Source organism: Moschus berezovskii, chromosome 8 (genome assembly GCF_049115385.1).
Source record: "Moschus berezovskii isolate FMDL1 chromosome 8, NW_MosBer_1.0, whole genome shotgun sequence".
Taxonomy (NCBI): Eukaryota; Metazoa; Chordata; class Mammalia; order Artiodactyla; family Moschidae; genus Moschus; species Moschus berezovskii.
This window is the reverse complement of record NC_142467.1, coordinates 95,657,389-95,945,746: the sequence shown is the minus strand read 5'-3', so window position 1 is coordinate 95,945,746 and position 288,358 is coordinate 95,657,389. Positions and strand designations below refer to the sequence as shown.

The following is a 288,358-nucleotide window of genomic DNA, read 5'->3' as shown; positions in this document are numbered from 1 at the left end:
TCCCTCGTCACTGCACTGGTGTCATGGCCAACTTTCTCCAGCAGCAGATGGGCCATTTCGCTCCCTCATCACTGCACTGGTGTCATGGCCAACTTTCTCCAGCAGCAAATGGGCCATTTCACTCCCTCATCACTGCACTGGTGTCATGGCCAACTTTCTCCAGCAGCAAATGGGCCATTTCGCTCCCTCGTCACTGCACTGGTGTCACGGCCAACTTTCTCCTCCTTGAAATCCTCAGGTCTCTGTCCTTTCTATTCCTTCTCCCTATAATGCTTTACTTACCTTCAGTCTTTTAATGACCCTCTCTTGGTTCAAGCATTACTTTTTTGGAAAACAAATTTGTTTATTTATCTATTTATTTAGGCTTGTCCAGGTCTTGGTTGCAGCATGTGGGATCTTTAGTTGGAGAAGCAAACTCTTAGCTGTGGCATGGGAGATCTAGTTCCCTGACTAGGGATTGAACCTCCACCCCCTGATTGGGAGTGCAGTGTCTTAGCCACTAGACCACCAGGGAAGTCCCAAACACTGCTCTCTTAGGAAAGACTATCCCTCAACACCTGCTGTATAATACCAGATATTAATATTTATGTCAATCCTACACACAGTAAGTTTTCCATAAATATCTGTTGAATGAATAAGCAAGTTGGATAGGAACAGTTGATCCTCCTAGTAACAACTTTGATTGCAGTTAAATCTTGTGTTGGCAGTGAGAAATTGAATATTTTATGCCATATCAGTAAACAAGGATGTCACAGTTTATCAGCGATTGCAGCCCTCTAAGGTGAGCCAGTGAGCCTGAAGAGCACTCAGGAAGGAGAAGAATACCTACAATCTAGCAGCCATCCCTGGGTTGGGAAGATCCCCTGGAGAAGCAAATGGCTACCCACTCCAGTATTTTTGCCTGGAGAATTCCATGGACAGAGGAGCGTGGTGGGCTACAGTCCATGGGGTCGCAGAGAGTTGGACATGACTGAGCAAGTAACATGTTCAGCAGCCGTCAGTGACTGCAGCCACTCCTTACGGTGAGCACCAAGGGAGCTCAAGATGTGAAAACAAAGGATACTGGCCCTGGAGAGCTGAGCTGCATGCTGCTGCTGCTGCTAAGTCACTTCAGTCGTGTCCGACTCTGTGTGACCCCATAGACGGAAGCCCATCAGGCTCCCCCGTCCCTGGGATTCTCCAGGCAAGAACACTGGGCTGCATAAGAAAGGAATAATTTCAGTGACCCCAAGCTCTTGCATCTTCCCATACATAGAAAAGTGCTAAATTCCTTAACTTGGGATATCTGGTTTTCCTTAATTAACAATCATCTTTTGATGTTCAGACTACTTATCTTTTATTGCAAAACTTTTAAATAACCTGTCTCCTCCCCTGCTTCCTCGGAGGAGCAGTTCTCTCAGGGTCATTTGAGATGCTGTCTCCTAGGTTTAAAGTCTTAAAAATTTCCACGGAATAAAATATAACTCTCAACTTTTAGGTTGTGAGCAGTTTTTAAGTCGACACCAGGTAGACTGCCTCCACCTGGACGATGAAGGTGCTGTGGGGAAGGGGACCCCATCTGTTGTTTTCCCCGAGGGGCCCAGTATGTGGGACAGGACCTCTCAAGCAGTAGGTGCATGATTAAATACGGTTGTACTGAATCTGAGGATTGAAGAGGAAGTTGAGGCTACGTTACTGGCAGAGAGAGGCAGGAAAGGACAGTGTCACAGTCACTGTCAACTCAGAGTCAAAGTCAGTGTCATTCAGTCACTGACAGCTTTCCAGGGAGGATGAGACCCATCCTTGTCCGTTAGAGCCTGTGCCTTTGGGGAGAAGGACCACCAGTGAGGGAACCAGAAGGTCAAGATTCAGTCAGATGCTGCTGAGGACTGTGGGCCGAGGTGTCTGGGGGTGGGGGAGGTCAGGGAAGGTCCCTTTGAGGAGGTGACATTTGATCTGAGATCTAGAAAGCATAAGTGTAAGAAGCCAGCCCCTGAAGGCCACATGTAGTATGATTCCATTATATGAAATATTCAAAATAGACCAATCCACAGAGGCAGATAGTGGTTGATGGTTGGTTGTCAGAGGCTGGGGCGGGGGGAGGGGGGAGTCAGGAGTGATGACTTCTTGAGCAGGGGGTTTCCTTTGGAGGTGATGAAAATGTTTTGGAGTGAGATAGAGGTGGTGGTGAATGCATTAAATTCTTTGGAATCGTTCACTTTAAAATGTTAATTTTTCCTGTTTTGTGAATTTCACCTCAAGTTAAAAAGAAAAAAAATGCCACTGAGTCTGCCCTGCACAGAGACGGATGATCGGTTGAGGGATGGAAAGGAAGAGCTTGGCCAGAGAACTGGGTTCAACCTGCAGCGGGGATGTGGAAGGAAGGACATGGCCCCGGGTCTGGTCCCAGCCTGTACACACTGGCTGGGGTGGGGGCGATCTCCAGTGGCCTCAGCCTGCAGTGGCTCGAAGCAGGGTTTCGGTTCCCGGCTGGAGACTGAGGTCAGGCCATGGCAGTGAGAGCACTGAATCCAAACCACTAGACCCCCAGGAACCACTGGCCAGTGACCACTCCCCTGGCCCGGTCAGAAATGAATTTCCACACAGAGACAGAAAGTAGTGAAACAAGTGAAGTGTTTATGAGGAGAAAGAGGGATACGTGTGGATAGACACACGGGTGGGCTCGGAGAGAGTCGCACCCTCCTGGTAGTTTGAATCACTTTTTTGGGGCATGTCTTCCGGGTTTCATCTGGCCTCTCATCGTTCTTTTCCTGGTTCTGAGCCTGTACTGGGTGTATCTCAGGGTCCTGCTGTGTGCGTGTGCATCTCTCAGCCAAGATGGATTCCAGCAAAGTGGCCTATGAGTAGGCTGACATCACTCCATTTCTCACCGCCAAGGAGCCTTTCTGCACTGTGTGGTCAAGAAGGTCTCCTTGACTTCCAGAATGCGAAATCTGTGGTCTCTATCTCTTATCTGGGCAAGGCTCAACTCTGATCTAGCTTTGCTATTTTGGAGTTTCTGCTCATAGGGGATGAACTCCAGATGCTCAGCTTGGGGGCCTATCTATCTTGAGTTTTGTGGTGTGCCTGGGTGACTTGGGGTGAAACGCCTGGGTTTACCTGAGTTGACTTACTGAGCAGGTGTGCGCGCGCGCGCACACACACACACACTCACACTCTGGCCTGGGTGTGCATGTGACATGACATGCATGTATACCTGCGTACCGGGGCCTCCGTGGAGACATGAACCACACACGCACACACAGCCTAACGCCTAGTGTAAAGGGGGCCCCACAAGTCTCCTCATTATGTGGGGGATGAGGTGGAGGAACGGAGGAGAGAGGAGGCCCTTTTCATAAGGCCGGAGCTGGGCCTCCCCACCCCCATCACCCCTCTCTCTGGCACCCACTCTCCCTGCGGTTGCGCAGGCCCTGGGGGGCAGCCCCAGCGTCCCCTCCCCCATTCTACTGTAAATTCTGAGAAACCCTGTCCGCGGTTTGACGCGGCCCCTCCCCCGCCCTCGAGCAGGGCTGTCCTGGCCACTGTCTTCCTGTCTTGGGGCCTGGGTTGGGGGCTCTAAAGGGGGGTTCAGGGGGAATGGCTGGGAGCCATGCCCTCTTAGCCCCGGGGTCCCAGGCCGAGAGGAAGCGGCTCTGGACTGCTTCAGGGATCTTGGCATCCCCTCCCGGGGCCCTAGTCTTCTCTTCTGTAGAAGGGAGATAATATCAATTAGTCCAAACCTCAGAGGGACAAGTGGAGGCGGTGACTCGCACTGGGTGGTAAGCGCAGCAGTCTGGCAGGTAGGAAGGGCTAGAGGCTATTATTATCCACTTCCTGCCCCTAGCTCCGCCCCCCTTCCCCACCACCTCCAGCTTCCACACGGAGCTTGGTGGTCTGCTACCCAGAATGTCTCTCTCCTGTCTCCCTGGTGAAACCTAGGAATCATTCAAATTTCCGATTCTCCGGAAATAAGGGAAAGCCGTGGGACCAGCCGGATCCGGGAGACAGGGAACCTGGGTTCGAATCCCGGCTCTGCCAAGGGTGCACTGGCAGCCTGTTTTCCTTGTGCGCGCTGATGCTCTGTGGTTCTAAGCCTCCTTGATGAACAACCTTGGTGGGCACCCTTACGCGGTACTCTCCTGCCTCAAGGTTACTCTTATCTTCCGATGCTAAGCCACCTTCCTGGGCTGTTCTTGCCACAAACAGTGGAACTCCTGGAATTTAACTTGCTGGAGGTTTGGGGACCTCCAGAGACTTGCCTCTAATTCTTGTAATTCTGCCCACTCACCCTCCAAAATGCAGCTTAAATCTGTCCACTCTCCAGCTAAACCTACAGCTTGAGCATTTTCATGGTTTCCCTGAATCCACTTGGTTGTCCCAAGGGCGCCACATCCCTGCTTTCAAGCCTTCCATGGGGCCCTATTGCTCCTAGAAGAACAAATCTGAAGTCTTCCCTGCAGCTGTCAGTAAAAAAAAACAAATCTGGACTCAGTAAGTTAGTTAGTGTTAGTCGCTCAGTTGTGTCCGACTCTTTGCGACCCCATGGACCATAGCCCACCGTGTTCCTCTGTCCATGGGATTCTTCAGGCAAGAATACTGTTGTGGATTGCCATTTCCTTCTCCTGGGGATCTTTTAGAACCAGGGATCGAACCCAGGTCTCCTGCATTGCGCACAGATTCTTTACTGTCTGAGCCATCAGGGAAGCCCAGACTTAGTAAGGAGAGCCTTTATTCAAAAGGATTATGGCAAGGGGAGAGGAGACAGATGATGCCCTGGAGAGAAGGCTCTGACTGTGGAGCCTGCAAGCCTCCCAAGAGTGAGGCCAGAGGGTGCTCTTTTCATGAAGACAATGAACAAGGCAGAGAGGACCAGGTGTAGGGAGGGGATGAGAGGGTGGCAGGGTGAAATGCCAGATGAGAGGCTGCTTTGCGCTGGGGCCAGCCTGTTCCCAGTGGGCTGTCTGCTGGTGGTTAAGCTCAGGGACCTGAAGGAAGGAGAGGAGTTAATCAAAGTTTGGTTGGCAAGCACTTTGTTCTAGTTGGTCAGTGGGGACACCCAGTCCAGCTCCTCACTTAGAAGGCAAAGAATGGGAATTTGGAGGGTTGACATCTGGTCTTGTTACAGGCACACAGGAAAATCTGTATTGGGATTATTCATAGAACAGATAGAGTGGATCAGTCTATCTGTCATCTATCAATCATCTGTCTATCATCTATCAATCAGCTATCAACTTTCTATCAATCGACAGTTTCATCTGTCTCTCTTTACCTGCTATATATGTCTCTATCTATTTATCTGTCTATCTCTACACAGCTATAAGAGCTTCTCTGGTGGCTCAGAGGGTGAAGAATCTGCCTGTAACGTGGGACACCCATGTTTGATTCTTGGGTTGGGAAGATCCCCTGGAGAAGGGAATGGTAACCCACTCCAGTATTCTTGCTTGGAGAATTCCATGAACCGAGGAGCCTGGAAGGCTACAGTCCATGGGGCCGCAGAGAGTTGGACACGACTGACCGACTAACACTTTCTCTTCACTTTTCATACAGCTGTAAATATATAGATAATATCTATATGATATAGATATCTATAGATCTTAGAGATATCTAGAGATCTGTCTGAATCTTAATATAGATATCTATATATACCTACACCTTCTAGCCAGGCTCCTCTGTTCATGGGAATTCCCAGGCAAGAATACTGGAGTGGGTTGCCATTTCCTTCTCCAGAGGATCTTCCTGACCCAAGAATAAAACTCATGTCTCCTGCATTGCTGACATCCCCTGCATTGCAGGCAGATACTTTCCTGACGGAGCCACCAGGGAAGCCCATACCCATAATATATCTATATATTACATATCTGTACTATATATTGGCTTCCCTGGAGGCTCACATGGTAAAGAGTCTGCCTGCAACGTGGGAGACCCAGGTTCAATCCCTGGGTCGAGAAGATCCCATGGAGAAGGGAATGGCTACCCACTCCAGTATTCTTGTCTGAAAAATCCCAGGGACGAAAGAGCCTGGTTGGCTACAGTTCATGGGGTTGGAAAGAGTCAGACACGACGGAGTGACTAACTCTTTAATTTTCACTTCATACTACATATGTATATCACTATCTATTTAGATGTCTATCCACTTTGATATAATATCTGTCTATAGATCTACTTATAGCTCTAGATATATGTCTGTAGCCTAGAATATCTATTTATTATAAGGAGTTGGCTTGTGTGATTATGGAGATGAGCAAATCTCGAGATCTATAGGCTTAAACTGAGATCAACAGGAGAAAGTGAGGTTTCAGGTCAAGTCCCAAGGCCAGAAAACAGATGATCTTTCAGGCAGGTGGAATTATGTCTTAGTAGAAGGACCATCAACTTTCTGGTCTAGTCAACCTTCAACTGATTGGACAAGGCCCATCTTCACCAGGAAGGGCAATCTGCTTTACCCAGTCTACAGATTTAAATGTTAGTTCATGCACAAATACCCTCCCAGATGCACCCACAATAATGTTTGACCAAATATTTGGGCCTTGTGGCCCAGTCAGGTTGAGACATAAAATTAACCATCAGAGCATGTTATCTGTTGGATTCCTCTAAGTCATATGGGAGGGTGGTTCCTTAGAGTAACCATGAAAGCTGGAACATGAGAGGTGTGGGAGGGGATTCTTAATCTTCAGCATTTTCCAAGATCACAGAGCTTTGGTAAAGTTTATTTTTTAAAAAATATTTTACATGTTTTGGAGTATGTTCTATTCCACATATAGTCAAGTATGTTTTTTAAGATTATTTTTATTGAAGTATTGTTGATTTGCAATGTGTGAATATTGTTTTTAAAAGTGTTTTTAGTTTAATTTTGACTGTGCTGAGTCTTCTCTCTAGTTCCCTCACAGTGTATGGGCTTAGTTGCCCTGTAGCATGTGGGATCTTAGTTCCTTGACCAGGGATTGAACCCATGTCCCCTGCATTGGAAGGAAGATTGTCAACCACTGTACCATCAGTGCAGTTTAATATTGTTAATAGTGAAGTCTCAGGCAAGTTTAATATTGTTGTGCTTCATAAGGGCCTGCACGACCTGCCCTCACCCCTCCCTTGTTCCCTCCCACCCACTCCACTGTGATCTCCAAACCCGTCAAGCTGGTCCTTGTGGGTCCCTCAGTCTGGAATGCTCTTCCCTCATCTTCTTGGTTCCTCTCCTAGCACCCATCCCATCACCCTGTTTAATTTTCTTTTTTTCTTATTTATTTATATGTATTTAGTTGGTTGTGGTGAGTCTTAGTTGTGGCATATGGGATCTAGTTTCCTGACCAGGGATTGAACCTGGGCCCCCTGCATTGATAGTGAGGGGTCTTAACTGCTGGCCCACCAGAGAGGTCCTACATCACCTTGTTTAATTTTCTTCCATGTGTCTGATTTCTTTCCATGTTTATTATCTGTTCCTTCCACTGGGCAGAAAGCTCTCAAACTGTCAAGTGTTGGCTGAGACCTGCTATGTTGCAGTGTCCAGCCCTCCCGGAAGTCACAGTTCGCTGGGGGAGGCTGAGGTGAGCTGTGTCACCTGTGCAGACAGACGCAACGTGTGACCTGATGTGTGTGAGGCTGAAGCCTGGAGCTCGGTGGACCTGACCTGCCTGGGTGGCCACAAAGGGCTTCCCAGAGCTGAGACCTGAAGCAGGGGCATAGCATTAACTCGGGAAAGACAGGAGAAATTAAAGTGCTCTGGGTGGAGGGAACACCTTGTGCAAAGGTCCTGAGGTGGAGGGAAAGTCCCCCTGACCTTGAACCCTGTCACCTGGCCCAGTGCCCCCTCAACCTCCCCACCCCCATCTGGCAGCCATGTCTGTCCGTGCAAAGTTTCCAGAGACCCCAGGTAATAGGGGTGAGAATATGTGTGTGATTGTGTGAACAGTCCTGCTAAAACTAGAATTTAATTACACTGTGCTTGGGTGGGGTGGGTGTTGGCTGTGTCCCTCTGCTCCTGGGGCAGTGAGCTGGACGGGGGCCAAGAAGCAGCTGCAGATGTCCCACCGAGGGTAGGGGCAGTGGTGTCCATGATTTGCTGGTTTCCATGGGAAGCACGCCCTGTGGCCAGTGTCTGCAGGAGCCCTATCTTCCAGTCTCTCCTGCTTGGGTCAGCTCTCTCAGTGCCTCACCGCCTCCCCTGTCTTCATCCACACAGCTGAGATTAGGGTGAGGTGAGTGAGGCATTCTGCCTGACAGCTCAGTAATCAAAGTGAATAAAGCTTGAAATATGTTTCACATATAATAATGGTGTGTAAATTTAAGGCGTATGACATGCTAATTGGATATATTGCTACATTGTAACGTGACTGCCATTGTGGTAATATTTATACCTCTGTCACTATTACTGGGGCTTCCCAGGTAGCCTAGTGGTAAAGAACCTGTCTGCTAATGCAGGAGACTTAAGAGATGCAGTTTCGATCCCTGGGTCGGGAAGATCCCCTGGAGGAGGGCATGGCAACCCACTCCAATGTTCTTGCCTGGAGAATTCCATGGACAGAGGAGCCTGGTGGGCTACAGTCCATGGGGTCCAAAGAGTTGGACACGACTGAAGTGACTCAGCATATACGTACATCACTATCATTATCACCTGTGTTCCATTATTATCATTTCTCTTCAGTTGTTAGAATAATAAAGTTCCAGTCTCAGCAAATTTAATGATTACAGTATCATTGTCTATATGCTCTAGACTGTGCATTAAATCTCTAGGGCTTATCAAGTAAATAATATTTCAGTGCAATGTTTTTGTTGTTTGTTTTGGGTTTTTTTTGGTCACGCCATGTGGCAGGTGGGATCTTAGTTCTTTGACCAGGGATTGAACCCACGCGTCCTGCAGTGGAAGCAGAGTTCTAACTGTCAGGGAAGTCCTAGTGCAATGACTTTAATTGAGAGTGTTTTCTGTGCCATACAATTCACCCTTTGGAAGTGTATAGTTCAGAGGCAGTTAGTATATTCACGAGGTTGTACAGCCACCACCCCTGTCTCCTCCAGAACTGTTTCATCATCCCAGAAAGAAACCCCATACCCACAGACATCACTATATCCCTCCCTACCCTCAACTCCTGGCATCAATGCATGTAAAAAAGTCAACATTAATGCAAAAAATTCCATGAGAAACAAGGTGTCAAGTTTTAAGATGCAATTTTTCAGTTGTTCAGACTTGTTCAGTCAGTAAGTTGTGTCTGACTCTTGCCACCCCATGAACTTTAGCCTGCCAGGTTCCTCTGTCTGTGGGATCATCCTGGCAAGAAGACTGAAGTGGGTTGCCATTTCCTCCTCTAGTGGATCTTCCAGACCCAGGGATCAAATCCAGGTCTCCTGTAGCTCCTGCACTGGCACATGAAGTGCTGAGTCACTTCAGTTGTGTCTGACTCTGGAACTCATGGACTGGAGCCCGCCAGTCTCCTCTGTCCACGGGATTCTCCAGGCAAGACTACTATAGTTGGTTGCCATACCCTCCTCCAGGGGATCTTCCTGACCCAGGGATCGAACCTGCGTCTCTTACGTCTCCTGCTCCTGCATTGGCAGATGGGTTCTTTACCACTGAGCCCCCTGAGCAGTCTGATATTATCCTCAAAGGAGTGAAAAGTGGTTTGGGGAAATGTTCACAGACATACATAGACTATATGTGTTTAAATATAGTAGATACATACTGGTTCTGTGGCATTAAACTTTTATACAGGGCGATTTAAAAATGTCTAAAAATGACTGCTCCTTAACGTGTAATAATGAAATAAAGTTTGAGAACCTCTGATCTAGTAGCAGCCACTACTCAGATTTTTTTCTGAGAACTTCTAGAGATATTCTAGGCATTTTCAAGCAAATATCTACATTTTCATTTATTCATTTTTTTAAAAAAGATTGATTGACTTATGGCTATGCTGGGTCTTTGCTCTGCACATGGTCTTTCTCTAGTTGCGGCGAGTGGGGGCTACTCTTCACTGGGGTGTGCAGGCTTCTCGTGGCAATGGTTTCTCTTGTTGTACAGCACAGGCTCTTGGCACTCGGGCTTCAGTAGTTGTGGTACGTGGGCTTGGTAGTTGAGGCTCATGGACACTAGAGTGCTAGCTCAGTTGTTCTGAGGCATGTGGGAATCTTCCTGGACCCGGGACTGAACCTGTGAGCCCTGCATTGGCAAGTGGATTCTTATCTACTGGAACCAGGAAAGCCCCTTCTTTATTTATTTATTTTTCTAGCATAAATGGTCACAAACCATCCTGCAGCCTTCTTTTTTTTTCACTTAGAGTATGTCTTGGTGAACACTCCATGTCAGTGAACAGAGCTTGCTGGTGCCTTTTTTAGTTAGGTCGTATTCCTCTGTGTTTGAATGAAATTTATGTTCTCATGGATGCTCACATAATGTTGGCAACACATGATATTGCTTCCAGTGTTTTGCTGCAGTGTATGATGGACAAGCTCATTGGCGTCATTTCACATACAAGTGATTGTATCTGAAGGAGAAATTCCTAGAAATGTGATAACTGGCTTGGAAGGTGTGTGCATTTGTCATTTAGGTAGATATTACCACTTGTTCTGCATAGAGTTTATACCAGTTTCCTTCTTCATCATCGGAATAAGACAGTGCCAGTTTCCTCAGAGCCTCACCAACATGAGGTGTTATCAAACCTTTTGATCTTTGCCAATTTGATGGGTTAAACATCGTATTGTGGTGTAGTTTTAATGTTCACTTCCCTTATGAAGTTGAGAATCTTCTCTTGTGACTAAGAACCATTTGTTTCTCTTCCTCTGTGAGCTCAAAGTTCATATCCTTTGTTAACATTTTTATGGACTGTTGTAATATTTTTCTTATTGTTTCTAAGAGTTCTTTATATATTAAGGACATTGTCCCTTTGTGTTATGTCCCTTTGTTTATTGTTTGTCATTTGCCTTTTAATATTTTATTATTTTTGAATTGTCATTTGTCTTAACATTGTTCAGGGTGATTTTTACCAGATTTTTTTTGATGTTTACATGAGATAACTTTTAGTTATTCCTTTTATGGCATTAGAGCTTTGTGTTATACTGATAAGGGGGGCCTTCCTTTGATAAGATAGGAGGTGGAAAGGAGCATTCTGAGTAGAGGGAATAGCAGGTGCAAAGATCCTGAGATGTGTAAGTCAGGGTTCTCCAGAGAAACAGAACCAATAGGATGTGTGCACAGAGAGGGAGCATCATTTTAAGGAATTGACCCATGCGGCTGTGGAGGCTGACAAATCCAAAATCTGCATGATGGGCCACCAGACTAATGACCCTGGAAGAGTTGCAATTTGATCTGAAGGCAGTCTGCTGAAGAATGCCTCCTTTCTTGGGGACAGTCAATCTTTGTTTCCTTAGACCTTCAACTGATTAGATGAGACTCACCCACATTATTGGGGGGGGGGTAATCTGTTTTACTCAAAGTCTACTGATTTAAATGATAATCTTATCTAAAAAAAAACCTTCCCAGCAACATCTAGACTGGTCTTTGAAAGTCTCTGGGCACCATGGCCTCACCAAGTTGACACATAAAATAAACCATCACAAATCTACCCACTGTCAACCTGACACACACACAAACTCCTTAAACCTTACTTAATCTGCAAAGAAAGGCAATAACAAGATGATACTTCCACCTAATGTGATAAAACTGTCCTGCAAATGACTGAAAACACGCTAGCCCTTGCCTCAGAAGAGGAGATAAAGTCCTTGAGTGATGTTTACCCTTCTCTTTGATATCCTAATTTAGAAACTATGATGTAGGGGCTTCCCTGGTGGCTCAGAGGTAAAGAATTCGCCTACCAAGACAGGAGACGTAGGTTCAATCCCTGGTCTGGAAATATCCCACATGACGTGTGGAAACTAAGCCCATGGACCACTACTACTGAGCCTGTGCTCTAGAGCCTGGGAACTGCAACTACGGAAGCCTGCATGCCCTAGAGCCCCTCCACAGCAAGAGAAGCCACCGCAACGAGAAGCCTGTGTGCCGCCACTGGGGAGTAGCCCCGGCCCTACACCGCGAGAGAGAAGCTCGTGCATAGCTTCGAAGACACGGCATAGCCAGAAATAAATAAATAATTTAAAAATACTGCAATGTGAAGTTAGCGATACTTAAACACGATGTTATAAAGTCAGCACACCTTCCGTTACATGATATGGAAATAAAAAAGGGAGAAAAACAAAGGTATTCGCTTAATTTGTATACCTGCGTCTCCCGCGGCTCCTGTATTGCAGGTGGATTCTCTGTCATCTGAGCCACTTGGGAAGCAATTATACGAGTACATTTGTACTATCCACACATATTCATAACAAAACAGGGGAGAAATTCTCATGACAATTACAGTCATTTCTTGTATAACTAACTCGTCACGTGGTTGTAGCCGATATTTATAACTACCTTCTGAGCCACCCTTGGTACCAAATTTCTCCTGGGGTTGCCATAAGAAAACATTTAACAGATTATGTGGCCTAAACCTCAGACATTTATTTTCTCACCATTCTGGAGGCTCGGAATTCAAGACTGAGATGTTGGCAGGGCTGCTTTCTTCTGAGACCTCTCTCCTTGGCTTATAGATGGCTGTCCTCTCGTTGTGTCCTCACAGGCTCTTTTTCCCAAGTGGTATAATAATTCCTCCCCCTTTATAAGGACTCTAGCCACATTGGACTAAGGCCCGCCCTGTAACGATGAAGAAATGCTCAGTCATGTCTGACAACCCCTTGGACTGTAGCCCGCCAAGCTCCTCTGTCCATGGGATTCTCCAGGCAAGAGCACTAGAGCGGGTTGCCTCTCCAGGGGAGCATCCTGACCAGGAATAGAACCCATGTCTCTTGCTTTGGCAGGCGGGTTCTTTACCACTAGTGCCAACTGGGAAGCCCAGAAGGAGAAGGTGGTGGGAAGGAAAGCCAAGGAAAAGTTTGGAGAGGTTGGCAGAGGGTTCAGAGCTGTCGTGAGAACTTGGTTTTTTGTTTTCCACCAGAGTGTTTTAAGTTGCATTTTGCAAAAACCCTCTGCAAGGTTTTCTGGAAGGTGAGAGGGGTGACCGAGGCTCCAGTGAGGAGCCTCCCCTGATCTTTCAAGTGAGCAATGAAGGGACCTGGGCTGGGGTGCGAAGGAAGGAAGTGGGTGGTTTTGAAGCCACAAGAAGGAAAGGACTGGAACTTTCCTGGTGGTCCAATGGTTAGGAATCCACCTACTAATGCAGGGGACATGGGTTTGATCCCTGGTTGGGGAAGATCCCACATGCCTTGGAGCAACAGAGCCCGTGCGCTGCAACTACTGAGCCAATGCTCTAGAGCCTGTGCTCCACAACAAGAGAAGTCACTGCAATGAGAAGCCCATGCACCACAACTAGAGAGTAGCCCCCACTCGCTGCAACTGGAGAAAGCCCACGCAGAGTAACAAAGACCCATAAATAAATAAATTACTTAAACAAAAAAAAGGAAGGGAAGGACTTGTGGGTCAGTGTGTGGAACAGATATCAGCCAGTGGGAAATTGATGGAAAGTGATCAACCCACTTTCTCTGGTAGGCCTTCCAAGGAGGGTTTGGTAGGCTGAGACCGCATTTCGTGTTCACTGTGGTTTCCTTAGATTTGAGCAGAATGCCAGACATGTAGTGGGTGGCCAGTGAATGTTTCTGGACTGTATGCATGAATAACTTAAAACCAGAAGTGGGAAAAAATTTGATGATGTTGCGTTTGGGAGAGTAGACTCCAGGGGTGCTCGTGCGCCTGAGGTGGGGGGGGGGACTCAGTCTCTGCAGCCCTCAGTGCTCTGGATTGAGGGTGGCAAGCAGAGTGCAGAGGTTTACCTAAGACTCCTGGGAGGAATTGCAATTTCCAACAGATTTGAAGTAGTGAGCTCCCCGTTCCTAGGAGTATGCAAGTGGGAGGGGCACATTTCCAGAGGGTTGTAGAGCAAATCTCTGTCCCAGGGAAGGTTTGGAGCTGGGAGAAGCTTACTCTGGTCTAAATGAGAGTCCGTTGGGTTTCCCAGCAGTCCAAGGGTAGTGGGGATTTCTGCATCATCACTTTTTGTGGTTTCTGAGACTCAGCCTGTCTCGCATCCCTTCTCTCTGTGTGTGTGTGTGCCTGGCAGTGCTCTGATATTGTGGTATGGGTGGGTCTAGGGTGCCAGGTTTGCTGCTTTCAATGTGGTTCTAAATTCCGTGCTGCGCTCCCCAGTAGTCTTGTGTTTGGAGGTGCTGCCCCCTGGTGGGAAGAATGAGCAGTTCCCCTCACTACTTCCTGACCTCTTGGGAGTTCCCCCGTGGTCAGGTGGCTAAGACTCTGCCTGTAGTCCCAAAGCAGTGGGCCACAGGTTCGATCCCTGGTCAGGGAATTAGGTCCCACATGCTGCAACTAAGACCCGGTGCAGCCAAATGAAAAAAAAATTTTTTTTTTAAAACGGTTAGAAAAAAAATAAAAGAAGTAGTGCTGGGTGGTGAGTCAGAGGGACACATCCAGTTTGCAAATAAAAATCCAAAACAAAGAGACTCACAGAAAGACTCAGGGAGAGACAAAGACAGGCAGTGATGCTCAGTAAGTAGTGACTGGTTGAAGGAATGAATGAAGGATCGCTTGGAGCCAACGTAAACATGGATAAAGCTCTGGCAGCTCAGGCTTAATTTTGTTGATACACTGGGGAGGATGTGTCCAGGGGTCCTGATATTCACCAGGCTGGATGGCATAAAGGCAAAGGGTCTTGCCTCCAGCAGGGGCCCAGGTGTCTGAGGCTGAGGGTGGCAGGGTGGAGTGGGACTGAGGGCACCCTGTGGGGAGAATGTCTGGCCCCTCCCTAGCAGGTGGGGTACCAGAGACCACCTAGGATATCCTCAGGCAGGTCCCTGAGAAAGTCCCTGGGGTGGCATAGTAGGAATAGGTTGAAAGAGGTTTGGGGAGATGGAGTTAACTTGGAATGAATTACTAGTGGAATGGAAGGAATGGGGAATGGACAGCCCAGGACGATAGGCCCCTGCAGACTTGTATGGGGGTGGCAGGAGGGAGCCAGGGTCCAGGGGGAGTCCCCCCCACCCCGCCCCGAGCATCTGCCTCAAGGTTACATTGTCCTGGGCAGTTCTTGTGAATGTCACTGGCCCTTGGTGTCTCAATTAAAGGGATGGGACCTTGTGGGGGGTTGTCCTGCGGGTGAGCTCTGGGGAGTCTGAGAACCCCAGGGTGGTTGTTCTGGGGCTCACCATGCGGCAGACCTGGGAAAGTGTCTTTGGGGAGGCAGTTGGAGAATCAGAACACAGGGGTCAGCCTAGGGTGTTAGTGAGATCATCACAGGATGGTCCTGGAGACTAAGCTTTCCTGGGATCATTCCAGGGGCTGAAGAATGGGATCCGGAAGCACACTGAGAAACCATGTGGGAGGATTTCTGGGGGAGTTGCAGAGCAAGGGGGAGGGCTAAGAGCAGAGGGCACCATCCTTGGGGGGGGGATGGGATGGTCTCAGAGCATGGTGTCCTTTGCGAGTGCAGATGGGGGTGGGGTTGTGGGAGCATCTGGGTGGAAGAAGTTTGGAAAGACAGATCATGCAGGATGGGCAGAGTGGAACTTAGGGGATGAGCTTTGAATATTGGATCTTTTAGTGAGTCACTGTAGGGAGAGACCCTGAGGGTCAGAATTGGGATCTTTGTAATGGGTGTGGGGGTTCAGCACTTGGGGGGATGTTCAGCACATCAGGGTGTCAGAAAAATTTGGATAATGAGACCTGAGAGACCAATAAGAAGGTGGATTTGGGATGCCCAGAACCAGATATGTCTTTGTGGGTGGGCCTGGGAAGTGGACCCCAACCTGAGTGTTGTGGAATAGGATCATGGAAGCTGGGTTTGACAGAGTTAAGACATGATGATATGTGTGTGTGCAGTGTGGATTGATTTTGGGGGAGGGGGTTTCTGGGAGTCAGAATTGGGGTGTCTCATGGGGCTTCCCTGGTGGCTGAGACCAGAATCTCAGCCTGCAATGCGGGAGACACAGGTTCGATCCCTGGGTCAGGAAGATCCCCTGGAGAAGGGAATGGTTATTCACTCCAGTATTCTTGCCTGGAGTATTCCCATGGACAGAGGAGAGCCTGGAAGGATACAGTCCATAGGGTCGCAAAGAATCGGATATGACTGAGCGATTAAAAACTTTCACTTTCATGGGAGGTGAGTACAGGCAGGGTAGAACCAGAGATATCTTGGGAGGCAGACCACCCGGGGTGGGGGAAGGTGGGTCTGTGGGGTGGGAACCGGGTGCCTTGGGATGGGTCCAGCAGTGGACCTGGGCGGAGGCAGGACAGAACCAGCTTGAATAGCAGAAACTTTACTGCTCAGGACTGCCTCCCCGCCACCCAGCCTCGCCCACACCCACCCCCGCTCCTGGTCAGTAGCATTTGCGGTACACGATGTGTGGACCCTGTTCCTCGTATTGCTCCCGCAGGACCCAACAGGACTGGAAGGTGCGCAGTGAGGCCAGGATGGAGCCCCCGATCCACACGGAGAAATTCCTGGTTGGCTGGGCCATCACCACCACGTGTGCCTCTGGTGGCAGATTGCGGAGCAGTTCCGTTTGGAAGCGCGCCTGGAACCCGGTGAAGAGCGAAGAGCCCCCGCACAGGAGCACGTTCTGGGCCAAATCGGTCCGCAACTCCGCGGCCACCTTGCAGAGGCTCTGTTGGGCCATGGTGGGGACGCCCACGGGGGACAGCCCTGGGATCTCCGGGGGGCTGAACAGCAACTCGGGGCACTGGAACAGCTCTTTGCCCAGCGTGACCGTCCGTCCGTCTGGCAGCTTCAGGGTCTGGCGGCATTCCAGCTCTGGCCGGGCCTGTTCCTTCAGGAAGTCTGGGGCCACATAGCAGAATCTGTGCTTGATGTTCTCCACCGTGTCCAGGTCCTGCTGCCCCAGGGGTAGCCCGGAGCCGAGCAGCATCTCCGCCAGGAAGGCGGTCAGGTGGGTGCCCGCCAGGTCCAGGCGCTCTGTGGCATGGGGCAGGTTGTAGCCTTGGAAGACGGGCACGGTGTAGGTGACTCCGTGGCCCGTGTCCACCACCAACCCGCTGACCCGCCCGTGTGCGTAGGCCGACAGCACCGACTGGGAAGCCACGTACATGGCCGGGGAGCTCAGCGACTCAAAAGCTACCTCCACCAGCTTCTCGCGGTTGGTGGAGGGGCTGAAGGGCGGGTCGGAGAACAGCAGCGGGTGGTCGCGGGTGGCCACGCGGAGGTCATGCTCCAGCATGTGGCGCCAGATGAGCTCGGCCGCATCCCAGTCCACCACGATGCCGCTGTGCACGGGTTGCACCAGCGTCAGCTCCGGGCGTTTGCGGGCTGCTTCGCCGATGAAGGTTTCCATCACCGGCTGCCCCGAGGTGGCCGCTTTCAGGGGCTGGCAGCCGACAATGGTGGCCACGGTATAGGTGGGCTGGGCCTGCCCGGCGAAGCCCACCTTACACGTGCCTGTGCCCATGTCGATGACCACTGCCCCGGTCTTTGGGGGCAGTCTGTCGCCCACCATGCTGGGGGGTTTCTGAGGGAGGGTGCTGTTTGCCAGGATTGAGCTGAGGTTCAGGCTAGGCTTGGGGATCTCTGGGGAGGCTTGGGGCTCCGAGGGGTTGCCCTGATTTGGATCCATGGCTGTGAGTAGTTGCCTGGGCTGCTTGGCAAAGCTGACTACTTTCCTCTGGGGTGCCGGTGGGGTGGGGGTAGGAGTGGAGAGGCTGGGCCTGGGGCAAGCACAGGCAGAGGGAGGGAGAAGGGGCTGGGCTGGGGGTCTGTGACATCATTCTGCTGCTCACAATGCAGAAGTGGGGGGTGGGGGTAGGGGTGGACCCTTTCTTTCTGCGGAAAACCCCCAGAGTATTCATCTATTCTGAATTCTCCCCACCCTCACCCACCCACCCCAGTGCCAAATTTGGAGAAGGAGTAAGCTAGAAGGCGTCCAAAGAGGAACCTCTGACCCAGAGCCCTGATTCAGTAAGACCCAGGAATCCTTCTCTTGGTGCCTTTTCTTGAAGTTATTTATAGTGTGGTCTCTAAGAGCTGGTCACAGTTCTCCTTAGAATATTAAAATGTCGATCCTGAGAATATTAATCAGAAAGTGGTTGGCGTTAGGGTGACTTTTTGATTTCTTTAAGTACTTTGAAGTACATAGCTATTTATTTAGCTGTGTGGGGTCTTTTGGTGCAGCATGTGGGATCTAGTTCCCTGACCAGAGATTGAACCTGGGCCCTGGGCATTGGGAACTTTAGCCACTGGACCACCAGGGAAGTCCCAGTTTTTTGTTTTCCCAGGGGAAACAGAAACCAGCCTGGGATGGGAGGCAAAGAGAGACACAGACACCCCCTGTACTAGATTCTTTGACATTTCTGCTCTTCCTGCTGCCTGAAACAGCCTCCCCTTTCCATTCCTGCAGGGCAGGAATTTGCTTTTCAAATCACAGCAGGAAAACACCTCCTCCTGTAAGTCTTCCTTGATTTCCTCTCCTTCTCTCTACTGACTGGTGATGGTAGGAGCTGTCTGCCTTCACTGCAGGGACTTTATCTGCTTTCTCTTGATGGAAGGGAGTATCTGGGGGATACAAAAGGGAGCTTTCAGGATAGATAGGGCTTCCCAGGTGGCACAATAGTAAAGAATCCACCTGCCAACGCAGGACTGTGAGTTTGATCCCTGGGTCCGCAAGATCCCCTGGAGTAGGAAATGGCAACCCACTTTAGTATTCTTCCCTGGATAATCCTATGGACAGAGGAGGCTGGCTGGCTACAGTCCATAGGTTTGCACAGAGTCAAACACGACTGAAGGGACTTAGCACTCATGCTTGTGTTTCACCTCAAAAAAGAAATGATAATTATGCAAGATAGTAGATGGTGGTAAGCATTTTGCAATATGTAATTGTATCAAATCAATACATACACTTAAACTGACAGTATTATATGTCAATTATATCTCAATAAAGCTGGGGAAAAAAAGCACCTCCCATCTCCTCCCCACCCCCACCCCTCACTCCCAATATGGATCTCAAACCCATTGCTTCTTGGGAGAGAACCTCTGCAATTGTAATTATTCTCCCATTAATGCATCATCTATCCAGGGGTATGGGTCTTGACTATACCACATCTTTGCCCTTCCTACCCATTTCATTGTGGTTCCTTCTTTTTTTAAAAAAAAATTATGATGATGATATCGGCATTTATTTTTTTTTCGGCCACGTGGCACATGGGACCTTAATTCCCTGACCGGGGAAGGAATCTGCATCCCCTGTGTCAAAAGTGTGGAATCTTAACCACTGGACCACCAGGGAATTCCCCTGTGGTTCCTTCTTTATATCTTTAGACGTAGAAGATCTTCTCTGTTAGTCTTCAGGCCTTCCTCATTGATAGCTGCTCTGTAAATAGTTGCAATTTTGGTATGCCTTTGGGAAGAGGCAAACTCAGGTCTTCCTACTCTGTCATCTTGGTCACTCCCCCATCCATCCATCTTTGATGCAAATCAGTGTGGTAGGTGTTGAGAATCCGGGACCCACCAGCCACTTCTCCATATCTCATTTCCTCTTTCCAACCTCCTGTCTGCATCAGTGAATATTGATGTGTCCCTGTGCCTTGGGTGCCAGCTACACAGAAATGGCTAACAGCAGGTACCTTGCCAGCATGTGTCTATGGTCTATGACAGTGTTACTCAAATATGGTCCATGAACTGTTACCATTTCTTGAGGAGAAAGGAACTTTGGAAGAAACCATAAATCAATATCACTAAACTTTCATTCAACTGATGCTTCTTCCACAGCAAGCATGTCTCAGTGAAGGAAGCAGTGTATTATATAACTTTCTGGTGCAAGCTCTTTATCTCCATGTGGACTGTCACCACTGCTTTGAGTACTGGTCTAGAGTTTGAAAAGATCATTTCATGATGAATGTCAAATCCAGTTCGTAAAATTTGGTTGTATCTTGTGCTGAATCATGAAGCTTTATCCAGATTTAGGTAGAAAGCAATGAGATCAATTGCTAAAGTATGCCATGGAGCAAGGTGGTGTGGGCTTCCCCAGTGGCTCAGCAGTAAAGAATATGCCTGCAGTGCAGAAGTTGCAGGAGACCTGGGTTCATTCTCTGGGTTGGGAAGATCCCCTGGAGGAGGGCATGGCAACACACTCTGGTATTCTTGCCTGGAGAATTCTTAACAGACAAAGCTTGGAAGGCTACAGTCCATAGGGTCACAAAGAGTCAGACACGACTGAAGCGATTTAGCAGCATGCATGCAAGGTGGTGCAGGGTACAAGAAATTTGCTGATAGTTAACCAACTCTGTATCAAGCTCTCAACAAATGTCACTTATTCTTGCTTCCATTCTGGTTCCATCTTGGAACGAGATAATTCTGGTTATAATTCTCTAATAAATACCTGTATTATTATTATTTTAAAAAATGTATATAGGAGTATGGTTGCTGTATAAGGTTGTATTTTCTGCTGTACAGCAAAGTGTATCAGCTATACATGTATGTATATCCCCTCTTTTTGGATTTCCTTCCCATTTAGGCCACCATGGTCTGGTTGCATCTTGTTGCCACCTGTCTGATACATGACTTTAAAAAAAAATTACTTAATTATATTGAGGTATAATTGACATACATCTTTATATTAACTTGTTAGGGAAATTAAATGAATAGTCTTGTTTAGGCTTCAGAAACAAAGCAGAGCAGGTCTCTGATCTTGCTTCTAACCTGCCTGGACTGGGAGGTTGCTTCTAACCAGACTGGAAGTGACTGTAACTGCCTGCTGTGAGTACAAGACTTTCAGCACCTTAAATAAGATGGGAGGAATCTTGCGATTGTTGAGCTCCTGGAGGGGGCCTGGCCAACCAAGAGTTTTACGCAACAAAACAAACAGCATTAACAGGAAAGCAGGCTCGCAGTTTGGCCACAGATTGATGATGCTATCAGCTTGCTTCCATCCTGGGATTATTAAGTGGGAGCCCCGAACTACAATCTTTCAAGTCTCATCCATGGAGCAGACGTGCTGCCTGGGATCCTTTCCCAATTGGGACTCCAGATGTGCTGTGACACAGAACTTTCCAGCATTGCTTAAGTCTGGATGTTGGTCAGAATCCAATTTGGTGATGTATTCTCTGCTCTTTCTCTCTTTTCTTTTAATGTTAGTATGTTGAAAGTAAGCTAGATGATTCTCTAATAAATACCTGTATTATTTATTTGTATCTAATGAGTGGCTTATTTTGTTAACAAATCCTTTGAACCGGAGACAAAAGTGAAAACTTTAGTCAAAACATTGCTTCAAGGGTTCAATATAATGACTCATTATTTGTATATATTGCAAAATGCTCACCGCAATGAATCTAATTCACATCTGTCCCCATACATAATTACACATTTTTTTCCCTCATGATGAGAACTTTTAAGATACCCTATCTTAGGGACTTCCCTGGTGGTCCAGTGGCTAAGACTGCTCCCAATGCAGGGCAGCTAGATCCCTGGTCAGGGAGCTAGATCCCACATGCTGCAATAAGACCCAGCACAGCCAAATAAAAAAAAAAAAATTAAAAGATCTACTCTCTAAGCAACTTTCAAACATGCAATATAGTATTATTAACCATAGCCACCACTCTGTACATTGCACCCCCTGACTTGTTTATTTTATTACTGGAAGAATGAAACTTTTGATCCCTTTCAGCTTTGTTTCTCGAGCAGCACTCTTGGTAATGTTGCAGGAAGAGGGACCCCTTCCAGGGCCCGAAACTGGGCTCTTGTCTAACACTTGGAAATGAATTGTCCGAGGAGACATATGTGCTGACAAAACAAGAGATTTTATTGGGAAAGTTCGCCCGGGCGGAGAACAGTAAGGTAAGGGAACATTTTTATGGTGATGGGGTTAGTTTTCAGGTTGTCTTCAGCCAATCCTTTTGACTCAGAGTCCTTCCTGGTGCTGCACATCTTGTTCAGTCAAGATGGATGCCAGAGAGAAGGATTCTGGGAGGCGGTCGGACATGTGGTGTCTCCTTTTGACATTTCCTGAACTCTTCCAGTTGGCGGTAGCTTATTAGTTCCGTGTTCCTTACCAGGACCTCCTGTGGTAAAACAGCTCATGCAAATGGTTACTATGGTGCCTGGCCAGGGAGGGCAGTTTCAGTCACTGTTCATCCCCTAACAGTAACTCACTCTGTCTTGGCCATCCTGTGAATTCTTGCAATAAGCATCTGTGATCCGGGTAGCCTGGCTCTCTGATCTCTGTCCTCACCCTAAGCTCTGGCCATGGGCACACAATAAACTCTCAACAATAGAACCATCTGTGTCTAGACCATTGTATCTCCTGAGTCTTAAAGGCCCCTCAAGAACGGAGTTTAGAGGAAGGAATTTCCTGACCCAGGAAAACTGTCTCCTGACTGTTCCCCTACCATCATTGTCTCATTATTTAATTATAGAGGAAATATCCTGGACTTCAGAATTTTTTTTTCCTTTGAGCATGGGGTCCATTGGCAGTAATGCATTGCCACACCCCTTCCTCCTAATTAGATGCCCAAAGAAGGGCTTGGATATCTGTCACATGCAAAGATCCACATCAGTGATGCCCATCCTGCCTTTGGTTGAGATGAGTGAATGTTCTTCCATTATCCTCCAGGGACAATCCAAATAGCGAGGGTTCTTGGCTTCCGCTGCAACTCATTTTCCCTCTAGCAGAAAGACCCAGAGGGATTGCTGATGCAACAGTGCTCTCTGGAGCCTCAGCTCCTAGATGATTACATCTAAGTCTGCAGAGACAGAGGAAGCCCTGGTGAAACCCATGGCACTGGAATCCAGGGAAGTTTTATCAGGGACAATCCTGGAAGAAGGGCATTGACATGCAAATGGGGTGTTGAGAAAGGTTCTTCAGTCTGTACACAGACATTGTAAGTGGGGCAGAGGACTTGGAACTCAGCCAGCCTCCTGGGGATCTTGGGGATGCAGGCTTGATTTAGAAGTTAGGCATTAGTGGCGGGATGGAGCCAAAGAACTGATGAAGTTTTCCATGGATATGCTGGCTTGAGTCAATACAGGTATTTGAATGGAAAGATGGGTTCTTGTCTATTTCTTTGATATTTGCCAACTGGAAGGCAGTTATCTTATTATATTGAATACTTATTAATTCCCTGTCTGTCTTTGTTGTTATGAACCCAAGAAGGTCAATCCTCCAGACAGCAGAGAGTCATCTTTGTTGATGTGCAATCCATGTTGAATTTCAACCCATGCTGACCTTCTAGAGAAGCTCGTGGAAGCTGCCAAGCACTGGTACCTGACCGTGGTCTCGCAGCCAGTACCAGAACAACCTGTCTGGCATGGACTGGGGGCACCTTTGGCTCACTTTCTGAGGACTGGCCATCCACAAGGGTGCTACCTCTGAGGAATTCTCAGTTCTGAGCTCCTGGGCAGAAAAGTGGAGCCTTTTCTCTAAGAAAGAGGAAGCATGCAGAGTTGAGAGTGCTCAGAATTTGGACTCCTTTAGACAGATTGCAAATCCTAGCCTGCTTTCTTAACAGCTGGTGACATTAGTTAAGTCACTCACCCTCTCTCAACCCATTTGTCAATAACATTAGTTCCGGCACAATAGTGTTTCCCTCACAGAATGTGTTCATTCAGTTCAGTTCAGTTCAGTCGCTCAGTCGTGTCTGACTCTCTGCGACCCCATGAATCACAAGATCTGCTGTGGATCATTGAGCAGGGTTAATTGAATGTGACGATTAAATCAACAATGTCAATGACAGGGTTCTGATTATTAACAGGATGAAGAGTCCAGATCTTATCTGGTCATGGTGGAGAGATGTGAGAGTTTTAAGGGCAACCAGAAAGTGAATAATGCCAGCCCCTCTCCCCAGGTCACTCAACAAAGGCAGAGGGCCCCCCAGATCCAAAATTTGGCATCATGCAGGAAAATGGGGAAAGGAAGAGGTAATATACAATTTGGAAACTTGCCAAAGGGGATCCTCTTCGACCCAAATGAGAAGCTGTGTTGTGAGTCACAGTAAGATAATCCAGCCCAGGTATGAGTGAATCCTGGCTAGCTGTGCCCAGCTTTTGGAGGAGGTTGGAATTTTTTTTTCCAAGTGAGATTTTGTAGGAGAACGAGTTTATCAAAAGCTTAGGACACATGGGAATCACAGAGTCTCTAGCCACCAAAGAACTTCAGGCTAGAGATTCCAAAAACCCAGAGGTTTAGAACCCCCATCTCTTTGAAGATGCATCAACAGTGGGACCACCTGGGAATCCCGGAAGGAAAGGTAAGTTTGTAGGCACACAGGACTGAGTGTGTGAGTGTGTATAACAAATCTGAAATGTATAACTACAGTGCTTGAGAGGAGTGTGTAGAATGCAAAGGGAAAAATGGGAACTTTGGAATCAGATCCCTATTTTGTTCAAATCTCAATTCAGTTGCTTCTTGCTGGACAAGTCATCAGACTTCTCTGAATATCTGCTTCTCATCCAAAAAATACAGAAAAACAGCAAGACCTATAGTCAGTGTTTCTTTATTTATTGCTATAAAATATATATTGTTGTTGTTCAGTTGCTCAATTGTGTCCAATTCTTTGAGGCCCTATGGACTGAAGCACACCAGGCTTCCTTCCCTGTCTTTCACAATCTTCTGGAGTTAGCTACAATTCATACCCATTGAGTCCGTGATGCTATCTAACCATCTCATCCTCTGTTGTCCCCTCCTCTTCCTGCCTTTAATCTTTCCCAGCATTTCTTTTTCTTGGGGATGGTCTTGATTCCTGTCTCCTGTACAATGTCATGAACCTCCGTCCAGAGTTCATCAAGCACTCTATCAGATCTAGTCCCTTAAATCTATTTCTAACTTTCACTGTATAGTCATAAGGGATTTGATTTAGGTCATACCTGAATGGTCTAGTGGTTTTCCCCACTTTCTTCAATTTCAGTCTGAATTTGGCAATAATGAGTTCATGATCTGAGCTACAGTCAGCTCCTGGTTTTGTTTTTGCTGACTGTATAGAGCTTCTCCATCTTTGGCTGGAAAGAATGTAATCAGTCTGATTTCGGTGTTGACCATCTGGTGATGTCCATGTGTAGAGTCTTCTCTTGTGCTGTTGAAAGAGGGTGTTTGCTATGACCAGTGCGTTCTCTTGGCAGAACTCTATTAGCTTTTGCCCTGCTTCATTCCGTACTCCAAGGCCAAATTTGCCTGTTACTCCAGGTGTTTCTTGACTTCCTATTTTTGCATTCTAGTCTCCTTTAATGAAAAGGACATTTTTTGGGTGTTAGTTCTAAAAGGTCTTGTAGGTCTTCATAGAACCCCAACAGCATTACTGGTTGGGACATAGACTTGGATTACCGTGATATTGAACGGTTTGCCTTGGAAATGAACAGAGATCATTCTGTCGTTTTTGAGATTACATCCAAGTACTGCATTTCGGACTCTTTTGTTGACTATTATGGCTACTCTATTTCTTCTAAAGAATTCCTGCCCACAGTAGTAGATACAATAGTCATCTAAGTTAAATTCACCCATTCCAGTCCATCTTAGTTCTCTGATTCCTAGAATGTCAATGTTCACTCTTGCCATCTCCTGTTTGACCACTTCCAATTTACCTTGATTCATGGACCTAACATTCCAGGTTCCTATGCAATATTGCTCTTTACAGCATCAAACCCTGCTTCTATCACCAGTCCCATCCACAACTGGGTGTTGTTTTTGCTTTGGCTCCATCCCTTCATTCTTTCTGGAGTTATTTCTCCACTGATCTCCAGTAGCATATTGGGCACCTACCAAACTGGGGAGTTCATCTTTCAGTGTCCTATCTTTTTGCCTTTTCATACAGTTCATGGGGTTCTCAAGGCAAGAATACCGAAGTGGTTTGCCATTCCCTTCTCCAGTGGACCACATTCTGTCAGACCTCTCTACCATGACCCAAACGTCTTGGGTGGCCCCACAGGGCATGGCTTAGTTTCATTGAGTTAGACAGGGCTGTGGTCCATGTGATCAGATTGGCTAGTTGTCTGTGATTATGGTTTCAGTCTGTCTGCCCTCTGATGCCCTCTCTCCGTGCCTACCATCTTACTTGGGTTTCTCTTACCTTGGACGTGGGATATCTCTTCATGGCTGCTCCAGCAAAGCGCAAGAAAATTACAGATACCAAGGGAACATTTCATGCAAAGATGGGCTCAATAAAGGACAGAAATGGTATGGACCTAACAGAAGCAAAAGATATTAAGAAGAGGTGGCAAGAATACACAGAAGAACTGTACAAAAAAGATCTTCACGACCCAGATAATCATGATGGTGTGATTGCTCACATAGAGTCAGACATCCTGGAATGTGAAGTCAAGTGGGCCTTAGAAAGCATCACTACGAACAAAGCTAGTGGAGGTGATGGAATTCCAGTTGAGCTATTTCAAATCCTGAAAGATGATGCTGTGAAAGTGCTGCACTCAATATGCCAGCAAATTTGGAAAACTCAGCAGTGGCCACAGGACCGGAAAAAGTCAGTCTTAATTCCAATCCCAAAGAAAGGCAATGCCAAAGAATGCTCAAACTACCGCACAATTGCACTCATCGTACCCACTAGCAAAGTAATGTTCAAAATTCTCCAAGCCAGGCTTCAACATTATGTGAACTGTGAATTTCCAGATGTCCAAGCTGGATTTAGAAAAGGCAGAGGAACCAGAGATCAAATTGCCAACATCTGCTGGATCATCGAGAAAGCAAGAGCTTTCCAGAAAAACATCTATTTCTGCTTTACTGACTACGCCAAAGCCTTTGACTGTGTGGGTCACAACAAACTGTGAAAAATTCTTCAAGAGATGGGAATACCAGACCACCTGATCTGCCTCTTGAGAAACCTGTATGCAGGTCAGGAAGCAACAGTTAGAACTGGACATGGAACAACAGACTGGTCCCAAATAGGAAAAGGAGTACGTCAAGGCTGTATATTGTCACCCTACTTATTTAACTTATATGAAGAGTACCTCATGAGCAACACTGGGCTGGAAGAAACACTAGCTGGAATCAAATTTCCAGGAGAAATATCAATAACCTCAGATATGCAGATGACACCACCCTTATGGCAGAAAGTGAAGAAGAACTCAAGAGCCTCTTGATGAAAGTGAAAGAGGAGAGTGAAAAAGTTGGCTTAAAGCTCAACATTCAGAAAACTAAGATCATGGCATCTGGTCCCATCACTTTATGGAAAATAGATGGGGAAACAGTGGAAACAATGGCTGATTTTATTTTTCTGGGCTCCAAAATCACTGCAGATGGTGACTGCAGCCATGAAATTAAAAGACGCTTACTCCTTGGAAGGAAAGTTATGACCAACCTAGATAGCATATTAAAAAACAGAGACATTACTTTGCCAACAAAGTCCGTCTAGTCAATGCTGTGGTTTTTCCAGTGGTCATGTATGGATGTGAGAGTTGGACTATAAAGAAAGCTGAGCACTGAAGAATTGATGCTTTTGGACTGTGGTGTTGGAGAAGACTCTTAAGAGTCCCTTGTACTGTAAGGAGATCCAACCAGTCCATCCTAAAGGAAATCAGTCCTGTGTGTTCATTGGAAGGACTGATGTTGAAGTTGAAACTCCAATACTTTGGCCACCTGATGCGAAGAGCTGACTGATTTGAAAAGACCCTGATGCTGGAAAAGATTGAGGGCAGGAGGAGAAGGGGACGAGAGAGGATGAGATGGTTGGATGGCATTACCGACTCAATGGACATGGGTTTGGGTGGACTCCGAGAGTTGGTGTTGGACAGGGAGGCCTGGCGTGCTGAGGTTCATGGGTTCGCAAAGATTTGGACACGACTGAATGACTGAACTGAACTGAACTGAAGCCATGTCTGACTCTTTGCGGCCCCATGGACTGTAGCACTCCAGGCTCCCCTGTCCTTCATTGTCTTCCGGAGTTTGATCAGATTCACGTCCATTGAGTCTGTAATGCTATCTAACCATCTTATCGTCTGCCACCCTCTTCTCCTTTTGCCTTTGATGTTTCCCAGCATTAGAGTCCTTTCCAATGAGTTGACTCTTTGAATCAGCTGGTCAAAGTATTGGAGTATTGAAGTGTTAACTGTGACATAGCCAGATACCCACTATACAGTTAGTGTTCAGTTGGTGTCAGCTCCTTTCAGGATGAGCATAGTGAGAGAGCAAGACTAGGTTCATTTTGACTCTTAAATAGCCCTTGACACGAGTGTGCAGTAAAAGCTATTTTACCAGCTGGTAAACTTGGTGACTAAGGTATTTGATTGGTTCCACATTGGCAGAAAATTGTTAAGAATTAGTTTTTAAGTTTTTCTTTATGAAGCCATGGAAATAGTGAGATATTCCCAGGATTTATTTAATACAATTTTAGGCTGGACTACCAGGGAAGTCCCCAGACCATCAACTTGATCCCAGGGCTTGCTCATCAGCTTTCTCTTTGATCCAGATTCTCATCCAGGTCACTGGACCTAGATCTTTCTGTTTTCTTGCTTGGTTTGTTGATTTGATTCCATCTATTTACCAGTCCTTTTGGAATATCACTTCTGCTTTGGCCCCAGCACCACTGGGATGAGGGGTATTGAAACATTCTGCTGGGGCTGTGTTCCTGTCTCTGACTTGGACCATGAAATTGGGACTGCAAGAGTCAATGGGAACACAGCTTTGTAAAGCAACTGTGTGTGTGTGTGTGTTAGTCACTCAGTCTTGTCCAACTCTTTTTGATCCCACGGACCATACCCGTGGGATCCTCAGGCTCCTCAGTCCATGAATGCTCCAGGCTAGAATACTGGAGAGGGTTGCCACTTCCTTCTCTAGGAAATCTTCCCAACCCAGGAGTTGAACCCAGGTCTTCTACATGTCTTCTGCGAGGCAGGCAGATTCTTTTACTGCTGAAAGCAACTATGCTCCAATAAAACTTAACGTTTAAAAAAGGGGAAAAACTAAATATTGCTATTATAAAAAAAAAAAAGAGTAAGTGGGTAGCTCTTAACCAGCGTGTGGCCTAGTATCTTATTCAGAGGTGCCAGTTACAGTTTTCCCATCCCATGTCTGTGACAGACATCACTAATCAATCATGGCTTTTTCCACCTACTAATCTTAGCTGTGACCTCTTGGCTCTTCTCAAGATGGCACTCCAGGCAGCCTTTACCAATCAATAGCCATTGGCACGTGGGATGAGACATATATACCAGCCACCACTCGGGCTTCTTGCCATGGGTCTCCAGTTCTTCTTGCAGCAAAGGTATGTTGTGTAAAATATGACAGATGTGAATCAGTCAGTGGCCTCTGACTTCATTCTGGTGGGCCTCTTCAGCCGCTCAGGGTCACCTCAGCTACTGTTCTTCTTGGTGGCTGTCATGTTTATCATAGGGCTTCTGGGCAACACCACTCTGCTTTTCCTGATCTGCGTGGACTCCCGGCTCCACACACCGATGTATTTTCTGCTCGGTCAGCTCTCCCTGTTTGATATTGGCTTCCCCCTGGTCACCATCCCCAAGATGGCCTCAGACTTTCTGCAGGGAGAAGGTTCCATTTCCTTTGGGGGTTGTGTAGCTCAGATATTCTTCCTCACGCTGATGGGTGTGGCTGAGGGCATCCTGTTGGCCCTCATGTCCTATGACCGTTATGTGGCTGTGTGCCACCCGCTGCAGTATTCTCTGCTTATGAGGCGCCAGGTGTGCCTGCTCATGGTGATCTCCTCCTGGCTGGCGGGTGTGCTCAATGCCTGCATCCAGACCTCCATCACTCTGCACTTCCCCTACTGTGCCTCACACACCGTGGACCACTTCTTTTGCGAGGTGCCCGCGCTGCTGAAGCTCTCCTGTGCGGACACGTCCGCCTATGAACTGGCGCTGTCCACATCGGGAGTGCTGATCCTGGTGCTTCCCCTTTCCCTCATTGCCACCTCCTATGGCCATGTGTTGGGGGCTGTTCTACGTATGCGCTCAGAGGAGGCCCGCCACAAGGCCTTCACCACCTGCTCCTCACACATCACAGCAGTGGGATTCTTCTATGGTGCAGCCGTGTTCATGTACATGGTCCCGGGTGCCTACCACAGCCCACACCAGGACAACATGGTCTCCCTGTTCTACAGCCTTATCACCCCCACACTCAACCCCCTCATATACAGCCTGAGGAACCGGGAAGTGTGGATGGCTTTGGTCAAAGTTCTCCGCAGAGCTGGGCACAGGGCAATGTGATAATCACAGAGGGAGCTGCGGGTGTGATCTTCGTGGTCGTCCATTCCGCCCTTCTCACTGAAATACCAACTTATGGTGCAGCTGCGAAGGCCTTAGATCCAAGGCTAAGTGTCTGCCCAGCTTCTTCCCATCCCTTGAGGAGTTGCATTCATGTTTTCTCCCATGGACTTGTGGAAAGCCATAGTAGCAGTCCTGTATTAAAAAGAAATAAACGTTTAGTACATTCTTGTCCTATTTTTAGCATTATTTACAGGGAAGGGGGACTTCCCTGGTGGCTCAGATGGTAAAGAAATTGCCTGCAATGCAGGAGACTCAGGTTCCATCCCTGGGTCGGGAAGACCCCCTGGAGAAGAGAATGGTTACACACTCCAGTGTTCTTGCCTGCAGACTTCCACAGACAGAGAAGCCTGGCAGGCTACAGTTTGTGGGATCACAAAGAGTCTGACATGACTGAGTGACTAACACACATGCATGAATGGAAGACCCTATTCTGTAAACTTGAGATTTCCTTGTCATTGAATTGATAATTATACTAGTAATAATGAACGTTTTTGACCAATTGATCTACTGAGTAAATGTTATTTTGTCCTCATGACAGCTTTTGAGATGTTGTGACTATCATGTGTTATGTGTAAGAAAAAAGACTCAAAAAGGGAAAATAAGTCATCAGTGGTCACACTTCCAGAAAGTGGCACAGCTGGGGCTTGAACCCATGATGTTCTGATGCCAAACTATTGTGCTATTTGACTGGTAAGCAGTGACCTGTTACCTTCCATAAGTGTGTGTGTGTATGTGTGTGTGTGTTTGTATAAAGATGGAAAACTATGCATATCTCCTTAAAAAATGAAATATGGAGTGTTTCATTTGGAAACTTAAAAAGAAGTTCCATCTTTGCTCTTAAGCCCAGCCTTGAAAACAGTTGTAAGCAAGAGTAACTGAAACAAAAAAATCCAAAGTGTAAATATTGAACATAAACCATTAGTCTGCTTCATGTTCATTAGACATTCAAACTTTATTTTGTCCTTGGTTAGATAACTGAAATAAGTGCTTGATTTTTAAAAATAGACTTAAAACTAAATATTTCCTAAAGAAATAATATTTGCTTTTCTCTTAATTCCTTCCTACTTTCCTTGATGTTCTTTTGTTCTTTTAAAAATTTCTTCATTTTAAAAATTAAGTTAAATACTTTTCATGAGTTAAAAAATGTTTTCGGTGAAATATTTCTTCTCAATTAATGTATTATGTATTTTCCAGTGATTTCAGTATGATAATTCTATGTATTTGGGGGGCCATTTTTTTCAGAGTGTTTAAGAAGCATTAAAAGATTTGTTGGTGAAAACTGGTTTCTTGTTTTAATATACTTTATTTATTTGTTTGATGTGGACAATCTCTAAAGTCTTTATTGAATTTGTTACAATACTGCTTCTGTTTTATGTTTTGCTTTTTTAGGCCATGAGGCATGTGGGATCTTAGCTTCCCAACCAGGGATTGAATCTGAGCCCCTGCATTGGAAAGCAAAGTCTTAACCACTGGACTGCCAGGGAAGTCCATTAATGTATTTTTTTAAAAAATTACTTTCAATTGGAGGGTAATTGCTTTACAATACTGTACTGGTTTCTGCCCTACATCAACACGAATCAGTCATGTCCTCTCCCTCTGGAAGGTCCCTCCCATCTCCTACCCCATCCCACCCCCTGGATAGTCACAGAGCAGTGGGTTGAACTCCCTGCAGCCCACGGAAAATCCCCACTGGCTATCTGTTTTGCATATGGTAATGCATATGTTTCCACGCTCCTCTCTCAATGTTTCCCATCCTCTCCTTCCTCCACTGTGTTCACAAGCCTGTTCTCTGGGTCTGTGTCTCCACTGCTGCCCTGCAAATGGATTCATCAGTACCATCTTTCTAGATTCCATTTACATGCATACTCTTAAAATTGAACTATAGGTCATGTATAATATTATGTTAGTTTTAGGTGTACAAATAGTGATCCGACAACCAAATACACTGCAAAATTATCACCGTGAGAAGTTCAGTAAGTTCTCTCACTCTACAAAATTATTAGTGCTATTGACTGTATCTCTTATGCTGTGTATTGTATCCCCATGACCTATTTTATAAATAGAAGTTTGTATTTCTTAACCCCCTTCACCTAGTTTGCCCAACCCCCAACCCCTTCCCTCTGGCAACCACTAGTTTGCTCTGTTTCTGTTTTGTTTGTTTTGTTTTTAGATTTCACATACTAGTCAGATTATACAGTATTTGTCTTTCTCTGTCTGACTTATTTCACTTAGCATAATACTGTCCTGATTCATCTGTATTGTTGCAAATGGCAAGATTTCACTTTTTTTGTTGTTGCTGAGTAATATTCCATTTTATGTACATACCACATCCTCTTTATCCATTCATCTATTTAAAAAAATATTTTTAGATTTTTAATTGGAGTACAGTTGCTTTACAATGTTGTGTTGGTTTCTGCCATACAACAACCATAAGCATACATATATCCCCTCCCTCTTGAGCCTCCCTCCCATCCCCCCTCCATTTGCCTATTGATAACACATTTAGAATGTAAGTTCAAAACACTAAGTATTTCCTGAGCCCAATTATCCTGTAGCCTTTAATATAAAATGAAGAAAGATTACAGTAAATAAATATTGAGATTTACCATGAAAAGGAAAGATTATGATAGATGTTGCAAAGAGATGTGGGTGAAAGTCAAGTCTGTCTTTCTCAAGGACCACCCCACTCTCCTTTTCTTTGGCACCAACGTAGCCTGTCTCACTGTGTTTTCAGGGCTCTTTCTTGGTTCCTCTTTCTGCCTCCCTGGCAATCCTATTGGCCCTCAAGGCCAAAGCCAGTCTCTCCTCTTACTTCTTCACCATATGCATCTGACTCTTGCTATCTCCAGAGGTTTCCTGTTTCTTGCAGACAGGCTGTGAGACATCCCAGCTGGTTCCTGGACTCCTCTGTAGCTGATATGGACACCACCAGGGTGTCAGGGCTGGTGTGCACACACCTACCCATCCTTAGGTTGGTCTAGACTTTCACCTGAACTACTTGGTGGAATTGTTGTTAAGGCATTTGTAAAATCCAAAGGACTTTCACCTTCTTCATGGCTGCAAGTAGGAGTCCCCGTGTTCTCTTGGTCTCCAAGGTCTCCTCCCTTTGGCTGTCACCTGAACTCACTGTCAGCCTGGAAAGCTATTCTAGTCACTGATCTCTGGAATATGCAGCTGATGAGTCTTCTTCCGTTTTTAAAAAAAATAACTTTATTTATTTACTTTTGGCTGTACTGGGTCTTTGTTGCTGCTCAAGCTTTTCTCCAGTTGCGAAGAGCCGGGGCTACTCTCTAGTTGTGGTGCTTGGGTTTCTCACTGTGTTGGGTTTTTTTGTGGAGCCCAGGATCTAGAGCACAGGCTCAGTCGTTGTGGTGCATGGGCTTAGTTGCTCTGAGGTATGAGAGATCTTCCTGGATCGGGGATTGAAACCACGTCTTACGCATTGGCAGATGGACTCATTACCACTGGACCACCAGGGAAGCGCTGGTCAGTCTTCTTGAGAGTCTAGGGTTTCAGCCAGTTTTCTGCTTGGCCTGTTTCATGGTCTCATTGCTTCCTCTGTGAAGCTGGTGTGGAGCCCTATTCCACGGTCACAGGTGTGGAACTTTGTACCAAGGTCACAGGACAAAAATCTCTGGAACTAACCAAACCCCACAGCAAATGTTGTCATGAACATCCTGATCTAAACCAGCCAGTTCTCTGACCTTCATATTGCAGGTTTCCCAGATGGCGCTAGTGGTAAAGAATCTGCCTGCCAATGCAGGAGGCATAGGAGACTCGGATTCTATCCCTGGGTGAAGAACATCCTCTGGAGAAGGAAATGGCAACCCACTCCAGTATTCTTACCCAGAGAATCCCACCAGGCTCCTCTGTCCATGGAATTCTCCAGGCAAGAATACTGGAGTGGGTTGCCATGCCCTCCTCCAGGGATCTTCCCAACCCAGGGATGGAACCCATGTTTCCTGTGTCTCCTGCATTGGCAAGTGGATTCTTTACTAGCTGAGACATAATACATCATACACTTAGGTAAAGATATCACATTTTGAATGATAAACTTGGATTTAAAATCCTTTCTCCACATAATCCAATTTTGAGATTCCAATCACAATGATTTGTTTAAAATGCAAACCTGATCATTTACTTGAACTTTTCGGTCCTTTTCATTTTTGTCTTTGGCAGATATTTATCCTGTTGTCCTGCCCTAATAACACTGTCTTCTGTATTCCCCAGTGTGTCTCAATTTGGAGAAAAAATGTGGTCACCCTTTTTGCAAAGCACCTACTATGTGCAAAGTGCTGGTATAGAACTTGTGACCCAGAATTAAACAGTGCTGCTCCCATTTCCTCAGTGAGAGGAAATGATAAATAGAGCAAAGAGTTCATAACCCATCATATAGAAATAAGTGCTGTGATCAACAGTAAGGCAGAGAGAGAGAGGGGGATGGAGGGAGACAGTTTGAGTATGAGCATTTATTCACATTTAAGTGTTTTTTCATGTGTTCATGTACATAAACACTTGGAGTGGGGAGAGTGGATTGTCTCCTTCCGGGGTTTGAGGGAGGTTCCTATGCATTGTAAATTTCTTCCAGGTGCACTTTTTTTTTTTTACTTTATCTTGTTTTTTAAAATTTATTTGGCTTACTGGGCCTTAGTTGTGGCACAGGGTTTCTTGGTTGCAGCATGTGGGATCTAGTTCCTTGACCAGATATTGAACCCAGGCCCCCTGCATTGGGAGCGTGGACTCTTAGCCACAGGACCACCAATAGGATATAAAGTATATTGAAGAGGAGATTTATTTAGGAATTCACTCACATAGTTATGAAAGTGAGAAACCTTGCAGTCTGGTTTGAGTCTGATACTGAGCAGGGGTCTATGGGACTCCAGGGCACAAAGCCTTTCCATGTCCCCCATTTCTTCGATTACAGGAAATGGCCTTCATTCAGCCCCCATGACCTTCCCTGAGCTCCAATGGACAGATTCAAACAGTTAATTAGGGAAGGGTGGGAATGCAAGACCAGGGAGAAATGGTCACGAGCAACCTTGGAGCAAGGTCTTGTTGTTCAGTCACCAAGTCGTGTCCAACTCTTTGCACCCCATGGGCTGTAGCACACCAGTCTCCTCTGTCCTCCACTATCTCCCACAGTTTGCTCCAATTCATACCCACTGAATCCGTGATGCTATCTAACCATCTCATCCTCTGCTGCCCCTTTCTTTCGCCTTCAATCTTTCCCAGCACAGGGTCTTTTCCAATGAGTCAGTTCTTTGCATCAGGTGGCCAAAGTATTGGAGCTTCAGCTTCAGCATCAGTCCTTCCACTGAATATTCACGGTTAGTTTCCTTGAGGATTGACTGGTTTGATCTTCTTGCAGTCCTAGGGACTCTCAAGAGTCTTCTCGAGCACCACAGACTCCTACTTACCTCACCACCAACCCATCAGAATGCAAGCCTATCACTGCTTTGATCCTTATCACCTACCCGCGACCAAGAGCCCAGACTATAAGACCTCTCCCTATTCCTCATCAAGGGGGGCACAGTTCTTGAGGTGCTAGCCTACTCTGGTCCCTCTTTGCCTGGCAAAGGAATAAGGCCACTCTTTCTTTCTCCTTCACAGCTGTCTTCATCTTTCCACTTGGCACCAGTGCATAGAAATGCAAGATTTTGGCAGCACTATCTGCAAGCTGGAAAAGCAGAAAGCCAGTGGTAAAATTCAGTTCAAGTCTGAAGACCTGACTCTGAGTCCAAGGGAAGGAAAAGGTGGACATCCCAGTTCGAGAAAAGAGAATGGATTCACCCTTGCTTCACTTTTTTGATCCATTTGGCCCTCAGCAGAGTGGATGCCACACACACACACACCCGCCCCCGGCTCGCTACTACCTTCTGCCACACTGGGGAGGGTGGGGTCTCTTAACTTAGTCTATGGAATCAAATGCTAATCTCTTCTAGAAACATCTTCAGGAACACACTCAGAATTAATATACTACCTGCTAACTGAGCATTGCTTAGCCCAGTCATGTTGCTCTCTATAATTAAGCATCAGATGTTGTATTATCTGCCCAACACCAATAGAAACAGAACAAGGTAACCTAGGTGACTTTATTTTTAAATTTATTTTTATTTTTTAAACTCTTTTGGGCTTCCCTGGTGGCTCAAATGGTAAAGAATCTGCCTGCAATGCAGGAGACCTGGGTTTGATCCTGGAGTTGGTAAGATCCCCTGGAGAAGAAAATGGCAATCTACTCTAGTTTTCTTCTTGGGAAATCCGAATGGACAGAGGAATATGGGAGGTTACAGTCCATGGGGTCACAAAAGAGTCGGATACAACTTAGCAACAAAACAACAAAATACATTGTTGTGGAAGGACTGAAACATGGCTGCAGCTTAACGTTCACTCATGATTACTTTCTGCACATCATTGGGGGTATAACTGATTATATAATTTTAAATTAAAAACATTTTATAGGTGTATAATTGCTTTAGAGTTTTGTATTAGTTTCTGCTGTACAACAACATGAATCAACCTTCAGTTCAGTTCAGTCACTCAGTCGTATCTGACTCTTTGTGACTCCATGAATCGCAGCACACCAGGCCTCCCTGTCCATCACCAACTCCTGGAGTTTACACAAACTCATGTCTATCAAGTCGGTGATGCCATCCAGCCATCTCATCCTCTGTCGTCCCCTTCTCCTCCTGCCCCCAATCCCTCCCAGCATCAGGGTCTTTTCCAATGAGTCAGCTCTTTGCATCAGGTGGCCAAAGTATTGGAGTTTCAGATTTAGCATCAGTCCTTCCAATGAACACCCAGGACTGATCTCCTTTAGAATGGACTGGTTGGATCTCCTTGGAGTCCAAGGGACTCTCAAGAGTCTTCTCCAACACCACAGTTCAAAAGCATCAATTCTTTGGCGATCAGCTTTCTTCACAGTCCAACTCTCACATCCATACATGACCACTGGAAAAAGCATAGCCTTGACTAGACGGACCTTTGTTGACAAAGTAATGTCTCTGCTTTTCAATATACTATCTAGGTTGGTCATAACTTTCCTTCCAAGGAGTAAGTGTCTTTTAATTTCATGGCTGCAATCAGCATCCGCAGTGATTTTGGAGCCCCCCCCCTCCAAAAAATTAAGTCTGACACTGTTTCCACTGTTTCCCCATCTATTTCCCATGAAGTGATGGGACCAGATGCCATGATCTTTGTTTTCTGAATGTTGAGCTTCAAGCCAACTTTTTCACTCTCCTCTTTCACTTTCATCAAGAGGCTTTTTAGTTCCTCTTCACTTTCTGCCATAAAGGTGGTGTCATCTGCATATCTGAGGTTATTGATATTTCTCCAGACAATCTTGATTCCAGCTAGTGCTTCTTCCAGCCCAGTGTTCCTCATGATGTACTCTGCATATAAGTTAAATAAGCAGGGTGACAATATACAGCCTTGACGTACTCCTTTTCCTATTGGGAACCAGTCTATTGTTCCATGTCCAGTTCTAACTGTTGCTTCCTGCCCTGCATATAGGTTTCTCAAGAGGCAGGTCAGGTGGTCTGGTATTCCCATCTCTTGAAGAATTTTCCACAGTTTCTTGTGATCCACACAGTCAAAGGCTTTGGCATAGTCAATAAAGCAGAAATAGATGTTTTTCTGGGACTCTCTTGCTTTTTTGATGATCCAGCAGGTGTTGGCAATTTGATCTCTGGTTCCTCTGCCTTTTCTAAAACCAGCTTGAACATCTGGAATTTCACGGTTCACATATTGCTGAAGCCTGGCTTGGAGAATTTTGAGCATGACTTTACTAGCGTGTGAGATGAGTACAATTGTGAGGTAGTTTGAGCATTTTCTGTCATTGCCTTTCTTTGGGATTGGGATGAAGACTGACTTTTTCCAGTCCTGTGGCCACTGCTGAGTTTTCCAAATTTGCTGGCATATTGAGTGCAGCACTTTCACAGCATCATCTTTCAGGGTTTGAAACAGCTCAACTGGAATTCCATCACCTCCACTAGCTTTGTTCATAGTGATGCTTTCTAAGGCCCACTTGACTTCACATTCCAGGGTGTCTGGCTCTAGGTCAGTGATCACACCATCGTGATTATCTGGGTTGTGAAGATCTTTTTTGTATAGTTCTTCTGTGTATTCTTGCCACCTCTTCTTAATATATTCTGCTTCTCTTAGGTCCATACCATTTCTGTCCTTTATCGAGCCCATCTTTGCATGAAATGTTACCTTGGTATCTTTAATGTTCTTGAAGAGATCTCTAGACTTTCCCATTCTTTTCTTTCCCTCTATTTCTTTGTATTGATCACTGAGGAAGGCTTTCTCATCTCTCCTTGCTATTCTTTGGAACTCTGCATTCAGATGCTTATATCTCTCCTTTTCTCCTTTGCTTTTCACTTCTCTTCTTCTCACAGCTATTTGTAAGGCCTCCTCAGACAGCCATTTTGCTTTTTTGCATTTCTTTTCCATGGGATGGTCTTGATCCCTGTCTCCTGTACAATGTCGTGAACCTCCGTCCATAGTTCACCAGACACTCTGTCTATCAGATCTAGTCCCTTAAATCTATTTCTCACTTCTACTGTATAAACATAAGAGATTTGATTTAGGTCATATCTGAATGGTCTAGTGGTTTTCCCTACTTACTTCAATTTCAGTCTGAATTTGGCAATAAGGAGTTCACGATCTGAGCCACAGTCAGCTCCTGGTCTTGTTTTTGCTGCCTGTAACCTTAAGCATACATATAGCCCTTGCTTCTTGAGCCTCCCTCCCACTCCTCCCATCCCACTCCTCTAGGTCATCACAGAGCAACGGGCTGAGCTCCCTGTGCTGTACAGCAACTTCCCACTGGCTATCTATTTTACACATGGTAGTGTACATAGGTCTGTGATTTTTAATATTTTAAAACACACATTAAGGAAAGTAAACACAGAGGAAATTGGTTTCTATAATATTTCTATTTACCAAAGAAATTGAAATTATTTCAAAATGTAGTCCACATCAGAATGAAGAAAAAGTTAAATCACAGTCAGTGAAATAAAGACAGTTAAGAGACTACTTAGAGGGCTTCGCACTCCAGTGTTCTTGCCTGGAGAATCCCAGGGACGGCGGAGCCTGGTGGGCTGCCGTCTATGGGGTCGCACAGAGTCGGACACGACTGAAACGACTTAGCAGCAGCAGCAGCAGTAGAGGGCTTCGCAGGTGGCACTAGTGAGAAAGAACCTGCCTTTCAGGAAATGTAAGAGAGGCAGGTTCGATCCCTGGGTGGGGTAAATCCCCTGGAGGAGGGCATGGCAATCCACTCCAGTGTTCTTGCCTGGAGAATCCCAAAGAGTCAGACATGACTGAAGTGACTTAGCAAATGCACAAAACACTGATTTCTTTGGAATGGTTATTGGCATAGACTTTATAGTTTTTTAATAAAGATTTGGACTTTTACTGATAAACATTTAAACAGCCTCTACTTTATTGAGTTAAAACATAAGCTTATGGATATTTCTGTGTATAGAAATAATTTTGGTTGTAGAATGTATCCTGAGTGAGAGTAAACATTAAAATGTTGGTAGAAACTGCCAACACCACTCCCAGACACAAATGTATTACATTTTTTTCATTTATAAGACTATCTGACAGTGTCAATAGCCTCAAGTTCTCAACTTTGTGGATAAAGTTTCATAAATCTCTTCAAAGCCTTTGATCTGACGGAGGGGTGTGTCCTCTGGATTGGGTTGTCCCCTGATTGGGTTGTCCACTCTCTTCCCCTATAAAAGGAGAATCACAGGCAGAAGTTCCTGTACTTTCCAGCAAGTCACAGGCTTTCTGCATCTCCAGAGTGGTCAGAGGACAGCACTTGGAAGATAGGGAATCCTGCATAGACCAGAGTTCCAAGCAAGCCTCTTCTGGTGAGTGTGGAATCTTTCCTGATTGCAAGAGTCTTCATTTATATGCTTTTTGTTTTTGCAAAGTCTTTTTAAGTTGGCAGACAATAGCTCTTAAAGAGGTTACCTTATTGAAAGTTATTTCCTTTTTTAGTGTTAAGAAATACTGACAATTTTGTATATTTTTGAGTCTGAAGCTTTCTTGGGATAGTAGCCCAGATTTTTTTCTTGGCATGTGGGATCTTAGTTCCTAGACCAGGGATTAAATCCCATGCAGTGGAAGCTTGGAGTCTTAACCACTGGACCACCAGGGAAATCCCAGGTTATACATATATATATGATGATGCCATCCATCCATCTCATTCTCTGTCGTCCTCTTCTTCTCCCACCCCCAATCCCTCCCAGCATCAGACTCTTTTCCAGTGAGTCAACTCGTCGCATGAGGTGGCCAAAGTATTGGAGTTTCAGCTTTAGCATCAGTCCTTCCAATGAACACCCAGGATTGATCTCCTTTAGAATAGACTGGTTTGATCTATATATATATATAACAAAATCACTATGAAGTAGAAATATTTGGCTGTATTCTTTAAATAGTTCTCTCTGAGAAGTTGTTTTACACACTAGGTGTTTAGTTTTCCTTCCTTTCTTTAAAAAAATTTAGTTCTTTGCTTCAAGAACTATTTGAATCTATTGTTTCAAATAGGTCATCAGTTTGGCCTTCTGCAATTTCTTCATCAACAATTGTCATTAATTTTTTCTCCCCTCTTCCTCCATATCTCCTTTCTCTGTCTCTCTGTTGGCCTTATTGATGATCACAATACTTAATTATACCTGAAACTATAGTAGATATGGGCTTCTCAGGTAGCTCAGCTGGTAAAGAATCCGCCTGTTATGCAGGAGACGACCTTTCAACTCCTGGGTCAGGAGGTTCCCCTGGCGAAGGGATGGGCTATCCTACCCACTCCAGTATTCTTGGGCTTCCCTGGTGGCTCAGACTGCAAAGAGCCTGCCTACAATATGAGAGACCTGGGTTCTATCCCTGGATTGGGAAGATGCCCTGGAGGAGAGCATGGCAACCCACTCCAGTATTCTTGCCTGGAGAATCCCCACTGACAGACTAAGCACAATAGTAGATATTCTTTAGTCTATAACCCTTTTTACTTATTAGGATTCAAATAAACTGGGGCAGTGACTTTAAGTTAAACTCAAGGGTTTTAGTACAATGCGGCACATAATTGTTCAGTCGCTAAGTCATGTTCTACTCTTTGCCACCCCATGGACTACAGCATGCCAGGCTCCCCTGTCCCTCACTATCTTCCAGAGTTTGCTCTAATTCATGTCCATTGAGCCGGTGATGCCATCTAACCATCTCATGCTCTGTCATCCCCTTCCTCTCCTGCCTTCAATCTTCCCCAGCATCAGGGTCTTTTCAATCTTTTCTTCAGATCAGGTGGCCAAAGGATTGGAGCTTCAGTTTCAGCATTAGTCCTCCCAATAGACGCTCTGTAAATGGGATGATCAAATAATTTTCCCTCCAAACTCGGACTTCTAGATTAATGTTCAGGGATAGTGTTAATTATGGCAGGACAACAGAAATAAAATAAAAATTTTAGTTTCTCCCTTTAAAAATATCTTCTAAAGACAGAAATGATAGGTTTAAATGAAAGGGTTTACTGATTAGGTTTACATGTTAACCAGATTATTGTGATTAGAGGTTAAATGGATTACACAGAGAAAGGATTTGAAGCCCTAGTGCCAATTAGACAGTCTACCACAAAAGATATTTTTATCATTATATAACTGGAGTTGAGTGAAAAGTTTAGAAAGTATTTTTTTGAGTTTGAACAGTCTTTTTCAAAAAATGTATCTGAGCCCAGTCTAAGGGCAACGTGAATAACTGAGTCTGTCTGTGTAAACTGCTAAAGTTCACATTACTCTTCCCTTCATTGGGCATCCAACTTAGTGAGAAAATCAAGATAAAATGGTGATGTGCCTGCGGGCTAAGTTGCTTCAGTTGTGTCTGACTATTTGTGAACCCATGGACTGCAGCCTGCCAGGTTCCTCTGCCCATGGGATTCTCCAGGCAAGAAAGCTGGAATGGATTGCCATGCCCTTCGCCAGGGGATCTTCCCGACCCAGGTATCGAACCTGTGTCTCTCACATGTAACCTGCATTGGCAGGCAGGTTCTTTACCACTAGCACCACCTGGGAAGTCTGGATAGTACACATACAATTCAAAATTGGAAATGTTAATAGGGAAAGTGCAATGTTAATCTTAATGACTGGATCAGGAAAGGTCACTGTGTTAAATGGTGTTTTGCAGGAACATTGAAAGGTGCTCAAGACTGATTCGAGCGCTCCAGAGGCGGCGGCTCTGGAGCTCTGAGCCGCATCACCGACTCCCTGTGGAGGTTCCTAGACCTGCCCTTCGTGGAGCAGTAGAGGGCCTCACCCCGCAGTAGAGACCGGCAGGGTCTCTGTTCATCCCGCGAGATCTCGCGTTAACCTCGGCTACTGGAAATATGGCTGCAGCGAGTGAACCCGCGATGGAGAAAACTGTGAAATCTGTTCCTGCAAAGAGGAAAAAGAAAGAAAACGAACAAACCCGTAAACTCTTCATTGGTGGCTTGAGCTCTGAAACCACAGAAGAAAGTCTGAAGAACTACTACCAGCAGTGGGGAGAACTCACAGACTGTGTGGTCATAAGGGGCCTTGCCAGTCAAAAATCAAGAGGCTTTGGTTTTGTTACTTTCTCCTCCGTGGCTGAGGTGGATGCAGCCATGGCTGCCAGACCTCATTCCATTGATGGGAGAGTGGTTGACCCCAAACGTGCTGTTGCGAGACAGCAATCTGAAAAACAGGGGTCGCTTGTCACTGTGAAGAAGCTGTTCGTTGGTGGAATTAAGGAAGATACCGAGCAGCAGCATCTTAGAGAGTACTTTGAGAAATATGGAAAAATCGATGCCATTGAGATCATTACTGATAGGCAATCAGGCAAGAAAAGAGGCTTTGGATTTGTGACTTTTGATGACTATGATCCCGTGGATAAGATAGTGTTGCAGAAATACCATACCATCAATGGTCATCGTGCAGAAGTCGGGAAGGCTTTGTCGAGACAGGAAATGCAGGAAATTCAAGGTTCTAGAAGTAGAAAAGGAGGTCCCTTTGGTTTTAGGGTTTCTTCTGGTGGTGGTGGAAATTTTGGACGAGGACCAGGAACTAAATTTAGAGGAGAAGCTGATGGATATGGAAATGGTCCTGGATCTAAGGATGGTTCTCATGGGTATGGAGGAGGACCTGGAGGTGGTAATTTTGGAGGTTACCCTTGTTATGGAGGAGGAGGTGGAGAATATGGTGGTCAAGGTCCTGGGTATGGCAACCAGTGGGAATTCTCTTGGTGTGGTTATGGCAATAATTTTGGAAATTACAACCAGCAACCTTCTAATTACGGTCCAATGAGGAATGGAATCTTTGGTGTTGGCAGGAACATAGCAGCCCCATACAGTGGAGAAAATTATGGCCCAGGAGGCAGTGGAGGAAGTGGGGGTTATGGAGGGGGAAGTGGATATTGAGTTTCTTCCTGTTTGCCCTGGGCTTCACTGTCTAAATAGAAGAGGATGAGAGCCCAGGCATAACAGAACAGTTTCAGGTTATTGAAATAAGGACATTAAGAAAACTCTTATTTCAGCCATGAATAAATATTTAGTGATGTGTGTCAGAAGACCTCAGAGCAGGTTCAAAGAGTCATTTTTGTGAATGGACTGGATTATTTAAGAACATTACCTTCCTGTGGAGAAAAAATTGTGAAAAAAAACTGACTTTGAGACAGCTTCTTAGCTTCTTAATTGTTTCTTTCTAGTGAGAGTGTAGAAGTATTCCTTCTTTGATAATGTTTAATGTGTAAGTTTCAGGTGACATGTGAAACCTTTTAAGTGGTTTTTCTCAAAGTTTTGAAACTATTAGCCAGAATCAGCACAATAGACAGAATGTTGTTCCTTTAAAACTTTGTGTCTGTAGAGTTAAGAAGCAGTTGTACTTTTATGATTTAATAAAATTCTAAAAGAAAAGCAGTTGTAATTTGTCCTTTTTCATTTATAACTTTTACACTTTAAAATTTTTATCTTTTAAGTTATTTTTTTCTACTTTTATGAGGTATTATTGATATATACTATTTAATTTACTGTTTATTTTTAGCAGCTTCCCAGGTGGCATAGTGGTAAAGACTCACCTGCCAATGCAGTAGACAGTCCCTGGGTGGGAAAGATCCCCTGCAGAGGGAAATGGCAACACACTCCAGTATTGTCAACTGGGAAATCCCATGGACAGAGGAGTCTGAGGGCTTTAGTCCATGGGGTCCCAAGAGTTGGACATGACTTAGCGACTAAACCACCAGACCACTATCACCCATTTATTTAGACTGCACTGGGTCTTCACTGCGGTGCGTGGATGTGTCTCTTGTTGTAAAGCACTGACTCTAAGGTGCATGGGCTCTTTACTTGCAGCACATAGGCACAGTATTTGCAACAGGGGAGCTTAGTTGTCCTGTGGCATATGGGACAAAAAACAAGTGTTAACTATAGCCATCATGTTGTACATTACATCCCTCGTTGTTCATTCGCTGAGTCATGTCTGACTCTTTGCACCCCTATAAACTGCAGCATGCCAGGTTTCTCTGTCTATCACTATCTCCCTGAGTTTCCTCAAATAACATGTCCATTGAGTCAATGATGCCATCCAACCGTCTCATCCTCTGGTGCCCCCTTCTCCTCTTGCCCTCAATTTCCCCAGCATCATGGTCTTTTCCAATGAGTCAGCTCTTCACATCAGGTGGTCAAAGTACTGGAGCCTCAGGTTTAGCATCTGTCCTTCCAATGAATATTCAGGGTTGATTTCCTTTAGGATTGACTGGCTTGATCTCCTTGCAGTCCAAGGGACTCTCAAGAGTATTCTCCAGCAACACAGTTTGAAAGCATCAATTCTTTGGTGCTCAGCCTTCTTTATGGTCCAACTCTCACATCCATACATGACTACTGGAAAAAGCATAACTTTGACTAGATGGAACTTTGTTGGCAAAGTCATGTCTCTGCTTTTAAAAACAGTCAAGGCTTGACATTGCTATTCTTTCAAGGAGTAAGTGTCTCTTACTGCAGTCACCATCAGAAGTGATTTTGGAGCCCCCCCAAAATAAAGTCTCTCACTGTTTCCATTGTTTCCCTATCTGTTTGCCATGAAGTGATGGGACCAGATACCATGATCTTTGTTTTTTGAGTGTTGAGTGTTAAGCCAGCTTTTTCCCTCTCCTCTTTCACCTTCTTCAAGAGGCTCTTTAGTTCCTCTTCACTTTCTGACATTAAAGTGGTATCATCTGCATATCTGAGGTCATTGATATTTCTCCTGGCAATCTTGATTCTAGCTTGTGCTTCATCCAGACAGGCATTTCTCATGATGTACTCTGCACTGAAGTTAAATAAGCAGGGTGACAATATACAGCCTTGATGTACTCCTTTCTCTATTTTGAACAAGACCATTGTTCTGTGTCTGGTTCTAACTGTTGCTTCTTTTCCTGCATACAGTTTCTCAGGAGGAAGGTAAGGTGGTCTGTTATTCTGATTTCTTTAAGAATATTACACAGTTTGTCATGATCCACACAGTCAAAGGCTTTAGCATAGTCAATGAAGCAGAAGCAGATTTTTTTTTGGAATTTTCTTGCTTTTTTCTATGATCCAGGGTATGTTGGCATTCTGATCTCTGGTTCCTCTGCCTTTTCTAAATCCAATTTGACATCTGAAAGCTCTTGGTTCACATACTGCTGAAGGCTAGCTTGAAGGATTTTGAGCAAAATCTTGTTGGCATGTGAAATGAGTGTAATTATTCAGTAATTTGAACATCTTTTGGCATTGCTTTTCTTTGGGATTGGAATGAAAACTCATCTTTTCCATTCCTGTGGCCACTGCTGGGTTTTCCAAATTTGCTGGCATAATGAGTGCAGCACTTTCACAGCATCATATTTTAGGATTTGAAATAGCTCAGCTAGAATTCCATCACCTCTACTACTTTGTTCATAGCAATGCTTTCTAATCCTTTGTTTAATGCAGTGCTCCACACTCCAAGATATCTGGCTCTAGGTGAGTGATCACACCATCGTGGTTAACTGGATCATGAAGATCTTTTTTGTGTAGTTCTTCTGTGTATTCTTGCCACATTTTCTTAATCTCTTCTGCTTCTGTTAGGTCCTTGCCATTTTTGACCTTTATTGTGCCTATCTTTGTATGAAATATTCCCTTGGTATCTCCAATTTTCTTAGAGATCTCTAGTCTTTCCCATTCTATTGTTTTCATCTATTTCTTTGCATTGGTCATTTAAGAAGGCTTTCTTATCTCTCCTTGCTATTCTCTGGGACTCTGCATTCAGTTGAGTATATCTTTCCCTTTCTCCTTTGCTTTTTGCTTTTCTTCTTTTCTCAGCTATTTGTAAGGCCTCTTCAGACAACCACTTTGCCTTGTTGCATTTCTTTTTCTTGGGGATGGTTTTGGTTACCACCTCCTGTACAATGTTAGGAACCATCGTCCATAGCTTTTTAGGCACTCTATCAGATCTAATCCCTTGAATCTATTTGTCACTTCCATTGTATAATCATAAGGGATTTGATTTAGGTCATAACTGAATGGCCTAGTGGTTTCCCCTACTTTCTTCAATTTGAGCCTGAATTTTGCAGTAAGGAGCTGATGATCTGAGCCACGGTCAGATTCAGGTCTTGTTTTTGCTAACCATATAGAGCCTCTCCATCTTTGAATGCAAAAAATATAATCAATCTAATTTTGGTACTGACCGTCTGGTGATATCCATGTTTAGCATCATCTCTTGTGTTGTTGGAAGAGGGTGTTTGCTATGACCAGTGCATTCTCTTGGCAAAACTCTGTTAACCTTTTCCCTGCTTCATTTTATACTCCTCTAAGGAAGGAAAGTTATGACCAACCTATATAGTATATTAAAAAGCAGAGACATTACTTTGCCAACAAAGGTCCGTCTAGTCAAGGCTATGGTTTTTCCAGTGGTCATGTATGGATGTGAGAGTTGGACTGTGAAGAAGGCTGATGGCCGAAGAATTGACGCTTTTGAACTGTGGTGTTGGAGAAGACTCTTGAGAGTCCCTTGGACTGCAAGGAGGTCCAACCAGTCCATCCTATAGGAGATCAATCCTGGGTGTTCATTGGAAGGACTGATGCTAAATCTGAAACTCCAATACTTTGGCCACCTCATGCGACGAGTTGACTCACTGGAAAAGACTCTGATGCTGGGAAGGATTGGGGGCAGGAGGAGAAGGGGACGACAGAGAATGAGATGGCTGGATGGCATCACCGACTCGATGGACATGAGTTTGAGTGAACTCCGGGAGTTGGTGATGGACAGGGAGGCCTGGCGTGCTGTGATTCATGGGTTGCAAAGAGTCGGACACGACTGAGTGACTGAACTGAACTGAACTGAAGGCCAAATTTGCCTGTTACTCCAGGTATCTCTTGACTTCCTCCTTTTACACTCCACTCCCCTATGGTGAAGAGGACATCTTTTTTTTGGTTTTAGTTCTAGGAGGTCTTGTAGGTCTTCATAGAATAGTTCAACTTCAGCTTCTTCAGCATTAGAGCTTGGGGCATAGACTTGGATTACTGTGATGCTGAATGATTTGCCTTGAAAATGAACAGAGATCATTCTGTTATTTTTGAGATTTCACCCAAGAACTGCATTTTGGACTCTTTTGTTGACTATGAGGGATACTCAATTTCTTCTAAAGGATTCTTGCCGTTTAGTAGTAGATAGTTCATCTATATTAAATTTGCTTGTTCCCACCCATTTTAGTTCACTGATTCCTAAAATGTCGATATTTACTCTTGCCATCTCCTGTTTGGTCACATCCAATTTACTTTGTTTCATGGACCTAACATTCCAGGTTCCTATGCAGTATTGTTCTTTACAGCATCAGACTTTACTTTCAACAACAGATACAATCACACCTGGGCGTCGTTTTCACTTTGGCTCAGCCTCTCCATTCTTTCTGTAGCTATTTACTCTACCCCAGTAGAATATTGGGCACAAAAAATATCTTCATGACGGAGATAATCATGATGGTGTGATCACTGACCTAGAGCCAGACATCTTGGAATGTGAAGTCAAGTGGGCCTTAGAAAGCATCACTATAAACAAGGCTAGTGGAGGTGATGGAATACCAGTTGAGCTATTTCAAATCCTGAAAGATAATGCTGTGAAAAGTGTTGCACTCAATATACCAGCAAATTTGGAAAACTCAGCAGTGGCCACAGGACTGGAAAAGGTCAGTCTTCATCCCAATCCCAAAGAAAGGCAATGCCAAAGAATGCTCAAACTACCACACAATAGCACTCATCTCACACGCTAGTAAAGTCATGCTCAAAATTCTCCAAGCCAGACTTCAGCAATACGTGAACCATGAACTTGCAGATGTTCAAGCTGGTTTTAGAAAAGGCAGAGGAACCAGAGATCAAATTGCCAACATCTGCTGGATCATCAAAAAAGCAAGAGAGTTCCAGAAAAACATCTATTTCTGCTTCATTGACTATACCAAAGCCTTTGACTGTGTGGATCACAACAAACAAAATTCTTCAAGAGATGGGAATGCCAGACCACCTGATCTGCCTCTTGAGAAACCTGTATTCAGGTCAGGAAGCAACAGTTAGAACTGGACATAGAACAACAGACTGGTTCCCAATAGGAAAAGGAGTACGTCAAGGTTGTATATTGTCACCCTGCTTATTTAACTTGTATGCAGAGTACATCATGAGGAACGCTGGGCTGGAAGAAGCACAAGCTGGAATCAAGATTGCCGGGAGAAATATCAATAACCTCAGATATGCAGATGACACCACCCTTATGGCAGAAAGTGAAGAGGAACTCAAAAGCCTCTTGATGAAAGTGAAAGAGGAGAGTGAAAAAGTTGGCTTGAAGCTCAACATTCAGAAAACAAAGATCATGGCATCTGGTCCCATCACTTCATGGGAAATATATGGGGAAACAGTGGAAACAGTGTCAGACTTTATTTTTTTGGGCTCCAAAATCACTGCAGATGCTGATTGCAGCCATGAAATTAAAAGACACCTATTCCCTGGAAGGAAAGTTATGACCAACCTAGATAGCATATTAAAAAGCAGAGACATTACTTTGTCAACAAAGGTCCGTCTAGTCAAGGCTATGGTTTTTCCAGTGGTCATGTATGGATGTGAGAGTTGGACTGTGAAGAAAGCTGATGGCCGAAGAATTGACGCTCTGATGGCCGAAGAATTGACGTTTTTGAACTGTGGTGTTGGAGATCCAACCAGTCCATTCTAAAGGAGATCAGTCCTGGGTGTTCATTGGAGGGACTGATGCTAAAGCTGAAGCTCCAATACTTTGGCCACCTGATGCGAAGGGTTGACTCACTGGAAAAGACTCTGATGCTGGGAAAGGTTGGGGGCGGGAGGAGAAGGGGACGACAGAGAATGAGATGGCTGGATGGCATCACCAACTCGATGGTGGTGGGTTTGAGTGAACTCCGGGAGTTGGTGATGGACAGGGAGGCCTGACGTGCTGTGATTCATGGGGTCGCAAAGAGTCGGACATGACTGAGTGACTGAACTGAACTGACCGACCTGGGGGGTTCATCTTTCAATGTCATATCTTTTTGCCTTTTCAAACTGTTCATGGGGTTCTCAAGGCAAGAATGCTGAAGTGGTTTGCCATTCCCTTCTACAGTGTACCACGTTTTTAGCAGGGACATGCCCTTCAGTTGCTCAGCATACCTGGATGAAATGCCTTGTGATTTGGCTTCCCCCTGCTGCTGGTCCTCAGTGAGCATTTAAACCTTCACTGGCCATCAGGAGTCAGTCAAGATGTGGCCAGGGTTTGAGGCAAAGGCCCCATTGGAATGGCTGAAAAGGGGGTCTGGGGAAGGCTGGAACTGATGTTGGAGGATGCCCAGAAGTGGAGGGCACCCCCACCTCACTGCTGCCGCTGGCTACCCTGGAATCGATCCGCCCCCTGGGAGCTGCTACCAATGGAGCTGATAAACCCCACAGGAGCTGACTATACCCTGGCTTTTCCACTGCTGCTGGTTGCCGTAGTACTTCATTTATCTTCTTAACCAAAAGTTTGTACCTTTCGGCAACCTTCATTCTATTTCTCTTCCCACAAACTCCCCACCTCTGGTGGTATATTTTCCTTTGAGATTAAAAAGGAAATTTTAAGTTCATCATATAAATGAGATGCTATAATATTTGTCATTATCCATGTTGCTGGAAATGGCACAATTTCCTTAATTTTTTATGGCTGAACAGTCTACCATTATATGTGTAGATATGTGCGTATGTATATATGTATATGATCATGAGTATACATACACGCATATATGCATAAAATGTAAAATCACAGTTTCTTTATTCACTCATCTTTTGATATATATTTAGGGTCATTTCCATGTCTTGGCTATTTTAAGTAATGCTGCAACGAACATGGACTATTTAGGATAATGACTTTTGTTTTGTTCAGATATATACCCAGAAGTCGGAGAAGGCAATGACAAGCCACTCCAGTACTCTTGCCTAGAAAAATCCCAAGGACGGAGGAGCCTGGTGGGCTTCAGTCCATGGGGTTGCTACAGGTTGGACATGACTGAGTGACTTCACTTTCACACATTGGAGAAGGAAATGGCAACCCACTCCAGTGTTCTTGCCTGGAGAATCCCAGGGACGGGGGGGCCTGGTGGGCTGCCGTCTATGGGGTCGCACAGAGTCAGAAGTTACGACTGAAGTAACTTAGCAGCAGCAGCAGCATAGCCAGAAGTGGAGTTGAAATAGAGCAACTCCCTATAGTCCTTCCCATCCCCCTACCCCATGGCCTCAACGTGCCTATTATCTGTGGGGAAAAAAAAAAACTTAGCCAGAAGAATAAGTTTAATCATAGGAGAGAGAAAATGCAGAAGCAAAGAAAAGCCGTCAAATAGGATAAAACAGTAACAGTTTAGTCGTTAAGCATAGTCAAGGAACTTTAGTTCCTTCTCAAGGGCTATAGATAATATTTTGAGCCATATCGTGAGCTACCTTGTAGATACTGAAACTCCCACCAAGTGGAATAGGTTTAACTGCATGATGACCAGACTGGAGCCATGACAGAAGCTGCCACAGTTGTGAGCACTGGCCTTAAGGAAATGGGAACAAACTGACCCTGGAACTTAAAATTAACTGTACTTATGACAATCAAGATGATGCTGGTCAGACCACTGGTGACCAATTTCAAGATTACTGTCAGAGCTGACTGCTGTTTCTACATGTAGCCCCATTCTTCTGCCCATATACTCTCTTGCCCCATGATTGTCAAGGGGGGAGTTCCCCTTTGGACAGGAGTCTGCCCTCCTCCATGGCCCCAGTCACTGGCATCCAAAATAAAGCAAACTTTCCTTTCCATCAAACTTGCCTCTTTATTGGCTTTTGAGCAGTGAGCATCTGGACCCCACTTTCAGTTACAATTTGATGAATTCTGACTCCAATTATATCTTGAAAGTGAAAATGAAGTCACTCAGTCATGTCCAACTCTTTGTGACCCCACGTAGTCTACCAGGCTCCTCCATCCATGGGATTATCCAGGCAAGAATACTGGAGTGGGTTGCCATTTCCTTCTCCAGGAGATCTTCCCAACCCAGGGATTGAACCCAGGTCTCCTGCATTGCAGGCAGACGTTTTACTGTCTGAGCCACCAGGAAAGTCAATTATATCTTAATATGATTCAAATTACAATGTTCTCCTATCTATTTGACTTTTATTGTATCAGAAGGAATAAATTCTCATTAAAAAATTGCTTTTTTTAAAAAAAATTAAACCTTGTGGAAGGCATTTAAATTATAACTGATACTAAGGAATTAAGTAACTAAGGTTTTGATTCCAAGAAAAGGCTGATTGGGGGCGGGAGGAGAAGGGGACGACAGAGAATGAGATGGCTGGATGGCATCACCGACTCTGTGGACATGAGTTTGAGTGAACTCCGGGAGTTGGTGATGGACAGGGAGGCCTGGCGTGCTGTGATTCATGGGGTCACGGAGAGTCAGATACGACTGAGCGACTGAACTGAACTGAACTGAACTGAAGAGAGTTGGACTGTGAAGAAGGCTGATCGCCGAAGAATTGACGCTTTTGAACTGTGGTGCTGGAGAAGACTCTTGAGAGTCCCTTGGACTGCAAGGAGATCCAACCAGTCCATTCTAAAGGAGATCAATCCTGGGTGTTCATTGGAAGGACTGATGCTAAAGCTGAAACTCCAATACTTTGGCCACCTCATGCGACGAGTTGACTCACTGGAAAAGACTCTGATGCTGGGAAGGATTGGGGGCGGGAGGAGACGGGGACGACAGAGAATGAGATGGCTGGATGGTATCACCAACTCATTGGACATGAGTTTGGGTGAACTCCGGGAGTTGGTGATGGACAGGGAGGCCTGGCGTGCTGTGATTCATGGGGTCGCAAAGAGTCGGACATGACTGAGCGACTGAACTGAAGACAGTTCAAAAGCAAATATTCAAACAAAAGCACAGAGTGAAAAATAGATAAGACAGAGTTAAAACATAAGTGGGAAGTGATGAAGAGTGCAGCAGAGAGAAGTGGGGAGGAATTGATATCACAAGTGAAAATATACACAAGCATGTTCCAAATGGATGAAAGATATCAACCCACAGATGTAAGTAACTCAATGTTCTTTGAGCAAAAACAAAACAGAGCAAAAACAAAACAAAAACAAAAACGCAGAGGCAAGAATGAGATACACTATGGTCTCAATGCCAAAGTTAATGTAAAAAGATTTTAGAGATTTTAAAGAATACAGAGGCTAATTGGTGATGCCTAAACATAAATAAAAATTAAGATAGCAATACAGAACCTTTTTATTTTTGAAAATATTTTGTCTCTTTTTTTTTTTCATTTTTGGCTGTGCTGGGTCTTCACACGGGCTTCCCTCCAGGGGCAGCATGTGGGCTTCTCCTGCTGCAGTCCATGGGCTTCTTGTTGCAGTGCAATGGGCTTCTCTTGTTACAGATCATGGGCTCTAGAGTGCAAGAGCAGTAGTTGCAGCCCAAAGACTTAGTTGATCTGTGGCATATGGGATCTTCGCTCCCTGACCAAGGATCTAACCTGAGTCCCCTGTGTTGGAGGGTGGATTCTTTTTCTTATATAATTTTATTTATTTATTTTTGGTTATGCTGGGTCTTCATTGCTGTGTGGGCTTTTCTCTAGATGCAGCGAATGGCGGCTACTCTCTAGTTGTGGTACTCAGGCTTCTCACTGCGGTTGCTTCTCGTTTCAGAGCATAGGCTCTAGGGCACAGGCTCAATAGATGCAGTGCAGCGGCTTAGTTGGTCTGAGGCATGTAGGATCACCCCAGATCATGAATCAAACCCATGTCTCCTGCATTGGCAGGAGGATTCTTTACCCCTGAGCCACCAGGGAAGTCCCTGGAAAATAGATTCTTAACCAGTGGACCACCAGGGAAGTCCTGAGAACCTTTTTAAAGTGTTAAAATAAATCTCATGTCAAGGCAAAATTCTATACCCAGCATCAAAATGGTCCCAAATAAAGATGTCTGAAAAACTTAAAGTGAAGCATTTCATTGTTAGTAGCCTTGAATAAGACAAAATACTAGACAGTGTTATTAAGTCCAAAGGACAATAATTCCAAATTGAAAACTGGGGATGCAGGAAAGAATTGAGTCAATAAAAGAGAATTTAAAATAAATATCAATGAATTTTGCTTTATAAACAGTTCAACAAATATGTCATGGAGGTTAAAATATATGTAGAATTAAAATGCATGACAGCAGTAATAGAAAAGTCAGGAGTTAAAATGAAATAGAAAGTATTCTAAGATTTTAGCTTTGAGAAAAGTGGTAAAAATGATTATCTGTATTTGTTGTTTAGTCACTAAATTTTGTCCAACTCTTTTGTGACCTCAGGGACTGTAGCCCACCAGGCTCCTCTGTTCATGGGATTTCCCAGGCAAGAATACTGGAGTGGGTTGGCATTTCTTTCTCCAGGGAATCTTCCCCATCTAGGAACCAAACCTGCTTGACAGGTGGATTCTTTACCACTGAGCCAGCAGGGAAGCTCAGTTATCTGTATCAGGCTACATTAAATGAAGAAATAATAATTTAACCATAATTCATAATAATCATTAATTCAAAATTTAATGTAACCACAAATATTTGCATATGAAAATAACAAGTTTATACAGGGAACAATGTGTTAATGAAAGAGTTAATAGTGAAGTAAAGAGAGTTTAGGGCAAAGGGTAGGGAGAGAGTCAGATGGCTGAAGCAATTTCGTATTTATTAGTAATTTTCCCAGGTGGCGCTAGTGGTAAAACCCAGCCTGCCAATGCAGGAGACATGAGACTCAGGTTTGATTTGGGTCGGGAAGATCCCCTGGAGGAGGACATGGCAATCCACTCCAGTATTCTTGACTGGAGAATCCCATGGACAGAGGAACCTGTCAGGCTACAGTCCATGGGGTCGCAAAGAGTCAGACATGACAGAGCCGACTGAGCATGCATGCCTGCAGGTGAAACACAAATGAACAAAACTAAATTCTCTGGCGTGACTGTGGGATGCAGACATTCCAGATTTGCCAATACAATTTGGGCATTAATTACTGATAAGCATGTGAAATGAGTTTATGTATATGTAAAAAAATAAAGCTTTTAACACTTAAACATATACTGTACCTCGATGAGATCATGGATGTCACAGCTATTGTTGTAATCATTTCATGATATAGATGTCATATCATTCTCTTTAAAGCTGTGTGTGTGTGCTAAGTTGCTTCAGACTCTTTGGGGCCCTGTGGACTATATCCTGTCAGGCTCCTCTGTCCATGGGATTCTCTAGGCAAGAATACTGGAGTGGGTTGCCCTGCCCTCCTCCAGGGGATCTTCCTGCCTTAGGACTGAACCAACATCTCCTGCAACTCCTGCATTGCAGGCAGATTCTTTACCGCTAAGCCATGGGGGAAGCCCAAACATATATAGTACTGTATGTCAATTGTGTGTCAATGAAATCTCATAAAATCAGAAAAAAAATCTGTCATAAAAAAATTAAAAGTACAAAAAAGTATAAATCAAAGAGGACAAAAAACTGTGTTTTTCTTCAGAATTATTTTATTGAATCATAAATGTACACCTGGTTTATAACTACACTCTAAAATTTAAGGAACAATATTATGCCTCATTACAACATACTCTTGGGTAACAGCTTTTCAATATCTGAGAAAAATCTTGCAAAAGTTTTCACATGATCAAAATAAGGATGCTTCTACACTCTGAGAAAGACCACTAGAAAAAAATAATTAAGCTAAGAAACTGTCTCAAAGGCATTTTCTATATAGTTTTCCCTCTGCAGGCAGGTAATGTTCTTAAATAATCCACTCCATTCACCAATGGCTCTCTGCAGCTGCTCTGGTGTCTTCTGCCACATCACTGCATGTTTACTCATGACTGAGGTAAGAGTTTCCATCACCTGAAGCTGTCCTGTTACCTCTGGGCTCTCATCCTCTGCTATTTAGACAGCGAGTGAAAGTTGCTCAGTCATGTCTGACTCTTTTTGACCCCATGGACTATACAGTCCATGGAATTCTCCAGGCCAGAACACTGGAGTGGGTAGCCTTTCCCTTCTCCAGGGGATCTTCCCAACCCAGGGATTGAACCCAGGTCTCCTGAATTGCAGGAGGATTCTTTACCAGCTGAGCCACAAGGGAAGCCCACGGCAAACAGAAAGATGTTCAATATCAGCTTTGCCCTCCCAACCCCCACTTCTTCCACTGCCTCCTGGACCAGAGTTTCAGTCTGTAAGTTTGCCCCACTGCTGGCAGTAGTTCTTCAGACTTTCTTCTGTGGTTTCAGACTCAGTTGCTTCAGCTCAATTCCCCATAGCTGAAGGAGATGAGAGAGATCTCACCGAAGAATGCAGGTTTGAACTGTCCTGGCTCTGTGGTGAGAACCTAACGTGCTCCAGGAAAATACCTCTAGGAGCATCCCATGAAGACCCAGCGATGCTGCTATGGCCTCTCAGCTCCTGTCTGCCTTGAATAAATCCTGAGTGATTCTCCATCTTCCTGAAAAACATATCAGTTGAAGAGAGTGACCTTTCCAGACTCAGCCATCAAAATTAATATTCCATTTTCTCTATTAGTTTTCAAATTGTGAATTGTGTATGTATTATCATCTCTTCCTTTTATATTGATTTTCTCACCTAGTTGAATACTCAATGAAGGGAAGAGTAATGTGGACTTCAATGGTTCACACTGACATACTTCATACTTACTTACTCACTTAGCTTTTAGAAGGGGATCAGATATATTTTGTTGAAAGAAAGTATTCAATCTCCAAAAACACTTTCTAAAGTTTTCTCTGAAAGTCACTCAACCTCAATTATACCATGACACCACCTTTTTGGTGGCTAAATGCAGTCAACTGTCACTAAGATTTTAACATTCTCTCTTAATCCATTTAAGACTCTAATCATAATAATCTACTTAAAATGTAAACCTAATCAGTGCACCCTTCCTTTTACAACCCATCACTTCAGTCTTCAGAGGATGTTTTTAGAGGGAGAAAACAAAAATATTTTAATCCTGTTGTCCTGCCATAATTATTAACACAATCCCTTTCAACACCCAGTATTTCTCAGTTTGGAAAGAAAATCATGTGATCCTCACGTTTACAGAGTTTACACCTATTACATGCCAAGTTGTGGACTAAGACCCATGATTCAAAATTGCACTGAATAAAGTCGTTGCCCCAATTTATTTGAATCTTCATGACAGAAAAGATTTCTTTCTACTCTAATCCTAGGTTTATTTAACTCTACACAACAAAGAACCACCACAACATCATCTAAAATACCACAAAGTTACAAAACCCAAAACAGAAAATAAATAGTACTGACTGTACAATAAAAACCAAAAAAGCAATGTACACATTGACAAGGTAGCCTGCAGGACCATGAACAGCAACACAACTGCCCCTGGTAGGGGTGGTTCTGTGATGACCTGGCAGATCTGGCTCACAACTTGCCAAATTCAGAGAAAGGGAGGGGAGTGTGTGTGTGTGTGTGTGTGTGTGTACACACGTGAAAAGAACTATTTGGGGCAGATAACATGGGGCATTTGATCCTAGAGGTCAGGGAGGGGAGTGTGTGTGTGTGTGTGTACACACGTGAAAAGAACTATTTGGGGCAGACAGCATGAGGCATTTGATCCTAGAGGTCAGAAGAGGATACTAGCAGGGGTGCAGGGCTAGGATAACAGGAATGGCATCATGGCAGGACCAGGTCACCAGATCAGCCCAGCTCATTTGGGACATGGGAAAACGTGTTCCCAGGCCGGGGATGTCCCTTCACCTGGAGTTCCCTGGCTCATCTCTGCTGGCTTTGCTAACTACATGACTCCCAGGAACTATAGAAACTTGGAAGTTTTCCAGCCAGAACACTGGAGGGCATCTTTACAAGCACAACCCCAAACCAGCAACACCCCTGCAGCCGGAGCTCTGCTGCTCGGGGACACGTGTCAACTGCTGCCCTCACCTTCTGCAGGAGCTAGAGCTGGAGCCGCTCCAGTGGCAGGGGGAGCGGGGGCGGCGGGGGGAGCGGGGCCGCGGGCGCTCGGGGGACCTGCCCAAAGGGGAACGCGACCTGCTCCTCCTCAGCCTGTGCCACGTCGGGGGCAGTGGCAGCATTCTCCGGGGAGGGCTCAGTCGCCTGGGGGGTGGCTGGGGCCAGGGGGCCAGCACGGCTGTGGCCGTGATCTGCCGGCCGTCGATTCGCCCTCCGTCCACGTGCTTGAGCGCCTTCGCAGCCGCTTCCGGATTCTCGAACTCCACGTAGGCGTGGCCTGGAGACAGATGCGCGCGCATCCTCTCTCCGCGCAGGTCGATCGCTCTGACTCTCCCGAAGGTGGAGAATATCTCCCGGATGTGCTCCCTGGTCACCTTCCGGGTGAGCCTCGCGACGTGCACTTTGGTGGGCTTAGGGGCGGGGCTGCGCCTTCTTTCCTTCTCGTCTCGTCGGGGTGGTTTGGGTTTGGAACCCGACTGGCGCCTGTGGTTTCGGGGGCGCCAAGGCCTCGGAGAGCCGGGGGAGCTGCTGGAGCTGGAGCTGCGGGGCCCACTGGAGCGTCCCGAGCGGCCGGATGCTGAGGGCGAGCTGGAGCCGCGGCTGGAGCCCGCGCGGGACCGAGCCCCCGAGCTGCTGCTACCGCCCGAGGCCCTGCGCCGCTTCCGAGCTTTATCCCTGCCGCGGTCCTTCTCGCCGGACTGCTGGGTGGCGGCTGTATCTTTACAGCGACCCGCGGACTGCTCGTCAGAGCGCTCTTTGCGTGGGATGGGAGACGGAGTCATCTTGCCTCTGCGCTCCTCAGCCTCAGGAGAGAAAGGGGTTAATAGATTAAAGGCTGTTTCCTACAGTGTTAGGTACGATAGAGTGCTGTGATCATCAGTAAGGCCATCACAGAGGCAGAGAAGGAGGGAGATATGGAGAAAGAGAAGTAAGAAGAAAGAAAAAATATTAATGACAATTATCGATGATAAAGAGATTGGAGAATGGCAAACTGATGACACATATGGGTCAGAGAGATAAATTTTTAAAAACATTCTATTGTTTGCTAAATGTTCCCGGAAATACAAGAGCCAGTGATATACTAGATTATTTTAGACCAACCAACGTCAAAGCAGCTTCCAGGTTGTTTTCAGTTCAGTTCAGTCGCTCAGTCGTGTCCGACTCTTTGCGACCCCATGAATCACAGCACGCCAGGCCTCCCTGTCCATCACCAACTCCTGGAGTTCACCCAAACTCATGTCCATCGAGTCGGTGATGCCATCCAGCCATCTCATTCTCTGTCGTCCCCGTCTCCTCCCGCCCCCAATCGCTCCCAGCATCAGAGTCTTTTCCAGTGAGTCAACTCGTCACATGAGGTGGCCAAAGTATTGCAGTTTCAGCTTTAGCACCAGTCCTTCCAATGAACACCCAGGATTGATCTCCTTTAGAATGGACTGGTTGGATCTCCTTGCAGTATAAGGGACTCTCAAGAGTCTTCTCCAACACCACAGTTCAAAAGCATCAATTCTTCGGCGATCAGCTTTCTTCACAGTCCAACTCTCACATCCATACATGACCACGGGAAAAACCATAGCCTTGACTAGACGGACATTGGTTGGCAAAGTAATGTCTCTGCTTTTTAGACAACATTAAATGTACAAAGAGGGCTTCCCTGGTGGCTCAGATGCGAAAGAATCTGCTTGCAATGCAGTAGACGTTGTGTGCATGCTAAGTCGCTTCAGTCGTGTCCGACTCTTTGCGACTCTATGGACTGTAACCCTCCAGGCTCCTCTGTCCATGGGATTTTCCAGGGAAGAACACTGGAGTGGTTTGCCATTACCCTGCTTCAGGGGATCTTCCAGACCCAGGGATTGAACCGGAGTCTCTTACATCTCCTGGATTGGCAAACAGGTTCTTTCCCAGTAGCGTCACCTGGGAAGCAGTAGACATTAAACAAAGCTTTATAGAAACATCAAAATACACAAAGGTACTGGATTAATTTGGAAGAGAGATGAGGTAAAGTTCGACGTAGCCTCAGAGGATATCTCAGGTAGAGAAAGAGTGAGAAAAAAGAAAGGACACTGTAAAATAACTGAAAAGGCACCTTGACCCTGGTGTGAGTGATATAGGCAAGTCACAGACAAAACCCTTACCACAAGTCCTAGCACCTCACCGCCTTGTCACCCCCAGGGCCCATGGACGTCTAATCAGTACTGTCATTGTTGCAGCTCATGGCCACCATAGAGGAAAATAAACCACAAGAGGCAGATCCTGTGCTGATGTATCAGGCAGATGGCTGGAACATTCTGTCTTCTTCCAGCTTAAAAATGGGATAGTCTGGGCTTTGTAGTGTCATTTAGTTCAGAACTACCTTTCACAGGAGCACTGCCTCCTCAGCCCACATTATAAGCACTATTAATAGGAAGAGAAAGAAATCTGAAACCCAGTATGGCAGAGTCTGGGGTAGTGTTTATGCATTTCTGCTACGGGGTCAACCCAGGCCTCTATCTGTAATAAGGACCCTCCTGTCAAGTCTCAGAAAGCTTTCCCACCTCACCAGGCTAGACCAGTGGTTCTCAGAGTGAGGAAATGAATCCTTGGACTATAAGCAGCAGCAGTGCCTGAAGACTTACTAGTAGAAATGCAGTCTCAGGCCTTGTTCCCAGATGTGATGAATCAGACTGTGGGATGGAGCAACAGAGAGCTGAAGTAGAAAGAAAGAAAATACCAGAAAAATAAACGACCCAATTAAAAAAAATGGGCCAAAGAACTAAACAGACATTTCTGCAAAGACATACAGATAGCTAGCAAACACATGAAAAGATGGTCAACATCACTCATTATCAGAAAAATGCAAATCAAAACCACAAACACATGAAAAGATGGTCAACGTCACTCATTATCAGAAAAATGCAAATCAAAACCACAATGAGGTACCATGTCACGCTGGTCAGAATGGCTGCCATCAAAAAGTCTACAAACAATAAATGCTGGAGAGGGTGCGGAGAAAAAGGAACCCTTTTACACTGTTGGTGGGAATGCAAACTAGTACAGCCACCATGGAGAACAGTGTGAAGATTCCTTAAAAAACTGCCGTATGGAACAAGAACTGCCATACGACCCAGAAATCCCACTGCTGGGCATACACACTGAGGAAACCAGAGTCAAAAGAGACACATGTACCCCAGCGTTCATTGAAGCACTGTTTACAATAGCTCGAACATGGAAGCAACCTATATATCCATTGGCAGACAAATGGATAAAGGAGTTGTGGTACATACACACAATGGAATATTACTCAGCTATGAAAAATAGTGCATTTGAGTCAGTTCTCACAAGTGGATGAAACTAGAGCCTATTGTACAGAGTGAAGCAAGTCAGAAAGAAAAACACCAGTACAGTATATTAATGCATATATATGAAATTTAGAAAGACGGTAACGACAACACTATATGCATGACAGCAAAAGAGACACAGATATAAACAACAGACTTCTGGACTCTGTGGAAGAAGGTGAGGGAGGGATGATTTGAGAGAATAACACTGAAAAGTGTATTACCATATGTGAAATAGATGACCAGTCCAAGTTCGATGCATGAAAAAGGACACTCAAAGCCAGTGCATTGGGACAACCCAGAGGGATGGGATGTGGAGGGAGGTGGGAAGGGGTTTGGAGTGGGGGGGGGCGGGTGGAACACAAGGACGGAGGAACACCATGGAACAACATTCATGTCAATGTATGGCAAAACCCACAATATTGTAAAGTAATTAGCTCCAATTAAATTGAAAAAGAAAAGCTAAGAAAATTGTGGGTAAAACATTTTTCAGAGAGAAATATTTAAACAGAGCTTGGGCAAATACTACTTCTACTTCTTAGTGATTTTGTTTAAAAAAATCTGGCTTCTTACCCCAAGGAAACTTCATACATACAGATATAGGAACCCTTGAATCTTTGTTAATACTAACACCAGAGAAAAAACTTTCAGTAAGGTAACTTTTTGTCTTAAGGGCAACCATTTGCTAAATTAAAGAGATTTTACATAGGACAAGGGTAGATAAATGGACCTCTCGCCATCAATATGGATTCCAAGCTCCTCAGAAGAGGCCAGCTTGGAAATAGGTCCATGCAGTTTTCCCCAGTTCCAAGAGCTGTCCTCTGACTATGCCTGAGTTGCAGATAGCCTGTGACTCCCTGGAAAGTCTACTGACTTCTGCCTCTGCCTCTCCTTTTGTAGGAGGAGAGAGTGGCCAACACAATCTAGAGGCTGGATCCAAGGCATTGGAGAGATTCCTAAATCTATACCCATAAACACAAGATTCTGAGGCCATTAACACCATCAGATACTGTTGTAGATGAAAAAAAAAAACATTTGTGCCTGGATAGGTATTTGCAACATCTACCAATATTGTAATGTTTTCTTTCCCTCAATTGGGATACATTCTACAAAAATAAGAATGGAAGTTGCTTTCTGCACTTCATAATAGCTTTAGAAGGACCAGGGCTCCAGGTCTGCTTTACAACTCACAAGCTGCCTTAGCAACAGAGTAGACCTTCCTTTCCCTGAAAGAACACTGTGCCTGAAATTTCCTTACCATCAGTTCAGTTCAGTCGCTCAGTCGTGTCCGACTCTCCGCGACCCCATGAATCACAGCACACCAGGCCTCCTTGTCCATCACCAACTCCCGGAGCTCACTCAAACTCATGTCCACAGAGTCGGTGATGCCATCCAGCTATCTCATTCTCTGTCGTCCCCTTCTCCTCCCGCCCCCAACCTTTCCCAGCATCAGAGTCTTTTCCAGTGAGTCAACTCGTCGCATGAGGTGGCCAAAGTATTGCAGTTTCAGCTTCCTTACCATACCTTGTAACAAAACCTAATTCACCAGAGCAGGTGCAGAGAGTCATTTTGTGAATCCATCAACTTATTTAAGAACATTACCTTACTGTGGGGGCTTCCCAGGTGACTCTGATGAATGAGGTGACTCATTTGTCTACCAATACAGAGACTCGAGTTTGAGTATTGGTGCAGGGAGATCCCCTGGTGTAGGAAATGGCAACTCGCTCCAGTATTTTTCTGGGAAATCCTGTGGACAGAGGAGCCTGGTAGACTCTGGTTCATTCTTGTTGTTCAGTTGCTCAGTTGTGTCTGACTCTTTGTGACCCCATGGGCTGTAGCACGCCAGGCTTCTCTGTCCATCACCATCTCCCAGAACTTGCTCAAACTCATGTCCATTGAGTCAGTGATGCCATCCAGCCACCTTGTTCTCTGTTGTCCATTTCTCCTCCTGCCTTCAATCTTTCCCAGCATCAGGGTCTTTTCTAAGGATTCAGCTCTTCACATCAGGTGGCCAAAGTACTGGAGCTTCAGCTTCAGCATCAGTCCTTCCAATGAATAGTCAGGATTGATTTCCTTTAGGATTGACTGATTTGATCTCTTTGCAGTCCAAGGGACTCTCAAGAGTCTTTTCCAACACCGCAGTTCAAAAGCATCAGTTCTTCAGCATTCAACCTTCTTTATGGTCCATCTCTTACATCCATACGTAACTATTGGAAAAAAACCATCACTTTGACAATATGGACCTTTGTCCACAAAGTAATGTCTCTGCTTTTTAATATGTTATCTAGGTTTATCATAGCTTTTCTTCCAAGGAGTAAGTGTCTTTTAATTTCATGGCTGCAGTCACCATCTGCAATGGTTTTGGAGCCCAAGAAAATAAAGTCTGTCACTGGTCCAAAGGGTTGCAAAGAGTTGGACATGATTGAGCAACTGAACACACACACACACACCCCCCTTACTGTGAAGGAAATATGGTATAAAAATGCCTTTTTAAAGGTTATTCACATAAAATATTGGCTACCAACTGAGTAAAATAAAAACATTATATGTTGGTAGAGACTTCAAATACCACCCCTCCAAACATATTGAGTTTTTTCATCAGCAATAGTATCTGACGGTGTCAGTAACCTCAAATTCTTGTGTTTGTGGGTACAGATTTAGGAATCTCTCCAGTGCCTTCCTTCTGAGAGAGAGTGTGTCCTCTGGATTGAGTTGTTCACTCATTGGGTTGTCCACTTTCTTCCCCTATAAAAGGAAAGTCAGAGGACTTTCAAGCAAGTCACAAGATGTCTGCATCTCAGGAGTGGTTGGAGCACAGCTCTTAGAAGATAAAGGATCTTGTACTGACAAGATTTCCAAGCTAGCCTCTTCTGGCAAGTGTGGAATCCATATTGAAGGCAAGAGAGTGTTTGTGTATCTACTTTTGCCTTTTGTAAAATCTCTTTAATTTAGCAAACAGTAGCGCTTAAGACCGGAGAAGGCAATGGTAAGCCACTCCAGTACTCTTGCCTAGAAAATCCCATGGATGGAGGAGCCTGGTAGGCTGCAGTCCGTGGGGTCGCTAAGGGCTGGACACGACTGAGTGACTTCACTTTCACTTTTCACTTTCACACATTGGAGAAGGAAATGGCAACCCACTCCAGTGTTCCTGCCTGGAGAATCCCAGGGATGGGGGAGCCTGGTGGGCTTCCATCTATGGGGTCACACAGAGTCGGACATGACTGAAGTGACTTAGCAGCAGCAGCCCTTAAGACAAGATGTCACCTTTGACAAAGTTATACTTTTTGGTGTTAGTATTAAGAAAGATGAAAAGTTTTGTGTATTTATGTGTATGAAGTTTTCTTGGGGATAATAAGCTAATTTTTTAAAAACAAGATCACTATGAAGTGGCAGTGGTATTTGTCTGGGCCCTGAGGTTTTTCATTTACAATAGTATCTGATGGTGTCAGTAGCCTCAAATTCTTGTGTTTGTGAGTACAGATTTAGGAATCTCTCCAATACCTTGGATTTGAGAGAGACCATGTCCTCTGGATTGGGTTGTCTACTGATTGGGTTGTCTACTTATTGGGTTATCCACTCTCTTCCTCTATAAAAGGAGAGGCAGAGGCAGAAGTCAGTGGACTTTCCAGGAAGCCACAGCCTGACTGCATCTCAAGAGTGGTCAGAGGACAACTCCTGGAACTGGAGGATCCTGCATTGACCAGATTTCCAAGTTGGCCTCTTCTGGTGAGTGATGGCAAGAGAGTGTCTGTCTCTCTGTCTACTTTTGTCTTTTGTAAAATCTTTCTGTATGAGGTAGATGTAGTGTTTGCCTAGGCTCTGTTTAAATAGTTCTCTCTGAAAAAATGTTTTACCCACAAGGTATTTGGTCTTTTTCTCTTCAAAACTTCACTTCTCTGCTTCACATGTCATCAGTTTGACCTTTCCCGATCTCTTCATCATTAATAATTGTCATTGGTATTTTTTCTTTCTTATTTCTCTTCCCCCATATCTCCAGCTTTCTTTCTCCATTACCCTGTTGGCCCTATTATCACAGCACTGTACCTAACACAGTAGTAAACATTCTTTCATCTGTGATCCCTTTTCTCTCATCAAGATTCAAATAAACTGGGGCAATGATTTTGTTAAGTGAAATTCTGAATCATGGATTTTACTCCACAACTTGGCACATAATAGATGCTCTGTAAATGGGAGGACCAAGTGCTTTTTTCCTCCAAACTGTGGCATCTTAGATGTCGAGAGGGGTAATATTAATAATTATGGTGGGACTACAGAAATGAAATGATATTTGTATTTTCTCCTTTAAAAATATCTTCTGAGGAAAGAAGTGTTAGGTGTAAAAGAAAGGATACCCTGATTAGGTTTACATTTCAAATAGATTATGGTGATCAGATTCTTACATGGATTAACAGAGAAAGGAGTTGAAATCCTACTGCAAGTTGATTGATAACAATAAAGGTGATATCATTGTACAACTGAAGTTGATTTTCTGAGAAAACTTCAGAGAGTGTTTTTGGGAGTTTGAATAGTTTCTTTCAAAAAAATATATTTGAGCTCCTTCTAAGAGCAAAGTGACTAAGTGAGCATGCCATTGTAAACCATTGAGTATCCAACTTAGAAAATTAACACAAAATGAAGAGCTGATAAAACAGGCATTTCAAAATTGAAAACTAATAGAGAAAATGCATTGTTAATTTGATGACTGGGTCTGGAAAGGTCACTCTTGGAAATGGTGTTTTGCAGGAAGACAGAAACATGCCTAAAGGCCATAGCAGCATCGCTGGGTCCCCATGGAGGTGCTCCTAAAGTCATTTTCCTGGGGTCGCAGAGGTTCTCATCACAGGGCCAGGACCTGTCTGGTCTGCATTCATCCCTGAGATCTCTCTCATCTCCCTCAGCTATGGGAAATCAGGCTGAAGCAACCAAGTCCGTGATGGAGAAAACCTGGAAATCTGTTCCTATGAAAAGGCAAAAGAAAGAGGCTGAACAAATTCGTAAACTTTTCATTGGTGGCTTGAGCTTTCAAACCACAGAAGAAAGTCTGAGGAAGTACTACCAGCAGTGGGGCGAACTCACAGACTGTGTGGTCCTGAGGGAATTTGCCAGTCAAAGATCAAGAGGATGTGGTTTTGTCACCTTTTCATCCATGACCGAGGTGGATGCTGCCATGGCGGCCAGACCCCATTCCATAGACGGCAGACTGCTTGAACCCAGACGTGCTGTCCCAAGAGAGGCATCTGGACAGCGGGGGGCCCGCTGGATTGTGAAGAAGCTGTTCATTGGTGGAATTAAGGAAGATACTGAGGAGCATCATCTTAGAGAGTACTTTGAGAAATATGGAAAAATCGATGCCATTGAGATCATTACTGATAGGCAGTCGGGTAAGAAAAGAGGCTTTGGATTTGTGACTTTTGATGACTATGATCCCGTGGATAAGATAGTGTTGCAGAAATACCATGCCATCAATGGTCATCATGCAGAAGTCAGGAAGGCTTTGTCAGTATGGGAAATGCAGCAAGTCCAAGGTTCTAGAAGTAGAAAAGGAGACCCTTTGGATTTTAGTGTTTCTTCTAGTAGGGGTGGAAATTTTGGACGAGGACCAGGAACTAAATTTAGAGGAGAAGCTGATGGATATGGAAATGGTCCTGGATCTAGGGATGGCCGTCATGGGTATGGAGGAGGACCTGGAGGTGGCAATTTTGGAGGTTACCCTGGTTGTAGAGGAGGAGGTGGAGAATATGGTGGTGGAGGCCCTGGGTTTGGCAACCATGGTGGGTTCTCTGGATGTAGTTATGGCAACAATTTTGGAAATTATGACCAGCAACCTTCTAACTATGGTCCAATGAGAAATGGGAACTTTGGTGTTGGCAGGAACAAGGCAGCCCCATACAGTGGAGAAAATTATGGCCCAGGAGGCAGTGGAGGAAGTGGGAGTTATGGAGGGGGAAGTGGATATTGAGTTTCTTCTTGTTTTCCCTGGGCTTCACTGTCTAAATAGCAGAGGATGAGAGCCCAGATAAACAGAACAGTTTCAGGTTTTTGAGATAAGGACATTAAGGAAACTCTTATCTCAGTCATGAATAAATAGTGATGTGGCAGAAGACAACAGAACAGGTCCAGAGAGCCATTCTGTTGGTGGATTGGAAAGCTGTATAAAAAGACACTTGTGAATTTTATGCAAGTGAATTTGAAAACTTTGATGAAATAGATTTTTTTTTAAATAAAAGACAAGTTACTTGTCCTCTTCCTGGAGGGGTAAAATAAAATAATTCTATATCATATAGTGAAATTATATTTAAACTTAGAAGGCGTTCTACCAAGAAAAAAATGCCTTGGAGACAGATTCTCAGCTTCTTCCTGTTTGTTGTAGTGGTCTTTGTGAGATTGTAGAAGCATTCCTTCTTTGATAACATTAAATTTGCAAGTTTCAGGTGACATGTGAAAACCTTTTAAAGATTTTACTCAAGTTTTGAAAAGCTATTAGCCAGCAGTATGTTGTAATAAGAAATAATGTTATTCATTAAATTTTAGAGTATAGAGGTATGAAGCAGTTGTAGATTTTTTATTTAATAAAATAATTCTAAAAGAAAAACAATTGTAGTTTGTCTGCTTTCATTTATAGCTTTTTGTACTTTAAATTTTTGTCTTTGTAATATCTTTTCTACTTTCAAGAGATATTGATGTATAGTACTATATATTTTGAAAGTGTGTAGCATTATTGATGCTTTTGAACTGTGGTGTTGGAGAAGACTCTTGAGAGTCCCTTGTACTGCAAGGAGATCCAACCAGTCCATTCTAAAGGAGATCAATCCTGGGTGTTCATTGGAAGGACTGATGCTAAAGCTGAAACTTCAATACTTTGGCTACCTCATGCGACGGGTTGACTCACTGGAAAAGACTCTGATGCTGGGAAAGGTTGGGGGCGGGAGGAGAAGGGGACGACGGAGAATGAGATGGCTGGATGGCATCACCGACTCTGTGGACATGAGTTTGAGTGAACTCCGGGAGTTGGTGATGGACAGGGAGGCCTGGCGTGCTGTGATTCATGGGGTCGCAGAGAGTCGGACATGACTGAGCGACTGAACTGAACTGAGCATAATGACATGACAGCTATATCATGCAGTGATTACCACAATAATATTATTTCACATCTGTCATCTCAAATAGTATTAAAAACAGAAAGAAAAAAAGATTTTTGTGTGTGTGATGAGAATTCTTAAGATTACTCTCTGAACATCTTTCCTAGATATCAACAGCAGTGCTAACTGTACTGACCACAAGTCCATGCGCTGTAAGCACGGTGAGGCCAAATAATACCAAAATGTGGGAGTTTGTAGCAGAGAAAGATTGATTGCAGAGGCATGCAAGGAGATGGGTGGCTCATGCCTTAAAACCCCCCAAACTCCCTGAAAGCTTTCAGCAAAGCCCTTTTCCAGGAAAGGTGAGGGAGGGGTGTGGTAAGTTGTTGCAAACTTCTTGTTGTCAGATCTTAACATCAGGGTCACATTCAGGTAATGATTTTCTTGTAAAGTTAAAGTGCTAGTCACTCAGCCGTGTCAGACTTTGCGACCCCATGGACTGTAGCTTACCAGGCTCTATCCATGGAATTCTCCAGGTAAGAATACTGGAGTGGGTAGCCATTTCCTTCTTCAGGGGTTCTTGTAAATCGCCACCAAACAAATGTTATTCTCTGTTCTGACAAGAAAGGATAAGGTCCCACGTCACAGCTTTCTTTCACCCTCTGAAGTCCATGTCCTGGCTAAGAGGTGGGGTTACCCTGCCCAAGAACCTTTGTCCAGAACCCAGTCTGGATCCTCCCACCAGTACCCAGGCCAGGCTGAAAAGGAAGATCTCTGCTGGCAGCTTCCTCAGGGCCAAGTCCCCAGACTGCTGCCCAGCCGTCAGACTGAAGGAGCCAGTCACCCAGGCCCCAACTGGCCCTCAGTTTCCTTGGTCCTCCCCCACAGTAGGGGCCATGTCCCCTGGCCTGCAACCCATGCAGACTGCTGCTGCCACTAGGTCACAGAGGCCATGGGGATGGGGAGAGGTCCCCCTCCATCTCAAGACTGTATTAGAGCCCGCTGAGTGCAGCCCTTAGCCTGGGACTGCTGCTGCTCAGTGCCATTACCTGCCCCACCCTGTTGCCAAGCAACGGTCAAGGTGGGACCATTAGTGGTCCTGCTCAGTCATTGGTTGGTGCCACAGTGGGCCCTTCCCCCAAGCAAACGGATGTTAATGGGTGACTCTTACTTGGCCCATTCAGCCAAGGGTTGGTGGAATGGTGGTCATGAGGTGGAGAGTGAGGTAACAGGCAGAGCTCGGCCTTCTCCCAGGGACCTTCCAGCTCACCCAGCCTTTGGCCAGCTGGTGATCTGGGGGTGGGGGGTGCCCAGGGATCAGGCTGGGGGCTGTGTCCTGCTGGGCTTCAGAGCCCTCAGCAAGGCCTCCCACTGACCGTGGCCTAGGCCTTGAGGTAGTAGTGAACCTCTCCCCCATCCTTGTCTCTGTGACCCGCACCATTTGGGTGGCCTGAGGAGCCTGAGGGTTTGTTCCGACTTAGATGTACAGATATTTCTTACAAGGTACAGGAAAGAAATTTTGGGCACTGTGTTCTTCCGGAAAAAGGAAGGAGTAGGAGGAGATACAACAAAGAGTGCTCTGAAAAGTTCTTAGTTACGAGATACCTTTTATTAGGATAGAGGAGAGGCTGGAAAAATAGAGGCTGTGCATATTTAATGATGGAAGAGATGGTTAGCTTCAATAGCTTTTGCTACTAGTCTGAGGCAGAAAACCTATGGGTTGCCGTTAGCCTGAGAAAAAACCTGTGTGTGAGTCTTGATGACAGCGCAGTTATACACAGGCACTCTGAAAAAGAGAGAGGAGAATCACTGATAAATAGAGGTAAAGCAATTTTGGTTGTTTTCTGATATCTGAATGAACATTTGATATAATAGTAAATTTGATGTAATACACTCAGACATTATACATTATACATAATATTTAAACATTTTGTTGTTCAAGATCCTAAAAATGTGATAGAAACTCATGAGATAAAACCTAAGAATGTTTATTTCCCTTGGAACTCAACTTATTCTTTAAACTTTTCAAAGAGTTTTTATCAGTTCTTATAAGAACGATGTAGTACTTTGGGGCAAAGATGCAGCCTAGGAGCCCAGCACTGGAGGCCAAGATGGAGACCATCTCCACGGCCACCATGACCTTGCCCTTGGTGCTGTGGCAGACAGGGAGGAAGGTGACCCAGACACTGAGCAGCACCAGCATGCTGAAGGTCAGGAAACTGGCTTCACTGAAGGTGTCAGGCAGGTTCCTGGTCAGGGAAGCCCAGGACAAGGTCCCCCAGGGCTAAGGAGCCCAGGTAGCCCAGTACACAGTAGAAGGCAGTGACCGAGCCCTTGTTGCACATGATGAGGAGCTCCTTGGGCTCAGAGTGAGTGTCCATCTCAAGGAAAGGGGGAGAGGCTCCCAGCCAGACTCCACAGATAATCACCTGGATCAAGGAGCACATGGGAAAGACATAGCAGCTCCAGTTACCAGCAATCGCCTCATGGGTCTTCCTGGTTTCCTGGCCTTGAATGCCAGGATCACAGCCAGGGTTCTGGCTAAAACAGTGGCCACAGCCACAGTGAACACAGCTCCAAATGTGATCTGTCGGAGGACTCAGGTGGCTGTGTGGGGACGACCGATAAAGAGTAAGGAACAGAGGACGCACAGGAGGAGGCAGATGAACAAGTCAGTGACATCCCCAGAGAATCATTAAAGCTCAGGAAGGTCAAGTCCTTGGGGAGGGAGGCAGTGATTTCTCTCTTAGCCTGGGCACTGAATACAGAGCATTAGGCTGCTCTGCATCTGGGTTAAAAGCAAAGACTTGGTGTTTCAGTTTCAGAAATTCTTCACTTTTGGCCTGTTTTTAACATGATCACCTTTGTTGTCACTGTGTAGACAGACTGCCTATGATGTAATACTCAGATACAAGATTGAAGCTCAACATTCAGAAAACAAAGATCATGGCATCTGGTCCCATCACTTCATGGGAAATAGATGGAAAAACAGTGGAAACAGTGTCAGACTTTATTTTTTGGGGCTCCAAAATCACTGCAGATGCTGATTGCAGCCATGAAATTAAAAGACGCTTACTCCTTGGAAGGAAAGTTATGATCAACCTTGATAATATTTTAAAAAGCAGAGACATTACTTTGCCAACCAAGGTCCGTCTAGTCAAGGCTATGGTTTTTCCCGTGGTCATGTATGGATGTGAGAGTTGGACTGTGAAGAAAGCTGATCACCGAAGAATCGATGCTTTTGAGCTGTGGTGCTGGAGAAGACTCTTGAGAGTCCCTTGTATCGCAAGGAGATCCAACCAGTCCATTCTAAGGGAGATCGATCCTGGGTGTTCATTGGAAGGACTGATGCTGAAGGTGAAACTGCAATACTTTGGTCACCTCATGCGACGAGTTGACTCACTGGAAAAGACTCTGATGCTGGGAAGGGTTGGGGGCGGGAGGAGAAGGGGACGACCGAGAATGAGATGGCTGGATGGCATCACCGACTCTGTGGACATGAGTTTGAGTGAACTCCGGGAGTTGGTGATGGACAGGGAGGCCTGGCGTGCTGTGATTCATGGGGTCGCGGAGAGTTGGACACGACTGAGCGACTGAACTGAACTGAACTAATATAGGAAGAATGCTTTCAGCTACAGGTAAGACAAGACACAGTCAGTCTGGAGCCTGAATCTTCAGCATATGGTGGGTCTAGGCTGGCTCAGTGAAGTCACCAGGGATGTGGATTCTTAATCTTGTGAATTTATTTCCCCAGGTATCCATTCTCTCTTCTTAGAGCCAAAAACTATTCCTGGCCTCTCTCTCTGTCCTTTCAGAGACAAGCTTGGTACCCACAAACACAAGTATGTTTTATTGTGGATTCTCAAGTCCCATGTTCTTTATTTCTCTCTTGTTTTAAACACTACTTTGATGTTGCAAATCCTTCAGTAAGTTCATGAGCAAGAGAAGTCTTTTTTAAGGTTAGCTTATTCATATCTACCTATTTATCTGCCAAATGATGGAAACCTAGTGAATCTTACTGTTAAAATAATTGGAATTGTGCAGTATTGATGGAAGAATTCAAGTCATTCAGTATTGTTTGTATTTTAGCAAATAAAAGCACTATAACCCTTCTATACTTTATATTTTATGTCTTGTTGTGATTCAGAAGTCTTCAAGTTTCTATCTCATGTAACAGCTACTTTTAAGGTCTTTATGTTATGATTTAGATTAGAATATTGTGTCTTTTTCTTGTTTACATGTTTCTCTCCAGGGTGGAGAAGATCTCCTGGAGCAGGCACCCCACTCCAGTATTCTTGCCTGAAGAATCCCATGGACAGAGAAGGCTGGCAGGCTACAGTCCATGGGGTCGCAAATAATCGGACACGACTGAAGTGGCTTAGCATGCATGCACTCAGCCTGATGTTCTGTGCTCTGTTTGTTTATAATTCTGGTGTCAAGCACTCAGCATTAAACATTTTAATGTGTCATAATGAAAATGAACTTTGTTCTTTATCCCACATTTCCCTTCTGTTGTCATATCTTGTTTCTTTCTACCATGTTTCATCAAAAATGTTCTCAAAATATTTTTCTAATGACACACTTTCTTTTTTTATTATCTTTCTTTACAGGGGCTTCCCAGCACTAGTGGTAAAGAACCTGCCTGCCAATGCGGGAAACATAAGAGACTCAGGTTCGATTCCTGGGTCAGGAAGATCCCCTGGAGAAGGGAATGGCAACCCACTCCAGTATTCTTGCCTTGGGAAATCCCATGCACAGGGAAGCCTGGTGCACTGCAGTCCATGGGGTCACAAACAGTTGGACACAACTGAGCCTGCATGCATGTCTTTACAAACTTCAAAAAAAAATTGGAGTATAATTGCTTTACAATGTTGTGTTAGTTTCTTCTGTACAATGAAGTGAATCAGCTATATATACATATTTCCCCTCCCTCTTGAGTGTCCCTCCCACCCCTCCAAGTCATCACAGAGCATCAAGCTGAGCTCCCTGTGCTATACGGCAGCTTCCTCTGCCGTGCTTAATCGCTCAGTGTTGTCCGACACTTTGCGACCCCATGCTCTGTAGCCTGCCAGGCTCCTCTGTCCATGGGGATTCTCCAGGCAAGAATACTGGAGTGGGTTGTCACGCCCTCCTCCAGGGGATCTTCTCAACCCAGGGATCGAACCCAGGTCTGCTGCATTGCAGGCTTATTCTTTACCAGCTGAGCCACCAAGGAAGCCCAAGAATACTGGAGTGGGTAGCCTATTCCTTCTCCAGGGGATCTTTCCAACCCAGGAATCGAACCAGGGTCTACCGCATTGCAGGCGGATTCTTTGCCAGCTGAGTTACCAGGGAAGCCACAGCAGCTTCCTGCTAGCTCTCTATTTCACACACGATAGTGTGTGTATGTCATTTCTACTATCCCAACTTCTCCCTCTCCCCTTCATTCTTCCCTACTGTGTGCACGTGTCCATTCTCTATATCTGCGTCTCTATTCCTGCTCTGCAAATCAGACAGCACTGAGCGACTAAGCGCGGCAAATCAGCGACTTCTAGATCCCACATGTATTCATTAATACATGGTATTTGTTTCTCTCTTTCTTCACTCAGTATGACAGACTCTAGGTCCATCTCAGTTCAGGTCAGTTCAGTCGCTCAGTAGTGTCCGACTCTCTGCGACCCCATGGACTGCAGCACGCCCGGCCTCCCTGTCCATCACCAACTCCCGGAGTTTACTCAAACTCATGTCCATTGAGTTGGTGATGCCATCTAAGCATCTTATCCTCTGTGGTCCCCATCTACATTGCTACAAGTGACACAGTTTTGTTCCCTTTTATGGCTCAGTAATATTCCATTCAGCCACATCATCTTTATCTACTCATCTGCCAATGGATACTTAGGATGCTTCCATGTCCTGGCTATTGTAAATAGTGATGCAATGAGCATTGGGGCACATGTGTCTTTTTGAATTATGATTTTCTCAGGGTATACACCCAGGAGTGGGATTGTTAGGTCATGTGGTGGTTCTATGCTTAGATTTTTTAAGGAACCAGTATAAAGGTCTCTATGGAATCGGTGAATTTAACTCAGATCTACTACTGTGTGCAGGAGTCCCTTAGAAGAAATGGAGTAGCCATCATGGTCAACAAAAGAGTCTGAAATGCAGTACTTGGATGCAATCTCAAAAATGACAGAATGATTTCTGTTCATTTCCAAGGCAAACCATTCAATATTACAGTAATCCAAGCCTATCCCCCAACCAGTAACGCTAAAGAAGCTGAAGTTGAACGGTTCTATGAAGACCTACAAGACCTTTTAGAACTAACACCTAAAAAAGATGTCCTTTTCATTATAAGGGACTGGAATGCAAAAGTAGGAAGTCAAGAAACACCTGGAGTAACAGGCAAATTTGGCCTTGGAGCACGGAATGAAGCAGGGCAAAGGCTAATAGAGTTTTGCCAAGAGAACGCACTGGTCATAGCAAACACCCTCTTCCAACAACACAAGAGAAGACTCTACACATGGACATTGCCAGATGGTCAACACTGAAATCAGATTGATTATATTCTTCGCAGCCAAAGATGGAGAAGCTCTATACAGTTAGCAAAAACAAGACCAGGAGCTGACTGTGGCTCAGATCATGAACTCCTTATTGCCAAAATCAGACTTAAATTGAAGAAAGTAGGGAAAACCACTAGACCACTCAGATATGACCTAAATCAAATCCCTCATGACTATACGGTGGAAGTGAAAAATAGATTTAAGGGACTAGATCTGATAGATAGAGTGCCTGATGAACTCTGGACGGAGGTTCATGTACAATGGTACAGGAGACAGGGACCAAGACCATTCCCATGGAAAAGAAATGCAAAAAAGCAAAATGGCTGTCTGAGGAGGCCTTACAAATAGCTGTGAAAAGAAGAGAGGTGAAAAGCAAAGGAGAAAAGGAAAGATATAAGCATCTGAATGCAGAGTTCCAAAGAATAGCAAAGAGAGATAAGAAAGCCTTCCTCAGGGATCAATGCAAAGAAAAAGAGGAAAACAACAGAATAGGAAAGACAAGAGATCTCTTCAAGAAAATTAGAGATACCAAGGGAACATTTCATGCAAAGATGGGCTTGATAAAGGAAAGAAATGGTATGGACCTAACAGAAGCAGAAGATATTAAGAAGAGGTGGCAAGAATACACAGAAGAACTGTACAAAAAAGATCTTCACGACCCAGATAATCACAATGGTGTGATCGCTCACATAGAGCCAGACATGTTGGAATGTGAAGTTAAGTTGGCCTTAGAAAGCATCACTACGAACAAAGTTAGTGGAGGTGATGGAATTTCAGTTGAGCTATTTCAAATCCTGAAAGATGATGCTGTGAAAGTGCTGCACTCAGTATGCCAGCAAATTTGGAAAACTCAGCAGTGGCCACAGGACTGGAAAAGGTCACTCTTCATTCTAATCCCAAAGAAAGGCAATGCCAAAGAATGCTCAAACTACCACACAATTGTACTCATCTCACACGCTAGTAAAGACATGCTCAAAATTCTCCAAGCCAGGCTTCAGCAATACCTGAACCATGAACTTCCAGATGTTCAAGCTGGTTTTAGAAAAGGCAGAGGAACCAGAGATCAAATTGCCAACATCCACTGGATCATGGAAAAAGCAGGAGAGTTCCAGAAAGACATCTATTTCTGCTTCATTGACTATGCCAAAGCCTTTGACTGTGTGGATCACAATAAACTGTGGAAAATTCTTCAAGAGATGGGAATATCAGACCACATGACCTGCCTCCTGAGAAACCTGTATGCAGGTCAGGAAGCAACAGTCAGAACTGGACATGGAACAACAGACTGGTTCCAAATAGGAAAAGGAGTACATCAAAGTTGTATATTGTCACCCTGCTTATTTAACTTATATGCAGAGTACATCATGAGGAATGCTGGGCTGGAAGAAGCACAAGTTGGAATCAAGATTCCCTGGAGAAATATCAATAACCTCAGATATGCAGATGACACCACCCTTGTGGCAGAAAGTGAAGAGGAACTAAAAAGCCTCTTGATGAAAGTGAAAGAGGAGAGTGAAAAAATTGGCTTGAAGTTCAACATTCAGAAAACTAAGATCATGGCATCTGGTCCCATCACTTCATGGGAAATAGATGGGGAAACAGTAGAACCAGTGTCAGACTTTATTTTTTTGGGCTCCAAAATCACTGCGGATGCTGATTGCAGCCATGAAATTAAAAGACGCTTACTCCTTGGAAGGAAAGTTATGACCAACCTAGATAGCATATTAAAAAGCAGAGACATTACTTTGCCAACAAAGGGCCATCTAGTCAAGGCTATGGTTTTTCCCATGGTCATGTATGGATGTGAGAGTTGGACTGTGAAGAAAGCTATCACCGAAGAATTGATGCTTTTGAACTGTGGTGTTGGAGAAGACTCTTGAGAGTCCCTTATACTGCAAGGAGATCCAACCAGGCCATTCTAAAGGAGATCAATCCTGGGTGTTCATTGGAAGGACTAATGCTAAAACTGAAGCTCCAATACTTTGGCCACCTCATGTGAAGAGTTGACTCACTGGAAAAGACTCTGATGCTGGGAAGGATTGGGGGCAGGGGGAGAAGGGGATGACAGAGAATGAGATGGCTGGATGGCATCACCAACTCGATGGACATGAGTTTGAGTGAACTCCGGGAGTTTATGATGGAGAGGGAGGCCTGGCGTGCTGAGGTTCATGGCGTCACAAAGAGTCAGACACAACTGAGTGACTGAACTGAACTGAACTAACTGATGGGTGTTAAATTTCATCAGATGCTTTTTCTGCACCTATTGAGGTGATCATGTGATTTTTATCATTTGTTTTGATAATGTGGTGGATCTCATTGAATGATTTGTGAATGGTTTGCATCTTCAGAATAAGTCCCAGTTTATAATGGTGTATGACCTTTTTAGTGTATTGTTAAATGTGATTTAAAAATCTCTTCAATCCCAGTGGTGTGAGATAGGATATCTTCTTTGGATTATCCACTGATTGGATTACTCATAGAAGAGGGATCAGAAACATAAGTTTTCCAGCAAATCACAGACTGCCTGCATCGTGGGTCAGAGGACAACTTCCGCAGATGGGAGAAGCCACACCAATGAGTGTTCCAAGCCAGCCTCTTCTGGAGAGTGAAAAGCCCATATTGATGTCAAAAGTGGCCATTTGTATCTTTCTTTTCCTTTTGTAAAATCACTTTAAGTTACCAAATGGTAATTGTTAACATAAGAAGATATTTTTGAAGGTTATTTCCTAGGGGTTCATGTTTGTTAAGACATATTTAAGATATTTTATGTTTTTGTATATAAGGTTTTCTTAGAATAATAGACAAAACGTGTTTTCCTTTTTGACCAGAGTTACTAGGAAGTGGAAATGCCTTTTGACTTTCGAGTGCTTAAACTGTTCTCTCCTCTGGAAAATTCTTTATGTATAACGTATTTGGTCTTTTCTTCTTTTTTTTAAAAATTCAATTTCTTGCTCAAATATGTCCTTAGTTCTCTAATCTCATCATTCATCACTACAGTTAACTTCTTTCTGTTTATTCCTTCTGACCTCTCTTCCTCCATCCCATCTGCTTTTTCTCTCTGTCTCTTGAGTTGGTCTTATTGTTTATCACAGGACCAAATTATACCCAACACTGCATTAAACGCTCATTGCTCTATTAATTTTTTCCTCTTACCAAGATTAAAATGAACTAGAGAAGTGAAATTGTTTGAAATTCTGAGTCAGGAGTTTGAATACACAGTTTGATATATAATAAGTGCTCTATAAATTGGAGGATCTAATAATTTCCCTGGGCTTCCCAGGTGGCTCAGTAGTTAAGATCCCGCCTGCCAAGCAGGAGACATGGGTTCAATCCCTGGGTCAGGAAAATCTTCTGGCATAATAAGTGGCAACCTACTCCAGTATTCTTGCCTGGAAAACCCCATGGACAGAGGAGCATGGCAGGTTACAGTCTATGGGATCACAAAGAGTCAGACATGACTTAGTGACTAAACAGCAGCAGCAGCAGTAATCTCCCCACCAAACTGGGACATTTTGACTCCTAAAAGGAGTAGTATTAATAATGGCATGACAAAAAGAATGAAATGAGACTTGTTTTTCCTTAAAAAATCTTTTGAGGACAGAAATGAGAGATTTGTGAGGAACTGTGTACTTACTAGGTTTACAGTTTTGTTTTGTTTTTTAAATCAATTTAGCTTAATTTTAATAAAATGTTTCCCAAGCATTATTTTGACCAGGTACCCAGATTTAAGTTATGAATATTGACAGTGTCCATTTATATAACCACACTTTTAAGTTGTTAAAGACTTAACCATTTGGTAATAATTAGCTTATTTTCTACACTGCTCATTCACATATGTCCATTAACAAATGGAATGTTGTCTGTTACATTTATTGGTTTGTGAGTGTTTTCTGAAAAACTGCAGTGTCTGTGAAGACCAATTTCCATGCTGGCATGCATCCAAATATTAATGCACAGAGGCACAGAATTAGAGCAACGAGAGCATAGTCAAACACTAGCATGCCTCACCCCCCCTTTATTACTTGTTTTGCTTAGTACTTCTTAAAACAAAAATAAGAATCTCGAATTCAACTGCCAAAGAAACAACAACAACAGGGCACATACTCAGGGCTTGAATGAAATTGTAAACATTAGCTGGCGCAAAACAGTAGACATTGATTTATATATATATGTATATATGTGACCTTGTTATCTGAAATTCTTCTCAACAAGGATCTTCCAAACAAATTTTAAACTCATACCAACATGATTTAGGTTCAAGCATACACATGAATAACAGTGTGTTCTTTGGGATTTTTTAAGTGAGTACAAGCTGACTATTGAAATTTGAATTCAGGTCTTGGGGAAGTGAAAAGCTTTTTTGTACTAAGCAACTGTGCTGCACGTCTACTGCAGTTAAGTATCTGGGATGATTTCCATCTAGACTATCCTTGGTTTTCACCCAGTAGAATGCAGAGGGTACAAACAGGAAAGCATGCCAGCCAGTTAAGGGTTCAAAAATGCATGGTTTTTATTCCCTTGCTCTGAGAGCTTGTATCAAAAAAAATATATTAAACCAAGGAAAATAACTGAAGATTTACGGACCTCTTGTGCTTTAAAAAGGAAAAAAAGGTAGCCACTAATTTGCTCAGAGACAGCAGGCTTAGTGGTCTTGTATTTTCAACATTTTAAGAATGTTTCCTAAGGTATGAGGAAAGGGGAAACATTCACTACCCCTTCCCAGAATTTAAACAGAGGGCAGTAGACATTCTTTACACCCAAATAAAACTATGGCAGCAGTTCACTTGTGACCAAGGTGAATGCAGAATGGAGATGTTCTAAACACAGCTAGGACTCTCAGCAAAGCTACACTAAAATCATGATTACATTTTGAAAGAAAATGCACAAAAACCAAATAGAAATTTTGAGATTTTTCATTTGAAGGTAAATCTTAATGCTATTAAATTCACAAATATGCTAATTTAAATACCCAATTCTATTATCTAAAACACACATTGCAAACATACAAATATCTATTCTCTCCACATGTCAGAGTCATTCATTTCATGGTTTGGAAATGGGAAGAATAGATTACCCTTAAACTGCAAGTCAGCAGGTGTTTCTTTACAGTTAACTTTAGCAAAATTCATACAAAATAGTAATTAACAATGATCTTCTTTACTTGTTAACTCACAAGTAAACACCTTCGAAACTGCATTTTGTTAAAGTTTCTGTACTAAAATGTAGAAAAACTGAACTACACAAATATTGAAAAGTTAAAAATTCCTTCATTTTTTATTCCTGGTACCACTACCACAATTTACAGGGCAATATACCTGATGTAATTAAAAGAAAAAAAAAGACAAAGCTACAACAGATAAAAGACCTCAGGAATGTACATCTAATTGACACTACATTGCATTAATCAATAGCTGCACTTTTTGCAAACTGTGGCTATGGCAGTCCTGAACAAGAAGGGTTTCCTGTTTAAGCTGCAGTAACTTTTCTGACTATGGATCATCGTTCCTTCTGTGGCAGATTTTTACAGTTCCTCTAACGCATTTGGGACGATTGTCTCAAAGTAACCTGCAGCTTTCCTGACAACTCTTCGCTCTCTCTCCTGCTAAGAACTGTAGCCCTTTTCTTCTGAGTTTTTTAGAACCTTCTGCTACCATATCCACCACTTCCACCACCAGATCCATAACCACCACCATAGGGACTGCCCAAGCTTCTTCCACCAAAACTACCCCCTTTCATGGGTCCATAATTTGATTGCTGTTGTCCACTATAATTTCCAAAATCATTATAGTTTCCACCACCACCATAGTTACCTCCAAAATTTCCTCCTTCATTGTAACCACCATATCCTCCACCACCGCCACCATATCCACCACCTTGGTTTCCATATCCTGGTCTGCCACCACCATAACCTCCTCTACTACTATAACCAGGACCACCGCCATAGTTGCCACCATCACCTCCAAATCCATTATATCCACCATCACCTCCTCCATAACTCCCTCTGCTGCCACCACCTCCACCACCATAGCCTCCTCTTCCACCGAAGTTTCCACCACGACCAAAGTTACCTCCACCACCTCCAAAGTTTCCTCCACGACCCATAAAGTTGCCAGATCCACCTCCACGACCTCTTTGTGATCCAGCAGATTGCATCTCTTGTTTAGAAAGGGCCTTTTTCACTTCACAATTATGCCCATTAATAGTGTGGTATTTCTGAACAACAATTTTATCAACCGTATCATGATCATCAAAAGTTACAAAAGCAAATCCTCTCTTTTTCCCACTCTGCCTGTCTTCCATAACTTCTATGGTTTCAATCTTGCCGTACTTTTCAAAGTAATCTCTCAAATTATATTCTTCTGTATCTTCTTTAATACCACCAACAAAAATTTTCTTCACTGTTTGATGGGCACCAGGCTTTACAGAATCCTCTCTAGAAACAGCCCTCTTTGGTTCCACTACCTTGGTTCCACGCCCATCAACCTTGTGTGGTCGAGCACACATTGCTGCATCCACTTCTTCAACACAAGAATAAGTCACAAAACCAAAGCCCCTGGAACGTTTTGTTTGGGGGTCTCTCATCACCACACAATCTGTACGTGTGCCCCATTTCTCAAAATGTTCTCTTAAACTATCATCTGTAGTTTCAAAGCTCAGACCACCAATAAACAGCTTTCTCAACTGCTCTGGTTCCTTGGGATCATGACCCTCCTCCCGCTGGTGGCGGTGGCGACGGCCGGAGTCGGGCTGGGGGCGACCGGGCGGCGGTTTTACCTCCATTTTGAGACCGGACTCGCCTCTTCCAACTCGAGTTCAATATGGGACCCAGGTTTACAGTTTAAAAAGATTATTGTGAGTAGAGTCTTAAAATGGATTACAGGCATAAAGAGTTTAAAATCTTAGTGACAATTTATTGCAGTTTACCACAAAAGAGATTATGTCATTTTATGCTTTGTAGTTGGGTAAATTTATTTGAAAATTTTAGAAAGTTTTTTTTTAGTTGAGTTTGCAGAATTTCTTTCAAAAAAGATATCTGAGCACCTTCAAAGAGCAAAGCAATAAGTATTAAACATTAAAGTTCCCATTAATCATCTCATTATTGAGTATCCAACTTAGTAAGAAAATCTACACACACACAAAATAATAGTACATAACACTTAAAATGGAAAAATTCACTCTGTGGAAATGGTGTTATGATGAAAATTGAAAGATACTCAAGAATTATTTCAAAAGCTGAAACTTTTAGGTGGATTCAGAAAGGAAAAGTGAAAGTATTAGTCAGTTATGTCTGACTCCTTGTGAACCCTTGGACTGTAGCTGCCAGGCTCCTCTGTCCATGAAATTCTCTAGGCATGAATACTGACATGGGTCACTGTTCCCTTCTCTGGGGGATCTTCCCTGCCCAGGGATTGAATCTGGGTCTCCCACGTAGTAGGCAGATTCTTTACCTACTGAGTCACACCAACGAGTGTTTCAAGCCAGCCTCTTCTGGTGAGTGAGGAATCCATATTGATGTCAAGAGTGATTGTATCTTTTTTTTCCTTTTGTAAAATCACTTTAAGTTATTTAGGGAAGCCCTCAAAAAGGAAAATGGAGGGTTAACTGATAGAACCATGAAGTGGCAGGGTGTCCAGAATGACACTCAGTGGCATAGGGTATTAATACCAAAAAGTGAGTTTAGGGAACACTGCGATATGGGTGATGTATTTGGAAAACTAACTGGTTCAACTTGGGACATGCTCAGTGAGAGTTGAGTCACAAATATTATCACTGATGTGGTGGGTGGGCAGATGGATATTCGGGTCTTGAGGCTGAAACCAGATGGGTGAATCTGTGAGCATTTCTAGTTCATGAATGGTATCTGAAGCCAGGGAAATGAATGCGATTGCCTGGAATAAGGTGAAGATGTAGAACAGATGTGAGAGCAGAACCGACTTCTAAGAAGCATTGATCATTAAGTGAGATAGGGGAGAGAGGATTAGGAGGAGGGGAGGAAGAGAACCAGGGAGTAAAAATGGTTATTTACAGTGGGAAAAAGGAGCTTGGTGATGAGAGTATGGTTCAGAGGAATACTTGAGTGAAGAAAGGAGTTGGGGGTAGAGAACCTGTGATCTCTTTGTCTGAATGTTGGTGGATTTGGGGGTATCAGCATGTGTGTGGTTGACAGTGACAGAGATGGGAAGGTGAAAACATCCTCTAAGAGGATGGTGGAGTGACAAGTCTGGAATTGGTACTGGGTGATGACCTGGAGCTTTCTGTCCTTGAGTTCCATCTGGCTGATGCCCCAGGATTCAGTTCTCCATGTCTGGTGCCTGTACTAGCAGGATTGGCATCAATTGGGAAGCCAGAAATCACACTGTGGGTCTTTTTCTGAATTCACTTGGGTTTAGATCCAGAAATTAAAGTTGTAACAACCTTGTGAATGCCTGTGATTTGCACAGGTAATTTGCAATTCATTTCAGCAGGGAGAGAGGAGGGTGGTTATCCAAAGGCTCTGAGAACGTTCTCCATGACTGGCAGTCATTTCATTCCACCCTCTCCTTTTTTAATCATCTTCTCTTTTTATTCAAAGTAAAATTTCATTTTGCTTTCAAAGGAGAAGCTCAAAAGTAATATGATGCCTCAGACATTGGAGAAGAAAAGACAATACTATTTTGACAAGTCAGAGCAGAGCCACTGTGATGAAACTGCACTTCCTATAAGGCTGACCAGCTGCATTTTCCAGAGACCAGTCACAAAGATAACTTCACATCCTGGCAATGTGGTCAGACACCGTCAATGTGAGGGGACCTTGGAGAAGCTCCCAGCAAGTCTGTGCATTCAGGAGACTGCTGGGTCTTCAGGCCTACAGCCCAGTAGGAGAACTCTTCAGGACCATGGACAGTGCAAATGTTTCTAGGATCTTTGCCCAACTTGGTGTGGGTGAATCCCTGGGCCATGTTGGTGCCTGGTCTCTGCACACCAGCCCTGAGCCCATCCTTGCCCAGTTTTCAGATGGGGCAGAGCTGGACCCAGGATTGTGGCTCTTCTTCCCACACACCCTCTATAGACAACCAGTAACAGAGATATTCATAGGCAGTCTCGGAAAGTCAAGAGAGCAAGGAAGAGATTGGCTATGGCCTGGAGGGCAGAGAGGCTTTCCAGGGAGGCAGAGAGAGCCAGGAGTCCTGAGAGCTAGATTTAAAAATAGGAGAAAATCGTCCTGAAGAAGCTGAATGATGTGTGGCCCTTAAGAAGTAGTTTATGGCGGAGTGGGGGTGGTGGTGGACAGCCCTCCATGATACTTGTGTCCTTGAATGGCAGCCCTGTTTCTTGATCTGGACTGACATGCTTTGTTACATTAACAGTGTACTCTGTTAAACCCTTTTGTTTGACAAGTGTGGGATGAGGAAATGTTTCTGTGGGTAAGAGGTTGGGTTTCACGTGACAAGAAAAAAGATTTTTGCTTGTCCTTGTGCACCTCAATTTCTATTTACTGTGATTTTAAAAATTTACTTTTATATTAAATTCTACAGAGGTTATCTAGCCTGAAGGATTATTTAGTGTTTTATATGTTTTCTTATATTGCTTACACTCAAGGAAGAAATGCCTATTCTAAAGAGATTTTATAAATTTCACTGAGGTATAGTTGATCCACAATGTTGTGCTAATTTCTGATGTGTGACAAAGTGATTCACTTATACGTATATATTAACATTCTTTTTCATTATGATTTATTACAGGCTATTGAATATAGTTCCCTGTGCTACACAGTAAGACCTTGTTCATCCATCCTATATGTACTAGTTTACATCTGTGCTGTGCTTAGTCACTCAGTCCTGTTTGACTCTTTATGATCCCACGCACTGTAGCCTGCCCAGCCTTCTGTCTATGGGGATTCCCCAGGCAAGAATACTGGAGTGGGTTGCTATGCCGTCCTCCAGGGGATCTTCCCAAACCGGGGATCTAACCTAGGTCTCCCACATTGCAGGCAGATTCTTTACCATGTGAGCCGCCAGGGATGTCCAAGCTCCCAATCCATCCCTCCCCTTCTCCATCCCCCTTGGCGACCACAGATCTCTTCTCTATGTTTGTGGCTGTATTTCTGTTCCTCAAATAAGCTCATCTGTGTAATTTTTTCACTTCCACATATAAGTGATATCATGTGGTATTTGTGTTTTTAAAGAGATTATGTTTTTAATGTCAATTAGCTCTGTGGAAATTTTATTTTATTCAGCTTGCTTTTACACCTCATTCTAATGTAAGTTACATCCTTTTTTCATCTTGTGCTAAATGCTAAATCAAATGTTAAGACATTTTAATGTAAACTTAATTAGCACTTATGCTTCCTGTTACATCCTTATCTGTTGCTTAAAAATTTATGGCAATTTTTAAAAATTATATTTAACCTTAGATTATTAAGAAGGAACGTATTCTCTAAAAACAGTTGATGTGGAAAATGACTTGTCAGCAAACTTATTGTTTTGCCCTGAAATAGGTCTGGAGTCATTGCAACTTTTTCACCTCACAGGGTGGGACACATCATAATTTTGTAAGTATTTAACAAACAATTATTCAGTAAACAATTCATTTTACTTAGAAACAATTTATTTTACTTAGAAACAATTTATTCAATAAAACAAGCACTAAAAGAAATTGAGACTCCATTCTTTAAATTTTTTTTTGTTTTTTTTGCCTGTGCTGGGTTTTTATTACTGGGTGTGGGCTTTCTCTAGTTGTGGCAAGCAGGAGTTACTTTCCAGTTGTGGTTCAAGGGCTTCTCATTGCAGTGCCTTCTTTTGTTGGGGAGAACAAGCTTGAGGGTGTGCAGGCTTCAGTAGCAGTACTTGGTCTTAGTAGATGTGGGTTGTGGGTTTGGGGTCTCGAGCACTGGCTCAGTTGTGGTACACCAGTCAGATGCCCCACAGCATTGTGGGATCTTCCCAGACCAGGAGTTGAACCAGTGTCCCATGCATTGCAAGGCAGATTCTTAACCACTGCACCACCAGGGAAGCCTTAGACTCCATTCTTGAAGAGCAGATGCACAGACTTTCTTGCTTTCTCATCCAGCACAGAGGAAGCAAGCTGAAAACAACCTGGTGCTCTGGAAAGCTGGCCTGGATGGCCCCAGTGCACATTCCATCCTCCTCTGGGCTCCTGCATCAAGACCTCCTGCTCTAGTGATGCTTCCTGCTAATGCAGAAGCTGCCTTTATAGCAATCATGTGGACACTTGGAGGGGATGAAGCTACCTTAGGTACCAGTCCTGCCTCTGGCCAGGGCAGAAACTGCTATTGTGGGCATGTGCGTGAGTTCGTGCACTTGGAAAGGAGAACAACTAGCTTATATGGTGTTGATCCAACCCTTATGGCCCTGACCCAGATGCCCTCTAGGGGAAGAGTGGTATCCACTTAGATTTGCAGCCCCAAGCTCTTGAGTTCCAGCCATGCCCACAACCAAAGCAGGGATGGCCATTGCACCTGGGAGAAGCCCAACTTCCTTAGGTTTACTGTTCCAGCCCCGGGTGCCCTGACTCAAACTGTGTTCATTGTTGTTGTTCAGTCATTCAGTTGGGTGGGTCTGACTCTCTGCGACCCCATGGTCAGCAGTACTCCAGGACCCAATCCTGGGTCCAGCTCTGCCACATCTGAAGACTGGGCAAGGATGAGCTCAGGGCTGGAGTGCAGAGACCAGGCACCAACACGGCCCACACCAAGCTGGGCAAAGATCCTAGAAACATTTGCGCTGTCCATGGTCCTGAAAGGTTCTCCTACTGGGCTACAGGCCTGAAGACCCTGCAGTCTCCTGAATGCAGAATTGCTGAGGGCTTTTTCAAGGTCCCCTCGCATTGATGGTGTCTGACCACATTGCCTGGATGTGAGGTTAACCTTGTGACTGATCTCTGAAAAATGCTGCTGGTCAACCTTATAGAAAGTGCAGTTTCATCACAGTGGCTCTGCTTTGACTTGTCAAAATAGTATTGTCTTTTCTTCTCCAATGTCTGAGGCATCATATTACTTTTGAGCTTCTCCTTTGAAAGCAAAATGAAATTTTACTTTGAATAAAAAGGGAAGATGATTAAAAAGGGGGAGGGGGGACTGAAATGACTGCCAGTCATGGCGAATGTTCTCAGAGCCTTTGGATAACAGCCCTCCTGTCTCCCTGCAGAAATGAGTCTCAAATTACATTGTGCACCACAGACATTCAGGGTTGTTACAACTCTGATTTCTGGATCTAAACCCAAGTGTACTCAGAAAGAGACCCACAATGTGATTTCTGGCTTCCCAGCTGATGCCAGTGCCACTAGTACAGGCACCAGACATGGAGAACTGAATCCTGGGGCATCAGTCAGATGGAACTCAAGGACAGAAAGCTCCAAGTATTTACCTGAGAGAAGTGAGAACACGTGGACACACACACACAAATATTATATCAAAATGATCATAGCATCTTTATTTATAGTGGGAAAATGGAAATAACTCAAGTATACATCAACAGGGGCATGGATAAGCATATTGTGATATACAATAGTGTGAAATGTTACTCAGCAATAAAAGGAACAGACTGACAACATATGCATGAAATGGATGAATTCCAAAATCATCATCAAGATGAGTGAAACATGGCAGACACCAAGAGGTCATACTATACGATTCCATGTATATGGACTTAAGGAACTGACATAATTAATCTGTTGCTATAGAAATCAGAATAATTGTTTCTGTGGTGGAAGACTGGGGATAAATGATTGAAAGGATTATGTGGGAACTTTCAGGAATAATGCAAATATTGCATATCTTGACTTGACTTATGTAGTTAATAGATATAAGTGCAGGAATAAGAGGGTTCAATTACTGGGTTGGGAATATTCCTGGGGAAGAAAATAGCAACTGACTACAGTATTCTTGACTGGGAAATCCCATGGACAGAGGACACTTGGACTAAGTCCATGGGGTCACAAATGAGAGACAACAGAGTGACTAAACAAAAACAGTATACACGTGTATATATATTTGCAAACTTACCAAGTTTAAGATCTACATGCCTCTGTGGAAAATATCTTAATTGAAAACATAGAGTGCTGTAACACTACACAAAATATTCAACCAACGCATACATTCTGTGAGCAATTTACTGTAGGATGAAGCAGTTCTCCTGGGTGCTTGAGTCACATGGCTGATTCTTTCTCCAGGGTGGTTGGGAGGATGACGTAGAACTGTTCGTCATTTTCAGACTGAAGTATTGCTTCTTCTTTCCCCCCACAAATTGGATGATTTTTCCATCTCCATGTGTGAATTTATGGGAGAAACAGAAAGAGAAATAATGCTGAAATATTCCTGAAAGTAATTATTGACATCATTTGTTGGGAATTTCCTGACAAAAAGATGAGATTCATATTGAAGCATGGACCCCAGGGAAAGTCTGAGTGTTTTTCTTCCAGGCTTAATGTACTTACCTTTGTTTTTTGCATCTCAGAAAATTGAAGATATGAAAGTAATCATAAGATGATGAAGTCTGGCCCACTTACCCCAGCCATGAGGAGACTGATGTCAATATCACACCCAAATTAATTTCAGAAGTAGGACTGAAACCAAAGTCTCAAACTCCTACATCTCACCTCCTGCTGCTACTGCTAAGTCGCTTCAGTCGTGTCCAACTCTGTGCGACCCCATAGACGGAAGCCCACCAGGCTCCCCCATCCCTGGGATTCTCCAGGCAAGAACACTGGAGTGGGTTGCCATTTCAATCTCCACATCTCACCTAAGTTCATCCTATTTATCCCTTCATTCATTTTCCTTCATCATTATCAAGTAAAAGAAGAAAAGTGTTTTGTAATGTCTATCACTTTCTTCAAGTACTATTTTGCCTATGCCAACAGTCCTTAAATTACATCTTTTTTAAAAAAACAGCAGTGTTCTACAAAATGTAAAGACGTTTTCTACAGGAAAAAAAATCCTGGCTAAAGATGTTTGGCAAGTCCCAAGTTCTGTGGCCTCTTTGAAGGTTTACAAAGCATACGTATGGTTAAGGCTCAGAGCATACCAGCAGTGAAACATCTGTTTGGCAACTTTGTGGAACTCATGAACTAGTATAACTTAGTAATGATATAATGTATCTAAGAAAAAGTTTTATTCATGTTTCTGTAACTCCAGGGTTTGGACTCAGCTTGCTGCTGTTGTTGTTTAGTCGCTAAGTTGTGTCCTACTCTTTTGTGACCCCATGGACTATAGGCTGCCAGGCTTCTCTGTCCATGGGATTTCCCAGGCAAGAATACTGGGTGGGTTGCTATTTCCTTCTCTAGGGGATCTTCCTGACCCTGGATCAAACCCGTGTCTCCTACATTGTTAGATGGGTTCTTTACCACTGAGTCACCGGGGAAGCTTTTGGACTCACAAACCAATAATTCCAGAAAAGTAAAATCATTCACTGTGCAGATCATATGTGATAAGCATGCTATTACCCCACCCTAGAGATGCTCAGAGTCAGATATTGCACAGTAAGCTGAGACAGAGATGCTAACAGGTTCCTGTACCAAGAGTCAACATGTGGTCTCATCACACTATTGAGTGAGGGGCAGACCCAAACTGCCGGCAGAAGAGAATATTTCAAATTAAGAAACAGCATGGACGGGGACAGGAAGTCATCTTACCACATGGGTTTGGATGGTAGAGCTGGAAATGATGTAGCTGTCAGACTCTGTCTTTTTACTCATACGCCTAAGCCACTTTACATACTGCTCTCTCACCTAGAAAAGATGGTAAATGAAAACCTTGCATTTAAATACATTCTAGATATATGCACAAATGCTACCAAAAATAGTATTTATTTTCCCATTTATATTTGCAGATAACAGATTTATATCAAACAGAGTGAACAATGAGTGATTGTGTGTTAGTGGCTCAGTCATGTCTTTTGACTCTTTGCAACCCCATGGACTGGAGACTGCCAAGCTCCTCTGTTCATGGGATTCTCCAGGCAAGAATACTGGAGTGGGTAGCCATTCCCTTCTCCAGGGGGTATTCCCGGCCCAGAGATCATACCCAGGTCTCCTGCACTGCAGGCAGATTCTTTAGTGTCTGAGCCACCAGAGAGGTCCCTATGAATGATTACAGAGATATTATTTGTGGATCAGCCCGTTCATATTCATGTTAATGATAACACAGCATTTATATCATCCCTAAGAACATGAGCAGTTTTCTGTAACTACTGAGAATTGCTTCCTTCTCTCAATGTTGTTGTTCAGTTGCGAAGTCTTGTCCTGCACTCTGCAACCCCGTGGACTGCAGCACACCAGGCTTCCCTGTCCTTCAGTATCTGCTGGAATTTGCTCAGACTCATGTCCATTGAGTCGCTGATGCCATCCAACCATCTCATCCTCCGTTCCCCATTCTCCTTCTGCCCTCCCTCAATCTTTCCCAGCATCAGGGTCTTTCCCAAAGATCCGGCTCTTCACGTCAGGTGGCCAAAGGACTGGAGCTTCAGCTCCAGCATAAGTCCTTCCAGCGACTATTCAGAGCTGATTTTCTTTAGGATTGACTGTTTTTATCTCCTTGCTGTCCTTAAGACTCTCCAGCACCACAGTTTGAAAGCATCAATTCTTCAGCGTCAGCCTTCTTTATGGTACACTCTCACATTCATACCTGACTACATGTCTCTCTGAGATCCATACAACTCCATTGGAGTGAAACCTAGAGATATCTGCCTATTTATTGAGTCAGAATGCAATGTAAAATCACTGCTTAAAAAGCTTATATGGTCCAGTCAATGCTGGAACCTGGATATTCACTACCACCGAACTCTCCTACACTCAGAGCACTGCGCTCGCTACACGTCTTTGGGTTCTTGGACTGGCAAGGGTTTCCACATCAGCCTTACTTCCTTTCTTTGGCTGGTTGTCTCATACCCACATTAAGCCCCTCACTGTCAAGCCTAAGGAAGCCCTGCTGCTGCTGCTAAGTCACTTCAGTCGTGTCCGACTCTGTGTGACCCCATAGACGGAAGCCCACCAGGCTCCCCCGTCCCTGGGATTCTTCCAGCAAGAACACTGGAGTGGGTTGCCATTTCCTTCTCCAATGTGTGAAAGTGAGAAGTGGAAGTGAACTCGCTCAGTTGTGTCCAACCCTTAGCGACCCCACGGACTGCCCCACGTGGTAGTTTAATGTCCCCCTAACAATTTTCCCCATGGTGCAAATCACAGTTGGTTATTCATGTCTAATTATGTTGTTTCCCATTTCTGATTTCTTCACTGTTCAGAAAGCAGACCCTGGATCCCCCAAAGCCAGGTAAGTAATAATCGTTAAAATACAATTTGAATATCAAAAAATGGAAGCCATTGCCCCCCAGACTTTAGTTTTGTTGCTGTCAGACCCCATATTTGTAATCTGAGAAGATGAATGGGGAAGTTACTATCCATTCCTCATTGAAGATTCATGTATTGGGAAACTGGAAAACAGAAACTTGAACTCCCAAAGGGGAATCAAGATGGCAGAGTGGTAGGATATGGAACTCACCTTGTCCCAAAAATACATAAAAATTGCATCTACAAACAAGGGCTTGAACTCCTGGACTCAGTGGAGAATGGTAGGCTTGGGAACAATGGGAACACACCATCAGGCAGGAGGGCACTCATGTGGGAGAGAAGGGCTAGCCAGGTAAATGACACGACAGGACCCTAGTTGGGAGCTGGGAAGAAGACAGGATGGGTCCTATTACCTGCTGGTTGAGGAGGCAGTGGACCAGGAAGATGTAGACTCCTTGCAGGACATTGGTGATGGTGAAAGCATAGGCGATGATGGATCTGATGGGTTCCTTTATCAGTTCAGCGAGAAAGAAGCCAAGGCACCAGGAACAGCCCAAGAGGAAGAGCTGAGCAATGGCTTTAAGTGTCAGCATCCTGTTAACACCAAGAAGGAGAGTCATCAACTCACCACTTTCTCTCTTGAATAGTACGTTGTCCTGTCTTCAGACCCCATCTGCCTTCCTCTCCAGTTATTATTTAGTTGCTGAGTCACATCTGACTCTTTGCAACCCCATGGACTGTAGCCTCCAGGCTCTTCTGTCCATGGGATTTTCCAGGCAAGAATACTGCAGTGGGTTGCCATTTCCTTCTCCAGGGGATCTTCCCAACCCAGGGATTGAGTCTAGATCTCCTGTATTGGCAGGCAGATTCTTTACCACTGAGCCACACCTGGGAAGCCTATTCTCTCCAGTTACTGGTGAAATTTTCTCAAGCCAAGATGGACTTGGAGAAACTGTGGTTGTGAGTGAAGTATTTGGAAGTAATGCTATCATTTTCATTGTAAAAACTTTAATAGATGAACATGAGTTTATTCCATGGGTGTTTTCCTCTAATATGAATGTTTATAACTGGAATGATATTTTGTGGTGGTGGTGGTTAGTCACTAAGTCGTGTCCAACTCTTGTGACTGTAGCCCACCAGGCTCCTGTGTCCATGGGATTTCCCAGGCAAGAATACTAGTGTGGGTTGACATTTTCTTCTCCAGGAATGGTATTTTACCATTACTTATTTTAATGCAGCAGAATACACATAACACAGAATTTACTACAACTATATTTAAACATATAGTTCATAGGCATTAAATATACTCACATTGTTGTACTACCAGCAACACTATCTTTCTACTGAGCTTTTTTTTCACCCTGAAAAACTGAAACTCTGTATCCATTAAACAATAAGTACCCATTTATTCATACTGTCATCCCTTGGCAACATCAATTCTACTTTCTGGTTCTATGAATCTTCTCATTAATTTCAAGGTTTCAAATACATATGATTTTAAGGGTGATTCTCATTTGACAGTGGTTCCTAACATGGTAGGCACCTCTCTACAGATGACCATTTAGGGGCTTCCCAGGAGACTGAAGTGACTTAGCAGCAGCAGCAGCAGCAGGAGATTCAGTAGGTAAACAATCTGCCCGCTGATGTAGGAGACGTGGATTTGATCCCTGGGTTGGGAAGATTCCCTGGAGGAAGAAAAAGCAACCCACTCCAGTATTCTTGTCTGGGAAATCCCATGGATAGAGGAGCCTGGTGGGCTACTGTCCATGAGGTCGCAAAACATTGGGCACCACTTCGTTACTGAGCATGCATGCATGCTTGAAAAAGAAATCCTTTAGAACTACAACCTATGCTAAGCCCATTAAACTGTCTAAACCCATTTTACCTTGTGTTTTGTATCTTGGACACATCTTTATTGAGGGAAGAAAGTCGGTCTCTCAAAATCCACAGGGTTATCAAATAAAAGATTAAGTTTATCTGAAAGAAAAAAAATAAGATAGCAACTGTGGGCCAATATAGAGTCAGTTTTTTTAATGATGGCCATTTTGACCCATGTGAGGTGAACTCTCATTGTAGTTTTGATCTGCATTTCTCTAATAGTTCATGATGTTGAGCAGCTTTTCATGTGTCTCTTGGCCATCTGTGTGTTTTCTTTGGAGAAATGTCTACATAGGTCTTCTGCCCATTTTTTGATTGGGTGTGTTTCTTCAATATTGAGTTTCATGAGCTGTTTGTATATTTTAGAGACTCATTCCTTGTAAGTTTCTTTGTTTGCCATTATTTTCTCCCATTCTGAGGGTTGTCATTTTATCTTTTTATGGTTTTCTCTGACGTAAGTGTACTGCCATGTGTAAGAGCATACCATGTGTAGATAGCTACAGATAGCTAGTGGGAGCTTAGCTGGGCATTTTATGATGACCTAGAGGGGTGGGTGGGAAGGAGGGCCATGAGAGAGGGGATATATGTGATGGTTCAGAAAGCAAAGAATTTGCATGCAGTGCGGGAAAGCCAGGTTCGATCCCTGGGTCAGGAAGATCCCTTGGAGAAGGGAATGCCAACCCACTCCGGTAATCTTGCCTGGAGAATTCCATGGACAGAAGAGCCTAGTGGGCTATGGCCCATGGAGTCGCAAAGAGTCGGACATGACTGAGTGACTAACATGCTACATGTTAGAGCTAATGCACTTTGTTTTGCAACATTGCAAGGCAACTGTACCCTAAGAAAAAAATAAAGAGTCAAAATAGAAAGCACCGAAGATCATGGGAAAAGGTATGAGATTTTACAGTTAGAATATGTTGAAACTTGGGGACTTCCCTGGTGGTCCAGTGGTTAAGACTCCATGCTTCCAATGCAGGGGATGCAGGTTCCATCCCTGGTCAGGAACTAGGATCCCACACGCCTCATAGCACAGCCAAAATGTTTAAAAAAAAAAAGTTGAAATTCCTTTGGAGCAGACTGGGGATACTTGTACAATACCACCAAGGAGCTCCTGAAAGCCCACAAAAGAACATGTGTGGGTGGTCAGGCGGCAGAAACACAATGCAATGTGGTGTCTCCACCAATGCCTTTCCTTGCACACATGGGCCATGGACAGATATTTTCCAGGCTCATTTCAGATAGTCTGGGGCATGTGGCTGAATTATAGTGAATGAGATGTTGGTCCCAGTGATATATTCCTGAATCCTACAGTCTTCAACTCTCTTCCCCTCCAGCAACAACCAACGAGGTCATGTGTCAAAATAATAGAACCATAAAAGAAAAGCTGAGGACTTCCCTGGTGCCACAGGGGTTAACAATCTGCCTGCCAATGCAGGAGATACGAGTTCAGTCCCTGGTCTGGCAGATCCCACACAACTTGGAGCAACAGAGTTCATGTGCCAGAACTATTGAGTCCATGTGCTGCAACTTCTGAAGCCCTCACGCCTAGAGCCTGTGCTCCACAACAAGAGAAGCCACCTCAATGAGAAATGTGAGCACCCAAGAAAGAGTAGCTTCCACTCACCACAACTAGGGAAAGCCTGCACAAAGCAACGAAGACTCAGCACAGTCATAAAAAAATGTAAAGCTGAATCTCACATGGGGAGGAGGCTCTTGATCCACACTGGACTTTGCAAAAACATATTTGCTCTGTCAAGCCATTGAGATGTTGGGACTTCTTTGTCACTGTAACACACTTTAGCCTAAACTGACTAATCATCAGACTATATCCTGAGTCAAACAAACATAAAAACTGAAGAACATTTAAGAACACTTGGTGAAATCACTTCCAAATCACATAATTCTATCATATTCACAATTACGCTTTTATACATCCACTCATTTGTTTATTCAACAAATATATATTAAGTGTGTATGGTAGGCTAGATATTAGAGATACAAGGATGATTTCTTCTCTATTCATCAGCATTTAAATGTACTAAAAATTTTTTTTCCTTTAAAAATTTTTTTATTTTTATCATTAAAAAATTAATTAATTTATTTTAACTGGAGGCTAATTATTGTATAATATTGTGGTGGTTTTTGCCATACATCAACATGAATCAACCATGGGTGCACATGTGTCCCCCCATCCTGAAGCCCCCTCCCAGCTTCCGCCCCACGCCATCCCTTCTGGGCTGTTCCAGAGCACTGGCTTTGAGTGCCCTGCTTCTTGCATCACTCTTGCACTGGTCATCTATTTTACATACGGTAATATACACGTTTCAGTGCTATTCTCTCAAATCATCCCCATCTCGTCTTCTCCCACATAGTCCAAATGTTTATTTTTTACAACTGTGTCTCTTTTGCTGCCTTGCATATAAGGTTGTCATTACTGTCTTTCTAAATTCCACATATATGCATTAATATACTGTATTGGTGCTTTTCTTTCTGACTTACTTCACTCTGTATAATGGGCTCCAGTTTCATCCACTTGTGAGAACTGACTCAAATGCATTCTTGTTTATAGCTGAGTAACATTCCATTGTGTGTATGTACCACAACTTTCTTATCCATTTGTCTGCCAATGGATATCTAGGTTGCTTCCATGTCTGAGCTACTGTAAACAGTGCCACAACCAACATTGGGGTACATGTGTCTCTTTTGACTCTGGTTTCCTCAGTGTGTGTGCCCAGCAGTGGGATTGCTGGGTTGTATGGCAGGTCTATTTCCAGTTTTTTGAGGAATCACCACACTGTTCTCCACAGTGGCTTTGCTAGTTTGCATTCCAACCGACAGTGTAAGAGGGTTCCCTTTTCTCCACACCTTCTCCAGCATTTATTGTTTGTAGACTTTTTGATGGCAAAAATATGCTGAAAATTTTTTAAATAAATAAATATGCTCAAAGATCTGCTATTAAAAGGAAACAAATGAATGTTAAAATAGTACCTATTTTGCCCTCCTACACTGCAGGTAGGAATGTAAATTGGTAAAACCAGGATGGAGATCAATATAGAGATTCCTTAAAAAGTAAAACTAGAACTAAATATGAATCAGCAATCCCACACCTGAGCATATATCCAGAGAAAGCCATACTTTGAAAAGATACATGTACCCCCATGTTCACTGCAGCCCTATTTATAGTATCCAAGACATGGAAGCAACCTAAATGTCCATCAGCAGAGGAATGGATAAAGAAGATGTGGTACATAAATACAATGGGATATTATTCAGTCATAAAAGAATGAAATAATGCCACTTGCAGCAACATGGTTACCACTAGAGATTATCATACTAAGTGAAGTTAAGTAAGAGGAAGACAAATATCATATGCTCTTACTTACATGTGGGATCTAGAAACAATACACAAATGAATTTAAATACAAAAGAGAAATAGACTGACAAACAGAAAACAATCTATGGTTACCAAAGGGGAAGTGGGGAGAAGGATAAATTAGTTGGTTGGAATTAACATATGCACATTACTATATATGAACAAGTAAATAATAATGACCTACTGTATAGCATAGGGAACTATATTCAATACCTTGTAATAACCTATAATGAAAAAGACTCTGAAAAGTATATACATATGTACACACACATATACATATGTACTTTATATATATATAAATAAATATATATATAAATATATATAATATATATATTTTTTCAGTTTACTTTCCATTGTATGGCTGAATCTCTTTACTGTCACCTGAAACTAACACAACATTGTAAATCAGCTATACTGCAATAAAATATAGTAGCTCTTTTGATCTTCAAATTAAGTTGAATACTACATACCACACATACACACTCTATATATACATGGCACCTGAGGCAGACACACACACACTACAAACCTACCAAGATGACTGCTGAGATGGGTCCTAAGAAGCTCAAGATGAATCTTTTCTCTATGTTGATCCAGCAACTGAAAAACAGAAAGCAACAGCAGCAGCATTTTAAAAAGGTAATGGAATACAATAAAGGATCTGCAATAGATAATATATATATATAGGACTTTATGGGCTTCCCAGGTGGCTCACTGGTAAAGAGTCCGCATGCGATGCAAAAGATGAAGGAGACGTGGGTTTGATCCCTGGGCGGGGAAGAGCCTCTGGAGAAGAGCATGGCAACCCACTCCAGTATTCTTACCTAGAGAATCCCATGGACAGAGGAGCCTGGTGGGCTACAGTCCATAGGGTCACAAAGAGTTGGATACAACTGAAGCAACTGAGCGTGCATATAGCATTTACACGTGTCAGGTACCATTCTAATACTTGGAAGTAGATAGTATTACTGTCTTTCTTTTACAAGTGAGAAAACCTAGGAAAGAATTTAACTGTCCTCAGAGTCACCAGGCTAGTAAGTGAGGAACCTTGAAATTTGGAATCAGGTAACCTAGATAGTATATTAAAAAGCAGAGACATTACTTTGCCAACCAAGGTCTGTCTAGTCAAGGCTATGGTTTTTCCGGTGGTCATGTATGGATGTGAGAGTTGGACTGTGAAGAAAGCTGATCGCCGAAGAATTGATGCTTTTGAACTGTGGTGCTGGAGAAGACGCTTGAGAGTCCCTTGGACTGCAAGGAGATCCAACCAGTCCATTCTGAAGGAGATCAGTCCTGGGTGTTCATTGGAAGGACTGGTGCTAAAGCTGAAACTGCAATACTTTGGCCACCTCATGCGACGAGTTGACTCACTGGAAAAAGACTCTGATGCTGGGAAAGGTTGAGGGCGGGAGGAGAAGGGGACGACGGAGGACGAGATGGCTGGATGGCATCACCGACTTGGTGGACATGAGTTTGAGTGAACTCTGGGAGTTGGTGGTGGACAGGGAGGCCTGGCGTGCTGTGATTCATGGGGTCGCAGAGAGTCGGACACGACTGAGTGACTGAACTGAACTGAACTGAACTGAATCATGTCTAGAATTCATGCTGCTTCAAGTTTATGGAAGCATTTGGTTATGACAGCAACAATTTGTAAAGAATTTCAGATGTCTATCACTTAGAGATTAATTTTATAAAGATGGTAAGAATATACAATGTAATACATTGAATGATGATGTGTATCTGTACTTATAATGTGGAAAATGTCCACTACATATTATTAAGGGAATAAACAAATTACATGCAATACCTTTATCATGATCCCTTTTTTATAAAAAATATACATTTACATGTGTATTATATGTATTGGGCTTCCTCGATAGCTCAGTTGGTAAAGAATCTGCCTGCCACACAGGAGACCCCGGTTCGATTCCTGAGTCAGGAAGATCCCCTGGAGAAGGGATAGGCAACCCACTAAAGTGTTCTTGGGCTTCCCTTGTGGTTCAGCTGGTAAAGAATCTGCCTGCAATGTGGGAGGCCTGGGTTTGATCCTTGGGTTGGGAAGATCCCCTGGAGAAGGGAAAGGCTACCCACTCCAATATTCTGGTCTGGAGAGTATTAAGGGAATAAACAAATTACATGCAGTATCTTTATCATGATCCCATTTTTATAAAAAATCTATTTATGTGTATTTATATATATTTAAGGGGCTCCTCAAATGGTGCAGTTGGTAAAGAATCCACCTGCCAAAGCAGGAGACACAGGAGACATGGGTTGGAACTCTAGGTCAGGAAGATACCTTGGAGTAGCAAATGGCAATCCACTCCAGTATTCTTGCCTGGAAAATTCCATGGACAGAGGAGCCTAGTGGGCCACAGTCCATGGGGTTGCAGAGTTGGACATGACTGAGTGACTAACACATACTGGGATTAGTGGCATTGCAGAGGTTCTTTATTAGAATACTACTTTTTAAAAACCAGTTATTACTTTCGGTAATAGAAGTAGTAAAGATCTATACATATGTGACATTTATAAATACAGACATTTATATAAAAAATAAAAATTCATGCTCCTTCCAGTTTACTGTCTGTGTTACTTTAGACTAGTCGTTCACTTTTTTTCTCTAAACCTTAGTTTGCTTAGTATACAAAATGGAACAATTGGAGCACTTTCCTCTAGGGATGTTTTGATAGAGAAATGGTGTATATCAAACACTTCTCCCCAGGGGCTAGAGAAATAAATATCCAGCATCTTTATTATTCTCAACCTGAGTCATGATCTACTCAACCCTTCCTTCCACCCACAGTTTCCCATGGAGACAGGTGTGTACCCACGTCCCCGACAGCACATTTTCAGCACCGTACTCACTGCTTAGTGGTGCCGTATCCTTGGGGGTTGATCGCTGCAGACACAGCCACAATCACTGCTGGGACCCCGTAGCCTACAGGGTACATGAACCTCTTCTTGAATCTACCTGCGCTGGTGTAGTTGGCCACCCTGAGGTTCCTGACAGTGAGGAAGAGGTGCAGCCCTTCGAGAAACATCCAGGTGAAGGCGGCCAAGTAGAGGTAATGCAGTACACCTGCGATGACCTTGCACAGCACCTGGAGGGGAGAGAGGAGCCATTGGAGTGGTCCTGGGTGCAATGACCTCACCATCTGCTCTTCACCAGGGTCGTCTCTGGGTAACTTTGGTGAGAGATGCTCCTTAGGCTTCTTCGTATGTCCTTCTTCTCTTAGAGTCATGTCTCCAGATGGATGGATGGTCCCCCTTTATTCCCATGCCTTGGCTGGGTGTCACTTGGGCCACCCAAGAAAAACTGAAAGTGTATCATGTTTAAAGTTCAATGGGGGACTTCCCTGGTGGTCCAGGGCTTAAAGTCCATCTGCCAATGCAGGGGACATGGGTTTGATCTCTTGTCTGGCAAGATTCCATGGGCCGTGGGGCAACTAAGCCCAAACACCATGCTCTGAAACAAGAGAAGCCGTCACAGTGAGAAGTCCGTGTACTGCAAGGAGGAGTAGCGCCCACTCACCGCAACTAGCGAAAGCTCACAGCAATGAAGACCCAGTGCAGCCAAAAATAGCTAACTAGCTAACTAAAGTTCAAAGAGATCTTTGTCCATCTTAAAATGGAAGAAGACAATATTCAAAGTGTGTTAAGGACTGCAGAAATCAGATAGCCTTTTGCCTGTTGGCTAATGGATGTTAGACTTCTCTGAGTTGGATGAAGCTGGTGCTGGCCAGGGCTGTCTCCATCCCAAAAACCCTTAACCACCTCCCTGCCCCCTTTCCCCTTCTGAGAATGAAATTAATCCTCATAGAAAGCTTATGGCCTGCTTGTCCTGCCGTGATCACCGTCTCTTCCATCTTGGTCACTGCCCAGAGCTGAAGTCAATCAGGTCTGTGTGGCATATGTGTTGGATACATGAATGAATGAGTGACTCCTCCAATATTCTTATCCCCATAAAGCCCCATAGTTTTCTCTTTTGAGCCAACAGCTCATGGTTTCCTCCACTATGAAAGCATCTGCTCTGAATGACCTTTTCTATAGTAAGCAAGCCCTCCTCCATCTTTCTTCATATTTGCTGAATGTTCCCTCCATGTCTTTAGGGCCACTGAAACTTGAAAAAATCAATTTTTCCCTCTCTTTAGGTTGCACAATGCAGCACGTGGAATCTTAGTTACTTGACCAGGGATCAAACCCACGCTCCCTGCTTTGGAAGTGTGGAGTTTAACCACTGGACCACCAGGGAAATGATTGCCCCCACCCCATGTCTTTGATTAAAGTATAACCTGGTTTTTGTTTTGAGGACACTGCTTTCCACACATTTCAAAAGAACAGTGACTGCTGTCCATTGTCTGAGGGGTATTGGGTTTCCTCCACACGTCTCATGATCTCTTCTGGACCATTGACTCTCTTTTCATGATGAATAAAACCCTCCTCTCTTAGGAATCATGTCCTGAGTCTTTCTAGCAACCTTTCAATCTTTGCAAAACTCCACTCACTTCCTGGTTTCTCCCGCTCACTCCTTGGAGATGCTGTTGCATGAAACACATGTTTGATATCGAACCTGCTAGCTTGGAATCATAAATCAGTGACCCTCAGGACCCAGCTCCACTGTGCATCGTTCATTCAGTCTGTAAGTTTTTAAACTGACAATTTTCTGGGGGAAGGGACATGAAGAAAACTCTGAGCTTTGGGCATGTTCTGTATCTTGATCAGGGTAACAGTTTTATATCTCCCTATATCTGGGCTTCCCTGGTGGCTCAGAGGTAAAGAATCCACCTGCCAATGCAGGAGATATGGGTTTGATCCCTGTGTTGGGAATATCCCCTGGAGGAGGAATGGCCACCTACTCCAGTATTCTTGCCTGGGAAATTCCATGGACAGAAGAGCCCTGGCGGACTATGGTCCATGGGCTTGCAGAAGTGTCCGACATAACTTAGTGACTAAGCAGCAACATATCTATATCTATTATAGACATAGGTAATACCAAGTTCCTCTGTCTATGGAATTTTCCAACAACATATCTAATGTAATATCTATCCATGAGAAAGGAGGATTCCTGCCTTCTGGAACAACATGAGTGAACCTTGAGCTGTGCTAAGGAGATTGCCAGACAGAGACAAGTATTGTATAATCTTTTTTTTTTTTTTTTTTGTGGAATCAAAAAGTCTCAGGTTCATGAAAAAAAAAAAGAGTAAAAACCTGATTGCCAGGAGACAGAGGTAGGGGTTGGGATGATAAGGCTGATGTAATTTGGGGGTATGAATGTGTAACAAGTAATAAATTACCCAAGGGAATACACAGTTCCATGAATATACTGAAAATCACTGACATGTACATTTAAAAAGGGCAAACTATATATGTATGAATTATACTGTTGATACTATATATAAAATAGGTAACTTATTAGAACCTTGTGTGTACAGCACAGGGGACTCTTCTTAATGCACTCTGGTGACCTGAGTGAGAAGGAAGCCCAAAAGGGAGGGATATATTTATATGTGTGATTGACTCATTTTGCTGTACAGCAGGAACAAGCACAACCTTGTAAAGCAACCATACTCCAATAAAAATTAAAGAAAAAGCTGTTTTAAAAAAAGAAGAAGGGAATTCCCTGGCAGTCCAGTTTAGGAATTTGCACTTTCACTGTTGTGGGCTTAGGCTTAATCTTTTTTGGGGGAACTAACATCCTACAAGTCATGTAGCATGGCCAAAATAAAAAATAAGTAAGAAAGGGTTTTGGTTAATTCTCCTACCTCAGGCTCTGTCCTTTTGATGCCTGTGAGGAAGAGGAGGTGGGCCAGGAAGAGGCAGATGGAGAGCTGCAGGTGGAGGGAGGTGCTGGGGCTCTGGATGGATCGACACAGGAGGAAGGTGAGGGCCGCCAGGAGGAGGCAGAGCAGAGAGAGGCTCAGCCCCACGTAGGTGATCATGGTCAGCACGGGATCCTCCTAGATGCAGCAGGAGAAAAGAGACTCCAATTGGTTTTTGTTTTGGATGCTGTGGTTCCCAATAACCCAGGTCTTAGAACCCTCAATGCATGGTGTTAATTTCCTCGTGAAAAACTGAACAGATCAATAGTGGCCAAACCGCTCATAGTCCACTGGTGAAGAATTGGCCTACCAATGCAGGGGACATGTGTTCCGTCCCTGGTCCGGGAAGGTCCCACATGCTGTGGGGCAACTAAGCCCGTGTCCCACAACTACTGAGCCTGCCTGCTGCAACTACTGAGCCTGTGTGCTGCAACTAGTGAACACAGTTGCAACTCTAGCCTACATGCCCTAGAGCCCATTGATGGGCTCCTCTGCAACAAGAGAAGCCATCACAATGAGAAGCCTGGGCGCCACAGCTAGAGAGTAGCCCTGGCTTGCCACAAATAGAGAAAGCCCATGTGCAGCAATGAAGACCCAGGCAGCTGAAAGTAAATAATTAATTTTTTAAAAAGATTTAGAAAATCACAATGAAACATGACTTTCATCCCAACAGTGAGAAAATGATAATAAACAAAACTGTAACTTTTCTTGATCTCATTGGAGAGCCAAGAGGCAACATTAACTCAAGTTCTTCCCAAAAGAGAAGAGACAGAACTATTTCAACTTTAACAGAGCACAGAAGGAACATGTGGTTGCTACAGGACTGCATGTAAAGAAATCCACCAGAAATTCCTAAAGGCTGAATGCAGTGGTTTTGGATGACTAGGTTTCCCAGATACAAGGGGTGTTTCACTCACAAGTTCTATCCCATGAAAACATGAAAAGAGGCTCCATGCCACTAGTCATCAGGGTCATATACATTAAAACCACAGTGAGATACCACTATACACCTTCTAAAAGGGTTGTATATTTTTAACAGGAAAAAAAAATTTATATTAACGCATATATAGAAAGGGTCAGTCACTCAGTTGTGTCCGCCTCTTTGCGACCCCATGGCCAGGCTCTTCTGTCCGAGGGCTTCTCCAGGCAAGAATACTGGAGTGGGCTGCCATTTCCTTCTCCAGGGGATCTTCCTGAAACACAGTACTGATGAACCGATTTGCAGGGCAGGAATAGAGACTAAGACGTAGAGAAAGGACTTGTGTTCACAGCAGGGGAAGGAGAGGGTGGGACCAGTTGAGAGAGCAGCACTGGAGCATCTACACTGTGGCTTCTCAGGCAGCATTGAAACAACTACACTACCATGTGTAAAATAAAGAGCTAGCTGGAAGATGCTGTGTAGCACAGGGAGCTCAGCTTGGTACTCTGTGATGACCTAGTAGGGTGGGATGGGGTTTTAGGAAGAGGGAGACTCAAAAGGGAAGGGAATGTTGGTGTACATGTTCATGTTGGTGTATGGAGAAACTAACACAGCATTGTAAAGCATTGTCCTTGAATTTAAAACAATGAAAAGAAGAAAAGGAAGAAGAGAGGAAGATACATAGGTGTCACTGTTAATATTTTTTTCATCTTCTTTTTGAAGGTCCCTGCCTTCCATCCAGCACCGTCCTACAGCCCAGCTGATTTTCAGTCATGTGTGTTGATACACATACCTTCAGCTCGACTGAGGCCACGAGGATGGCAAAGGTGGACAGATGGCTGCAACTGCACACGGTTCGAGTTCCGTCGGAAAAGATCACATGGCACCCTTTGTTAGACCAGACCAGCTCATCCCAGTAGACACAAATAGACTTTCTGCTTTCCCCTATCATCTGGAAAGAAAATTGCTCTTCATGAGAGACTATCATTTAAAATCTGAAGCTTTCCACACATACACGTACACGCACACACATGAATGCTCACACACAATGAAATACTATTCAACCATAAAAAATGAAATAATGCCATTTGCAACACAGAAAGGACTAAAGGATATCATGCTTAGTAAAATGTCAGCCAGATAAAGACAAATGCTTATGTTATCTCCTATATATGGAATCTAAAAAATAAAACAAATGAATGGAATATACAAAACAGAAACAAACTCACAGACAGAGGAGACAAACTTATGATGACCAAAGGGGATAAGGAAGAGGGGAGAGACAAATTAGGACTATGGGATTAACAGATACAAACTCTTATCTATAAAAGAGATAAGCAACTACAATTTACTATATAGCACAGGAAACTATCCCCATTATTTTGTAACAACCTATAATGGAATATCGGAGAAGGCAATGGCAAGCCACTCTGGTACTCTTGCCTAGAAAATCCCATGGATGGAGGAGCCTGGTAGGCTGCAGTCCATGGGGTCGCTAAGGGTCGGACACGACTGAGCGACTTCACTTTCACACATTGGAGAAGGAAATGGCAACCCACTCCAGTGTTCTTGCCTGGAGAATCCCAGGGACAGGGGAGCCTGGTGGGCTTCCGTCTATGGGGTCACACAGAGTCCGACATGACTGAAGTGACTTGGCAGCAGCATAATGGAATATAATATGCAAAAATACTGAATTACCGTATTGAATGAATGCGTGTATGCTTAGTTGTGTCTAACCAGGATCCTCTGTCCATGGAATTTTCCAGGCAAGAATACTAGAGGGAGTTACCTTTTCCTTCTCCAGGGAATCTTCCCAACCCAGGGATGAAACCCGAGTCTCCTGCAGGTGCAGGCAGATTCTTTACCACTGAGTCATCTGGGAAGCCCACTGTATCGTATACTTGAAACAAACAAGGAATTCTAAATCAACTATACTCCAATAAAATTTGTTATATTAAAGTTTTTGCTTTTTAATTTTTTATACAATTTAAATGTTACTTTCCATTTACAATAATTACAAAATTTTGTTTACACAGAAACAGACTTGTAGACATAGAGAACAGACTTGTGGGGTGGGGAGGGAGAGGGATGGACTGGGAGTCTGGCATTCGTAGACGCTAACTATTTATTTACAATGTATAAACAAGGTCCTAATGTATAGCATGGGGAATTATATTAAATATCTTGTGAGGACAATTTTTAATGTGTTTTAAAAATCATGAGATTCAGTTTTTCTTTCTTTTTTTTTTTTATTTTACAATATTATATTGGTTGGTTTTGCCATACATTGACATGAATTCGCCCCAGGTGTACATGAGTTTCCCCTCCTGACCGTTTTTCTTTTTTATGGCTTTACTGAGGTATAATTGATATACAAAGGTAAAAAATCTACCTGCTAATGCAGGAGATGCAAGAGACATGGATTCAATCTCTGGGTTGGGAAGATCCCCTGGGGTAGAAAATGGCAACCCAATCCAGTATACTTGCCTGGAGAATCCCATGGACAGAGGAGCCTGGCGGACTACAGTCCCTGGGGTCATAAGAGACAGACACGACTGAACACACAACACACTACGTAAAACGTGATGAGTTTGGGTATATGCAAACACCTGTGACACCATCACCACCATCAAAGGAACAAAACAAACCCAACACTTCCTGAAGTTCCCTGTGTCCCTTTGTTTCTGCTTTGTTTGTTTGTTTTTTGTGGTAAGAACACTGACTGTGAGATCTACCCTCTTAACAAATTTTGAAGTGCTGATGCCATATTCACTATAGGCTTTGTGATATAAAGTATCTTTTACTTAGAACTGGAAGACCAAAGAACAAATTCTTCTTCAATTAATTAGAGGCTCAAGTTTCAATTCTGGGGTCAGAAATGAAATCCTAATATTAAAAAAAAAAATCTTTCATCTGACTTTAAAACAAATTTTATTTATTTATTTTTGGCTGTGCTGGGTCTTCGTTGCTGGGCAGTGTTGTCTCTAGTTTCAGAGAGCAGGGCCTACTCTCTAGCTGTGGTGCACGGGCTTCTCACTGTGATGGCTGGCTTCTCTTGTTGCTGAGCACGGGCTCCAGGGCACGTGGGCTTCAGCAGTTGCGACACATGAGCTCATCATTGCAGCCTGAGGGCTCTAGAGCACAGACTCAGTAGTCGTGACACACAAGCTTAGTTGCCCTGAGGCACATGGGATCTTCCCGGACCAGGGGTCAAACCCACGTCTCCTGCATTGGCAGGTTAATTATTTGCCATGGAGCCACCAGGGAAGCTCTCATCTGACTTTTAATTTTTTAAGTTGAGTCTTTTATTTTTTCCAGCTTTATTGAGAAATGCTTGACATATAACTGTACATACTTAAAGTATGTGACTTGATGATTTTACTTCAAGAGACCTTACTGTGAATATCTTGGGCTTCCCTGGTGGCTCAGTGGTAAAGAATCTGCCTGCCAGTGCAGGAGACACTGATTCAATCTCTGGATCGGGAGGAATACCCTGGAGAAGAAAATGCCAACCCACTCCAGTATCCTTGCCTGGAAAATTCCATGAATGGAGGAGCCTGGCTGGCTCTGGTCCATGGGATTGCAAGGAGTCACGTTTATCTGTTCATTTCCCAACAGTAAATAAGGCTACAGTTTTTTTTTTTTAAATCACTTTTTAGTCTGTTGAAGGAATAATTCCCATCATGTAATTTTTGGACTAACTCTTAACCAAGGACTGGGTTGAATTTCAAATCTCCATCAACAATTTCTGATAAATCAGCCTGGGCAGAAAGAACTGACTGTAAAAGCCATACTTTTTCACTACTAGGTTTATAGGTGTGATCAGTAGAAATTTCTAGGTGTTCAAACAGGTGGATATTTTGCCCACCTGTTTATGGTGAAACGTGAAGTTCACGGGTTTGGTCAGGGAACAATTCTTCTTGCATCCTGTGGTACCACTTATCACCTTGGAATTCAGTTGAAAGTGATCCAGCTTTTCATCAAGAGTTAGGTTTTCCTTAGACACAAAGGAGCCATCTAAGATGGACCCGAAAGACTTGTAAGAAATAAAGACCACAGCACCTGAAAGGAAGCAAAGAACCGATGAACCTGAGGAGGAGACTGGGGAATGTGTTGCCAGTTAAGGATTTATCTGGCCAGTTTCTTAGGAGTCAGATATGGAATGTAGGACTCAGAATCCTAATTTATTAGACCATACATCCTTGAAAAATAGATGGGAGACATTACAAAATCTTTCCACTTGAAGGATGTTAAGGCTATGTCTGGATTCTAGTAGAGATATCCCCTCTGTCCCTAGCAGCACAGTTTACAATAGTCAAGATATGGAAGCAATCTAAGTGTCCTCCCACAGATGAATGGATAAAGAAGTGGTATATATATACACACAATGGAATATTATGCAAACATAAAAAGAATGAAGTCTTTCCATTTGCAGCAACATGGATGGACCTGGAGGGTATGATGTTATGTTAGTGAAATAAGTCAGACAGAAAAAGACAAATCCCACATGATTTCACTTCTATGTGGAATCTAAAACACAAGACAAAAGAGAAACAGATTCATGGACACAGAAAACAAAGTGGTGGTTTTGAGAGGAGAGAATATGAAGGGGGCATGGGAAGAAGACAGGTGACAGGGATTAAGAGGTACCAACTTTCAGCTGCAAAATATATGTCACAAAGATGTAATTACAGACAGAGAATATAGTCAAGGATACTGTAACAATTTTGTATAGTGAAGTGATCATTCATAATGTATAAAAGCATCAGATCAGCCTGTGGTATGCCTGAAATTGAGCATCCCTGGTAAAGAATTCCCTGGTAAAGAATTACTGCTCAGCAGTAAAGAATTCGCCTGCAGTGCAGGAGCTACAGGTAACATGGGTTCGATCCCTGGGTCGGGAAGATCCCTTGGGGGCGGGCATGAAAACTCAAGGCAAGAATACTCTTGCCTTGAGAATCCCCATGGACAGAGGAGCCTGGTGGGTGGCAAAAAGTTGGACACAACTGAAGTGACTTAGCATGCATGCATGCATGAAATTAGTATAATATTGTGTATTAATTGTTAATATAACTCAATAAAAAATAAGAGTAAATTTCCCCTGCCCCCAATTCTTGAGATGTTGAGATAATTTAGGTAATTTCTATTACCTCCAGATCCTCCTCCAGTGACAACAGTGCAATCGATGTCCATTGTCTCCTTTTCAATCTGTAATTTAACTATCTCATTTTCTGTTTTGCAACCATTCTTGATGGTCAGTGCTTCAATAACTAAAAAAAAAAAAAACAAACAGAAAATCTGCATGAATGTTGGAAATCCTTATAAGCACTTATTTTAAAATATAATTTCCTTGTCCATCTCATTTTAAAAAGTGACAAGGACTTCCCTGGTGCCCAATGGTTAGGAATCCATGCTCCCAATGCAAGGGGCATGGGTTTGATCCCTGGTCAGGGAACCAAGATCCCACATGTTGCATGGTGTGGCAGAAAATAAATAAAAATTAAATTAAAAAAATGACAACTGTAGGAGCTTCAGATGAAAACTGGAGTTTGGGTGATGGAGTTGGAGTGGACACATAGAAGCTGTTGACTTTATTTGGGTACCCAGTCTCTTATTGGAGGGAAGAAATTCAATATGTAAATAACCTCAGATACGCAGGGAAACCTGGCAAGCTGCAGCACATGGAGTAGCAGAGTTGGACATGAAGGAGTGACTGAACTCACTTACTTATGCAGATGAACTCACTTACTTATGCAGATGGCACCACTCTTACAGCAGAAAGCAAAGAGGAACTAAAGAACCTCTTGAAGAAGGTGAAAGAGGAGAGTGAAAAAATTGGCTTAAAACTCAACATTCAAAAAACTAAGATCCTGGCATCTGGTCCCATCACTTCATGCAAATAGATGGGGAAACAATGGAAACAGTGATGGACTTTACTTTCTTGGACTTCAAAATCATTGTGAACAGTGACTGCTGTCATGAAATGAAAAGATGCTTGCTCCTTGGAAGAAAAGCTATGACAAAGCTAAACAGCGTATTAAGCAGAGACATTACTTTGCCAACAAAGGTCTGTCTAGTCAAAGCTATGGTTTTTCCAGTAGTCATGTATGGATGTGAGAGCTGGACCATAAAGAAGACTTGAGCGCTGAAGAACTGATGCTCTTGAACTGTGGTGTTGGAGAAGACTCTTGAGAGTCCCTTGGACTGTAAGGAGATCAAATCAGTCAATCCTAAAGGAAATCAGTCCTGAATATTCCTTGGAAGAACTGATGCTGAAGAAGCTGAAGCTCCAATCCTTTGGCCACCTGATGCAAAGAACCGACTCATTAGAAAAGGCCCTGATACTGGGAAAGATTGAGGGCAGGAGGAGAAGGGGACGACAGAGGATGAGATGGTTGGATGGCATCACCGACTCAATGGACACGAGTTTGAGTAAGCTTCAGGAGACAGTGAAGGACAGGGAAGCCTGGCTGCTGCAGTCCATGGGGTCGCAGAGAGTCAGACACGACTGAGTGACTGAACAACAACAACACTATGTCATTTACTGTTGATACTAGGGGTTTCCCGGGGGGCTCAGTGGTGAAGAATCTGCCTGCCAATGCAGGAGGTGCCAGAGATGCGGGTTCTGTCCCTGGGTCAGGAAGATCCCTTGGTGAGGAAATGGCAACCCACTCTAGTATTCCTGCCTGGGAAATCCCATGGACAGAGGAACCTAGCAGGCTACAGTCCATGGGGGTCTCAAAGGGTTGGATGCGAATTTGCAACTAAAAACTAACACCAAATAAAATACATCACTAATGAGAATCTACTTTCTAGAATCTACAGGGTTCTCTACTCAGTGCTCTGTGGTGACCTAAATGGGAAAGAAATAGAAAAAAAAAAAGAGGATATGTAGCTGATTCACCTTGCTGTATAGTTGAAACTAACACAACACTGTAAGGCAACCATACTCCAAAAAAAAAAATTAATTAAAAAAGAATCATAAGACATCTTCTTTCTTCCCTTCTTCTCTCCATACTCACTCTTCTGTCCCTTTTCTTTTGAATAAGCTAAATATTTTCATCATCTTCATATTAATCAACTTCAGCACCAAACTCTCTCTCAAACTCCATATGCACTCTGGTAGCAAATCCAGACCTTTTGCTGAAAAGACACCAACCTTGGTATGAATCTGATTTGGGGCACTGACTTCATCTGGCCCACCAGTAGATCTCTCCTGGCTCATCCCAATCATCTAACTGCATTCAATGCATTGTTCCCCCAGAGAAGCCAGTGGGATCCTTTCAAAATGTGAATCAGATAGGGTCTCCCTGAATAAAAGTCAGTGTTCTTACAATTCCCAGAAAGACCCTGCTTGATCTTGCCTTGCATCAGTTCCTTGACCTGAAGGTCAAGTCACCTTCAGCCACTCTGCAAGTATCTCCAACACACCAGGAATGCTCACCTCAGGCCCTCTGCCCAGGATCATTCTCCCCCAGATATGCACGCAGCTCACTTTTTCTTCTTCAAGTCTTCTTACAAATCTTGCCTTCTCTCCAAGCCTACTCTATTCACTCTAATTAGCATCACAAACTGCTTCCCTGACATTTGCTGTGTCCCTCACCTCCTCTCTAAGACAGAAAAATTTGATTACATCAAAAGTGAAAACATCTCCACTCAAACATCCTTTCAACAAACCACAGATTGGCAGAAGATATTTAGAAACATAAATGAGGTGCATCATATGTAAAGAGCTCCTAAATATCAATAAGATAAAAACCAAAAACACAACGGACAAAGAGCAAAAGGATAAGGGAAAATGGACAAAAAATACTGATCAGAATAATCACAAAAATGAAACCTAATGACCAGCATAAAATAGAGACATCTAATCCACTAGTCGGAGAAGGCAATGGCAAGCCACTCCAGTACTATTGCCTAGAAAATCCCATGGATGGAGGAGCCTGGTAGGCTGCAGTCCATGGGGTCGCTAAGGGTCAGACATGACTGAGCGACTTCACTTTCACACATTGGAGAAGGAAATGGCAACCCACTCCAGTGTTCTTGCCTGGAGAATCCCAGGGATGGGGGAGCCTAGTGGGCTTCCGTCTATGGGGTCACACAGAGTCGGACACGACTGAAGTGACTTAGCAGCAGCAGTAGTAGCAGCAATCCACTAGTAATCAGTGATATTCAGATAAAACTGTAGTGAGATATCATTGCTTACACATGATGTTAGCAGGAAAAAAGAGCCTGAAAACTTAGAGGTTATGAGGGGGACAACTATATTTCAACAAAATAATTTTTTAAAGTGGAATTTTATCCTCTAATTGATGACAGCACCATGGCTTTTCTGTTCATATATTCATTCATTTGTTTGACAATTAGCAAATACTTCTAGGGTGCTTCTCTGATGGCTCATTGGGTAAAGAATTCACCTGCAATGCAGGAGACACAGGAAATTTGGGTTCAATGAGTCAGGAAGATCCTCTGGAGGAGGAAATGGCACCCCACTCCAGTATTCTTGCCTGGGGAATTTCATGGACTGAGGAGCCTGGCAGGCTATAGTCCATAGAGTCACAAAGAGTCTGATATGACTGAGTGGCTAAATACACAGCACAAATCCTTCTAGGTATCAAGACAATTTACTAGGTGCTCTTTATGCCCATGGAAGCCTTGTTAATTCTAAGAGTAAAGACTGCTTTATCCTTCAGTGTATCCTTGATAAAGATTTATACACAAGAACCCTAGGGTGACTCGGATTAAAAGTGTCAGTACACACAGCCACAAAAGATTCACTTTAAAAATAGGTTAGACTTGAAAGATGAATGGTTGCTCCAGTCAAATGAACTTTCAAGCCTCATCCAATGCAAACTTAGGGTTCTGAAGAGAAATAAGATATTTCATGTCAAGTACATACACAGATTTGGCCAGTGTAAAGAAAGAGAAGGCTGTTTTCTGCCAATGAAATTGTAGCTCAACCAGCATTTCCTGAACCCGACTAAGTTTGAGAGTCTGCCTGAGTATCTACGACTGCAGCTTACCCATAAATTGTGACTCTCTCCTCAGCGTTCCTCCTGTGGGTCGACTGAGGGCAGCTTTATAGGCTGCCAACTGCACTCTATGAAGATACCGTGTCACCAAACGGGCAGTTTCTTCCTTGTGTTCCTGAGATGGCTTGGTGGTGATGTTGCTGAAGTTGCCAAAAAAATCGTCTGTTTCCTGCCATACAAATAGTGAGTGTGAAGACGTAGAGAACAGATTTGTGGTTGCTAAGAGGGAGAGGGTTGGGAGAGGGATAGACTGGGAGTTTGGGATTAGCAGGTGCAAACTATAATACATAGGATGGATAAAAAACAAGGTCCTGCTGTATAGCACAGGGAAATACATTCACTATCCTGTGATAAACCATATGGGAACAAATAAATTTAAACATTATGAGTGCATTTATAAAATAGAAACAGACTGACAGATTTCTAAAACAAACTAATGATTACCAAAGGGGAAACATAGGATGCAGGGAGGGACAAATTAGGAAACTGGGATTAATATATACAGGGTAAAAAACATGGTCTACTGTATAGCACAGGGACCTATACTCAACATTCTACAATACCCATATGAGAAAAGAAGCTGTAAAAGAATGAATATATATATATAACTGAATGTCTTTGCTGTATACCTGAAACTAACAACATTGTCAATTAACTATACTCCAATAAAATTTTTAAACAAGAATAAAATACTTAGGAAGAAACAAAAAATAGAGTGTGATACACCAATAAAAATTTTTCTAAAAAGAATGAAAATGAATAAACAAAAAAGTAGTGGATGTGAAAATGACTATTGTCTAGGAGGAAATCATAAAAGGAAACTAAGATTACAGTTTCTATTTTCCAGATATTTCTTGAAAGCTTCTGTAACTATGAGATTTCTCTGGGAATATTTCCATTGCTCAATAGCAGAAGAAGGGAACAGTGTAGGGAAAAGGCGTGAATGTTTAAACAAAGCAGGAAGAAACTCAGACCTTACACTGTCACTTCATTCCATTGTGAAGTAATCGAATATTTTTAATTCACTGGTCCTAGATTTTGCATCAACTTCTACCTGGTTTCCTGGGTGGAGAAGATCCCCTGGAGGAGGAAATGGCAACCCACTCCTGTATTCCTGCCTGGAAAATCCCATGGACAGAGGAGCCTGGTGGGTTACAGTCCGTGGGGTTGCCAAGAGTCAGACACCACTGAGCGACTGAGAACACACGCATGCTACCTGGTTTCACCTTTGCTTTTCTGCTAAATTCTCCTGCCTTTGTACTTTCTCTTACAGCTTTTTATTTTTTATTTTATTGGAGGCAAATTACCTTACATTAATATATTGGCTGGTTTTGCCATACATTGACACGAATCCGCCCCGGGTGTACATGTGTTCCTTTTCTTGAACCCCCCTCCCACCTCCCTCTTCCCCATATCCTCCCTCCAGGTCATCCCCGTGCACCAGACCCAAGCATCCTGTATCATGCGTCGAACCTGGACTGGTGATTCATTTCACATATGATAATATACATGCTACAACGCCGTTCTCCCAAATCATCCCACCTTCACCCTCTCCCACAGAGTTCCAAAGACTGTTCTATACACCTATGTCTCTTTTGCAGTCTCATATACAGGTTTAAGGTTACCATCTTTCTAAATTCCATATATATGCATTAGTATACTGTATTGATGTTTTTCTTTCTGGCTTACTTCACTCTGTATGCTACTGCTAAGTCACTTCAGTCGTGTCCGACTCCGTGTGACCCCATAGACGGAAGCCCACCAGGCTCCCCCGTCCCTGGGATTCCCCAGGCAAGAACACTTGAGTGGGTTGCCATTTCCTTCTCACTCTGTATAATAGGCTCCAACTTCATCCAACTCATTAGAACTGATTCAAATGCATTCTTTTTGATGGCTGAAAAATACTCCATTGTGAATATGTACCAAAGCTTTCTTATCCATTCATCTGCAGATGGACATCTAGGTTGCTTCCATGTCCTGGCTATTATAAACAGTGCTGCAATGAACATTGGAGTACATGTGTCTCTTTCAATTCTGGTTTCCTCGGTGTGTATGCCCAGGAGTGCGATTGCTGGATCATATGGCAAAAGTCTACATGCAATAAACGCTGGAGAGGGTGTGGAGAAAAGGGAACCCTCTTACACTGTCGGTGGGAATGCAAACTAGTACAGCCACTATGGAGAATAGTGTGGAGATTCCTCAAAAAACTGGAAATAGAACTGCCATATGATCTTACAGCTTTTTAGTATACCCCTGAAGAAACAGTCAATTGTCATCCAATATGGGAAAATGTTTATTTTCAGAAAAGTAGGAAGGGAGAGACCTCTGTGTCCAATAGAAATAAGGTTAAAAATCTACACGTGCGGTTTGGATTTCTCCTGTGATGTGGAGACCCAGAAAGGAAAAATCTAACTTATAATTAATTCCTTCAGGCATATTGGAGAAAGAAAAAGATGGAGAATTATCTAATGTGAGAAAACATTCACAGAAACTGGGAATGATTTCAAACCTGTAACACAAGTGTGACGTTGTCATCTTCTGGCACTCCTTTTGTCACCATGGTAACAGAGCTAATCCTTATGTTATTTGGGTTCTTGGTGGTGTCCTAAAGGAAAGAATAGAAACATATAAATAGCTTTCATTCATTTAGAAGCATCCAGATATTGTTCTCAAGTTCTCGGAAGCTTTATTAAAATAGTTGGTCCTGGGAGAAAAATACTCTGACATATCTGTGAATACAAGACTGCAAAATTAAACACACTTCTTGGAGTTTAACACACACACAATGTAAATAAAGTTCAATACATTGTTTTGGGACTAGTGGGTATCCATTTGAAAAGAGTGAATCAGTTCAATACCCACCTCATTATTCTCAAAAATAATTTCTGGAGAGCTTACCTGTCAAAAATGCCTAAATATTCCCAACTATTAAGTTAATCTTTTTCCCCCACTGAGAAAATTAAAATTGGAGGAGGGGCAATTCAAATATATAAACTTTGGGGGATGGAAGTAAAGCAATCAAATGCCATTCATAATAGTCAAAATATTACAATTTATTTATATTTTTATATATTTTATATAAAATCTTTATTTCTATAAAACCTTTGTGTATAACAGATAATGATGAAGACATGTCTTTCCACTCTCCATTTTAATAAAAACAACCTTCATAGCATATTTACCTTTATTCTTTTTTTCCCAGCTTTATTTATTCTCCTCCTACTCTACTGTTTTTTTCTGGCTTGTGTATGTGTAATTTCTTTTTTAAAAAATTAATTAATTTATTTTAATTGGAGTATACAATATTGTGGGGTTTTTGCCATACATCAACATGAGTCAGCCATGGGTATACATGTGTCCCCCAATCCTGAATCCTCCCTCCCTCTTCCCTCCCCACCCCATCCTTCTGTGTTGTCCCAGAGCACTGGCTTTGAGTGCCCTGCTTCATCCATTGAACTTGCATCGTTCATCTGTTTTACATATGGCAATATACATGTTTCAATGCAATTCTCTCAAATCATCTCACCCTCACCTTCTCCCACATAGTCCAAAAGTCTGTTCTTTACATCTGTGTCTCTTTTGCTGTCTTGCATATAGGGTCGTCATTACCATCTTTCTAAATTCCATATATATGTGTTAGTATACTGTATTGGTGTTTCTCTTTCTGACTTACTTCACTCTGTATAATAGGCCCCAGTTTCATCCGCCTCATTGAATTGACTCAAATGTGTTCTTTTTTATAGCTAAGTAACATTCCATTTACCTTTATTCTTGACTGTGACTAGAGAGAGTCTGTTTTCCAAAAGTGCACTTTAACCTAAATGGTCTAGAAGGCAGGTTTTTAAAGTCCTATAAGTTCTATATGACACTGGACAATTTAGATAAAACTGCAAATAATTTTTAATGAAACAAAGGACTGAATTTTAAAAATTTATCTTACGGGTGTAATATTGATTTCCATATTGTCTCAATGTAACATACATTTGTTTTGTAAGTCACTTTTGAAAGATTTCTTTGCAATAACACACAGCACTTGCAACAGTGAAATTATATCAGCCATAATGATGGTTAAATTGAGGGGGTGTGGGTGTTTACTGCTTTTTAAAAAAAATAATTTGGCCGTGCCATTTAGCATGTGAAATCTTAGTTCTGTGACCAGGGATTGGAAGCATGGAGTCTTAACCACTGGACCACTAGGGAAGTCCCAGATGGCTTCTTTTTTATAATTAATTCTGTACAGAACTAGTATTGACTGAGAACACTTCATGGCTGCCATATATTCTCCAAACAATACATTGTTGCTCAGAAAGAAAGCAATCGATAAAACAAAATACGGAAGAAATAGAAGAGGATGTGAAAATATTAATATCAAGAAACACCTTTTTATCCTCAGAGACCATTAAGTGTATGTGCGCTGGAAGGTGTGTGTGGGGGGTTGATTTGAACCCTTGTTTTATATTTTATATTTAGGCATATTCCCTCTAGAGAGTATTTTATTTGTAATTACTGTTTATTTCCACATACTGGTGGTGGGCACCAAACGCAGATTTACAAAGATGGAAACATACCTGTTGTTTATAGTCTTCCGAAAATGTAACTTGGGTTGGGATAGGGGACCTAGGGTTGATTCCTAGAAATAGAATGAGAATTAAAAAACAAAAAAAGAAAAACAGAAAAGTTTCTTCCCAGTCTGAAATTGGGAAAATTTCCCTCCCAACTTTTCCTTTTTCCAACTTCCTTCCAGCTTTCTTTACAAAAGGGATTATGGGATTTCTGCTCCTCATCATGCCTGCTGGTTGTCATGTCTGCTAGCCAATTGAAGTGTTTGTGTGTATATGTGTGTGTTTGTGTGTGTGTTAGTCACTCATTCATATCTGAGTCTTTGTGCCCCCATGGACTGTAGCCCACCAGACTCCTCTGCCCATAGAATTCTCCAGGCAAGAATACTGGTTTGCCATTCCCTTCTGCAAGGTATCTTCCCCAGGGATCAAACCTGGGTCTCCTGCATTGCAGACAGATTGTTTGAGTAACAACAATCTGAGGGAAGCCCAAAATTGAAGTATAGTTTATTCATAATACTGTATTAGTTTCAGGTATATAACATAGTGATTCAATATTTTTATATAGATTATACCCCATTTAAAATGATCACAAAGTAATGGGTATATTGCCGTCTGCTATATATCATTGTTGCTTATTTATTTTATACTTACTTTTTCGTACCTCTTAATTCTATACCCCTACCTTGCCCCTCCCCCTTCTTCTCCCCAATGGTAGCCACTAGTTTGCTGTCTGTTTCTGTTTTGTTATATAGCTATTTGTTCTATTTCTTAGAGCCCACATGTAAGTAATATCACACAGTATTTGTCTTTGTCTGACTTATTTCCCTAAGCATAATACTCTCTAGTCCATACTGTGCAAATGTCAGAATTTCATTGTTTTATGGCTGAGCAGTGTTCCATTCTGTGTATATCTCTATCTGTCTGTCTCTGTATCTCACATCTTCTTTGTCCACTTATCTGTTTATGGACACAGATTGCTTCTGTATTTTGGCTATTATAAACACTACTGCTATGAACATAGGGATGAATGTATCTTTTCAAATTAATGTTTTTGTTTTCTTCAGATATATACCCAGGAGTGGAATTGCTGGATCATATCACAGTTCTATGTTTAGTATTTTGAGGAAACTCCATATTGCTTTCCATAAAGTGAAAGTGAAGTCACTCAGTCATGTCCGCCTCTTTGCAACCCTGTGGACTGTAGCCTGCCAGGCTTCTCCTCCGTCCATGGGATTTTCCAGGCAAGAATACTGGAGTGGGCTGACATTTTCTTCTCCAGGGGATATGCCCGATGCAGGGATCAAACTCAGGTCTCCCACATTGCAGGCAGACTCTTTACCCTCTGAGCCACGAGGGAATCCCTTGTTTTCCATAGTGACTACACAAATACCGCCGACAACGTCCAAGGGTTTCCTTTACTCCACATCCTCTCCAACATTTATTTGTAGACTTTCTGATGACAGCCATTCTGACAGGTGTGAGGTGTTACTTCATTGTGGTTTTGATTTGCAGTGCTCTGATGTTCAGCAATGTTAAACATCTTTTCATGTGCCTGGTGGCCATCTGTATTTCTTCTTTGAAAAAATGTCTATTCAAGTCTTTTGCTGATTAGGGATACTAATCTCTAATCCATTTTATCATTTGTAAATATTTTCTCCTATTATGTGGGTTATCATCTCATTTTTTTTTAACTTTTTATTTTATATCGGAGTATAGATGATTAACAATGTTGTATTAGTTTCAGGAGTACAGCAAAGTGCTTTAGTTATGTCTCTATTCTTTTTATAAAATAATTTGTCTTTTCATTTTTTAATTGAGTTGCCCCGTTTCAATGTTTCAGTAGAAGTCAGAAAGACAAATTAAAATACGAATAAATTGGCAACCACTAGGGGGAGTCTTTTGTGTTACCTTAACAGGAGCTGCACATTTGGAACATATCTCTGCTCAGTAGTAAAGAATTGCCTGCCAAAGCAGGAGACGCAGGAGACCTGGATTTGAGCCCTGGATCCGGAAGATCCCCTAGAGGAGGCCATACCAATCCACTCCAGTATTCTTGCCTGGAAAACCCCATGGACAGAGGAGCCTGGTGGGCCACAGTCCATGGGGTCGCAAAGAATAGAACATGATTGAAGTGACTGAGCACTCATAAACATGTGTGAACACATACATGTTAAGCACACATAAGCACACATAAACAGCTGCATCAAAGGACAGTGTTTAGATGCTGAGGTTATTAGCATCAGATCCATACTGATGCATTGTTTTCCTTCACTTGTTTACCTCAACTCTTTCTCTCAGAAAATTTTCACCTGAAGGCGTCAGAGAATCTGCTTACTTATGCAAGTTCCTCCGGGCTCAGTAAATTGAGTTCTCCCATCAGGTGTCTCAAACCCAGGATTGCAGACACATAAGTAGCTCCCCCGGGTGTTCTTACACCTGGCTGTCGGTGAACACAGTGCAGGGTTCAGGCATTCATTCTTATCTGTGGCAGGAAAAGGATGAAGAGTGAATCAGTCAGTGACAGGGCTCCGTGGGGTCACTCAGGGCTCCATGAGTTTACTTCACAAGCGTGGCATGTCCACCACACACAGGTCACAGTCTGTGCATTTCAAGGCACGCACTTTGGTTTGCTCAAGGCTGTCTCAATATACAGTTGAAAGTTTTGCCTCTAGAAAACCACTAAGTGCCAACCCAACCGAGATGGTCAGCCAGTGTCAGAGCAGTAAACAGGATTACTCGTATTTACTTTCCATTTTTAAAATTAATTTTTATTGGAGTATACAAGACATTTTTTTTTCCTGATGTTTGAGCCCATCCATGAGGATGACAGGAAGGTAGATTCTTTACTGTCTGAGTCACCAGGGAAGCCCTAATACCATGTTAATGAAGGGTAACTACCAGCAAGGAAAATTAAAGAGTAGAATAATCAGTTAGATGAGATGGTTAGATAGCATCACTGACTCAATGGACACAAATCTGAACAAACCCTGGGAGATAGTTAAAGACAGGGAAGCCTGGCGTGCTGCAGTCCATGGAGTTGCAAAGAGTTGGATACAACTAAGCAACTGAACAACAACAATAAATACTTCAATAAAACTTTTTAATTAAAAAAATAGTTTAATATATATTTGGGCTTCCCTGGTGGCTCAGACTGTAATGAATCTGCCTGCATTGTGGGAGACCAGTGGTTGATCTCTGGGTCGGGAATATCCCTTGGAGAAGGAAATGGCAACCCACTCCAGTATTCTTGCCTGCAGAATCCCATGGGCAGAGCAGCCTGGCGGGCTACAGTCCATGGGATCACAAAGAACTGAACACAACTGAAGCGATTGAGCACACATGCATACATGTTATGCACACATAAACAGCTATATTAAAGGACAGTGTTTAGATACTGAGGAAATGAAAGGTTATTAGCATATTGAAGTAAGATCTGTACTGATGTATTGTTTGTTTTGCTCAACTCTTTCTCTAAGGAAATTTTCACCGGAAGGCGTCAGAGAATCTGCTTACCTATGCAAGTTCCTCTGGAGCCAGTAAATTGAGTTCTCCCATCAGGTGTCTCAAACCCAGGATTGCAGACACATAAGTAGCTTCCCAGGGTGTTGTTACATGTGGCTGTCAGTGGGCACACTGTGGTGTTCAGGCATTCATTCTTATCTGTGGCAGGAAAAGGATGAAGAGTGAATTAAGGTTGCTAATCAAGACTTCTTGGGCTCAGGCCAGTCGATATCCGCCTGAGAAGGTGCACCGGTTGTATACCCAGAAAACCGAGTGGCAGGGACTGGGGAGGCGATAAGTCGCAGCGACCGCACTCACTAAACACCTGGTCACCTGAGCTGCTCGGACCGGGGAAGACACAAAACGCAGACCCAGCCAAGTCTGCGCCTTTGTGGAGTACCCGAGAAACTGAACTTGAGACGCTCAGACCTGGGAAGTGCATACAACCCAGCGCCGGCCTCAGACAGTTCCCGGCAGAGCAACCTAGAGCCTGTGCAGTGTAGACTGGGACAGCACACGCGCTGTGAGCGGGGGCAAACCCAGTGTGGCCGTGACCCTGCGAGCACTCCCCACAGACACCAGAGATATTTGTCTGCAGCGTTCCTCCCTTCCCAGAACAGGACTGAACAACTGAGCCTTAAAAAGTGTCCACCTGCACCCTAGTGTCAGGGCGGAAATTACACACTGACGAGACCAGCAAACAGAAGCTAAAACAGAGGGAACCACCTTGGAAATGACAGATAGAGAAGTCTAGAAACTACTCCAAGATTAAGACCAAAAACCAGAGGCAAGAGGCTTAAGCCCGAATCCTGAGAACACCAGAGAACTCCTGACTTCAGGGAACATTAATCGATAGGAACTCATCAAACACTTCCATACCTACACTAAAACCAAGCACCACCCAAGGGTCAACAAGTTCCAGAGCAAGACATACCACGCAAATTCTCCAGCAACACAGGAAAATAGCCCTGAGTTTCAATATACAGGCTGCCCAAAGTCACTCCAAACCCACTGACTTCTCATAACTCATCACTGGACACTACATTGCACCCCAGAGAGAAGAAATCCAGCTCCACCCACCAGAACACCGACACAAGCTTCCCTAACCAGGGAACCTTGACAAGTCACCGTCCAACCCCACACACAGCGAGGAAACTACATAATAAAGAGAACTCCACAAATGGCCAGAAGAGGGAAAGGCCACCCCAAGCAAAGCAATATAAGCAAGACGAAGAGGCAGAGAAATACCCAGCAAGTAAAGGAACAAGATAAATGCCCACCAACACAAACAAAAGAGGAAGATATAGGGAATCTACCTGATAAAGAATTTAGAATTTTGATGGCGAAAATGATTCAAAATCTTGAAAGCAAAATGGAGTTACAGATAAATAACCTGGAGAAAAGGATTGAGAAGATGGAAGAAAGGTTTAATAAGGACTTAGAGGAAATAAAAAAGAGTCAATATACAATGAATAATGCAATAGATGAGATCAGAAACACTCTGGAGGGAACAAACAGTAGAATAACAGAGGCAGAAGACAGGATAAGCGAGTTAGAAGATAGAATTGTAGAAATAAATGAAACAGAGGAAAAAAGAAAAAAGAATTAAAAGAAATGAGGACAATATTAGAGACCTCTGGGACAATGTTAAACGCTCCAACATTCGAATCATAGGAGTCCCAGAAGAAGAAGACAAAAAGAAAGACCATGAGAGAATACTTGAGGAGATAATAGTTGAAAACTTCCCTAAAATGGGGAAAGAAATAATCACCCAAGTCCAAGAAACCCAGAGAGTCCCCAACAGGATAAACCCAAGGCGAAATACTCCAAGACACATATTAATCAAATTAACAAAGATCAAACACAAAGAACAAATATTAAAAGCAGCAAGGGAAAAGCAGCAAATAACACACAAGGGGATTCCCATAAGGATAACAGCTGATCTTTCAACAGAAACTCTTCAGGCCAGGAGGGAATGGCAAGACATACTTAAAGTGATGAAAAAAAAAATAACCTACAGCCCAGATTACTCTACCCAGCAAGGATCTCATTCAAATATAAAGGAGAAGTCAAAAGCTTTACAGACAAGCAAAAGCTGAGAGAATTCAGCCTCACCAAACCAGCTCTCCAACAAATGCTAAAGGATCTTCTCTAGACAGGAAACACAGAAAGGGTGTATAAACTCGAACCCAAAGCAATAAAGAAAATGGCAACAGGATCATACTTATCAATAATTATCTTAAATGTAAATAGGTTGAATGCCCCAACCAAAAGACAAAGGCTGGCTGAATGGATACAAAAACAAGAACCCCATATATGTTGTCTACAAGAGACCCACCTCAAAATGAGGGACACATACAGACTGAAAGTGAAGGGCTGGAAAAAGATATTCCATGCAAATAGAGACCAAAAGAAAGCAGGAGTAGCGATACTCATATCAGATAAAATAGACTTTAAAACAAAGGCTGTGAAAGAGACAAAGAAGGAAACTACATAATGATCAAAGGATCAATCCGAGAAGAAGATATAACAATTATAAATATTTATGCACCCAACATAGGAGCACTGCAATGTGTAAGACAATTACTAACAAGTATGAAAGGGGAAATTAACAACAATGCAATAATAGTGGGAGATTTTAATACCCCACTTACTTCCTAACACCATACACCAAAATAAACTCAAAATGGATTAGAGAGCTAAATGTAAGACCAGATACTATAAAACTCCTAGAGGAGAACGTAGGCAAAACACTCTCTGACATAAAACACAGCAGGATCCTCCAAGACCCACCTCCCAGAATATTGGAAATAAAAACAAAAATAAACAAATTGGACCTAATTAAAAACAAAAGCTTCTTCACAGCAAAGGAAACTATAAGCAAGGTGAAAAGACAGCCTTCAGAATGGGAGAAAATAATAGCAAATGAAGCAACTGATAAAGGATTAATCTCCAAAATATACAAGCAGCTCCTGCAGCTCAATTCCAGAAAAATAAATGACCCAATCAAGAAATGGGCTAAAGAACTAAACAGACATTTCTCCAAAGAAGACATAAAGATGGCTAACAAACACATGAAAAAATGCTCAACATCCCTCATAATCAGAGAAATGCAAATCAAAACCACAATGAGATACCATTTCACACCAGTCAGAATGGCTGCTATCCAAAAGTCTACATGCAATAAATGCTGGAGAGGGTGTGGAGAGAAGGGAACCCTCTTACACTGTTGGTGGGAATGCAAACTAGTACAGCCACTATGGAGAACAGTGTGGAGATTCCTCAAAAAACCGGAAATAGAACTGCCATACGATCCAGCAATCGCACTCCTGGGCATACACACCGAGGAAACCAGAATTGAAAGAGACACATGTACTCCAATGTTCATTGCAGCACTGTTTATAATAGCCAGGACATGGAAGCAACCTAGATGTCCATCTGCAGATGAATGGATAAGAAAGCTTTGGTACATATACACAATGGAGTATTACTCAGCCATTAAAAAGAATGCATTTGAACCAGTTCTAATGAGGTGGATGAAACCAGAGCCTATTGTACAGAGTGAAGTAAGCCAGAAAGAAAAACACCAATACAATATACTAACACATATATATGGAATTTAGAAAGATGCAAATGATAACCCTGTATACGAGACAGCAAAAGAGACACAGATGTATAGAACAGTCTTTGGGACTCTGTGGGACAGGGTGAGGGTGGGATGGTTTGGGAGAATGGCACTGAAACATGTATATTATCATATGTGAAATGAATAGCCAGTTCAGGGTCGATGCATGTTACAGGATGCTCGGGGCTGGTGTGCGGGGATGACCCAGAGGGAGGATAAGGGGAGGAGGGAGGTGGGAGGGGGGTTCGGGAGGAGGAACTCATGTACACCTGGGGCGGATTCATGTCAATGCATGGCAAAACCAACCAATATAATATTGTAAAATAAATAAATAAAAAAAAGAGTGAATTATTCAGTGACAGGGCTCCATGGGGTCACTCAAGGCTCCATGAATTCACTTCTTCATGCCACACTTGTGGCATGTCCACCACACACAGGTCACAGTCTGTGCATTTCAAGGCACGCACCTTGATTTGCTCAAGGCTGTCTCAATATACACTTGAAAGTTTTGCCTATAGAAAACCACTAAGTGCCAACCCAACCGAGATGGTCAGCCAGTATCAGAGCAGTGAACAGGATTACTCATGTTTATTTTCCTTTTTTAAAATCAACTTTTATTGGAGTATATAAAACATTTCTTTTTTCTAGTGTTGGAGTCCATCCATGAGGATGATGCCAGGAAGGTAGATTATTTACTGTCTGAGTCACCAGGGAAGCCATGTTAATGAAGGGTAACTACAAGCAAGGAAAATAAGAGTAGAATAATCAGTTAGATGAGATGGTTAGATAGCATCACTGACTCAATGGACATGAATCTGAGCAAATTCTGGGAGATAGTTAAAGACGGGAAAGCCTGGCGTGCTACAGTCCATGGGGTTGCAGAGTTGGACACAACTTAGTGACTGAAAAACAATAAATACTTCAAACATTTTTTTTTCACTTAAAAATAGTTTAATACATATTACTTTTAAAAATAGTTTAATATGGGCTTCCCTGGTTGCTCAGACTATAATGAATCTGCCTGCAGAGCCTGCCTCCAAGCTCTGTCTCTGGGTTGGGAATATCCCTTGGAGAAGGAAATGTCAACCCATTCTAGTATTCTTGCCTGGGAAATCCCATGGACAGAGGAGCCTGGTGGGCTATAGTCCATGGTGTTGCAGAGTTGGAGATGAAGGAGTGACTAACACTAACTTAACATACATATTTATTTATTTATTGTTTAAAAAACAGTAAAAGGAACAGAGAGTGATGAGTAGATTTTTAAAGTATGAGTTTAGAAAATATGTCTCAGAGGAAGTGACAAAGTGTAAGAGAATATGAAAATACCATTCAATAAATTCCCAGAGGAAAGAGTGGGGTGAGATTTAGAAAACAATGGAACTCATTGGGCTTCCCAGGTGGTGCTAGTGGTAAAGAAGCTACTTGCCAAGGCAGGAGACGCAAGAGATGTGGGTTTGATCCCCAGGTCAGGAAGATCCCTTGGGGAGGAAAATGGTAATCCACTTCCGTATTCTTGCCTGGAAAGTTTTATGGACAAGAGGAACCTGGTGGGCTACAGTCCATGGGGCCAGCGAGTGACTGAGTAACAGCATACACAGAACTCCTCTGTGCAGAAAACAATGGGAGAACTAAGATGACTTTTCGATGAGTCCACATTCTCTGTGTCTTGGGCACAGTTGGTATTCTTATGTTCAGATTCTACAAGCAATTCGTTCTGAAGAGGGTGTGGAGAGAAGGGAACCCTCCTACATTGTTGGTAGGAATGTAAATTGATACAGCCACTATGGAGAACAGCGTGGCGTACTTAAAAAAATAAAAATAGAGTTATCATATGATTCCATAATCCTACTCCTGAGAAAATTTCTTTCTACCTAAAAAATAAATATACAAACAACTTTTTAAAATGAGTTGATTTTGCCATTTGAAAAAATCAGGAACAGCATTTAAAAAATCACTAGTGTGTTTTAGAAGTTCAGTTCTTATAAAACACTTTCTAAAAACTACTTTCTAAACCGAAGCAATAACATGTTAGAACATATAATGAAAACAAATTCCCATGCACAAATCTTTATAACCTTTTCATTAATTTTTTGCTATAAACACAAATGTAAGTGCTAACAGTTTTTTGAAACCCCAAAATGCAAAATGGTAGTAATAAAATTTTGTGTGAGCTCCATTTTTTTTTAAATTTAGTGTATTAGGAAACTTGCTCCTTGGAAGGAAAGCTATGACAAATCTAGACAGCATATTAAAAAGCAGAGACATCATTTTGCCAATGCCAACAAAGGTCTGTATAGTCAAAGCTATGATTTTTCCAGTAGTTGTATACGAATGTGAGAGTTGGACCATGAAGAAGACCATGCACTGAAGAATTGATGCCTTCAAATTATGACACTGGAGAAGACTCTTGAGAGTCCCTTAGACAGCAACGAGATCAAATCAATCAGTTCTAAAGGAAGTCAGTCCTGAATATTCATTGGAAGGACTGATGCTAAGGCTGAAGCTCAAATACTTTGCCCCCCTGAAATGAAGAGCTAACTCATTGAAAAAGACCCTGATGCTGGGAAAGGTTGAAGGCTAAAGAAGAAGAGGGCAGCAGAGGAGGAGACAGATAGCAGAACCAACTCAATGCACACGAATTTGAGCAAACTCTGGGAGATAGTGAAAGATAGGGAAGCCTGGCACGCTGCAGTTCATGGGGTTGCAAAGAGTAAGACATGACTTAGCAACTGAACAACAACATTTCCAAAGGAGAAAAACTCATTAGGTTATACATGTCTGCCAACCGTTTATTAATACGGACTTTAAAATATTCCAAATTGAGGACAAACCCCTTTTAAACATCCCTGGTAACATTCCTTCTTCCTTAGTACTTAGATCCAAAGACTATGCAGTCTAAACAAAAAGATCCTTGAGCTAAAGAATTTAAGGGCTCTTTAATGCTATTCAACAAAAAATTGTTTTTCATGCCTAGCACATAGGTCTCCACTATCAAAGCCATTGATTTGATCAGTTATTATCAAAATTTGGGTCCAATCTCTCAATAGGAGGGATGAGTAGACCTACTTTTTTTCTAGAATGTTCTTACTGAAATAACACTCACCTATGCACCTCACTCCAGAATGATTAAAACGTCTCTTGCCGTTGCTTGATTCATATCCGGATTTACAGGTGCAAAAGTAGCTTTCCACAGTGTTAATGCAGGTGGCTTTCGAAGGACAGGCCCGGGTATCCAGGCATTCATCTACATCTGTGATTAAGGATCCATCAAAGGTCAAATGAGTGAGTTCAGTCCATGTCACTATCCTGTTATGCAGGCATTCAGTTCACTACGGAGTACTCCTTAGGTTCCCAGCACTTGATTTACCATTCTCTTACCCACCAGTTAATGAAAGCACTCCAGGTCCTGGTTCCACAAGAGCTTATATTTTTATGAGGGGACAAGGGAACAAATTATCCCATATGGAAAGGATTGCAAATAGATATAAGAAACCAGACTGAGGGCAAGAGGAGAAGGGGGTGACAGAGAATGAGATGGTTGGAGGATATCACCAACTCAATGGACATGAGTTTGAGCAAACTCCAGGAGATGGTGAAGGACAGGGAAGTCTGGTGTGCTGCAGCCCATGGGGCCACAAAGAGTCAGACACGACTTAGCAACTGAACAACCATAGGAAGAAGTCCGAGGTGGGACGAGTTGAGAAAGTAGCATTGAAACATACATTGCCGTATGTAAAATTAGATGGTCAGTGAAAATTTCACTGTATGAAGCATGAAGCTCAAACCCAGTGCTCTGTGACAACCTAAAGGGGTGGGATGGGGTGGGAGGTGGGAGGGAGGTTCAAGAGGAAGGGGACATATGTACACCCATGAGTGTGAGCACACTCCAGGAGTTGGTGATAAACAGGGAAGCCTGGCACATTGCATTCATGGGGTCTCAAAGAATTGGACACTGAGCAACTGAACTGAACTGATAGCTGATTCATATTGATGTATGGCAGAAATTAACACAATACCATAAGGCAATTATCCTCCAATTAAAAATAAATTTGAAAAAAAGAAGCCAGAGGCTAAGAGAGGGTCAGGAAGAGAAATTCTGTAGGATGACCAGGGCAAGTGTGGCTGAGATGACTAAGTATGAGAAAATCTAGCAGAAGGTAGTTTTTTGTTTTTTTTTTTCTGGCCCTGCCACATGGCATGTGGGATCTTAGTTCCCCAACTGGAGATTGAACCCGGGTCCTTTGTGTTGAAAGTATGGAGTCTTAACCACTGGACAGCCAGGGAAGTCTCTAGCAGAAGGTTTTCTTGAGCAGTGGGACAAGCCATGAGATGGAGACCACCTTGGCATGGAATGGTAGGCAAGAGTGAACAGGGAGACAGAGTGATCATCCCTGAGTTCAAAATGTAATCTTAGGGGCTTCCCTGGTGGCTCAGTGGTAAAGAATCCATCTGCCAGTTCAGAAGACGTGGGTTCGATTCCTGGTCCAGGAAGATCCCACATGCCTTGGAGCAAGTGAGCCCATTTGCCACAACTACAGAACCCATGTGCTGCAAGTACTGAAGTCTAAGTGCCCTAGTATCCATGCTCGATAACAAGAGAGGCCACCACAATGAGAAGCCTGCACACCACAGCTAGAGAGTAGCCTCTGCTCTCCAAAACTAGAGAAAAGCCCGTGCAGCATCAAAGACCCAGGATAGCCAAAAAAAAATTTTTAATATAATCTTAAAAAGTTAATGTCTCAAGGCAATATCCCACTAAATATTCATGAAGATAATACTCCCTTACTACTTTTTTTTATTGGGCAGGAGGCACAGCATGCGGGACCTTAGTTCCCAGAATAGGGATCAAATCCATGCCCCTTGCAGTGAAAACATAGAGTTATAACCATTGGAGCACCAGGAAAGCCTCATGATTTTTAATTTGCAGTTTCCCAAGCTAGATTGCATTTTCTTAATTTTTTGCTTTCATTTCCTCATTTACAAGATGAAGAAAATAATTCTACATATTTGGTCATCCTATGTTCCAGTGATTCCTCTTAGAGAAATTCCCCCAAGAAAAATGAGAGCATATGTCCACAGAAAGACTTGTACATGAAGTCTTTGTTCAATAGGCTTCACAGCAGCCCTTTTCATCATAGTCAACCCTCAGAAAATCAGGAGTCCATTAACAGGAAAATGGATCAATAAACTGTGGTATATTAGCAAAATGGAATGCTATGTCTGATTGACAAGAGATATTCAGCATGTATTAGGTGAAATAAAAGCATATTGTAAAACACATAAACTGTGACTGCATTTGTGAATAATACATACATAGTCATATCTGTGGAGAAGGCAATGGCAAGCCACTCCAGTACTCTTGCCTAGAAAATCGCATGGACAGGGGAGCCTGGTGGGCTGCAGTCCATGGGGTCGCTACTAGTCGGACACGACTGAGCGACTTCACTTTCACTTTTCACTTTCACACATTGGAGAAGGAAATGGCAACCCACTCCAGTGTTCTTGCCTGGAGAATCCCAGGGACGGGGGAGCCTGGTTGGCTGCCGTCTATGGGGTCACACAGAGTCGGACACGACTGAAGTGACTTAGCAGCAGCAGCAGCAGCAGTCATATCTGCATTTATCAAATCTTGGTCTGTATCTATATCTATTTACCTATTTATGTATGTAAATGCATGTTTATATTTATGTTCATACTATTTAACATACATAGGCTATTTTCACAAAGAACCCACAAAAATTAATTGGAAATAATAAAAGATGATCACTCTTTTTACTGTGACTCATGTGTTTAAATATACACATATTTACTTATTTATGTATATAATATATATTTATAAATGTCTATACCTATGTATGTATATATACTTAAATATATACCTATTTGTCTATGTTTATATTAATATATACTTTTAAAATAACTATATAAATAAGTAAATAGGTACAACATTCTCAGTTGTCCAACTCTTTGCAACCCTATGGACTGTAGCCCACTAGGCTACCCTGTCCATGGGATTCTCCAGGCAAGAATACTGGAGTGGGGTGACATTTCCTATTCCAGGGGATCTTCCCGACCCAAGGATCAAACCTGTGTCTCCTGCACTGCAGGCAGATTCTTTACCACTGAGCCATCAGGGAAGCCCATAAATAGGCACTTATAAATAAATATATATATAAATATATAAATTTATATATAGGTAAATAAGTACATACAGGTGTATATATATATACACACGTATATAGGCATAGCTATATAGAAATATATTAGCATAGGTGTATATTTATTTATAGATATATGTAGATAAAAGAGCATAAATATATACACCATGTTAAAAAGAGGGCTTCCCCAGTGTGATGTGCTTAGTTGCTTAGTAATGTCCAACTCTTTGCAATCCTATGGATTGTGGCTCAGCGTTAAAGAATCTGCCTGCAATGAGGAAGCCACAGGAGACACAGATTCGATCCCTGGGTCAGGAAGATCCCCTGGAGGAGGGCATAGCAGCCCACTCCAGTATTCTTGCCTGGAGAATCCCACGGACAGGGGAGCCTGGCAGAGTACAATCCATAAGGTCGAAAAGAGTCAGACACAACTGACGAGACTTAGCAGGCACGCATAGTAAAAAGAATAGTTTTCTCTTCATTATTTCTATATAATTGTTCTCTTGACTTTTGTGGATTCTTTGTGTAAATAGCCTCAGTTACACAGTAAGAATGAGCCAATAAAGCTATTTCTTTTTAAGTATCTTAAATATAGCGTGGTAGGAAAAACGGTGAAGGCTAGAATTACTTGGAGAGTCACATGAGTTTGAGCAAATGCTTACCATTTCCATATTTTTCTTTTTAAGTCTGAATTTGGGGAGAGCAAAAGTTGTTCTGCTTATCCTCAAACTGCGTTGTAAAGAAACATCTATAGGGACTCTCCTGGCAGTCCAGTGGTTAAGATTCCACCTTCCAGTGCAGGGGCTATGGGTTTGATCCCTGGTCAGGGAACTAGGGTCCCACATGCCTCGGGGTGTGGCCAAAAAAAAAAACAAAAAAACAAACCAACAACAAAATAGAAACATCTGTAGAAACACAGGCTACACAAACTATTCCAGATTCATTCTGCCCATCACCCACATACCTTGAAATGATGAGTTAGGAATATTCAGAAAGAAAATTAAGCAGGAAAGTCCTGGGGGAGAAAACAAAAGGGGAGTTTAATTTTTTAAATACTTTCTGGTGGCCTGAATCTGTTGAGGCTGACTTTACTTTCCTCCCCCAGAAAGCTCTTGAATACTTTCTCTAAACACACTGAGCACATTCAACAAAATTTTGGCCCTCTAGAGACTGGTCGTTGAGAGCTAAAACTCAGTTGATCATGGTCAACAAACATTCACAGACTCATAAAAATATTTTTGAGATGTCAAGGATAATAATGGATGAAACAGGGGAAAATTTAGAAAGCTGAATAATACTGACAAATATTTACTTTAATGCCTTTTATAAGTATATGAGAGAAAGCAAAGCAAAAGTGTTAGTCGCTCAGTCTTTGCGACCTCGTGGACTATAGCCCACCAGGTTCTTCTGTCCATGGGATTTTCCAGGCAAGAATACTGAAGAGGATTGTCATTTCCTTCTCCGGGGGATTGTCATGACCCAGTGATGAAACCTGGGCTGCCTGAATTGCAGGCAGATTCTTTACCGTCTGAACCACCAAGGAAGCCCCTAAATAGTCATATAGGTAGCAAAATGTGGCTTCATCAGTTGTTGAAGTTAACATTCATTGGCAGTTTATTCTGTTTGAAAATAATACAAAAATTAGGTTTTCTCACTGGACACGTGTTTCATAAAAGTCAAAGGAGTAGGGGAATTCCCTGACTGTTCAGTGGTTAGGATTCCGCGCTTTCGCTACTGAGGGGCTGGATTGGATTCCTGGTCCGGGAACTAAGATCCTGTGTTTCCCAGTGTGGTCAAAAAAAGAAAGTCACAGGACTTGGACAATTAAATGAGTTTATCGTGGGCAAGTAACTTAAACCATGTAATTCTAGAAGTCCTCTCGGTATTTTTAGTAAAACAAAAACACATGTAGCATGGAATGAGGAGCAATTTCAATATGTTTTATAAAATACATGTTGGGGCTTCCAAAATTAGCAGCAGGAAGCAAATGTGATTTCTCTGAAACAAGAAAGATACTCATCAATTTTTAGTTCCCATCAAGGTACGTTCATACTGAAAGAGCAACACTGCAATTTTACGAGCAATTTGCATGCTCAGTAAATTTACAAGCAATTTGAATGCTTCGACAGTGGTCAGCTCGGAGACCTAGAGGACCCAAGTACGGAAATTCTGGCTCTTACTAAGCAAATAGATCCAGAAGAATCCAACTCAGTTTCAGGAAGAAAAATGAGCATGGGACAGCTTTCCACGCCAAAAACCTGGCCCTGACACGAAAGAATCCATTCTTACATGAGAGTCATGTTTTGCAAGGGCTTCCCAGTTGGGTCGGTGGTAAAGAATCTGCCTGCCAATGCAGGAGTTGCAGGAGACAAGGTGGCAAAGATCTGGAGAAGGAAACGGCAATCTGCTCCAATATTCTTGCCTGGAAAATCCAGTGGACTGTAGCCCGCCAGGCTCCTCTGTCCATGGGAGTGCAAAGAGTAGGACACGACTGAGCACAGCACAGCAACAACCCCAGAAGCTCAGTTTGATCCTATCCTTGTATAACGGAGTATAAGAGATTACAAGCTTTGAAGAGCCCCATTGCCTGATGAAATCATTTTGAAGTGCCCCATCTTAATTCCTCCAGGTATTTCCATAGGAGACATACCTCAGCCATGGTTTAATAGAGCAAACCAGTTGGATACCCCCTGCCCAAGCCACAGTGTTGAAAACAAGATAAAGTATGAGAGTTCAAGTGTCCTTGCTGTTTCCACTTAAAGAGAATAAAATATATTTTTTAATTTGTTATTAATTTTTTAAAATTATTCTTAATTGGAGGATACTTGCTTTATAGTGTTGTGTTGGCTTCTGCCATACAACAATGTGCATCAGCCATAAGTATACTTGTGTCACCTGTCTCTTGAACTTCACCCCCACTGCCCCCCACCCCAGTCGACCCCTCGATGTTGTCACAGAGCACTGAGTTGCATTTTCTGTGTTATACAGCATCTCCCCACTAGCTATCTATTTTACACATATAATGTGTATGTTTCAATGCTATTTCTCAATTTGTCTCACCTACTTCTTGCCTCCCTGCCCCCTGCCTTCCCTGTGTCCGCAAGTCCATTCTCTGTGCCTGTGTCTGCACCTGCCCTGCAAATAGATTCATCAGTGCCTTTTTTCTAGATTCCATATATACATTAATATACAACATCTGTTTTTCTTAAAAGAGAATAAAATATTTTAACGACTTACCACTCAAAGGCAAAAAGAGACTTCGAGCCATCATGACAAAATGAAAACAGAAATAGGAACTTATATGTCTTTATCTCTAGTGTTTCTCAAGGAGAATTGGCGGTTTTGTAACAGCTACTGTGGGACCATCTTCTAGTATTCTAATGAGAAACTAAAGAGAACAGCAGGTTTTTTTTTTTAAATACAGAAACAGAGACTGTCAACTGAAGGCTGCAACTTACTCTGAAATGCATTTTAAAAAATTAGATGCATGTCAGAAAATTACTAGAGTTAATCAGTGAATTTATTAAAGTTGCAGGATACAAAATCAATACACAAAAATCACTTGCACTTCTATACACTAACAATGAAAAATTGGAAAGAGAAATTAAGGAATCAATCCCATTCACTATTGCAACAAAAAGAATTAAATATATAGGAATAAACTTACATAAGAAAACAAATGAACTGTTACACAGAAAGTTATAAGACAATAATGAAAGAATCAAAGATCACATAAGCAGATGGAGAGATATTCCATGTTCCTGGGTAGGAAGAATCAATATTGTGAAAATGACTATACTACCAAATGCAATCTACAGATTCAATGTGATTCCTATCAAATTCTAATTGACATTTTTCACAGAACTAGAACAAAAAATTACACAATTCTTATGGAAACACAAAAGACCCCAAATAGCCAAAGCAGTCTTGAGAAAGAAGACTGGAGCTGGAGGAATCAACTTTCCTGACTTCAGATTATACTACTAAGCTACAGTCATCAAGACCATATGGTATTGGCACAGAAACAGAAACAGACCAATGGAACAAATAGAAGTCCCGGAAATAAACCCATGCACCTATGGGTACCTAATTTTTGACAAAGGAGGCAAGAATATACAATGGTGCCAAGACAGCCTCTTTAATAAATAGTGCTGGGAAAACTGGACAGCTACATGTAAAAAAATGAAATTAAAACACTTCCTAACACCATATACAAAGATAAACTCAAAATGGATTAAAGACCTAAATGTAAGACCAGAAGCTATAAAACTCTTAGAGGAAAACATAGGCAGAACACTCGAAGACATGAATCAAAGCAAGATCCTCTATGACCCGCCTTCTAGGGTAATGGAAATAAAAACAAAAGTAAACAAATGGGACCTGATTAAACTTAAAAACTTTTGCATAGCAAAGGAAACTATAAGCAAGGTGAAAAGACAACCCTCAGAATGGGAGAAAATAATAGCAAATGAAACAACTGACAAAGGATTAATTTCCAAAATATAGAAGCAGCTCATACAACTCAATACCAGAAAAACAAATAACCAAATCAAATAGTGGGTAACAGACCTAAACAGACATTTCTCCAAAGAAGACACACAGATGGCTAACAAACACATGAAAAAATGCTCAACATCGCTCATTATTCAGTTCAGTTCAGTCGCTCAGTCGTGTCTGACTCTCCGCGACCCCATGAATCACAGCACGCCAGGCCTCCCTGTCCATCACCAACTCCCGGAGTACACTCAAATTCATGTCCACAGAGTCGGTGATGCCATCCAGCCATCTCATTCTCCGGCGTCCCCTTCTCCTCCCGCCCCCAACCTTTCCCAGCATCAGAGTCTTTTCCAGTGAGTCAACTCGTCGCATGAGGTGGCCAAAGTATTGCAGTTTCAGCTTTAGCATCAGTCCCTCCAATGAACACCCAGGACTGATCTCCTTTAGAATGGACTGGTTGGATCTCCTTGCAGTATAAGGGACTCTCAAGAGTCTTCTCCAGCACCACAGTTCAAAAGCATCAATTCTTCGGCGATCAGCTTTCTTCACAAAGCCTTTGACTGTGTCGATCACAATAAACTGTGGAACATTCTGAAAGAGATGGGAATCCCAGACCACCTGACCTGCCTCTTGAGAAACCTGTATGCAGGTCAGGAAGCAACAGTTAGAACTGTACATGGAACAACAGACTGGTTCCAAATAGGAAAAGGAGTACGTCAAGGTTGTATATTGTCACCCTGCTTATTTAACTTATATTCAGAGTACATCATGAGGAATGCTGGGCTGGAAGAAGCACAAGCTGGAATCAAGATTGCTGGGAGAAATATCAATAACCTCAGATATGCAGATGACACTACCCTTATGGCAGAAAGTGAAGAGGAACTAAAAAGCCTCTTGATGAAAGTGAAAGAGGAGAGTGAAAAGGTTGGCTTAAAGCACAACATTCAGAAAACAAAGATCATGGCATCTGGTCCCATCACTTCATGGGAAATAGATGGAAAAACAGTGGAAACAGTGTCAGACTTTATTTTTTTTGGCTCCAAAATCACCGCAGATGCTGATTGCAGCCATGAAATTAAAAGACGTTTGCTCCTTGGAAGGAAAGTTATGACCAACCTTGACAGTATATTAAAAAGCAGAGACATTACTTTGCCAACCAAGGTCCGTCTAGTCAAGGCAGTGGTTTTTCCCATGGTCATGTATAGATGTGAGAGTTGGACTGTGAAGAAAGCTGATCGCTCATTATTAGAGAAATTCAAATCAAAACTACAATGAGATATCACCTCACATCAGTCAGAATGGCCATCACCAAAAAGTCTGCAAACAATAAATGCTGGAGAGGGGGTGTGGAGAAAAGGGAACACTCTTGCACTGTTGGTGGGTGTGTAAATTGATACAGTCACTATGGAAGACGTTATGGAGATTCCTTAAAAAACTAGGAATAAAACCACCATATGATCCAGCAATCCCACTCCTAGGCATATACCCTGAGGAAACCAAAATTGAAAAATACACATGTATCCCATTGTTCATTGCAGCACTATCTACAATAGCCAGAACATGGAAGCAACGTAGATGTCCATCAACAGATGAATGGATAAAGAAGTTGTGGTACATATACACAGTGGGATATTACTCAGCCATAAAAAGTCAGTTCTAATGAGGTGGGTGAACCTCGAACCTAGAACCTATTATACAGAGTGAAGTGAGTCAGAAAGAGAAAGATAAATATCGTATTCTAATGCATATATGAGAGAAAGAAATGGCAACCCACTCCACTCTTCTTGCCTAGAGAATTCCATCGACAGAGGTGCCTGGTGGGCTGCTGTCCATGGGGTCACACAGAGTCAGACATGACTGAAGAAACTTAGCATGCATGCATGCATTGGAGAAGGAAATGGCAACCCACTCCAGTATTCTTGCCTGGAGAATCCCAGGGACAGAGGAACCTGATGGACTGCCATCTATAGGGTCGCACAGAGTCGGACATGAGTGAAGCAACTTAGCAGCAGCAGCAGCAGCGCATATATATGTAATCTAGAAAAATGGTACTGAAGAATTTATTTACAGGGAAACAATGGAGAAACAGATATAGAAAATAGACTTATGGACATGGGGAGAGGGGAGGAGAGAGTGAGATGTATGGAAAGAGAAACTTATATTACCATATGCAAAATAGATAGCCAACAGGAATTTGCTGTCCGGCTTAGGAAACTCAAACAGGGGCTCTGTATCATCTCAGAGGGATGGGATGGGGAGGGAGATGCAAGGGAGGTTCAAAAGTGAGGGGATATATGTATACCTATGGCTGATTCATGTTGAGATTTGACAGAAAAAAAATTCTGTAAAGCAATTATCCTTCAATAAAAAATTAATTAGAAAAATAAGATGGATGAATGAATGAAGTGAGAGGGCAATGCAGACATGGAGATACATTGTAAAAGCACAAGTAAAATGTTCACTGAAGATTCCAGGTTCATGTGCATGGCCTGATTTTGCTCCTACCCCTCAGAAATGGCAACTGGCTTGTAGCCTTTTTGTATCTTATTGTTCATGATTTGCCCCCATCTGTGCATGTGTGAAGTTGTTAGTCCCATTTTGCATTTTGTTGTTCAGGGAGCTGTTTGTCCAGGGGGAACCACTGCAAGAAAGGGTCCCAGAAACCAGCCTCTCTCAGGTACATGGGCATTCACTGTGAAATTCTTGCAGCCTGGCAAGTTTTCATAATAAAATGATGTTTAAAAATCTTCAAGTACATTTCTTATAGAAATCTTAGAAACATGGATTTAAAAAAGAAGAAAATAAAAGCTACATCTAAGCTCTATGCTCAGAGCTCCTACTAATGTTAGAAAATTTTTAATTATGCTCTGCATATTGTTTCTGTATCTTGGGATCATTGACATTGGAGTTGGATTATTCTTTGCTGTGGGAGCCTGTTGTAAGCCCCACCCACTAGAGGCTAGCAGTTGCTGCTGCTGCTGCTGCTAAGTCACTTCAGTCGTGTCCGACTCTGTGTGACCCCATAGACGGAAGCCCACCAGGCTCCCCCGCCCCTGGGATTCTCCAGGCAAGAACACTGGAGTGGGTTGCCATTTCCTTCTCCAATGTGTGAAAGTAAAAAGTGAAAGTGAAGTCGCTCAGTCGTGTCCGACCCTTAGCGACCCCATGGACTGCAGCCCACCAGGCTCCTCCACCCATGGGATTTTCTAGGCAAGAGTACTGGAGTGGGTTGCCATTCCCTTCTCCGGAGTACCACCCCCCAAATGTGACAGTGAAAACTCTGTTGCACCTCCCACTCCCCCATCCTCACATTGGCCCTCCTCCCCACTGGTAACCACTAACTTGTTCTCTCAATCTGTGAGTCTGCTTCTTTTTTATTATATCTATTCACCAGTTTCTTGCATTTTTCAGATCCCACCTCAAAGTGATATCATACAGTTTTTATCTTTCTCTGCCTGACTTACTTCACTTAGCATAATGCCCTCCGTGTTCATACATGTTGCTGCAAATGGCAAATTTTCATTCCTTTTTATGGCTTACAAGTATTCCAGTGTGTGTGTATACCACATCTTTTTTCCATTCATCTGTTGATGGACACTCAGGTTACTTTCATATCTTAGAAATTGTCAATAATCCTGCTATGAACTTTAGGATGCATGTATCTTTTCAAATTAGTGTTTTTGATAATCCACAATAAATGATTTCTTGAAGGATATGTGATTTCAGATGATGCTGGAGAGATTAAATAAGCCTTGACACATAAAGGAGAATGATGAGTTCCAGAGTAAGTGGGCATCAGGGCCAACATTCAGAATTTAGTTCATGGACCAACAACCCAGCCAAGTTGGAAGTGCAAAGTCCGAACAGGGCCAAGAGTACCATGGTGTTAGTTTCCATTCTGATTTGCTATTTCTGACCAAAATAAACTTGCAAATTTGGGGGGAGCAGGGGAAGGGATCAGAAGAGGGAAGTCTCTTTTCTTCTGCTTTTTAAAGAAATAGCTATAGGTGTCTTCACATTAGCTATTACTCATAAGCTGCTTTTTGATCAAGTCCTACAAAGATGAAGTTATCAAATCACTGAGCTGATGTCTTCCAGATGGAGGTCCAAGTTTGTGAGATGCTGAATGTCCCACTATGACCTTTCTCTCTGCATTCACCTCTCGGCCCCAACATATGCCCAATAACAACTTGATCATGCTATATTCTCCACCTGAATCGTACTTCCTTCCATCAGAGACTAGATCAATGCCTTTCATTCATAGAAGGCTATTTCTATTTTCTTTTCTTTTAATTAAGTAATTTTTTACATACACAAAAAGCTTTGCATAATGAATATATGCAACTCGATGAGTTTGTAGATTAGTACACACTCGTAAGATCATCACTGATGCCAGAATATTGGTTCTCTGTACACAATGCTGAAATGAGATATGGAGACAGAGTTTCGAAGGAGAAAGAAAGAGCAGATTTATTCTTTGTCAGGCAAAGAGGGAGAACAGCTAGCTAGTGTCTCAGGAAGTGTTCTCCCCTCTCCAGGGGGAGGCCAAGCAAGACATGGAAATCTTTTCAGCCCCTCAGAATATTCTCCAATGCCCCTTCTGGTCAGTACCATCCTCCCAACCCTGGAATTAGCCCATCTCCACCACCACAGATTATTTTTGTCTGTTCTTGAACTTTAAATAAGTAGACTCATACCCTCTGTTGTCTCCTCAATTGCTCTCCTTTGTTAACCGTTGTCTATTAGATTTATCCATGTTGGGGCACGTAGCTGTGCTTTGTCCTTTTTCATTGGTATACAGGATTCCATTCCATGAATATATCCCAATCTATTTATCCATACATATCTATTGATGTATATGGGTAATCATTTTGCTTGGGAATATCTCTAGGAGTGAAATCACACACACACACACAGCAAAAAGTATATACAGATAACTATAGATAGGGGTAAAGATCACAGATACAGTAGATGTGGCTAAATAATTTTCCAAAGTTTTTATACCACCATTGAGTGTTTTCCCCACATTTTTAGAATTGCATGCACTGAGAAATGGGGTGCTTTAATTATGTGCTGTCTGGTTGCTATACTTGCTTCCTAGATACTGATGGGCATTTTTTCTCAGACTAGATTATTTAGCTCTGTAAGGGTTGCACCCTGATGCATGTTGCTGCAAAAAAGCCACTTCCCCCATTTTCTTCCTGTGGTAATGAGAGGGTAACAGTCAGGAAGGCCAGGGGTCTCCAAACGGAGGAAATAGCCTGCAAGTGTAAGACATTTTTATCTCTCTTAAGCGGCAGGAGGAAACAAACTAGCGATATTTTTTTCTTCTCTATACAACTTTAAAAGGAAGTTTCTCTTGTTGCCATACAAGACAATACTGTGTTGCCATAATGACACCTGGTTTCACCTGAAGTCAACTATTCTCAAATCTTGAGTTAACCAATGCATTTTTCTTTTTTTTATTTAATTTATTTTATTGGAGGCAAATTACCTTACATTAATATATTGGTCGGTTTTGCCGTACATTGACGTGAATCCGCCCCGGGTGTACATGTGTTCCCTTTCTTGAACCCCCCTCCCACCTCCCTCTTCCCCATATCCTCCCTGCATGTCATCCCCGTGCGCCAGCCCCAAGCATCCTGTATCATGCGTCTAACATGGACCGGTCACTTATGATAATATACATGCTACAATGCCGTTCTCCCCAATCATCCCACCTTCACCCTCTCCCACAGAGTCCCAAAGACTGTTCTATATGCCTATGTCTCTTTTGCAGTCTCGTATACAGGGTTCAGGTTACCATCTTTCTAAATTCCATATATATGCGTTAGTATACTGTATTGATGTTTTTCTTTCTGGCTTACTTCACTCTGTATAATTGGCTCCAATTTCATCCACCTCATTAAAACTGATTCAAATGCATTTTTTTTGATGGCTGAAAAATAACTCCATTGTGTATATGTACCAAAGCTTTCTTATCCATTCATCTGCAGATGGACATCTAGGTTGCTTCCATGTCCTAGCTATTATAAACAGTGCTGCAATGAACATTGGAGTACATGTGTCTCTTTCAATTCTGGTTTCCTCGGTGTGTATGCCCAGGTGTGCAATTGCTGGATCATATGGCAGTTCTATTTCCAGTTTTTTGAGGAATCTCCGCACTGTTCTCCATAGTGGTTGTACTAGTTTGCATTCTCACCAACAGTGTAAGAGGGTTCCCTTCTCTCCACACCCTCTCCAGCATTTATTGCATGTAGACTTTTGGATAGCAGCCATTCTGACTGGTGTGAAATGGTATCTCATTGTGGTTTTGATTTGCATTTCTCTGATTATGAGGGATGTTGAGCATTTTTTCATGTGTTTGTTAGCCATCTTTATGTCTTCTTTGGAGAAAGGTCTGTTTAGTTCTTTGGCCCATTTTTTGATTGGGTCACTTAGTTTTCTGGAATTGAGCTGCAGGAGCTGCTTGTATATTTTGGAGATTAATCCTTTATCAGTTGCTTCATTTGCTATTATTTTCTCCCATTCTGAAGGCTGTCTTTTCACCTTGCTTAGAGTTTCCTTTGCTGTGCAGAAGCTTTTGATTTTAATTAGGTCCCATTTGTTTATTTTTGTTTTTATTTCCAATATTCTGGGAGGTGGGTCTTGAAGGATCCTGCTGTGATTTATGTCAGAGAGTGTTTTGCCTACGTTCTCCTCTAGGAGTTTTATAGTATCTGGTCTTACATTTAGCTCTCTAATCCATTTTGAGTTTATTTTGGTGTATGGTGTTAGGAAGTGTTCGAGTTTCATTCTTTTACAAGTGGCTGACCAGTTTTCCCAGCACCACTTGTTAAAGAGACTGTCTTTTCTCCATTTTATATTCTTGCCTCCTTTGTCAAAGATAAGGTGTCCATAGGTGCGTGGATTTATCTCTAGGCTTTCTATTTTGTTCCATTGATCTATATTTCTGTCTTTATGCCAGTACCATACTGTCTTGATGACTGTGGCTTTGTAGTAGAGCCTGAAGTCCGGCAGGTTAATTCCTCCAGTTCCATTTTTCTTCTTCAAGATTGCTTTGGCTATTCGAGGTTTTTTGTATTTCCATACAAATTGTGAGATTATTTGTTCTAGTTCTGTGAAAAATATCGTTGGTAGCTTGATAGGGATTGCATTGAATGTATAAATTACTTTGGGTAGTATACTCATTTTCACAATATTTATTCTTCCAATCCATGAACATGGTATATTTCTCCATCTATTAGTGTCCTCTTTGATTACTTTCACTAGTGTTTTATAGTTTTCTATGTACAAGTCTTTTGTTTCCTTAGGTAGATATATTCTTAAGTATTTAATTCTTTTCTTTGCAACAGTGAATGGAATAGTTTCCTTAATTTCTCTTTCTATTTTCTCATTATTAGTGTATAGGAATGCAAGTGATTTCTGTGTGCTGATTTTATATCCTGCAACTTTATTGTATTCATTGATTAGCTCTAGTAGTTTTCTGGTAGAGTCTTTAGGGTTTTCTGTGTAGAGGATCATGTCATCAGCGAACAGTGAAAGTTTTACTTCTTCTTTTCCAATTTGTATTCCTTTTATGTCTTTTTCTGCTCTGAATGGCAAGCCACTCCAGTACTATTGCCTAGAAAATCCCATGGATGGAGGAGCCTGGTAGGCTGCAGTCCATGGGGTCGCTAAGGGTCAGACATGACTGAGCGACTTCACTTTTCACTTTCACACATTGGAGAAGGAAATGGCAACCCACTCCCGTGTTCTTGCCTGGAGAATCCCAGGGACGGGGGAGCCTGGTGGGCTTCCGTCTATGGGGTCACACAGTCGGACACGACTGAAGTGACTTAGCAGTAGCAGCTGCTCTGATTTCTGTAGCCAAAACTTCCAGAACTATGTTGAATAGTGGTGGTGAGAGTGGGCACCCTTGTCTTGTTCTTGACTTTAGGGGAAATGCTTTCAGTTTTTCACCATTGAGGATAATGTTTGCTGTGGGTTTGTCGTATATAGCTTTTATTATGTTGAGATATGTCCCTTCTATTCCCACTTTCTGGAGAGTTGTGGGTTTCCTCCCCGGCGTCCGGCCTGGCTTCCTCTCTCTCTTCCTCTTTCCCCTCTCCTGCCCTGTAGCTCTCCAAGGCAGGAGCCAGAGACTGAGGGGAGCCTCGGCCTCGGCAAGAAAGCTGCCCAAGATTAGCTCCTCCAGGGGACTGGGTCTGAAGGAGCAAACCCCAAAGAGGAAGTGAGCGAGCCGCCCACCCCACAGCCTCCCTCTCCCGGAGAGAGAGACACTCAGATGCAGAGGGGGGTTCTGTCAAGGCAGTTCCCGTTTTATTGGTGTAAGCTTCTCATATATATATAAGCATGGGGTAAACGCGGGACTTTTAAAAGAGGCTTTCCACTCACATCAAAGCATGTAAAGGGTGGGGGTGTTTAGGAGCCACTCAGAACCTTTTGGGGTTATCTGGGCTGCGCCCCCCTGACATCTGTCAGGCGCCATCTTGCTGTGAGCACATGTAAGGTGCCTTGGCCACGCCCCCTTGTCATCTGTCAGGCACCGTTAAGGCACCCTATAGAGAGTTTTTATCATAAATGGATGTTGTATTTTGTCAAAGGCTTTCTCTGCATCTATTGAGATAATCATATGATTTTTATTTTTCAGTTTGTTAATGTGGTGTATTACGTTGATTGATTTGCGGATATTGAAGAATCCTTGCATTCCTGGGATAAAGCCCATTTGGTCATGATGTATGATCTTCTTAATGTGTTGTTGGATTCTGATTGCTAGAATTTTGTTAAGGATTTTTGCATCTATGTTCATCAGTGATATTGGCCTGTAGTTTTCTTTTTTTGTGGGCTCTTTACCAGGTTTTGGGATTAGGGTGATAGTGGCCTCATAGAATGAGTTTGGAAGTTTTCCTTCCTCAGCAATTTTCTGGAAGAGTTTGAGTAGAATAGGTGTTAGCTCTTCTCCAAATTTTTGGTAGAATTCAGCTGTGAAGCCGTCTGGACCTGGGCTTTTGTTTGCTGGAAGCTTTCCAATTACTTCCTCTATTTCCGTGCTTGTGATGGGTCTGTTCAGATTTTCTATTTCTTCCTGGTTCAGTTTTGGCAAGGTGTACTTTTCCAGGAATTTGTCCATTTCTTCCAAGTTATTCATTTTATTGCCATATAATTGCTGATAGTATTCTCTAATAATCCTTTGTATTTCTGTGTTGTCAGTTGTGATCTCTCCATTTTCATTTCTAATTTTATTGATTTGGTTCTTCTCCCTTTGTTTCTTGATGAGTCTGGCTAGTGGTTTGTCAATTTTATTTACCTTCTCAAAGAACCAGATTTGGCTTTGTTGATTTTTGCTATGGTCTCTTTTGTTTCTTTTGCATTTATCTCTGCCCTAATTTTTACGATTTCTTTCCTTCTACTAACCCTGGGGTTCTTCATTTCTTCCTTTTCTAGTTTCTTTAGATGTAAAGTTAGGTTATTTAGTTGACTTTTTTCTTGTTTCTTGAGGTGTGCCTGTATTGCTATGAACTTCCCCCTTAGCACTGCTTTTACAGTGTCCCAGAGGTTTTGGGTTGTTGTGTTTTCATTTTCATTCATTTCTATGCATATTTTGATTTCTCTTTTGATTTCTTCTATGATTTGTTCATTATTCAGCAGCGTGTTGTTCAGCCTCCATATGATGGCATTTTTAATAGTTTTTCTCCTGTAATCCAATGCATTTTTCTTATGGAAATATTGGTCTTAAGCTATGTTAATGTACTACGCATTTACCCCAGAATCTTATCTTCAAGTCAGTTCTGCCAAATGGCTCAGAATCTACTTGACAAACCAGTATGTTATACTCAGATATTGCTCCCCTAATCTATATAAAATGAAACTATTTGTATGGTAATCTGCCCTTCTACAAGATTCAAGTTCATCATTTTATGGCCCGGGATGAATCATCCAGTGTCAAAATTATCCCAAAATGCATCTTGTGGGTGAGGGGCCTGGTGCCATTCTGAGCCTTAAGACATTCCTTTCTTTCATTAACAGACTGCTAGTGACTATATAACATCCAGCTGAAGACTAGCAGAGGGGTACTCTTTCTGCCCACTTCTGATGTCTATGTCAGAAGCTTTCTTTATCTCTTTTATACTTTAATAAAACTTTATTATACAAAAGCTGTGAGTGATCAAGCCTCGTCTCTGGCCCCGGATTGAATTCTCCTCCGGAGGCCAAGATCCTGGTGTCTTTGTGTCATTCCGCAACAACCTTTCAATGACAGAGAATGAGATGGCTGGATGGCAACACCGACTCAATGGACATGAGTTTGAGTGAACTCTGGAAGTTGGTGATAGACAGGGAGGCCTGGCGTGCTGTGATTCATGGGGTCGCAAAGAGTCGGACATGACTGAGCGACTGAACTGAACTGAACTGAAAGACAGGACTAACAGAGGCAGCCTGTAGTTTTGTTTCATGATTTGCTATATTGTTATAAAAGGAGATAGGACCATGTCGCTGATGTCCCTGGCAATATATTACAGCAGCTTGTTTTGGGAGCTGAGCCACATGGGGGAGTTCAGAAATAAAAGAAGCATTGAGAATAGGTGTTTCTTTCTGAGTGAGGAATCGCTTTTCTCTCCAGATCATAATGTTAGAATGTAATGTTACAGACATATTTGGAGTCAGTGTAAATGTTTATCTTTTGGTCTTTGGGTAGGGTCAAAGTTTGTGTGAGAATTATCAGTTCAGCCTGTTGTGAGGATGTGTGAGTTGGGAGTGTGGCTGACTTGATGAGACAAGGGGGGAATAACTTTTTCGGGCTGTCCCTGAACTATAGTGTATCGAGCCCCAAATGGGGTTTGTTTTTGGGCAGTGCCATCTATGAACCAGGATGGGACTTTGGGGTCAGTAAGGGGCTGATCAGTTGTATGTTCAAAGGGATTAAGTGTCATATCTAAGGTCTGAACACAGTCATGAAATAGGTGTTCTGCTTCTGGATCTGGTGTAGGGAGTAAGCTAGCAAGATTAAGAGGTTTACAAGGCATTAAAAAAAAAGGATGGGTTGAGGAGGTGTGCGTGGAGGACTTGCAGTCAAGCAGGGGGCAGAGAAAGGAAAGCCCAATGAAAGAGTAAATCTTTGAAGGAATGAAGTGAGCATACATTTAGAGGAGCGTTTTGGGCTAGTTTTTGGGCTTCAGGTATTAAGAGGGTGGTTGCAGCTAAGGCCTGGAGACAAGGTGGCCATCGAGCGTGATGAGATCGAGTTGTTTAGATCAGTAAGCTTGAGGCCCCATATGTCTCCCCTTTTTTGGCACAGAATCTCTAAGGCATGTCCTTGTTGAGAATGGACAAAAAGGAAAAAAGGCTTAAAGCGTCTGCCTCCAGTGTGGGAGACCTGGGTTCGATCCCTGGGTCGGGAAGATCCCCTGGAGAAGGAAACGGTAACCCACTCCAGTATTCTTGCCTGGAGAATCCCATGGACCGAGAAGCCTGGTAGGCTACAGTCCACGGGGTCGCAAAGAGTCGGACACGACTGAGCGACGGAACGGAACGGAACGGAACGGTAGTCAGGTAAGTAAAGAGAAGGGGCCTGTAGTAAATGTTTGATAAGAATCTGTATTGGGGTGTGGAGAGAGGTGGGGGCCAATAAGGGTTCATCTAAGTTTTTTTGAGTAGCTTGGTAGAGAGGTTTTGCCTGGAGGGCAAAATTTGGGACCCATATTTGAAAGAAGTTTAATAGACCTAATACAGAAAGAAGTTTTTTCTTGGTCTGAGGCCTGGGGGTCTGTGTCAAGGCTCAAAATCTCTGAGTTGGGATTATTTTGGATGTGGGAGTGAGAAGTAGTCCCATATAATTGACAGTGGTGGAAGCAATTTGTGCTTTGGAGAGTGAGACTCTGTAGCCCCAGTTGCCAAGCGCATTTAATACTGTCGCAGTGTGGACTAGGCAGTTATGGCGAGAGGAACAATAAATTGTCTACATATTGGAGTAAGGTAGTAGAGCCTAGGTCTAAAGTTTGTAGGTCTCTTTGGAGGGATTGACCGAAAAAATGAGGGCTATCTCTAAACGCCTGTGAATGGTCTAAGTTAATTGTTGAGACTGATATGTATTTGGATCTGTCTCCTCCTCTTCCTCCTAAGTCACTTCAGTTGTGTCCGACTCTGTGTGACCCCATAGACGGAAGCCCACCAGGCTCCCCTGTCCCTGGGATTCTCCAGGCAAGAACACTGGAGTGGGTTGCCATTTCCTTCTCCAATGTGTGAAAGTGAAAAGTGAAAGTGAAGTCGCTCAGTCGTGTCGGACCCTTAGCGACCCCACGGACTGCAGCCTACCAGGCTCCTCCATCCATAGGATTTTCTAGGCAAGAGTACTGGAATGACTTGCCATATCTGTCTAGGTGAAGGCAAATAGGGGCTGTGAGGAGTGGTATAGAGGTATAGTAAAGAAATCATCTTTGAGGTCAAAGCCTTTGACTGTGTGGATCACAATAAACTGTGGAAAATTCTGAAAGAGATGGGAATCCCAGACCACCTGACCTGCCTCTTGAGAAACCTGTATGCAGGTCAGGAAGCAACAGTTAGAACTGGACATGGAACAACAGACTGGTGCCAAATAGGAAAAGGAGTACATCAAGGCTGTATATTGTCACCCTGCTTATTTAACTTGTATGCAGAGTACATCATGAGGAACGCTGGGCTGGAAGAAGCACAAGCTGGAATCAAGATTGCCGGGAGAAATATCAATAACCTCAGATATGCAGATGACACCACCCTTATGGCAGAAAGTGAAGAGGAACTCAAAAGCCTCTTGATGAAAGTGAAAGAGGAGAGTGAAAAAGTTGGCTTAAAGCTCAACATTCAGAAAACTGAGATTATGGCATCTAGTCCCATCACTTCATGGCAAATAGATGGGGAAACAGTGGAATCAGTGGCTGACTGCCGGGAGCCAGCAAGGGAAATCCTACCCGTGGCAAAGGTCAATTGGGGAAGAGGCCTGACGGGCAAAGGCTAATCAGGACTTGAGGAACCGCCTGGACTTACCGGAGCATCTACCCCAAAGAAAACCGGAGTCTGACTGCCTTACTATCTTACGCCTCTTCAGTTCAGTTCAGTTCAGTTCAGTCGCTCAGTCGTGTCCGACTCTCCGCGACCGCATGAACCACAGCACACCAGGCCTCCCTCTTACCAAGTCCTCTAGTACTTACGGGGTCTTCCCCCCAACTACCTTTCTCTGAAAACATTAATTCAGAGCTGTAGTTAAAAAGTTCTCCTCGGCTCAATAGGAGTGTTCCAATCCAAGCCCCTCTGATAGCTTTCTAACTTGCATGACAAGTTTGTCCGGGCTCTTACAACTACAAATGTGACTGTTTACAGCCTCCCAGCCATGCAAGGGCAGAAAGCCTTATATTCTAAAATACAGGAATCTGTTGAAGAAGTTAAAATCATTAGAATAGTACTAAAAAAGATTTCATTGTTGAATCAATGCTTGCTGCAAAGTTTCCTCTATCTATTGTATCCTTGGAAATATATTAATCACATATAGAGAAAATAAATAGTAGCCTTGATTTAACCACATCAGATCTTAAGGTAATAAATTCTTTCTTGTAGCTCACTACACCCTTGCCTTATAGGAATGTAACTTTGTCATGTGTCTTTGGAGAATAGCGCTTGACTTTGGGAAAATCACCTTAAAAGAATATAAGCCTTTTTCTAGCTAACTAACCTTTGTTAGGAGAGAGGGCCATAAAGTGTTAGCAGGTCTCCTGGCCAGAAGATGATGTAAACCACCTAAAACTTTTGTATATCATGAGACATACAAAAACAAGCCCTGATCCTGATAAGGGTCAAGACTGCTGACTCCGCGTGATTTTGGCGTGACTCTATACCTCCCTTTCTCTATTTTTTATGTGCACAACTTAGGGTATAAAAGCAGCACTGGAAAATAAAGTTTTGGGCCTTGCTCACTGAAGCTTGGTCTCCCCGTGTCGTTCTTTCTCTTTTTCCATCCTTTTCTCTATTCTCCTTTTTCTGGTTGAGATCCTTGGAGCGCTGGGCCCTCTGTGTTTACTTATCTGCCTGGGCTTCTAAGACCCACTCGAGGGGGTGCCCTGGTGGGGTGCCTCCAGTGATTCGAGAGTGCGCCTGCGGCCTACGTAAACAGAACAAACCCTGTACTGGGGTTTTATTGGTTTCCTGTGTAAACCAAGGAATCATCAGGCCCTGTCTCTCTCTCTCTCTCTCGCTGACGCCGACGCCGTTGCCGTTCATCCCGAGGATACCCTGGGTCCATATCGAGGCAGGTCCCTGATAGCTGACTTTATTTTTCTGGGCTCCAAAATCACAGCAGATGGTGATTGCAGCCATGAAATTAAAAGACGCTTACTCCTTGGAAGGAAAATTATTACCAACGTAGATAGCATATTAAAAAGCAGAGACATTACTTTGCCAACCAAGGTCTGTCTAGTCAAGGTTATGGTTTTTCCAGTGGTCATGTATGGATGTGAGAGTTGGACTGTGAAGAAAGCTGAGCGCCAAAAATTTGATGCTGGAGAAGACTCTTGAGAGTCCCTTGGACTGCAAGGAGATCCAACAAGTCCATTCTAAAGGAGATCAGTCCTGGGTGTTCATTGGAAGGACTGATGCTAAAGCTGAAGCGCCAATACTTTGGCCACCTCATGCGAAGAGTTGACTCATTGGAAAAGACTCTGATGCTGGGAGGGATTGGGGGCAGAAGGAGAAGGGGACGACAGAGAATGAGATGGCTGGATGGCATCACCAACTCGATGGACAAGAGTTTGAGTGAACTCCGGGAGTTGGTGATGGACAAGGAGGCCTGGCGTGCTGTGATTCATGGGGTCGCAAAGAGTCGGACATGACTGAGTGACTGAACTGAACTGAATTGAACTGTGAAATATAGTGTGTCAGGGGGAATATGTGAGAGAAGGGTGTAGGGTTAATGACCACGGAGTGTACGGGTATTAGGGTCTCACTGACCTTGTGAAGATCTTGGACTAGACAGCAGGAGTGGGGCCCCTTTTTGACTGCCAGTATAGGAGTATTATGAGGAGAAAAGACAGACCACAAAAGGCTGGCTTTGAGCTGTTGGGAGATGATTGATTTAAGTCCTTGTTGGGATTCTGTGATCAGGGTGTATTGAGTTTGGGTTATTATTTGAGAGGGATTTTTAAGAAAGACCTGCATGGGGGAATGGTGTCTGGCTACTGATGGGGCTTCGGTGTCCCAGACCTGAGGATCTATCCGGGGAAGGTTAGGGAGCAGGTTTTGGGAGTGAGGGCTGGTCAGGGGTTCGGGTGCCATTTGGATGCAAAGGACTGATATGGGATCTAAGAATGGGAAGTTTATAGAAGTTTGTTGCTTAGCCAGAAGATCATGTCCCATCAGTGCCGTTGGGCATTGAGGAGCTATTATAAAAGAATGTTTCAGTGCTGTTTTGCCAAAGGAATAAAGGAGAGGTGGGGTTATTTTGGGATAAAAAGGGATGTCTGAGACCCCTCTGATGGCCACTTTTGAAGGTTGGAGAGGGCCCTTAAAGGAGGTTAAAAGTGAAAAGGCTACTCCAGTGTCTGTTAGAAATGAGACTTTGTGTCCGGCCACCATGCCAATTACCCGAAGCTTTGAGTCTGTCTGTCTGGGGCGGACTTGGAGTCTGGAGCTTGGGCTCCATCACTGGAATAACTCAGGCACGGTTGGATCATCTCTCACCTCATCTGAGGAACCATGGTCTGGGGTACCAGGGCCTCCCTGAGTCTGGTTCCTGGCCCACTGTTGTTGGGCCTGGGGTGGACCCCAAGATTTGGTGGGTAGTGTCTGAGAACAATCTATTTTCCAGTGGCCCCATTGTTTGCAGGTGGGGCAAGGTTTGGTGGGTGGCTAGGGGTTTGGGCAGGACTTGGCCCAGTGTCCCGTTTGGTGACATCTGAAGCAGGGGCCTTGAGGGTTAGGTCTCCTGTGAGTGTGCCGAGGTTAATGGGCCAAAGGGGTTGAAATTTTTCCTTGAATAGCTGCAGTGAATAAAGCATATTTGGCCTTTTTTTTCTTCTTTTATTTTTCTTTTTTCGCTTCTTCCTTCCTACTGTTGAAAACTTTAAAGGCTAATTTTAGGAGATCTTGCTGAGGGTTTTTGGGACCCTCTTCTAACTGGCATAGTTTTCGGCGAATATTGGGGGCTGATTGGCTTATGAACTGGACATATAGGTACAGAAGACCGGTGGGGGTGGAAATATCTAGATTAGTGTATTTTTGGACTGCCTCAGTAAGCTGTGAAAGAAAAAGAGAAGTATTTTTATCTTTTTCTTGAGTCACTTCCCTAATTTTATCCTAGTTAACATGAATGTGAGAGCTGTTTAGCATTTCTTCTAGTAAACAGGTGATCATATGATGTAGGTACCAGATGTTGGCATCGCCTGCTTGATATGTCCACCGTGGCTCAGTTAAAGGGACTGAATCATCAACCACCGGATTAGTCCTATCTTGGTATGGAGCTGATCAGCATGAGTCTGGGCTGCCTGTCATATCCATTCTTTTCATCAGGGGTTAAAGTGGCATTTAGGATGTAATAAAGATCATTTCAGGTTAAATGATATGTTTGTGTAAGGTGGAGAAATTTTTTTCTGTATCTAGTAGGATTTTCTGAAAAGGATCCCAATTTTTCTTCAGTATGGCTCATATCAGAAATTGAGAAAGGCACATGAACCCGTGTAGGGCCCTCTGGTCCTGCTACCTCTCTGAGAGGAACTGCGTTTGCTTTGGGTCCTGGCCGATGGGGGTGGGGGTGGAAATCTCTTTTGGGGTTTTGGAGTCATCGCTTTCTGTTTTGGAGGAAGGGCTAGGGGAAGGGGTCTCATCTCCGGAAACTTTTTCTCCGGGGCGGTAGGGAGGAGGCTCATCTGTCTGGTCAAAATCAGGGGCTGAGGGTTTAGGGGGCCTTTTCGGGGCTTTAGATTTGGATTCTTTTGTAATGGAGGGGCGAGAGCAGAGGAGGATTTGATGGTAGAACAGTCTTTGCAGAGAGAACGACGGCTTCTAAGGTCTCAGAAGGCTTGAATATAGGGGACCTTTGACCATTTGCCATTCTCAGAGGTTAAAGCATCTGCCTGCAATGCAGGAGATCTGGGTTCGATCCCTGGGTCCAGAAGAACCCCTGGAGAAGGAAATGCCAATCCACTCCAGTATTCTTGCCTGGAGAATCCCATGGATGGAGGAGCCTGGTGGGCTACAGTCCACGGGGTCGCAAAGAGTTGGACATGACTGAGTGACTTCACTTTCTTGAGGAAGTTAGTGAGATCTGATAAAATATTGAAATCAAAAGTTCTGATCTCAGGCCAGCAGTTTTGTCTAATTGGTATTGAGGCCAGATCTGTATGGAGTTGTTTTAAGCGGTTAGCTTTGAGTTCAGTGAGCAAGAGTGGTTTGAGATTTTTGAGAACACAGGCCAGAGGGGAATCTTTTGGGAGAGATTGGCCAGACCCCATAATTGAAAGGCAAGCAGAGGCTCCTATTGGGAGTTCGAATTGTCACCCGTAGTCCCAATATGAGTTATGAGAAGAGAGCTCTGTGTCGAGGTGGAGCGTCCCCCACTGTCGCCTATAGAGTGGCCCTAGGCCACAGGTCCCTGGGACCCAGAGAGGACCGAGTTCTAGAGTGCATCTAGAACACCGTCTGGATCTTACCTTAATCTAGGGGCCAGCTCTAGTGGAGTGCTGCATGTAAAGCGGTCGAATGGCAAAAGGCCTCTGTCCTGGAGCTGGTCGGTCTCGTGGAAAAGAGAGTGTAGAGAAAAGAGGGAGAGAGACAGAAGGAGAGACCAGTATTCCTTGGGTTACGTGGAAAACCAATAAAGCCTTTACACAGGACTTGCACTGCTCACAAAGGCACAGGGCGGCCTCTCGAGGAGGTCTTGAAAGCCCGGGCGGGACAGTGAGCTCGGCAGCCTTCCACGCAGCGAAGAGCTGGCTGTGCAGAATGAGAAGGAACCTCAACCTCCCGGGTTTTGGCACAAACAATGTAAGGTAAGAGAGTTAGAGAAGGCAAGGCTCACAAAAAGAACGAGACTCGTACTTTACAGGAACAGATCACCTTTAATGAGGCGAGATTAGTGAGATTAGTGAGGCAAGAGCAGTCAGATTAGTGAGCTGCTTCACTTACCCAAGAAAAGAGTAAGTATATATAGGCATGTAGATGGGGAAACAATGGAAACCATGTCAGACTTTATTTTTTTGGGCTCCAAAATCACTGCGGATGCTGATTGCAGCCATGAGGTTAAAAGACGCTTACTCCTTGGAAGGAAAGTTATGACCAACCTAGATAGCATATTAAAAAGCAGAGACATTACTTTGCCAACAAAGGTCCATCTAGTCAAGGCTATGGTTTTTCCAGTGGTCATGTATGGATGTGAGAGTTGGACTGTGAAGAAAGCTGATCGCCGAAGAATTGATGCTTTTGAACTGTGGTGCTGGAGAAGACTCTTGAGAGTCCCTTGGACTGCAAGGAAGTCCATCCAGTCCATCCTAAAGGAAACCAGTCCTGGGTGTTCACTGGAAGGACTGATGCTAAAGCTGAAACTCCAATACTTTGGCCACCTCATGTGACGAGTTGACTCACTGGAAAAGACTCTGATGCTCGGAGGGATTGTGGGCAGGAGGAGAAGAGGATGACAGAGAATGAGATGGCTGGATGGCATCACCGACTCAATGGACATGAGTTTGAGTGAACTCCGGGAGTTGGTGATGGACAGGGAGGCCTGGCGTGCTGTGATTCATGGGGTTGCAAAGAATCGGACAAGACTGAGCTACTGGACTGAACTGAACTGAACTGATGTGGAAAGCTACTGTCTTAAGGGTGCCTGTTCTTCTCCAAGGTTGTTCGGAGTAGTTATCTCTTAAATGGCTGGGGCAAGGAATTTTGGAGATCGGCCAGAGGCTGGACCGGCTGGGAACTGGGCGTAATCAACCTTACTGTCCATTTTTTTCTTCCGGTGAGAGAGTTCTTTGTTTTGCATAGAATGGTGGGGAGGACTTGGAGGGGAATTTTAACTCCAGGCTATTTTGAGCCATGCAACTTTCCTTCAGAGATGAAACTAAGAAAACAAAATTATACTTAATCAGAGAATTGGGTTGGTTCAAAAAAGTCTTTGGGCAAAGAAAATGGAAAAGTGCTGGTGTTCTGACCACAAAATTCTTCTGGGAGACAGTTCACCCCTAAGTGGGGCTGGTGGCGTCCCGTTTTTTCATTGCCAAGCATGCAAGCCTCTTTTCATATTCATTCATATGAGAATTATTGAATTATGCAGGTGTCCAGAGATGCAAAATCTTGGGGAGCATAAAATGCAATGGAGAAGCCAGAAGAGAATCTGTAAGCTGAATCCAGATGTTAGTCAGTCATAGGCAAGTTGATAATATCTAGCAGAGCAAAATCCACTTATTCCTCTCATCATTAAAAAGGATTTCTTAACCATTTGATTTAACCTGACACACAATACTGGATTCTGGATCTAAGAATTCTCCCAGGTGTCCCTTTCTGTGGAGAGAGAAACCAAGATGAGGAAATCACTCAGGACTCATTTTCACAGGGAAGGTCAACAGTGGCATTGGTCCCATCCATACATGACCACGAGGGGGTGAAGTCCACACACAGCTCAGTTGTCTGTTTTGAGCCAAGAAACACTAACAAGGTGAGGCCCAGGCGGTGGCTGGATAGACTCAGAGTCTCTTTTGCGAGAGAATTCCGATGACTTCTCTGGTTTCTCCTATTTGGGGGAAACAATGTGGAGAAAAAGCTGAAGGGAAATGAACACCTCAGAAATTAACTAAAACTTCTAAGCATGCTTGGAAGTGACAAGCTAGAATTGCCCTACAGTTCAGAGCTCAGTAAATCCAAAGCTAATATCTGAAAAATGTTGCCTGATGTATCAGTAAACAAAAGATGGTCCAGCCACCCACAAAGGTGCACCCTAAGGGGACTCAGGGTGAGAAAGAATGGGATACGGAGGTAAATAGCTAAGGTGCTTATCAAAGGGATTATTTCAATGAGCCTAGGCTCTTGTGGGTTTCCCAGGTGGTGCTAGTGGGAAAGAAAGTGAAAGTGAAGTTGCTCAGTCGTGTCTGACTCTTTGCGACCCCATGGACTGTAGCCTACCAGGCTCCTCAGTCCATGGGATTTTCCAGGCAAGAGTACTGGAGTGGGTTGCCATTGCCTTCTCCAGTGGATCTTCCCAACCCAGGGATCGAACCCAGGTCTCCCGCATTGTAGGCAGACGCTTTACTGTCTGAGCTACCAGGGAAAGAACCCATCTGCAAGGCAGGAGACTTAAGAGACTTGAGTTCCATCCCTGGGTCGGGAAGATCCTCTATTCCTGGGTTGGGAAGATCCAGGAGGTCATGGAAACCCAACCCAGTAGTCTTGCCTGGAGGGCTATAGTCCATAGGGTCGCATAGAGTGGGACACAACTGAAGGGACTTATAGCACACAGGCAGACTCACATTTTCCTGTACACAGAAAAGCACTAAATTCCTTAAGATGTCCCTTAAGTTAATTTCCCTTAATTAACAGTAATCTTTTTCTGTTCTGACTACCTGATCTTTGTTGTAAAAACTCTTATATAAACAGACTCCTCCCTTGCCTCTTTGGAGCAGTCCCTCAGAGCTCTTCTTGAAATCCTCCTAAAGTCTGACAAATAAAACATAATTCCCTACTTTTAGGTTGTGTGTTTTTTGTTTGTTTGTTTGTTTTTTACTCAACACCCCATAACACCACCTATGATGGGATTTAAATTTTTTATCTCTTTACAAACATTAAGTGTTTGGGGCTCAGAGGTAAAGAATCTGCCTGCAATGCAGGAAACCTGGGGTTAGCCCCCAGGTCAGGAAGTTCCACTGGAGAAGAGAATGGCAACCACTCAGGTATTCTGGCATGGAGAATTCCATGGACAGAGGAGCTTTATGGACTACAGTCCATAGGGTCACAAGTAGTCAGACATGACTGAACAACTAAGATACACTGTGTACCAGGTAGCATTTGAAGCACTTAACCTATAAGATATCATTTAATTCTCGTGATGAGACATATTATTATCATTCCCATTTTACAGATGAAGAAACTGAGGTTCAGAGATATTAAGTGGTTTGTGCAAGGTCACACAGCCTGGAGATGGTAGAATCTGGGATCTGAATCCAGACACTTGGGCTCTATGTAAACCCAATAGTGATGGATCACTTAAACGCTACAGAGGATTAATGGAGGTTGCAAGCTTGGTTAGGCTGATTATGTACTACTTATTTATTTATTGTCAGCTCTACCACACAGCATGCAGGATCTTAGTTCCAGACCAGGTATCTAATCCATACCCTCTGCAGTGGAAGTGCAGAGTCCTAACCACTGGACAACCAGGAAAATCTCTGATTATGTGCTTTTTAGAATGTAACATGTTGTCCAAAGATAGGGATTATGAGACTCTCCTGGGGGTCCAGTAGTTAAGACTTTGCCTTTCAATGCAGAGGGTGTGGGTTCGATCCTTGGCTGGGGAGTTAAGATTCCATATGCTGTGGGGCCAAAAAACCAAAACATAAAACAAGCAATATTGTAACACATTCAGTAAAGACTTTAAAAATGTTGTTTAGCTGCTAAGTTGCATCTGACTCTTGGCGACTCCATGGGTTGTAGCATGTCAGCCTCCTCTATCCATGGGATTTCACAGGCAAGAATGTGGACTGTAAAAATAATCCACGTTAAAAAAATAAAGGATTATGATCATTATTCTGGACTCTTCTGTATAGTTATTGAAATGTCACCTCCTCAGTTTTCCCCTAAACATTCATTCCATAATAGTCTTTCCCTCACTACCTAGCACTATATTCTATTTTAATTCTCTGCATACTCTGTCTCATTGTATGATATTTGTCTTGCTCCTAAAGGTATTTTGGTCAATCTCCACTCTCTATAAATTTCACTGTTTTGGTCACTATTGTTTTCCTTCTGCCTAGGGCAATGCCAGGACAGTGGAAACTGCTCACTGGATTTGAGAGTCTTAATTTGTTTTCTTACTGTTGTTCAGTTGCTAAATCATGTCTGACTCTTTGCGATTCCATGGATTGCAACATGCCAGGCTCCCCTGTCCTTCACTATCTCCCAGAGTTTGCTCAAACTCATGTCCATTGAGTCAGTGATACCAACTAACCGTCTCATCTTCTGCTGCTCCCTTCTCCTCCTGCCTTCAGTCTTTCCCGGCATTAGGGTCTTAGCATTAGGGAATCTTAATTCCCTCATCAGAGACTGACTATATGCCCTCAGCAGTGAAAGCAGATAGCCCTAATCACTGGACCACCAGAGGATTCCCTTAGGGGTCATTTTTTAAAAATTAGATATATTCATCAAGTTTTTGGCTCCCCTAGTGGCTCAGACAGTAAAGAATCTGCCTGCAATGAGGGAGACCCAGGTTGATCCCTGGGTCTGGAAGATTCCCTGGAGAAGGAAATGATAACCCTCTCCAGTATTCTTGCCTGGAGAATTCCAGGGACAGAGGATCTTGCTGGGCTGCAGTCCATGGGGTCACAAATAGTTGGACACGACTGAGGACTCAAGTGCCAGAGTCTTAGGGAGGTTCATTGTGTTGTGTGCTAAGTCACTTCAGTTGTATCCGACTTTGCGTGACTATATGAAGTGTAGCCTGCCAGGCTCCACTAGTGTTCTCTAGGCAAGAACACTGGAGTGGGTTGCCATGTCCTCCTGCAGGAGATCTTCCTGACCCAGGGATTGAACCTGCATCTCTTATGTCTCCTGTACTGGCCGGCAGGTTCTTTACCACTAGTGCCACCTGGGAAGGGAGGTTCATCATGTCCACATTATTTAAAAATAAACTCTTCCCCAGAGCTTCCCTGGTGGTTCAGTGGTAAGGAATCCAGCTGCAGTGTAGGAGATGAGGTTTAATTGGGAAGGGCCCCTGGAGGAGGACATGGCAACCCACTCCAGTATTCTTGCCTGAAAAATCCCATGGATGGAGGAGCCTGGCATGCTATAGTCCATTGGGTCACAAAGAGTTGGACATGACTGAGCCGCTAAAGAACAACAAAACTCTTCCAGCCTGGTGCATTCCTGATTGCTTTCTAAATTGTTCTCCTTTTTATTTTTTTTAATTTTAATATAATTTTTAAAGGTTAATTTCAGTTTGAAGTTATTACAAAATGTTGGCTATATTCCCTGTGTTGTCCAGTAGATCTCTGAGCCCATCTTATACCCAGTTGTTCGTACCTCCCATGTCCCCACCCTTATACAGTGCCTCTCCTCAAGTCCAACCATGAGTTTGTCCTCTGTATCTGGGAGTCCATTGCTCTATATTTTTTCTATAGCATATATAATTTTGTAGCCCACTGTATAATCTACTTTTGGTGGTTTACTGTCTATCTACTCCCTATTGGAATATCAACTCTGTGAAGGTGAGGATTTCCCCCCCAATATCTAAAACAGTGGCTGGCACAAACTAGGAACTCAGTTAATTTTTGTTAAAAGAATGTTGTTGAATAGTTAAATATCATTGGGTATTTGTTAATGGACTGAAGAGGAAGAAAGCAAGGAAAGAAGGAAGAAAGAGAGGAAAAGGGAACAAAGGAAGAGAGAGAGGAAGAAAAAGGGAAAAAAGAGATTTTCTGGGTTTGGTCTCAAAACCCAGAAACTTCCACAGCTTAATGAAGGAATCTAATGTAATTTCTCTTTTTTTTTCAGATCAGACAACCAGGAAGTTCCTAGTAGCAGGAGATACTGAGTTCAGACAAGTACATGGCATTGCAAAAGAGCCCATCTTACCGTTTTGGTCTGAGTAGTAGAGCGAAATACCTCAGAGCTCTCAGTTTCAACCCCTTTCCGCACCCCACTAAACCATTTCTTGAATTCCATCTGCACCTAAGGAATATAGAGGCTTGTGTTACATCCAAAGCTTGGTTGGGGAGAAAAGACCCTAAAACAGGAAATTAAAGGTATAGATGCCAAGGCATATTCTCTGCCACCCTTATACTGATTCTTGGTATAATATTGCCATGTTCATGCTGATTCACTTAATTTAAGATTGGATTTGCTTGGTTGTTCAAGAGGCATTTACTAAATGAAAGGCACCATAAGGATTCTATATAGGATAATAATAATGATGATGTTGATGGTGGTGAGGGTGATGGTGACAATGATTATGATGTTGCTGTGATGGTGACCTTAATGAAGCTGCTGGTGGTGGTGGTGATATGATAGTAATAATGATGAAAAGGATTATGGTTGTGATGGCGATGATGACAAAGAAGGAAATGGTGATGTGATGATTACGATGATGAAGGCCATTATTTACTGAACACTAGCAACGTTTAATGTACTTTATAGACAATGTACCAGTTAATACATTAACCAATGCAATGTAACATTCAGAAGAAACAAGAGAAGAAAGATACTTCTCTTACCCCCAACTAAATGTGAAGAAACTGAGACTCTTGGAAGTAAGTTGACTTGCCTAAGATCACATGGCCAGCATGCAAAAACTTGTCATTTTACTCAGAGCCCTGACACTAGACCACCCACTGTGATTCCATGAATTGCCTTCCTTTAACCACATTATCATATTTTTAAAAAGACATCTAAATTCTTAATACTCAACATTAACTCGCATTAAGTTCTATTTTACTTCTTCTGTGTGTGAGGAGCACCAAGCATTAAGGCACTAAAAGATGAAAGAGAAATTTGTCAAGTGTTAAGATGGTCTTTTCACCACCAGCATCTTAACTGCTGGTAGTTCTACTCAACAGCAAAGGGGAAAAAGCCAGGAAAGTTGTTTTCAATCTTCACCCTGTAATGAGTGAAATTATAATGACCCTCACTGAGAACATGTGTGCCACAAACTGCTAAGACATGTGTTTTATATTATCTCATTTAATTCTCAATCCGGCAAGGCAGGTATTGCCACATTTGCAGATGAGAAAAACCAAGGCTCAGAGAGAGAAAGCAACCTTCCCAGAGTCACATAGCAACCCAATTAGTGGAGATAACAGGATTAGAGCTGGTCTTTCTGGGTTTGTGGTAATATAAAATTATGCCAATAAACCATCGCTTTTTTTCCATACGGTGCACCTGACTAGGAGGATTATTCATCCTCTCTCTGACAAATTCAGGTAAGGCCATGGGGTCTGCTTTGGCCAATGAAAGAGAGTTGAACTGTGCTTTGCCATAATCTCCTTTCCCTTTGCCATGAACATACCAATGTTCTACTAATAAATAAGGGCTGCCCCTTCAGTCTCCATCACAGAGTGAAGACAATACATATCAAACCACAGCTATGCAGCATGAGCAAGAAATAAGCCTTTGTCATTGTAAGCCACCGAAATCAGAGGGGGATGAGCTAACTGTTACTACAGCAGAATCTCCCTTATCCAGACTGATATGTGTTCTGCTATGAATTAAATTGTGTCCCCCGAAAATTCAGATATGAAAGCCCTAACTTTCCCAATGTGATTGTATCTGCGGGTATGACCTTGATGGAAGTGATTAAGGTTAAATGAGGTCATAAGCTCCCAGGTGGCGCTAGCGGTATAGAACCTGCCTGCCAATGCAGGAGACACAAAAGACACAGGTTCAATCCCTGGGTCAGGAAGATCCCCTGGAGAGGGGCATGGCAACCCACTCCAATATTTTTGCCTGGAGAATCCCATGGACAGAAGAGCCGGGTGGGCTACAGTCCATGAGGTCGTGGAGAGTTGGACATGACTGAACCAACTTAGCATGCATGAGGTCATAAGCACCGAGTCCCCGTTCAATAGGATTAACAACACCCTTATAAGAAGAGACCTGAAAACTCATTCTCACTCCTATTCACTCCGACAGTGACCATCTACCAAGAAGAGAGTCCTCTTCAGAACCCAAACATACTGGCATCCTGATATTAGGCATCTGGTCTCCCGAACTGTGAGAAGATAAATTTCTATTGACCAGATCACTCTGTCTATGGTATTTTTTATGGCAGTCACCAGCAGACAAATGCATGCAACTTTTTTATACTTCTAAAATTATTCCAAAATAAAAAGTTTACTTAAAAAGAAGTTATTAATAACTATACTAACAATCTTTTTTTTCCATATGGCAGGTCCAGATTGGAATGATGAATGGATGAGACTCAGAGCACATGGTTTACCCAAGAAGCACCTAAATCCTCTTCCTAGAATCAAGGCAACTCCAAAATTATAAATATATAAGGTCAGAGAGAAGATCCCCTGGAGAAGGGAACGGCTACCCATTCCAGGGCTTCTCTGGTGGCTCAGATGGTAAAGAATCTGCCTGCAATGTGGGGGACCTGAGTTTGATCTCTGGGTTGGGAAGATCCCTGGAGAAGGGAATGGCTACCCGCTCCAGTATTCTGGCCTGGAGAATCCCATGGAGTACAGTCCATGGGGTTGCGAAGAGTCAGACACGACTAAGCAACTTTCACAAGGTCAGAGAAGGGCGAGGATATGAACAACAATTCAACAAGACTTTCAGATTAAGCAGGTGAGACTTGTAAGGCCGGACCCCGGTGGCCATCTTGGCTTCTCCTTCTCCCTTTCCTTTCCTGCCGGCGGGAAAAAGTCCCGCCGGACTCTGACTATTGTACTTCCTCATTCCTTCCCCGCCACTGGGAAGTCTCTGATGTAACAGCTCTTGATAGAAATCAACCCCCCCTCCTAACCTCCCAAGCGACCAACCCGGTTTTGCCACCTCGACTAATTGACCTATGAGAGACCACCATTCCAAACCAAACAAATTTCACTACTCCTTCCTGTGAAGCTATATAAGTTGCTCTTTGTCTTTGTTCGCGAGCGGACTTCCTCGACCTTGCTCTGTTGGGTCTGGGAACCCCACCTGGGGGCGCCTCGCCATTAAAGCCTGTTACACCACCTATTTGGTGTCTGAGTTATTTTCACCTAACACTATCAAGCCGTTTTGACCTTACAAGACTCAAAATGATTTGCCTTACCTGGCGATTAAGAAGACAGTGTACCACAAAAAGCAAAGTCCCCTGTAGGACATTGATGATGGTGAACATGTAGGCAATGATTGATCCAATGGTCTTCCCAACTTCTTCAACCAAGAAAAAACCAAGACCCCAAGAACATCCCAGGATAAACAGCTGAGAGATGGCTTTAAATGTCATGACTCTGAAAAAGGAATAAAGAGTAATACCTCTCATTTATCACTGCATGGTGTGCACGGCACTAAAGGCTTTAAGCAGGTTCTTTACCACTAGTGCCGTCGGGGAAGCCCTCTCATGCATTGCCTGAGTTAAACCTCACGAGAAGCTCATGTGGCAAAGTGTCTTCCTTGAAGTCATGGAACCTGAAGCAGGCAGAGCCCAGTTTGTTTTTCTTTTGAAATTAAAACTAGTTTTTAAAATTTATTTTTAATAGGAAGATAATTGCTTTATGATATTGTATTGGTTTCTACCACACATCAATGTGAATCAGCCATAGGGAACCCTCCCTCCCTCTTCAACCTCCCTCAGACCTCCCACCTCATCCCTCCCTTCTAGGTTGTCACAGGGTGCCAGATTTGAGATCCCTCCATCACATAGCAAATTCCCACTGGCTATTTTACATATGGTAATGTATCTGTTTCAATGCTACTTTTTCTATTCGTCCCACTCTCTCCTTCCCTGGCTGTGTCCACAAGTCTATTCTCTGTGTCTGCGTCTCCATGAACCTAGATCCTTTTATACAGAGTGAAGTAAGTCAGAAAGAGAAAAACAAGTATCTCATACTAATGCATACGTGCAATCTAAGAAGATGGTACTGATGAACATTTCTGCACAGAAGCAATGGAAAAGCTGACATTTATGACCTCTGAGAATAATGCATTTTCTCACTTTTGAAAATTATTCCTCTGCAAAGTCTTTTACCTGGAAGTTTTATACCCTATTTTTGTATGGGTGGTCCTAAAAAATGTGGTCCTATAGGAAAAAAATCTATGGGTACCTCTAATTCTGGTATGCATTCTTACCTGGTGTTCTGAATGGTGGAAACGTCTTTATTAAGGGAGGAAAGTTTGCTTCTCAAAATCCACAGAACTTGGAAGTAGAACACCAAGTTTATCTGTGGAAACAGAATGGAAAATTGACTTGGAACTGTCTTTTGAAGCTATGTCATGCAACCCAACTTGAGGTAGACCTAAGAATCTTTTCCCAAAAGATATAGACTTTATAAGGGTGGTGATATGCACATAGGCTCTGGACTTTTATACAACATGGACTATAGAACCCATAGCATCTGATGGCTGCATTAGCATGACTATATAATTTATCATTCAAGCCAGGACACTTTAAAAGTGAAAGAATGCTATTCACATCTATACCAGGATGATGGATGTAATCAAGAATTTCTTGGCAAACAGAAAAATGTTCTATCCAGAGTGAATATTTTCTAAAGGTTTGTCAAATGAACAAATACTGGATTTTTAAAAAGAATTCCCAGCAGAGGGTTATGTTATATCAGAGGAACCAGAAAGCTGGGGGATGCTGAGGAAAGACATCTGAAGACAATATTTCCAGCAAGAAGGGTTGGTCACATTAGGCTATATTTCCTTATCACATCTCATTTCCACTTTAACAGATAAGAAACACACTCTGTGTTCGGCCAATAAATATCAATGGCCGGTCACCTACCAAGATAATGAGTCCTACTGGCCCCATGAAGCTCCAGATAAACACTTTATCAAGTTTGAGCCAGCAGCTGTTGAGAGAAAGATAAGCATTAGCTGCTGATTTCTTAGGAGAAAGCAAAGGACTTGAATTCGGGCCGCTGTAGCAACATCTGAGCAGTGTCCATACCTGTTTAGTTCAGATCTGAACCTTAGATGGAATTAAACATGGATCCTCATCTCTTGCAAACTGCATGCTTTGAACCTCAGTTTCCCAAGTGTAAAGTGGGGCCAACCGAAGTGTTGAAAAGATTAAGTAATTACTGTGACTATATACCAAGTCTTGAAGTCAGATGGTATTATCAGTCCTCTGACTTTGCTTTTCTCCTTCAATATTGTGTTAGCTATTCTGGGTCATTTGCCGCTCCCTATAAACATCAGAACCAGATTGTCAATATCCACAAAATAATTTTCTGGGATTTTCGTTGGGAATACATTCAATCTACAGATCAAGTTGGAAAAAGCTGACTTCTTGACAATATTGAGTCTTCCTGTCCATGAACATGGACTATCACTTCATTTATTTGAATTTACTTTGATTTCTTTTATCAAAGTTTTCATCATATAGATCTCATTCAGTTCAGTTCAGTTCAGTCGCTCAGTCATGTCCGACTCTCCGCGACCCCATGAATCACAGCAGGCCAGGCCTCCCTGTCCATCACCAACTCCCGGAGTTCACTCAAACTCATAGTAAAGATTAAATGAGATAATGTGCATATATTTTTAATACATTTCCTGACAGAATTAAAGATCAATGAATGTAGCTAATAATGTACTCTAATACCATGTGAAAATGAAAATTGAAAGCCTTATCTGCATCTTTGCAACCCCATGGACTATAGAGTCCATGGAATTCTTCAGGCCAGAATACTGGAGTGGGTAGCCGTTCCCTTGTCCAGTGAATCTTCCTGACCCAGGAATCGAACCAGGATCTCCTGCATTGCATGTAGATTCTTTACCAACTGAGCTACCAGGGAATCCCAATAAATGTATTCTAATAATGTGCTGTGCTTAGTTGCTCAGTCATGACTGACTCTGCAACCCCAGGGACTGTAGCCCACCAAACTCCTCTGTCCATGAAATTCTCCAATCAAGAATCCTGAAGTGGGTTGCCATGCCCTCCTCCAGGGGATCTTCCCAACCCAGGAATTGAACCCAGGTCTCCATATTGCAGGTGGATTCTAATAATAATGATTGCTAAAATAAGAGAGTAAAAGTAATAATTTTCAGCTACAAAAACTATCAACACTAATAATCAAGCATATTTCATGTACCTAGCACTCTAATGCCCAATACTTTGTATTCTGTCATAGCTTATATTTGCAAAATAGTATAATTTACCAATATAATTTATTCTGAAAGAGGACATGGCAATATGAAACTGGTAAAAGTAAGCAATTACCAATACTTAGTAGGCAGAAAATCTCCCATACTTGATTCTATTCCAAGGGTTACAACTATGGCCCACAGGCCAAATCTGGTCCACTCTTTGTTTTTGTAAATAAAGTTTTATTTAAACACAATCACATCCATTAATTTACAAATTGTCTATAACACTACAGGGGCCATGTTGAGTAATTTCCAAAAAGACCATATGGCTTGCAAAACAATAATAGTTACCATCTGTTGTTTTTCTTTTTTTTAATAGAAAGTTTGCCAGCCCCTCTCTACCCCACTGTTTCAGATTTTGTATTGGTAATGGACACCATTTCCACCACGAATGCACTCATCATGCTTACTGAGTATACGTTCCATAATTCTTGTATCCTACTGTTGCCGATACAGCCACAATCAGAGCTGGGACCCCGTAGCCTACAGGGTACATGAACCTCTTCTTGAATCTGCCTGTGCTGGTGTAGTTGGCCACCTTGAGGTTCCTGACAGTGAGGAAGAGGTGCAGCCCTTCGAGGAGCATCCAGGTGAAGGCGGCCAGGTAGAGGTAATGCAGTACACCTGCGATGACCTTGCACAGCACCTGGAGGGGAGAGTAGAGTTAGGAACATGGAGCTGTGTGGTCTGTACCTGAGTATGTCCTTGCCTGCGTGCATGCCAGGTCGCTTCAGTCGGGTCCGACTCTTTGCAACCCCATGGACTGTAGCCCACCAGGCTCCTCTGTCCATGGGATTCTCCAGGCAAGAATACTGGAGTGGGTTGCCATGCCCTCCTCCACGGGGTCTTCCCCACCCAGGGATCGAACCTGCATCTCTTATGTCTCTTGCATTGGCAGGCAGGTTCTTTACCACTAGCACCACCTGGGAAGTCAAATTATTATCTTAACACTTATTATTTCCTGCATGCTAGCCTGGAATTTTAATTCTTACACGTGTGCTATTTTGCTTAGGGGCAACACATCTTCTAGGGACTGTCACCAATCATTGAAATCTGCCTATCTCATGCCTGGGGCAAGCCAGAAGTGCCAAGAAATGAATGCCATGGGTGAAAAGTGAAAGTGTTAGTCACCCATTCCATGTCCGGCTCTTGTGACCTCATCGACAGTAGCCTGCAAGGCTCCTCAGTCCATGGAATTCCCCAGGCAAGAATACTGGATTGGTAGCCATGCTCTTCTCCAGGAGATCTTTCCAACCCAAGGATTGAACCTGGGTCTGCTGTATTGCTGGCAGATTCTTTACAATCTGAGCCACTGTGGGAGCAGCACTCAAATCCATAGTAGACAAGAGTTAGCAAATCAATACTCCATTGACCTTGCCCTTGGGGAGGATTTGATGGTTAATTTTATGTTTCAGCCTGACTGGGCTAGGGCATGTCCAGATAACTGATAAGATATTATTTCTGGGCATGTCTGTGAGGATGTTTCTGGAAGAGATGAGCATTGGAATCAATAGACTGAGTAACAAAGATGGCCCTCACCAATGAGGATTGGCATCATCCAATTTGTCAAGGGCCTGAAAAGAAGAGAAAGTTGGAAAAAGGGAGAATTTGCTCTCTCTGCTTGAACTGGGATATCCATCTTCTCTAGCTCTCAGACATCAAAAATCATGGTTCCAATAAATTTTATTTATGAAATGTATGGCTGCTACTGCTACTGCTAAGTCACTTCAGTTGTGTCCGACTCTGTGTGACCCCATAGACGGAAACCCACTAGGCTCCCCCATCCCTGGGATTCTCCAGGCAAGAACACTGGAGTGGGTTGCCATTTCCTTCTCCAATGTGTGAAAGTGAAGTCGCTCAGTCATGTCTGACCCTTAGCGACCCCATGGACTGCAGCCTACCAGGCTTCTCCATCCATGGGATTTTCTAGGCAATAGTACTGGAGTGGCTTGCCATATGGCAGAAACCAGCAAAGTCACATCCACCAAAATGCCAAGCCTCCATCCACCCTCAGTTTGTCAACTTACCAAGCAGAGACTACATTTCCCAGCACTCCTTGCAGTTAGACTTGACCATGTGACTGGATTCTAGCCAATGGGATTTGAGAGGTCCATATAAACCCCTCTCCTAGGACTTCACCATGCTCTTTCTCTTTCCACTTGGTCAAAATGGAAAGAATCTTGGGATGACCTTGGAAGCTGTGTATGGCAGATGAGAGAACCTCCCATGGCCTGAGGTTGGAGGAGAGATACCCTTTATACCTGTTCACTCACCCTTTACTGACCCACAGGGGAAAATGAACTACTCTTGTGATATTTCATAGTTTATATGTTGTAGTAGCTATTGTAACCCTCACTAACACTATCAGTCTGACACTCAAACATTTTGCTAAATAACCCCTCAGAAATTATGGTCATTGGCCCAGCACTGTAAATCAACTATACTTACAATTAGAAAAATAAAACTTTTAAAAAGAAATTATGGGTCATGTTTAAAATTGCACAGAGAGATGAAATGGGAACTCTTGCTTTTTACCCTACACAATCATTGGTGTCTATCGTCACTCATCCCATCTTTCCTCCAAACTAAGTGGCTGGATTGGATTCAATTCAGTTCAGTTCGGTTCAGTCACTCAGTCGTGTCCGACTCTTTGCGACCCCATGAATCACAGCACGCCAGGCCTCCCTGTCCATGAAATAAATAATATGTTAATTCACCTACCTCAGGTTCAGTTTGATCAATCCCCACGAGGAAGAGGAGGTGGGCCAGGAAGAGGCAGATGGAGAGCTGCAGGTGGAGGGAGGTGCTGGGGCTCTGGATGGATCGACACAGTAGGAAGGTGAGGGCTGCCAGGAGGAGGCAGAGCAGAGAGAGGCTCAGCCCCACGTAGGTGATCATGGTCAGCACGGGATCCTCCTAGGAGACACCAAAGGAGGAATCTATTATTCCAGCTCTATAGGTATGTTCCTAATGGGCTTTCCAGTTCAGCTCCCAAAGAAATGACTTAATCTCTCTGAGACTTGGTGATTCCCTCTTCAAATTATGGGCAGTTATAGCGTTTATCACACAGTTAGACCAGCGTTGACAAATAGAAACAGATGAGCCATGTGCACAATTTTAAATTTTCTAGTAGCCATATTTTTGAAAATGTCTAAAGAAACAAATCAAATTGATTTAATAGTACATGTTCAAAACACTGGGCTTCCCAGGTGGTGTAAGTGGTAAAGAACCTGCCTGCCAATTCAGGAGATGTAACAGGCAGGTTCAATTGCTGGCTCAGGAAGATCCCCTGGAGACAGGCATGGCAACCCACTCAAGTATTCTTGCCTGGAGAATCCCACGGTCAGAGGAGCCTGGTGGGCTGTAGTTCACAGGCTACATTCACAAAGAATCGGACACGACTGAAGCAATTTAGCACTCAGGTACACATGTTCAAAATAGTATCAGTTCAATAAATGTCAGATAATTAATATAATGATATAACAAAAATATAATCAGTTCAAATTACATTCAGTGTAGAAGTTATTAATGAAATAGTTGGTACTCTTTTTCCTCCATATTCAGTCTTTGAAATCCAGTGTGTACTTAACACTTACCAAGCATCTCAATCAAATGCTATATTTTAAAGAGTGAAAGCAAAATGCGATCCTACCAAACAACAAAGTTGTATTTAGTGGGAAAATATTTTATACTATTTCTTAATTTAAATACATTCAAATGGAATAGAATTTGTTTCTTCAGTCATACTAGTCACATTTTAAGTGTTCAATAACCACGTGTGGTGATCCTTTTGGACAAGATGGCAATCAAATATAATCTCATGAAGGCTCTTTTGTTTTCTGCAGTATCTACAATGCCTGGAATGGCATCAGGCATATAGTTTACTCAAATTCATGCCCATTGAGTTGGTTAGATAACATCACTGATTATAAATGGACATAAATTTGAGGAAACTCCAGGAGATAGTGGAGGACAGAGGAGCCTGATGCGCTGTAGTCCATGGGGTCTCAAAGAGTCAGACATGACTTAGTGACTGAACAACAACAAAGGTACTTATATATAAATCTGTTAAATGAACAAAATGAGGTTATGCATTTACATAAGAAATATGGTGCTATCTTCCGGTCAATGCTCAATAAATGGGAGTTTAAAATAAATGGGGAAACAAGTTAGGTAAACTTCTTTAAATCTGAGTTATCTGAGATATGGCTGGGACCTGGGAAGTTTAGGGGTCTATGCTTTTACATGGGTGATGGTCAGTTGCCTTTGTTCTGGTGTGACAGGGCGATGGGGGTTACCTCTATTTGTCGCAGAGTAAAAGGTCTCCATGGACCTTTCCACCGTAGGGGCTGACAACTGACTTTTCAATGATTGAGAGCTTTCTCTGCTAGCTTGAGCACACTCTGCCCATGGACATGTCAAGAGGATGAATACTACCTGGATGTTGTTGTTGTTGTTGTTGTTGTTGTTAAGTCGCTAAGTCTTGTCTGACTCTTTGCAACCCCATAGACGGCAGCATGCCAGGCTCTTCTGTCCTCTGCTATCTCCCAGAATTTGCTCAAATTCATATCCATTGAGTCGATGATGTAGCTTTCAACAAATGACTGAAGTGAGGTGGTGTATAATTAACCCAGCTTTCTCACCATTCAGTTAGAATGACTCTGAGGTGTGTCTTCTACCCTGACTCCAAAAATCTCCCAGAGGGAAGTAAGCCCAGTTACTCATAGTGGTACCTGGCATCTGGCTTCTCTAATTGGCTTATGTCTCTTTCCCATTTCCCAGTCTCTTACTGATGCTTCCTAGCATTACCTCTCAAGTAATCTACTTGTTCTTGACTCCTTATCTCAGAGTTGTTTTTTTTTTTTTCCATGAGACTTGGAGAGTCTTCCTGGACACAATCAAGTTCACTGTAAGGGACCATAAATTGTTGTACCTTGGGAGCAAGAGCCATGAGGACAGCAAAGCTGGAAAGGTGGGAGCACTTGCATTGAGTGTGAGAATCATTGCTGCCCAAATGAGTGCAGCCCTCCGTTGACCAGCTGCCCCCATCCTTTGATCCTTTCCAGTAGACACAGAAATATTTTCTCCTCCCACCACCTGGCTGGAAAGAGAAGAGCATGAAAGTGGACCTCCTTCTGGTTTTTATCATTTCAACTTTATAGGTTAATTGAGGTGCGCTGGGTTGGAAACTGGATTGGAAACATTCTGAAATGCTTGTGGGGAAGTGTTGCATATCCTGCTTTCACTGTGGGGTATGCTCTTCATTTATTCTGCCCGTCTCTGGTTAGCTCTGGGACTGACTGTTACACACTGCTTTCCCCAGCTTGTTTGTCATTGATAAGACCAATGAGAGAAACGGATGAGACGGAGAAGACGGAGCTCTGGTATTTCTCCTGTACTGCTTTTCTGCTGCAAATTGCCTCCATCTCCAATGGACAATTTTCCTGTATACCTGCAGCCTTTACTGGGCAATGCTTATCGCCCCACCGCTTCCCCTCTGCATTGCCTTTTTATGCTTAAATGTGATAATAGCTGTCCCACATTTGCCATCTCTGAGTGCCTCAACATTTGTTAGTTCTTTTAACGCTGAGTGATTAGAGTTGAATTCAGTTTCCTGCCAGGACTCTGATAATTCACCTGTTCAAGGTAAAGCCTAGATTTTGCTCACCTGAGTATGTTGGAAGGTCAGGAACACAGGTTTAGATAGATCAACTTTTTCTTTCACACCAATGGAGCCACTTATCACTTGAGAGTTCAGGTTGACTTCCTTTATCCCTCTTCTATCACTGAAAAAGGATCCATTTAGAACATTCCCAAGAGATCGATAAGTGATAAGCATCACTGCACTCCTATCTGAGAAAATGGAAGAAAAGTCACGTTTTCTAGGGTATCTAGAGGTTGGGGAATTGGTAAATTAGTGTTCTGTGTGAGGGTTATAAGGCAAATATTATATAAAGTCAAAATTGCACTTGGAAGTCTTTTCCATTGCCCAATCAATACATCACATGTGGCTTAGGGATTACTATTCTGTATATGTAATATGTAGTCTAATATATCACACATTATAAGGGATATATGTGCAAAATATTCTATCGATGTGTTGTAAAATATTTATATGTGAACATTAGACATCAAAAGGAGAATCATAAGGCAAGATGTTTGTCTCCAGGTGTGTGTGTGTGTCTGTGTGTGCATGCACATGTGCATCTGCGTGTTCAGTCATGTCCAATTCTCTGCAACCCCATGGACTGTAACCTGCCAGCCTCCTCTGTCCAGGGGATTCTCCAGGCAAGAGTACTGGAGTGAGTTACCATTTCCTTCTCCAGGGGATCTTTCCGACCCAGGGAGCAAACCCCCATCTCTTACATCTCCTGCATTGGCGGGCAGGTTCTTCACCACTAGCACCGCCTGGGAAGCCTGGAACTCATTTGGGATGAAGAAATCAAATGTTTCTGGATAGATGATGATTCCCTCATATGCATTCCTGTACCCTGTTTATGGTGGCCAAGGGACGGAGGCAACCTAGATGTTCATCAGCAAAGGAATGGGTGGAGAAGATGTGGTGTGTATGTACAGTGGAATACTACTCAACTATAGAATGGAATAGAGTTGCGACGTGGATGGACCTAGAGACTGTCATACTGAGCGAAGTGAGCCAGAAAGAGAAAAACAAATATATTAACACACATATGTGGAATCTAGAAAAATGGTACAGATGATCTTATTTGCAAAAGAGATAGAGACACAGATCTGGACAACAAATGTACGGACACCAAGGGGGGAAGTGGGGCACTGGATGAACTGGGGGATTGGGATTGACATATGTCACTGTTGATGTGTGATATGTGTGATATGAAGTGTGATATGCTCAGTTGCTCAGTCTTGTTCAACTCTTTGCAGCCCTATGAACTGTAGCCCGCCAGGCTCCTCTGTCCATGGAATTTTCCTGGCAAGAACACTGGAGTAGGTTGCCATTTCCTACTCCAGGGTATCTTCCCAACCCAGGGACTGAACCACACCTCTTGCACCTCCTGCACTGGCGGGTGAATTCTTAAGCACGGCAGCACCTGGGAAGCCCCATACTGTCAATACTATGTATAAAATGCATAACTAATGGGAACCTACTGTATAGCTAGGGAACCCTGCTCAATGCTCTGTGCTGACCTAAATGGGGAGGAAATCCAAATAAAGAGGGGATATGTGTATACACATGACTGAGTCACTCTGCTGTATAGTAGAAACTAACCCCAACATTATAAAGCAACTATACTCCAGTAAAACTTAATTAAAAAAGTATTCCAAATAATTCCCACCTTCCATCTCAAGCTGACTCTTGGGTACCTAATTTAATGGAAAAGTATGCAGAATGGCCTATTCTATTTAATTTATTCTCTCATCCTTCCCTCACTCACTCCTCCTACCTCTCTTTCTCAGCCTCTCTCTCTTTTTCTCTTTCTCTCTGTCTCCCTCCCACCCTCTTCCCTTTCCCTTTTCATGCTAGAAGAATTTAAGTCATAGAAGTTAAATGCACAGTTTCCTAAACTGCAATCAGTCATGTGCCACCATCCCAGTTTTACCCCAAACCACTTACCACCTATATCGCTCGATCTAAAAAATCACCTGGATTTCTCTGGTGGTCCAGTGGATAAGAATCACCTGCCAGTGCAGAGGGAATGGGCTTACTCCCTGGTCCTGGAAGATTCCACATGCCGCAGAGCAACTAAGTCACAACTACTGAGCCTGTGCTCTAGAGCCCGTGAATCACAACTGCTGAAGCCCATGCATCCTGTGGAGCCTGTGCTCCACAGCAGGAGCAGCCACCACAGTGAGAAACACGGAGCACTGCAACTAGAGAAAGCCCGTGAGCAGTAACAAAGACCCGCATGACCAAAAATGCATAAAACAATAAAATTTAAAAAGGAGTGAATGGTTGAAAAAATAATAACAATCAACTCATTTTTTAGAAGTTTCCCCCTCTCCCTCCTCTCTTCTACAGCTCGCAGTAAACAGTGAAGATTAATCAGTAGCCAGGAATTTTCTGGAGGATTCATCGGAACAAGTACTTCCCTCTCCCAAGGTAACTGGGTCTTTCTCTTTGAAACTCTTTTCATGCATGCATGCATTCATTCATTTGTCACATGTTTACTGAGCATCTGCCGTGTACTGGACAGTGTTCCAGGCATTGCAACACAGCAGGGAACAAAATGGGCAGAGTCCCTGCCATCAGGGAGATGATGTCGTGGGAGAGAGAGACAACAAACAGATAAATAAATTATAAAGGATTGCATAGTGTGGATGTGATGCAGAGACTTAAATAAAATGATAGAATAAGGCAGGGGTGTCAAATTATGGCCTGGGGTCTAATCCAGCCTACCACCTGTTTTTGTAAATAAAGTTTTATTGGCACACATCCATGTCCCTTCATTCACATATCATCTATGGCTGCTTTCACACTACAATGTCAAGAGCTGAGTAGATAAACCAAAAATCATCTGGCCTCAAAACCAGAAATATTTATCCTCTTGTGTTCTTACAAAAAAAGTTTGCCAACCTGTAGGCTAGCAGAAGACTGGGTGACTATTTTAAACAAAGAAATTATAAAATGCTTCTCAAGGGAAAGAGTGTTTGAGGCGACTCATGTGCCATCATCAAGAGTGAGCTTCTCTGAGGAAACACTTCTACACTACATTTGGTGGGAATGTAAGTTGGTGCAGCCACTGTGGAAAATGGTGTGACGGTTCCTCAAAAAACCAATATATGATCCAACAATCCCACTCTTGGGCCTATTTCCTGATAAAGCTATAATTCAAAAAGGTACATGTACCCCTATGTTCATAGCAGCAGTGTTCACAATAATCAAAGCATGGAAACAGCCTAAATGTTCATCAACAGAGGAATAGGTAAAGAAGGAGTGGTATGTACATACAATGGAATATAACTCAGCCAAAAAAAAAAGAATGAAATAGTGCCATTTGCAGTAACATGGATGGACCTAGAGATTATCATATTAAGTGAAGTAAGTGAGAAAGAGAGACAAATATGCCATATGATACCACTTATATGTGGAATCTAAAATATGGCACAAACAAACCTATCTACAAAACAGAAACAGACTCACAGACACAGAGAACAGACTTGAGGTTGCCAAAGGGGAGGGGGATGGGGGAGAGAAGGACTGAGAGTGTGGGATGAGCGAGTAGATATAAACTATTACATACAGAACAGGTAGACAACAAGGTTCCACTGTTATAACACAGGGAACTATATTCTATATCCTGTGATAAACCATAATGGAAAAGAATATTTTTTTAAAAAAAGAAAGTGTATTAACTGAGTCACTTCGCTATATAGCAGAGACTGGCATGACATTGTAAATCAACTACGAAAATGAGTCTCTCAGTCATGTCCGACTCTTTGTGACCCCATGGTCTATACAGTCCATGGAATTCTCCAGGCCAGAATACTGTAGTGGATAGCCTTTTCCTTCTCCAGGGGATCTTCCCAACCCAGGGATCGAACCCAGATCTCCCACATTGCAGGTGGATTCTTTACAGCTAAGCCACCAGGGACTTCACTTAAAAAATAAAGTTTTTTAAAAAAGAGTAAGCTTTTTGGATCAGCACATGAAATTGAGCATGCACCAGCCCATCCCTTTTAAGGAGCTAAGTCAAGGAATGCCTGTTTGAACCTCCGTGTGTATCACAAAGTCCATACAAACTGTGTCCTCAAAATTGCCTGGTTAGTGGTCAAGGCAGATCTTTTAATTCTGCCAGAAGAATCTTCTTACCTTGAATGCTTTGGAAGCTTGGCTCCATCACCTAGAAATGAGACAACAGTGCCTAGAAGTTATAGGTCAAGAGTATAGGTCATCTTAGACACAGTACCTCTTGTGGTTCCTTTGAGAGCATTTGGGCAGTCGATATCCATTGTGTTGTTTCCAGCTTCTAGAACAGTCTTCTCACTTGTCTCATTGCACATCTTTGTTTCATAAACTGGAAACATTAGGAAAGTGAGTCCTGCTTTGCTCAGTTCTCATGCCTAAAAAACTTGCTAAAAACTCCCTTCTTTGACAGATCCATTACTAGTCATTTTATTTACTGCATGCAAAGTAGACCATTTGGTCCTCCCCTAACATTTCTGACTGGTGGAGAAGAAATGTTGCAAATATAGGCAACATACATGGGTAACACAACTCAGGGGAAGAGAAAAGACTGTCATGCTTCCCAGAGCTGGAACTAAAATAGGCAAGCTCAGCCTTTACCATAGAGTATTTAAAGGGAAAATTTTTCTTTAAACAATGTGTAATGGGGTGCCTGGGGAAAGGAGAACTAATTTTTTTAAGCAAGGGAAGCTACGCATTTAAAAGTTTTCCAAGAAACAGAGTTTTCATTAAAAAAAAAAAAACAAACAACCTAGAAACAGAGCTACCATATGATCCAGGAATTCTACTCCTGGGCATAGGTCCAGAAAAAACAAACACTCTAATTTGAAAAGACACATTTGCCTCAGTGTTCACAGCAGGACTATGCACAATAGCCAAGAAGACATGGTAGCAGCCTAAGTGCCCATCAACAGATGACTGAATTAGGAAAATGTGGTACATATTGGAATATTATTCAGCCATTAAAAAGAACAAAATATTGCCATTTGCAGCAACACAGATGAACCTAGAGAATATAATACTTAATAAAATGTCATAGAAAGACAAATACTATAGATAATACTTACATGTGGAATCCAAAAAATAATACAAATGAGTGTATGTACAGAATAGGAACAGATTTCACAGACATAGAAAACAAATTTATGGTTACCAAAGGGGAGAGGCAGTGGGGAGGGATAAATTAGGACTATGGGATTAACAGATATAAACTGCAATATATAAAATAGATAAGCAACAGAGATTTACTGAATAGCACACGAAATTATACCCAATATCTCACAATAATCTACGATGGAATGTAGTCTGCAAAAGTACTGAATCACTATGCTATACATGCATGTGTGCATGCTAAGTCAATTCAGTCATGTCTGACTCTTTGCAACCCCATGGAATAAAGCCAGGCTCCTCTGTTCATGGGATTCTCCAGGCAAGAATACTGGAGTGGGTTGACATGCCCTCCTCGAGGGAATCTTCCTGACTCAGGAGTTGAACCCACATCTGTTGTGTCTCCCGCTTTGGCAGGTGGGTTCTTTACCACTAGTGACACCCGGGAAGCCCTACTATGCTATATACCTGAAACTAACACAATAATATAAATCAACTATAATTCAATTTTTTAAAATTTTACAAGAAAAAATAAAAATTTTCCAAGGGAATAGTCACCTGGGAGGGATCTTCTGCATTTGGGAAAAATCACTTAAGTGAACTCTGTTCATGATATGTAAACATATTAACACAAGGGCTGATGAAAGATGACTTTCATAAAATTTTCTGGTCTTAAAACTAACGCTTAGTGTTTCTTACCTATGTCAAATAGAGGATCCTCATACTTTCCTGGAGAACCAAAACTCTTGTTCCATTTGGTCAATTCTATACATTGAAGTAGTTCAGTCGCGTGTTTTGCAATGTACTTTTTGCTTCCATTTTTTCTCAGAGTTTCCTTTCAAAGAAATAAAGCTAATTAGGTAGATGGTTATTGAAACTTTGAAAAGCAGGAATATACATATATGTGGTTGAGTGAACTGGCCTCTTGAAGAAAGTGAAGGAGGAGAGTGAAAAAGCTGGCTTAAAACTCAACATTAAAAAAAACTAAGATCATGTCCTCCAGTCCCATCACTTCATGGCAAACAGAAGGGCAAGTGACAGATTTCCTCTTCTTGTGCTCTAAAATCACTGCTGATGGTCACTGCAGCCGTGAAATTAGAAGACGATTGCATCTTGGCAGGAAAGCTATGACAAACCTAGGCAGTATGTTAAAAAGCAAAGACATCACTTTGCTGACAAATATCCATATAGTCAAGACTGTGTATGGTCTTTCCAGTAGTCATGCACAGATGTGAAAGCTGGACCATAAAGAAGGCATAGCACCAAAGAATTGATACTTTCGAACTGTGTTACTGGAGAAGATTCTTGAGAGTCCTTTGGACAGCAAGGAGATAAAACCAGTCAATCTTAAAGGAAGTCAACCCTGAATATTCATTGGAAGACCACCTGATGCAAAGCCAACTCATTGGAAAAGACTCTGACGCTGGGAAAGATCGACGGCAAAAGGAGAAGGGGCAACAGAGGATGAGATGGTTAGATAACATCACTGACTCGACAAACATGAATTTGAGAAAACTCCAGGAGTTAGTGAAAGACAGGAGAGCCTGGCATGCTGCAGTCCATGGGGCTGCAAAGAGTCAGACACGACTTGGCAACTGAACAATAACAACAGCAAAAGTCATAGAGAGCCATGGTAGTATTTGAGCAGGAGAAAGCTATGGTAAGACTGATTGTTTTTCAAACCTAGGCTACACCTTACTTACCCAAATGTCCCCTGGGACCTGTGTCTCATTACTGGCATCCTCTGAGAAAGAAAGGTAACAGTCAAATGAAATATGGGAAATAACACACTCTAACATAGATCTTTCTTCCAATCTCATTCAAGTTAAGTGTTTCCTTCTGTACCCAAATACCATCCTAATTTCATTCTACAAATTCCCAAATCTCTTCTACAGTACAATTTTCAAAGGGAATTAGGATGGGGTTTCTCATTCAAAAATTCAGTCAGTAGTGTTTATGGAGCACCTACTAAGAGGGAGGCTAAATCTTATAAACATAGGTGAATAAAGAGACAGATGCCATGATCCTTCACTGTTGATGGGAATGTGAACTGATACAGCCACTATGGAGAACAGTATGGGAGGTTCTTTAAGAAGCTAAAAATAGAACTACCATATGACCCAGCAATCCCACCCTTGAGCACAGATCCTATGCTATGCTAAGTCACTCTGTGGACATGAGTTTGAGTGAACTCCGGGAGTTGGTGATGGACAGGGAGGCCTGGCGTGCTGTGATTCATGGGGTCGCGGAGAGTCGGACACGACTGAGCGACTGAACTGAACTGAACTGAATATTCCATTCTCCTTTGCTTTTCACTTCTCTTCTTTTCACAGCTATTTGTAAGGCCTCCTCAGACAGCCATTTCACTCTTTTGCATTTCTTTTCCATGGGGATGGTCTTGGTCCCTGTCTCCTGTACAATGTCATGAACCTCCGTCCAGAGTTCATCAGGCACTCTAACTATCAGATCTAGTCCTTTAAATCTATTTCTCACTTCCACTGTATAATCACAAGGGATTTGATGGAATATTACTCAGCCATAAAAGGAACACATTTGAGTCAGTTCTGATGAGGTGGATGAACCTAGACCCTATTATACAGAGTGAAGTAAGTCAGAAAGAGAAAGATAATATCATATTCTAATGGGTATATATGGAATCTAGAAAAATGGTACTGAATAATTTATTTATAGGGCAATGATGGGGAAACAGACATAGATAATAGACTTATGGAGATGGGGAGAGGGGAGGAGAGGGTGAGATGTATGGGAAGAGTAACACGGAAACTTACATAGTTTAGTATAGTACTGTATAGTCCAGGCAAGAGTACTGGAGTGGGGTGCCATTGCCTTCTCCTCTGGGAGACTGGGACTGACCTAAATACACTACCATGTGTGAAACTGATAGCTAGCGGGAACCTGCAGTATAGTGTAGGGAGCTCAGCTCAGGGCTCTGTGATAACCCAGATGGGTGGAATGGAGGGGGATGGGAGGAAGGAGATACGTGTATACACAGAGCTGATTCACTTCATTGTACAGCAGATACTAACACAACATTGTAAAGCAACTATACTCCAGTTTTTTAAAAAGAGAGACAAAATATGTTCCCTTGTGGAATCTGCAGCCTATGGCAAAGTTGCCAAGCAAATAACTGAGTGATTATAAGAGTCCAACACATTAATACATAGTTTGAGACGACGTGGCAGTATACAGATAAAGGCCATGTTTGGGGTGTGGAAAACCCTTTCCAAAGAAACAGGTGTTAACTGAGATAATAATTGAGACCACCTGATGCGAAATGCTGACTCACTGGAAAAGACCCTTATGCTGGGAAAGACTGAAGGCAGGAGGAGAAGGGGATGACAGAGGAGATGGTTGGATGGCATCATCGACTCAATGGACATAAATTTGAGTAAACTCAGGGATATAGTGAAGGACAGGGAAGTCTGGTGTGCTGCAGTCCATGGAGTTGCAAAGAGTCGGACATGACTGAACAACAACGACAAAGGCATCTACTTGGAGATGGTGACTGTTGCCATGGGCTTGAGTGAAATCTCCCAGGAAACAGTTACCAAGGACAACAATGGATTGAAGGGGAGGACCAGGACAGATCTCTACCCTGTTTCCCTAGCCTGAAATTGGTGAAACTCTCAAGGAATCTTCTCCTGCTTCCTTTTTCATGGTGGAGTATTTGATTACTGGAGTATTTGGAGATTCTTACCATAACATTCTGCATTATTGAATATAAAGACAGCAGCCAACAAGTTGAAGAAAGGATAATGTGGGATACAGCTGCAGTAGTAATTTCCAATTCCATTTCTGCAATATGCTTTCTGCTTGCACTTTGCCGGCCTTATTGCACACTCATCAATATCTGTGAATCAAGAGAAAATATCATTAGAAAATATCACTTTTTATTCTCATAAAACCATCTTGTTTCCCCTTGCCCATGAGATCTCTATTACCCAACATCACTTATAAATGTACCCAGAACATCTGTCCTTGGTTAAGATGATTCAATACAGAGACGACAATTCTTCTGAAGTTAATTTATAAAGCCAAAGTAATTTCTAGGATGCACTGTTGAGTGAAATAAAGTTTGAAAGCCTTCTCTGATGTCCTATCAAAAGGATCAAGATCACAGAAGATAAGGAAGGATTAAGAATCTGTCACAGATTAGATGAGGCAGGATTGAGATGACTAAATGCGATGTGAGACCCTGAAATGGCTCTTAGAACAGGAAAAAGGGGCGTGGATTTTAGGGGGAGAACTGGTAAAATTTGCATAAAATCTCTAGTCCGGTTGATATTATTGTACCAATATTCATCCTCTGATTTTGATCACTGTATGATGGTTGTCATATCATGGGCTGACCTTAGAGAACTGAGTAAAAGCTCTACAGTACTCATTGCACTGTTTTGCAGTTTTTCTTTAAGTCTCAAACTGTTTCAAAATACAAAGTCTAAAAGAATATATCCAATATTATATGGTTCCAAGGTAGAATGTAGAATGATGGGTACCAGGGGCTAGGGGGAGAGAAGAGGGAAGTTAGTGTTTAATGGGGAAAGAGTTTCAGTTCTGCAAGATGAAAAATGTTCCGGAGATGAAAGGCAGTGATGGTTGCACAACAGTGTGAATGCACTAAATAACAGTGAAGTACAATAACAATGATTAAAATTGTAAATTGCATTACACGTATTTTACTATAATTGAAAAAAATTTAAATAAATAAATAAATACATTATCATATGATTCCACTTATAGGAGGGCCCTAAAGGAGCCAAGTTAACAGAGATGGAAAGTGGGATGGTGGTTGCCAAGGGCTGGGGAAGGAGTAGGAATGGGAATTTAGCATTTAATGGGTACAAAGTTTCCATTTGAGATGATGAAAAAGTTCTGTGGTTGGATGGTAGAGACGGTTGAACAACAGTGTGAATGTATTAAACACCACTGAAAGATACACCTGGCTTCCCAAGTGGCTCAGTGGTAAAGAATCTGCCTGCCTATGTAGGAGACAGGAGACGTGGGTTTGATCCCTGGATCAGTAAGATCCCCTGGAGGAAAAAATGGCAACACACTCTAATATTCTTGCCTGGGAAATCCCATAAACAGAAGAGCCTGGTGGGCTGCAGTCCATGGGGTCTCAAAGAGTTGGACACAACTGAGCAACATGGTAAATTGTAATTTATACATTTTGCCACAGTAAAATGAAGTTAAAAAGGAATAAATACATCTTAAATAGTCTACTATTTTCTGTTTCACCTAATGAATTGACACGACAACGCCATCAAACAGTTAACCAGTTCCAGCAATTAGGATTCAGGAGTGGTATTGCCCTTGACATTTAGATTGACCTTTAGAATTTGTAGAAATGAAAAAGAGATTTGGCCAGAGCTGATGAGAATAGTGAAAAGTAAAACCAAAAAGTTGTTGGGACCACATCACAGAAGATGCTGAGTGATGAGAGAGTTTATTCATTTGTTCCTTTGGGGAACACTTATTTGTTGGGCATCTGCCATGTGATATTGTTCTTTTTCCTATGTATTGAATAATAAACAAAAGAGATTCTCCCTGCTCTTGTGGAATCCTCAGAACCAGCCCCCCCCCCAAAAAAAAAAAACAATCACCAGTGCTTGAGACTTTAAGAGTCCAGGGTCCTGAGAACTCCACTTTTCTCTGAAGAAAAACCAAGCCAATATCAGGGCTCACTAAGCCAGCATTAGCATGCACGTGAAAAGAAGGCAAGGGCTGGGGACTTCTATAGGGATATTGAGGCAGTCCTGATATTTTCCACTTTGTAATATGATGGACATGAGTTTGAGTGAACTCTGGGAGTTGGTGATGGACAGGGAGGCCTAGCATGCTGTGATTCATGGGGTCGCAAAGAGTCGGACACGACTGAGCGACTGAACTGAACTGAATATCATTGTACCGTTGCAGTACCAGCACCACTAGGTGACGCAGTATTTGAGACTAAGAAGGTTGCCCCTGGTCCCTTTCAAATTCCAAGATGAACGTGGACTTCTTCTTTACCTTCACACTTCTGAGGGGACCTCTGAGGCACAAGTTGAAATCCATCTTTGCAAACGCAGGTGCCATTGGGGCAGTGAGCATTTTCTGGGCACGGAGGACAGGAAACTGCAAGGAACAGAGAATCCATTCATTAGTTTGTTTATTCATTTCATTCAAGAAATAGTCATTGAGCACCTATGATGTACCAGATGCTGCTGTCGCAAGAACCTCCTCTAGGGAATAGCTTGCTGGCATCCTTTTGGAATCCACCCTACTGCAGAACATTGATGCTCACCACGCCCCACCCATTCCCCACCTCTGCTGCCAATACCACTTTTGCTTGTCAGCAGAGCTTCCAGATTTCAGCGCCTGTGGCCACTAGCATCCTTTTTGCACAGCACATGCTGGTTCTCAAGGTCTTCTTCCTCAAGGAGTAGTTTCCTCAAACAGTGATGGACTGAGTCAGTGGATTAAAAATAAACCAGCTTCTCATTCTAGATATGAATCAGCTAACCAGAATGGTTAACAACAAAAACAAAAACCGCGACAATAAAGCTGTTTTTGGCTACATGTATTGGCAGCTGGCGGAGAAGGCAATGGCAAGCCACTCCAGTACTCTTGCCTAGAAAACCCCATGGATGGAGGAGCCTGGTAAGCTGCAGTCCGTGGAGTCGCTAAGGGTCAGACACGACTGAGCGACTTCACTTTCACTTTTCACTTTTCACTTTCACACATTGGAGAAGGAAATGGCAACCCACTCCAGTGTTCTTGCCTGGAGAATCTCAGGGACGGCGGAGCCTGGTGGGCTTCCATCTATGGGGTCACACAGTCGGACACGACTGAAGTGACTTAGCAGCAGTAGCAGCATTGGCGGCTGGTGGTGCTGGAGAAGACTCTTGAGAGTCCCTGGGACAGCAAGGAGATCAAACCAGTCGATCCTAAAGGAAATCCACCCTGAATATTAACTGGAAGAACTGATGCTGAAGCTGAAGCTCCAATCCATTGGCCACCTGATGTGAAGAGTTGAGTCATTGGAAAAGACCCTGATGCTGGGAAAGATTGAGGGCAGGAGGAGAGGGTGTTGAGAGAGGATGAGATAGTTGGATGAGCAACTTCCAGGAGATGGTGAAGGACAGGAAAACCTGGTGTGCTGCAGTCCATGGGGTTGAAAAGAGTCAGACATGATTTAGTGACTGAAAAACAACATTTGAAGGCTGGAAAAAAGGAAACACGAGGAGGATAACCAACAAGCAAATAGTGTAGAAAAGTGAGGTTCATGTATGCAACTATAGAAACAAACCAAGGTGTCTTTTTTCTCACTGAAGTATGAAGTATTTGCAATGACAGTGAAGGACAAAGAAGCCTGGTGTGCTGCGGTCCATGGGATCGCAAAGAGTAGGGTATGACTGAGCAACTGAACAATAACAACACACTCACCTCCAGCCTTCTTTGCTTCCAATCCTGACAGAGCCAGGAGGACACTGAGACCTAGAAGAATGAGGGCAGAGATAAAGCAGATGGGAGATGCCCTGAGGCTCTGCTTGGGGGGCTTTGCCTCCTCTTGTCAAGTCATGTGTGCTAGCTTCACTGTAGATTCTTCTAGATTGGCTATAAACACTAATGTCACAGAAGGGCATCACACAGTACTGATTACAGCTATCAGAGACTCTACACCCAAGTCCAATGTGACAACGGGAGTTCCCACAACAATAAGCAATCCTCTGACACCAGCTGGGTATCCTATAATTAAACTCAGTTCTTTTTTTCTCCCCCCCCCCGCATTCTTTTTTAGATTTTTTTCTCATACAGATCATTAAAGAGTATTGAGAACAGTTTCCTGTGCTATAAAATTGGTCTTTGTGCTATGCTCAGTTGCTTCAGTTGTGTCCAACTCTTTGTGATCCTATGGACCTGCCAGGCTCCTCTGTCCATGGGATTCTCCAGGCAAGAACACTGGCGTGGGTTGCCATGCCCTCCTCCAAGGGATCTTCCCCACCCAGGGATCAAAGTCTCTTATGTCTCCTGCATTGGCAGGTGGATTCTTTACCTCTAATGCTACCTGGGAAGCCTAAAATAGGTCCTTATTAGTTATCTATTTTTTATTTTTGTAACACAGCATGGCACGTGGGATCTTAAGTTCTCTGACCAAAGATCAGACCTGTGCTGCTTGCAGTGGAAGTTCAGAGCCCTAACCACTGGAATAGGGAATTCCTCTATCTATTTTATATAGAGCAGTGTGTGTATGTCAATCCCAACCTCCGAATTTGTCCTTCTCAACTCAGTTCTGGCACTAACTCCCCAGAAAGAGCATCAGATATCCCATATTAGGGGCTCAGTCCCAAAGACTGCAGATGCCCATCACAATTCCAAGTTGTCCCCTGGGCTTCTTATCAACCGGCTATGGATTGGATATTCCAGTGACTCCCTCTTTGGGTTCAATTAATTTGCTAGAGCAGCTCACAGAACTCAGAGAAACCATTTACTTACTGGATTGCCAGTTTATTGTAGAAGGATATTGGGTGTCCCTGGTGGCATTAGTGGTAGCAGGAGACATAAGAGACGTGGGTTTCCCTGGGTTGGAAAGATTTCTGGGAGGGCATGGAAACCCACTCCAGTATTCTTGCCTGGAGAATCCTGTGGACAGAAGAGTCTGGCAGGCTACGGTCCATGGGGTCACAGTCAGACACGACTGAAATGACTTGGCATGCATGCATAGAAGAATATATCTCAGAAACAGCCAAATGGAAGACAAACACTGGGCAAGGTATGAGGAAGGGAGTGGGGATTCCGTGCCCTCGCGGCACCACTTTCCTCAAATCTCCATGTGTTCACCAACCCAGAAGCTCTCAGAATCCCATCATTTTGGGGCTTTTGTAGACACTTCATTGGGTATCCCAGGTGGCTCAGTGGTCAAGAATCTACCTGCCAATGCACGGGACATAGGGTCGATCTCTGGTCTGGGAAGATCCCATGTGCCATGGGGCAATTAAGCCAGTGTGCCACAACTACTGAAGCCCGTGCACCCTAGAGCCAGTACTCCACAACAAGAGAAGCCCCACAATGAGAAGCCTATGCACCATAATTAGAAAGTAGTCTGAAAGCAGTAACGAAGATCCAGCACAGCTAAAGAAACAAACAAACAAAAAACCCCCTCAAGCCTCTGTATTTTCCTTGTGAATGCTTTTTTGACACATAAAGAAGAAATATGACCATAGGGCAGGGGTCAGCAAACTATGGCCTTGGGCCAAATGCAGACCCCTGCCTGGTTTTGTGCAGCCCATGAGCTAATAATTGTTTTTAGTGGTTTTTAAATGTTTTTTTTTAATCAAGGAGAATATAGTTCTTGCATGGAATGTGAAAATTACCTGAAATTCACATTCCTATGTCTATAAATCAAGCTTTGTTGGAACATGGCAGTGCCCATCAGTTCACGAAAGGTCGGTGGCTGCTTTTATTTATTTATTTACTTTTTTGTGGGGGGAGGGTTTCCAGTGTAGTTTTGTGAAAACCCCACTAGACAAATTCCAAAAGATCTGTCCCACTCTGTGGCTGCTTTTATAAAGCAACAAGAGATCAAAATGGCCCCCAAAGCTGAGAATAGTGATTATCTGGATCTTTACAGAAAGAAAAAAATATGTTCACTTCTGTCATAAAGTAATGGCCATCACGTGCTTGCCTCTAAGAACTGCTTACAAACTGCCTAGCCTTAAACTGTGTTTGATTCCTCCAATGATGTTTTTTATTATCTTGAAGTCCCTAAAGCCCAGAGCAGACAGGTGGGTAGGTTCCAGTTACTATAATATACTAAGCAATGGTCCTCCAAGTTTGGAGCCGCATAGTGGTCAGTCAGCATGTTAGATGCTTGCCGTGTCCCCTAAGCCTACCCTGGAAGGGGTTGCACAGTAAGCAGATAACTTACTGTGTCTTTCTGTAAAAGGATGTTTTTTCTGCAGCCCGGGAAGGACATCAGGAAGCATGGGAGGAGAACTGGAAGACACATAGTCCAGATTCTTTGCCTTTCTAAGGTACATTACATACTGAACTGAACTGAACTACATACTGAAAGGATACACAGAGGACTGGAGTACCAGTTACCCACAGTGCTAACCCCTCACCGTCACTCTTCTCTTTTCCCTCTTTGGCTTCCCTTCCCAAAGGATCTGAAAGCCTTCCTGGGATTCCTTCCCAAACGTGTGTTTGTGCTCAGTCGCTTCAGTTGTGTCTGACTCTTTGGGACCCTATGGATCCTCTGTCCATGAGATTCTTCAGGCAAGAATACTGGAGTGGGTTGCCATGCCCTTCTCCAGGGGATCTTCCCCACCGAGGGATAGAACCCACATCTCTTATGTCTCCTGCATGGGCAGGCATGTTCTTTACCACTAGCACCATCAGGGAAGCCTAAATTAATTAAACCCAAGTTTTTGTCTCAGTTCTGCTTTGGAGGAGAGCAACTAAGAGACTCTATCAGAGTTTGGAGTAGGACACACACACGCAGGAATTTCTGGAGAAAGTGCCAAATTCTGGAAAGCAACCAAAGCTGGCGTATCCAGGGTACTGGAGGGTGGGGAGAATTCTTTTTTCTACTCACCAGAGAGTAGCAACAGGCGCCTGCTTCCCATCGCAGTCGAGGTTCCAGGAATGACAACCTTAGAAGCACTCCTAAGCAGGATGTGACAAGGGTTCCTGGGATAAATAAGCCCCATGAGGATTTATTTTGGATGGTCACAAAATTTAGAAGGCAAGTGGTTGATGTTTAGCAAAACCCTTTCATTTCTACCTGTCTTTTGACTCAACAACTCCAATTCTGGGAAATAAACAAGGTTCTGAGAGGGTGATCATAGCATAACGGCTCCTAGGAGCAATGTTAGCAGTAGTAGTAGTCATCGCTCAGTACTATGCAACTTTTTTGCCACCCCATGGACTGTAGCCCTCCAGGCTCCTCTGTCCATGGGATTCTCCAGGCAAGAACACTGGAGTGGGTTGCCAAACCTTCCTTCAGGAGATCTTCCCAACCCAGGGGTTAAACCTGCATTTCTTAAGTCTCTTGCACTAGGAGGGAGGTTCTTTACCACTAATGCCACTTGAGAAGCCCAAACCCCCTTGTCGCCTAGGTCTAAACTTGGAATATAAATAAATGAGGTCACTTGGGGATCTGGAGGGAATAATTAGAACTCTGGAGATCTATAGACCATGGACTTTACCTCAAGACATTCTGTATTTTGGCATCTGCCAGGAGTTACAGTTTCTTACTTTCTGATCCTTTCCCTTCTCTCAACATTCATTTCCCTTTTTTATTTAGATTTCTCTTCCCTTCCAAAAGCCTACTGTAAGATAAACTATAGAAACTCTCAATGTAGAGAAAGCCAGTCTAGTTAGTGGTTATTCTTTTTTTTTTAAAGTCTCTTTTGAAACCAGTTTAACTGAAGTGAATGTCTTGTGTGAAAAGGGTAATAATATTTTTCAGAAGAGCTGAGACCTCTAGCGACGTTGATCTCCTTTTTTTTAACCACTTTACTGAGGGATGGTCATCATGTAAAAAGCATGCAAAAGTACATATTTTATGTATATAACTTGATAAGTTTAGAAATAAATATATACATATGAAACTGTCACTGCCATCAAGGACATAAACATATCCATCATATCTGAAAATATCCTCCTGCCCTCTTTATGATTTGAGTGTGTGTGTGTGTGTGTGTGTAAATAACACTTTACATAGATCTTAGAAAATTTTAAGTATACAACACAGTATCATTAGCTATAGACACTAAACTGTATAACACATCACTGGAGTTTTTCATCTTGTGTAACTAAAACTTTATACCCTATGAAATTCCCCTCCCATCTTCCTCCCTCCCCAACCCCTGGAAAACATCATTCCAGTCTCTGCTTCTATGCATTTGACTACCATAGTTTCTACATGTAAGTCAGATCATATTATATTTGTTATTTGGGTCTGATTTATTTCACATATCTAGCAACATTGATTTAGAGAGCATTTTTTTTTGTTTTTAAACAAGACCCATTATAAAAAATACATTTTACTTCACAGAGATAGAGAGAAAAATGAACCAAGTTTCACAAAGAGTATTTGCTTCAGACTCTGTTCATTGAAACTTTTTTATTTTAATTCTTAAGCCCCTCAACACACAATTCATGATTTTTGAGTATTTGAAAACATTTTAGTATGTTCTATACATACTAAACTGAAATGGGGAAATAAATATGAAACAATGTCCCTAGAGCATCTTTCAAGAGATAAACCATGGCAGAAACTAACACAATATTGTAAAACAATTATTCTCCAATTAAAAATAAATAAATTTTAAAATAAATTTAAATATAAAGCAACAGGACATCTAACTAGCTATCCTTTAAAATCTTTCCAGAGCCAGCGTATTTTTTTAAGACCCAAGATCACAAACAAAGCACTTTGTATTTTCAGTGGAAAAAACACAAAACCAGTTCCTCCTTACCCACAAGATGAAAATCCTCACTGATCACCCAGTCTGGCAGCTTCTCCGAGCTAACAACAACCAAAACAGGAAATACATCTCTTCTTATCTTGAGCTTTAGTTTCTCAAGGAGTCTTGTGGCTGGATGAGATGATTGTGGACATTGGTAGTGAGATGGTAAAATGCAGGAAGGGTAAAGCCCCTCAAATGGAGGAAATAGGCTGCAAGAGTCAGACATTTTTTATCTTTCTCTTAAGCAGCAGAAATGCAAAAAGGCAAAATGGTTGTCTGAGGAGGCATTACAAATAGCTGAGAAGAGAAGACAAGCTAAAGGCAAAGAAGAAAGGAAAGATACACCCATTTGAATGCAGAGTTCCAAAGAATAGCAAGAAGAAATAAGAAAACCTTCCTCAGTGATCAATGCAAAGAAGTAGAGGAAAACAATATAATGGGAAAGACTAGAGATCTCTTCAAGAAAATTAGAGATACCAAGGGAACATTTCATGCAAACATGGGCACAATAAAGGACAGAAATGGTATGGACCTAACAGAAGCAGAAGATATTAAGAGATGGTGCCAATAATACACACAAAAAAATGGTACTGAAAAGATCTTCATGACCCAGATAACCACGATGGTGTGGTCACTCACCTAAAGCCAGACATCCTAGAATGTGAAGTCAAGTGGGCCTTAGGAAGCATCGCTATGGACAAAGCTAGTGGAGGTGATGGAATTCCAGTTGAACTATTTCAAATCCTAAAAGATGATGCTGTGAAAGTGCTGCATTCAATATGCCTACAAATTTGGGAAACTCAGCAGTGGCCACAGGACTGGAAAAGGTCAGTTTTCATTCCAATCCCAAAGAAAGGTAATGCCAAAGAATGTTCAAACTACCGCACAATTGCCCTCATCTTACATGCTAGCAAAGTAATGCTCAAAATTCTTCAAGCCAGGCTTCAACAATACATGAACTGTGAATTTCCAGATGTTCAAGCTGTATTTAGAAAAGGCAGAGGAACCAGAGATCAAATTGCCAACATCTGCTGGATCATTAAAAAAGCAAGAGAATACCAGAAAAACATCTACTTCTGCTTTATTGATTATGCCAAAGCCTTTGAATATTGTAGATCACAACAAACTGTGGAAAATTCTTAAAGAGATGGGAATACTGACCACCTAACCTGCCTCTTGAGAAATCTGAATGCAGGTCAAGAAGCACAGTTAGAACTGGACATGGAAAAACAGACTGGTTCCAAATTGGGAAAGGAGTACATCAAGGCTGTATACTGTCACCCTGCTTATTTAACTTATATGCAGAGTACATCAAGTGAAATGATAGGCTGGATGAAGCACAAGCTGGAATCAAAATTGCCAGGAGAATATCAATAACCTCAGATACACAGATGACACCATCCTGATGGCAGAAAGTGAAGAAGAAGTAGAAAGTCTCTTGACCAAAGTGAAAGAGGACAGTGAAAAAGCTGGTTTAATAATGAGCATTCAAAAAATAAAGATCATGGCATCTGGTCCCAACACTTCATGGAAAATAGATGGGGAAACAATGGAAACAGTGACAGACTTTATTTTCTTGGTCTCCAAAATCACTGTAGGTGGTGACTATAGCCATGAAATTAAAAGACACTTGCTCCTTGGAAGAAAATCTATGACAGACCTAAACAGTATATTAAAAAGCAGACTTTGCTGACAAAGGTCCATCTAGTCAAAGCTATGGTTTTCCAGTAGTCATGTATGGATATGAGAGTTGGACTATAAAGAAAGCTGAGCGCTGAAAAATTGATGCTTTTGAACTGTGATGTTGGACAAAACTCTTGAGAGTCCCTTGGACTGCAAGAAGATCAAACCAGTCCATCCTAAAGGAAATCAGTCCTGAATATTCACTGGAAGGACTGATGCTAAAGCTGAAACTCCAATACTTTGGCCAGCTGATGCGAAGAACTGACTCCTTGGAAAAGACCCGGATGCTGGGAAAGATTAAAGGCAGAGGAGAAGGGGACGACAGAGGATGAGATAGTTGGATGCATCACCGACTTGATGGACATGAGTTTGAGCAAGCTCTGGGAGTTGGTGATGGACAGGGAGGCCTGGCATGCTGTAGGCTATTGGGTCTCAAAGAGTCAGACACAACTGAGTGATTGAACTGAATTGAACTAAGTGGCAGGAGGACAATTGTCAGATTTTTTCCCCTTCTCTATACAAAATTAAAAGGAGGTTTCTTTTAAAATTCTGTGTTGCCATGACAACACCTGGTTACACCTAAACTTAACTTTTTTCAAACCTTGAGCTAACCAATGCATTTTTCTTATGGAAATGTTTTTCTTAAGCTATGTTAATGAACTACGTATTTACCTTAGACTCTGTCTTTCATCAAGTCGGTTCTGCCTACGACTCAGAACCGACTTGACAAATCAATATGTTTTACTCAACAAACCAGTATGTTTTACTCATGCAAGTGTTCTCTTAAGCTATATAAATGAGACTATGTACTTGCTTGGAAATCTGCCTTTCTTCAAGATTCATGTCAATTGTTTTATCACCCAAGATGACTTACCTTGTGCCAATGTTATCTCAAAATGCATGTTGTGTGTGAGGGGCCTGGTGCCACTCTCTGAGTTATGAGACATTTCCTTTCTCTAATTAGCAGCCTGCTAGTAGGTATATTGTGATCCACAATAAACTGTGGAAAATTCTGAAAGAGATGGGAATACCAGACCACCTGACCTGCCTCTTAAGAAATCTACATGCAGGTCAGGAAGCAACAGTTAGAACTGGACATGGAACAACAGACTGGTTCCAAATAGGAAAAGGAGTATGTCAAGGTTGTATATTGTCACCCTGCTTATTTAACTTATATGCAGAGTACATCATGAGGAACTCTAGGCTGGAAGAAGCACAAGCTCGAATCAAGATTGCCAGGAGAAATATCAATAACCTCAGATATGCAGACGACACCACACTTATGGCAGAAAGTGAAGAGGAACTAAAGAGCCTCTTGATGAAAGTGAAAGAGGAGAGTGAAAAGGTTGGCTTGAAGCTCAACATTCAGAAAACTAAGATCATGGCATCTGGTCCCATCACTTCATGGCAAATAGATGGAAAAACAGTGGAAACAGCGTCAGATTTTATTTTTTGGGGCTCCAAAATCACTGCAGATGGTGATTGCAGCCATGAAATTTAAAGACGTTTATTCCTTGGAAGGAAAGTTATGACCAACCTAGAGAGCATGTTGAAAAACAGAGAGTCGTGTCCGACTCTCAACACGCCAGGCTTCCCTGTCCATCACCAACTTCAGAGTTCACTCAAACTCATGTCCATCGAGTCGGTGATGCCATCCAGCCATCTCATTCTCTGTCGTCCCCTTCTCCTCCTGCCCCCAATCCCTCCCAGCATCAGAGTCTTTTCCAGTGAGTCAACTCTTTGCATGAAGTGGCCAAAGTATTGGAGTTTCAGCTTTAGCATCAGTTCTTCCAATGAACACCCAGGACTGATCTCCTTTAGAATGGACTGGTTGGATCTCCTTGCAGTCCAAGGGACTCTCAAGAGTCTTCTCCAACACCACTGTTCAAAAGCATCAATTCTTCGGCGATCAGCTTTCTTCACAGACCAACTCTCACATCCATAAGTGACCACTGTGAAAACCAAAGCCTGGACTAGACGCACCTTTGTTGGCAAAGTAATGTCTCTGCTTTTCAATATGCCATCCAGGCTGGTCACAACTTTCCTTCCCAGGAGTAAGCGTCTTTTGATTTCATGGCTGCAATCAGCATCCACAGTGATTTTTGGAGCCCAAAAATTAAAGTCTGACACTGTTTCCACTGTTTCTCCATCTATTTCCCATGAAGTGATGGGACCAGATGCCATGATCTTTTCTGAATGTTGAACTTCAAGCCAACTTTTTCATTCTCCTCTTTCACTTTCATCAAGAGGCTTTTTAGCTTCCTGCTAAAGACTAGCAGGGGGGCACTCATTCTGCCCCATTCTGATGTCTATGTCAGAAGCTTTCTCTATCTCTTTTATACTTTAATAAAATTTTATTACACAAAAGCTCCAAGTGAGCAAGCCTCGTCTCTTGCCCTGGATTGAATTTCTTTCCTCTGGAGGGCAAGAATCCCAGCAGTTTTCATGGCTCCATAACAACTTTTCAGTAGGAGCACTTGCATAATGGGTCCATTATTTCTCATTGCATAAGGGTCCATTAGTTCTCTTTTCATCCAAGTAATTTAAATAGTACATTACCAGGATGGACTATACTTCAGAAAATGAATTTGGAAACAATGATGGTGGCCAAGGGGGAAAACCAGGTAATGGTGAATGGTCCCAATCTCCATCTATGCCAAGAAAATGGATCCAACTTTGAGAAGGCTCCTTTAATGAGAGGATTGAAGTCCAGAGTGTGGAAGAGTGTGATAAACTTTATGTTACCCAGTTCCCTCTTATCTTTTCATTTCTCAGCTTACCACTTCTGCAAAGTGACTACCCATAACTCTGGTCTTAGAGATAGGGTCACCCAATATGTTATTGCTGTTGTTTAGTCACTAGGTTGTGTCCAACATTTTTGTGACACCATGGACTGTATCCCTTTAGGCTCCTCTGTCCATAGGATTCTCCAGGCAAGAATACTGGAGTGAGTTGACATTTCCTCCTCTAGGGCATCTTCCAGACCCAGGAATCAAACCTATGGCTCCTGCTGCATGTCTTGCATCGCAGGTGGATTCTTCTACCAATGAGCCTCTGGGGACGCCCCATCACCCAAAGTAATTCAACTCAACCACTTGGCTGGTAAAATTCAAGACTGGTCCCATTAATATGGTGTCCTGAAATTGTCTTCTCATTCATATTAAAAGAGTCTTGGTAATGATCCACCACAAATATTGCAAATATCTCCTAGTTTGACAAGTTCAAATATACATTTAGTGATTGATGTCTTGCCTTGGTTTTATTTGTTGTAAAACATATCCCTGTTGACCTTAAAAATAGAACAGCCCAATTAATGTAACATTGTAAATGTTTCAATAAAATTTTTTTAAAAATAAAGAAAAAAAAAACCAGCCAGTTATTTTACCAGGAAAAAAAAAAGAGTTTATTTGGAAATAGCAGACAATTGCAAAAAGGGACAAGCATGCTATAGCAAAAACTATATGTAAGTCCAGTGAAACAAAGGAGAGGAACCGTTGTTTCAGAGGGGAAAAGCAGTTGGGAAGAGTTATTGTAAACAAAGTGTCCATTGGAGGAATCTGGGAGTTGAAAGTGTAGTGGCTTTTCATTGGCTGACCTGTGACAATCTCTCATTGGCTGGGCTGTCACCAAGCAAGATGAAAATCTTCCTTCCTCCCACTGTAATAAAGCAGTAGTCTTTCTGTTGAAAATGCAAAGTACCTCTCTTTCTGTTTGAGGTCTGCAGATGGCAGTGGATGGTAAGGCATAACAGCGCCCCTTTCTGGCTCTCCCAATTCCATTTTAAATAAGGTTTCCTTTATTCAACTTCACATTCTTGCGATGAGTATCTTTCAGTTTCCTGTTTCTTGTTATAAATTAATTAGAGTCAATGCCGTAAAATATTCAAGTAATACCAAGATATGGCTGTATAGGTAGGCTGGCAGTCAACCCCTCTGGTAGTATTCAAAATATTTGCTTCATGTGATACTCAAAAAACGTTTCTTTTGATATAGTATAGCGTTGTAAATCACCCATACTTCAATAAGATTTTTTAAAATTACAGTTTTTAAAATATGGAAAAAAGTTTATTTTGCATGGCAACTGAAAGAAGGTTTAGATCTATCTTTGTCAGCTGAGGTGAAGTGAAAATTGTCTAAATATTAAACTGAAATGCCTGAATCCAAGAGAAGTCTATGAAAGTCTGAGCATTCCGTGTGCTTGAAGACCAGTCTGCAAGTGAGAGATTATTTGCATGAACAGATGCAAGAATTACCCATCTTTGTGTGTAGTCCACCCATGATGGCTCTACACTTGGCCATGTAACTGACTTTGGCCAGTGGAATAGCAAGTTAACAGGATACAAGGAGAGATTTGAAAAATGCTCATGCATTGGGGCTTTCCCTCTCCTGATGCACTTGAAACCATGTAAGATCATGCACTAAGATCACCATATAAATGAGCCCAAGTTAACCTGCTAGAGAATTAGAGGCCATGTGGAAGAGAACCAAGGCTGTCTAGTCCGTAATTCCTCACCCTGATTGCCAACTTGCCAGATGTAGGAGTGGGCTGTTTGATCATCCAGCAAACAGCTGACCCACCATCTGACCGAAAATGCATGAAAGAACCAGTCAAGACCAGCAAGGAAGACTAGACCAGAAGATATCACTTGCCAACCCACAAAATCATGAACAGAATAATACAGTTGTTATTTTAAGCAAATGAAATTTGGGGACTGTTTGCTGCACAGCCAAGTCTCACTGATACACTTCACAGAGTGGACTGGAAGGAGTTCTTCCCACACATGTTGCCAGGCATCATACCATGTGACCTCACCTCCCATCCTTTAGGACTGAATCATGGTTTGGTCCATGGGCATCAATAACCTATGATGTATCCCAAGCAGAGAAGTCTATCTTAGAGCAGTTCTCTCTATTGGATGTTGATTGACCAATCCATCCAAGTTGTGTCTCTCTTGGAGAGTTTGAATCCAAAGCCCTCTAGAGAGGGATCCAGGCAGACAATGCAGTGTCCCATGAACAAATGGAGAAACTGAAAACAACAAAAGCAGAGATCATCAGACAGGAGAATCTGCTGATGACCTCCTTCTTTAATCTCTCCTTGAGATATCTCATCCTTCCTTGGTCAAGCAGTAGCCTATCACACATCACAGTACTCCAGTTCTTTCCTTCACCAACCAAGGGAGCAAATGTTCCATCTAAGGAACAGTTCAATAGGGTATGGCCAACCTCTCAAGCTTTAATAAACGTGAGACGGTTCAATTTGAATGATTGTGAAAGAATCTGCTCTCCATTCTACCATCCTTTTAGATGCTTCTCTGTGTCCTTGGAGTTGTCCTGTATGGATCATATGATCAGGCTTGTCTTGTGCTCTCCATTCCAGTTGGGTTTGGAAGAGAAAGAACAAGACAAATATCAGTGGTAGTGAGAGAGTCATTTCCTAGGCAGGTTGATAAGAAGTCTAGGGGTCCCCAAGGAGAGAGGGGTCTGGAATTCTCAAGGAGGAAGAAAGGACAAACTTTTTTTCCCCTCTACATTCCTTAGGACTATATAACAATAATGTATCCTGCCTGAGGACAGTCTCTGGATTAAACCTTCTGGCTAATCCTGTTATCTTAAAATGTAAATTATGGGATTAAGTCTCAGTTCAGTTCAGTTCAGTTCAGTCGCTCAGTCGTGTCCAACTCTCTGTGACCCCATGAATCACAGCACGCCAGGCCTCCCTGTCCATCACCAACTCCCGGAGTTCACTCAAACTCATGTCCATCCAGCCATCTCATTCTCTGTCGTCCCCGTCTCCTCCCGCCCCCAATCCTTCCCAGCATCAGAGTCTTTTCCAGTGAGTCAGCTCTTCACATGAGGTGGCCAAAGTATTGGAGTTTCAGCTTTAGCATCAGTCCTTCCAATGAACACCCAGGATTGATCTCCTCTAGAATGGACTGGTTGGATCTCCTTGCAGTCCAAGGGACTCTCAAGAGTCTTCTCCAGCACCACAGTTCAAAAGCATCAATTCTTCGGCGATCAGCTTTCTTCACAGACCAACTCTCACATCCATACATGACCACGGGAAATACCATAGCCTTGACTAGACGGACTTTGGTTGGCAAAGTAATGTCTCTGCTTTTTAATATGCTATCTAGGCTGGTCATAACTTTCCTTCCAAGGAGTAAGCGTCTTTTAATTTCATGGCTGCAATCAGCATCCGCAGTGATTTTGGAGCCCAAAAAAATAAAGTCTGACACTGTTCCCACTGTTTCCCCATCTATTTCCCATGAAGTGATGGGACCAGATGCCATGATCTTTGTTTTCTGAATGTTGAGCTTCAAGCCAACCTTTTCACTCTCCTCTTTCACTTTCATCAAGAGGCCTTTGAGTTCCTCTTCACTTTCTGCCATAAGGGTGGTGTCATCTGCATATCTGAGGTTATTGATATTTCTCCCGGCAATCTTGATTCCAGCTGGTGCTTCTTCCAGCCCAGCGTTCCTCATGATGTACTCTGCATATAAGTTAAATAAGCAGGGTGACAATACACAACCTTGACGTACTCCTTTTCCTGTTTGGAACCAGTCTGTTGTTCCATGTACAGTTCTGACTGTTTCTTCCTGACCTGCATACAGGTTTCTCAAGAAGCAAGTCAGGTGGTCTGGGATTCCCATCTCTTTCAGAATTTTCCACAGTTTATTGTGATCCACACAGTCAAAGGCCTTGGCATAGTCAATGAAGCAGAAATAGATGTTTTTCTGGAACTCTCTTGCTTTCTCCATAATCCAGCGGATGTTGGCAATTTGATCTCTAGTGCCTCTGCCTTTTCTAAAACCTGCTTGAACATCTGGAAGTTCACGATTCACATATTGCTGAAGCCTAGCTTGGAGAATTTTGAGCATGACTTTACTAGCGTGTGAGATGAGTGCAATTGTGCGGGATTAAGTCTGGTGAGGTCTTTACAAAGATTACGTAACAATAATGTATCCTGCCTGAGGACAGTCTCTTTACAACCTCCAGAAATTCTTTTGATTCATTGGAGAGTATATAACTCCACTGCTAACACTAGCAAGGGGGTACTCTTTCTGCCCCTTTCTGATGCCTATGTCAGAAGCTTTCTCTATCGTCTTTATACTTTAATAAAATTTTATTACACAAAAGCTCTGAGCGATCAAGCCTCGTTTCTGGTCCCAGATTGAAGTCTTCTCCTCCGGAGGCCAAGAATCCCGGTGTCTTTTCATGGTTCAGCAACAACCTTTCAGTAGCCACTTGACAAACTCTGACAAAGGGTCATATAGTCAAAGCTATGGTTTTTCCAGTAGTCACGTACAGATATGAGAGTTGGACCCTAAAGAAGGCTAGGTGCCAAAAAATTGATGCTTTCTAATTGCGGTAATGGAAAAGACCCTTGAAGTCCCTGGGACAGCAAGATCAAACCAGTCAATCCTAAAGGAAATCAACACTGAATATTCATTGGAAGGACTGATGCTGAAACTGAAGCTCCAATACTTTGGCCACCTGATGTGAAGAGTCAGTTCATTGGAAAAGACCCTGATTCTGGGAAAGATTGAAGGCAGGAGGAGGAGGCAGTGACAGAGGATGAGATGGTTAGATGTTATCATCAACTCGATGGACATGAGTTTGAGCAAACTCCAGGAGATAATGAAGGATAGGGAAGCTTGGTGTGATACAGTCCATGGGGTCACAAAGAGTTGGAAACAACTGATCGACTGAACAACAGCAAAGCCACTTGAAGGAGGAAAGAAGGATTTAAAAAAGAGAGATGGGGTATCTATTTTCCCAACTCCTTCTTTCTGGCAGGGACTACACATTTGGACAGTGGTTGGATTCTTCTGTCACAGTCTAAAGCCCTTTCTAGTTTCCTATATTTGCCCCATCCAGATGCTCCCTTAAGCCAAGAAGTTATAAGAACCCCACCTCCCCCACTGTTATTATACTTCCAGGGTGCCCCACTCTCCTTTGTTTCTTTTAAACCTGTTGTGGTACTGTGGTTGTTTAGAAATAATTTAATTAATTTATTTATTTTCTCTTTTTTGGCTGCACTTGATCCTTGTTGCTATGCTCAAGCTTTCTCTAGTTGCAGTGTGCAGGCTTCTCATTGAGGTGGCTTCTCTTACTGCAGAGCACAGGCTCAGTAGTTGTGGTGCATGGGGTAATTGCCCCATGGCATATGAAATCTTTCCGGACCAGGGATAAAGCCCGTGTCCCCTGCATTGGCAGGAGGATTCTTAACCACTGGACCACCAGGGAAGTCTGATATTATGTTTTAAAATAAGAAATATGTATTTGGTCTTCATCCTATTTCTGGCACAGAGCTTCTAAAAACCTTGGAACTTCCTGAGTGATGAGAGCAATAGGAACGTCTTTTATTACAATATCTTGTCTTTGATTCCTGAAACCACTTTACAGCCATAGAGGTGAATATTATTGTTGTTGTTCAGTCACTCAGTCGTGTCTGACTCTTTGTGACCCCATGGATTATAGCACACCAAGCTTCCCTATCCTTCACTATCTCTTGGAGTTTACTCAAACTCATGTCCATCGAGTCAGTGACGCCATCTAACCATCTCATCCTCTGTCAACCACTCCTCCTCCTGCCTTCAATCTATCCCAGCATCAGGGTCTTTTCCAATGAGTTGACTCTTCACATCAGGTGGCCAAAGTGTTGGAGCTTCAGCTTGAGCATCAGTCTTTCCAGTGAATATTCAGGGTTGGTTTACTTTAGGACCGGCTGCTTTGATCTCCTTGCTGTTCAAGGGGCTCTCAAGAGTCTTCTTCTACACCACAGGTCAAAAGCATCAATTCTTCTGCACTCAGCTTTCTTTATGGTCCAACTCTCACATCCATACATGACCACTGGAAAACCATAGCTTTGACTAGATGGACCTTTATTGGCAAAGTAATGCCTCTGCTTTTTAATATGCTGTCTAGAGGTGAATACGAATTATTCATAACAAGCCCCTTTCCACCACAACTGAGTTTATATTAGTGAGGTGATTTTGGGAAAGTACCTAATGGTTGGGGCTGGTTGCCAGTGGAACCAACCACATAATGAAATGTAGGAACTTTCAGTCCCATCCTCCTGATTTCCAGGGAGGGGGAAGGGGCTCGAGGTCAAATCAGTCACCAATGGCAATAATTTAATCAGTCATTCCTATGTAATGTCCCATGCTCATGCTCAGTCGTGTCTGACTCTTCGCCACTCCATTGGACTGAGGTTCAACAGGCTCCTCTGTCCTTGGAATTTCCCAGACAAGAATACTGGAGTGGGTTGTCATTTCCTCCTCCAGGAGATCTTCTTGACCCAGGGATTAAACCCGTGTCTCCTGTGTCTCCTGCATTGCAGACAGTTTCTTTACCTGCTGAGCCATCAGGAAATCCTATGTAATGAGCTTCTGTAAAAACTCAGAACATTGGGATTCAGAGATCTTCTGGGTTGGAGAATACATGGAGATTTGGGAAGAGGGAACAGAAATAACGTGTGCTTTCCTAGTACCTTGTCCTATGCATCTCTTCCATTTGACAAATCTTGAGTTATACCTTTGATAATAAACCAGTAATCTAGTAAGTAAAATGTTTTCTGAATTTTGTGAGCCATTCTAACAAACTCATGGAACTCATGGAGGGGGTTGTGGGAATCTTTGATCTATAATCAGTTGGACAGAAGCACAGGTGACAACCTGGACTTGTGTTGGCATCTGAAATTGGGAGTTGTGTGTGGGGGGTCTTGTGGGACCAAGCCTTGAACTTCTAATGCTACCTCTGGGTAGACAGTATCATAATTGAGTTGAATTGTTGGACTCCCAGCTGGTGTCAGAGAATGGTTTTGTGAAAACCACACACATCGGAACTAGGTTCAGAACTGCTTTTATCTGCCCACACTAAGAAGTCTCTTCATTAAGTCTTCATTAAGTCTCTGTTTAATTCACTTGACTGGTCCAGCTGCTTCTCACCAGGTCACTAACTAATACACACCCTGGCACTCTAGCATGTCTACCATTCTACCAAGAAGCTAAATTTTTCTCCTTTTTTAAAAAGATAGTCTTTAAAAAATCTTATGTATTTATTTTGGGGCTGTGCTGGGTCTGTGTTGCTGACCTTCTCTAATTGTGGCAAGTAGCGGCTATTCTCCAGTTGCAGTAGCTAGGCTTCTCATCGTGATGGCTTCTTTTGTTGTGGAGTATGGGCTCTGGAACCTGGGCTCAATAGTTGTGGCACATGGCCTTAGCTGTCCCGTGGCATGTGGGATCTTAGTTCCTGGACCAGGGATCGAACCTGAGTCCCCCTGCACTGGCAGGCAGATTCTTAGCCACTGGACTACCAGGGAAGACCTGAAGCTAAACCTTTCTTATCCACTGTCATGGAAGAGGAAGTTACGTTTCAGGAAAAGAAGGAAACATTCTCCTTTGGCCAACACATGAACCTAAAGCACAAAACATAAATGCCACTACCTCCATTGCCCATCATTGACAAACACACTTTGAAATGGTGGATTTTGGTGTGGGAATTGGTTGAAAATATGATGAAGGTGTCTCATCCTGAAGACACAAGAATAAAGTAAAGCCCACTATCTCTGCCCTATTAGAATGGCAGCTTAGATTTGATGCCAAACGGTCCTGGTTAGTGACTTATACAAATATTCTTTTTTGCCTGGCACACTTGGCATGAACTGAAGCTTGATTGTAGAGTATACCATCACTTCTGTTTCAAACAAAACTCTTTGTACCAAGTGTGCTTGGAACCTCTTGGTTCTTCAGTCACAAAATCATGTCTGACTCTTTGTGACCCCATGGACTGCAGCATGCCAGGCTCCACTGTCTCCCACTGTCTCCCAGAGTTTGCACAAGTTCATGTTGGCTATCCAACCATCTCATCCTCCATCACCCTCTGCTCCTCCTGTCTTCAATATTTCCCAGCATCAGGGTCTTCCCCAATGAGTCGGCTCTTCGCATCAGGTGGTCAAATTATTGGAGCTTCAGCTTCAGCGTCAACCCTTCCAATGAATAGTCAGGGTTGATTCCTTTAGGATTGACTGGTTTGTTCTCCTTGCTGTCCAAAGGACTCTCAAAAGTCTTCTCCAACCCCACAGCTCAAAAGCATCAATTCTCCAGTGTTCAGCCTTCTTGATGGTCCAACTCTCACATCTATGCATGACTACTGGAAAAACCATAGCTTTGACTATATGGTCCTTTGTCGGCAAAGTGATGTCTTTGCTTTTTAATATGCTCTCTAGGTTTGTCATTGCTTTCTTTTCAAGGAGCCAGCACCTTTTAATTTTAAGCTTGGAACATAAGATGGTTAAAATCATGACACTGTGTGATTTGCACATGACCCCATGTGGTTGCACATTTTGACTCTTTGATAGGACACTGAATTATATACACTATAAAATGGGTTAAATGGTAAATTTTATGTTATGTGACTTTGATCTCTTAAAAAATTAAGACTAAATTAATTTCTGGCCCCATACAGATTTAAACAGAGAATCTGGTTGACCTGTTTGGATTTTGGCAAAATCATATCACTTATCCATGAATTTTGATGGGTGTTATTTTTCATAAATTCCAGAATGGATTTTATGAAAACATTGGCTTTTGTTTTCTGTGGTATTTGTGTAGTTATTTGGGATTCCCTTGTAGCTCAGCTGGTAAAGAATTTGCCTGCAATGCAGGGGACCCCAGTTTGATTCCTGGGTCATGAAGATCCACTGGAGAAGGGATAGGCAACCCACTCCAGTATTCTTGGGCTTCCCTGGTGGCTCAGCTGGTAAAGAATCTGCCTGCAATACGGGAGACCTGGGTTTGACCCCTGGGTTGGGAAGATCCCCTGGAGAAGGGAAAGGCTACCCACTCCGGTATTCTGCTCTGGAGAATTCCATGGACTGTATAGTCCATGGGGTCGCAAAGAGTCGGACATGACTGAGCAAATTTCGCTTTCTTTGTGTAGTTATTACAACATGCAAAATGCTGGTGGGGAGAACAAATTATTGCAGTTTGTACCCTTAAAAATGTGAATATTAATTCCAAAAATAGAAACTGAAGCTTTCTACATCTTTTTGACTGCACCTCATGGCTTGTGGGATCTTAATTCCCCCTTCAGGGATTAAACCCAGGCCCACAGCAGTGGAAGTGCTGAGGCCTAACTTCTGCACCACCAGGCAATTTCTTTCTACATTTTCTTTTTAAAGACATTTAGAAATTGCATGTTAAACTACTGAGAAAATATCAGAACAGACAAGGAGTAAGAAATTGTAATAGAAAAGACTCGGTATACCAGATCATGGAGCTCTGATCTCCATTCAAGGGACAGAAACCCTTGCACGGTGGTCTGTAGGGAAGGAGCTAAGAAAACAAATACCCTGACCTCACTCTCCTCCATTTTTATGATATTCTGTTGGTGTTTCCCATTGGCCAAAACCAACTGAAAGCCAGAGGCCAAGGAAGTCCACAGTTATACTCCAGATGTGTTGTCATTCCAGGCAGACCACTGAATGGCTTTGGAGGAGTCAACAGACAACATCCAGCCCACTTAGATATTCATTCACATATTTATTCGATCTCCTTTGCCATTAGAAAGTATGTCTATGGAAAAAAAGGCAATGTACTTCTTGCTTATTATCATATCTAGAGAGTAGATACTTAGTAAATATTTATAGGATGAAAAAATGCTTGTGAAAATTTCTAAAATCTTAAAAATTTTTTGGCCACACTGCACTGCATGGGCGAGATCTTAGTTCCCCTACCAGGGATCCAATCTCACCCCCTGCAATGGAGGCTTGGAGTCATAATCACTAGGTGACCAGGGAAGTTTCTTATTTTTTTAAATTGAACTATATATGTCCATAGAGGAGAGTGAAAAAGTTGGCTTAAAGCTCAACATTCAGAAAACTAAGATCATGGCATCTGGTCCCATTACTTCATGGGAAATAGATGGGGAAACAGTGGAAACAGTGTCAGACTTAATTTTGGGGGGCTCCAAACTCACTGCAGATGGTGATTGCAGCCATGAAATTAAAAGATGCTTACTCCTTGGAAGGAAAGTTATGACCAACCTAGACAGCATATTAAAAAGCAGAGACATTACTTTGCCAACAAAGGTCCTTCTAGTCAAGGCTATGGTTTTTCCAGTGGTCATGTATGGATGTGAGAGTTGGACTATGAAGAAAATTGAGCGCTGAAGAATTGATGCTTTTGAACTGTGGTGTTGGAGAAGACTCTTGAGAGTCCCTTGGACTGCAAGGAGATCCAACCAGTCCATCGTAAAGGAGACCAGTCCTGGGTGTTCATTGGAAGGACTGATGCTAAAGCTGAAACTCCAATACTTTGGCCACCTCATGCGATGAGTTGACTCATTGGAAAAGACCCTGATGCTGGGAGGGTTTGGGGGCGGGAGGAGAAGGGGACGACAGAGAATGAGATGGCTGGATGGCATCACCGACTCAATGGACATGAGTTTGAGTAAATTCCGGGAGTTGGTGATGGACAGGGAGGCCTGGCGTGCTGTGATTCATGGGGTCACAAAGAGTCGGACATGACTGAGTGACTGAACTGAACTAAACTGATATATGTCCATCGACCTAGATGTCCATTGAAAGATGAGTGGATAAAGAAGTAGTGGTACAAATATACAATGGAATATCACTCAACCATAAAAAGGAATGCATTTCAGTCAGTTTTAATGAAGTGGATGAACCTAAAGACTATTATACAGAGTGGAGAAAGTCAGGAAGTGAAAAACAAATATCATATACTAATGTATACATATGGAATCTGGAAGAAAGTACTGATGAACCCATTTACAAAGAAATGGAAATGCAGACATAGAGACAGACTTATGGACACAGCAGGGGGAAGGAGAAGTTAGGAGAAATTGAGAAAGTAGCACTGATGTATATACACTATCACAAGTGAAAAAGATCACTAGTGGTAAGCTGCTGTATGATACAGGGCGCCCAGCCTTGTACTCTGATGACCGAGAGGTGTGGAAATGGGGGGGACCTCAAGAGAGAGGGGATATATATATATATATATATATATATATATATATATATATATATCAGTTCAGTTCAGTTCAGTCGCTCAGTCGTGTCCAACTCTCTGCGACCCCATGAATCACAGCACGCCAGGCCTCCCTGTCCATCACCAACTCCCGGAGTTCACTCAAACTCATGTCCATCGAGTCGGTGATGCCATCCAGCCATCTCATTCTCTGTCGTCCCCTTCTCCTCCCGCCCCCAATCCTTCCCAGCATCAGAGTCTTTTCCAGTGAATCAACTCATCGCATGAGGTGGCCACAGTATTGCAGTTTCAGCTTTAGCATCAGTCCTTCCAATGAACACCCAGGATTGATCTCCTTTCGAATGGACTGGTTGGATCTCCTTGCAGTCCAAGGGACTCTCAAGAGTCTTCTCCAGCACCACAATTCAAAAGCATCAATTCTTCGGCGATCAGCTTTCTTCACAGTCCAACTCTCACATCCATACACGACCATGGGAAAAACCATAGCCTTGACTAGACGGACCTTGGTTGGCAAAGTAATGTCTCTGCTTTTTAATATACTATCAAGGTTGGTCATAACTTTCTTTCCAAGGAGTAAGCATCTTTTAATTTCATGGCTGCAATCAGCATCTGCAGTGATTTTGGAGCCCCAAAAAATAAAGTCTGACACTGTTTCCACTGTGTCCCCATCTATTTGCCATGAAGTGATGGGACCAGATGCCATGATCTTTGTTTTCTGAATGTTGAGCTTCAAGCCAACCTTTTCACTCTCCTCTCTCACTTTCATCAAGAGGCTTTTGAGTTCCTCTTCACTTTCTGCCATAAGGGTGGTGTCATCTGCATATCTGAGGTTATTGATATTTCTCCCGGCAATCTTGATTCCAGCTTGTGCTTCTTCCAGCCCAGCGTTCCTCATGATGTACTCTGCATATAAGTTAAATAAGCAAGGTGACAATATACAGCCTTGACGTACTCCTTTTCCTATTTGGCATCAGTCTGTTGTTCCATGTACAGTTCTGACTGTTGCTTCCTGACCTGCATACAGGTTTCTCAAGGGGCAGGTCAGGTGGTCTGGTATTCCCTTTTCTTTCAGTATTTTCCACAGTTTCTTGTGATCCACACAGTCAAAGGCTTTGGCATAGTCAATAAAGCAGAAATAGATGTTTTTCTGGAACTCTCTTGCTTTCTCCATGATCCAGAGGATGTTGGCAATTTGGTCTCTGGTTCCTCTGCCTTTTCTAAAACCTGCTTGAACATCTGGGAGTTCTCAGTTCACATATTGCTGAAGTTTGGCTTGGAGAATTATATATATACACAATTATGACTGATTTGCACTGATGTAAGGCAGAGACCACACAACACTGTAAAACAATCATCCTCCAATTAAAACAATAAAATATAGTTGATTTACAGTGTTTCCTTAGTTTCAGAGGGTTTCCCTGGTGGCTGAGATGGTTAAGAATCTGCCTGCAATGCAGGAGACCCAGGTTTGATCCCTGGATGGGAAGATACCCTGGAGGAGGGCATGACAACCCACTCCAGTATTTTTGTCTGGAGAATCCCCATGGACAGAGGAGCCTGATGGGCTACAGTCCATAGGGTCGCAAAGAGTCAGATAAGACTGAAGCGACTTAGCATGCACACATGTTAGTTTCAGATATACAGCAAAGTATGAAACTTTCAAATATCTCCAAGCCTCCTGTGTTTTCCCAGCTACCTAAAAGATTTTCTTGCCCTTTTTCCAGGCAGATGGACTGAACCAGAAATGGAATTTCCATACTCTTGTAAAATGATTAAGGTACACCCTTCTAAAGCTTCCAAAACACCTACCCGAGTGAACGGATAGATATGGAGGTTTGGAGAAGTTGCCACTGAAAGGACAAGAGAGAAGTCAGAAGGGTAGAGAGTATCAGTGTTTCCAAAAGACCTCGGACAGGACTGAACTGAACTGAAAAGACCTGTGTGGCTATGTGGAGGCCCCTTAGGTTACCGATAGGCTGGGAGATGGTGCTGCAGTGCTCATGAGTGTAGTAACTCTGTGCCTAAGTGCAGTAGCTCTGGAGCCCAGGAGACAATGGCGGCCCCCACAATGGGTACAGCACTGCTTCTTATAGCTGCATCTCAGTGTTCTGTAGACACGACCTGGCCATGGGTAGAGATTGCTGTGTTGAGCAGGAAAAGATACTCTGGAGAGGCATATGAAGGACTTTCAAGATCAAAGCAGAGAAAAGAAACACGCCCTGCTGCTGCTGCTAAGTCGCTTCAGTCGTGTCTGACTCTGTGCAACCCTATAGACAGCAGCCCACCAGGCTTCTCTGTCCCTGGGATTCTTCAGGCAAGAATACTGGAGTGGGTTGCCATTTCCTTCTCCAATGCATGAAAGTGAAAAGTGAAAATGAAGCCACGCAGTTGTGTCTGACTCTTTGCAACCTAATGGACTGTAGCCCACCAGGCTCCTCCGTCCATGGGATTCTCCAGGCAAGAGTACTGGAGTGGGTTGCCATTGCGTTCTCCGGAAACACTCCCTGAGCAGGTATCAAATAATACTTCAGCAACACACACAAACTCCTGAGGAGGAATTTTTTCTGAGAACTAAGAAAGAGGAAGGAAGATAATCTGAGATCCTGTGGTTCAAACTTAGATATGGAAACTGAGCCAACCCATATTTGTAACCAAGGCAGATGAAACTTGAGAGTTTCAAATTACATGAAAACTGGGTGATTTTTATCAATGCTGGGCATGAATCATAAAGTAAGTTTTCAGAAGATGCAATATTGATTATAAAGAAGTGAGATGCATGTGTGCTAAGTCTCCTCAGTCGTGTCCAACTCTTTGTGACCTTATGGACTGTAGCTCACCAGGCTCTTCTGTCCATGGGATTCTCCAGGCAAGAATACTGGAATGGGTTTCCGTTCCCTCCTCCAGGAGATCTTCCCGACCCAGGGTTGGAACTCACATCTCTTATGTCTCCTGCATTTGCAGGTAGTTTCCTTACCGCTAGCGCCGCCTGGGGGTAAAAATGGCAAATAGCATTGGATGCTGTACCTTCAGTTCAGTTCAGTTCAGTTCAGTCGCTCAGTCGTGTCCGACTCTCTGCGACCCCATGAATCATAGCACGCCAGGCCTCTCTGTCCATCACCAACTCCCGGAGTTCACTCAAACTCATGTCCACAGAGTCGGTGATGCCATCCAGCCATCTCATTCTCTGTCGTCCCCTTCTCCTCCCGCCCCCAATCCCTCCCAGCATCAGAGTCTTTTCCAGTGAGTCAACTCGTCGCATGAGGTGGCCAAAGTATTGGAGTTTCAGCTTTAGCATCAAACTGCAAAAGAGAAGACGTGCTCTGTCCCAAGAAAAGCATTAGAAATGTCTCCTGCTGCTGCTTTTCCTATTTTTTAAAAGATGAAAACGCTTTATCAAAAATGTATTTGGAAGTATAAAAGCCCTGCAGTCTAAACACATATTTAATATTTTGTAGCAACCTTTAAAGCGGTAGTTGCTCAGTCGTGTCTGAATCTTTGCGTGTCCAACTCTTTGAGTCCCCAAGGACTATAGCCCACCAGGCTCCTCTGTCCATGGAATTCTCCAGGCAAAAATACTGGAGTGGGTAGCCATTCCCTTCTCCAGGGGATCTTCCCAACCCAGGAATCAAACCTAGGTCTCCTGCATTGGCAGGTGGATTCTTCACTGTGTGAGTCAAGTAGAGTCAAAGCAATGGTTTTTCCAGTAGTCATGGATGGATGTGAGAGCTGTACCATAAAGAAGGTTGAGCGCCAAAGAATTGATGCCTTTGAACTATGGCACTGGAGAAGACTCATGAGAGCCCCTTGTACACAAGGAAATCAATCCAGTCAACCCTAAGGGAAATCAACATTGAATATTCATTGGAAGGACTGATGTTGAAGCTACAGCTCCAAGACTTTGGCCAGCCATCTCATTGGAAGGACCCTGATGCTGGGAAAAATTGAGGGCAGGAGGAGAAGGAAGATGAGATGGTCAGACAGCATCATCAGCTCAGTGGACAAGAGTTTGAGCAAACTCTGGGAAATAGTGAAGGACAGGGAAGCCTGGAGTGCCACAGTCCATAGGGTCACAGAGTCAGATGGAGTGAGTGACTGAACAACAACAAAATAACCTATCATGGAAAATAATCTGGAAAAGAATATATGTATATATGAATTAATTTGATGTATACCTGAAATTAACACAGTTTAAAAACTTTTAATTTTGTATTGGGATATAGCCAGTTAACAATGTTCTGATAGTTTCAGGTGAATAGTGAAGGGACTCAGCCACACATAGACAAGTATACATTCTCCCCCAAATTGTCCTCCCACCTAGGTGGCCACATAACATTGAGCAGAGTTCCATGTAATACAACATTTTAAATCAACTATACTTCAATTTAAAAAAAACACATTGCATTCTAGTCTCAATAAAGCCAAATAGAAAATGATACTGATGAACCTGTTTGCAGGGCAGGAATGAAAACGCCCTCGTAAAGAACAGACCTGTGGACACAGGGCGGGAAGGAGAGGTTGAGATGAATTGGGAGAGTAGCACTGCAAAATAGCTAACTAGTGAGAAGCTACTGTACAGCACCGGGGGCTCAACTCAGAGCTCTGTGATGACCTGGAGGGGTGGACTGGGGGGAGGTGGGAGGGTGGCTCAAGAGGAAGGCGATACACATAGAGCTGATTCACAATGTTGTACAGCAGAAGTCAACACAGCATTGTAAAGAAGTTACACTCCAATTAAAAACAAATTTTAAAGATCCTTTAAAAAGTCAAATGGTACAGCAAACAATCTCTAAGATCTTTTAGAAAGGGAAAGGTTTTATCAGACTGTCTAAGAAGTTTGGAACATCATTTGAAATAAACATCTTTTTAGTGCAGTTCAGAATCTCATTAGAATGAGCTGCAAACACATACCTAAATGCTAATACAAGTTCTTCTGTCAAGTTTGCTGGTCATGAGGATGGGCAGAGTCATTATTATTGTTGGTGTGTCTCCCTGAACCCCTTTTTGGGTCAGTTGTCTGCCCCCTTCTCCTGAAAATGCTCAGTCATGTCCGACTCTTTGAAATCCCATGGACTGTAGCCTGCCAGGCTCCTCCTCTGTCTGTGCGATTCTCCAGGCAAGGATACTGGAGTGGGTTGCCATTCCCTTCTCCAGGGGATTTCCCGACCAGGGATCAAACCCGTGTCTCCAGCATTGCAGACATTCTCATTCTAGCTATGGGATTCTTTACCAGCTGAGCCACCAGCCCTTCAATGCTCTGCTGGAAATTGGTCTCCATGAAGCAGGAGCTGTTAAACATCTTCCCATCACAGTGGAGGCAGCACACAGCCAGTCATTGACTGACAGATCTTTTAAAAATGACTGGTTCCCTTGTGTCAAAATGGGATGAGGCTGAAATGGGATGAGGCTACAATTCATGGATCAGGCTAAAAGTAAGTTCCAGTCAAGACTGTAAACTTGCCTAGCTCCTTCTATTCCTCATCTTGTTTCCTTCACTTTTTTTCTCTTTTCAGAGCATTCTATCACTAAATCATGAGCACCAAAATCACCCCTCCCACGTTCTGCTTTTAGGGAACCTGACTTAAGTCACGTGTTGTTATCTTAGAAATAGTAGTGTTCAGTGGAAAACAGTGTGGAGCTTCCTTTAAAAAAAAACCCAACTAGAAACAGAGTGATCATATGGTCCAGAAATCCTACCCCGACATATATCTGGGAAAGATGAAAAGTCTAGTTTGAAAAGGTACACGCACCCTAATGTTCATAACAGCACTGTTTACAGAATAGCCAAGACATGGAAACAATCTAAATGTCCATGGACAGAGAAATGGATAAAGAAGATGTGGGAAGTGTATACAATGGAATATTACTTGGCTGTTAAAAAGAATGAAATAATGCCATTTGCAGCAACATGGACGGACCTAGAAATTGCTATACTAAGTGAAGTAAGTCAGACAGAGGAGAAATATCATACTACATCCCGTATATATGGAATCTAAAAAGAAATGATACAAATTAACTTACATTCAAAACAGAAAGAGACTCACAGACTTAGAGAATGAACTTATGGTTACATGTGATGGACATGTACACACTGCTATATTTAAAATGGATAACTAATAAGGACCTACTGTACAGCACAGAGAGCTCTGCTCACTGTTATGTGGCAGCCTGGATGGGAAGGGAGTTTGAGGGAGAATGGATACGTATATGTGTATGGCTGAGTCCCTTTGCTGTCCACCTGAAACTGTCACAATATTGTTTGTTAATCGGCTATACCCCAGTACCAGGAGGAAAAAAGTCTAAAAAAGAGCTGGAGGGTTCTTCATTGAAAAGCAAGCCAGCCAGTGAGAAAACAAATCATTTATTGAGGGCTACTCGGTGTGTGAAGCACGTGATAGAAGCTGGAGAGGCATGCTTAAAGCCACACATCAGTGGACTTAGGACAAATCAAAGTGGTAGCCAGAAGTCCTTGGTCCTGCCATTGCACTGCAACCTGTTATCTCCACAAAACTCTGAAAAGTCAGAGTTGCAGAATACGGAAGATAAAATGGTAAGCTGGAACAGAAACTCTTCTTTTCTCACCAGGGCAGGAAGCTGTGGGAAGACCACCCCACCCAATCATCCATAATCCAAATTGCCCAGAGAGTTCTAGGGCTGGCGAGATACTGCATTTCCACATTAAGCTGAGAAGAGATTTCAGAGAAGGCTTCTGCAGGCACCTGCTTTCCTGAGATGTTGTTCCATTGTGTATTTGAAAGCAAGAAGGGACTTCAACCCTGTGAGAGAAATCAGAGTCAGAATCAATGGCAGGATTAGTACAGTTTGAACTCAGGAATCATATGTGTGTGGGCAGAGATAAATATGACAACAAAAACTAGAAGGATAAACATTAAAATGTTAACAAGGATTAGCTTCAGGCACTTTTGACAAACTCAAAAGCTATTCTCAGCTTCTTGACTATTGATATTCCCATTCTAGAAGCTAGAAAGCAGAACACTTGTTTTGTCAAATTCCTCTGTAACTATGAGTGTTCATGTGATACAGTTCTGACCAATTAGGTGAAAGGGAAATCCACTAAGGGGCTTCTGGAAAACCTTTTGTTTCTTGTTAAAGAGAGAGGGTTGAAAGGTGAGTTTGCCACTCTGTCCAGTCATTCTTCTTCCTGCCTTGAACATGGTCATGATGACTGGAGCTATGACAGCAACCTTGAAACCATGAAAATAGTTGATGAAAAGTCAGCATGTTATTAGTGATATGGAAAACTAGGAAGAGCTTAGATCCTTAGCAACCTCACTAAGCAACAGAACCAATACCAGCAATGCCTAACTCTGAGCTTCTATTCTTGCAATAAAAAGAATTTCCTATTTATTTAAGCCACTAGATCTTAGTTACTTGTTCTTGGAATACATCAGAGGGGAAAAAATAACAAGACATTCTAGTAGGAGATGGAAGACCACAAAAGATAAATGCAATAAATAAGGAAATTGTAGTGTTAGAAAGTAGAAAGTACGGAAAAGAAAATCAAGATAAGGGGGTGGGAGAAGCATGAATACCTGGGTAGGTGAATAGGAAGCTGCACAAAATAGAGTTATCAGAGAAAATTCTATTGAAAAGAAATGACTGGAACAAAGATTTGAAGGAAGTGAGGGAGTTGTCTATGTGGGTGTCAGGACAAAAACATTCAAGGCATTCAAGAACATTCAATTCAAGACTCCAAAGGAGGAAGTGAGCCTGGCATGTCTGAAGAATCTTGAGCAAGCCAGTGTGGGTGGAGCAAAGTGAAATGAGGGGCCTATTAATAGAGGACAAAGTCAGGAAGGAAAAGAGAGTCAGAGCAGACAAGGCCCTGTGGGCTACAAGGAGGACTTTGGCTTTGACTCTGAATAAGGTGGGAGCCATGGAGTGTTGTAGGTAGAGAAGCGAAGATATCTGACTTGGGTGTTCACACGCATCTTCCTGTTGCTTCAAGAAGAACCAACCAAAGATAAGTCAGGGAAAAGATTAGAGAGGCAGCAAGGTAGACCTCTTCTGAATTCATTTCCATCATCCTGGATAGAGACAATAGGACTTGGACCACAGTAGAAGGAATGAAGGGAAAGAGAGGCAACCAGATTCTAGATCTATTTTGAGGAAGAGTCAACAGGATTTGCCGATGGAGCAGAGATGAGGGAAGGGGAGAGGAAAAGCAGAGTCAAGCAGAGTCAATGTTAATTTCACAACTTCATTCTTGAACAATAGAAAAATAGAGGACCCTCTGTGGGAATGAGAGGTGGGGGAATCTGATGATGTAATATATTCCAAATGAGATGTTCATTTGGGCCAGGTTACCTCTGAAACATCTATTAGATATCTAAGTAGGCATTTGGTAGCTGGTAGGTTAAGCCTTCCTCAGCAATCAATGCAAAGAAATAGAGGAAAACAACAGAATAGGAAAAACAAGAGATCTCTCCAAGAAAATTAGAGATATCAAGGGAACATTTCATGCAAAGATGGGGTCGATAAAGGACAGAAATTGTATGGACCTAACAGAAGCAGAGATATTAAGAAGAGGTGGCAAGAATACACAGAAGAACTGAACAAAAAAGATCTTCATGACCAATATAATCACGATGGCGTGATCACTCATCTAGAGCCAGACATCTTGGAATGTGAAGTCAAGTGGGCCTTAGAGAGCATCACTACGAACAAAGCTAGTGGAGGTGATGGAATTCCAGTTGAGCTATTTCAAATCCTGAAAGATGATGCTGTGAAAGTGCTTCACTCAATATGCCAGCAAATTTGGAAAACTCAGCAGTGGCCGCAGGACTGGAAAAGGTCAGTTTTCATTCCAATCCCAAAGAAAGGCAATGCCAAAGAACGCTCAAACTACCGCACAATTGCCCTCATCTCACACGCTAGTAAAGTCATGCTCAAAATTCTCCAAGCCAGACTTCAGCAGTATGTGAACCGTGAACTTCCAAAATGTTCAAGCTGGTTTTAGAAAAGGCAAAGGCACCAGAGATCAAATTGCCAACATCCGCTGGATCATGGAGAAAGCGAGAGAGTTCCAGAAAAACATCTATTTCTGCTTCATTGACTATGACAAAGCCTTTGACTGTGTGGATCACAATAAACTGTGGAACATTCTGAAAGAGATGGGAATCCCAGACCACCTGACCTGCCTCTTGAGAAATGTGTATGCAGGTCAGGAAGCAACAGTTAGAACTGGACATGGAATAACAGACTGGTGCCAAATAGGAAAAGGAGTACGTCAAGGTTGTATATTGTCACCCTGCTTATTTAACTTCTATGCAGAGTACATCATGAGGAACGCTGGGCTGGAAGAAGCACCAGCTGGAATCAAGATTGCCGGGAGAAATATCAATAACCTCAGATATGCAGATGACACTACCCTTATGGCAGAAAGTGAAGAGGAACTAAAAAGCCTCTTGATGAAAGTGAAAGAGGAGAGTGAAGAGGTTGGCTTGAAGCTCAACATTCAGAAAACAAAGATCATGGCATCTGATCCCATCACTTCATGGGAAATAGATGGAGAAACAGTGGAAACAGTGTCAGACTTTATTTTTTTGGGCTCCAAAATCACTGCAGATGCTGATTGCAGCCATGAAATTAAAAGATGCCTATTCCTTGGAAGGAAAGTTATGACCAACCTAGATAGCATATCCTTAGTTTAATAAAGTTCTGAAGGAAAGTCTTAAGTACTTTTGCAAAGGGGTGGAAAAGGGAATGTAAATATGAAAGTAATATGTGGATGTTAGGCTCACCAATTCCTTGGAAGGAAAGTTATGACCAACCTAGATAGTATCTTAAAAAGCAGAGACATTACTTTGCCAACCAAGGTCTGTCTAGTCAAGGCTATGGTTTTTCCAGTGGTCATGTATGGATGTGAGAGTTGGACTGTGAAGAAAGCTGATCACCGAAGAATTGATGCTTTTGAACTGTGATGTTGGAGAAGACTCTTGAGAGTCCCTTGGACTGCAAGGAGATCCAACCAGTCCATTAGAAAGGAGATCAATCCTGGGTGTTCATTGGAAGGACTGATGCTAAAGCTGAAACTGCAATACTTTGGCCACCTTATGCAAAGAGTTGACTCACTGGAAAAGACTCTGATGCTGGGAGGGACTGGGGGCGGGAGGAGAAGGGGACGACAGAGAATGAGATGGCTGGATGGCATCACCGACTCGATGGACATGAGTTTGAGTGAACTCCGGGAGTTGGTGATGGACAGGGAGGCCTGGCGTGCTGTGATTCATGGGGTCGCAAAGAGTTGGACACGACTGAGTGACTGAACTGAACTGAGGTTATATGAGTATAGAATTCAGGAGACAACGCTGGACTGCACGTTATTTAAATTTTGGGGGTCGTTGCTAATAGATGGTGGTGTAGCCATGAGACTGAATGAGATCCATTGTGTAGAAGACAACGTGCACTTCGATGGAAAATGATGTGTTGTCAGGAGATACCTCCTCTGGGTTATCTGGCCCTGATCTATAGTGGAACTACTTTATAATTTTATCAATTTCAAACAATTGACAGTGATGGGAAATAATTCCATGGAAAAAATAGTTTTGCCTCTACTTGTGCATTCATTTTGATATTATTGAGATTATATATGTATTATAATTAATATATTAATACATAAACACATTTATGAGTTTTATGTGTAATTTTATGTAATGAAAATGATTCTATATAACTTCTGAATATTTAAATTATATGTAAATTATATATATAAAATAATATGAATAATTATATATAATGTCTATATATTTAAATTTTAATGTACAATTTATATATAATATAAATTTATATTTATATAGTATATAATTTGAAATGCACATATTATGCAATATGAATAATTACATATACAAAGTCTGTATATACAATTATATGTATAATTTATATATTAAATATAAAATTTTTATATACTAGATGTATTTATACTTATATATCAGTTCAGTTCAGTTCAGTTGCTCAGTTGTGTCTGACTCTTTGCGACCCCATGAATCGCAGCACACCAAGCCTCCCTGTCCATCACCAACCCCCAGGGTTCACTCAAACTCATGTCCATTGAGTTGGTGATGCCATCCAGCCATCTCATTCTCCGTCGTCCCCTTCTCCTCCTGCCCCCAATCCCCAGCATCAGAGTCTTTTCCAATGAGTCAACTCTTCGCATGAGGTGGCCAACGTATTGGAGTTTCAGCCTCAGCATCAGTCCTTTTGTACTTCTATGTATATGTATACTTATATGTCGGAGAAGGCAATGGCAAGCCACTCCAGTACTCTTGCCTAGAAAATCGCATGGACAGAGGAGCCTGGTGGGCTGCAGTCCATGGGGTCGCTACTAGTCAGACACGACTGAGCGACTTCACCTTCACTTTTCACTTTCACACATTGGAGAAGGAAATAGCAACCCACTCCAGTGTTCTTGCCTGGAGAATCCCAGGGATGGCGGAGCCTGGTGGGCTGCCGTCTGTGGGGTCGCACAGAGTCGACACGACTGAAGCGACTTAGCAGCAGCAGCAGCAGCATATTTATATGTATTTATACTTATATATATTTATATTTATTAATGTATAGTTGGGCTTCCCTGGTGGCTCTGTGGTAAAGAATCCTCATGCCAGTGCAGGAGACATAGGTTCAATCCTTGGGTTGGGAAGATCCCCTGGAGCACGAAATGGCAACCTACTCTAGTATTCCTACCTGGGAAATCCCATGGACAGAGGAGCCTGGCAGACTATAGTCCACAGAGTCACAGAGAGTGGGACATGTCTTAGAGACTAAACAACAATAATAAATATAAAATTTATATATTATAATATGAATAATTAGATATAATGCTTGTTTACAGTTTTGTGTATAATTACATGATATATAATTAGTTATATTATATATATTACATTTATTTACCAATGAGGAAACCGGGCAGATGTTATAACTGGTTCAAAAGACAATACAAAGAACATGCTGCTGCTGCTGCTGCTGCTGCTAAGTCGCTTCAGTCGTTTCCGACTCTGTGTGACCCCATAGACGGCAGCCCACCAGGCTCCACCGTCCCTGAGATTCTCCAGGCAAGAACACTGGAGTGGGTTGCCATTTCCTTCTCCAATGCATGAAAGAGGAAAGTGAAAGAGCATACATATATATAAATTAAAAATAGAGTAATATTATGTATTATGTGTACATTTTGAACATTGTATACATTATATGTATGATGTAATACACAGACATGTCTGTTCTTTGCATTCTCTTGTGAGCCAGTTACAACATCTGCTCATTCCTTCAATGATTAATAAGCAAAAATAAAATCCTTAACATATGCTTATTTCATATCCATGAGTCATGATTTTATCTTTTTTAGTTTGCACAGCTACTGAAGTGCAGAGCTGGGATTTAAACCCAGGCAGCCTAGCTCCCCAATCCCCACCTTTAAATACCACAGTTTATCAAACGAGTTAATACACATGAACGTCAAAGCTATGGTTTTTCCGGGAGTCAGGTACGAATACAAGAGTTGGACCATAAAGAAGGCTGAGCACCAAAACATCGATGCTTCTGAATTGTGGTGGTGGCGGTTTAGTTGCTCAATCGTGTCTGACTCCTGCAACCCCATGGACTGCAACTAGGCTCCTCTGTCCATGGAACCCTCGAGGCAAGAACACCGGAGCAGGTTGCCATTTCCTTCTCTGCTTTTGAACTGTAGTGCTAGAGAAAACTCTTAAGAGTCCCTTGGACAGCAAGATCAAACCAGTTGATCCTAAAGGAAACCAACCCTGACTATTCATTGGAAAGACTGATGCTGAAGCTAAAGCACCAGTACTTTGGCCACCTGATGGGAGGAGCTGACTCATTGGAAAAGACCCTGATGCTGGGAAAGATTGAGGGCAGGAGGAGAAGGGGACAACAGAGGATGAGATGGTTGGATGGTTACCACCAACTCAATGAACATGAGTTTGAGCAAACTCTGGGAAATGGTGAAGGACAGGAAAGCCTGGTGTGCTGCAGTCCACGGGGTCACAAAGAGTTGGACAGAACTGAGCGACCGAACAACAACAAATGCTTAGCTTATAGCAGGTACTCAACACGTAACACTCGGTCTGACCAGAACATGCAGACAACACACAGTCTCTCACCGTTTTGGAAGTGGAGGGAACGGATGACAGTAAGATCCCTGAGGTCTGGGTCTCAGAGCTGGGTTTAGTCTTCCTGGTCATGCATCTTCTGTACTCTTCCCGTACCTGAAGGTGGATACACACCATGGGGAGATGAATCATGCTTAGATACAGGGGGAGTGTGTGTGGCAAGCTCCCTGGAAGGAGCGGGGCTGGGAGGGCAGCAGATACGCACCTGGCGGTTGAGCAGACAATGAATGAGAAAGATGAAGGCACCCTGCAAGCTGTTGATGATTGTGAACAGATAAGCCATGATACTGGCCACAGGTCCAATTTGGAAAATGCCCAACACCCAGGAGCACCCCAAGATGAAGATCTGGGCAAAGGCTTTGAAGGTCAGTAACCTGGAGGGGAAGATTTGCAGAGGATATAGTTCTGGCTGTCATCCTCACGGGCTACCGTGCTCCCAGGTATAGTCTGAGGCTGCCACCACGTGACCCATCACCTGGGTGAGAATAAATGTGGAACACAGGTTCCAAGCCTAGAGGTAGGGAAGTCAAATCCTACAGCCATTGAAAAGGCAATTGGCCTACAGGTACACATGGTCACAAAGATGTGTGGACACATGTATTTAATGCAATATTGCCTATGGTAATAAAAGGCTGGACATAAAGTAGCCAAGCCAAGGAAGCAACCTAAATGGTCATCAGCAGACAGAGGCATGAAGAAGATGTGGTACATATAAACAATGGAATATTACATAGCCATCAAAAATGAAATCATCCCATTTGTAGCAACATGGATGGACCTAGAGATGATCATACTAAGTGAAGTAAGTCAGACAGAAAGACGAATACCATATGATATCACTTATATGGGGAACTTGAAATATGGCACAAATGAAGCTATCTGCAAAACAGACTCACAGACACAGAGAACAGACTGTGGTCACCAAGGAGGAAGGGGTATGGGGGAGGGGTGAACTGAGAGTCTGGATTGGGGTGTGTGTTCAGTCACTCAGCGGGGTCCTACTCTTTGTGACCCCACGGACTGTAGCCTGCCAGGCTCCTCTGTCTATGGAATTCTCCAGACAAGAATACTGGAGTGCTCTTCTCCGGAGGATCTTCCCAACCCAGGGATCAAATTTAGGTCTTCCACATTGCAGGTGGATTCTTTATCATCTGAGCCATCAGATCATTTAAATAAACTTTGTTCCATCCTTACACTGAAACAGTATATCTTTTAAAAAGGTATTGTCAACAGATTTTAGTATTGGAAACACCGGTTCCTCCTAGCAATGGTGCTAAGGCATGCTTCACATGCCTTCCTGGTCTAAACACTGTGCTATATTCCGTTTGGAGTGCGGGACCAGGCTTACAAAAGGTACTCAGTGGATATTTGGGGAAAGAAGGAAAGGAGACTAGAAGATGAGGGGAAATGAAGGCTGGACTGTACCTGGTGTCTTTGAGTGTGGAGACTTCCGCATTGACACTAGAAAGCTTCTGCCTCAGGATACATAGTGTCCAAGTCAGGAGGATGGAATTGACCTACAGAGCCAAGCAGAAGAGATGGAAAGACTGCATATACAAACGGATGATGGCCAGACCATTTATGAAAAGAGAACTTTGACCTATAGTCTGCAGTAACCACTCCAGGAAGCCAAGCAATAACTCCTTCAGCAACCGACCCCAGATGATCAGGATTTGACTGATCACTGACAGCCTCCCTCATATCTTCCTCTGCTTCCAACTTAGGACCAAAAGGAGAAAGCCAGTATATAACCCTAACCAATCACCTAGGATGCCCTGCATTTAGTCAGCCTACCTGTAGAGTCCCTGTGTCAACAGCCTCTGAGCAGGGCATACCTGAAGCCTTCCCTTTTTTCGTCTATAAAACTTTCCCACTCATCTGTCTGTTTTTGAGTCTCTGACAAAAGCCAGTGATTTGACAAAAGAAAGTGGCTGACTCCCTTACCACGTGTGTTCGTGCTCAGTCGCTCAGTCGTGTCCGACTCTTTGCAACCCCATGGACTGTAGCTTGCCAGGCTTCTCTGCCCATAGGATTCTCCAGGCAAGAATACTGGAGTGGGTTGCCATGCCCTCCTCCAGGGGATCTTCCCGACCCAGGGATTAAACCCACTTTTCTTACATCTCCTGCATTGGCATGTGGGCGCTTTACCACGAAGCGCACCTGGGAAGCCCTGGGTCTCTTTGATCCTCTTCCAAAACACACCAAATGAAGCAATCAGCTTACCACTATAATTGTGCACACTGGCCCCAGGAAGCTCCAGATGAACCCCGTTTCTGTATTCAGCCAGCAGCTATGAAGAAAAACAGGAGTCAGTCACTGTATCAAAGTCCTAACCCTAAAATGACTCACGCCCTGCCAGATATGCTTGTGGAAGAGTACTGGAGGATGACGTTGAAGTGAAAATTTTCACGATGGACCAGGTCACATTTCAGTTTTCTTCTTTCAGACCTTCATCCTTAGTGAACGTTCCTGAAATGTTCTCTTAATGCCTGGGATAGAGATCACTTCTTAGTTCACAATCTTTGTACTCCCTGTCTCCAGAACTCTCCACGGTACACTTTGTCATTCAATTCTCAGCTCGAATATCACCTCCTCTGAAAAGTCACACTGTGTCTGGTCCTTCCCTAGCAGAATTTTCTACTTTTTTTTCTTCATAACAACTATCAGTATCATAAATTATCTGCTCAGTTGTTTGCTTATTTGTAAATTGTCTATCTTTCCCTACTAGACTATGAGCTGCAGGAGAATTTGGACTTTGAATGTTTTGTTTATCTCTGAATACACAGCACTCAGTGCAAAGCCTGGCATGGATGAGGCATTCTGTAATTATTTGTTAATTGAAATGAAGTGAGAAATGGAGTGTTTCCTGCCATATCAGTAAACAAGGATGTCAAGCCATCAGTGATTCCAGCCCTCCAAAAGTGAATTTCTGAGCCTGAAGGGCGATCAGGAAAAACAATACCTGCTCTCAAGAGTTGGACCATAAAGAAGACTGAGAGCTGAAGAATTAATGCTTTTGTACTGTGATACTGGAGAAGACTCTTGAGAGTCCCTTGGACAGCAAGGAGATCAAACCAGTCAATCCTAAAGGAAATCAGTCCTGAATATTCATTGGAAGGACTGAAGTTGAAGCTGAAGCTCCAATACTTTGGCCACCTGATAAGAATAGCTGACTCATTGGAAAGGACTCTGATGCTGGGAAAGATTGAAGGCAGGAGGAGAAGGGGGAAATAGAGGAGGAGATGGTAGTCTGGCATCACTGACTTAATGGACATGAGTTTGAGTAAATTCCAGGAAATAGTGAAGGACAGGGAAACCTGGCGTGCTGCAGTCCATGGGGTCACAAAGAGTTGGACACGACTGAGCGACTGAACAAATGTAACTACTATCTTCTCACATAGAACCTTTGATAAACCTACCTCACTCTAAAACAGACCATGGCAGAATATTTCTAAGCCATAAAAAGGGACGAATTTGGGTCAGTTGTCGTGAGGTGGACGTACCTAGAGCCTGTTATCCAGAGCAAAATAAGTCAGAAAAACAAATATCGTATATTAATGCGTATACACGGAATCTAGAAAAACGGTACTGATGAACGTATTTGCAGAGAAGGAATGAAGATGCAGATGTAGAGAACAGATTTGCGAACACAGCGGAGGAAGGAGAGGGTGGGACGAATTGAGAAAGTAGCACTGACATACACACACTATCTTGTGTAAAATAGATAGCTAATGCACGCATGCTCAGTTGCTTCAGTCGTGTCTGACTCTTTGCAATGGACTGTAGTCTGCCAGGCTTCTACTGTCCATGGGATTGTTGGTGAGAAGCCGCTGGTAATACAGGGAGCCCAGCTTGGTGCTCTGTGACAACCTAGAGAGAGTGGGGTGGTAGAAGAGAGGGAGGCTCACAAGGGAGGGGACATATGCATAATTATGATCAATTCACGTTGTTGGATGGCAGAAAACAACACAACATTGCAATGCAATTGTCCTCCAATTAAAAACTAAATGAAGAAAAGGAGACCATGGCAAAAGAATGGTGGCAATGATAACATGCGTAATACGTTACACTGTGCCAGACACTGTAAGCAGACTGCAGATACTAACTCATGTAGCACTCCCAATAACACTACAATACAGGCATTGTCATCAGCCTGCATGTAACAGATGAGGAAATGAGAGCATACAGAGTTTAAGTAACTTGCAGCATAGCTAGACAGTGGTGTAGCCAGGATCCAGACCCAAGCAAGTTGGCTCTAGAGTCCACGAACTGAAAACTTGGCAATCAAGTTTACTGTTTACATTGCCACAACCCACAGATACTATAGTGCAATGGCTTCCAGATTTGTGCAGTGCACAACCTGTGCTACTGCCCATGGCAGCCCTGAGACCTACAGCACATAAAGTAAGAGCTCAGTAAATGGTAGCCATGACTACTGCTCCTGTTATTGCTCTTTTGTGTGTTCATTTAATTATCCCCATGGAATAATTAATAATAACAATAATTTTCAGGGAAAGAGAAGAATGTCACTTACCGATTATACATCCCATAACCCTGTGGTTGTAAGCCAGCAGAGACAGCCACCACCAGCCCTGGGAGCCCATAGCCAAAGGCACAGAGGTACAGCATCTTGATGTTTCGAGAACTGAAGTAATTCACCACTTTCAGGTTCCTGACCATAAGGAAGAGCATCACAGCCTCCACCAGCATCCAGAAGAAGCACGCAAGGAAAAGGTAGTGCAGAAAGCCTGCGATGAGGGCGCAGCCCATCTGCAGAGGAGAATCAGGCACCTTCAGTCTCCCTTACTCCAGGGAGTATGTTCAGAGGAAGAGGGCAGAGAAGCAGCTCCTCTGCTGCTGTTGTTGTTTCTTTTGATAGGTAAGAAGTAGACTTATTTAGAGTGTGCATTATTTATTTAGAATGTATATCTATACATTCCATATGGCTTCCCAAGTGGCTCAGTGGTAAAGAATCCACCTGCCAATGCAGGAGATGTAAGACACGTGGGTTCTATCTCTGCGTTGGGAAGATCCCCTGGAGGAGGGCATGGCATCCCACTCCTGTATTCTTGCCTTGAGTATCCCATGGACAGAGGAACCTGGTGGGCTACAGTCCATGGGGTCACAAAAAGTCAGACATGACTGAGCATGCACACCACATACCACACACACACACACATTCCATGACAGAATTCTGTCCATCTCAAAAGGCAAAAGCAGCTGTGGTTAGTTTTTATGGGCTGGGTAATTTCCTAGGCTAACAAGTAGGAAGATTACTTCAACTTTATACTTGGGGGAAGGAGCAGGGATTTCCAGGAATTGGGCCACTGCCCACTTTTTGGTCTTTAATGGTGGGCCTGGGTGCCTGTGGGTGGTCATTTAGCATCCTAACGTATTACAGTAGTGTGTAATGAAGCTCAAGGTCTACTGCAAGTTGAATCTTGTGCCATCTTGGACCTAGTTGGCTCTAATCAGTTTATATTGTATCCTCAACAGCTATGTCATTCTTTCGAGATTGTGTCCTGCCTCCTTCCCTGAATCATGTTGATGTCTGGCAGAAGCCAGCACAGAACTGTAAAGCAATTCTCTTCCAATAAATTTAAAAAAATAAACCATAAAGGGGCTACTTTGACTGGACTTCCCCAAACTCAGCCTCTTCATTCATTCCACAAATATTTATAGGTATATTCTTAACTACAGGTAGTTCCATCCCTTTAGTAGGGACACCAATCATTCTGATTTCCCTAGAAATGAGTTTTCTCAGGATGTACAACTTCCAGTGCTAAAACTGGGAGTTTGAGAGAAAAACAGATAGATGACCACGCTACTTTAGGGAATGTTTGAAGATACAGGGGTAGGGGGAGGAGAAGGGGTCCACAAACTGCAGCCATGGACTGGTTGCAGGTTTTGTAATTAACATTTCATTGACACACAGCCTTCCCCATTTATGTATTCTCTATGGCCGCTTTTAGGCTTCCCTGGTTTCTCAGCAGGTGAAGAATCCGTGTGCCAATGCCAGGAGATGGGTGGGGGGAGGTTCAGTCTCTGGGTCAGAAAGATCCCCTGGAGAAAGAAATGGCAACCCACTCCAGTATTCTTGCGCTATGGACAGAGGAGCCTGATGGGGTACAGTCCATGGCATCTCAAAGAGTCGGACACGACTGAGTGACTAAAAACAACATGGCTGTTTTCATGCTAAAATGGCAGAGTTGAGTAGTCGCCAATAGAGACCACAGCATCTGCAAAATTAAAACTACTTTTATCTGCTTCTTTACAGGAAAATTTTGTCCACCCTTGGTCCCATGATGAGAGGTGGGGTGTGGGGCCCAGGAAGTGAAACATCCCGTAGTGAAAGGGTAGTTCTGCTTTAAGAATGATCACCCCACCGGATGTGTCAGTAGTGCTTCCTTTGGAAAGACCCCGAGAACCTACTGTTTCTGCCACAGTTATTGGAGCTTAATTGGCCAAAAGTTCTTGCTCTCATGGGACACACAATCTTATGGAAGAGGTAGACACACAATAAGTAAAACAACAAAAAAAATCAATACGATTTCAATTTTTTTTTCAAATATTAATAGGTGCTGGGGAAAGATACAAGATAGAGTGATAAAAAGTAGAATTTCTCACCTTTGGATGCAACCAGAGATGATCACACGAAGTGAAGTAAGTCAGAAAGAGAAAACAATCACTATATGATATCATTTATATGTGGAATCTAAACTATGATACAAATGAACCTGTCTGCGAAACAGAAACAGACTCACAGACATACAGAGCAGACTCACTGTCGCCACGGTGGGGGGAGGGAGCGGGAGGGACTTTGGGGTTGTTAGATGCAAATTATTGAATTTAGAATGGATAGACACAAGGTCCTACTGTACGGCACAGAGAACCATGCTGAACATCCTGTGATAAACCGTAATGGAAAAGAATATTTAAAAAGAATGTACATATGTATATAAACGAGTCACTGTTGTATAGCAGAGATTGCCACAACACTGTAAATCAACTATATTTCAGTTTTTAAACAAAGAATTTCTCAACTGTAGCATTACTAATATTTATAACACTGCTACTGCTGTGCTGTGTGCGGTCATGTCTGACTCTTTGTAACCACAGAGGAGCCCACCAGGCTCCTCTGTCCATGGGATTCCCCAGGCAGGAATGGAATGGGTAACCATTTCTTCCTCCAGGGATCTTCCTGATCCAGGGATTGAACCCAGGTCTCCTGTGACTCCTGTACTGGCAGGGGGATTCTTTACCAACTGAGCCACCTGGGAAGTCCCTATTTGTAACACTATTGCCTTATTATTTTCTGCTATGGGAAGACAGGGGAGACTGTCCTGTGCATTGTGAGATGTTTAGCAGCATCCCCTCCCGGGTGACAACTAACAACATCTCCAGATATTGCCAAGTTACCTCTGAGGGCACAGAATCAGCCCAGGTAATAACCAAAGGCTTAAAAAATAGGAAGAGAGACCACCCCCATACATAACATGATCAGGAAAATCATTCTAAACTGAGACCTCTCACAAGAAGGCATCAACTAGAAGCTAGCCGATGAGTACGGAAAGAGAGAAAAGCATGTGCAAAGGTCCTGAGGTGGAAACTAGCACTGAGGGAGAGGATGAGCAGAAGCAGATGGGGAAATGATGGGGATGGATGGGGACAAAGCCTGAGGGATTCGAGACCTGGTTGTCGGTCTTGTCCACACCGGTGAGAAACAGTATCTTGGCCAAGAAGAGGCATATGCAGAGGTGCAGGTGGATGTAGGTGTTCTGGTTTCGGATGGTGCGACACAGAAGGAAGGTGATGATGGCCATGGCAAGACACACCAGTGAGATGATCGTGCCCACATGACTGATGAGGTACAGGGTGAACTCCATCTGTCAGAAAAGAGATACACTGTTGGCCTCAGAGAAGGACCAGTATAACCCGAGGCAGGAAAAAGAACTATCCAGACTCCTGGCTTGGGTGTATAGAGCTTGGAAGTTTTTTCTCCCTCGGGCGCTCGGTGTGAACTAGATATTGTTCATCATCACCCTTCAGCATCCATCAGCACCCATTCTCATCCCTGTCCTATGCCCTATTTCTATAGGGTAAGACATCTAAAAACTACATTTCCCATAATCTCTTGGGACTAAGGTCCTGAACATCATTTAGCTTCTCCAGTGAGATGCACACAGGAAGATTTTAAAAGGATGGAGGCAGATACCAGTTTTCTGCAGACAGGAGTGAGCTATGGCTGGACTCCACATTCTGACTATCTGATCTTTAACTTCATGGATGTGGGGTGAAATGCCAAAGGAGGGGTGATCTTGAAGCCAAATTCAACTGGCAGAACCCCTGACTTCAAGTCCTCCATCCCTTCCAAGAATTCTGTGAGCATCCAAGCCCCTGTATTAAATACTTTACTGCTTGACATACCTTGAGAGTTTCCTGTTACCTGCACGGAACCAGGACTGATAATAGGTGTTCCAAGATGCTCCAACTTCCAGGAGTGGAGGTGACAAGTTGAGTCCTTCCCTATGTCATTATTTGTAATTAATTTTATTGGGGTGCTTTCTGTGTGTTAAAGACATGCCAGGCACCAGCTTCTCTATGATGTTGTGATGTAGTGGTTAACACTACAATTCTGCCAGTTTCTGGCTGTTTAAGCTTGGGCAAGATACTTAACTGCTCTATGCCTGTTTCCTCCTCTGTTAAAATGTGGATACTAACAGTTACTATCATGGGGAATAGTTCCAAGAGGATTCAATGAAAATGCTTAAAGTACTTACAACAGTGCAGAAAACATGCATAAATGTTCATTCTCATCATCATTTTCCTCTTTTTCCCTAATTAAATGCTGATGCTTTTTATTTTTTATTTTTGTCATTTGGCCACACATTGTGGTATCTTAGTTCCTAGACCAGGGATTGAACCCAGGACATGGAAGTGAAAGTGCTGAGTCCTAATCACTGGACTGCCAGGGAATTCCTGAGCCATCATTTTTCTCTTATTCTCATTTTTAAGATGAAAAAATTGGGCTCAGCTCAGAGAGGTTGAGTGATGTGCCAATGGAAACACAGCTATGAAGTTATTGAGATGGGACTTGAAACTAGGCTAGACTTGCCCTGGATTGAATTTTCTTAAGTCTTAAGCGTTACATTCCTTTAAGTAGCAATTTAGGACCTGCTTGACAGAGAACTGAACTTGGGATCCTGCGATAGACAAGGATACCCATCACAGCACTAATGAGCATGTCTCTCCTCTCTACCAAATCTAACTTCTCACCAAGGCTTATTTCATATTCCACCTCCTCCCTGATCTAACCCCAGTTCTCAGTGACACAACTCGCAGTTTCTATAACACAAATTGTTGCACCATCTACAGTCAGACTCAGAGACAGTGCAGGTTCAATTCCAGACCGCCGCGATAAAGCAAATATTGGCAATAAAATGAGTCACATGAATTTTTATCTCCCAGTGCATATAAAAGTCATATTTACATGCCACCAGACTCACCATACACATTTAAAGTGTATAATAGCATATGTCTGGAAAATGTAGATACCTTTATTAAAAAATACTTTATTGCTAAAAGATGCTACCATCATCTGAGCCTTCGGTGAGTCATAATCTTTTTGCTGGTGGAAAGTTTGAGATATTGCGAGAATGACCAAACTGTGACACAGAGACATGAAGTGAGCAAATGCTGTTGAGAAAGCGGTGCCAACAGACTTGCTCAATGCACACAGGGTTGCCACAAGCTTTCAATTTGTTTTCTCTTTTTTGAAAAAAAGTGATATCTGCAAAGTGCGATAAAATGAAGTATGCCTATAGACAATTTTGTAGAAAGAGACCTCTGGACTCAGACCATCCTGGGTTTGAATCCCATCTGTACTAATTACTGGCTTCATGACTAAACAGCCTATTGAGGTCCAGCCTCCTGTCCTGAAAAGTGCATCTAAAAACAGCTAAAGAGTCAAGCACATAGTGTGTGTTAAGGCACTTCAGTCGTGTCTGACTCTTTTTAACCCCATGGCCTATATCCTGCCAGGCTCCTCTGTCCATGGGATTCTCCAGGCAAGAATACTGGAGTGAGTTGCCATTTCCTTCTCCAGGGGATCTTCCCAATCCAGGGATCAAACCGACACCACTTTACATCTCCTGCACTGGCAGGTGGGTTCTTTACCACTAGTGCCACCTGGGAAGCCCAGGTGCCCTGTAAGTGGGGTTTGTGGTTATTATCGTGCCTGCCCCTGTTTAGGGTCAGTTCTCATTTCATATACAAGTGTCACGGCTTCTCAACCAGACCATGAATTCTCTAAGGGCAGAGATATGGCACACACCCTCTCTGTTCCCGTGACTCCCTCCCACAATGCCCAATTCCATGAGAGTCACACGATGACTGCTAATCAGTATTTTCCCATTGGATTTGAAGACCCAGACTACAGAGCGTCATTACTGACCGTGACCTCCCCAGAAGCCATGATGACAGCCAAGTTCACCATCCGGTTACAGCCGCAGACAGTATGCGTCTTGGAAGCTTCGAGGAGAACACAGCCTGATGGTGTCCATCTGCCTCCCTCCACATCCGGTTTCCAGGAAACGCAGATAGCACTCTCAAAATCCTGCTTTGGCTGAAAATTCAGAGCCTTTAGTTACCTGAGAATCCATCTTGAATGGATTCAACCTGACCAACCTCAAGAAGATATGGGCATGTTTTGTACGGAATGGAGAAAAATGCTGATACTTCAACGTGCAGTGATGAAAAGAAATGACTCGGGTGCCAGACCTGTATCCATTACTAACTTGGTTATAATTAATATAAATACAGTTCATGTAAATGTTCCTGCATCAACGTTACTTAATCTAACCTCAACCTTGCCCATTGATGAATGGAAAAATGCCACATTGAAATAGAAGAGCTCATTTTTCTAGCAGTGGATTTTGGGAAGTGGTTGAGTTATCAGAAATTGTGGACACTTGCTGCTTAATGTTGTCACTAAATCGTGTCCGGCTCTTTGCAAATCCAAGGACTTTAGCCCAGCAGGCTCCTCTGTCCATGGGATTTTTCCAGGAAAGAATACTGGAGTGGGTTGAGAGGGAATGTTCCAACCCAGGGATCAAACCCACGTCTCCTGCATTAACAGATAGATTCTTTATCACTGAGCCACCAGGGAAGCTCTGCTTAATGGGTCCCTGTCAAAAAATGAGAGTTAAGCCAGTAGAGGATGTGGAGTTCCCAGTACATAGCTGGGGCCCCAGTGAAACCCTCGTCACCAACCTTGATGTTCTCCAGAGTATAGATGACTGGTTTAGAGAACCCATCTTTCTTCCTTCCTGTTATGATGCCCCCAACAACACGAGAATTCAGCTTCAGCTTCTTTTTGGAGTTGTCCCAGGGGATCTGAAGATCTTGCAGGAAGCGCTCATCCAAAATAGACTCCATACCCGCAAAGGAAACGAAAGCCACCCCGTTGATCCCTGAAATTTCCCCAAAATTAAAAAAAAAAAGCCAATCATTTGCTTAGTAGCTATTACAGATGACCCAACTCGTCCACACATACACACACATTTTAATATCTCACTGTTTCTGCACCTTCACTGGCCTCCTCTGAGGACTGAAATACCAGTGGACTTCCAGATAGCCCTCATCAGAAACTTTTAAAAAATCTGAGACTTCCCTGGTGGTCCAATGGTTAAGAATCTACCTTGCAATGTAGGGGACTCAGGTTCGATCCCTGGTCAGGGAACTAAGATCCCACATGCCGCAGAGCAACTGAGTCCAAGCACCAGAAGTAGAGAGACCACAAGCCACAACAGAGCCTCAACACAGCCAAATAAAGAAATAAACTTGAAAAAAAAATCCTGAGGTGGTATTACCTAAAAAAAAAAAAATCTTGGCTGCATTTAAAAATTAATTTGAATTTGTGACGTTTTTAAGGGACGATTCAACTCAGCAGTGGGAAGTAAGTTTCCCTTCTCACATTTATGGTTATTCTTATTGTCTCTTTGGTGGGCTTCCCCTTTCAATGTTGGTTGTCTGTGTCCTAGCCTGTTCCTGGGCCATCCATACAGCATATAGATTAGGGGGGTGATGAAGAATGACCTACAAGCCAATCCGGCCATCGTTGCTTTTTTTTTTTAATTAAAAAATTTTTTTTAAGCTGTGCTGGTCTTTGTGGCTGCAAGCAGGCTTTATCTAGCTGCAGTGAGTAGTGGCTACTCTCCATTTACAAGGCAAGGGCTTCTTATTATGGTGGCTTCCCTTGTTATGACTAACCTAGATAGCATATTAAAAAGCAGAGACATTACTTTGCCAACAAAGGTCCGTCTAGTCAAGGCTATGGTTTTTCCTATGGTCATGTATGGATGTGAGAGTTGGACTGTGAAGAAAGCTGATTGCCGAAGAATTGATGCTTTTGAACTGTGGTGCTGGAGAAGACTCTTGAGAGTCCCTTGGACTGCAAGGAGATCCAACCAGTCCATTCTAAAGGAGATCAGTCCTGGGTGTTCATTGGAGGGACTGATGCTAAAGCTGAAACTCCAATACTTTGGCCACCTCATGCGACGAGTTGACTCACTGGAAAAGACTCTGATGCTGGGAGGGATTGGGGGCAGGAGGAGAAGGGGACGACAGAGAATGAGATGGCTGGATGGCATCACTGACTTGATGGACATGAGTTTGGGTGAACTCCGGGAGTTGGTGATGGACAGGGAGGCCTGGCGTGCTGTGATTCATGGGGTCGCAGAGAGTCGGACACGACTGAGCGACTGAACTGACTGACTGACTCCCTTGTTGTAGAGCATGGGCTCTAGGGCATGCAGGCTGCAGCAGTTCCAGTGAATGGGCCCAGTAGTGGGGGCACACAGGCTTCATTTCCCTGTGGCATGTACGATCTTCTCTGACCTGGGATCAAACCCAGTCTCCTGCGTTGGTAGGTGGATTCTCAACCAATGGACCTTAAGGGTAGTCCCCATTGCCTGTTTTTTTTTTGTGTGTGTGAATAAAAATTTCATTGCAACACAGTCTCATCCATTAGTTTACATATTGCCTAGGAATGCTTTTGCGCACCCTGACGACAGAGTTGAAATAGTTGCAACAGATCCTATCGTGCTCAACGCCTTAAACATTTACTAACCACGGTTTACAGGAAGTGTTTGCTAATCCCTGATACAGATTAGCACTGTATGTTAGAAATATAGTATGAGTCACATGTGTAATTTTAAGTTTTCCAGTAACCACGTTTCAGAACAGTAAAAAAAAAAAGGGGGGGTGGATCATTTAAATTATATATTAACTCACTACCCGCAAAATATTTTCATTTCAATATGTAGTCATTCTAAAAATTATTAATAAGCTATTTTAATTCTTTCATCTCTGGCACCAGGACATTGAAACCCAGTATGTATATTACACTCACAGTCTAACCACACTTAAAGCTCTCAATAACAAAATGTGACCAATGGCTGCTGACTAGACAGGAAACATCTTGACATTCCCATATTGTAAGATTATTTTTAAATTAAATTTTTGTTGAGATACAGTTGATTTACAATGTTGTGTTAGTTTCTGCTGTATACTAAAGTAAATCAGCCATTGTTGTTCAGTCTCTAAGCCATGTCTGACTCGTTATGATCCCATGGACTACAGCACTCCAGGTTTCTGTGTCCTTCACTATGTCCCAGGGTTTTCGCAAACTCATGTCCATTGAGTCGGTGATGCCATCCAACCATCTCATCCTTTGTCACCCCCTTCTCCTCCTGCCCTCAGTCTTTCCCAGCATCAGGGTCTTTTTCATAGACCTACCAAACGTATACAAATATCCACACTCTTCTAGACTCTACTCTCAGAGATCATTTAATGTCTGACTTCCCTAGAAGATGGGAAACTCCCTGAGGGCATGGGCTATTTCTGCCTCTATCATTATTTTATTTTCAATAAATATTTGCTCAAATAATAAAAAATTAAAATTAAAAAATAGGTGCACCCCAATGTTCATTGCAGCAATGTTTACAACAGTCAAGGCATGGAAGCAAGCTTTTTTTGTGTGTTTGGAATTTTTTTTTTTACTTTTAAAGAAATTTATTTAATTGGAGGATAATTACTTTAAGATATTGTAGTGGTTTCTGCCATACATTGACATGAATCAGCCATGGGTTTACATGTGTTCCCCATTCTGAACCCCCCTCCCACCTCCCTCCCCATCCCATCCCTCTGGGTCATCCCAGTACACCAGCCCTGAGCACTCTGTCTCATGCATCAAACCTGGACTGGCGATCTGTTTCACCTACGATAATATACACATTTCAATGCTATTCTTTCAGATCATCCCACCCTCACCTTCTCCCACAGAGTCCAAATGACTGTTTTATACATCTATGTCTCTTTTGCTGTCTTGCATATAGGGTTATTGTCACCATCTTTCTAAATTCCATAGATAAGCGTTAGTATACTGTCTTGGTGTTTTTCTTTCTGGCTTACTTCACTCTGTATAATAGGCTCCAGTTTTATCCACCTCATTAGAACTGATTCAAATGTATTTTTAATGGCTGAGTAATATTCCATTGTATATATGTACCACAGCTTTCTTATCCATTCATCTGCTAATGGACATCTAGGTTGCTTCCATGTCCTGGTGATTATAAACAGTGCTGTAATGAACATTGGGGTACAGTGTATCTTTCAAGTCTGGTTTCCTCGGTGTGCGGCATGGAAGCAATCTAAATATCCATGGACAGTTGAATGGATAAAGAAGATGTGGTACATATAAACAATGGAATACTACTCAGCCATAACAAAGAATGAAATAATGCCATTTGCATCAACATGGATGGAGCTGGAGATTATCATACAAAGTGAAGTAAGTCAGACAGAGGAAATAAACCATAGGATGTCATTTATATGCAGAATTTTAAAAAATTATCCAAATGAATGTATTTACAAAACTGAAACAGACTTGCAGACGTAGAGACTGAATTTATGGTAACTGTGGGGATCGGGGTGGGGAGAGTCTGGGGAAAAGATACATAGGGGGAGTTTTGGATTGATAGGAACACACTGCTCTATTTGAAACAGATAACCAACAAAATATTGTTTTGGTTGTGCTCAGTCAAGTCCGATTCTTTGCTACCCCATGGACTATAGCCCACCAGGCTCCTCTGTCCATGGGATTTCCCTGGCAAGAATACTGGAGTGGGTCACCGCTTTCTCTTCCAGAGGATCTTTCCGACCTAGGGATTGAATCTGCATCTCTTGCATCTCCTGCACTAACAGGCAGAGTCTTTACCACTAGTGCCCCCTGGGAAGCCCATCCAATAAGGGCTTACTATAAAAAATTTGTTTAATTAAAAAAAGGTCTAAAAAGCAGTCAATCCGTGGGGAGGGTGGGAGGGAGGCTCAGGAAGGAAGGGATATATGAATACATATAGCTGACTCTGGAGAAGGAAATGTCAGTCCACTCCAGTATTCTTGCCTGGGAAATCCCACAGACAAAGGAACCTGGCAGGCTATACAGTACATGGGGTCGCCAAGAGTCGGACATGACTAAGCAACTGAGCACACACATAGCTGATTCACTTTGCTGTACAGCAGAAATGAACACAACGTTGTAAAGCAAGTACACTCCAATTAAAAAACATTAAAAATTAAAAAAAATTTTAAAGCAATCAATCCATTAATATTTGTTGCTTGAATGCACCATAACCCTCCTCTTTGTTTCTCAGGAATGGGTTTGTACCTGTGGATTCAGACTCTTCGATTGTGGAACACCAGATCTTCATTTCATCGCCTTTTGCTTTCAACTGAAATGTCTCATTCTCTCTCGTGCATTCTTTGTCGATCACTTTGCTCTCGATATCTAAAAGGGAGAAAGGGAGAAGTGGCAGGAGGCCACCCAGAAAGTGGGATCTGAATTTGGTTTCTGGCCAAGAAAGGAAAGCATCTCTAGTTGTAAGTAGGGAAAGAACAGAAAGAATGATGGGTCATGGGAAAGACCTTGAGGCCCTTGATTAATGGCAGGCAGATGGAGGCACCAAACAAATTCGAAACCCAGTTGGAACTCGAGGAGTAAGGGTTCACATCTTAGGAGATGCTTCAGGGAAAAATGAAGTGAATAAGGATGGAAGATAACAGAGTCATGAGCCTCTGACTATTTCAAAGTTAGATTGGTTTTCCAAAACCAAAGGAAATTGGGAGGGTCTGGAGCAAGCCCAACAGGGTGGAAAAGGGCTCAGGTTCTGCAGTCATAAACTAGGAGGCCCAGCTCTATCACTCACCTGCTGTGTAAACCTGACCAATGACTTAACCTCTCTGAGCCTCAGATTTCTTACCTGTAACATGGCAATAATTACAGGACTTTTAATGAAAACAAGATAGGTAACGGAACCAGAGGTGTCCTTTTAAAATATAAGCTGGATAAGACTGTGTTTATTCTCAAACTTTTCAATCCCACTCCCTCCCAATACCTCAAGTAAAATTGTGACTCCCTACTGTGTGTTCAGTCACCTCCAACACTTTGAGACCCCTTGGACTGTAGCCTGCCAGGCTCCTCCATCCATGGGATTTCCCAGGCAAGAATACTGGGATGGATTGCTGCTTCCTCCTCCAGGGGTTCTTCCTGACCCAGGGATCGAACCCAGGTGTCCTGCATCTCCTGCACTGCAAGCAAATTCTTATCCACTAGGACATCCAGGAAGCCAGCGTTTGTCTTCAAAATCTGCCTCTCTCTTTTCTGATCCCTTCTCCTACAGATTTTCTGTTCTCCACTCCACTTTAGGGCTTCCCAGGTGGTTCAGTGGTAAAGAATCCACCTGCCAAAGCAGGAGACACAAGTTGGATGTGGTATATGAGAAAGCCATGGGGAATCACAATGTCAAAGTCACCCGCCTAAGTCAACCCCCAGGTGCGACCTTGACACCAAAGATATATCCTACCTAAGTGTTTCGTCTGAATAGTCTGACTGACATTCGCTGAGGGTTTCAGAAAAGCTGCCAACGTGGTGCTTTCCACGCTCTCCATTAAGACTGTGGCCAGTGTAGAGGTCTCTTCTTTGGTAAAGTTGGACCACTTGGATGTTTTTTCGATCACAGAGGCAAATGTCTTAGCCGTACTCTGCAAGGAAAGGTGTGTTTGCTCTGTTTCTCATCAATGAAACAGCAGCCGTCCCCCGTCTCGCACCATGAGAATGGGTTAACAGTCTGGGATGATGAAGAATTAAAAAGGCCATTCACTAGGGACTTCCCTGGTGGTCCAGTGGTTAATTTAAGACTCCTCCATACATTGCAGGTGGCGTGGGTTCCATCCCTGGTTGGGGAGCTAAGATCCCACACATCATCCTACATTTCTTTTTTTGGCCAAAAAAATCCAAAACATAAAATAAGCAATATTGTAACAGATTCAATTAAGACTTTAAAAAAAAAATCTTAAAAGAAAAAAATAGACATTTCCTCAGCCTCTTTTTCCTGATTCAAGAAGCCCTACTGGGGATGCAACTTGGTGTGCAGTAAGTCAGCACTTGTTGCCTTATGAATTACACGTACCCTTTTGACTCAGCAATTTCCCTTCCGGGAATTCCCTCCTTCAAGAAATACTTTAAAATTGTGCAAGGATCTTGGGTAATGATGTTTATCTCAGCATGGTTTTTGATAGCAAAAATCTGGAAAGCCTGAATGTCCAAGCAATTGGTTAAATAAAACATGCTAAAACCAAATCATGGGATAGTGTGAAAGTGTTAGTCACTGAGTCGTGTCTGATTCTTTGTGACCCCATGGACTGTAGCCCGCCAGGCTTCTCTGTCCATGGAATTCTCCAGGCAAGAATATTGGAGTGGGTAGCCATGCCTTTCTCCAGGGGATTTTCCATATACAGGGGAAGTCCCATATGCAGTTGCTAAAAAAGAATGATATAGTGTATCTATATACATCAACAAGCAGAAAGCTATTATTAACAAGTATGAGCTATTTTTAAATAAAGCAAAGTACAGAATCACATTTGTTGTTGTTGTTGTTTATCTGGTTTTGACATTTTCTTCATTATATGAGATGTCACCACCGGGGAAATTTGGAAGGTTGTGTAGGATTCTATGTCTATTTTTGCAACTTCCTCTGAGTCCACAATTATCAAAATAAAAATTTTTTATTTTATATTAAAGTATCATTGATGAATAATATTGTGTTAGTTTCAGGTGTTCAGTAAAGTGATTCAGTGATACATGTACAAGTATCTATTCTTTCTCAAATTATTTTCCCATTTAGGTTATTACAGACTATTGAGCAGAGTTTCCTGTGTTCTACAGGGAAAAGGCAGAAACTGGCTGTCTATTTTAAGCATAGCATTATGTACATGTCAATTCCAAACCCCCAATCTATCTCTGTCCCCACCCATACCCCCCATAACTATAAGTTAGTTCTCTAAGTCTGTAAGTCTGTTACAGAACCATGTGTTATGCTATCTCATTTTACTTTTAAAACAGCAAGCATTTTAATTTAATCTTTCATATTTATGGTATTTATGTTTCTGGCACTAATTGACATGAAAGTCGCTCAGTCGTGTCCGACTCTTTACGACCCCATGAACTATAAAATCTGTGGAATTCTCTAGGCCAGAATACTGGAGTGGATAGCCTTTTCCTTCTCCAGGGGATCTTCCCAACCCAGGGATCAAACCCAGGTCTCTTATATTGCAGGCAGATTCTTTACCAGCTGAGCCACCAGGGAAGCCCAAAAAATAAATATAATTAATACTTATTGTAAACCAAGTATTGGTTATATACATATTGTTTAATTATATATATAATATATTATTTTATTTTATAAAATAAAATATATTTATTTATTTTACATATAGTATTTATTCAATAATATATATTATTTAAAATATATTGAATATTAAATATATAAGTTATATATATTATATATAATATATATGAAGATTTATATATATTTATATATTGTTTAATGTATATATTATTTAAATTGATTATATTTAATTTTATATTATTTAATATATATTAAATATATGTTATATTTTATATATTGTATATATAATTTAATAGATTATATATAGATTATATATATTAAATTATATATAATATATTATTTGATATATATAATATATAATCTTATATATTATATATTATTATATATAATCTTATATATTATTTAATTTTATTGTATATTATTTAATTTATTAATATATTATTAAAATAATATTATATATTATTTAATTTTATGATGATAACTATGAAATAGAGGCTACTGTTAATACCACTTTGGATAGGAAAACATAAGTACATATCTTGTAGTTACCAGGACAAAGATTTGAACCTTGGGGTCTGGCATCAGAGATTAGATTCTTAATCACTGCTATAAACCACTCACTAGGTACTCAATAAATGCTTCAGTGTGTGTGTGTGTGTGTGTGTGTGTGTGTGTGTGTGTGTGGTGTGGATCTGTTCTCCACGTATTTACAACGCAAAAAAAGATATGGAAAGATACACATCTAAATGTTAACTCTTGGTTCTGTCTAAGGAACAGAGTTAAAGAAATAATAGCAATAATTATATTAATGCTGATACTGTTTCCTTGATTGTTGATTATTGTCAATAAATTGACTATAAAATGTGACCTCAACAAAAAAAAATCAGAAAATAATTCACAACCTAAGAAACGAAGGGATGAAATTAATTTAATACAGTCCAATGGTGAAGAAAATTAACAGAAATCTTAGCAGGGAAACCAATTTCTATCTACCCAAATTTGATGACAAGAAGATGAAAAGAACTTCAATAAAAACTGAGTCAGAGTGAAACTTGAGAGATGTTTGTCCGGGAAAAACAAGATGTACTGAGTTTTGTAACCATATCCCAAATGAAAGGCATGAATTTGGGGTCCCTCTCCACTGATGCAGCGGAAGAATCTCAACTAGAATAATCCTGAAAAAGTGTGATTCTCAATTCCGTAGCAGATGAAATCTCATCAAAACTCCCTTTGACATTAAATTTATGCATCTTAGCTAGGAAGCTTAGTTTATATCTTCAGGAAAGAATAAATAGCAGGCAGGCTAAAACTCCATAATGGTAAAACATGTGTGTTAATTTTAGGACATCTTTTTATCTTTGGCTTAATTTGGAAATCTGTTCCTTAATGGTTGGAACAATTTGATGTATTAGAGAAGCAAACCAATCAGGTGATTTCATGCCAAAAAGCAATTAAACTTGTGATTTTTATCTGAACAATTTAAGAGAACAATTTTACGGTTGATATACTGCATTGCACATTAAAAAAATCTGAATTATTATATTCATACATGTGGTTGATTGGATTTATAAATCCTTTAAGACCACAGTAAGGGCTTCTCAGGTGGCACTAGTGGTAAAGAACCCACCCGCCAATGCAGAAGACATAAGAGATGCGGGTTCGATCAGGAAGATCCCCTGGAGGAGGAGATGGTAACCCATTCCAGTATTCTTGCCTGGGGAATTCCATGGACAGAGGAATCTGGCAGGCTATACTCCAAAGGGTTGCAAAGAGTTGGACATGACTGAAGCGACTTAGCACATATGGCATGTAACGGTATAGTAACCTTGCCTTAGGTTTGTAAATCTTCATTCAGTACTTAAAATTTGGGGAGAAATGAGAATATACATAAACATGGTAGAAAATGTTTGCAGGAATTTAAATAGGTTTGTTGAAAGGGCTCATTGTTTATACAAATTTAATCTGGAAAAGTCTCTGATGCTGGGAAAGGTTGGGGGTGGGAGGAGAAGGGGACGACTGAGAATGAGATGGCTGGATGGCATCACCGACTCTGTGGACATGAGTTTGAGTGAGCTCCAGGAGTTGGTGATGGACAGGGAGGCCTAGCGTGCTGTGATTCATGGGGTTGCGGAGAGTCGGACACAACTGAGCAACTGAACTGAACTGAACTGAATCTGAAAACTCTATGAATGAATATAAACTTCATGAACAAATGTTATACTAATTAATTTAAAATTCACCAGAATACAAATGAAAGTGTTTTAGCTATATCAATGAAATAACAACATCCATTAGTTGCAACTTAAAGACTTAATAGAAATTAATGTTTAATATCTGCAACTGTAGAGAACTATATTCAGTATCCTATGATAAATCCACAATGGAAAAGAATATTTTTTAAAATGTATATATGTGGGTAACTGAATCACTTTGCTGTATGACAGAAATTAACACAACATTGTAAATCAATTATATATCAATAAAAAGAGCTATATAAAATCTGCAACTATAATGATCTAGTCATTCTACTTCTAGGTATTTACCCTGGAGAAATGAAAATTCAGATTCACACACACACACAAATAAATATTTATCGTAGCTCTATTGATAACCACCAAAAGTTGAGGTGGGGGTGGAGGAATGAAGAGATCTTGGTCAAGTGGAAACATTTCAAATATCCTTCAAAGATGAGTGGATAAACCTGCTGTGGTCCACCCAGAAAATGGGATACTACTTACCCACGAAAAGGAGTGAAGCATTGACACATACAACAAAGCGGATGAAACTTGAAAACACGGTGCTCACTGAGAGAATCTAGACTCTAAAGGACACTTACTGTGTGATTCTGTTTACAAAACATTCTTGAAAAGACAAAACTAAAATGGCAGAGAACAGATCAGGAATTCACAGGAGCTAATGGTGCTAGGAAAGGTTGGGGGCGGGAGGAGAAGGGGACAACAGAGAATGAGATGGCTGGATGGCATCACCGACTCTGTGGACATGAGTTTGAGTGCACTCCAGGAGTTGGTGATAGACAGGGAGGCCTGGCGTGCTGTGATTCATGGGGTTGTGGAGAGTCGGACACGACTGAGCGACTGAACTGAACTGAACTGAATGGAATGGTGAAGGGATTGAATATATGGCTATAAAGAGGAAACCCAAGAATCTTCAGTGGTCTAGTGGTTAAGACTCTGCACTTCCACTGCTGGGGGTGCAGGTTTGATCCTTGGTTGGGGAACTAGGATCCCACGTGCCATGTGGCCCCAAAAAAATTTTTTTTAATTTTTTAAGTTAAAAAAAAAAAGGAAGGCCAAGGAAGTTGTGGGGGGTGAGGGATGAAACAGTTTTATTGTCTAATTGTGGTGGTAATTACACAAACCTACTCAGGTAATAAACCCCACAAAACTGTACAGAAAAAAAGGCAATTTTTCTGCATGTTAATTTTTCAAATCTTACAACTGGAGTAGATTAAACATTAACTCACAACCCTTTTATGTTAAAGAGGATGTTCTGCACCCAAGGTATGCCCCCAAGACATTCGAAACTCAAAACATGATTACAAAGACTTCAGTGTTACCTTCAGAGAGACATCGGTGGTTTTGTTTTTACAGACATTGTCCAGAACGCTGAGGGTGGCATTCATCAGCACACAAAAGGAAACCTGTATCCGAGCGGGAAGAGCATCTGTGAGCATTGATCAAGCATGAAATGTACAAATTGGGCCACTGAGTCCTCCACATGGGGTAGTCTTGAATTCCTGGGGTTTCACGAGGCTATCGTATTTTCAGGAAAATAAAAACTCACCCTTCGGAATCACAGCACATTTCTCTCCCATAGGTAAAAAAAGAAACCATCAACCAACAGCAAAACTATTGAGTGGGGTAAAAAGACAGAAGTTCCAATACTTTGGCCACCTGATGTGAAGAGCCAACTCACTGGAAGAGACCCTGATGCTGGGAAAGATTGAGGGCAGGAGGAGAAGTGGGTGACAGAGGATGAGATGGTTGGATGGCATCATTGACTCAATGGACATGAGTTTGAACAAACTCCAGGAGAGAGTGAAGGACAGAGAAGTGCAGAACGTGCACGCTGCAGTCCATGGAGTCACAAAGAGTCTGACACGACTGAGTGATTGAACAACAAGAAAAACAGACAGAAAATGTGTGAAAAGAGCAGTGGTCCAGTTGGAATATAATTCAGCTGTGAAAAGGACTGAAGCACTGATACTCCCTACAACGTGGTTGGGCCTTGAGAGCACGATGCACAGTGAGAGAAGCCAGAACCAGAAGACCGCATAGTGTGTGATTTCACTTATACGAAATATCCAGAATGAGCACGTCTATAGAGATAGAAAGTAGATCACTGTTTTGGGGGGGTTGAGGACAGGAGGGAAGACACAGTAACTGCTAATGAGCATACAGGATTTATTTTGGTGATGATGAAAAAGCTTTGCAGATAGAAGTGGTGTTTGCACACCACTGTGAGTGTACTAAATGCCTCTGAATTGTACACTTTAAAATGATAAAGTTTATGTGTATTTCCCAATTTAAAAAACCAACTGTGGTCTGAAGTACATGGGAATCCCAAAGGTAATTTATAAGTTTATATTTAATATAGTGACATCAATTTCTGAAAATGCTTCTGGAGTCTTTACTCACTAGAATGACTTCATTAGAAAATCAAGAGATCCAAATTCCTCTTTGCCTGGCTTGGAGGCTGTGTATCATCCATTCCACATCACAGAGATGCAGCAATACACCTCACAAAAGTGAGACTCCAACATTCTTACTTGTTTGAGTAAATGAATTTCCAAGTTTTAGATAGGCAAATGTCCTCCCTTTCCAACTTTCCTTGAAGCTGTTGCTGCTGCTGCTGCTGCTGCTAAGTCGCTTCTGTCTTGTCTGATTCTGTGCAACCCCATAGATGGCAGCCCGATTCTCCAGTCAAGAACACTGGAGTGGGTTGCCATTTCCGTCTCCAATGCATGAAAGTGAAAAGTGAAAGTGAAGTCACTCAGTCGTGCTGACTCTTAGCAACCCCATGGACTGCAGCCTACCAGGCTCCTCCGCCCATGGGATTCTCCAGGCAAGAGTACTGGAGTGGGTTGCCATTGCTTTCTCCTTCCTTGAAGCTAGGTGTAAGCAAAAGTGATACTAAGTCGTATGCTTAAAGGGAAGGACTGTGCCTTTCACTTGCCCTTCTCCCCTGCCCACCAACTGGAATGCAGATTTGATGGCAGGAGCTGCAGCAGCCATTTTGGACCACAATAAGGGAGTCTTGTGTTGATGATGGAAGAGTATTATGGAGGCATCATGTCAGATCTCAGCAGCTTACATTCAGATTGCTACAAAGAGAGAAATAAACATCTATCTGGTCTAAGCCACAATTATTTTTGTCTTTGTAAAATCTGCAGGACAGCATCCTACCTAAGTGCCTTCTAGGAGAAAAGTCGAAAACTAGGAATCTTCAAAATTACTTACATTTTTAGACTCCACTGCTGCTCCCACATGGCAGAACTGGAGCTGCATGTTGTTGGGTAATACATCATCTTTACACTTGAAGGGAATCCCTCCAAAGAAAACAAAAGCAACCAAATCAAACTTAACTCCAGCAAGTCTGCGTTCATCATCCCCTGCTTGAAATCCATCCATTGCCATGTTATACAATACAACCATGGAAATGAACAAACTATAGCTACACACTACAGCAGTGATTCTGAGAAGCATGATAGCAAGTGAAGAAAGCAAGTCAGAAAAGACTATACATAATACAAGACCATTGTTATAAAGCTCCAGAGCAAACCATACTAAACAAGGAATGTTTCGGGGGAAATATTCTAAGTTTAGGAATTACAAACAAAGTTCCACTTGGGCCTCTCTTCAGAGGAGTCAGGGATATGCATTGGCATTGATGATGTTCTAGTTCTTATGTTGCTAAGGACTTAACATATACTCATTTTATTATTATACCCTTTTGTCTCCATGTAAGTTATCTATACTTTTAACACATCAAATAGTCCATAACTTTAAAGTTCTTAAACCTTTCAAAGTTCCCCATGGTTCTCAAGCAAAAAGACCACAAAATTCTTTACACAGCACACAAGTCCTGTAGAAGCTGACCTCTGCCCACATTCTCAGATGAAGTAAATGCCATTTCCCATGCCCTCCTCACTTTGCATTAGCCTCAGGGCCTTTGTACATGCTATCATTTGGAGCACCATGATCTCTACTCTTCATCTAGATAATCCACACTCTTTCTTCAAATTAAATGGCACTTCACAGAGCATATTAAATATCCCACTATACAATGCACAACAAAGTGCCCTGCAGTTTTTCAATTATCACACTCATTGTGGTTGTTAAATAATTATGCATGTGCTCCCTTCCCTAGACTATAAACTCCATGAGGGCAGCTATCATGTCTGTCATAACCAGGATTAAATCCTCAGGACCTAGTGCGGGGATTGTTGAATTCATTAATTAGCAGATGTTCCAAAAATAATTTACCAAATGAGTGATTAGTGAATGAACAAGTGAACAGAAAATAAGAGAATATGTAGATAAAGTAAAAAAAAAAAAAGAGGAGAATCCAAAGAATGAGAAAAAGTGAGAATTCTACAAAGCAAAATACAGATTCCATTGCCAAGACATGTAAGGAGATTATTACTTTGGCAGCTGAAGTTGCCATGTTTCCAGGAGTCTTCTGGATTGGGATGAAAACCTGCGATGCAGCCACAGCTGTAGGAGCCCAGGGTGTTGGTGCAGACAGAATTTGGGCCGCATCGTGAGGGATCCTGAAGGCACTCGTCAATATCTGCAAAAAACTCAAAGATATCAAACAGTGCAGAGAAGTAAGGATATACTTCTTTCCAAGGAGGTCCAGCAAACTTCCTACTTACCTATGCAGTCTGCCTTTTGACCTATGGAATTGAGTTGTCCATTGCTTGGTGCAAAGCCAGGGTGGCAGGTGCAAAAATAGCTCCCAGGGGTGTTGGTGCATGTCCCATTGAAAAGGCACCTGTCAAGGCACTCATCAACATCTGGGGAGTAGAGACCAGGCATGATGCAGGATGGGTCACCAAGCCAACAAAAATCACACTTCCCCTTTCAAAGCAGAGGGTGCACATGTGCTCAGTTGCTTCAGTTGTGTTCTACTCTTTGCGACCCTGTGGACTGTTGCCCACCAGGCTCCTCTGTCCATGGGATTCTCTAGGGAAGAGTGCTGGAGTGGGTTGCCATGTTCTCCTCCAGGGGATCTTCCCCACCCAGGGATGGAACCCACATTGCCCGGACCTCCTGCATTGCAGGCAGATTCTTTACTGCTGAGCCACCAGGGAAGCCCCTCATAGCAAAGAGTTCTTGCTAAAACATAACAGCCCAACCAGGGACTACATTTCCCAGAATCCTCTGCAGCTAGATGGGATCATATGACTAACTTTCATTTATGGGATGTGAAGGAGTATGACATGTAACTTCTGACCCAATGGGTTAAGAAGTCGCTGTACCTTTTCTCTTTTTCCCCACTACTGACTGTAACCAGAAATTTCTTTTTAAAGTCAGTTGGCCATGCCCACATGGCCTAAGTAGGACCTTAGTCCCCTAACCAAGGATGGAACTTGCACCCCTTACATTGGGAGCATGGAGTCTTAACCACTGGACCACCAGAGAAGTCCCTGGAACCAGGAATTCTAATGCCTTAAGGGATAGAAGAACCAAGAGATACAAAGAGACTCGTTCCCTATATCACTCCATGGAGGAAAGATGTCCCTTGGCCAAGTATATCCATACTGGATTGGTGTGAGAGTAAGAAATCTCTATTGAGTTGAGCTAGTGGTTCTCAACTTTGGGACCTTGGGCAATGTCTCGAGAAATTTTTAGTGGTCACTTGGATCCAATGGATAGAGACCAAAGACCCTGCCAAATATCCTATAATGCACAGGTCAGCATCCCTGACACACAACAAAGAGCTATCCAGTCCCTAAAGTCAATAGTATCAAAGTTGTGGAACCCTGGCTGTATAACTAATGTTCCTCTGAGGGTTTCTGAGCCAGCTGTCATGTTCTAAGGAAGCCCAAGCAGCCATGAGGAAAAGTCCATAAGGAAAACTGAAGGGCCAGTTGAACTCCCAGCCAGAGGCCAATGCCAACTACCAGCCATGTAAGCAAGGTTATTTTGGACCTGCCAACCATGCTAGGGTCCCCCAAAAACCATATGGTCAACCCACAGCATCATGCTGCTGCTGCTAAGTCACTTCAGTCATGTCTGAGTCTGTGCGACCCCATAGATGGCAGCCCACCAGGCTCTGCTGTCCCTGGGATTCTCCAGGCAAGAACAATGGAGTGGGTTGCCATTTCCTTCTCCAATGCGTGAAAGTGAAGTCAGTCGTGTCCGACTGTTCACGACCCCATGGACTGCAGCCTACCAGGCTCCTCCGTCCATGGGCAAAGACAAATGACTGGGGACTTCCCTGGTGGTCCAGTAGTTAAGAATCCATCTTCCAAAACAGGGGACATGGGTTCAGTCCTTGGTGGGGAACTAAGATTTCAAATACCATGGAGCAACTAAGCCTGCACGCCCCGATGAAAGATCCCATGTGCCACAAGACCCAAAGCAGCCAAATAAATAAATACCTTTTTAAAAAGAACAAATGACTGTTGTGATAAGTCACCATGTTTCAAGGTAGTTTGACACCCACTGAGAAGTCCCCAAAGTGGCTGGAAGAGTTACCGGCACACTTGAAATCCTCAGGGTTTTCAGGGCTCCACACACCAGGTGAAAAGAACCCCGGCAAGCAGGAGCAACTGTATTTTCCTGGGATGTTGGTGCAGACAGAACTGGGACCACAAAGAGTTGAGTTCCTGGAACATTCATCCACATCTAAGCAGAAAATCAAAATGCAGAAGAATGATGAGAGTACAGTAGCAGTTCACAGTCCCATCACTGACTAAAGCCAATGGGTTTCCCTGACTCCTTCAGGCTCACCTTCTTAAACACAGATGTGTCACCACAAAAAGAAAGCATTTAGAGACATGTGTGTGACCCATGCAAATCTTCTGATGAGGATCCCCCACAGCTCAGGACAAAATCCACACTCCTCATTAGAACATGTAAGACCCTGAGAGTCTGTTCCCAGCTGAGCTCATCTTTTCCTTTCTTTTTTTTTTTTTCCCTAAGATTTTTTTATGTGGACCAAGGCTTCCCTGGTGAGTCAGTGGTAAAGAATCTGCCTGCCAACGCAGGACACATGCAGAAGATACCCTGGAGAAGGAAATGGCAACCCAAACCCGTATTCTTGCCTGGATAATCCCTGTAGACACCCCTGGACAGAGGAGTCTACAGTCCATGGAGTTGCAAAATAATCAGACATGACTTAGCTATCAAACAACATTATTTTAAAGTTTTTATATCTTGCCTAGAAAATTCCATGGACGGAGGAGCCTGGTGGGCTGCAGTCCATGGGTTCGCTACGAATTGGACATGATCGAGTGGCTTAATTTTCACTTTTCACTTTCACATATTGGAGAAGGAAATGGCAACCCACTCCAGTGTTCTTGCCTGGAGAATCCCAGGGACCGGGGAGCCTGGTGGGCTTCCGTCTATGGGGTCGCACAGAGTCGGACACGACTCAAGTGACTTAGCAGTAGCAGTTACAATATTGTTTCTGTTTTATGTTTTGGGGTTTTGGCTGTGAGGCAAATGGGATCTTAACTCCCCAGCCAGGGGTCAAACCCGTACCCACTGCATTGGAAGGTGAATTCTTAGCCACTGGACTGCCAGGGAAGTCTCTCATATTTTGCTTTTAATGCCTTCATAATTCATGATTCAAATTCATCGATTACCTGTAGGTTCATGAGGCTCATTCTCTCTCACCTGCGTTCCCTCAGCCTCAAATTCATCACTCCCCTCTTTTGTTAATGAATTTCAATTCCTCTCCAATGAATCACTATATCCAAGGGGAAGGGTAGAGAGCATGGATGTCATGAGTTCAAAGCCTGGCTCTGACCCTTATAATCTGTCTTTCCAGATGTTATTGAGTGAATTATGTCTCCCCAAAATTCGTAAGTTGAAGCCCTCCTCTCCCCAAGTGGGATGGCATTTGGATGTGGAAAACAATTAGGTTTCGATGAGATCTTGAGGGTGGAGCTCTCGTGATGGGATTAATGCCCTAAAAGGAAGAGGAAGAGGGACTTTCCAGATGGTCCAGTGGTTAAGAATCTGCCCTGCAATGCAGGGGATGCAGGTTCAATGCCTGGTCAGGGAGTTAATGTCCCACCTGCCATGGAGCAGCTAAGCCCCCACACCGCAACCTCTGAGCAGGTGTGCCACAACTGATGAGCCCACACACCACAAGGAAGATTATGAGTGCACAATGAAGATGCAGCACAGCCAGAGAAATAAGACGCAACCATGTGTAAAAAAGAATGCAGCTGTGTGCAAGGCAGGTAGAGAGCTCTCTCCAGAATCCTAGCATGCTGATACTTAATCTTGGACCTCCAGCCTCCAAAGCTGGGAGATAATAAATCTCTGTTGGCGAAGCCCCCACCCCCAGTCTATGGTACCTTGTTATGGCAGTCTGAGCTAACACACTGGATAAGAAAATTCATTCCTCTGTGCCTCTGTTTCCTCATCTTTGAAATGAAAGCAATAATAGAACCCACCCAATTGAGTTGTTCAGAGGATTAAATAAGATGATAAGATCAAACCAGTCAATCTTGATGGAAATCAACCCTCAATATCCATTGGAAGGTCTGATGCTGAAACTGAAGCTCCAATACTTTAGCCACCTGATGTGAAGGGCCATCTAATCAGAAAGATCCTGATGCTGGGAAAGATTGAGTGCAGAAGGGGGCGACTGAGGATGAGGTGGTTGGATGGCATCACCGACTCAATGGACATGAGTTTGAGCAAACCATGGGACATAGTGAAAAACAGCGAAGCCTGGTGTGCTGCAGTCCGCAAAGAGACAGACACGACAGTGACTGAACCACAATAAGTATATTTAAATACTCAGAATGGAATCTGGGACAGAGCAAATAGTATAGATGTATTCACTGCTGCTGCTAAGTTGCTTCAGTCGTGTCCGACTCTGTGCGACCCCACAGACAGCAGCCCACCAGGGTCCCCTGTCCCTGGGATTCTCCAGGCAAGAACACTGGAGTGGGTTGCCATTTCCTTCTCCGATGCATGAGAGTGAAAAGTGAAAGTGAAGTCGCTCAGACCTTTCCGACTCTTCGTGACCCCATGGACTGCAGCCTACCAGGCTCCTCCGTCCATGGGATTTTCCAGGCAAGAGTAGTGGAGTGGGGTGCCATTTCCTTCTCACTAACTAACATAAAAAACGCACTGCAAACATGTTTCACTTTCTTCGTGTCCAGCAATGAGGAAAATCTTTTATAGGCATCCACTTCATGAAAGCTCACAGCAGCCCTATGAATCGCAAACTAATATTTCCATTTTTCAGAGGAGAAAACTGAGGCTTCAAAACTGTGCCAAATCACATATCTTGTGAAAAGCACAACTGTGATTTAAATCCAGGTTCTGTCTGGCTCTGGTATTTTTACATGACAGCTTTCCAAGCTGTCTTGAGTCTCAGAGACTGGGAATTGGGGGATTAAGTTGATATCCGTCCTGCACAAGCCCACCCTGAGTTGCTAGCAGTTGCAACCTGATTCAGAGGCAGCAGGGCATGGTGGTTGGGGTATGAAGTCACACTGGGAAGAGCTGAATCTTAACTCTCTTATTTCCTTTCTATTTGACCTTGGTGACTCCATCACCATGGAGGCTGTTTCCTCATCTGTAAGACGGGTATAAAATACCACTGTACCATCAGTTTGTTGGGAGGACTGAATGAACACATGTTTGGAAGAGCTTAGTGTCTTGGCTGGGATCCTGACTCTGGACCACTGCACTTACTGTTTCCCCTTCCTGGAACACCCTTCCCCAGGTACCCAGTATCTCACTCCCTCGGGTTTTATATCAAAAATCACTTCTCAGCATGACCTATCCCTACCACTCTATTAAAAAGGCATCACCCTCATGTATTCCCTATTCACCTTTCCTTGAACTATCCCTGACACAAGATTTCCAGCATGCATTTTGTTGTTACCTTCCTCTCCACACATTTCATGATAAGTTCCAGGAGAACAAGTAATTTTTACCTGTGTTACTCACTGCTGTACCCTTCATCCCTAGAATAATGCTTGGCATGTACTAGATGCTCAAGAAGTATTTGTAGAATGAATGCATGAATGAGTGAGTGGCTATTGGCTTCAGCTCTGCAGACAAGGGCTTTGGACTCAGCTGAGACCCACTTCAACTTCTCCCCCACCACTGCTGTCTTTGCAAACAGATTGGACTTGATTCTTCATTTACTTTCACCTACCCTTCACTTACCTTCACACGTCTCTCCTGGTCCCTGGAAATTCTTCTTTCCACTTCTGGATTCATATCCTGTGTTGCAGACACAAGAGTAGCTTCCAATACTGTTGTGGCAAGTTGAATGCTCTGGGCAACTTCTGGGATTGGCACATTCATCCACATCTGGTGAGTAGAAATTAAAACCCAGGTCAAAGAAGAAGTGGTGAAGACGGGACCCTACAAACAGGAGATTATCTCCCCTTGACCCTCCCCAACACCCAGACTTTCCCCTTCTCCCTAACCTCACTTTAAGTTAGGCATGGCCATGAGAATACATTCTGGCCAATTGTATGCATTCCAAAGGTGACAAATAGTTTCAAATCATAATGATCATCAGTTCAGTTCAGTTCAGTTCAGTCGCTCAGTCGTGTCCAACTCTTTGCGACTCCATGAATCACAGCACACCAGGCCTCCCTGTCCATCACCAACTCCCGGAGTTCACTCAAACTCATGTCCACAGAGTCGGTGATGCCATCCAGCCATCTCATTCTCTGTCGTCCCCTTCTCCTCCCGCCCCCAATCCCTCCCAGCATCAGAGTCTTTTCCAGTGAGTCAACTCTTCGCATGAGATGGCCAAAGTATTGCAGTTTCAGCTTTAGCATCAGTCCTTCCAATGAACACCCAGGGTTGATCTCCTTTAGAATGGACTGGTTGGATCTCCTTGCAGTCCAAGGGACTCTCAAGAGTCTTCTCCAGCATCACAGTTCAAAAGCATCATAGATTGTAGAAATGGTTGTCATGTTTTACTCCTCCCTGTGTCCAACCTTGGTATGAGACTTGTGCCATACAATGTGACATTGCCACTCATCTCTCTAATGTGTGAAGTTTGATTCTGTAGTCCTTCACTCTAGCTGGCTCTATGACTTACACTAGCCAATAAATACTGCAGAAGCAACGTGGTGGCACTTCCAAACATAGACCTCAAGAAAACTATTTCTACTCATACTTTGGGTCCCTTACTTTTGTCATATGAACAAACTCCAGGATAGTAAGAAAAAGACAAAGTGAAAAAGACACAGATCATCCCAGATGAGCTGCAGATATATGAGGCAGACCAGCCAAGATTAGCAAAGCTGATACACAGCTGACCACCAGCACATGAACCAGCCCAGTAGAGACTTAAAGAACTGACCAGAGCAGAGCCCAACCTAAACTTCCAACACATGGAGTTAAGAAATAAACAAATGGTGGTTGTTTTAGCCACCAGCTTCTGGAGTCATTTGTTACTCAGCAATAGCTAACTACTACAAATAGATAAGAAGTGTCAGAGATGATTTCAAAATATATCTAACTCCAAGCCAGGGGATTATGTTGAGGGCTTGATCACTCTATGCCTTACTTATGGAATCACCCTCCCTTCAGATAATTAATAATGCTGCAGCAGACTCAAGAATCGGAGCCCATATCTCTTGGTGACAGTATTCTGGTTGCAACATGCAGAATAGATTTGAGACAGCAACACTAGAAAAATGGAGAGACTAGTGAGGAGGCCACTGTAATAATGATGGAACTTAAACCAAGGATGGAAAAGAGTGGAGAGACTCAAGACATATTTAGCAGGTAGATTGCCCAAAACACAATGACAGATTTAATATAGGAGGGAAGGGAATATCAAGAATAACTCTGTTCTTCACTCAAATACCTTTCAGGAAAAATTTCTGAATTTTGGATCTGAGCTTTCCCCAGGACAGAATTTATCTCAGTGCTAATGACACATGGCACCAGATTATTCTTGGTAGTGGGGAGGCTGTGATGTGCATTGGAAGATGTTTAGCAGGATCTCTGGTCTCTACCCAGAGACTCACCAGTTGATTAACACAAACTACCCCACCAACATCACCAGTATGGAAAACCAGAACTGTCTCCAGATACTGTCACATCTCCCACCAGTGAGGTGTAAATCAGGCTAGAGATTGAGCCCTGAGGTACTTTCTTTTTTTTTTTAATTTTTAAAAAATGTATTTATTTTAATTGTAGGCTAATTACTTTACACTATTGTATTGGTTTTGCCATACATTGACATGAATCTGCCCCGGGTGTACATGTGTTCCCCATCTTGAACCCCTCTCCCACCTCCCTCCCCATCCCATCCCTCTGGTTCATCCCAGTATACTAGGCCCAAGCATCCTGTATCATGCATCAAACCTGGACTGGCGATTCATTTCACATATGATAATATACATGATGGAAATAGAACTGCCATACGACCCAGCAACCGCACTCCTGGGCATACACACCGAGGAAACCAGAATTGAAAGAGACACATGTACTCCAATGTTCATCACAGCACTGATTATAATAGCCAGGACATGGAAGCAACCTAGATGTCCATCTGCAGACAAATGGATAAGAAAGCTGTGGTACATATACACAATGGAGTATTACTCAGCAATTAAAAAGCATACATTTGAATCAGTTATAATGAGGTGGATCAAACTGCAGCCTATTATACAGAGTGAAGTAAGCCAGAAAGAAAAACACCAATACAGTATACTAATGCATATATATGGAATTTAGAAAGATGGTAACGATAACCCCGTATACGAGACAGCAAAGGAGACACAGAACAGTCTTTTGGACTCTGTGGGAGAGGGCGAGGGTGGGATGATTTGGAAGAATGACACTGAGGTACTTTCAAGTACTGCCTAATCCACTGCTTAACTCATAGTAGACACTCAACAGGAGTTCAATTTCAGCTTCTTCAACTGGATTAGTGACTTTACCTCTCTGAGCCTCAATTAGATCATTAGGAACATAATCTCTACTTCATAGGAATATCAAATAAAGTTCTTAATTAATTGAGTAGCTAAAAAAGAAGATCAAGTTCTCTATACCATCACAAATGGAGTTTTTATAGGTGAATCCAACATGACAGCTGCAGCGGTAGCTTCCCAAAGAGTTGGTGCACTCAGAATGCTCTGGGCAGATCCCATGGGTGAGGCATTCATTAACATCTGAGAAGCAGTGGAGGAGAGTGAGCAGACTAAAGGTTAGGTGTCTAAGTTTAGCAAACCATGTATCCAACTCAATCAGTTCAGTTCAGTCCAGTCACTAGTCGTGTCCGACTCTCCGTGACCCCATGAATAACAGCACGCCAGGCCTTCCTGTCCATCACCAACTCCCGGAGTTCACTCAAACTCATGTCCACAAAGTTGGTGATGCCATCCAGCCATCTCATTCTCTGTCGTCCCCTTCTCCTCCTGCCCCCAATCCCTCCCAGCATCAGAGTCTTTTCCAGTGAGTCAACTCTTCTCATAAGGTGGCCAAAGTATTGGAGTTTCAGCTTTAGCACCAGTCCTTCCAATGAACACCCAGGATTGATCGCCTTTAGAATGGACTGGTTGGATCTCCTTGCAGACCAAGGGACTCTCAAGAGTCTTCTCCAACACCACAGTTCAAAAGCATCAATTCTTCGGCACTCAGCTTTCTTCACAGTCCAACTCTCACATCCGTACATGACCACGGGAAAAACCATAGCCTTGACTAGATGGACCTTTGTTGGCAAAGTAATGTCTCTGCTTTTTAATATATTACCAAAGTTGGCCATAACTTTCCTTCCAAGGAGTAAGCGTCTTTTAATTTCATGGCTGCAATCAGCATCCGCAGTGATTTTGGAGCCCAAAAATATAAAGTCTGACACTGTTTCCACTGTTTTTCCATCTATTTCCCATGAAGTGATGGGACCAGATGCCATGATCTTTGTTTTCTGAATGTTGAACTTCAAGCCAACCTTTTCACTCTCCTCTCTCACTTTCATCAAGAGGCTTTTTAGTTCCTCTTCACTTTCTGCCATAAGGGTAGTGTCATCTGCATATCTGAGGTTATTGATATTTCTCCTGGCAATCTTGATTCCAGCTTGTGCTTCTTCCAGCCCAGCGTTCCTCATGATGTACTCTGCATATAAGTTAAATAAGCAAGGTGACAATATACAGCCTTGACGTACTCCTTTTCCTATTTGGAACCAGTCTGTTGTTCCATGTGCAGTTCTGACTGTTGCTTCCTGACCTGCATACAGGTTTCTTAAGAGGCAGGTCAGGTGGTCTGGTATTCCCATCTCTTTCAGAATGTTCCACAGTTTATTGTGATCCACACAGTCAAAGGTAAGAGAAACCCAAATAAGATGGTAGGTATTGCGATGGGGCATCAGAGGGCAGACAGACTGAAATCATAATCACAGGAAACTAGTCAATCTGATCACATGGGCCACAGCCGAATGTGGTCCACTGGAGAAGGGAATGGCAAACCACTTCAGTATACTTGCCTTGAGAACCCCATGAACACTATCAAAGGGCAAAATGATAGGATACTGAATGAGGAATTCCCCAGGTCGGTAGGTGCCCAGTATGCTACTGGAGATCAATGGAGAAATAACTCCAGAAGGAATAAAGGGATGGAGCAAAAGCAAAACCAATACCCAGTTGTGGATGTGACCGGTGATAGAAGCAAGGTCTGGTGCTGTAAAGAGCAATATTGCATAGGAACCTGGAATGTTAGGTCCATGAATCAAGGCAAATTGGAAGTGGTCAAACAGGAGATGGCAAGAGTGAACACAGACATTCTAGGGAATCACTGAATTAAAATGGACTGGAATGGGTGAATTTAACTCAGATGACCATTATATCTACTATTGTGGGCAGGAATCCCTTAGAAGAAATGGAGTAGCCATCATGGTCATAAAAGAGTCCGAAATGCAGTACTTGGATGCAATCTTAAAAACGACAGAATGATTTCTGTTCGTTTCCAAGGCAAACCATTCAATATTACAGTAATCCAGGCCTATGCCCCAACCAGTAACGCTGAAGAAGCCGAAGTTGAACGGTTCTATGAAGACCTACAAGACCTTTTAGAACTAACACCCCAAAAAAGATGTCCTTTTCATTATAGGGGACTGGAATGCAAAAGTAGGAAGTCAAGAAACACCTGGAGTAACAGGCAAATTTGGCCTTGGAGCACGGAATGAAGCAGGGCAAAGGCTAATAGAGTTTTGTCAGGAGAACGCACTGGTCATAGCAAACACCCTCTTCCAACAACACAAGAGAAGACTCTACACATGGACATCACCAGATGGTCAACACCGAAATCAGATTGATTATATTCTTTGCAGCCAAAGATGGAGAAGCTGTATACAGTTAGCAAAAACAAGACCAGGAGCTGACTGTGGCTCAGATCATGAACTCCTTATTGCCAAATTCAGACTTAAATTGAAGAAAGAAGGGAAAACCACTAGACCATTCATATATGACCTAAATCAAACCCAACTCAATAGGAGTTGTCTATTAAAGACCCAAGCCTCAGAGTCTGAGTGCATTATCTGTGCCGGTAAAATGACCTGACTTTCCAGGGATTCAATTATTTCCAATGGGAGAAAAGAAACCAGTCAAACAGCTGCACTCATACCTTCCTGGCAGTTTTCTGCAGATTGAGTTAGGACCACAAGGGCCTAACTTCCTACTCCTTCCATCAAGCACTGAGGTCTGTATCTCCGCCCCTTGAATCTGAGCATGCTTGTGACTATGGTGATGGTGACACTAGGTTATAAAAATACCATGCCAAGTCATCACAATGTCACACACTTCCACCTGGTTCTCTTCAGATGCCCATGCTTGATTCAGCTGCCATACTGTGAGGAAGCTCAACTAGCCATGAAAAATCCAGCTGTCATGGAGAAGAACTTAAACATCCAGCTTACAACTCTGGCAGAGCTACCAGCCAACAGCCAGCACCGCCTTCAGCTTGTGAGTTAATCCCTTTCAAAGTGGATCCTCTAGTCCTCAGTTGAGCCAACACAACCATCACAGCATGGAAGAATGTCAAGCCATCATCAGCAAACTTAGCCCAAACAGCAGCTAGCCCAAACACATGATTGTTGTCTGATTCTCTCACCATTGATAAGAAGTTCCAGTAAAATAAATATTTTTTCCTGTGTTATTGTTGTATCCTCCATCTATAGAATAATGCTTGGCATATAGTAGGTGCTCAAGAAGTGTTTGTTGATTGAATGCATGAATGAATCAATTGCTTTAGGCTTCAACTTTGCATATGAGGGCTTTGAACTCAGCTGAGACCCACCTCAACTTCTCCCCACCACTTCTGTCTTTTCAAACACATTGGACTTGATTCCCAAGAAGACCCCTGAAAATACCTTCACATGTCTCTCCTGGCCCCTGGAAACTTTTCCTTCCACTTTTGGATTGATAACCTGGGTTGCAGACACAAGAGTAGCTTCCAAGACTGTTGTGGCAAGTCGAATGCTCTGGGCAACTTCTGGAATTGGCACATTCATCCACATCTGGTGAGCAGAAATGAAAGCTCAGGTCAAGGTAGAAGAAGCAGTGAGAACAGAACACTGCAAACAGGAGATTCACTCCACCTGTTCTCCACCAGATGCGCCCCCCTCCAATATCCAGTTTCTAAGTTCCCTTGCAGTTAGGCATGACATGAGAATAAATTCTGGCCAACTGTATGCAAGCAAAAGGTGGGCATTCGTTTCAAACTGTAATGAATGTTACAGGATGCTCGGGGATGGTATGCGGGGATTACACAGAGGGAGGATAAGGGGAGGAGGGAGGTGGGAGGGGGGTTCGGGAGGGGGAACTCATGTACACTCGGGACGGATTCATGTCAATGTATGGCAAAACCAACCAATATAATATTGTAAAATAATTAGCCTCCAATTAAGAAAAAAACTGTAATGATTATAGATTGTAGAGATGGTTGTCATCCTTTACTCCTCCCTTTGTCCACACCTTGGGATGAGGTTTGTGTTACATAATATGACCTTGCCACTCCTCTCTTTAAGATGTGGGGTTTGGTTCACCAGTCCTTGACTCTAGCTGGCTCTGACTTGCACTGTCCAATTAAAATGGCAGAAGCAATGTGGTGCCACTTCCAAACTTAGACCTCAAGAAACCTATTTGCTTCTGCCCATACACTGGGGCCCTTGCCTCTGCCATTTGAACAAACCTCAGGCTAATAAGAAAAGGACAAAGTGAAAGAGAGATGGATCATCCCAGATGAGTCCCAGATATGTGAGACAGCCAAGCCAAGATTGGCAAAGCAGACACATAGCTGACCACAAACACATGAACAAGCCCAGTGGAGACCAGTAAAACTGAGCAGCAGAGTCTAACTTAAGGTGCCAACACATGGAATCAAGAGATAAAAAAATGTGGCTGTTTTAGCCACTAACTTTTGAGGTGATTTGTTACTCAGCAATAGCTAACTGCTACAAATAGACCATAAATGTCAGAGATGACTTCAAATATCTTTAACTTCAAGGTGACATATCCAAGAGCCTTCCTCACTATAAATAAATAATAGTCTTGTGCAGACTCAGGAAAATGGAGTCCTTATGTCCTGGTGAGAGTGTTACATATTGGCTACAGTGTAAATGATAGATCTGAGGGAGCAACATTAGAAACAGTGAGAAGACTGCTGCAATAATGTTGAAACCTAAAACACAGTCGGAAAAGAGTGGAGAGATTCAAGACACATTTAGCAGGTAGATTGCCCAATGACGTGATGAATCATTTAATATGGAAAGGGGGCAAGGATCAAGAATAACTCTCAGGTCTTCATTCAAATACCTTTTATGGAAAAGTTCTAACATTTGGGTCTGAGAGCTCCCTGGGAAACAGTGTCTCTATCTCAGTACTATTTACATTTGGGATTGATCATTCTCGCTTGTGGGAAGGTTATTCTGTGCACTGGAGGATGTTTAGCAGGATCTCTGGTCTCTACCCACCAGTTGACAGTTACACAAACCAACACATCACCACCACCAGTTTGGACAAAAATGTCTCCAGACATTGTCAATATCACCCCTACCCCAAGCAGGGCATAAATCAGGCTAGGGACTGAATCCTCCAGTACTCTCAAATACTGCTTGACCCACTGCTTAACTCATAGTACACCCTCATCAAGAGTTCAAATCCATGTTTTTCTACTACTTACTAGCTGTGCATCCTTGAGCTAGTCACTTTACCTTTCTGGGCTTTATTTGGATCATTCCTAAAATTAAGATCAAAATCTCTAGCTCATAGGATCATCAAATAAAGTTCTTAATTAATTGAGTAGCTAAAAAATGATCAGGTTCTCTGTACCTTCACAGATGGAGTTTCCAGAGGCGAATCCAACTTTGCAGCTGCAACGGTAGCTTCCCAAGGAGTTGGTGCACTCAGAATGCTCAGGGCAGACCCCATCGGAGAGGCATTCATTAATGTCTGAGGAGCAGTGGAGGAGAGTGAGCAGACCAAAGATTAGGTGTCTAAGTTTAGCACACCATGTACTCAACTCAATAGGAGTAGTCTACAAAAGACCCAAGCCTGAGAATCTGAGCTCATTACCTGTACAGGTGAAATGACCCAGCTTTCCAGGGATCCAGTTATTTCCAGTGGGAGAAGAGAAACCAGTCAAACAGCTGCACTCATACCTTCCTGGGAGGTTTCTGCAGATTGAGTTAGGACCACAAGGTGGGGGGCTTTGAGAACATTCATCTATATCTGGAGAGGAAAGAGAGTCAAAGTTACAAATTTTCTTCAAATACAGCTGGGATCTTCCAAAGACAGCTGAAACAACGTCTTCTATCCCATATACCCTTAATGCAATGTCTTTTCTTGGGTACTTCTTCCATCCAGCAGGGTCTATATTTCCTCCTCTTGAATCTGAGCATGTTTGTGACTATGTCGTGGTGATACTAGGTCATAAAAGTACTGTGCTAAGTCATAAAAATATCACACGCTTTCACCTCTTTCTTTTTGAATGCTCATGTTTGACTCAGCCACCATACTGTGAGGAAGCTCAAAGAGCCATGATAAAACAGCTCATGTGGAGAAGAACTAAGACCTCCAGTCCACAGCTTCATTCGGCACCAGCTTCATCTTGTGAGTGAGCCCCCTTTAAAGTGGATCTTCTAGCCCCCAGTTGAACCAACTCAACTGACACTTTGTGGAACAAAGTAAAGTCATCCTCACCAAAGTCAGCCCAAATCGCAGATGCATGCATGCATGTTGCTTATTATCTGTTTCTCCCAACCCTCGACAAGAGGTTTCAGGAGAACAATTATTTTTGCCTGTCTTACTCACTGCAGTGTCCTCCAATCCTCGAATAGTGCTTTTCTAAATAGTAGGTGCTCAAGAAGTGTTTGTTGAACGAATGCACGAATGGATGAATGACTATTGGCTTCAGTTCTGCAGAAAAGACTTTGAACTCAGCTGAGACCTACCTCAACTTCTAATTCTTCCTCCAGCACTGCTTTCTTTCCAAATAGATTGGACTTGATTCCCCAAAAGACCCCTGCACCTACCTTGACATTTCTCCCCTTGTCCCTGGAATCTCTTCTTTCCACTTCTGGACGTATATCCTGGGTTGCAGACACAAGAGTAGCTTCCAAGACTGTTGTGGCAAGTCGAATGCTCTGGGCAACTTCTGGAATTGGCACATTCATCCACATCTGGTGAGCAGAAATGAAAGCTCAGGTCAAGGTAGAAGAAGCAGTGAGAACAGAACACTGCAAACAGGAGATTCACTCCACCTGTTCTCCACCAGATGCGCCCCCCTCCAATATCCAGTTTCTAAGTTCCCTTGCAGTTAGGCATGACATGAGAATAAATTCTGGCCAACTGTATGCAAGCAAAAGGTGGGCATTCGTTTCAAACTGTAATGAATGTTACAGGATGCTCGGGGATGGTATGCGGGGATTACCCAGAGGGAGGATAAGGGGAGGAGGGAGGTGGGAGGGGGGTTCGGGAGGGGGAACTCATGTACACTCGGGACGGATTCATGTCAATGTATGGCAAAACCAACCAATATAATATTGTAAAATAATTAGCCTCCAATTAAGAAAAAAACTGTAATGATTATAGATTGTAGAGATGGTTGTCATCCTTTACTCCTCCCTTTGTCCACACCTTGGGATGAGGTTTGTGTTACATAATATGACCTTGCCACTCCTCTCTTTAAGATGTGGGGTTTGGTTCACCAGTCTTTGACTCTAGCTGGCTCTATGACTTGCACTGTCCAATTAAAATGGCAGAAGCAATGTGGTGCCACTTCCAAACTTAGACCTCAAGAAACCTATTTGCTTCTGCCCATACACTGGGGCCCTTGCCTCTGCCATTTGAACAAACCTCAGGCTAATAAGAAAAGGACAAAGTGAAAGAGAGATGGATCATCCCAGATGAGTCCCAGATATGTGAGACAGCCAAGCCAAGATTGGCAAAGCAGACACATAGCTGACCACAAACACATGAACAAGCCCAGTGGAGACCAGTAAAACTGAGCAGCAGAGTCTAACTTAAGGTGCCAACACATGGAATCAAGAGATAAAAAAATGTGGTTGTTTTAGCCACTAACTTTTGAAGTGATTTATTACTCAGCAATAGCTAACTGCTACAAATAGACCATAAATGTCAGAGATGACTTCAAATATCTTTAACTTCAAGGTGACATATCCAAGAGCCTTCCTCACTATAAATAAATAATAGTCTTGTGCAGACTCAGGAAAATGGAGTCCTTATGTCCTGGTGAGAGTGTTACATATTGGCTACAGTGCAAATGATAGATCTGAGGGAGCAACATTAGAAACAGTGAGAAGATTGCTGCAATAATGTTGAAACCTAAAACAAGGACGGAAAAGAGTGGAGAGATTCAAGACACATTTAGCAGGTAGACTGCCCAATGACGTGATGAATCATTTAATATGGAAAGGGGGTAAGGGTCAAGAATAACTCTCAGGTCTTCATTCAAATACCTTTTAGGGAAAAGTTCTAACATTTGGGTCTGAGAGATCCCTGGGAAACAGTGTCTCTTTCTCAGTACTATTTACATTTGGGATTGATCATTCTCGCTTGTGGGAAGGTTATTCTGTGCATTGGAGGATGTTTAGCAGGATCTCTGGTCTCTACCCACCAGTTGACAGTTACACAAACCAACACATCACCACCACCAGTTTGGACAAAAATGTCTCCAGACATTGTCAATATCACCCCCATCCCCAGCAGGGCATAAATCAGGCTAGGGACTGAATCCTCCAGTACTCTCAAATACTGCTTGACCCACTGCTTAACTCATAGTACACCCTCATCAAGAGTTCAAATCCATGTTTTTCTACTACTTACTAGCTGTGCATCCTTGAGCTAGTCACTTTACCTTTCTGGGCTTTATTTGGATCATTCCTAAAATTAAGATCAAAATTTCTAGCTCATAGGATCATCAAATAAAGTTCTTAATTAATTGAGTAGCTAAAAAATGATCAGGTTCTCTGTACCTTCACAGATGGAGTTTCCAGAGGCGAATCCAACTTTGCAGCTGCAACGGTAGCTTCCCAAGGAGTTGGTGCACTCAGAATGCTCAGGGCAGACCCCATCGGAGAGGCATTCATTAATGTCTGAGGAGCAGTGGAGGAGAGTGAGCAGACCAAAGATTAGGTGTCTAAGTTTAGCACACCATGTACTCAACTCAATAGGAGTAGTCTACAAAAGACCCAAGCCTGAGAATCTGAGCTCATTACCTGTACAGGTGAAATGACCCAGCTTTCCAGGGATCCAGTTATTTCCAGTGGGAGAAGAGAAACCAGTCAAACAGCTGCACTCATACCTTCCTGGGAGGTTTCTGCAGATTGAGTTAGGACCACAAGGTGGGGGGCTTTGAGAACATTCATCTATATCTGGAGAGGAAAGAGAGTCAAAGTTACAAATTTTCTTCAAATACAGCTGGGATCTTCCAAAGAGAGCTGAAACAACGTCTTCTATCCCATATACCCTTAATGCAATGTCTTTTCTTGGGTACTTCTTCCATCCAGCAGGGTCTATATTTCCTCCTCTTGAATCTGAGCATGTTTGTGACTATGTCGTGGTGATACTAGGTCATAAAAGTACTGTGCTAAGTCATAAAAATATCACACACTTTCACCTCTTTCTTTTTGAATGCTCATGTTTGACTCAGCCACCATACTGTGAGGAAGCTCAAAGAGCCATGATAAAACAGCTCATGTGGAGAAGAACTAAGACCTCCAGTCCACAGCTTCATTCAGCACCAGCTTCATCTTGTGAGTGAGCCCCCTTTAAAGTGGATCTTCTAGCCCCCATTTGAACCAACTCAACTGACACTTTGTGGAACAAAGTAAAGTCATCCTCACCAAAGTCAGCCCAAATCGCAGATGCATGCATGCATGTTGCTTATTATCTGTTTCTCCCAACCCTCGACAAGAAGTTTCAGGAGAACAATTATTTTTGCCTGTCTTACTCACTGCAGTGTCCTCCAGTCCTCGAATAGTGCTTTTCTAAATAGTAGGTGCTCAAGAAGTGTTTGTTGAACGAATGCACGAATGGATGAAGGACTATTGGCTTCAGTTCTGCAGAAAAGACTTTGAACTCAGCTGAGACCTACCTCAACTTCTAATTCTTCCTCCAGCACTGCTTTCTTTCCAAATAGATTGGACTTGATTCCCCAAAAGACCCCTGCACCTACCCTGACATGTCTCCCCTTGTCCCTGGAATCTCTTCTTTCCACTTCTGGACGTATATCCTGGGTTGCAGACACAAGAGTAGCTTCCAAGACTGTTGTGGCAAGTCGAATGCTCTGGGCAACTTCTGGAATTGGCACATTCATCCACATCTGGTGAGTAGAAATGAAAGCTCAGGTCAAGGTAGAAGAAGCAGTGAGAACAGAACACTGCAAACAGGAGATTCACTCCACCTGTTCTCCACCAGATGCGCCCCCCTCCAATATCCAGTTTCTAAGTTCCCTTGCAGTTAGGCATGACATGAGAATAAATTCTGGCCAACTGTATGCAAGCAAAAGGTGGGCATTCATTTCAAACTGTAATGAATGTTACAGGATGCTCAGGGATGGTATGCGGGGATTACCCAGAGGGAGGATAAGGGGAGGAGGTAGGTGGAAGGGGGGTTCGGGAGGGGGAACTCATGTACACTCGGGACTGATTCATGTCAATATATGGCAAAACCAACCAATATAATATTGTAAAATAATTAGCCTCCAATTAAAAAAAAAACTGTAATGATTATAGATTGTAGAGATGGTTGTCATCCTTTACTCCTCCCTTTGTCCACACCTTGGGATGAGGTTTGTGTTACATAATATGACATTGCCACTCCTCTCTTTAAGATGTGGGGTTTGGTTCACCAGTCCTTGACTCTAGCTGGCTCTATGACTTGCACTGTCCAATTAAAATGGCAGAAGCAATGTGGTGCCACTTCCAAACTTAGACCTCAAGAAACCTATTTGCTTCTGTCCATACACTGGGCCCCTTGCCTCTGCCATTTGAACAAACCTCAGGCTGATAAGAAAAAGACAAAGTGAAAGAGAGATGGATCATCCCAGATGAGTCCCAGATATGTGAGACAGCCAAGCCAAGATTGGCAAAGCAGACACATAGCTGACCACAAACACATGAACAAGCCCAGTGGAGACCAGAAGAACTGAGCAGCAGAGTCTAACTTAAGGTGCCAATACATGGAATCAAGAGATAAAAAAATGTGGTTGTTTTAGCCACTAACTTTTGAAGTGATTTATTACTCAGCAATAGCTAACTGCTACAAATAGACCATAAATGTCAGAGATGACTTCAAATATCTTTAACTTCAAGGTGACATATCCAAGAGCCTTCCTCACTATAAATAAATAATAGTCTTGTGCAGACTCAGGAAAATGGAGTCCTTATGTCCTGGTGAGAGTGTTACATATTGGCTACAGTGCAAATGATAGATCTGAGGGAGCAACATTAGAAACAGTGAGAAGATTGCTGCAATAATGTTGAAACCTAAAACAAGGACGGAAAAGAGTGGAGAGATTCAAGACACATTTAGCAGGTAGATTGCCCAATGACGTGATGAATCATTTAATATGGAAAGGGGGCAAGGGTCAAGAATAACTCTCAGGTCTTCATTCAAATACCCTTTAGGGAAAAGTTCTAACATTTGGGTCTGAGAGCTCCCTGGGAAACAGTGTCTCTTTCTCAGTACTATTTACATTTGGGATTGATCATTCTCGCTTGTGGGAAGGTTATTCTGTGCATTGGAGGATGTTTAGCAGGATCTCTGGTCTCTACCCACCAGTTGACAGTTACACAAACCAACACATCACCACCACCAGTTTGGACAAAAATGTCTCCAGACATTGTCAATATCACCCCCATCCCCAGCAGGGCATAAATCAGGCTAGGGACTGAATCCTCCAGTACTCTCAAATACTGCTTGACCCACTGCTTAACTCATAGTACACCCTCAACAAGAGTTCAAATCCATGTTTTTCTACTACTTACTAGCTGTGTATCCTTGAGCTAGTCACTTTACCTTTCTGGGCTTTATTTGGATCATTCCCAAAATTAAGATCAAAATCTCTAGCTCATAAGATCATCAAATAAAGTTCTTAATTAATTGAGTAGCTAAAAATGATCAGGTTCTCTGTACCTTCACAGATGGAGTTTCCAGAGGTGAATCCAACTTTGCAGCTGCAACGGTAGCTTCCCAAGGAGTTGGTGCACTCAGAATGCTCAGGGCAGACCCCATCGGAGAGGCATTCATTAATGTCTGAGGAGCAGTGGAGGTGAGTGAGCAGACCAAAGACTAGGTGTCTAAGTTTAGCACACCATGTACTCAACTCAATAGGAGTAGTCTACAAAAGACCCAAGCCTGAGAATCTGAGCTCATTACCTGTACAGGTGAAATGACCCAGCTTTCCAGGGATCCAGTTATTTCCAGTGGGAGAAGAGAAACCAGTCAAACAGCTGCACTCATACCTTCCTGGGAGGTTTCTGCAGATTGAGTTAGGACCACAAGGTGGGGGGCTTTGAGAACATTCATCTATATCTGGAGAGGAAAGAGAGTCAAAGTTACAAATTTTCTTCAAATACAGCTGGGATCTTCCAAAGACAGCTGAAACAACGTCTTCTATCCCATATACCCTTAATGCAATGTCTTTTCTTGGGTACTTCTTCCATCCAGCAGGGTCTATATTTCCTCCTCTTGAAACTGAGCATGTTTGTGACTATGTGGTGGTGATACTAGGTCATAAAAGTACTGTGCTAAGTCATAAAAATATCACACGCTTTCACCTCTTTCTTTTTGAATGCTCATGTTTGACTCAGCCACCATACTGTGAGGAAGCTCAAAGAGCCATGATAAAACAGCTCATGTGGAGAAGAACTAAGACCTCCAGTCCACAGCTTCATTTGGCACCAGCTTCATCTTGTGAGTGAGCCCCCTTTAAAGTGGATCTTCTAACCCCCAGTTGAACCAACTCAACTGACACTTTGTGGAACAAAGTAAAGTCATTCTCAGCAAAGTCAGCCCAAATCGCAGATGCATGCATGCATGTTGCTTATTATCTGTTTCTCCCAACCCTCGACAAGAAGTTTCAGGAGAACAATTATTTTTGCCTGTCTTACTCACTGCAGTGTCCTCCAATCCTCGAATAGTGCTTTTCTAAATAGTAGGTGCTCAAGAAGTGTTTGTTGAACGAATGCACGAATGGATGAAGGACTATTGGCTTCAGTTCTGCAGAAAAGACTTTGAACTCAGCTGAGACCTACCTCAACTTCTAATTCTTCCTCCAGCACTGCTTTCTTTCCAAATAGATTGGACTTGATTCCCCAAAAGACCCCTGCACCTACCTTGACATGTCTCCCCTTGTCCCTGGAATCTCTTCTTTCCACTTCTGGACGTATATCCTGGGTTGCAGACACAAGAGTAGCTTCCAAGACTGTTGTGGCAAGTCGAATGCTCTGGGCAACTTCTGGGACTGGCACATTCATCCACATCTGGTGAGCAGAAATGAAAGCTCAGGTCAAGGTAGAAGAAGCAGTGAGAACAGAGCACTGCAAACAGGAGATTCACTCCACCTGTTCTCCACCAGATGTGCCCCCCTCCAATATCCAGTTTCTAAGTTCCCTTGCAGTTAGGCATGACATGAGAATAAATTCTGGCCAACTGTATGCAAGCAAAAGGTGGGCATTCATTTCAAACTGTAATAAATGTTACAGGATGCTCGGGGATGGTATGCGGGGATTACCCAGAGGGAGGATAAGGGGAGGAGGGAGGTGGGAGGGGGGTTCGGGAGGGGGAACTCATGTACACTCGGGACGGATTCATGTCAATGTATGGCAAAACCAACCAATATAATATTGTAAAATAATTAGCCTCCAATTAAGAAAAAGAAAAAAACAAACTGTAATGATTATAGATTGTAGAGATGGTTGTCATCCTTTACTCCTCCCTTTGTCCACACCTTGGGATGAGGTTTGTGTTACATAATATGACCTTGCCACTCCTCTCTTTAAGATGTGGGGTTTGGTTCACCAGTCCTTGACTCTAGCTGGCTCTATGACTTGCACTGTCCAATTAAAATGGCAGAAGCAATGTGGTGCCACTTCCAAACTTAGACCTCAGGAAACCTATTTGCTTCTGCCCATACACTGGGGCCCTTGCCTCTGCCATTTGAACAAACCTCAGGCTGATAAGAAAAAGACAAAGTGAAAGAGAGATGGATCATCCCAGATGAGTCCCAGATATGTGAGACAGCCAAGCCAAGATTGGCAAAGCAGACACATAGCTGACCACAAACACATGAACAAGCCCAGTGGAGACCAGTAAAACTGAGCAGCAGAGTCTAACTTAAGGTGCCAACACATGGAATCAAGAGATAAAAAAATGTGGTTGTTTTAGCCACTAACTTTTGAGGTGATTTGTTTCTCAGCAATAGCTAACTGCTACAAATAGACCATAAATGTCAGAGATGACTTCAAATATCTTTAACTTCAAGGTGACATATCCAAGAGCCTTCCTCACTATAAATAAATAATAGTCTTGTGCAGACTCAGGAAAATGGAGTCCTTATGTCCTGGTGAGAGTGTTACATATTGGCTACAGTGTAAATGATAGATCTGAGGGAGCAACATTAGAAACAGTGAGAAGACTGCTGCAATAATGTTGAAACCTAAAACACAGTCGGAAAAGAGTGGAGAGATTCAAGACACATTTTAGCAGGTAGATTGCCCAATGACGTGATGAATCATTTAATATGGAAAGGGGGCAAGGATCAAGAATAACTCTCAGGTCTTCATTCAAATACCTTTTAGGGAAAAGTTCTAACATTTGGGTCTGAGAGCTCCCTGGGAAACAGTGTCTCTATCTCAGTACTATTTACATTTGGGATTGATCATTCTCGCTTGTGGGAAGGTTATTCTGTGCACTGGAGGATGTTTAGCAGGATCTCTGGTCTCTACCCACCAGTTGACAGTTACACAAACCAACACATCACCACCACCAGTTTGGACAAAAATGTCTCCAGACATTGTCAATATCACCCCCACCCCCAGCAGGGCATAAATCAGGCTAGGGACTGAATCCTCCAGTACTCTCAAATACTGCTTGACCCACTGCTTAACTCATAGTACACCCTCAACAAGAGTTCAAATCCATGTTTTTCTACTACTTACTAGCTGTGTATCCTTGAGCTAGTCACTTTACCTTTCTGGGCTTTATTTGGATCATTCCCAAAATTAAGATCAAAATCCCTAGCTCATAGGATCATCAAATAAAGTTCTTAATTAATTGAGTAGCTAAAAATGATCAGGTTCTCTGTACCTTCACAGATGGAGTTTCCAGAGGCGAATCCAACTTTGCAGCTGCAACGGTAGCTTCCCAAGGAGTTGGTGCACTCAGAATGCTCAGGGCAGACCCCATCGGAGAGGCATTCATTAATGTCTGAGGAGCAGTGGAGGAGAGTGAGCAGACCAAAGATTAGGTGTCTAAGTTTAGCACACCATGTACTCAACTCAATAGGAGTAGTCTACAAAAGACCCAAGCCTGAGAATCTGAGCTCATTACCTGTACAGGTGAAATGACCCAGCTTTCCAGGGATCCAGTTATTTCCAGTGGGAGAAGAGAAACCAGTCAAACAGCTGCACTCATACCTTCCTGGGAGGTTTCTGCAGATTGAGTTAGGACCACAAGGTGGGGGGCTTTGAGAACATTCATCTATATCTGGAGAGGAAAGAGAGTCAAAGTTACAAATTTTCTTCAAATACAGCTGGGATCTTCCAAAGAGAGCTGAAACAACGTCTTCTATCCCATATACCCTTAATGCAATGTCTTTTCTTGGGTACTTCTTCCATCCAGCAGGGTCTATATTTCCTCCTCTTGAATCTGAGCATGTTTGTGACTATGTGGTGGTGATACTAGGTCATAAAAGTACTGTGCTAAGTCATAAAAATATCACACGCTTTCACCTCTTTCTTTTTGAATGCTCATGTTTGACTCAGCCACCATACTGTGAGGAAGCTCAAAGAGCCATGATAAAACAGCTCATGTGGAGAAGAACTAAGACCTCCAGTCCACAGCTTCATTCGGCACCAGCTTCATCTTGTGAGTGAGCCCCCTTTAAAGTGGATCTTCTAGCCCCCATTTGAACCAACTCAACTGACACTTTGTGGAACAAAGTAAAGTCATCCTCACCAAAGTCAGCCCAAATCGCAGATGCATGCATGCATGTTGCTTATTATCTGTTTCTCCCAACCCTCGACAAGAAGTTTCAGGAGAACAATTATTTTTGCCTGTCTTACTCACTGCAGTATCCTCCAATCCTCGAATAGTGCTTTTCTAAATAGTAGGTGCTCAAGAAGTGTTTGTTGAACGAATGCACGAATGGATGAATGACTATTGGCTTCAGTTCTGCAGAAAAGACTTTGAACTCAGCTGAGACCTACCCCAACTTCTAATTCTTCCTCCAGCACTGCTTTCTTTCCAAATAGATTGGACTTGATTCCCCAAAAGACCCCTGCACCTACCTTGACATGTCTCCCCTTGTCCCTGGAATCTCTTCTTTCCACTTCTGGATGTATATCCTGGGTTGCAGACACAAGAGTAGCTTCCAAGACTGTTGTGGCAAGTCGAATGCTCTGGGCAACTTCTGGGACTGGCACATTCGTCCACCTCTGGTGAGCAGAAATGAAAACCCAGATCCAGGCAGAGGAATAAGTGAGGACAGGAGTCTGAAAACAGGAAACTCACTCCACCTGCTCGCCACCTGAGGCTCCCAAATATCCAGACTTTCCCTTTCTCCAAAACGTCCCTTGCAGTTAGGGAAGTGAGAATAAATTCTGTCCAACTGTATGTACACAAAAGGGTGGCAAATAGTTCCAAGCCATAATGATCATTGATTGCAGAAATGGCTGTCATCCTTTACTGCTCCCTGTGTCCACACCTTGGGATGAGGTTCGTGCTACACAGTGTGACCTTGTCACTCTTCTCTTTAAGATGTGGGGTTTGGTTACCACCTCTTCACTCTATCTGGTTCTGTGACTTGCTTTGAACCAATAAGTACAGCAGAAGTAAATTGGTGCCAGTTCCAAACTTAGACCTCAAAAAGACTATCTGTTTCTGCTTATACATTGGGCCCCTTGCCTCTACCATATGAACAAACCCCAGGCTAATAACAAAAAAGACAAAGTAGAAGAGGGATGGATCATCCCAGATGAGTCCCAGATATATGAGACAGCCCAGCCAAGATCAGCAAAGCTGACACACAACTGTCCACAAACACAGAAACAAGCCCAGTGGAGACTTAAAGAACTCACCAGCAGAGCCCAACTTAAAGTGCCAACACACGGTCAAGAGATAAATAAATGGTTTTTGTTTTAGTCACTAACCTATGGAATGATTTATTACTCAGCAATAGCGAACTGCTAGAAATAGATCAGAAACATCAGAGATGACTTCAAATATCTCCAGTCAAAATCAGGTAGAAAATCATAACCTCTACCTCACAGCATCTTCAAATGAAGTTCTTAATTAATTGAATAGGTAAAGAAAATCAGATTCTGTACACATTCACTGACTGAGGATGTTACAGCTGAATTCAACTTGGGAGCTGCAGTGGCAGCTTAACAGTTGGTGCACTCAGAATGCTCTGGGAAGACCCCACTGGAAAGGCATTCGTCAGTGTCTGAGGAGCAGTGGAGAAGAGTGAGCAGATAAAGATTAGGTGTCTAAGGTAAGAACACATGTGCGTGCATGCATGCTAAGTCACTTCAGTCGTGTCTGAATCTTTGTGACCCTATGGGTTGTAGCCCACCAGGCTACTCTGTCCATGGGATTCTAAAGGCAAGAATACTGGAGTGGGTTGCCATGCCCTCCTCAAGGGTATCTTCCTGACTCAGGGATTGAACCTGTGTCTCCTGCATTTGTAGGCAGGTTTTTTAGCACCTGGGAAATCCCCAAGAAACATATGCACCCAACACAGTTGGAGCTGTCCACAAAAGACCCAAGCCTAAGAGCCTGAGCACATTACCTGTACAGGTGAAATGACCTGGCTTTCCAGGGATCCAATTATTTCCAGTGGGAGAAGAGAAACCAGTCAAACAGCTACACTCATACCTCCCTGGCAAGTTTCTGCAGATTGAGTTAGGACCACATGGTGGGGACCTTTGAGAACATTCGTCTTTATCTGGAGAGAAAGAGAGTCAGAGAGAGTCAGAAAATTCGGATGAATTTTCTTCATCTTTGAAACAGTTTGTATTCTCCAAAGACAGTTGAAACAATGTTTTCTATTTCATATGCCCTTATCAATGCCCTTACACTGGTACTCCTTCCATCCAGCAGTGGAGTCTATACTTCCTCCCTCTGAATCTAAGCATGCTTGTGACTATGGTGATGACACTAGGTCTTAAAAATATCATAGTAAGTCATAAATATAACACGCACTTCCACCTTTTTCTCTTGAGATGCTCACAGTTGACTCAGTCACCATACTGTGAGGAAACTCAACCAGCCAAGAAAAAGCATCTTTTATAGAGAAGAACTAAGACCTCCAGCCCACAGCTCTGGCAGAGCAGCCAGCCAAATCCAGGAACATCTTCGCTTTGTGAGTGAGCCCCCTTCAAAGTGGATCCTCTAGCCCCGAGTTGAGCCAACTCAACTGACACTCGTGGGATAAGGTCAAACAAACCATCTTCACTCAGCTCAGCTCAATATCAGATTCATGCATGTACTTTGTTATCTATTTTTCCCGACCCTCAATGAGAAGTTCCAGGAGAACAAGTATTTTTTGCCTGTGTTACTCACTGCTGTATCCTCCAACCCTAGGCTAGTGCCTGGCATATAGTAGGTGCTCTAAGTGTTTGTTGAGTGAATGACTATTGGCTTCAGCTCTGCATATGAGGGCTCTGAACTCACTTGAGACTTATTTCAACTCCTTCCCCACCACTGCTGTCTTTGCAAACAGATTAGACTTGATTACTCAAAAGACCCCTGCACCTACCTTCACACGTCTCTCCTGCTCCCTGAAAATTCTTCTTTCCACTTCTGGATTCATATCCTGTGTTGCAGACACAAGAGTAGCTTCCAAGACTGTTGTGGCAAGTCGAATGCTCTGGGCAACTTCTGGGATTGGCACATTCATCCACATCTGGTGAGTAGAAATCAAAACCCATGTCAAAGAAGGAGAAGCCGCAAAGATGGGACACTACAAACACGAGATTGTCTCCACCTGACATGCCCCGATATCGAGACTTTCCCCTTCTCCCTAACCTCACTTGATGTTAGGCATGGCCATGAGAATACATTGAGGCCAACTGTATGCACACAAAAGAGTTTCAAACAATAATGATCATTGATTGCTTTGTGAGCAGACAAAACATTAGTTGTCTAAATTAGGAACACACGTTCCCAACAATAGGAGCTGTCCACCAAAGACCCATGCCTGAGAGTCTGAGTCCTTTACCTCTACAGGTGAAACGACCTGACTTTCCTGGGATCCAGTTATTTCCAGTGGGAGAAGAGAAACCAGTCATACAGCTGCACCTATATCTCCCAGGCAGATTTCTGCAGATCGAGTGAGGGCCACATGGTGTGGGCCTTTGAGAGCATTCATCTATATCTGGAGAGAAAAAGATTCAGAGTTACAAATCTTCTTCAAATACAGTCTGTATTTTCCAAAGATGGTTGAAACAATGCCTTCTATTTCACATACCCTTAATTTAATGCCCTTTTTTGGTACTCCTTCTATCAAGCAGTGGGGTCTGTATCTCCTCTACTTGAATCTGAGCATACTTGTGACTATGGTGGTTGTGACACTAAGTCATTAAAATACCATGATAAGTCATCAAAATATCACACACTTCCACACCTTCTCTTGAGATGCTCATGCTTGACTCAGTTGTCATACTGTGAGGAGGCTCAATAAGCCGTGAAAACACAGTTATCATGGAGAAGAGCTAAGACCTCCAGCTCACAGCCCTAGCAGAGCAACCAGCCAACAGCCATCACCAGCTTGCCAGCCTTGTGGTGAGCCTCCTTCAAAATGAATCATCTAGCTCCCAGTTGAGCCAACTCAACTGACACTGTGTGTAACAAAGTCAAGCCATTGTCAGTGAACTCAGCCCAAGTAGAAGATTCATTCAGGAGCAAAATAAATGATCATTGGTGTTTTAATGCACAAAGTTTGCTGCTACCCAGAAATAGATAACCAGAACATTTTGCAAATCCATTATACAAATTTACTCATTGAAGTGCCAATAGAATTGTGCAGTCATGGTACCATGGGGTGAAAACAAAAAAAGGAAAGTGACAGTCACTCAGACATGTCCGACTCTGCGATCCCCTGGAGTCTGCCAGACTCCTCTGTCCATGCAATTCTCCAGGCACTTCTATTGGAGTCAGTAGCTGTGCTCTTCTCCAAGGGATCTTCCTGACCCAGGGATTGAACCCAGGTCTCCCACATTGCAGGCAGATTCTTTACCATCTGAGAGGTGGTCTTCCCCTAATTTCCTTCAGCCCTGCTCTGCCAAGTCACCCTAAATAAACACTTTCTATGCACTTGTCATGCAAATAGTAATGTTCATTCCAGTCTTAAGTAATGAAACATTCAGTCAGTTCAGTCGCTCAGTCGTGTCCAACTCTCCGCGACCCCATGAATCACAGCACGCTAGGCCTCCCTGTCCATCACCAACTCCCGGAGTTCACTCAAACTCATGTCCACAGAGTCGGTGATGCCATCCAGCCATCTCATTCTCTGTCGTCCCCTTCTCCTCCCGCCCCCAACCTTTCCCAGCATCAGAGTCTTTTCCAGTGAGTCAACTCGTCGCATGAGATGGCCAAAGTATTGCAGTTTCAGCTTTAGCATCAGTCCTTTCAATGAACACCCAGGATCAATCTCCCTTAGAATGGACTGGTAGGATCTCCTTGCGATACAAGGGACTCTCAAGAGTCTTCTCCAGCACCACAGTTCAAAAGCATCAATTCTTCGGCGATCAGCTTTCTTTACAGTCCAACTCTCACATCCATACATGACCATGGGAAAAACCATAGCCTTGACTAGATGGACCTTGGTTGGCAAAGTAATGTCTCTGCTTTTTAATATATTATCAAGGTTGGTCATAACTTTCCTTCCAAGGAGCAAGCGTCTTTTAATTTCATGGCTGCAATCAGCATCTGCAGTGATTTTGGAGCCCAAAAAAATAAAGTCTGACACTGTTTCCACTGTGTCCCCATCTATTTCCCATGAAGTGATGGGTCCAGATGCCATGATCTTTGTTTTCTGAATGTTGAGCTTCAAGCCAACCTTTTCACTCTCCTCTTTCACTTTCATCAAGAGGCTTTTGAGTTCCTCTTCACTTTCTGCCATAACGGTAGTGTTATCTGCATATCTGAGATTATTGATATTTCTCCCAGCAATCTTGATTCGAGCTTGTGCTTCTTCCAGCCCAGCGTTCCTCATGATGTACTCTGCATATAAGTTAAATAAGCAAGGTGACAATATACAGCCTTGACGTACTCCTTTTCCTATTTGGAACCAGTCGGTTGTTCCATGTACAGTTCTGACTGTTGCTTCCTGACCTGCATACAGGTTTCTCAAGAGGCAGGTCAGGTGGTCTGGTATTCCCATCTCTTTCAGAATTTTCCACAGTTTATTGTGATCCACACAGTCAAAGGCTTTGGCATAGTCAATGAAGCAGAAGTAGATGTTTTTCTGGAACTCTCTTGCTTTCTCCATGATCCAGCAGATGTTGGCAATTTGATCTCTGGTTCCTCTGCCTTTTCTAAAACCTGCTTGAACATCTGGGAGTTCACGGTTCACATATTGCTGAAGCCTGGCTTGGAGAATTTTGAGCATGACTTTACTAGCGTGTGAGATGAGTGCAATTGTGCGGTAGTTTGAGCATTCTTTGGCATTCCCTTTCTTTGGGATTGGAATGAAGACTGACCTTTTCCAGTCCTGTGACCACTGCTGAGTTTTCCAAATTTGCTGGCAATATTGAGTGCAGCACTTTCACAGCATCATCTTTCAAGGTTTGAAATAGCTCAATTGGAATTCCATCACCACCACTAGCTTTGCTCATAGTGATGCTTTCTAAGGCCCACTTGACTTCACATTCCGAGATGTCTGGCTCTAGGTCAGTGATCACGTTATCGTGACTATCAGTTAGCAAAAACAAGACCAGGAGCTGACTGTGGCTCAGATCATGAACTCCTTATTGCCAAATTCAGACTTAAATTGAAGAAAGTAGGGAAAACCACTAGACCATTCAGATATGACCTAAATCAAATCCCTTATGATTATACAGTGGAAGTGAGGAATAGATTTAAGGGACTAGATCTGATTGATAGAGTGCCTGATGAACTCTGGACAGAGGTTCGTGACATTGTAAAGGAGACAGGGACCAAGACCATCCCCATGGAAAAGAAATGCAAAAAAGCAAAATGGCTGTCTGAGGAGGCCTTACAAATAGCTGTGAAAAGAAGAGAAGCGAAAAGCAAAGGAGAAAAGGAAAGATATAAGCATCCGAATGCAGAGTTCCAAAGAATAGCAAGGAGAGATAAGAAAGACTTCCTCAGCGATCAATGCAAAGAAATAGAGGAAAACAACAGAATAGGAAAAACAAGAGATCTCTTCAAGAAAATTAGAGATACCAAGGGAACATTTCATGCAAAGATGGGCTCGATAAAGGACAGAAATGGTATGGACCTAACAGAAGCAGAAGATATTAAGAAGAGGTGGCAAGAATACACAGAAGAACTGTACAGAAAAGATCTTCACGACCAAGATAGTCACGATAACGTGATCCCTGACCTAGAGCCAGACATCTTGGAATGAAACATTAGAAGCACCTAATTGTCCATCAACTGCAGGGTAAGTAAGTCTAGAGCTGACATAAGGAATAAGGTAGCACATTCCTTCATTTGACAAGGAACTATAAAATATTCACAATGTATTCAGTTCAGTTCAGTCCAGTCACTAGTCGTGTCCGACTCTCCGCGACCCCATGAATCACAGCACGCCAGGCCTCCCTGTCCATCACCAACTCCTAGGTACCACGGGTCAAAGACAGAGTAGATAAGATTCTTATGTAGTATCCACCATTTTCTAGATGGGAAATGCTGCTTCTATCCTTCATCTAAAAACAAGAGCCAAAAAAGGCTACTATGTTTAATGAATAACCCATAAACTGTAGCCCAAAGATTTTTTTTTAATGTCTGTGCAGATGGCCAATAGACACATGAAAAAACACTCAACATTGCTAATTATTTGGGACATGCAAACCAAAACTACAGTGAGGTATCTCCTTACACTGGTCAGAATGCCCATCATTAAAAATCCTACAAATAAATGCTGGAGAGAGTGTGGAGAAAGGGGACCCTTGCACACTGGTGGTGGGAATGAAAACTGGTGCAGCCACTATGGAGAGCAGCATGACAGTTTCTCAAAAAACTAAGAGCAGAATTGCTTGTGATCCAGCATTCCACTCCCGGGCATATACCAGGACAAAACTGTAACTAAAAAGATACATATACCCCAATATTTATAGTAGCAGGATTTACAATAGCCAAGACATGGAAGTAACCTAAATTTTCATTGACAAAGGAATGGATAAAGAAAGGGTGGTACATATATACAATGGAATATTACTCGGCCATGAAAAAGAATAAATAATACCATTTGTAGCAACATGGATGAACCTAGAGATTATTATACCATGTGAAGTAAGTCAGACAGAAAAAGACAAATACCATATGACATCACTTATATGTGGAATCTAAAATATGACACAAATGAATTTATTTACAAAATAGAAATAGACCCACGGATATACAAAACAGACTGTGGTTGCCAGGAGCGGGGGTGGGTAGATTGGGAGTTTGGGATTAGCAGATGCAAAGTATTATATATAAGATGGATAAACAAGGTCATACTGAATAACACAAGAAATGATATTCAATATCCTATAATAAACCATAGTGGAAAAGAATATAATATATATATATCACTCTGCTGAGTACCTGAAACTAACATAATATTGTAAATCAACTATACTTCAATAAGAAATATTTTTTTTAAGAGAAGGATGTTTGGAGCTCCCTGGGAACTATAATAATGGAAATAAATTATTAAATGGAAATCTTTTTCAGAGCTCAATAAACTACAGCCCATGAACCAAACCTGGACTGTCACCTGTTTGTGTAAATAAAGTTTTATTAGAACACAGCTCCACTCATTCATGTATGTATCATTGTTGGCTGCTTTTGCACTACAACTGGAGTATTGAGTACTTAAGACAGAGATCATACAAACTGCAGTCTCCAAAATATTTACTATCTAGCCCCTTACAGAAATAGATTGAAGACCCTTGCAAATTATGTCAGAGGCATAGTTAGACCTTTACTGTCAAGAGGAGAGTTTGGGTCTAAATATAAGGAATATAGACCAAAAACTTGGCTCATTCTAGAAATTATTTTAGTTTCTATTATTTATATTAATAGTAGCTCTTGGGACTGTACATGTGCCTAGCACACTGCATACATTACTGCATTTAATCTTTTCAAATATCCTTTAAGGTAGGTACTCTTTTTTATATTTTTATTTTATTTTATTTTTTAAATTTTAATTGGAGGCTAATTACTTTACAATATTGTATTGGTTTTGCCATACATTGACATGAGTCCGCCCCAGGTATACATGTGTTCCCCATCTTGAACCTCCCTCCCACATCACTCCCCATATCATCCCACTGGGTCATCCAAGTGCACCAGCCCCGAGCATCCTATATCATGCATCGAACCTGGACTGTTCGTTTCACATACACCCATTTTACAGATGGAAATATTGAAGCTTAGAGAGATTAAATACATTTCCCCAATGCCTCACATCTGGAGTGTGACAAATAGGTAAGTGGTTGAGAGACTGCCATTAGACTCAAAAAGACCTGGATTTGAATTCCAGTTCAATTGTTCAATGACCCTAAACAAGTCATTTTAGCTCCCCAAGCCTCAGTCTTCTCATCTGTACAATGGAGATCATCACAGTGCCTATACTATGTGAAAATGCACATAAAGACCTTCACACAGGGCCTGGTACTCAATACATATTAGAAATTATTTGCATGAAGAGGTGTTTATTTCTGGATATTGACATACAGCATAATTTTCTTTCTGTTTTTATGAGAATTTTTGCCTGTACCAGGTCTTAGTTTCAGCATGCAGGATATTTAGTTGCAGCATGTGGGATCTAGTTCCCTGACCAGGGATCAAACCCCAGGTCCCCGCATTGGGAGCATGGCATCTTAGCTGGACCACCAGTAAGTTCCTCTTCTTTTTATTCTAACACTTGTCTTTAGTCATTAGAGTTTTTTTGTGACCAGGAATTATTTTTATAATAGAAAGAAATTAAGAAAGAAAGAGAGAGAAAGAGATGGGAGAAAGAAAGAGGAGGGAGAGGCAGAGAAAGGAAGGAAGGAAGGAAGGAAGATAGAAAACAATGCTTGGGGATACCTACCTACGTCTGCTGCCCAGCCAGCTTCTATCTGATTTTACTACCAAATGCTGGGCAGGGGAGGGTGGTGGATGGGGTATGAACTCACCTTTGCATTCCACTCCTGGGCCCTTGAATGTCTTCAATCCATTGCTGGACAGGAAGCCTCTTTTGCAAGCACAGTAGTAACTTGTTGAAGTGTTGGTACAGGTTGCATACGCCGGACACATGGTGGTATCTGTACACCCATTCACACCTGGGCAACGGAGAAGAAGGAATTTGGGTTAGAGCCCCGAGTGGAGCTGCCAGGGAGAGGAGGAAGGTGACTAGTATGGGTTGAATTGTGTCTCCTAAAAAGGTCCTAAACCCAGGTCTCTGAAAATGTGACCTTATTTGGAAATAAAGTCTTTGTAGATGTAAGTGAGATATAAATGAAGATGCAGTTATACTGGAACTGCACACGTGCTCAGTTGTGTCTGACTCTTTGCAGCCCCGTGGACTGTAGGTCACCAGGTTCCTCTGTCCATGGGATTTTCCAGGCAAGAATACTGGAGTGGGTAGCTATTTCCCTCTCCACGGGATCTTCCCAACTCTTACGTCTCTGATGGCCCTTTAATCGAGTATGATTGGCATCCTTCTGAGAACAAGAGATGAGGCAGAGATCAAGAACAACACATGATGATGGAGGCAGATATCATAAGGTTGCATCTACAAGCTAAGGACCACCAACAATGACCCAGCAACACCAGAAGCCAGGAGAGACTGGACCTGATTCTCGCCTACACCCCTCAGAGGAAGCACCTTGATTTTGGACTTCTGGCCTCCAGAACTATGAAAGGATAAATTTCTGTTGCTTTAAGCCACTTGGTTTATGGTCCTTCTGGCAGCCTTCGAAAACTAACAGTCACCAAGCACGCTCAGTGAAGGACCTGGTAAACCCCAGACCCTTGCTGCTCCTAGTGTGATCCGTGGACCAGCAGCATCCTCATAGCCTGGGAGTTTGATGGAGATGCCCAAAATCTCAGGCCCCATCCCACCCCTTGCTACTAAATCAGAATCTGCCTTTTAGCAAGATCCTCAAGTGACCTGTGTGCCGTGAAAGCATGAGAACCACTGTCCTGGATACTTGCTACTCCAAGCGGGGTCCACAACCAGTGGCATCTGCCTCACCTGGGATTCCCCAGGAGATCTTGGGGAAATTAGATGCTGATTCAGGTCTCAGGAGGGACCTGAGATTCTGTATTTCTAACAAGTCCCTGAATGATGTTGACAGTGCTGGTCCTAGGACCACATTGTGAGCAGCAGAGCTCTAAACAAGAGTATGAGTCAAAACTGAAGCCCTGTGGAGAACAGTGGGCCTCCCTGGTGGCTCAGATGGTAAAGAATCTGCCCTCAATGCAGGAGACCTGGGTTTGATCCCTGGCTTGGAAAAATCCCCTGGAGAGGGGAATGGCTACCCACTCCAGTATTCTTGCCTGGAGAATCCCATGGACAGATGTGCCTGGCAGGCTACTGTCCATGAGGTTGCAAAGAGTCAGACACAACTGAGTGACTAACACAAACACACACAGAGAATGGTATGGAGTTGTTTTTTTTAATTAGTGTATTTATGTTAATTGGAGGCTAATTACTTTACAATATTGTGGTGGTTTTGCCATACATTCACATGAATCAGCCACAGGCATACATGTGTACCCCATCCCGAACCCCCCTCCCACCACCCTCCCCATCCCATCCCTCTGGGTCATCCCAGTGCACAGACTTTGAGTGCCCTGTTTCATGCATCAAACTTGGACTAGTCATCTATTTCACATATGGTAATATACATGGTTCAATGCTTTTCTTTCAAATCATCTCACCCTCGCCTTCTCCCACAGAGTCCAAAAGTGTGTTCTTTATATCTGTGTCTCTTTTGCTGTCTCGCATATAAGGTCGTTGTTACCATCTTTCTAAATTCCATATATATATGTTAATATACTGTATTGGTGTTTTTCTTTCTGACTTACTTCACTCTGTATAATAAGCTCCAATTTCATCCACCTCATTAGAACTGATTCAAATGCATTTTTAATGGCTTAGTAACATTCCATTGTGTATATGTACCACAACTTCCTTATCCATTCATCTGCCAATGGACATCTAGGTTGCTTCCATGTCCCAGCTATTGTAAACAGTGCTGTGATGAACATTGCGGTACACGAGTCTCTTTCAGTTCTGGGTTCCTCAGTGTGTATGCCTGGAGAGGGCAATGGCAAGCCACTCCAGTACTATTGCCTGGAAAATCCCATGGATGGAGGAGCCTGGTAGGCTGCAGTCTGTGGGGTCGCTAAGGGTCGGACACGACTGAGCGACTTCACTTTCACTTTTCACTTTCACACATTGGAGAAGGAAATGGCAACCCACTGCAGTGTTCTTGCCTGGAGAATCCCAGGGACAGGGGAGCCTGGTGGGCTTCCGTCTATGGGGTCACACAGAGTCGGACACGACTGAAGTGACTTAGCAGTAGCAGCAGTGTGTATGCCCAGCAGTGGGATTGCTGGGTTGTATGGAGTTACATTTTCAGTTTTTTAAGGAATCTCCACACTGTTCTCCATAGTGGCTGTACTAGTTTGCATTCCCACCAACAGTGTAAGAGGGTTCCCTTTTCTCCACATCCTCTCCAGCATTTACTGTTTGTAGACTTTTTGATAGCAGCCATTCTGACCAGTGTGAGATCGTACCTCATTGTGGCTTTGATTTGTGTTTCTCTGATAATGAATGATGCTGAGCATCTTTTTATGTGTTTGTTAGCCATCTGTATGTCTTCTTTGGAGAAATGTTTGTTTAATTCTTTGGCCCATTTTTTGATTGGGTCATTTATTTTTCTGGTATTTAGCTGCATGAGCTGTTTGTACATTTTTGAGATTAATTCTTTGTCAGTTGCTTCATTTGCTATTATTTTCTCCCATTCTGTAGGCTGTCTTTTCACCTTGCTTATAGTTTCCTTCATTGTGCAAAAGCTTTTAAGTTTAGTTAGGTCCCCTTTGTTTATTTTTGCTTTTATTTTATTACTCTGGGAGGTGGGTCATAGAGGATCCTGCTGTGATTTATGTCAGAGAGTGTTTTGCCTATGTTCTCCTCTAGGAGTTTTATAGTTTCTGGTCTTACATTTAGATCTTTAATCCATTTTGAGTTTATTTTTATGTATGGTGTTAGAAAATGTTCTAGTTTCATTCTTTTACAGGTGATTGACCAGTTTTCCCAGCACCACTTGTGAAAGAAATTGTCTTTTCTCCGTTGTATATTTTTGCCTCCTTTGTCAAAGATAAGGTATGCATAGGTGTGTGGATTTGTCTCTGGGCTTTCTATTTTGTTCCACTGATCTATATTTCTGTCTTTATGCCAGTACCATACTATCTTGATGACTGTAGCTTTGTAGTATAGTCTGAAGAAACTAGGAATAAAACTACCATATGACCCAGTAATCCTACTACTGAGCATATACCCTGAGAAAACCATAATTCAAAAAGACACATGTATCCCAATGTTCATTGCAGCACTATTTACAATAGCCAGGACATGGAAGCAACCTGGATGTCCCATTGACAGATGAATGGATAAAGAAGTTGTGGTACATTTATACGATGGAATACAACTCAGCCATAACAAGGAACAAGTTTGAGTCTGTTGTAGTAAAGTGGATGAAACTGGAGCCTGTTTTACAGAGTGAAGTAAGTCAGAAAGAGAAAAACAATATCATATATTAAAGTATGTGTATGGAATCTAGAAAAATGGTACTGATGAACCTATTTACAGGGCAGGAATGGAGACACAGACATAGAGAACAGACTTGTGGACACAGCGGGGGAAGGGGAGGGTGGCACAGACCGGACAGTAGTGCTGACATACATATGTTATTATGTGTAAAACAGATAGCCCGTGGGAAACTGCTGCCTAGCACAGAGAGCTCAGCCCAGTGCTCTGTGATGCCCTCGAGGGGTGGGGGGGGGCCCAAGATGGCAGGGATATATGTGTACTTACAGCTGATTCACTTCACTGTATAGCAGAAACCACCATTGTAAAGTAATTGTACGTCAATTTAAAATTTTATTAATTTTAAAAACTATAAAAATGATGGCTTTTCATTACTAAGGTCTTGAGAGCCAGACTCTGTCACCTACAGCATGCCTTGTTTATTTCCCTTCCCTGCACGATGCCTCAGATTCTTTCTTCTCATTTCCAGCTTCCTCTTTCATCTGCAGAGGCAAAACTTCTCTTTGCAGATTTCCGGTGTATTACCACTTGTGATCTCTCAACTCTGAGTTTCCTATTACTTTCCTCTAGCTCTACCTCTCATAACTCAAGTCCATCCCAAACCAGAGTAGCAACACAGTCAGTCCTGTGTTGACCGGGCACCTGTCAGCCTTCCTGGCTCATCTTCAACCTGGTCCCACCAGCCACGTTCACCTTTGCTCAGTTCTCCAAATTTTCTCTGGTCTGTAGATCTTGCCAGAATCATGTGAGCCAATTCTTACTATAAATCTTTACACATATTTATACGTGGGATTCCCAGGTGGCTTAGATGGTAAAGAATCTGCCTGCCAATGCAGGAGACCTGGTTTGGGAAGGTCCCACAGAGAAGCGCATGCAACCTACTCCAGTATTCTTGCCTGGAGAATCCCATGGACAGAGAAGCCTGGTGGGCTACAGTCCACGGGGTCGCAGAGTCAGACACGATTGAGCGACTTTTACTTTCACTTTTATTATCTCTGCTCCTTGCTCTTAATAAACATATTCCCTTCTGAAATGCTCTGCACCTGGAAATTCTTTTCCAACATGCGCTCAGACTGCCATGACAGTTGCCATGGTCATGAGCCCTAGAACCAAGATTCAGACCCAGGAAGGGCAAGTCCACAGCCCATCTTGTGATAACTCCATGTGGAACTGAATCCTCACTTTGGTGGTACTAGTGGTAAAGAACCCATCTGCCAGTTCAGGAGAGGTAAGAGATGCAGGTTGAATCCCTGGGTGGGGAAGATCTGGAGGAGGGCATGGCAACCCACTCCAGTATTCTTGCCTGAGAATCCCATGGACAGAAGAGCCTGATGAGCACAAAGAGTCAGACATGACTGAAGCGACTTAGCACACACGCATCACACTATACCTAATAATCAGGTGACAAAACCAAGAGATGGAGGCATTTGCCCAAGGTCTAATTGCCTTCAAGCTGGGGGAGTCTCTTACCAAGATTCGATGATGACCGCCGTGGCCCTTCACCTGCAAGAAACGAGAAGTCAGTAGATTTGTTGAGAGCTGGCCATGCCCCATTGTCTCAAACCAGGCTCCCTGTTCCCCTGGGTACCAATGATCTCGGTGGTGAGTTGTGAAAGTGGGAGTGGAGATGTAAAGAGGAAAACCCAGCCTCTTCCTGAGGATTTACTTTCATCAGGTAGGTGGGAGGAACTCCTCATGAATTCACACCTTGCCAGGTAACAAAGAGTGGATACCGATGTTTATGGCAGCACTATTTATAATAGCCAAGATATGGAAGTAACCCCTGTCCATCCACAGATGAATGGATAAAGATGTGGTACATGTATACCATGGAATATCACTCAGCCATAAACAAGAATGAAACAATGCCATCTACAGCAACAGAGATTATCATACTAAGTGAAGAATATCAGAGAAAGACAAATATCATATGACATGGCTTATATGTGGAATCTTTAAAAATACGATACAGATAAACTTATTTACAAAACAGAAATAGACTCACAGACATAGAAAACAAATTTATGGTTGCCAAAGTGGAAAGGGGGTCGGGGAGGGATAAACAAGGACTTTGGGATTAGCTAATGCACACCATTGTATATAAAATAAACAACAAAGACCTATTATACAGCACAGGGAACTATATTCAGTGGCTTGTAATAACCTATAATGGAAAAGAATATGAAAAGATATATATATATATGTCACTTTGCTGGACACCTGAAACTAACATAACATTGTAAATTAACTATACTTCAATTTTAAAAAGCAGTTTTTAAAAGGGGCACATGTGTGTTAAGTCTCCTCAGTCATGTCCAACTCTGTGCGACCCTATGGACTGTAGCCCTCCAGCCTCATCTGTCCCTGATATTCTCCAGGTAAGAATACTGCAGTGGGTTGACATGCCCTCCTCCAGGGCATCTTCCCCACCCAGGGATCCAACCTGTGTCTCTTATGTCTCCTTAGCTTTCTGGATTGGCAGGCAGGTTCTTTATCACTAGCACTACCTGGGAAGCCCTTAAAAAGGGGGTGGGGGAATTCCCTGGTGGTCCAGTGGTTAAAACTCTGCTTCCATCGCAGGAGCCACAGGTTCAATCCCTGGTGGGGGAACTAAGTTCAAACATGCTGTGCAATGCAGTCCATAAAAAGTTTAAAAAAATGGGTATGGGGGATAACAGCCATTCTTGATACTGCCCTTTTCATTTTAGCTAATTGGCATCCCATCTCACACTGTCTCGCTGGCCTAGAAGCATTGCTTGACAGACGTGGGAGTGTAACAGCCTCTGGTATAATTCATACTCCAGACCTCCTGGCAGGATCAGGCTGTGACTGAAACTTTCCTGAAACACCTTCTGAATGACTTGTTCTTCTGCCTGCCCAATCCCTGTTCCCCTTCCCCCCCTACAAGTGTCTCCTGGGAGTCCTCCCTTAGTAAGTTACTCACAAGAATCCTCATCTCTGACTCTGCTTCTTTGGAAACTAACCAAAAGCAGGTGCTGGTCCTGAAAGGGACAACGGAGGATGAGATGCTTGGATGGCATCACCAACTCAATGGGCATGAGTTTGAGCAAGCTCCTGGAGATGGTGATGGACAGGGAAGCCTGGCGTGCTGCAGTCGATGGGGGGTTCACAAAGAGTCGGACACAACTGAGCAACTGAACCGAACTTTGTTTCCTTTTTTATTGTAGTTGATTTACAATGTTGTATTAGCTTCTGGGATATAGCAAAATGATTCATATATATACATATATGTATGTATATATATTCTTTTTCATTATATATTATTTCAAGATACTGAATATAGTTCCCTGTGCTTTACAGTAGGACCTTGTTGCTTATTTATTTTATATATAGTGCTGTGTATCTGTTGTTCCATTTGCTTTCATCTTTTTCTAAGAAGATAATAATTACTTGTAAAAAATTCAAACAATGCATAAGTATATAAAATTAAAATTGAAGATTCCCCTGAGCTCCGTTCTCACACCAAGAGATAACCACTGTCCAAAAGAGTGAATACTTCTAGGTTAGGTCCTGTTCACAAACTCAGTCATGTAAATATGTTAAATATAAACAAATGTACAAATTCACACAATTTTCTTAATGCGAATGGTATTATGCAGTATACTGTCCAATACAGTAGATGGCTGTTTATATTGAAATCTATTAAAATTACATGAGACGAAGCATTAATTCTTCAGTTACACTAGCCACACTCCAAGTTCTCAGGAGCTCCACTGACTAGTGACTACTATAGATCTAGAACATGTTCGTTGAAAGTTCTTTTCAACCACTCTGCTCTACTTATAACCTTTTTTATCATGTTACAGTAAGTCTTGCAAGCCAAGAGTAGCAAAATTTGCTAAGTGTTGAAGTTGGGCAATATGTACATGAGAGTTTGTTATACTATTTTTCCTACTTTGAATGTTTATTTCTATAATTTAAAAAAAAATAAGAAAACAATGTTTTGGGCAACTTGCCAAATCAGTTCATATGACTGAACTCATGCTTTCCAACAGCTGCATAGTATTGCATTAAAATGGGCTCTAACTGTGCCAGAGATAGCTCAGTAGCCCAAGATCAAACAAAAACCACACACTTTTCTTTCTGTGGTATAAAATTGACAGTAGAAGGCAACTATCCAGCCATAGACTATATTTCCCAGCTCACCTTGCATCCAGGTATGGTCATGTGACCCTGAGTGGAAATGACAAGTGTCACTGCTAAGCCTGAGTTTTAATAATGTGCCTTCTCCACTGTCTGCAGAAACTCCAAGGCACTAGTGTGGCTGAGTCACAAACAGAAAGCATCTGGGTTCCTGAATCACCTCATGTAAGAAAACCACCCACTCCAAGAGATATACTCATTGGACTCTTGAACAAACAAGAATTAAATTTCTTTCTCTTAAGCCACTGACTGGGGTGTATTTGTTGCTGTAGCTTGGGGTACTCTAACAAATGCAACAAGTTTTCCAGCCAGTTCCCAGGGGTAAATATACATTAGTTTACTCCAGTGTTGTTACCATGCTTTACCAATGGACAAAACACCTCATTCAGAGTCCGTACTTCACAGCTGCAAGATCCCACAGGCTTCCCCTGTGACAACGCCCACACATCATCTTGGTAGGAACAAGAGTAGGGTGAGGAAATTTGAAAGATTAACTCTTCCTACAATACAGACTGAGTTTCCCAAACAATGCTGAACCACAAAACTGAGACACTGAGAACATTAAGAACCAACAATGTTTCTCTTCCTGAATCCAGCAGGAGCTTGTGTGGAAGATGAGAATACTTAACAAAACATCCAAAAATGCATTTCTTTTCACATTGAGTTGTAGTTTGATTAAACTCCATACCCATTCCCATGATTGACAAAGTTACCTCTTTGGATTTAAGTTTCACAACATTCCTGTGGGATAGGAACCCCTGTTACCTGTATTTTGTAGCTGAGGAAACTGAAGATCAGAGAGGTTGTGTAACTTGCCTGAGGTCACACAGCAATTTTAAGGCACAAGGGAAAGAGCTCGGGTGGGAACCGAGAGAGAGATGGGATGTTATCCCTTTCTTGGCCACTGACTAGCTTGTGGCAAGTGTCCAGCGGTGGTACAGCCTCCTGGGACAGAAGCGTCTCCTCCCCACCACATTGGGCATATGGAGTCTGTTTGTCCAACTTACGCCTTGTCATTGGTTCCAGTGAGGGTGATGTGAACATTTCCCAGGTGTATATACCACAATACCCTGTGAAGAAAGAAAAACATAATGATGCATCAAGAAGTTCTTTGAACTCAACCTGAAAAGTTTCTCCTGGAGTGGTCTCATAGAAGCAGGGCTTTTTAAAAAATATTTATTAATTTATTCGGCTGTGCCAGGTCTTAGCTGCAGTACACTGGATCTTTGATCTGCACTGTGGCTTGCAAACTCTTTGGTTATGCCATGCAGGATCTAGTTTGCTGATCAGGGATCCAAGCTGGGTCCCCTGCATTGGTAGCTCAAAGTCTTAGCCACTGGACCACCAGGGAAGTCCCTGGAAACAGGTCTGATGAGCCTAAGTGAAAACCCCAACTGAGTGACAAGCATGAGTTATTTTATAGTCTTCACAGCAACCACTCCTGCTTTTCGGCACTTCATCTTTATTTTTCATTTTGTTTGTATTACTTTCATTTCCTTTTCAGTTAATAAGAGTTCCAGCTGATTTTCAAAAACAGAAATTTTTTTTTCTGGGCTTGAAATGAAGCAAGACCCTACAAGCCTTGTGCCTCCCCCCAACCTCCCTGTCCTCTGCCTGCCTTTTATCTGTGGAAAATTTTAGTTAAAGAATAAGTTAATCAGAGAAATGAGAACAGGCAGAAACAAAGGAGGCCAAATAATAATGTAGTCATTAAGCACAGTCAAGGACTTTCAGTTCCTTCTCAAGGGCCACAGACAATTTTCTGAGCCACAGCCTGTGAGCTGCCTTATACTGAAAGCTCCACCAGGTGGAGAAGTTAACTACATGATGGCCAGACAGTACCCACGACATACGCTGCCACAGTTCTGAGAATTGGCCTCAAAGAAATGGAAAGAAACCGATCCTGGAACTGAAGATTAACTGTACCTAAAACAACCAAGATGACACTGGTTAGACCACTGATGACCAATTTGAAGATGACTGTCAAAGATGACCATGCTGTTTCTGCGTGTAGCCTCCTCCTTCTGTCCATAAAATCTCTTGTCCCACTGGTTGCCAGTGTAGGGGAGTTGGCCTTTGGACAGATGTCCGCCCTCCCTCCTCAGTTGCCAACACTGGAAATAAGCAAACTTTCCACCAACCTGGCCTTTTTACTGGCTTTTGAGCAGTGAGCAGCTGGACTCACCACCTTTCAGTAACAAGCTATAAAACACAAGTTTACGAACCAACAAAATCAGAGTTATAAGGCAAAATAGAAAACTTAGACCAACACAATGAAAGTCCACCTTCTAAGTTCTCAGATTCCAGCCTGTATCTGCCTCAGGGAGATTTATCCTTACACTTCCAGTTTATTTCATGCTGGAGAAGGAGTCTCTACAACTTCCACGCAAAGAAATTTCAGTGCTTTAAAACCATAATCATATGTTTCAGTGGTTGTAATTACTTAAATACAGTTACTAATTTATAGCTTGGGTTTCTCTATCTGTTCAAGTGTTTTTATTTTTTTCTAAAACATACATTTAAACAACCATTCTCAAAGGGAATAATCTCTCCCTTAAAAAGGCAAACCTTGGCTCTTGGGAAGAGATGAAAAAAATTTGTTCTTTTATGTATAAAACACATGCAGATATGTATATAATATATAAATAAGTATATAGTATATCCACAGAGCTGCCATGTGTTAAGTGTTATTTGCTGTCATGTCTGACTCTTTGTGACCCCATGGACTATAGCCCATCAGGCTCCTCTGTCCATGGGATTCTCCAGGCAAGAATACTGGAGTGGGTTGCCACTCCCTTCTTCAGGGGATCTTCCCAACCCAGGGATCAAACCCAGGTCTCCTGTATTGCAGGCAGACTCTTCACAATTTGAGCCACCAGGGAAACTCATAGTATATCCATAGTATTAAATTCAATGGGAAGGTAAGATGATTCTTAATTTTATTTTGGCCATGCCACTCGGCAACGAGGGATCAACCCGGGGCCCTCTGCAGTGGAAGCACAGAGTCTTAACCACTGGACCACAGGGAAGTCCACAATTCTTTTTTTTTTTTTAATGTCTAAAAGGCAGTTCAGCTACTCCAGCATTAAGCTCTTCTCTATCACCGTCACAGTCACCATCATCTTCTTCATCACCACTCCCACCACCATACCTTTGCCGTCATCATCATCTTCAGCATCACCATGGTCACCTCCACCACCATCATGATCACCCCTGTCATCATCACCACTCTTTGCATATTAAGGGCGGAACTGGAGTGCTAACCAGGACTAGTGCTGACACTTCAAAGAAGCAAGTCTGCATTTTAGCACTTGAGGTCCACCAGTGACCTGCTCCTTCTAAGGCAGCCTGCCAGTCAGCAAGTCCCCAGGAACCTAACTCCCACCTTTCTTATTTTTTTTTAAATCACTCAGTCATGTCCGACTCTTTGAGACTCCATGGACTATACAGTCCATGGAATTCTCCAGGCCAGAATACTGGAGTGGGTAGCCTTTCCCTTCTCCAGGGGATCTTCTCAACCCGGGTCTCCTGCATTGCAGGTGGATTCTTTACCAACTGAGCTCTCAGGAAGCCTTATCACTAACTGAAATTCTCTTTCTCTTTAATTATTTTAGAGGCAACAAAGCATCATGTTTAAGCATATCAACTCTAGTGTCAAAATGCTTGGGTTTAAAAATTTGTTATAAAGACGACTTCCCTGGTCATCCAGTGATTAGAACTCCGAGCTTCCAATATAGGGGACTCAGATTCAATCAGGGAACTAGATCCCATGTGCCAAAACCAAAAAAGATTCTATGTAGCCACAACTGAGACATGGTGCAGACAAATAAATAAATAAATATTTCTGTTAAAAAAAATCAAAACCAGAAAAAGCTGACATCTGAAGAAAAAGAACAAGATTGACTCCATCTCACTGTTTCAGAAGTAGCTTCCTTGACTTCCCCCTTCTATATAATTCCTAGTCACACTCTATGGCAATTTCTTCCCTAGCAATTGTCACTCCCTGAAATGCTTTTGTTTATTTATTATTTGGAGCAGCACAGTTTAGAAAAAAAATTGCAGACTCCACAGCCAGGTTGTTATTGTTAGTTGCTGGGTTGTGTCTAACTCTGTGCGACCCCGTAGACTGTAGCCAACCAGGCTCCTCTGTCCAAGGAATTCTCCAGGCAAGAATACTGGAGGGGGTAGCCATTCCCTTCTCCAGGGGATCGTCCCAGCCCAGGGATCGAACCCATATCTCTCACATTGCAGCAGATTCTTTACCATCTTAGTCACCAGGCTGCCCAGTTTTAAATTTTAACCCCTTACTAGCTAAGTGGGCTTGGGCAAGTTATTTCATCTCCTTTGCCTCATTTTTCTCCTTTGTAAAATTGGATTTTTCATGACCTGATATCAGGAATTTAGTGAAGGTTGAATGCAGTCTGTTTGAGGAACTTAGAAGGTTGCTATTACTGTCAGAGGTTTCCTTTCTTCCTGCCTCCTCCCGCTGGTATGCCAGCTTCTCAAGGGCAGGAACCTTGTCTGTTCATTCACGGCTCTGTCCCTGGTGCCTAAAACAGCACCTGGCACATGTAGGTGCTCAGGAAATACATGCCAAATGAAGGACTATAACAAAACTCTCCCCTGATGGATGAATTCCCTGGACTGACTTTTTGGTCACAGTTTCCCCAGTGAAGTTGTACAGCACCCAGCCTAGAGTCATGATGTCCTGGCTGGACAGTCGAGGTCCCCCTCTCCCTCACAGTCTGCTTCCCCCAGGCCTCCTATTCCACTTCACACTCACCCCAAAAGAGGAGAAAACTGAAGCTCCACATCGTGCAGGTCCTGCCATTCGAAGAGGAGTATTTTTCCTCTGTTCCCAGGGTTTTCAGCAACTGAGGGCGTGGAGAGAAGGGGAGGGCAGAGCGAGAATTGCTCAAGGCAGCCAGAGCATCACGCCCTTTTCTGCCGAGTTGCCTCTGCTCAGAAAGGACACTCTGACAAGCCTCTAAGTCTCTCCTCTCTGCACAATGAAGATAAGTTCATCTGGTTAGTGTGTCATTGTGTGGGTCTGTCTCCCTCTCTCTCTCTTTCCTTCCCACTCTCTTTTCTTACCCCTACCAAGATCTATCTCCCATCTCTCATCACCTTATTTTATTGCATGCATGCTAAGTTGCTTCAGTT

General features: G+C 43.0%; 9 protein-coding genes, 1 non-coding gene and 1 pseudogene across 15 annotated transcripts; 4 read left to right on the top strand and 7 right to left on the bottom strand.

The window, feature by feature from the left end:
- Window positions 1–16,335: 16,335 nt before the first annotated feature.
- ACTL9 (actin like 9) lies at window positions 16,336–17,586 on the bottom strand. Its single transcript, XM_055428773.1, has one exon. It carries the CDS (start codon window positions 17,584–17,586, stop codon window positions 16,336–16,338), a length of 1,251 nt encoding a protein of 416 aa, XP_055284748.1.
- An 11,591-nt stretch (window positions 17,587–29,177) lies between these two features.
- On the top strand, window positions 29,178–30,119 carry OR2Z1 (olfactory receptor family 2 subfamily Z member 1). The gene has a single exon (XM_055430286.2). It carries the CDS (start codon window positions 29,178–29,180, stop codon window positions 30,117–30,119), a length of 942 nt encoding a protein of 313 aa, XP_055286261.2.
- A 12,418-nt stretch (window positions 30,120–42,537) lies between these two features.
- On the top strand, window positions 42,538–43,608 carry LOC148777142 (heterogeneous nuclear ribonucleoproteins A2/B1-like). 2 transcript variants are annotated; one of them, XM_088838939.1, is made up of 2 exons: window positions 42,559–43,342; window positions 43,400–43,608. In XM_088838939.1, exons 1-2 carry the CDS (start codon window positions 42,559–42,561, stop codon window positions 43,606–43,608), a joined length of 993 nt encoding a protein of 330 aa, XP_088695065.1. The 2 variants fall into 2 exon arrangements, with proteins under 2 accessions (XP_088695067.1, XP_088695065.1); XM_088838941.1 differs by having other exon boundaries at window positions 42,538–43,608.
- Window positions 43,609–55,987: 12,379 nt separating this feature from the next.
- LOC148777141 (uncharacterized) lies at window positions 55,988–58,464 on the bottom strand. Its single transcript, XM_088839314.1, has 3 exons — window positions 57,653–58,464; window positions 56,092–56,183; window positions 55,988–56,001 (listed from the first exon to the last, which is right to left on the bottom strand). The coding sequence occupies exons 1-3, from the start codon at window positions 58,462–58,464 to the stop codon at window positions 55,988–55,990; spliced, it is 918 nt and encodes a 305-aa protein (XP_088695440.1).
- Window positions 58,465–65,914: 7,450 nt separating this feature from the next.
- Window positions 65,915–66,955, top strand: LOC148777140 (heterogeneous nuclear ribonucleoproteins A2/B1-like). Of its 2 annotated transcripts, XM_088838942.1 has the most exons (2): window positions 65,930–66,689; window positions 66,747–66,955. In XM_088838942.1, exons 1-2 carry the CDS (start codon window positions 65,930–65,932, stop codon window positions 66,953–66,955), a joined length of 969 nt encoding a protein of 322 aa, XP_088695068.1. The 2 variants fall into 2 exon arrangements, with proteins under 2 accessions (XP_088695069.1, XP_088695068.1); XM_088838943.1 differs by having other exon boundaries at window positions 65,915–66,955.
- Window positions 66,956–79,680: 12,725 nt separating this feature from the next.
- LOC129558362 (heterogeneous nuclear ribonucleoprotein A3-like) lies at window positions 79,681–81,437 on the bottom strand. 2 transcript variants are annotated; one of them, XM_055429466.2, is made up of 2 exons: window positions 81,389–81,436; window positions 79,681–81,322 (listed from the first exon to the last, which is right to left on the bottom strand). In XM_055429466.2, the coding sequence occupies exons 1-2, from the start codon at window positions 81,392–81,394 to the stop codon at window positions 80,249–80,251; spliced, it is 1,080 nt and encodes a 359-aa protein (XP_055285441.2). In that variant the 5' UTR covers window positions 81,395–81,436; the 3' UTR covers window positions 79,681–80,248. The 2 variants fall into 2 exon arrangements, with proteins under 2 accessions (XP_055285441.2, XP_055285440.2); XM_055429465.2 differs by having other exon boundaries at window positions 79,691–81,437.
- A 1,327-nt stretch (window positions 81,438–82,764) lies between these two features.
- Window positions 82,765–83,792, top strand: LOC148777139 (methyl-CpG-binding domain protein 3-like 2B pseudogene; annotated as a pseudogene).
- A 3,241-nt stretch (window positions 83,793–87,033) lies between these two features.
- Window positions 87,034–133,048, bottom strand: LOC129558853 (adhesion G protein-coupled receptor E3-like). Its single transcript, XM_088838937.1, has 18 exons — window positions 132,997–133,048; window positions 130,724–130,774; window positions 126,705–126,851; window positions 119,989–120,135; window positions 118,811–118,957; window positions 116,482–116,543; window positions 114,423–114,518; window positions 111,905–112,082; window positions 108,032–108,151; window positions 106,750–106,943; window positions 103,675–103,833; window positions 101,906–102,100; window positions 99,009–99,244; window positions 96,677–96,743; window positions 92,778–92,869; window positions 91,306–91,486; window positions 89,243–89,338; window positions 87,034–87,875 (listed from the first exon to the last, which is right to left on the bottom strand). The coding sequence occupies exons 1-18, from the start codon at window positions 133,028–133,030 to the stop codon at window positions 87,822–87,824; spliced, it is 2,256 nt and encodes a 751-aa protein (XP_088695063.1). The 5' UTR covers window positions 133,031–133,048; the 3' UTR covers window positions 87,034–87,821.
- A 19,274-nt stretch (window positions 133,049–152,322) lies between these two features.
- On the bottom strand, window positions 152,323–187,593 carry LOC129558547 (putative adhesion G protein-coupled receptor E4P). Of its 2 annotated transcripts, XM_055429772.2 has the most exons (17): window positions 187,525–187,593; window positions 185,637–185,731; window positions 182,486–182,536; window positions 181,070–181,174; window positions 178,758–178,910; window positions 176,743–176,783; window positions 175,739–175,874; window positions 174,156–174,263; window positions 169,940–170,124; window positions 169,205–169,372; window positions 166,993–167,187; window positions 164,682–164,917; window positions 162,908–162,974; window positions 162,247–162,338; window positions 161,228–161,408; window positions 158,050–158,145; window positions 152,323–154,000 (listed from the first exon to the last, which is right to left on the bottom strand). In XM_055429772.2, exons 2-17 carry the CDS (start codon window positions 185,665–185,667, stop codon window positions 153,890–153,892), a joined length of 1,956 nt encoding a protein of 651 aa, XP_055285747.2. In that variant the 5' UTR covers window positions 185,668–185,731; window positions 187,525–187,593; the 3' UTR covers window positions 152,323–153,889. The 2 variants fall into 2 exon arrangements, with proteins under 2 accessions (XP_055285747.2, XP_088695064.1); XM_088838938.1 differs by lacking the exon at window positions 182,486–182,536.
- LOC129559648 (U7 small nuclear RNA) lies at window positions 184,528–184,592 on the bottom strand. The gene has a single exon (XR_008686595.1). It is a non-coding gene; the product is annotated as a U7 small nuclear RNA (small nuclear RNA).
- Window positions 187,594–209,557: 21,964 nt separating the features above from the next.
- On the bottom strand, window positions 209,558–288,078 carry ADGRE1 (adhesion G protein-coupled receptor E1). 2 transcript variants are annotated; one of them, XM_055429771.2, is made up of 37 exons: window positions 287,979–288,077; window positions 284,203–284,265; window positions 280,502–280,534; window positions 275,388–275,534; window positions 269,255–269,410; window positions 268,793–268,939; window positions 267,824–267,979; window positions 266,322–266,468; window positions 265,363–265,518; window positions 265,120–265,239; window positions 263,148–263,294; window positions 262,189–262,344; window positions 261,946–262,065; window positions 259,985–260,131; window positions 259,026–259,181; window positions 258,783–258,902; window positions 256,821–256,967; window positions 255,862–256,017; window positions 255,619–255,738; window positions 253,659–253,805; window positions 247,493–247,639; window positions 243,827–243,976; window positions 241,999–242,139; window positions 241,767–241,913; window positions 240,581–240,669; window positions 238,678–238,761; window positions 233,277–233,454; window positions 232,082–232,201; window positions 227,626–227,825; window positions 226,808–226,978; window positions 224,046–224,240; window positions 220,889–221,124; window positions 218,578–218,644; window positions 217,780–217,871; window positions 216,560–216,728; window positions 216,346–216,450; window positions 209,558–209,988 (listed from the first exon to the last, which is right to left on the bottom strand). In XM_055429771.2, exons 1-37 carry the CDS (start codon window positions 288,007–288,009, stop codon window positions 209,983–209,985), a joined length of 4,869 nt encoding a protein of 1,622 aa, XP_055285746.2. In that variant the 5' UTR covers window positions 288,010–288,077; the 3' UTR covers window positions 209,558–209,982. The 2 variants fall into 2 exon arrangements, with proteins under 2 accessions (XP_055285746.2, XP_088695062.1); XM_088838936.1 differs by lacking the exon at window positions 241,999–242,139 and having other exon boundaries at window positions 287,979–288,078.
- Window positions 288,079–288,358: the final 280 nt, after the last annotated feature.

Bases quoted from the DNA above. Each gene is read 5' to 3' on its own strand.
- LOC129558853 (XM_088838937.1), bottom strand. From the start codon at position 133,030: ATGATGGCTCGAAGTCTCTTTTTGCCTTTGAGTG. The intron at 126,852-130,723 runs GTATGTGGGTGA...CCTTAATCACAG, and splicing joins TCCTAACTCATCATTTCAAG to ATGTAGATGAATGCCTGGAT. The intron at 120,136-126,704 runs GTGAGTGTTATT...TTCCTGCCACAG, and splicing joins TTCTGGAGTGAGGTGCATAG to ATAAGAATGAATGCCTGAAC.
- LOC148777140 (XM_088838943.1), top strand. From the start codon at position 65,930: ATGGAGAAAACCTGGAAATCTGTTCCTATGAAAAGGCAAAAGAAAGAG.
- LOC129558362 (XM_055429465.2), bottom strand. From the start codon at position 81,394: ATGGAGGTAAAACCGCCGCCCGGTCGCCCCCAGCCCGACTCCGGCCGT.
- ADGRE1 (XM_055429771.2), bottom strand. From the start codon at position 288,009: ATGTGGAGCTTCAGTTTTCTCCTCTTTTGGG. The intron at 253,806-255,618 runs GTACAGAGAACC...TCTGCTCACCAG, and splicing joins TGGAAACTCCATCTGTGAAG to ATGTGGATGAATGTGCCAAT. The intron at 217,872-218,577 runs GTAAGCTGATTG...TTGGCTCTGTAG, and splicing joins CAGTGTGCACAATTATAGTG to GTCAATTCCATCCTCCTGAC.
- OR2Z1 (XM_055430286.2), top strand. From the start codon at position 29,178: ATGACAGATGTGAATCAGTCAGTGGCCTCTGACTTCATTCTGGTGGGC.
- LOC129558547 (XM_055429772.2), bottom strand. From the start codon at position 185,667: ATGGGAAGCAGGCGCCTGTTGCTACTCTCTG. The intron at 175,875-176,742 runs GTAAGTAAGGTG...TTTCTTTGAAAG, and splicing joins AGGTCCCAGGGGACATTTGG to GAAACTCTGAGAAAAAATGG. The intron at 170,125-174,155 runs GTACTGTGTCTA...CCATTTTCTCAG, and splicing joins TCTCAAAGGAACCACAAGAG to ATAGGAGTGCAGTGATGCTT.
- LOC148777141 (XM_088839314.1), bottom strand. From the start codon at position 58,464: ATGACTCCGTCTCCCATCCCACGCAAAGAGCGCTCTGACGAGCAGTCC. The intron at 56,184-57,652 runs GTGAGGGCAGCA...TATGTTTTTCAG, and splicing joins AGCTCTAGCTCCTGCAGAAG to GAAGATGGAGAATCACTCAG.
- LOC148777142 (XM_088838941.1), top strand. From the start codon at position 42,559: ATGGCTGCAGCGAGTGAACCCGCGATGGAGAAAACTGTGAAATCTGTT.
- ACTL9 (XM_055428773.1), bottom strand. From the start codon at position 17,586: ATGGATCCAAATCAGGGCAACCCCTCGGAGCCCCAAGCCTCCCCAGAG.